The sequence below is a fragment of the Melospiza melodia genome, chromosome 3 (genome assembly GCF_035770615.1).
Source record: "Melospiza melodia melodia isolate bMelMel2 chromosome 3, bMelMel2.pri, whole genome shotgun sequence".
Classification (NCBI taxonomy): Eukaryota; Metazoa; Chordata; class Aves; order Passeriformes; family Passerellidae; genus Melospiza; species Melospiza melodia.
In genome coordinates this window covers 118,445,711-118,734,068 of record NC_086196.1, presented here as the reverse complement: position 1 = coordinate 118,734,068, position 288,358 = coordinate 118,445,711, and the positions used below count along the sequence as shown (strand labels likewise).

At 38.5% G+C, this 288,358-nt stretch overlaps 3 protein-coding genes, 3 long non-coding RNA genes and 1 pseudogene across 16 annotated transcripts; 3 read left to right on the top strand and 4 right to left on the bottom strand.

Moving 5' to 3' along the window:
• The first annotated feature begins 73,394 nt into the window (after positions 1–73,394).
• On the top strand, positions 73,395–79,823 carry LOC134416622 (nucleoporin NUP42-like; annotated as a pseudogene).
• Positions 79,824–98,067: 18,244 nt separating this feature from the next.
• Positions 98,068–119,159, top strand: IRAK1BP1 (interleukin 1 receptor associated kinase 1 binding protein 1). 2 transcript variants are annotated; one of them, XM_063152882.1, is made up of 5 exons: positions 98,068–98,328; positions 104,784–104,849; positions 105,152–105,184; positions 108,699–108,829; positions 109,838–110,151. In XM_063152882.1, exons 1-5 carry the CDS (start codon positions 98,068–98,070, stop codon positions 110,106–110,108), a joined length of 762 nt encoding a protein of 253 aa, XP_063008952.1. In that variant the 3' UTR covers positions 110,109–110,151. The 2 variants fall into 2 exon arrangements, 1 of the variants encoding a protein (XP_063008952.1); XR_010027242.1 differs by lacking the exons at positions 105,152–105,184; positions 109,838–110,151 and adding exons at positions 105,268–105,379; positions 113,056–119,159 and having other exon boundaries at positions 98,298–98,328.
• Positions 110,459–114,699, bottom strand: LOC134416349 (uncharacterized). Its single transcript, XR_010027244.1, has 3 exons — positions 114,570–114,699; positions 112,578–112,688; positions 110,459–110,677 (listed from the first exon to the last, which is right to left on the bottom strand). It is a non-coding gene; the product is annotated as an uncharacterized LOC134416349 (long non-coding RNA).
• On the bottom strand, positions 117,242–120,928 carry LOC134416348 (uncharacterized). The gene is made up of 3 exons (XR_010027243.1): positions 120,733–120,928; positions 118,546–118,713; positions 117,242–117,328 (listed from the first exon to the last, which is right to left on the bottom strand). It is a non-coding gene; the product is annotated as an uncharacterized LOC134416348 (long non-coding RNA).
• A 4,744-nt stretch (positions 120,929–125,672) lies between these two features.
• PHIP (pleckstrin homology domain interacting protein) lies at positions 125,673–234,041 on the bottom strand. Of its 3 annotated transcripts, none has more exons than XM_063152879.1 (40): positions 233,766–234,041; positions 233,598–233,656; positions 233,388–233,417; positions 233,171–233,230; positions 223,214–223,364; positions 223,002–223,100; positions 212,408–212,568; positions 207,152–207,373; positions 206,476–206,576; positions 198,847–198,917; positions 197,975–198,075; positions 197,818–197,858; positions 196,617–196,715; positions 194,519–194,672; positions 193,451–193,585; positions 178,270–178,398; positions 173,024–173,249; positions 169,996–170,133; positions 168,764–168,947; positions 167,988–168,111; positions 160,084–160,224; positions 159,219–159,295; positions 158,323–158,554; positions 155,252–155,371; positions 151,541–151,648; positions 150,975–151,099; positions 150,693–150,775; positions 147,455–147,566; positions 147,176–147,237; positions 145,503–145,658; positions 143,448–143,568; positions 141,705–141,830; positions 139,635–139,707; positions 139,181–139,231; positions 138,725–138,874; positions 137,101–137,253; positions 134,901–135,064; positions 134,145–134,425; positions 133,670–133,831; positions 125,673–131,872 (listed from the first exon to the last, which is right to left on the bottom strand). In XM_063152879.1, exons 1-40 carry the CDS (start codon positions 233,809–233,811, stop codon positions 131,226–131,228), a joined length of 5,475 nt encoding a protein of 1,824 aa, XP_063008949.1. In that variant the 5' UTR covers positions 233,812–234,041; the 3' UTR covers positions 125,673–131,225. The 3 variants fall into 3 exon arrangements, with proteins under 3 accessions (XP_063008949.1, XP_063008951.1, XP_063008950.1); XM_063152881.1 differs by having other exon boundaries at positions 125,673–131,869; XM_063152880.1 differs by having other exon boundaries at positions 167,988–168,108.
• A 15,387-nt stretch (positions 234,042–249,428) lies between these two features.
• Positions 249,429–273,027, bottom strand: HMGN3 (high mobility group nucleosomal binding domain 3). 6 transcript variants are annotated; one of them, XM_063152874.1, is made up of 6 exons: positions 272,876–273,027; positions 258,416–258,466; positions 254,357–254,386; positions 253,661–253,708; positions 251,250–251,363; positions 249,429–250,741 (listed from the first exon to the last, which is right to left on the bottom strand). In XM_063152874.1, exons 1-6 carry the CDS (start codon positions 272,888–272,890, stop codon positions 250,703–250,705), a joined length of 297 nt encoding a protein of 98 aa, XP_063008944.1. In that variant the 5' UTR covers positions 272,891–273,027; the 3' UTR covers positions 249,429–250,702. The 6 variants fall into 6 exon arrangements, with proteins under 6 accessions (XP_063008944.1, XP_063008948.1, XP_063008946.1 ...); XM_063152878.1 differs by having other exon boundaries at positions 251,291–251,363; XM_063152876.1 differs by lacking the exon at positions 272,876–273,027 and adding an exon at positions 272,302–272,411 and having other exon boundaries at positions 251,291–251,360.
• A 150-nt stretch (positions 273,028–273,177) lies between these two features.
• LOC134416344 (uncharacterized) lies at positions 273,178–275,831 on the top strand. Of its 3 annotated transcripts, XR_010027241.1 has the most exons (5): positions 273,178–273,258; positions 273,369–273,537; positions 273,641–273,919; positions 274,316–274,482; positions 274,617–275,831. It is a non-coding gene; the product is annotated as an uncharacterized LOC134416344 (long non-coding RNA). The 3 variants fall into 3 exon arrangements; XR_010027240.1 differs by having other exon boundaries at positions 273,641–273,788; positions 274,316–275,831; XR_010027239.1 differs by having other exon boundaries at positions 274,316–275,831.
• The last annotated feature ends 12,527 nt before the right edge of the window (positions 275,832–288,358 follow it).

The following is a 288,358-nucleotide window of genomic DNA, read 5'->3' as shown; positions in this document are numbered from 1 at the left end:
ACCATCTCCTTCTGCTAAATGCAATCCATTTAACATAGCTTTACAATGTTGCTGTCCAGCATGTTGCAGTTAAAATCACAGGGAAAAATGGGTGCCCTGAGAAGTAGAATTCCTTCCCAAGATAATTTACCTGACTTTACACCAACATATATGAAAATCAAGAACTGCAGAGATTGAGCACACACATACTAGGTCTAAGTTCTAGGTACAGAGTAATTGTATCCTTAGCAGCAGGTACATTATGCACAGGGATTTCACCCTACACAGAGGTTTGGTAGATATACCAATTGTTTTCTTGTAAGAGAAATTAATTAATATTAACTGCTTCTGCAAGAGAAAGATTCAGCAAATAGACCTTCTAAAGCTGAAAAAACCTCCCTTTCTCCCTTGCCTCCTCAGAGCTTTTCACTTCTTAGAATTTACAAGCCTGGCTGAAGAAAAGCTACTGAGAGAATACTGTGAGCATAAAATCTTTAATCCTTTGGGATTTTATTAAAGAAGAAAAGAATTTCAAGAACTTTAATAAAGAATAATAGAGAGTGTGATTCAAGTGTGAAAAAAAAGAAATCAAAATTTGACCTGGGAACATCCCACCTTCTACTGTTTAGACATTTTCACTCATATAATGTTTTTATTTCAGGAACAGCCATAGAAAAAGTTCCAACCTAAGCCTAGGGATGCGGTAACTCACCAGAGGGGTAGCTGTAAACAATGTTGCATATTTAAGAAATAGGTCAAAGACCAGGTATCCTGTCTCAATAAGTAACTGCAAGATGACAACACAGAGCTGAGCTAGGAGAAAAGAATTAAATAGAATATTGGAATATTCTAAGAAAACAGAAAAATCTGAACATAATTACAATCTATAATTGCAAAGTGACACACTGTTAGTTAACTGGGTAGGATTTAGATGTCCTTCTGAGAAATTGCTCCAGACAGCGCCAACCTGCAAAACTCTGTCTTAGTCATAGTAGCTGGAAAGCTGGCCTTAGTTCTCCACATCTAGTACAAGACAGTTGTTTAAGTTGCAAATTCCCCCTTAAAATGCTCAGGCTGTGAAAAAAAAAATAAATAAACCAACACATTGGTATAATGAAGTGCAACTATGAGGAACAGCTTTCCAATGGGAGAGCACAGATGTTCTATGCACAATGGCTATGGTTTAGATTGAAAAGTGCCATTGTTTGGCCATCATTTCAAATCACAATACTCTAAAGGAGAGTTTTCAGGACATACACACTTGAGGAGCACAAAGCTAAGGTAGAGCTAAGTTATTATATCTGCTCTGCTCTGAGTGAAAAGAAAATGGTTTTCATATGCATGAAGAACAAAAAGTGAAAAATCATAGTTGGCATGGAAGGGGAGACCAGGAGTGAAAGGTAAAGAGCATGGAGATCAGCAGCCTTCCATCAATTAATGGGAACAAAAAAGAAGAAAAGATTTTATTTTTTTCCTAAAGCTGGCACTATGGCAATGGGTAGGAAGACAGTGCCATTCCCCTGGAGCCTACAGGCTGGATGTGTGCTGGAACAGGAGGAGGAGAGGAAGAGATATGTATATCCAGTGCTTGTTTGACTAGGCAGAGTGCCCAAGTCAGCCATGCCATACCACTGCACAGATTCCCCTCTTCTGCCACAGCACCACAGGGATCTTGAACAACATTTGGGCTGCTGCCATAAGAGACCAAAGCTTGCCTTCCTGACAGTAATGTCACCAACAATCCCCTACTGTGAGCACTCTCACTACTTTTATTTGTCCTGCACTTCAGAGCAACCTCTGTACATGTTCTGAGTTAGGGGTGCTGGATTGGATCTCCCAGGCATGGTAGTGATAGAAGTAATACCTTATATTTTATACTCATTTCAGATCACCTGTATATGGCAACCCTTCTCTGTCCCTTGGGGAAATAATCATGGAATCATAGATTGTTAAGGGATTGGAAGGGACCTTAAAAATCACCTAGTCCCAGTCTTCCCTGCCATGGGCAGGGGCATCACCCACTAGACCAGGTTACTCAAGGCCTTACCCAGCCTGGCCTTGAACATTGCCAGTGTTGGGGCACCCTCCACTTCTCTGGGCAACCTGTTCCAGTGCCTCACTACCCTAAGAGTGAAACACTTCTACATAACACTTCTAACCTGAGTTTTCCCTCTTTCACTCTGTATCCATTACTCCTTGCCATATCACTGCAGATCCTGACAAAGGGTCCCCCTCTGGCTTCCCTGCAGGCTCCCTTCAGATACCAGAAGGTTCCTGTGAGATCTCCACACAACCTTCTCTTCTCCAGGTGACCAGCCCCAGCTTTCACAGCCTGTCTTCCTAGGGGAGGGGCTCCACTCCCTCCTCTTATCAGCTTCATGGCCCAGCTCCTCCTCTGGACTGGCTGCAACAGTTCCATGTCCTTTTTATGTTGGGAGCAACAGAACTGGACATAGTAAAATCAGCTGCATAGCAGATAATTATGTCCAGAGTTGCAAACAGCCCAATAGGCTCCCCAAATCTGTTTCACCAGCACTTGCTCACACTAATTGTCCAATAGAAATGGGGAATTCCAATAAATGAGCAGTAAATTTGATTTTTCCGTATACTTCATCACTGTAGAAAAAAATGGGTTAGCAAAATCTGAAAAGTCATGATAAGATAAGACAACTACAGTGAAAAGAAATCCAGGTATATTCTGATTGCATAAAAACTGTCAGATTTATCCCATGGCAAATCATGGGAAAAGAATTGCCAATCAAGAGCCACTTTCTTCTCCAGACAGCAGGGAAGGGGGGATAATGTGTAGAACTGATAAGAATTTTCACTGGTCAGGAAAAACACAGAAAGTAGAAAAGGCCATTTAATTCATATTCTTCAGGATACTGCAGGTTTCCTTTATACCTTTCTTTTGCTTATCTCTTTCTGCTCTCTCCTTTTTCCTTCTTTACACAGCTGTGAATTTGGGAGTTAAAGAGTCAAGATGCTCTTCAAAAAATTTGATCCCACAGAAGATATGGAAAATGGTAAAAAAGCCTTGACTAGAGAAGGTCTGGCTCCCACTCCTCATATGCATACTTTCACAACTAGAAACGGTGTGCTGTTGAAGGCAGAGGTATCTGCACCACTCAGGAAAACTGAAAGCCTGGCTTAAAATACAGTCACAGATGTTTATTTGTTCTAAAAGTTAACTCATATAGCTGTGTTTTATATAATGCATTAAGTGAAGCAGAAAATGATTCATGGGTTCTTGTGGGAAAAAGAATGTTGTCATGGGCCTGTAACAGAATTTCACTTTTAGAATATTTTTCTGTGGCTATAACAGAAATCTCTTTCCATCTCAGCTACAATTCATATATTCACATTGCTGGGAAGGCCATTCGCCTTGCTGTAGAATAGTCAGGAGCTGGGTGAAAAGTAAGTTTATGACATTCATTAGCAGAGAGCAAAGAGCGACTGGGCAGAACACCAGCTAATTTATTTTGGTTTTGTAGTGTGCATACACCATTGCATGTGTCCAGTCAAATTGTTCTTAGAAACAAGTAGATGTGGCACAATAAATAACACCATTCTGTTTTGTCCAAAACTGTCAACACCTAAATGGTCCAAGAAGCACAAACAGAAGGAGCAGAGCTGACTAACTTCTGTCATTAAAGTAAACGTGTCACCATCCTCAGTGCTTCCAACATTTCAGCTTTGTCAACTGCAGTAGGGTTGCCTAAGCTACACTGCTGCGCAGGATTTTGCATTTCTATTAACATTCCTCTGGCAGGCAGGGATCTTGTTAAGGTTCGTTAATCTTTAATTATGTTTTTAAAACCCTGTAGCCGCAGTAAATACCAGTGGTTTATAGTCAGTTGTGAGAAGTAATATTAACCTCCAATCTGCATACACCAGTCTGCTCCTGTACATTAAGCACCTAGCACTGTTCACCTTCTCTACCATTTTGCCTTGCACACAATTTACATCACCCAACTACTGTAAATTGGTATTTATACATAAGACAGCCTGCATATGCACACAAAATCAGGGCTAGAGGGTAATAAGGTAAGGAATAGCAAAGATTAGAATAAGAAATGGAGGCAAATGAGAAGGAAGGCCGACAATATGATATAGAGCAGCCCTGGGGAGCTATGGGAGAAGAGATGATGCTTCAGCTGATTCTCTTTGTATAACCCACACTCATTTATAACTTGAATGGATGAATAAGTGAGTATTTTTACTTCCAGCTATCCTTCTAACTGTAAGTGTGAAAATATGGTAAACATCCCCTCCAAAATGCATTCCTTATTTCTCATCTCCTACTGTGTGCAGAAACTAGTTAGATTGATTTTAAAATACTTTTTGGCTGAGTTCTTTAGCCTCCTCAGATATGGGAGCAGAGACTTAATCACTGTTTAACTTCCAGGCTGGTTTTGTCACTTGATTTAAACATAACTCTCAGAAAACTTAGTCACTGTAAGATCCAAATATATGAGACATCAAGCACCATCTTTGAGCCTTCATGCCCTCAGCTGCCTTTGTCTTCTGAAGGGGCTTAGGTCCTGAAAAGCAATTGTCAAGAAGTCATGCCTAAATACTCTTTCAATTAGGCCTTGATCCCACAGGTAGTTATGTGCTGGAAGTACAGAAACCAAGGGCTGGTGCTGAATACTTAGTGTTTGTTTAGTGCCTGAGCAGTGAAGCTTGATAACAGAGTGAGCAAATGCAAAGAGAGGAGGGAAAAAAGCATCTTGCAATATAGCCAAATTTGTGCATCCTCACTTGTGCTGAGCCCTGCAGAGGAGGGGCCCGTGGACATGCCCAGCATGAGCTGCTCAGAATGAGACAGCCATGACACTGAACACAAGTGAGGAGTTTCAGGTGCTGCCTGTGTGACAGAACCAGCAGATCACTCAAACGAGACCACATCAGAGATGAATCCACAGTAATGACACAGTAAAGACCAGAAGAAATTGAGGGGCCAATCTTTTCCTAATATTAAGCAGACTTTTGACCCCATGCCTGTACAAGATAGCTTTTGGCTGTTCCAGGAGATCACAGCCTGTGTTGGGCTGCAGCCCTGCAAGCACCTCGGTGCTGCTCTCCCACCAGTAAAGATCCTGTGTTGCTTCCTCATAGATTGGCCTGGGAGGCTGAAACAAATACAAATATCATCAGAAAAATAATTTTTATCCTCTTCTGGTATTTTCACTCTCTTTTTACCTTTATTTTCTATGTCTGTTTAGCCTGCAGGTCTATGGAGGAGCATTTGCTGAAAGAGCAAATTCTTGTGCAAGCTATAGACTAAGAACTTGAAGAAATTATTCAATGCATAAGGAATAAATTAAAAGGAATCAGATAATTAGCAAACAGAAAACAGAACCAAATTACATTAGTCATCAGCTCTCCCTAGCAGTTCTGACCTTGGAATGGCTGGTGGCTGCTTCACACACATTAACTGAACCTCCCACTAGTTTCAGAGACCTCACCACAGCCACTGTGATGTCCCTAGGGAGCTCTTTCACCACCATCAGACCCCATTAGCTACCACAGGCAGTCAGTGCAGGCCAGCTGCCTGACAAGGAGCAATAGTGATGGTGGGACCAGCAGGGTTTCACTGGCAAGGCCCAAACCCAGAACCTCAATAAGGCCACCAGGCCCAAGCTGGGGTGGTAACAAGGCTAGGCCAAACCACCACATCAGTTAACAGACATGGGTTGAAAGCTCTTAGTTTTGCAGATTTCTCACAAACTCATTGAGAAATACAGATAAAATTCATTTGTGCTACTGAGCTCAGCTGGAGTTTCAGTCAGCATGATCTTGCTGTTTCCAGGTGAGTTAGACTGTGGGAAGTACTAATTGCCCTCCTTGTAGTCACATGAAAAAAGCTGTCTTTGGTCAGATTAGCCTCAATATTGAATAAAGAAAGATTGTCTGTGATCCTTGTCTAAAAGTCAGCCTACAGTTAACCTCTTTTGGTGTCCCTAATAAAGTAGAGTATATCTATACCAATTTATATCACTGGAAAGGGAGTTCAATTTCCCTTCAAACTCCAGTACCTCCTCTAGGAGTTAATGACTACTATGTTCAACATCCTCTTTCTAAACTGCATAATTATTCTTTTTTCCACACTTCATATCTCTTCTGCTTTCAGGGAAGACTTTTGTCTCTCAGAGCTGCCCTCAGTGGAGCTCACCCTATGCTTTCAGAAGCCCTCTCTGTCAGCTGCCAAATTGCCCTTCTCTGCCTCTGAAATTTTCTCCCGGGGACTTAATTTGCAAAACACAGCAAGAGGGGAAAGCAGCCACTCTGGTGCCAGCAGAAGTGATTTGATTTCTACAGGGCTTTGGTACCTGAAGATATCCAGGTACCCTGAGGATGTCCCTCAGAGAGCGTATCCCTGGACTTGACACATATCTTTAAGCATCAGGCATGGAAAACAAAAAATATGTGGATTTCAAATTGAATTTTTTTTTTTTTTTTTTTTTTTTTTTTTTTACTTTGAGGGGATTGTTCTAATCTATTCAATCTACTTCTGGTTCCATCAAGAACAGAGACCAGCAGGCATCTCCTGGTGGTCATCTTTATCCTGCATTGACTCCTAGCACTTTCACCCTGTATGAATGTTGTACCACATGAAAGCAACCATTCTCCTCCAAACCAGCTGACATCTTCACTCCAACTACACTGGGAATCTCTTGCCCACTGCAAATTTAGTGGAAAATGAAACGTCATCACCTGGCAAGATGGAGAACAGCAATACTTACAAAAATACTCACTAATCTGGTGGCTACCAGTGTAATCTAGAAGGTCCTAAGCCCAGTTTTCAGGGCAAACATCTAAAGCATCTCATGAAAGGAAACTGGAGAAAGGACCACCAATTTTCAGAAAGCTCTCATCTGGATGACCCACTCTGGCAAGAGTTTCAGTTTGCCAAACACAGTGAGGAGACTCTCAACTCAGCATGCTAGCTGTTTTCAGGTACATTGCTTTATCATGTGTTATGGTAAAGTGCCCAGGCACCCCACATGAGAAAGAGAAGGCATCCTAATGGATGTCAGCACATCTAAAAGAATTGCCCCCTGCCCTACACAGCACACCCTGGGGAAATTACATACCAGAGAGCACCATGCCCAGTATATAAACTGGGGGAGTTTTTGTGCTGTGAGGACACAATTACTGCTCAGGGACAGGCTGAGAATTAGTCAGCGGGTGGTGAACAACTGTTTTGTGCACCGCTTTCCTTTCTTTCAGGGTTTTATCCTCTCTGTATTTTTATTGCCCTTTTTGTTATTATCAATTAGTGTTATAGTTCACATTATTTCAGTTATTAGTCCTTATCTAAACCCATGGGTTTTAAATTTTTTCCAGTTCTCCTTCCCCTCCCACTCTGGGGGGAGAGGCAGTGAGGAGTGTTTGTGTGGTACCTAGTTTCTGGCTGTTATTAAACCATGACAGAAGTCACCATGCCTGCTGTGCCCTGGCACACAGCCTGGAAATCCCAGAGCTCAGGAGCTGCTATTGAGCTGTGGGTCTGCCTTTGCTTGCCTGAGCAGCACAAATACACTGGGGCTGCATTAGCCTGCACCTCGCTGTGCGCTGATAAAAAATCATGATGAATTATCCAGTTCATTTTGGCTCTGTGTAGAGCTATCAAGACTCTCAATATGCAAATGGGTCTTGTTTATCATGTGATAGATACTGTGTAATGTAGCACCTAAATTACACAGAGTTTGCAATACCATCTGGTTTCATCTTTCATTATATTAGAGGATCACTGTTATATTTGACCTGAAAATTGGCACAGGAAAAAAGCAGAGCCATGGATGCAGTTTGAAGTGGTAAAAAGCTCTTCTTACTCACATGAGGCAAGCCTGCAAGTTGCAGACATAATTCTCTTTTCTACTCTTCAGATCTGGAAAACAGCAAGTACCATGTAGGCCACAGCAAAAATCTATTATTGTGCACAGGTTTACCTGGAAGTAGAGTCAGGTGACACTGCCATAGAAGAAGTGTCCATTCAAATTTTCTCATGTGACAGAAAAAGACTGACATACAGTGGAAGGAAAGCCAGTGAACATTCAGAAGAACAGTCCATAGATATTAAATTACTTTTGGTTTGATAGGATCTTAAGACAAAGAAAATATTTACATTAACTTTTACCAAACTCCAAGTCTTCCCATTGATGCCAAACTGATTTTTTCTTTTAAGTATTCTTCACATATATGTGTATCTCTCTAGCTTATTATGGTATAATTACACAGATTTGTAGCTAGCACTTTACCCACTCTGTTAGACAGAAAGACAAAGAACATTCCTAAAGGTTCCTATCCCATCTTGTTTCCTCTGGGAACTAAGGACAAGCCACTCTCCTAAGACAATTTCTCACAAACAACTAGTAGAAGGGGGGCTCCAGAAAAGGGTTGAAACAAGGAGAAGAATTACCTCATCACCTGTGCTTCTAATTAGGGATTCTTGGAATTATGCCAATTTGTTACACTTATAAAACTGTATTCAGCCTATATCATGTGAGCATTTTTCCATATTTGTCCCTGAAGGCCTCCAATTAAAGGAGGCCTTTATGTTACTGCTGCTATTAATACTGTTCTTAAAGTGTGTTGTTTTGTGTTTAGATCTTTAAGGTATCACTGTGACTTCAAAGAAATTATGAGCTAATGTATTTTTTTTATTGGCAGTTCAAAGATGTGCAAGAAAGTTTACCATTTTTCCTCATTGTCTACACTTGACTCAATCGGCCAAAGGATTTTCTTGATTGCAAACTCCTCTGCCACACCAGTTCTCTGGCTGTCTGATTAAACTACAGAATTCATCATTGTCTGTCCAGTCCCACTTTACTGACTGTCTAATTAAAACTATTTTTATGCCCAAAGATAATTGCTTTCTTCTATTATTACTCTGAAATGTTAATATAATCAAGCTCACCAGTCTCTCTGTCTACCACTAGAGACAATAAATAAATTAGATACAGAAAAATGATGTTTAAATAATATTATGATTGAGTCATAAAACTATAATAGCACAGAAATTCCAGTTAAGGCCACAGAGTGTTGCCAAAGATATTTGCTGTACATATGGGTGGTTGTTTCTCAGAATCTCAGAAAAGGCCATGCCATACACCCTGGGTGCCTCATTAGCAACACATTACTGGCCTAATAGAGTCAAGTGAAACAGAAAATCATTTTACAGTGGTCATTATTTTTAATGTCAATCTTTACTGACAGTACTTATCCTGAAGTATCTAAAATACATGGATCAGAAGATGTTGACAAATGTTGGCTCTTCAGTGGAATCTTCTTGCCTTAATTATCTTGTTTGTTTATAAATTGTTTAAAAATGCTTTTATTTGTGGTCTGTCTTTGTCTAATGGCCTTTTATAAAGATAGTTGCACCATATTAATGCCCTCAGAAGACAGAAGTAACAATAAAAAATAGAATTGCTGTAAATGAGCCATTTCTGTAAAGAGCAATCAAGCCAATATAAACATTGGATATTTTAATTTTAAATGCCCAGAATATTTTTTCTCTTCCTTATTGGTTTTAGCTACTATCACCACCAGCCCAGCCTCAATATGTCACTATTTCCTACATTCAGCATTTTCCTTCTCCTGTGGTGTCTGTTTATTCTGGTCCCTAGTCAGTCCCAAGCACATGTCTGAGTACATGCACACATGGGCACATGCAGTGCCACTTTGACTGTAAATGCATTTGAGGCTGGTCAGATGCATCTCATTCAGCCTCAAAAGCTACAGCATGCAGATCAGTGGGCCCAGCTGAACAGCAAACTTCAAAAGTATCCATGCACTTTTTGTCTTTTCCTAATCTGAAATGTTACCCTATGTTTTTAATGATGATTGCATTAGCTGCCTGGTTTCAGCAGGCCAGAAGTGTAGAAAAGAAGAGCAACAAACACACTGGCCTTATCAGAGACACTTGTTGAAAATTTTCCATCCTTGCAGACTGAACCACAGAACAGTGTAACAACTAATATTATTATTACCTGAATCCCTCACCTATTTCCAGCCCAGATCCATGTTTTGGGGCTTGCTGTAAATTTCCATAACATCAAAAAAACTTCAGACTTTGCTTTACGTCTCCTCCAAGCTGGTCCCACAGGCAGAAATTTTATTTTGTTAAGATCTCTTGAGATATCAGAATAAAACATGAGAAGTTTTAGGTCTATAAGTTACTTGAGGTTATTTCCAGATACTTTTATTGTTTATTTTCAGCACCCTATAGTTAAATTCCTACCAGCTATAATCAACTTAGTTTTTAAAAATAAAGTCAGTGAAGATTAATGGTGGATTTACAGGAGATTTTTATATCTTGGTGTGAAGGTAATTTGCTTATGCAGGTTGACAAAGACCTTGGAACACAAAGCCATGTTGCTGTCTTCCCTCCCAGCCAGTGGTACTGTGGATGCAGCTGGTACTGAAATGTCCCTCATGCAATGCTGTCCATCTCATTCCCACTGGCTTTCTGTCACATGTGCAGCATTATGAGCTTCAAAAATAATTTTGTCTCCTGAGAGACCTGCGTGTCCCATCCTTGTCTCTTGATTCCTTGTCCCTCATATGGCCACAGCAAGTTGTGGGCTCAGCCAACTCAAAATCCTTTGACACATTTGCCAAAATAAATTTCACGGGGTCCTTAGACACCATTAAGACACCAGTGAAAATGTAGGAAGCAGCAATTGTAGTCTGTCTTTTACAGCACAGACTTTTTTTCCCTAAGTAGGGCTATATTTAGCTTGCATGAGGAGAAGAAGAGATCTCTTGGGAAAATTGTACGATATTTCTGTTTCATCCCAGCATTATCAGCCTCTAAATCTAAATGCTTTGGGAAAAGGTTTCTGACTTTAAAAAAAGGGTAAGTCCCCTTAAGACTTGCCTGACCTTTTGCCTCTCACAGGGTTGTATACCATGTGTACCTTCCAGGGACTCCAGCCCATTTCCCACTGCTGGAATCATTCTGTGGACACACCTCTTAGCCCATCTGCTCCTTAATTTAAGACTGTGCTGCTTCATGAATGCACCAACTATAATAATCTTTAATTAGCATTGATTACATAGATATTACATAGCTACCTCCTGCAGCTTAAAGTATATACACTATTTTATGCTTCCTCTTAGAACTCTGAGAACTAAGAATCTGATGTGTTCATTGCTAAAAACCTTCACAGGCAAAAAACCAGCAAAACCCAAAATACAGACAAAAGAACTGAGACAAAGCCACTGGTGTGAGAATTCAGATGCAAGTTTTCAACTCTGTGCCCAAGACCTCCAGTAGTAATAACTGAAAACAAAAACGACAGATCACATAGAAATTAATCCATCTTCCCCATTAAATGGAGAGGAAACCAATGCCTTATCCTCAAAAACAAAAAAAAAAATAAATTTTGGAAGAGCTCTACTTTTACAGCAGTTTATAGTCCAAGGCTTGATTTTCATAGTAGACCAGCTGCTAGCTGGAAGAGAGTTATTATGTGATTTCATCTATATAATATTTATAATGGAACAGATGCTTACAATGTCTTTCTATTTATTAAATCTTTACCATGATAGTATACAAGACATGGGGTCATTCAAATGGTAATTGAGACACAATGAAAGCAAATTTTGCAAAGCTTACATGGAAAGTTTATCAGATTAGAATCTACAATGCAAAATTAGAAACTACAATGCAAAACACAGCTCTTTCCCTTCCTCCCTGATTTCCATGAATACCTGATTAAGACAGGTATTTGAAACTGCCTTGAAAAATTTTGACAGACATGAAACCTAATGTTGAAATGGGATTTTGGTTTTTAGTTTTTTCAATTCTAATCTGCAGTTTCTTTGTTTACAGTTTCAGCCTCTCTATTGTATAGGGCAGGTTGTCCTTATCAGTCACTGACTGTAGAAGAAGCTCTTGGTGGAAGATACATGCACACTTACTTAGGATAGGTGGGATTATATTTCTTCTAGAACACTTTTTCTCAAATCAATTCTCCCATGACACCAGAGTAAAATGTGAAGTTTACACAAACAAATGCTGGACAGTTTGCAGAAAAGAAAATTCCAATATATTGCTCAAGTCTGTGGAATTCCTTCCACCTTTAGCCTGTAAAATACTGCTACTTTGAGGTTATAGCACCTACTTTGTGTATTACTCAGAAAAATTCTCTAAGATTCCATTATCAAAAGCACAACCATAAATATGCAGAAAAGTAAACTTCAGGAAGTGCAATTACTGCAGCGTATCTTTTGAATTCTAGAGGAGCTGGCTGATGAAAGCAGGAGAAAAACAATCAATTTAATTTGAGTCCTTGACTATACATGCAACTATTTTTTATTCCCTCCTCTAAAAATATCAAATTTCTCCTAAATTAGACATATTAAGACAAAATACTCCAAGTCAGGCTTTCAGAATTTCCTAAGCATTCTGCTGTTGTCTTTAATCAACATTTGTCAAAACGGAGTGCAGAACTACCTTCTGCAGGGCATAACTACATTTTGTGGATAGTTTGGATTGCATGGAATTGGGCTGAGTTATAACTTCATTGACATGCTTTAGATTTTCTAAATATTTGTTTTCATTGCTTTTATTTACTTTGAAGTTTTATTCTTTTGTTCAGAATCACAAAAATAACATAACATCTTCTCTAACAGTTGCAATTAATATCAACATCTGAATATTGAATGAATTAGCTGGGAAAGACAATATTCATTTGTTCTGGTCAAGATCTGAATTGTTTTCATTTGTCAGAAGCATCACCTTTATTCCCTTGGAGAGTGCAAGAGAACTGCTGGACACATCTCCTTCATGCAGGATTGAGTAGAAGTTTCTATTTTGCTTGCAGGAGGAGATGGCAATCCAAAACAAGCCTGCACAAGGCTGCTCAGAAATTGAGCTGCATGAGATGGGTCCTGTTAGAGAACAATGTGTGCATCTGCAAACAGACAGGAACAGGAAAGCTTACAGAAAACAAAACACCAAATAACATGAAAAGGAAATAGTGCCCTCAAAGAAAATAAGCATTTGGATACAGTGTTGCCTCTACAGAAGCTTGAAATTGTAAATTAATAAATTATTTCACTTTTATTTTTTATCTGTTCAGGTGAGATCTGGTGAATATTTTTTCTCAAGAAAGAGGACTGAGCAATTCCTCTTTTCAGGCAGAGCTGCCCACAAAACCCTGGACTCTGGCTACCTGCAGGAGTCACAGGGAGCATCAGTGCCACAGAACATGAAAAACACTTGTGTTCCTGGCAGGACAATCCAAAGAAATACATTTCACAACCAGTCAACAAACTAGGATATAGACTGGCAGTTGTGAGCCCTCCTGCTGAAGTGCTCGTATGGATCTCATGAAAAAAAAGAAAGCTCCATCCAGTTCACTAACTGGTCATCAGTCAAAAGCATATCCCAGCTGCAGCATCTCTGCCAGGCCTAGGCACAGATCCCAGGCAGATCAACAGAGCTAAATTTACAGTGAAACTGTTTGGAATAACAAATTAAGAGAAAGAAATCAGGATATGCTCAAAATTATATTCCATGAACGTAAAGGGAGGTCATGTGTTGCATATGTTATTTTTTGCAGAAAGTCATTCTGTCCCAGCTCTAAATTAATCATGTTTCATCAGAATGGTTTTGCATATCAATAAAGCTGCATTGCTTAGGAATTCAGGTATTTCATAACAAATTCATAAGAAAGTGCAAATCTTTAGCATCTAGACTTCCACATCAGAATAAGATCTTACAGTTTCATAATGCAAGATTAAATTTATAATTGCAAGTTGCAATCACAGTGCTGAAAAAAATATCAAGCTTAAAGCCTACCTGCACTGTAATATTGCAGGAAGGATTTCTTAGCCTGGAGCTAAAGTGCTGAAGTGATTGATCTGTTGTTTAAATGCCAGGGAGAGCTTTGAGGACTGGAGAGAGAACAATAATGCAGGGTGGTGTTTCTTTGAAATGGGGCTGCCCAACAGAGATAATTCAAAATGCTTATCCTTTTGCAACTTTAGTTACATCTCACTCTAAACTTTTATTTTGCTGCTATAGTACAGCCAGAGAGGAAAAATAAAAACCAGAAATAATAAAGTTCTCGTTTCATTCCTAAAGTGCTTTTAGGGAATGATAACTTTTTTACTGCCTGGGGTTTGCTTTACTGCATTAATGCAAACATGAAACTATAAGGTCACGAATGAATGGCACCAGCCAGAATATGCTAGTCATATGTAACAAAACATCCTGATGCAAAGGTAGATCACACAGAAAAAGCAGACTGATGACATGACCTTGTTGGATCAATTGTCAAAAATATTGATTTGCCCCAGCTCCCCTTCCAGAAGATACAGATGGAGCAGATTTTAGTCCTTAATATGCTGCCTTCCACACCCCACTTTACTTTGCAAGTTCTATTTCCAGCAGGTTTTTAGAGCATAGTGAGCTCAAATCAGGCTCTTTCATATTTCCTTCTGCTTTTTGTTGAGGAGCTGTTTTTTCCTTCCATAAAAGAGTCATATTGTAAAGTGGGGAAAATGTCAGGTGCCTTTGACCTCCTAAAGCCTTTTAATGGTGTCCAAACAGCCCTAACTTTTGTAGCCCTGCTGATTTAAAGCACTAGGTCCCATAAAAGGGGCACATGGGTTGTAAGCTGAGATGCAGGAGAATGGTGGGAATGCTGGCTGTAAGTGTATCCTGCCCAGCATATAAAGGATGGATATTGAAGCTATTGGAGAGGCTGTCAGACCGAGTACGAGCAGAGTATGGGGTGGTATGAGTATGGACATTGGGAACAGCTAGGGGAGAGAGGCAGACAGCAAGGCTCAGAGGCCAGAAGAAAGCCAGGCAAAGGGGGTTCCAGCAGGGCAGCCTGCAGGAGAAGGAGCAGAGTTGGAACACCAACATACTGGCTCACTTTAAATGAAGCCTTCCTAAGCAGCATGACTTAAAACTGTAGACTGCAGCCAAAAGTTACTGCAGATGGGGAAAGGCCACCAGCTGGACAACCCTATGGAGGAAAGACTGCAAAGGTCAGTTAATGTAACACCATCTCAAATTTGCTGTCATTCTGTTCATCTCTCAATCAGAATAAAGTTTTCCATCCTATAACAAAAATATTGGTGGTGAAGACATTTGACTTATATTTGCAAGTGAATACAATTATTTCAGTCATCACCAGGGTATTATTGTAATCTTCCTAGACCTCTGGTAAGCACTGAAATACTACCTTTATGATGGAACCCTTCATCTGGAATTTATACCTTTTTGCTGCCAAGCAAATCCTGAGGAAAAGCATGCACATGCCTGCTGTCCACTCCATCAAGGAGTAAGGCAGTAACACAAGGTTTCCAGCCAGAACACAGGTTTTCCTGGCCAGCAGACTGAGAACTGTGCATCGCTTCTGTACTGGCAGGCAGCTGACTGGCAGGTCAAAGGACATGTGCAGGTTCTCCTTAGAATCACAAATTGCCAAGAGCAAACTCCTCTCCAAAAGCAGCCAACAGCACACAGCAAGGAACAGGGAAATGTCTCACGCTCTAATGGGAACATGGAAGAGCCAGAGGAGGGAATGGGGAGACCCTGGAGAAGGGGAATGCAGAGGACCACAGGGTAGGCTGGGGTATCATAGGATCAATGAGAAACAACAGAAAAATACAGCAATTTTACAGGAAGAAATTACAAGAGGAATTGGATCAAGGAGGACCTTCACTGGCATCAGTGATCTAGAGGTGTGATGGTGAAGGCTGTTTAAGACATGCCAGCATTGAAAGCATAGTGGTGGCGACTGGCTGCATGGAGGGAACAAGAAAATAGAGGTGGAAAAACAGGGGCAAAAAGAACCTGGTGAGGGAGCACAGGGAACTGAAGGTGGAAGAAAAGTAGCAGGAAGACATATGGTGATCCATTTCCATTTGAAATTGAAGCTCCTCTTTGGTTAAATTATTACTTAATCAGTGAGATGTAAGCACTGGTCTCAACTAAAAATGAGCAGTGTTGCTGGTTGTAGTGACATTCCTCACACTAACTACAGAGAGTGTTTCCAAACTAGTAAAGCTCTATCAAAAGAGAAGCTTGTTTATGCCTGCAGCATCATCTGCTTTTGCAAAGCAAGAAATGCCTAATTAATTATGTTTGTTAGCTATTCCTTGGAAAAGGAAAAGGGTAGAGGAGAAATAGTGCTTACCTTGAATGACCACCTTCTGTTTAGGTCAGCAGGAGGAACTTCTTTATGCTTAACCAGACCAATCTTTAGTTGGCAAAATGAATTTAATGTGCACCTCAGTACTCTGTAGCTCTGTGGGCTAAACAAGGATCTTACCTTAGACTCCAGGTACAAGGCTAGACTCAATCCTCTATGGAGCAATGAGATGGGGACAGAAGGTCTAGCCTAAAACCAACTTGCAAAATACATCTCTCACAAGTAGGAAGGAGTTCACCAAATATTGCATTCAAAATTAGCTACGTAAGAGACATAACACAAACAATCCAGAAAATAAGCATTTAAAATTTAAAGAAAGCCTTGTTTCCAGTGCTATCTAATAACAAATTAATACACAAATTCCACTAGAAAGTGAAAAATTAAGGATTCAGCTGAAATCTTATTTAAATTTGACCAGAATTTAATTTGGTGTCAAAACTATCCAAAAGCTGCTGAACAAACATCTGTAATGTATATTTGTTTAATCAGTCCAAAACTAAAATTAATATTATGATTATTTTAGGTAGAACATTTTTCTTTAACGATTTCAAGTAAAATTTTGTGGCCATTATATTTACTGAAAAGCAATATAGATTAGTTTTCTTTAACTATCAGAGACAAGCTGAAGTCCCCTGTGAAGAAGGCGTACCTAAATCAATGCTTCCTTGTGCAGTGTCACTCCATGATAACCATTTTTATTAAAGCTGGACGAAGAGAACACTGCAGAAATGAAAAAGCAGAGGTAGTTTAGCACCCATTACAGAAATGGTACTCAGCAGGTGGAAGCCTACAGAGTTTAGTTAAAATCTTGCAAAAGAGAGTGCAACATTGCACGCAGATAAAAATGTTCGGATGTTTATTAACAGCCCATACAGATATCTTTGATGTGAATTCAGATTATAAAACCTTATGTGAAATACCCAGCCCTTCGTGCTTTCAATACAGTGTCCTGGCAATGCACCAGGAGTTGGAATTAGTTCTCCAGTGCCCTCTACTGGGAATAAAAACAGTGTCCTGAATCACATTTTGCCCTTGGGCACTTTGCTGAAATTGTGCAAAATGTGTCATTTTCTTATGTAACAATTTGACAAAAAACCTAAAGAGATTTGATTTCCCATCAATAAATTCATAATCAAGACATGGCCTTGGAATCTTTTGGGGTTTTCTGAGTGAAAATTGAAAACTCTTTTTCTTTTTCTAATTTTTTTCCTTCTTTATTCCTTTTTTGTTGCTTCTTTCATTGTTGTGCAAATAATACACAGTGTTTCAACTCTAACAGAGAAGAAGATCCTTAACAGATTGAGTCTGCAATCATTCTTCTTCTACCTGTTAAAACAAGAAGAGACTGTATATTGGTTCCACTGGAGACAGAGATGATAATAATAATAATAGTAGTAGTAGTAAAGAGAAGGGCAGGTGTTTGCTAACAGGTCATTTAAACTGTCTCCTGACAAGACAAAAATTCACTCTTCACTGTAAAACAACATAGGAGGGTAGAGTTTTGAAGGCAATTTCAATTTCTTCCCTAGTCTTAAAGCACAAATAGAATAGAGGAGATTCACTATGAGTGGTTGATCTTCTGTCTAAAATTTATTTTTAAAGGCTAAACCATACTACAAAGGTCAACATATACTTTTTATTACTTAGCAGACTTAAGGCTTAGATGATCTTGTCAATTTTGTATTGCCTAAATAGAATGAGTTTGGAGCCAACAGAGAGATGCAGGGAAGGGAAGCTCCACCTCCAGCAGCTGATCTCACCCTCTTGGCAGCCTGGCCTGGCACAGTTTGGGTGTTTTTCATTCAAAATTCTCTTCTTAGTCATGGCTTCAGAATTTAGATGTTAGTGTTCATTTCTTGGCCAGTTTTCTAGATACAGTGCCATTGTTCCCAGGTACAAAGCAAAGTGATGCCATGATGACAATCAAAGTGTGAATTATTAAAGAAAATTAGTGACTGGACTAGACACAAAAAAAAAAAAAAAAAAAAAAAAAAAAAAAAAAAAAAAAGCCAACAACCACTAATGTAAATGCCATTAGGCACCAGTGGAACTAATATAATTACCTTTGTATTAATTCCATAGAAACTGAGGCTAGCTTCTGCTTTGCTTGTTTGGGAAAATCAGTATTATTAATGAACTTCCAGAAACATTTTAGAAACATTTTTTTATTGAATAATAGAATTTAACAACTGCGTAGAGATGGAAAATTAATTACAGAACAATCCTTGGCTGTCATAAAAGTGGAGGCAGTGATAGCCCAAGAAGGTGTGACATGCCAGCTTAGTCAGATTCAGCAAACCAGATATATTTTCAAGGTCTCAATGGATAAAGCTAGAAAAACCTTTCCAAGCCAGCAACTGCCAACAACAAACCCACCCTTCTGTAGCTGACAGTTTTACTGCCTGTTGGCACTCTGCAAGACAAAGATGTAAAATACTAATGATGAACATTTGCATTTATTCATTGTATTCTGCCAGTTCTCTGTCTTCCCTCAAATGTTCCTAAAAAAAAACCCAACTACCCCCTCCCCAAATAAAATACACAATATATATATATATAGAGAGAGAAAGAGAGATAAAAGAAAGCTCTGAATAAAATTCAGTGAAATCCTTTCTGTTTTTCTGTAGTCCCTACAGCTGTCACAGACATCAGCTGTTTTCTGATCCCAGCATGGACTTACCCACCAGGATTCAATCCCAGTAATGCACACTTCTCCCTGAGGGCAGCCCCCAGCATGGAGTGTGCACAGATGGATATGTCCATCCTGCTCTCTTTCTACTTACCTGCCTTCAGGGCCATTTGCTGTTCATTTTAATCCCTCAGCTCCTGCCCAAAGCCAGGGAATGCCCTGGAGCCTGTGGATTCTGTAGCTGCTCTTTGGGGGCGCAAGCAGTGCTGAATCCCAATGGGACAGCTTCTAATAACCCACCTTTGTCCATCACTGAGCATTTTGCAGTTCCTACTAATTCAGTTACCAGATAAAGAAACTCCTGGGCAGAACATGAGCTCCACGTTCACTGCAAGAGAACAGCTAACCTGGGGAGAGTGACTGCCAACAAAAACTACAAGCAGAAGAGCATTGACTTGCAGTCCCCAGCGACAATCACAGGAATGTGGGGTTAAAACACAGCCTGTCCTATTTCTTACAGGTGAGACAACCTGGGTCTTGTAGGGCTTGTTCCATCAAAAAACTCAGTAACAAAAAATGGTGCAAAATATTAATCCTCTGTTCTGAATTTTTAAAAGAAGACACTGATGGTGTCTCAGAGTGGCAAATGATCAGCTTGTAAAGGTGTGACCTGGGAGGCTGTGAGCCTGGGGAAAGGGTTGCCATGCTTGTAGGGCACTGGCACAGCAGGACTTGAAGGGAATGGGCTTCTTCCTGCTGAGGCAGTAGGTAAAAGACAGTGGTCATCTGCCAGCCTTGCTGAAATGGAATGGAAAAATTGAGACAAGCATTGGCAATGCAGATATCCAACCACAACACCATCCCTGTAAATGGTACCATTTTCCTCCCAGGAAGTGCCACACAAGAGACACCAGAAATGTAAGACCAAAGTTCTCTGAGTGGGAAACAGCTCTGCAAGGCAAAGCCTCACTCTGCTCACCTCCAAGAGCAAACAAGTTCTGGTCCCCACAGATTTCTCACCTTTCTTTAGAACTTTTTAAAATCTATCATTTGTAGAAAACATGACCTGCAAGCAACAACTCCTTTCCTGAGCTGAGGCTGGGCAGAGATTTTATAAAGATTTCCCAGAACACAAAGAGCCACATCCAGAGGAAGAGTTATGTCCACTGCAGAGTATGAACTGTACAGTGGTGAGGGAGAGGCCACTGAATATTGAGATTGAAGCAGCTCTCGTTACAGTTTTCCCAGCTTAGACCAAACTCTTAAATATTTCAATGGGATTTTTTAATGTATGAATAACTACTGCTTTAATAAAAGGAGTAATATGACCGTAACCACAGATTTTTTTTTTTGTTTGTTTGTACAGCTCCTCTCATGCAATATTCATAAACCTGTTCCTATTTATTTTCTGATAATTTCACTATCACATTGAAAGAGTGCCTGGCAAGTCATAAAACGCAATTGCTGTTTTCACAGCATATTGTGCACTTGCTAAAGAAACTTTTAACCTCAAATGAATGCTATTCATTGTTTTGTAACAAATTACAATATGCTGGGAGCACACTGAGAAAACAAATGTCAGCCTCCAAAGTATTAGTCTTCCATTTAAAGGTCACATCTTATCTTTATGGGATAACTGGAACGTCTGCTATGATTTCATATCCCTAAAACCACCCTTCTTTGCTCCTGCAGATGTTCTCTTCTGATAGTCCCTTCCCAGTAATATAAACATAGAGACAAATGCACATGGTGCTGCTGGGTAAGGAGATCTTCATTGATTTGAAGAAATCAACTGCTTTTTTCTGGTTTTGTCCTTTTAGAAAGAAAATGACACTACAATATAAGGAAGAATACCTTAGCAGTGATGGTTTGGACACAATACTGTATTAGTGTAGTGTGGTGTGGTGTAGCTCAGTGAAGTGTCTTGTACTGAACTATGGTGGCTACAGTATAGGTATAAAATCTATACTGGTATAACGTAAGTCCTTCAGATCATCTCCTGAAGGCTTTTTACAACTTTCAGTATTTTAAAAATACAGCAGAAACAATTCAATTTAAAGTACAGCTGAGCATTTGCAGCATATTAACAAAAATTGTTATAATTTGCTTTTCTTCTGTTTGAAGACGTGGAGTTTCTCTTATCCTGCTCATTTCTGTCCAATCAATATAGTCAATATGTTTTGAAATATGATCTCCTATTTGACTATTTACTTATTGTTTGGGGGGGTTTAATTCACAGTTGCGGCAGCATGCCATTTAATCTGGCTTTTCAGCAGAATTGATAATCTTTTAATAAACTATTTCTCATTTGTACATAAGATTTAAAACAGGTATAATTGAATCTCAGTCCCATGCAAGTAAATCACCAACTTAATGGCAACAGAACTATTACTAACTTAATGGCAATAGAACACAGCCGCAGATAATCTCTGCTTACAACAGACTTCATCCATTGCCTCTGTACATGGAATTTCTAAAAGCTTCATGTAATGGGACATAAAATAAATCTGCCACAAACCCATATCCAGCCTCAGGAGATTTTACTTCATAGCACTGTCAAAAATACATAAAATCACAGGAGGAAGAATATATTTGTCTGCACTGGAGTCCTGCAAGCTGCTACAGTGCTGTAGTTTTACATGTCAAAGCCACCACTAGTTAATGTTATGGTAGATTTTAGCTTCACTTCTGTATTTCATCTATGGCCTTGGGCAAAGATGTGGGTGATGTCTCTATTGTCCTCTGGCAACTCTAGAAAGAAACACTTTCTAGTGGATAATTACATATTGACAGCAGAAGCCAGGCCAAGGTAAGGGAAGATGTATTGAAGATAGGTGGATCAACAGATGGAACAAGGTCAGATCAATCTTTGTCAAAAACTGGGAGATATCTTGGTTACATTATGGAAATAAAGGAGGTTTGCCATTCTGTGTGTGTATGAGGGTGTGTGCACGACACAGGAGTTATGTGCCAATCTTTGATATAAAAATACTTGCTAAAGAAAGAATAACCAGTGCAGTCTGGAAGATAATCAATCCCAAAAAATCCCCCGGGTCATCTTCAAACAACTAAGTTCTAATGCTTACATAGAGATTCAGCTAAGATCTGAATTGCTCTTCCCCAAATCAATATTTCCTGTACCTGGGTTTTAATTCTCACTTTTAGAATTAATGCAATCTAATTGCAATTTAAATACCTATTCCAAATTCAGCAGAATTCATAGGAAACCTCTTCTGTCCAAGGCACATTCCCAGAAACTGCAGGGTCCCAATGTCTCCCTGACTGTACACATCCTCACACTCAATATCAACCCTGACAAATAATACTTTTGGTAGCCCTTCCTCTAGTGCCATACCAAACAGAGGGACTCCAGTTCTGGTACTGGAGCCACCACTACTCACAGAAACTGAAACTAACAACTTCTGAGAGTGGACAGATAAGTTTTTAGACCCCCCACTTCTCTTCCTGACTTTTCAAACAGAACTCTAGATTAATGACTAGCAACACTAGTCCAGTCCAGCACTGAGTGGGATGAAGAGCAGATCCATTAGTGCATTGCAGAAACATTTCCAAATTTTCAGTTTGTTACTGAGGATGTGAGCTGGAAAAATCAATCTCTGAGCTAACGTACAGATGAGTACAGCTAGCAATTTGTTTCTCTGTAGTGCTTTTGTAATAAGAGAGAGATTTGTAGGAACAAAATACTTTTAAACTGGACAAGAAATTAAACAGATGGAGCAGATTAAACAGTTCTTTACCTAGAGGCACCTGGGTAAAAACAATAAATACCTTACCTCTGACCTGGTCATAAGCATGCAAACCACACCACCTAGGAAGATCTTAATACTTTTAAAGCTTGCCGCTTACATGCAGGTGTTTCTGGGTGAAGGCCAGGATCAAACAATATCACTTGATTTTGTCTTTCAACTCTTCAGCTCGAGAAATTGCTCTTTTTCTTCATGTAATGGCAGCCAAAGAAACCACTATTGGAAAACAACTTAATCACGAAAGACAACACAGAGCAACCCATAAGGTTTGCTTGATCTCAGCAGCTGAGAGTATTGATTAGTGTTTACTCTTTGAACTGGCTGCAATGTGAATGGCAATGGGGGAAGGGAGAGAAATGCTGTTGCATCACCTTGAAGAAGCTCCAGTTACTCAGTTCATCTACATGGCTGGGTGGCCTGACTAACCAGGGAAAGACAAGGCAGGACGTGGGGAAAAACACTATTCAGAGACAGCATCAGTCATACTGATGGGACTGTAACTCAGCCTGGGGAGATTAGTGAAGAAGCATGAATGATAAATGCTTCTTTTTTAGAATTCTTCTAAAGATTTCTTTCTTCTTTGCAAGTGATTAATTGCTTTGCTCCTTGATTCTCAGGTTAGCTTAATAAGCATAGGAAAAACTGTAATTCAGTAATAAAAAAAAAATAAGGCTTGAAGCCTCATTTCATAAATTGTATCTGACATTCAAAATATGCTAACATATCTGTCTTGTATTTGGAGCAGCTTTTGGAACAAAGTGTGTCCTGTGAATCATGAAAACTCTGTTTGCAGGCTCTTGGAGCTCATCTCAACAAGATATTTGAGGCTCTAATAAGGGAGTGTGGTGGCTCTCACAGACCTTATGGCCTTTTCCACATCTTACCTACTTCCTTTTCTTTTGCTGCTCTATCCACATCCCTGCCTTGTGACAGGGAAAGAAGTTAATTCATTCTTCAATGTTACTCATCTGGCCACAAGTGTCAGCATCACAGACCACAGATGGATTAAGTATATTTGATCAACCATCTATGCAAATTAACTCCTGAAGAATTTGAATTTAATTACAACAATAATTCAATATATCTAGAATTTAAACTCCTTTTTAATTAAGCCTAGGCCAGAGCTACAACACAGTTCCCTACAGACAAATGGAAAGGGAGCTACTCTAATCTATGCATGTTACAGTCCAGCCTAGCATATCCTCTCTTTTTGCAGAACAGTCATTCAAAAATAACCACATAATCTGACAAAAGCCCATGAGTAGGTACAACCTGTACCAAAGCCCACTTTTGTTGTCCAGATGAGTCTCAGAAAATCCCAGAGAAAAATAAAGTACCTCAGTAGCTGTTGTTAGCTGTTGTTTTGAATCCAGTCACACCACAACATCAGCAGTATTTCCAGAGATTCACTTGCTTTGGTGCAAGTTCCCATGGCAAAAAGGAAAATTTAAAGGACTAAAAAGATAGCTGTAATGATTCATCTGCATGAATATTACTTTCTTGTTAAGAAGGAAATACCTGCATAGAAGCTACTGTTTATACAAGGGCTGTGAGAACATTTCCAGCTGAGAAAGATCTCTCACAGCCTCCACTTGCACAAGACATTTCATACCTCAGAAAACTCATGTGTAATATGCTCTTATTTGCAAAATTGTCAGTATGGCATAGCAGGCATTTGGGCTATTCCACCCACATCCCCTGCACTTCCCTGACCACTTTGGTACCTTGGGGCATTCCTGCATCAACTTCTCTTTGTGACACTACACAGTCAGCATTTCTGCCATCCATGATTAGGCATATGACCACAAAAAATACTCAGTGGCAAGACAGGCAAGTGTGAGAGTTTGATAAGGCTGTAATTTCTTTATATATATCCAATTACCCAGATGGAACTGTCATAGTTATAACCAAGGTCTGGAATTCTTATATGATTTCCTGCCAGTGGTTTGGGGTGGGGGAGAGCTTAAGCCTGCTAGCAGATATTAGAAGTAGAAGGAGAAAAAGTTGCTAATGAAATGAAAAGTTATAAATGTAGTCTTTCTTTAAATGAAATCTCACTTACCTGTATAGGATATAATTTGCTTTCTTTCCTTCAAGAGTCAGAGTTTGATTGACAATCAAAAATTTGTTCTGTCAAGATCAAAGTAAAAAAATAGCATCTCAGTTATATGAAAAGGTCCAATTGCAGTGAGCTGTGGTTTAGGGAGTCCATTTCTGCTGTGACAACCCAATAGTGGTTGGACACTATAGCGGTTGGACCAAAGAGTGGACCCACAAGTGGTCCTCTCAGAGACAATGGGAAGGTTGAAAAGTATTAGTTCATCTTTCAGACAGCAAAACACAGTTCTTAGCCTGTCCAGGCAAGCACCCACCTTCTGCAGAGGGACTGCACACAGACTTGTGCACCTCCCATTTTCCCCTCTGTATTACAGCCCAGACCAGTTGTTTTGAACAGTTTAAGGTCTGATAACTCCAGTTTTGGACCAGGTAAAATTAATCTGAACTGGAACTTGTTACCAATGCTCTTTCAAAGTAGAGCTTTGCATTAAGTAATAAAAATTGTGGATTAGATCCATTTCTTTGGGAGCATGGCCCTACCAAGCCTATAAAAATATAACGATTATGATGCTACTACAGTAATATCTTCCTGTTCTGCCATTGCACAGATGCTTCTGCCAATGGCCAAAAGTCAAGAAAATTTTCCTTACTGGTAGTCAGAGATGCAAAAATAACACACAGAAAATATAGTTTCAGATCTCTTAAACTATGCAAAGTGTACAACTGTAAATATTTCTTCTGAGATTCCAACTGGATGTCTTTTTCTCAGATAAATATGCAGATGCCCTCATCTCTTTTTAGTAATTTTCTGAGAATATCCAGAGCAAGAAAAACCTTTCTTTTAATTAATCTTCTGAGATGAAGTTCCGGATAAACACTAATCAAGGAAAGGAACAGAAGAACACACTTTGTCAGTCAGGGGTCTCCAAAGGAACGATCAAGACTCATTGTGCCAACTCAGCTCCATATTTGGGAAGTAATATCAAATTCATCAGGCAGCCAACTATAACTTTAAGGTCTATGCCCACCAAAGCCCTCCAGAGAGACTCCCAGGACAAAAGAACACATGCACCAATGGGTGGGGAAATAGGCTAATTTTTCTGGGGAAATAATTATCATACAAATATTATTGGTTTCTTTTGTGAAAACCAATGAATATGTATGTAAAATATAGTGTGTTTATATTTATAGGAACTTTTCTATATCCACATGCATTATATTTTGGTGGAAATATCCCCTCATGTATCCACCATTGTAATAAAGAATGCCTGATTTCTAATATGAAAATGATAATGTTAGACAGTTTACTCTCTTGCCATTTTTGGTAGGACTATGAGCATAGAAAATTAAACACCAAAATTCCCTGTGATGCTGCTTACTCTTAAAAAAAAAGTAGAGGGCTGAAATTTACTTATTTGAGAAGAAGAATTGCATGTGGTTTTGTTTTTAATAAATATCTGAAATTATTACTTTCCACAGGCCCTATAAATATTTTTCTTCATGGATTTGTGGTAGGAATTTAAAATGCATCCTGTAACGCAGGAGCCAGAAAAATTACTATGAAGCCAATAGACAAGAGTAACTCTTCAGCAGCAAAGCCAGCATCCACAATGACTTTGAGAATCCATAGGATTTGATATTCTTTCCATTAGGTCATACTTGCATCACATTAATGCTCCCGATTAAAGCCAAGGAAAAGATAGTCTTTCACAGCTTGTTAATACATTGTGGTGGCAAGTTGCATTTTAATAGATGTGCTCTCAGACATCTGAGTTGCAGACCACGTCCTGAGAACAATGCCAGACTCCTCTCACCACAGACTCAGGATGAAGACTGAACTCTTAATATTGAGCTATTTAAAGGTAAAAAATGGAGCAGGGAATATCGTTGGATGAACTTGTGATTTCTCAAAACTGACCCACCGCTTATCACAATAAAATTCATTGGGACACAGCAGCAGAGCAGCCGAGGAGGGCCAGGCTGGAGGAGAGGGCTCAGTGCATTTTGGTGGGTATACCAGTCGAGGGCAGGGATCTCTCTCTTCTCATTAGCTGGAATATCTCATCTGGAGTAGAGATTCCTTTTTCCTAGTAGGAACTTTTGCCTCCTTAGCCCTCATGTCTTCTTCAAGAGCAAGCCTGGTTCTCCCAGGCACCAGCCCTGGGAAAGTCAGAGGCAGAATCCTGGCTTTCCTTCACCATCACAATTCTAGCAGAGCTTACAGTCTGCTACCACAGATGGCTGCCTCTCTGCCTACACTTAAATTGGTCCCACTATTTTTGTTTACTGTGTATATTGGGACTAGCAAATATCAGAATGGTAATGGGTGGCCAGGGAATAAGAGAGAAAATAACAATACCTTATTGTTAGCATGAATCACAGGTAAAAATAGTTCAGCATGTTATCTGTGTTTATGAAATGAAAATCCAGCCCCAAAGGTATGCATCTGTGTGTGAGTATAAGCCAAGTTTGGCATCTAGTCAGTTTTCTAATTAGTAATTAATTTCTCTGAAGTAATCACAGTGAACTAAAAAGGATGTAAGACAGTAGTGAGGAACTGGTACAGATTTTCTGAAGTTCTGGATGCCCCATCCCTAGAAATGTCCAAGATTGGGTTAAATGGGGCTCTGAGCAACCTAGTCTAGTAGAAGGTGTCCTTGGCAGGGAGGTTGGAACAAGATTATCTTTAAGGTTCCTTCCAACCCAAACCATTCTGTGTCTCTGTGACCTTGAGTCAGCTGGACAAAGCCAGGCAGGGAACATCCACCAGAAAGCTTCAGACACAGAAGCAAGCAATGTAAACAGGCTTCCATGCTGATGATGTCCAAGTAACAGCTGGCAGATCTTACTCCCTTTTGGTGAAAGAAACATCACAAGTATGAAACAGCCAGTGCATAAAAAGTTGCATTAAAAGCTAAATTCATCAGTCAGCCTGTATCCAAAATCCCAGGACACAAAATGGCACTGTTAGTACATAAAAACTGCAGAGCAAAACCATGAGCTCTATCCACCTCTTGCTGAAACAAGCTCTGTGTGAAGCCAGCCAAGCCCAAGAGTTTTCTGGCACTTTCAAATAGGTCAGATCTCCTGGCTGCTGCTTTGGGATCAGATTTAGGGGCATCTGAACTCTGAATACCAGCTGGGCTGACGCTGCTAGCCAGCCATTTGTTGCTGAGACAGCAGTGCCAAGTCACTTGGTAGTATGGTTTGGATGACAATCACTCAAGTACTGTCTGCTTTGCTGTTGTTTACCCTGGTTTTCAGACCAAAAGCCTTTCACATAGGTCATATTCAGTCACCTCCCATTCTCTTATGCCATGAGACTTGCCAGTAAACTCTGTTTGTTAAATAAAGCTGAGTGACATTTCTGAAAACCTTTCTTAATGGACCAGACTCATCATTATAACCTCAGCAGCTGCATGTACAAAGTTCTGAGGGATTTGGGAGCAGTGATCAGCCACTCATTCTCTTCTGCAGAAATCCCTGCAGCCTTACTGTTCCCAGAATGTCAATATCCCTTCTGCTACTGCATTAAGCAACACAGTGTTTGGTGTTTGCTCACTCTCACTTCAGACAAAAGGCACAATTGTGTGCCTATTGCAATAATTAGCTGTGCTTGTAGGGCACATAATGGACTTTAGATGAGGATGGAAGAAGGTAGCAAAGGACAGGTTACTTCCACAGACACTATAATGCTAAAGGAACTGTGTTTACAACCACCTTCTGTCTTTAATGTTCACACAATCTTTCAGATCAGCTTAAATCCAAGCTTCAAAGAAGCATTTTAAAGATGAGACCAAAGATATTAACCAAGATTCAATACAGGGAAGAAGTTACTGTGAAGATACTGAATCTCCCCACTATGCTTGTGTTAAGCCAGAGTGTTAGTTAAATCACTTGAGTCTGCAGTCTGCAGCAATGGAAAAAAAAAAAAAAAGTTAATTTTGGTCAATAGGAATGTTCTTCTGCTGTCAAGTCATGGTTCAAATTTAGTTCCTCAAATGGGACAGATGCCAGTATAATTTCGACTGAGATTAGACAATAAGGATATATCTGAGACACTATCTAGCCTTACTGTAACTCTTCCAGTTCCACCCTAGTAAATAAATAATGCATGTTTTTCTTACTTTGATAATTCTATGCTATAGCCATTTATGTTCCTCTGGGACCTGAATCTGCAGCCAGAAGATGCACATCAGCATGAGGCTCTTGAGACTATTGTCACCGAACTGAGAGCTATCCCACAGCCCTGATTGCTGAAATACCTGTGAGTTTCAGCATTGCATTTAATGGAAAAAGTTTTAGATGTTGCACCACAGAAAACTTGTACCAGAACCAATACAACCGGGTCATTGGTAAACCTCAATAAAGAAAACACAAGTGAAGTCAATAAACAGTTGTTACAAGAAGGAAAAGCCACAGCTCAGCCATTAAGAAAAAAAATAGATAAAATTATGAGATTCTTTTGGTTTATATATTTTTAATTAATAAGTCATTATATGAAAGCCCAAGAAGTAAATAGCATGATGGCTAAATTACTTCATCATTGATTTTTTAATAGGCTCTGGTCATGGCCTTCATCCTTGAATCACATATTGAAATAACTTATGTGCCAAGTAGGAGGACTTATCAGTCCAAACTCAGAATTATGCCTGACTTACCATGTTGGGGTTTTTTTCTGCTTTTGAGATGTTTGATTTTACTCTGTGCTTCAGTTTGGACAGATGATACTGAATTTGCCTAGAGTGCTCTGAAAGGAGTGAAAGATGTCATTGCACAGATATATCTCTTTATTACCACGCTTCTGAAATATATCAAAACATTAAGCACATGATTGAATAGAACACCACTGGGAAATGAACTATATAGCCCTGCTGACTTATGTTTGATTGCACTTAATACTTCAGGGCTGACTCTGCCAGAGACAACTGTCTGCACAAAGCCGTGTGGGCTTCTGCCTGTACAGAACCGAGCCAGCCTCAGGTCAGGGCTGCAAAGCAGAGATCTCTTTCCTCAATGTCTCTCTCCAAGGCATTTGGTCTTCCATTGTCCATCAAAGCCAACTGATGGCAATTTGGAGGCACCTTCTGGTGCCAAATGCTTACTTCATCCTAGCTGAGGAGAAAAGTAATTGAATGAGCAGAGTACCAGGGTGGAGGGAAGAAAGGGGGTATTGATGTCAAAGGGTTAAGAGTGACTCTGCTTTCTTGTGAAAAGAGCTCCCAGCAAGCTCCCAGACAATTTGGAAGTTTTAAAGGGTAGCTAAGCTGAAGTTATGGGTGATTCTTCCCAGGAAGTTTTGATGTTCACATGTGTGGACATGTGTGGAAAAAAATTGTGGAATGATCAGACTTTAATGTCGGGTGAAAAACTGCAAGACCTCATTCCACAAGCTTCAAATTATGGAAGAATCAACCAGGAAATTTTTTGTTAACTCTTTCTAATTCTCAGGTCTTTTATCCTCCCTTCTTTGACAGGATGAGAGGCTCCAGATGCTACATTATTTGTGATCTCCAACCTTATGATTCAAACAGAAGCCTCTGAGAAAGAGTTTGCTCATCCCATATAGACAGAGCTGTCATCAGCTACCAGCTGACTCAGTAGGTGAGACCGTTTTGTTTCCAGCTTAGTCAGCTTCTGATTTTACCTAATGTTTGCAGTTAGAAGAATTAACACCAAAGAAGGTTTGCTTGCCACTATTTACTAAGTGCACAACTCACCTGCTGGTCTGGAATATTCACCACATTTTACTAAAGCTATGAAAAAGCTCCTGTTTTTTTTAGGAATATACAGGTCACAGCTGGGGTTCACAGACAGCATTACTCATTTCAGGACATTGGATAACAAGGCAGGCAGCTGCCATCTAAAAGTACCTCTGAAATCAATGTACCAAATAATACTTCTGCACATTTACTGCAGCTATGCACATACAAAAGGATTCAGCTAGGTTGCCAGCCAGGATCTTGTGCTCCATCTTTTGGACAGTAAACCTTCCTTTCCATCTATTAGCACCTCTTTATTCCAACAGGAAAAAAAAAATCGGAGTCAGGTTGTTTTGAATGATTCACTGTGAATAAATCTGACACATTTAGCCATTAACCTCTTTGCAAACAATCCTGTCTTGTCAGTTATTCTTGAGAACAAGAGGAGAAATTTAATACATAAATAAATGCCTGTTTCAGGTAATCCATAAATAGGTAGTTAATCTCTGTGTGACATGTGACTGGCTACATTTCACATGATACTTTTGCTGCTCCCCAGGCAAATCTTTTTAGAGATTCAAGCACAATAACAGTGGACAGATAAAAGCCATCTAAAATAAGCCAGCAATCTTCTTCCTCTCCAGCTATGACTATTTTGATATGAATTCAGACATAGAAAAGACATTTCTTGGCAAGTACCCCTTCTTTGGGTAAGTAAATAAACCCTTTGTATGAGCAACCACTTGAAATTTTAAGGGATGTTTACAGTATTTTTTCCCTATGCTTCTGGTGTGCGCCATTTTTACTTGCTATCATATTTGCTGGTGCATTTTCATCTCTGCTTTTGTTTAATAATGTAGGAAAGGGTGTCAGGTGTATTTTCAGTCTGGCCTATTACACATTAATAAGCTGCAAATGCTATCAAATGATGAGGGAACAAGTACGTGCAGTGTCTGAGGACAATGCTGCACTCCCCAAATTCCTACACTCTTATCCTGATGAAGGAAATTAATCCCTATAGAAACATATACTTAGGATGCCCAAATCCTTACAAGTGGGGCTTTCTTTGCTAAGACCTCTCAGTGTATCCAGGTTTCAAAACACTACAGAAAACACACCATGACCTCAAGAATGCAGGAGATGACTTAGCTTTTCCAGAGCATTATTTTCTAGGCTCAAATGCAACCTCCTAAAAATTTTGGATGTTTAATTTAGGGTGCTATAAAAACATGCTGAACTGAATACTATCAGCCACTTATCAGTTTGAGTAGTGTCAAATGACCTTTATTATGTTCTACTGCCCTCTATGTTCAAGCACCATGTTCTTTTATAGCCTTTCTATTACTCTATAAAGTAAGGGAAAATAACATGTTTGCAGAACTTTATCCAGAACACAAGAGTCAGGTGCCTCTAATACAGTCCTATATTTTTTTAAACAACAGATTTTAGAAAGTATGACCAATTCTCCACTTTCTAAGTGATTTTACATTTTCAATTTCACTCAGATGCACATGAACTTTGATAAGCATTATGATTTAAGAATACTTTCCCACATTACAGCAGCACTTTCACATGGGATTAAATACAGACTAAAATACCAATAGTTACACTGTAGCTAAAAGGTAAGCAGCATTAATATCTGATATAGCATTATTGCTGCCTGTTATTGGACAGCTATTTAACCACTCTTCTGTTTGACAACTACTGAGTGTAATTATGTGTTACTGCTAAATGTTTCTTTTGCAAAGTGCCACTACAAAAAAAAAATCACATTTTTTTATTTTAGAAATACTAGAACACCTAACAAAAAAACCAAAAAAACCTTGACGAGCTGAATGCTGTATTACAATCAAAAGCAAATCTGCACAGTAGCTGAATGAATATACAGGGATTGAACTTGGAGAGGCGATACAATGTCTTCATCATCATTCTCCACGTGGATGTGGTGGGACAAAGAAGAGAGGAAATGAAGAAGAAAGCATCATGCTCTGCAGGGCTGAACTCAGGACTAGAGGCAGAAAAGACAAGCTCTAATTCAAACGTTTTCACTAAATCCTCATGCACCACTGGAGAAAGTGTAACCTCACTGCTGCATCTTCACCAGTTCTGGAGTGGAAATAATAGTTTCTTTTTTAGGTGGGTTTTAGGAAAAAGAGCTGGCTAATCCTGTGCCTGTGCTAACATCCACTTTTCCCAGTTTCAGTCCCAAAAGGCAATTTGGGAATCATTTGAGGCAGGACTGCCTGCAGCCTCTACCCATAGCTTTTAGAACCAGCTTGTTTGCACGAGCTGTTGCCCAGGGCTGAGCTTGTTCTGCATCCCTTCCCAGGAGGGAAGTGGAGGCCAGCTGTGCCTCAAGGTACTGTGCTGTCCTTCCTCCAGCCTGAGCACAGCACCCCAGGGACAGAGCTCGTCTGCATTCAGCATTTGGTAATGGGGAACATGAACAGAAATGGAGGAGACCTTTCAGATGCAAAGCAAACCCACTGGTAAAGGTCTGAAAATAAGGTCTGAATATGATTATTGTGAGTTTCCCTGATCTATCACTCCAGACCCTTTGTTTCAGGGCTATTTGCAGTTTTTTCTACACCATCTGGTATGAACTGCTGTCTCCACTGGCTTCCAGAATCTCAGCCTCTCACCGATTCTGAGCCTAGATGATGACTGTGACAGAATGTTGGAGAAAGTACCCTGGTCTGATCCTGAAAGAGAATTCTCATTATCCATACTAGAATTAAATGATAGCAATATCTAAATTCTAAAGTATAAACACTGAATTACCAACTTGCTTATAGACACATTCAGACTACAGCCCAAGAACTACACTACCTTGAACAAAGATTGCCAGAGTCCCAGGTTTATTTGGTTGGAAGGCCCTCTCCAAGAATTCAAGACAATAAACTTTGGGTCTTTGAAATCAAATGATTATGTGACAGCACCCCCCCCTTATTGTATATCCTAATTGAATTTAACATCACACTGCATCTCTATATAGAGAAAGACAATGATAAATTTTATTTTGCTGCAGAATCCTCAGAAATATCTTTGCTAGATCGCAACTAGATTACTCTCTTGACAGCAATGATAAATGGCTGTCATTTCCATGTGTTAAAGAACTTTTAAAGTAATAAACTATGGTCCTAGTGCTCCAGTAAATAAGTGCACATTTTGTTAGTCCTCTGTCAAAGCCAAGAAAATGGCCACACCATGATTGCCTTTACCAGAGGCAAAGCCAAGTGGGAAATACATCTGTGTTGGTTGTCACTTTAGATTCCTTGACAGGACACATCTCTCCTAGGAAATTTAAACAGTTATATGTTTTCTGGATGCTTGAACACTGAGGGAAACTTCTATGGAATGGCTTGTCAACATATTTCAAAATTCTCTTTCCCTTATAAATAAGGTAGCATCATTTAAACTGCATTGGAAATGGCTTAGGCTAATTCCCAAGTGATGCCTGGGGATGATTCAGGACACTGATACTAGTCCCAGGCCAAACACATTCAAATGACTATTCCAATGATTTAAGAGCATGGACAATCACAAATTGCTTGAAGATGGCTTAATTCAACTTCTTCTTTGAAACCATCACCCTCACTTGTTCAGGTCAGTCATTCCTTTGTTGAGCCACATCTTGAAAAGATCCAAGGTTGAGGTCTGACAGCCCCTGTGAGCTGCTTCTCAATGCTTCCAGTGAAGTCATTTTTCTCACAGTTTTACCTGAACCTCTGAACCCAATCTACAGCTATTAACACACACTGCACTGGCTGGAACTACCGTGAACAAATTTTTGGCAACTGAACACAATTTCACTTACCAATCTATTTACTTTAGGAGATTAGCAGAAGCTCTGGGCCTGGGCTCCAGAAGATGGATGAAGAAGAGATGGAGCCATGGCAGAAATAAACTGGGTGTGTTTTTGTGGCAGTTTGGCATGATGTGAGGAGAACACAAACCCTGCCAGGAACAACATCAATGTCCCAGGAAGATGCAAGTCAGAATGTGCAGGATGGCCAGGTTTAGGCCATAGACAGTGCTCACAGCTCTTCCATCAGCCACAGGCTTTGGCATTAACCCTCCTAGCCCAGGGATTTTTTCAGGCACGTGAGCTATTGCAGTAAATTGATGGGGTGTAGAGAAGAGAGGTCAGACAGAGCAGGCAGCTGTGGGTACCCAGCCCTGCACCATGTTCCAGCACTGCTGAGAGCAAGGAATAAATCACAGTGCTGTCTGGCATGGAGCCTGCTGCTGTAGGAGTTGTGCTGAGCAGTGAGTACTAAGAGCTTCGAGAGTTAGGGGTTAGGTCCTGGTCTTCATATTTAGGCTTGACGTCATTGCAGCCTGTGCATCTTCATGCTGAGGACACTCACATGTGCACACATCCCTGCCCCCCACTCTGGCCAGGGAGTCCTCACAGCCTGCAGGCACTGGGGATGCCACCACTTCTGCTCTCTGGAGCTAGGCCAAGCAAACCCAACACACCTCCAACTGCTCCCCTTCCCTCTGAGCCTGTTCAGGAACCAGGCATCATCTCCAAGAAGTTGTGGATTCCTTAGAACAGAGAAAGAGAAGCCTGGGAGCTGGGAGGTAGGGGGGACATGAATCTCATCGAAAATAAGGGGTCAGCAAGTCTGTTTTTAAGAGCACTGGGTTGCTGATCTTTGCTCTGGAATGTTTACACTACAAAATACCAGTTTCTACTGCTGGGCCTCAGGTAAACATGTCAAATTCTCCCATATGCATATGTACAGACTCACTGCATGAATGCCCTTTAATTTTATGTAAATACTTCTAAAATTATATAAGGCTGGATAATTTAAAAAAGAAAAAAAAAAGCAATGTTTAACCTCAAATCATTCTAAATTCCTAAAATAAATCCCTTATATCTGCACTTTGGCATCAGTTCTCTTGTTGAAAGTTAGTTCTACACATCAGTCAGTTTGGCATCAGAAATAATGCCTCATGATCTGTAGAATTAAACAAAATATTACATTTCATTTTGACAATACTTTCAATGCACTCATCTAATATTTCAGGCCCAGTGGACACACAAAAGTAATCTTTGACAAATACAGAGGAAAGATTCACAGGAGTTTTCCCCAACCCTTTGGGAAAGTAAGGAAGAGACAGTCATTAGCTGTTAGCCTGAAATCATTTATCTCATTCTGCCTGGCCACATCAATGAGCTGTATGATTTTAATACACTGCTAGTATGAGTGATGTGAGCCTCAAATCTTGGAATAATCATATTCATCCACAGAAAACTGAGCTCAGATGAAAAATACTCACAGCCATGCCTTATCTAAAGCTATTAGTTTGGTTTCCTATCCTCTTATTTCTGGCAAATCTGTCCATCAAAATTCAGCTGCTGCATAGTTCTGTCTTCACCAGGAGATGAGCAGCACAACATGGGAGCTGTCATTTGTCTTTCATTTCTAGATTGTTTTACAGATGTGTGATTACAGGAGAACAAGTGGGTGAACTCCTGTTTCATTTCCCTGGAGGATGCAGATCATCTTTACATAAGCAGTCACAGCTCCTAGGAGCTCCTCCTGCTGCTGGCTTTCAGCCACTGCTGTAAATGGATCTCACTTGTCCCCAGAATGGGATATCCTGCCCAGGGATATCCTGTGCGAGCACATGTCCCCTGCAGCCCCAAAGCACAGGGGGAAGAATTCCCATTTTGTTTTCCAGATTCAGATTTTAGGTATATTGGACAGGGCTTCCAGCATTGTACAAATTTGGTGAGATTATGATATTCTGCAGGTGGACTGTGAGCTTTTATTAGGCCTATTTTAAAAACACCTGTGAGCAATGCAAATCTGAGCCAAGGGAAGACAAAAGCCAAGCAAACAGAAAAACTCTTTCTCCCTTCATAAACTCTCATGGGGAGGCGCAATTTCAGGTGTTCATGAAGTAGTCCCACCAGAAAGACAGAGAAAACCAAGTTTTGGAGAGTGGTCCAGCTGAGATCCAGATACAGCTTGTCTGGCTCCTGGCCCTGCTCCTCAGCTTTCCTCTTCCAGTTGTGTGGTGCAGGCCAATGAGCAGCTTAAATCAGGATAGATGCAGATAACAGACTGTGCCTCCCCTCAACACACTCAGACGTGGCTGTCACTGACTAACAGACTAACCTGTCCCACAGCAAGGAGCAGCACAGTGACCCTCCTTTTGGCACAGCTCTGTCATGAGTGGGTGGTTTGGGAGGCTTAGAGAATCACCATCAAAAGCATCGGTGAAAAGCCGATTTTAACATAAATCTGTGAAAGTGCAACATAACAGAGTTCAGTGGCAAGGTTCACTCTATTATTTACCACATGGATGAAGCACACAAAGGGAAATCAATACAAAATTATTTACACAGAGACCAGGAAGGGTGCAAATTATATGGATGAAAAAGATAAGGGTACAAAAGGGTTTAGCAAGAACTTAATCATTGACTACTTTGACATTCATAAAGTGATTAAATAGGATTTACTATATTTAAAACAGTGACTTAATTATAGATTCAAGATAACATTCATGCCATAATCAATTCACCCACATGCACCCAGACAGAAGTGCATACATCTATATCTATGCATGCAAAGGTACCTGCTGCTGTACCTGTCCTGAGCCCAGCCAGCCCTGGGAGCAGGTCACTGGACCCCTTTGGGTCTCTCCACCTGGGTGTAAGTCACTGCTCACTACTGACATCTGCCCAGTTTGAACTAACTAAGCACAATCACACCTGAGCAAAACGGTATGAAATCATTTCCACAGGAGTTATTTGAATTTGCATCTGAAAGGCAACAGGATCAACCTGCCAAACATAAAAATTTATTAAGAATGACTCTTTCATTTTTATACACATATATAAATATGTATATTTAGTTGTTAGTGTAGCACTGCAGCGGCAGTCTCAAGTAGAATGTCATCATTTTTTAAATTAATTCCTGGAGAAATTCCTTTCTGAGGAATATGAAGAAAACTGGGATCATAAAAAAACAAGGAAAATGAACTCTCCATATTCCTTCACCAATCAATTACAGGATAATACTGTCCATTCCCTTGAGTAGATATCCATGGACCTGTAACTGCATTCCTTTATGTCTAGTCCCTTTTTGAAGCTGCTGACACCTTCTGCCTTCATTCTTTTCCAAGGTTATGTGTTCCAGGTTACACCCAGTACATAAAGATATAATTTCTCTTACATCCTTTAAAATAGTTTCTCACCAGTTTCAATGACTTCCCCAAGTTTTTGTATTTAAGGAAAATCGCAGTTCTGCAGTTGCCTTAACCATATCTCCATGATTTTGTAAGCCTTAGCCATTCACCCCAAAGCCTTCCCAAACTGAAGTTCCAAGGTAGTCTGCAGCTTTTTCATCCCCCTTACTCAGTTTTGTAATTCTGCCTGTACTGCCCTGAATCAAACAGCTATCTGAAATTTGTAAATGAAGACTGTCTTCTTGTTCTGTGTTTTCACCATGTTTGTGGTCCTTTAGGCTAATATGTTTGACTTTGCAAATTAGATTGACTAAGAGACATGGTTCAGCAGACAGGTGGTAGCTCAGAAGGCTTCCATAAAAAGCCAGTCCCTCTGGCTCCAAATCTGCCCAGGTTTCAAAAGTTAGTCAGTGACAGAGAATCAGTCTCTTGCTATGCTCTACACACTGTCCATTTCTCCCAGAAGTAGTGACCTTCTGTATTTTTGGCTTTAAAATGTTCATCCTCTTCTGAGCTATATCTAAGATCAACTGAATAAGTATTCATAGCTGGTGCCTTCAGAATATTTGCTGCCAGGAAAAGAAAATTCAAGAAGAAACTTTAAAGTGTGTCAAAAAGGATTGAGGGGTTTGCATGTATGCATAGACACATGCATATGCAAATTGAAGAGGATGCAAAACTTTGAATATTGGGATTTTAAAGATGCAGTTTATCTTGGCAGCAGAGATATTTGTGTTTACAGGTCTTAAAGGACATACATTGGTGAATGTCACCGTGGTAATAGAAAGCCTAGGAGTAACAAAGGATGAGGCTTGAAGGAAAACAAAATTGTTTTCAAGCAAAGGAAACAGTTAAGTTAACATTTCCTGGATAAATCTTTGAAGGTGTTAAGATTTTTTTTCCTTAAGATTTCACCATAATTGGAGAACAAGGCCCTAAGACCCATGATATACATTCCTAATTCTATCTAAGTTTTTGAGAAATAAGTTAGTCATGATGGCTTTTCAGCCCTCTTTTCAGAGAGAGCTTCTGGAGTGCTACATTAATTATTAACTACACATAGGCATTGATCATTCCTCCCCATCCCAATCAATATTGATATTGAATTTATGTTTAAAAAAATTGCCAGTTTGTGACTTGTGTTTCATAAGCAAATGCACAGACACCTACTTCAGGATTCATGTTTTGCACTCTGTGGCAGAAGGCCAGGTATAAGTAAATTAATCAGGTTATTAACTTGGCCTGCACTACAAATTACAACTCTGCACGTGGAGAGCAGAACACCTGAAACTTGCCCTTCTGATCTGCACAACAGCTAGAGAACTGGCACAGGAACTCAGAGGCACAGGCACATTTTCCAAGAGCTTTGAAAGTCAGCCAGCACAGCAGCACAGAGCACATGCCTGAATCCAGTCAAGTCAAAATATTTTATCAGAAACCCACCAGTAAAGGCTATTTGACATTCCTCCCTCAGACAAGAACTGTGTCCTATCACTGATCTCTCCAAACCCTAAGAAAAAGCATAACTGACCATGAATATTATCATGTCAACAATGAAAGCATCACCTGATGTGTCAGATGCTTTTGATGAAAGCAAAGTTAAAGGGAGACGTGTGGGGCAATTATGCATTGTCAAAACATAATGAATATATTTGAAAAGCAGAGCTGAAAATAAGCTGCTTGAAACAAACCTACCAAAAGAGTCAAAGGCTTCACACTAATTAACATCACATTCAGCGCATTACGTGGCACATTTGGCATCCCAACAGCAAGGCCACCACATGGACTCACCCAGCCTGTTGCCCTGGTCCTGGTAGTAATTCCTGGCTAAAAGCCAGAAGAGGTTAGAGTCTGATGCTGAGAGTGACTGCTCTGCCACCAGGAGAGAAAACGCAACTGGTCTGAAAATTAGAGCAAAATGGTCATGATTAAACACCACCCATTTATCAGATGGAGAAAATATAAAATGGAGATCTGGGAAGTGCAGAGCATTTCATCTTGGTACTTTGTCACTGGCCAGCACTCAAGGGGACAGAGCTGTAGAGTCTTCTGCATCCTCTCCCCTTCTTCCTTGCTGCAGGGTGAGTGCTTGAGGAAGTCACTGCACAGCAGGTGCTCAGGGCACAACTCACCACTTCTTTGCCAGTGGACGTGAAAGTTACACTTTGGTCCACACAGTGGAAATATTTATTTGCAAAGGGGGACAAGAGCTAAAATTGGGGTCTAGCAGCAGCTCATGGAGTCCAAAGACATTGAAGTAAGAGGAAAGATAAAAGCTGTGACACATAATGGAACTTAACTACAGAATGTTTCTCCTTATTTTTGCTTTTCTTTCTCCGTGCAAGTTCAGAAGTACTACACACACTATGCTAGCTGAAATCACAGAACCTTGAAACTGATTTACTGTGGGGCCAAAGCATAAGTTCAGTAATTTTAAATGACAACTTTTAATTAGTTTGAAATTGAAGTAGGTGAGACTCCAGTTTTAAATAGGCTGTCATACACAAGCAAATATAAGTGATTTACTGTTTACTGTTTTTATGGTATAGTGCAAGAGTTGCACACAGCATTTTGATGTATTAAATGAATCATTTCTGCCTTAGAATTTCACGCTGTAAAATGAAATATGTGTAAATATAAATAAATATATGTATGCATATACTTTTAAGCACATAGACTCCATGGCTGACAGCATAGAAGTAATAACCTGATTTCAAACCTGTTTAAAACAGCTGTCTGCTTTGGCTGGTTTTAAAAAAAATCAGGAAGGATGATGAAAAGATGAGAAGCAAACTGATAAAAATTGAAATCTATATTGAGGGAAGCAAATATATCAACTGAAAAACATAGTTTTTGACTTCTTTAAATGAGTTGTTAAATAAAACCACAGTCAGTTAACAAGCCATTCTTCAGTTTCACAACAGAGAGCTCAGCATGGTCACAGCTCACCTTGGCCCGCATGCTCTGGCTCAGTCTGTGTCCCAAGATATTGCTCATGCAAACACACGTGTGTTCTACCAGCTGCCTTCACCAAATGAGTGCAAACAGACCAAAACACTGAAAAGACCAAGGGAATCATAAGGAATCATTAGCTTACCTTCTATATTTCCATCCAAAGCACAATACAGGAAATTTGTGTATTCCCTCTCAGATGATTGCCTACAATGGGAGAAAGACACTCTGCCTTTTCTGATTCAGCATCAATTTCCATGTGATTCAGGTCTGGTGGGTTACCTCCTAGCCAGACTCTTATTAAGATGCTGTGAAGAACACCCCAGTCCTGGCTCCTCCTGTATGGCCCTTTGCACCAGAAGTGTGTGCTGGGCTGTTTGCTCTGTTAGCAGCCCTTGCAAATTCCCACCATAGTTGCTCCTCCAGCACCATGAAATGGGCAAAACTGCAATCAGTACTTCTTCTGGAATGGGAACAACTTCAGTAACTCAGGTCCTTCTTCCAACACCACTTACCCTGGCCAGTCCTTCAGGGGAAAACCCAGGATTACAAGAAGTTGCTCCAGATTACATTATCCCATGATGTGACTGCCACTCCATCCTGGCATGTTCTCAAGGAATTAGCTTTCTGAGCTCACTGCAAAGGCAGGCAAGAGTGAGACTTCTCTTGGAATCCTTCCCAGAGTTTTCAGGCCAGGTGTAGGACCCTGTGCTGTTCACAACCTGATAAATGACATGAGAGATCAAACTAAAGCAGATTACCCTTGATCAACTTCCATACTTTCCAACATCTCCAAACTATGCAGCAGCTGGGCAGAAGTTTTCAGAAAGCTATTTAGGATGCAAAATCTAATGATGATGAACCATTCTGAGCACTTCAGCTCCCTATCTTTAGCTCACTTTCTTACCTCAGAGAGGTACATGCAAATAAACAAAGAAATAAACTGATATCCAGCTGGAATGTTTCTTTTAAAATTATGAACTCACTACTCAGAAAAGTATCTAGCACAAATAGTTTAGCACCAACAAAGGAAAAGAGAGAATAAAAATCAAAAGCTCTTATCAAGATTACTCTCATCCTTCTCTAGAAATATAAACATCAAGAAACTTGAGTCAAAGTTATTTCTAGACCTACAGGAGACTAGTACCTGGGATTTCCTAGGAAGGTATTATTTGGATATAAATGTTATTTCAAGGAAGATTTAGATCCTCAAAGAAAGACTTCATCTCTCATCTAACCCGCCATTAATTTTACTTCCCTAGTGAGAACATAGCACATGAACATCTTGGGAAGGAGTTTTGCATTGCAGAATGGAAAACAAATGCAACTTCTGTGAGATGCCCTTATTGTGAGAAAAATAAATATCCTTTTAAAGACCAGAGGAATTCTCTGTTCCTTGGATACCTAACTACAGAAGGTTTTTATTAATCAGTAATCTTGCCCTAATCTACTCAGCTGCATAATGATTCTTATGATTAGCAGTACAAATGGGGTATTCATGCTGCCTCAGACAGCACAAGCAGGTTCACAAGCCCACAGGACTGGTCATGACTTCTACATCCCTATAATTATATAAGAAGAAGATGCTGAAGTGACCCTGCACACTGAGATTACTGCTTTTTTATAATTTCTCATTCAGCAACTTATGTGAGGTACATTAAGTTAGTTCTAGTAACTCATTTCCCTCTAATTCCTGAGTTCTTCAAACCAGCATTTTCAACAGGTTTTTCTAAGCAGCAAATCTGGATTTATTCTTAGAAAATTTAATTTAGTCTCTGAATTGCAAATGTCAAGGCCAAGAATCACTGCATTATCAGCAGATCTAGAAGACAGTCTACATATGGAGAACCTGCTATGTTGTCACAAAAGGGACAAGGGAAATAGGCACAGTTCCTAACCTGCAGCTTCCCACTGAGGTTGAAGGCCAGCCAAAGCAAGGTTTGGGCTAAGTCTCTTCTACAGGTACTTCTGGGTGACGATTCAGGAATCGAAATTAGGCTCCAACTGTGAACTACTGTCAGAGAATCCCCATCTCTCCACCAACCATAGCTGGAGGTCTGGGAAACTACCCTAAATCTCCCACCTAGGCATGATACATATGTTTGGTAGTTTCAGTCAATCTCCACACGTGCTATCCTTGGATCTGTGGTAAATTTACAGACGCTATTCCTTTCCTAATTTGGGGAAGGAAACTACTCTTTGTCTCAGTGATTTGGACCTTTTTATTTCAACACTGTTCATCATCACTCCTGTGACCCAGGAAAAAGTGGAATTCTGAAGAAAGTGAACTTCATTATTTAAACCAGAGATTTATTTTTTTTTCCAAAACTGTTACTGGAGTCATGCAATAGAAATTGTAAGCTATCTGTTACACATCAGGAGACTTTGCCAAAATATTTTCAAAAATAATCATTTCATGATGCCTGAATAAGTAACACAATTTAAACATCCCTTTCCAAACGCATGCTGTGCCTTTTTAGATATATTTTTTTCAGCTGAATTAACTACTTCTCTGTCACAAGCTCCACAGTTGTTCTAAGAAACTTCTCTACATAAAATGATCTCATCTGTCTTCATTGGGCACATATACTTATTAGGCATATATTAACTTAAGCAATATGTCTAGTTGACAAAATGCAGTACTGCACAGAGAATCCAGAGAAAGAAGTTCCAAAGAAATCAGAGATACCTGGAGCTGCATCAGCTTGTCCTTTCCACAAGACTAAGGTGTCCAGCTTTGCAAAAGTCCTCCCCTTTCTGCACTAGGGCTGCTGCTCTGGCTCTGGTTCCCAAAGTAGGTCATGCATTAAACCATGCTGCTTGATTTCAAAGCAAAGTTTTTGTGTATGGAGATAGGTGGGAGCGACCGTAATTCGCAATAAAACCAAAGCCACGAGCCCAATATCATTTAGAGAAGGTGGTGAGTAGGAGACAGCAAATCCATGGAAACAGCCTCCAGCCAAAACATGGCATCTGGTGTTTCTGTGCCCTAAGGTGGTAAAGGCTTCTTCCTCTTTCATGTTAGAGGCTGGGATGAGGCAGCCAGGTAGCAACATGATACTTGAAACTGAGCTGCAAGAGAGAAATGTGACAGTGAAGCATAAATTAAAGTGAATAACATTCAATTATATTGAGAAACACTAACCTTAGTAGGCTGAAAGTTTAAGGCTAACTTTTAGCCTAAGTTGGGAAGCTTCCTCTTCCATGGGAACAATTGTGTTCTTTAGAGACTAATACTCATCCCAAGGTAAGTTTCTAAAGTAAATGGAATTAATAATTTATTCCCTTATTTTTCCCTGCTAAGGACTGCCACAGATATTTCAGATCCTTATCACATGGATCTGTGATAAACTTCTCTAAGACCAAGACAGAAATGTCTGCCTACAGGTTCCCTTCTACACTAGGAAGCATCACACACAAACAAAATCACTTCTTATTCAAAAGCCTTTCACTGAAGCCTCCTTCAGTCTTCCCTCAAGATGTGAACTGAAGAAAGATTACCTTTTTTATTTCAATTTGCTAATTTCTATTCATCTGTGGTAAAATTTTACAATGTCATTAATCAAAACTAAATTTAAATAAAAATCCTATTTCATTATCTTTTATTGTTGATACTATGGCTCTCATAATGCTGAATAATGCTAATGATGTGCTCCTGTGCCACCAAATGATAAATTAAAAAGCATCTCAGGAGTGGAACTTCTTTGAGCCCTGGAAAGATTTTGCTGGATTAGGTATGGTATGGTCTATTTTATTGCAAAATACTTCAAATTTTCTTTTTTATTTGCTAGAAAGGCTACTAACAATTATTTTATGCAGAAAACCAAAGAGCTGTAGCCATATACATACCTACATAACCCAGTTATTAATATAGTCATGAGGCAGGTAGAACAATTATGCACATCAGTCCTTTTGCAATTAGTTTGTACATTTTGAACAGTGGTGCTGCATTTTTTGCAAAGCCTAATTCTAAGAACTGCCACCTTTTTGTATCAGTGCAGGCTACTTGGCCAAACTTATTCTTTTCCCACTTTGCTTTTATCCACTTCTACATGCCTTTTGTATTTCTGTTTGATCCTATTAGTACTGAGATCAATCACAACATTCCTGCTGGGAGCAGAATGGGATGCTATCTTTGTGATGTCTAAATCCAATATTTGACACCATTTTTCTCTACACACCAGCTGCAAACGGGTATCTGTTCTTCCAACTCTTCACTTTAAGTCTTCCATTGTTAGCTCTTTTTTACCATTCAAAGCAAATGAGAATTTAAATATGCAGAAATTTTTAAATAATGCTACCTTTTCTTAATATGCTAGAATTTTTGTACAATTACTTTTCTAATCCCAGTTCATACATACACAAGCACACTACTGGTTTATTTACAGAAACCCTACTGGACAGAAAGTCAATTTCTCAATGTTTTTCACAAAACCTGAGCAAGTTACCTACATGTTCCCTGGATGTCTGTGGGCTTTCAGAGTGAATATCATGCATCCACTTAGAAAAATATATCAATATGGATAGGAAAAAAATCCAAATTCAGCCCCTCGGATGGGGAAAAACAACTCAAAGATTTGCAGATTGTAAATAAGTCTTTCTTGAACATTTCTTATTGACAAACAGCTCCTTTGTCACAATACTCTGAAATGTCTTGGGAAATGGACTTAGAGTCTTTACACAGGGCAGAAGAGAAAATTATATTTTTACCTTTAATGCCAGCTTGTTATTAAAATGAAAATAATTAATAACTATGCGTAGTCTCATATCATTTTTGCTGTCAAAGAGGGCATGGTGCACATACAGTTGCTCATCTCACTGAACATACTAGGAAAATTATTTTAATAATGAATACTTGCCACTGCATTGATTTTAATCCAGTTAAGATTGATAGTCAGTGAAAGAGCAGCAAGGAAAATGCCATTTTAATAAAAACAGCTGTTATAACTGATTTCTGCTGTTTCACTACTGCAATCCCCTTCAGCAATACAGAAAATGAAAGCTGTTTCTCTGGTGCTCTCACACCCAGATTTCAAGACCATCACTTCTCTAAAACAAAAGAGAAATATTTCCATTTGCTGTTTTCTGAAAAAGCAGTAACTTTTGTTGTGAAACAGATGTCACAAGAAATTTTGAGCTGCTTTTTCTGCTGGACAGTTACATAAGCACACAAGTCACTGAAGTGTGAAGTTCCTGTGTTACAACAGAAAGTAAGATATTTCTGACCATGGAATTTCATTTGTGTGCATACAAACAGCCCCATCTTTCAGGCAGTCCATCCCGCTTTTCCAAGAATTAAACTCAGGATTTCTACAGATTCCATTAGGCTTACTTAGCATAAAGACATTGCACCCAGTTAGAAAATAAGCCATGAAGCCTGTCTGGGGATATGAATTTGATAGAATTTGGATCACTGAAGGACTTTTCAGAAGATTGGAAAATCATTAATTGTACACCATTATCCCAAAGGGTAACCAGAAATACAGAAATAAAATGATGCTCAGAAAAATGACAGGGTCATTTAGGAAGGAATGAAACAATCAAAAACCAGATGCAGAAGCAACGTCCATCAAGCTGGCTTTATGAAAAGCAACTTGCTATGAAAATCAGTTTTACATCTCTAATACACCATTTGTAGATTAAAGTAATTACACAGACATAATATGTAAAAATTTTATTATCATCTTTGATTTAGTATTATCTTCAGAGGTGAAAAACCTCAGATTCAGAGGGTCCTGCAAAACTCATTCACAAGGTCCAAAAATAGAAAATAAAGAGCTAACTAAAAAAGATACTAAGACATCACTTAGTCCATCCCTGCCCTAATGCTTCACTGTCCCAATGTCTTTCCTGCAAGGTGTTTGCAAGACTTGTTGTTATAATCTTTCATGATGGGGGTTCCTTCAGATCTTCCATAACATTTCTATCCAAGTTTTCTGAATTCTTCTGCACAACAACATACCACTGCATTTAGCCTCAGATATTTTTCAGTCTATACATTTCTTTTTTTTTAATCTTTTTCTTGAAGCTTCAGCACCATTAAATGAAACCACAGGATTACCCCATACACAGTGTTTCCCTAGGAGGGACAGGCAGATGAGGGGATTTGGTTAGAAATGAAGACCACCATCTACAAAGAGTGTGTGGTCCTGTGCAGCACTATCCCATCAACATCAGCCTATCGATTAGAAATATTCAGACTATGAGGCAGACAAAAGACTTTGTTTTTATAGATATAATTCTGTTAGAATTTGGTGTTGAAAAAATAAATACTGCATAGTTTTTACTTACATTCCAATTTGCCATTGAGGTAATCTGAGTAATGACTTTTTGTGTTTTTCACTGCAACCACTAAAACTAATAACTGTTTGTGGGTTGGATTTTTCTTTCCAAAGTTAGTGAATAATCTCCTGTAATGACCTGTGTCCAAGTGCAAACTTTGTTTCAGTCAAAGGAGCAAACTGTGTTTCAGTCAAAGGACTTGTGTCCTTTGACTGAAAAACAAACCACTGCATAATTTGAAAACTACTGTTCTTTATAAAAGAGCTGGCAATTTTGAAATGCAGTGCAGCTTTCCAGAAATAAGTGGGAACTACACAGACATTTTATCACACAAGACAGAGGAAAACAAAAACCATCTCACACTTGTTAGCAGGCACAGAGGAGAGCAGGCACCACTTGGCAGCCGAGGGACTGAAGCAGCTTCCTGTGTCTCGGAGCTGCCCAGCATCTGGAGCTGCTCCAAGTGTCACTGTCGGTCACCAGCAGTGCTGGACCCGAGCGTGTTCTAATATAACCTGGCCATCAGAAATTCAGGAACCAAGACGTGCATAGAGTGAGTCAACATACAGGAAACAAGAGTGTATGTAAAGCTCTCATCTCTATGCCTAGGGATCATAGAAAGGATTGGATTAAAAACAAATGGGAAGGTGTTAGGAGCTCTATGTCACTGAATTTCATACAAAGTCACCCCCTGGGATGATGAGGAAGAGGGTAGTCACTGAGATATCACAGTGTGTCTGTGTATGGTTTAATTCAGTTTGACTGCCATCAAAAATGCAGCTTGTGTGAGATGCTAATGACAGCCTTCTGCAATGCAACGCTTTCAACAACAATTTATTAGCTTGGATAGGATCTAGAAGTAAACAAGGCATTATATTCATGAGAATAATTGAAATAAAGGTTAAATACTGTCAAAATGCAACCATGCTGTTCTCATAACAAATCTGTGGGGGCTTCCACCTATTTAAAATTTTAATACATTTTAGAGCTCTCAGCAATGCTTGTGACTAAAATGTTGGAAAATGGCTCCTGGGAGGGTAAGGTAGACTGGTTTATGTATTATTCCAGTGCTGTGGGCATTTAGCAGTCTCCTGAAGTAATCAATTATGATGGGGAACTACTTCAGTGTTTTTGCTCTGTAAGACTTAGGCAGAAAATCTTAAACATGTAAATGATTAACCAGGTCTCATCAGATTTCCTTGGAGTGCCTGGCTTCTCACAAGTTTTCTGATGGAGCTCCACTCTCCCAGTGTGCAAATACACACACACATGCTGTTAATGTAATGTGGTTGCCACAGAATTTATTTTAAAAAGCAACATGGCAACACAACCCATTAGAAAATACTGGGAGATGGTGGTGAAAAAATCAACCCTGGTTCAATTCCACTCATGTTGGTGAGTTCTTGATGCAACACATTTGCTGAAACCATCCACAATCAATTACTGAGACAGAAATAGAAGCGCAGAAGCAACTTCCTTTAAATAACAGGCTGTTGATGCACTTGTAACAGCTCCTTTTTTTTTCCATATTACAGAGCTTCCTACAGCTTTTCCTGTGGGGTCCTGGGAGCTTCTCTAAGAACAAGCATTGAGCTCTTTTCACACTGTGGCAGAGTCCTAGTTAAATAAAAGGTGTAGGAAGGTTGTCATGAAACATGCCTAACATCTCTGCCCTTCAAGGAAAGGCTTGTGTAAACAAAAACTGCTAGTGAGAGCAATGAGAGGCACTAAGACAATGCCAGGTCGCTCAGGCACTAACTCATGTTTGTTGTGGTTCTAGCCTCAGGTAAAAATCCTGAAGATTTAGGAGTGTTACTGAGGTGTTTTGGAAATGCTGTGTTAGCCTTTCTTACCAGGTTTTTTTCCCCATCTCACTTTCTATAGCTAAAGCAGAACAGGTTGTGACAGAGCACATCTGTCCTGGCCATCCACGATGCTGCCTGCATCCCACTTCTGCCTCCATGCAGGGGTGGCACCTGCCCCAGCCCCACATTTCAGCCCCCCAGCAGAGCTTTGCCTTGGGACTACTGAATGCTGCACTAGCCAGACTAACACAGCTCATTTTCCTTCCCTCACACAGCTCCTGCCATGCATCAGTTGAAACCAGCATGCAAAACAAAGACCAACTATTATGCAAATAGAAGAAGAAAACTTATGGTTTAAATTTAAATCTGTAAACAATTACAGATTTAAAGAAGAAATCATGTTCACTATCAGGATGGATAACCTTAGAAATAACGATGCTTGTGTTCACTTCTTTGAGTTACATATTGCTGTAATAAAATGGTAAACCAAAATATGAAATAGATACTGGCAAATTAACGGGCTATTTAATATGAAATTGACTGAATATTAATATGATTTCTGCTTTTATTCAAGTGCTACTTCTTTTTATAAATGAGGTTTTAGAATTTTCAGAGTATATGATATTTCCAATCCTAAACAGTTCTCTTTCATCATCTAACAGAAAAGGCAAAGTGCCTGGAAGCACAAGCACAGCACAGGAAACCAGCACTACAGAATTCCCTCTCAGAAGGCATTTCAATTTTATGTAGTAAGCCAGGTCTATGACAAAAGTATGTGTAATGTAATGTAATTGTATCATTTCTCAAAGTTTTACATAATGACTTTCTGTTTCTAAATAATACTTCATTATTGGGAGCAGGAGAATGTAATTGTTCTCTGGGTGCTGCTGTTAGCTCCTAAGGGCATGATCAATCCTGCTGAGACACATAATTCATGCGCTGTTTGCTTCTGATACAGCTACATTTACGAAAGCAATGCAGTGATTAGATTCCTCCAGAATAAATGTCTATAAATCCTTGTGTTGTAAATATTATTAACAGCTATATCCACTAAAGGACTTGAGCCACTGGCATGAGGCTGAGGCAAAACTAACAGACCTCCAAACAAACCATAATTTTCAAAAAATTTAAAAAATAAAATCCCCTCTCTGCTCTGGCTTAATCCTGGACACATTTACCATCACAAGGCACCCTCCTATCTACTGCAGTCTACTCAGTGCCTGAGGTGCTGTTCCTGCTTCTGCCCAGCCAGAGCTTCTCAAACCCCTTTCCCACAGGAGGGAAACCTGAGTCATGGCATTGAGCATGCTTCCGTCATTTTTTCTTTTTTTGAAAGACTGAATCTGATAGATATTTAACACAGCAGGAGCAGAATGAGATGCCTTCACAAAAGCAACCCAGGACACTCATAAAAAATAGTGGCTATTTTATCAGCCAGTGAGTGCTCATGAAGGGAGATCACTCCCAGCAGTACTTCATGCCACAGGAGAGTAGTGCCTTCAGCTCCCTCAGGCTAGACATGATTATAAGGAATGATCCAGGTGCTCATAGAAATTACACTATCTGAACAAAGGGTAAAGTTCATGTCTACAAATTAAGACATCTGCAACAGATCTTGCTGGAGGAAGATGAGTGTCTTAGGGCATAGTTCATCTCATTTAAGCAATGAACCTAAAACTCATGATGTGCATCACTCCTTGGGATTGCTTTTCCCCACACTGACTGTAAAGGGAGCCCTAAAAAGCTAAATCAGATAAAAATGTATGCACTGCCTACTGCTAAATTTAGTTGAAATCAGTTTTCCACCAAGTGTTTATTAATAATTTAACTAACAAGAGACATGGATGAAAGTGAGTCAGTGCATTGTTTAAATATTATTTATGCTACCATTGGACTGTGCAGAGAGCAGAAAGATGAAGCAGGGGCTGAATAAACATAAATCTTTCCTAATTGTGGAGAAAGTAATATTTATGTATGCCTTTGTATCCAGAAATACCATATTGATTTTCCATCATTTCCACATATGCCATTAATATACAGAAATTAAATTCTGAAGGCAGTAATTTTTAAAAGAGAAAGAGAGAGAGAGGGAGTAGGACTTCAATAAACTTATAGGATTCCTGTAATAGTCTGAGGAGATTTTCACACTCAGCTTTGTAACTACTCCTGTTATCAGGTTCCATGGACAGTGTCAGGGAATCTTCTCAGGACATCAATACAATCAGTTTGTCTCAGAACATCTCCAGATCAGTCTTGGAGGAGACTGGTGCTATTTACAGTATAGAAAGGCTGATTCTTAGATCTTACTTCCCATTTGCAACTACCATGTACAGTGCTTACAACTGTGCCAAGTTTTTGTTCCACAATGGCCTGTTTCCAATGTATATCATTTAGGAAAAGACCACCTATATGAAGGCATATTTCCAGGGTTCATGTAGCATCTAGTAACATGGAACCTGAATCCCATCTTTGCTGAATTAAAACCTAAATTTCTTGCCAGATGACATAGGAATTATTATATTTAAAAAGCAAATGAGAGCTACACATTTATGGAAAAAAAACCCCAATGTAATTAAGCCATACATCCACTCTTGTTGACACTAGTCTAAAATCTGGAATATGACCTCACCTATCCCATGAATCTCACCAAATTTTTTTTTTTGCTTTCTTTGACCCATAGCCTGCATTTAAGAAGAACATCACTTACTGTCTTCTGAGTGTTCAATTCACTGGTACTTCAGACAGGCATGTATTGTAATTTTCCTGCAAGTGACCCATTCAAGGAGAGGCAAAGATGTTAAGTATCACAATGCCATAGAGAAAAAAAGACAAGAAAAACAACAAAAATCAAGGGAAACTGTAAATCCCTAATCGGGGTTTGCAGTCTTCATTAGAAAAAATAAAGATAAGAAGTAATCCTTAATTGAAAGAAAGCAGGACTGAGAGATCAGCACTCATAATTCATCTGTTTCAACTTTGCTTTCTCCCTGAGCACAACCAGTTGTGGCATAAATAAAATGTTGACTGGGCTGCCTGTGGTCTTTTTTAATTACTCATGTTTTAACTTTCCTGTTTGTTACCTATTTCCCATATTAATCACAGCTTGCTACCTTTCTCTTTTTTTTCTTTCTTTCATCTGCTATCTGCTCTTAAATTTAATTTTGTTGGTGTTTTCATGTTCCTGCCTCAGCTAAGCACCACCTCATTGTCATGCAAGCCCTCAGTCCAGGTGGTGTCTCCAGCAGGAGCAGAGTTCAGATTCACAGCAGAGGCACACCCGAGTGCCTTCTGCCGTGGTGGGTGAACGGGGTGTGCCAGCAACAAGGACGAGCCTGTGGACTTAGGGAAGAGCTTGACTGCTCTCAAAAAGCAGGAGAGGATGACTGTCCGTGCAGGAGGTGGGAACAAGGCAACAGAGTGTTCTGCCTGGAAAGGCACAGACAGAGCAGGCATCCTGGCTATCTGCCATCAAACAAGATCTCTCTCTGCTGGCTCTCCCTGTGCCTTTCCAGCCACCTGAGAGTGCAATTCCAGCTGAATTGCAGAAGGAATTAATATATTTGATTCCCAGTTTGACAGATTGGGCCAGCTCTAAGCTCTGAGCAGTTTGCAGTAGTTACACAGACAGTGCCTGACCAGGAGCATAAATATAAACACATGCACTTGCATGGTCCTCAGTTCTCAAATTGAGATGACAACAATTTACCTCACCTTGTGGACAAACAACATTAAAAACTTTGAAGGAGTACATGTGACCCCACACAAGTCAGATTCATAACCTCAACCCCTTGAAAACACAGTCACAGAAAAGCTAATTATGCTGTGCTAGTTCAGATTATTGTGTTGCAACAGCAGGTAGCACTCTGAAGATTTAGGCTCTGAGCTCTCAGGCAGTAATTTCCCTGAAGGAAAGGGAATAGTTGTGCCAGCTCCTGCAAGCCTTCCACTATCAGCAACACACAGCAGCTCCAGGACCATGCCAGAAACAGTCAGGGTCTTTAATACAAGAAGGAACCACAAGGGAACACAAAACCTTCCTGACCTTCCCTTTCCCTCTCCTGTGGGAAGGCAGCCTGAAGGAAGCTGAGGGGTGAGACAGTTTCACCAGAGATAGCCCAGCCTTGAAGGACACAGGATAAGAGTCATCCCAAGGTGTCTTCCACCCCTGTTCCCTATGATTGCTGACTGGTCAAATTAGAGCATTCCTGAATGCAGGTCTCACTTCAGACCCTAACCTCTAAACAAATTACAATGCATAAGAAAGTTGTCTTAGCCCTACCTCTAACTGAAGGATGTCCCCCACTTTAAAAGGATCTATTCATCTAGCATTTAGATGACATTCCTAAGTCAAGTTCAGACTTGACTGTATGGATTGTACTGTTTCCTTAAAAAAGTTTTCACTTTTCACTAAAAATTGGTATTACTTTTCATTTTCACAGGGATTTTTTTTTCTGAATCTCAAGGCCCTTGGCAAAGGTAAATAACCAAGGCAAAAGAAACCTTTTGAAGAGCACAGTTCTAGCATCTATGTGTTCTATGAGAAATTGGTTATGAATGTATAATTTAGGGCTTCAAGGAAAATTTTAAAGCCAGATATAAATTAAAACAGACCTAATACTGTACTCACTGAAGTCTGTTAGAACATGACTGGACTTTCAATGACCGCTGGAGGTTACTGTTTCCCCACAGAAATTCAATGAGTCAAGCATTATGCTAATTCTGTTCAATTATTAAGTACAGGCATCCTTAATATCAGTGGCTGCAAATTGCTCCCACACATGGCAAGCTTTGTTAAGCATGTTCCAGGGTGGCAGAAATCAGGGGCAGGGGAAGGGTATTTGAGCACACAAGCATGGAGATGCAAAGAAAGATTTCTCAATGCTTATTATTATTATTATTTGTTATTATTGTTTGTATTACTTCAGAACCTAGAAAACCAACATTTACTAGGTTTCTGTTGTGTGAAGTAATTTGTATTACTTCAGAACCTAGAAAACCAACATTTACTAGGTTTCTGTTGTGTGAAGAGCTCTACATGTTGGAAGTGCTGTCCTGGCCACCCACAAACTTAGCAAGAGCCAACAGGTCCTTACAGGCAGATAGGAATCCACCAGACAGTATTGATTGGTGAGACAGACAACAGCATCCACACACCAGCGGCACATCCTCATCAGGGCTTGGCAGAAATTACAGACACAGAGGGGTATTTTGAGGCAGGATCCAAGGGAGGGACAATAAAGCTGTTTTGCACGTATTCACAGAAGTTACTTTGCAGTGCATTGGGCAGCATGAGCTTTCCTGGTGTACCCCTGAAAAGAGGTGAGCTAGTAATATCGATTTTTGGGTACCACGGACAGCAACCAACATCTTAAGAATGAATGAGAGCTACCAAGCTGGTTCGTATGACTAATGAACTCTTTGCACATGTTAGCCACTGTGGGTATCTTGTTTTATTGCCTTAACACATCATTTCACCTTAAAGCTTGTAAGAAGGTGGGGTTTTTAGGATAGGCGTAATATAATTCTCCTTTGCCCATATTATTTCTATCTGGAACTTATAGTACTTTTTCTTTTTCTGTGCAGCAGTGAAAAACTTTCTGCTTTAAATTGGGGATTATAATTCCCTTTTTTATGTCTCACTCATTCGAATGCAAGTTCTGGGAGACAGGGCCTGCCTTTTAATTTCCATTTGTGCAATTCCAGTACAATAGATCTGGATCAGGGCCCCTAGAAACTCCTTCAGTACAAGTAGTAAAAACAGTAACAAGGTAATCCTAACCTCTCAAAATATCTTCAAAGAGTAAACACAAACTTTAATGTTTTAAGTCATGTCAAGAAGAGCCTAATGGCAGTTTACTCACAAGAACCTGATATTCCTCACTATTGGCAGCCAGAGGCACCTAATGGCATGTTAGAGACAGCACAACAAGGGAAGATCAATGTGACACAAAAAGGAAAGAAAAAAAACCCAGCCCAGTGGTGTGTGGAGAAAGCATTGTGAGGCTCAGGGGAAGCAGCTGCTTTGTAATCTGTAAGGCTCTATAAAATGCCACAATCTGAAAAGAATAGAAGAATTTTAAAAATAGTACTCCATTTTCTCTTCTTTAAAGATTTGTCACCCCCATCATTTTCTCTTCTGCAAAGTTCTGCTCTCTCTCAAGCCTTTTAACTTTAATATTAAAGTGACATATCACTTTTTTCCTCTTTCCTTTTATTAGGGGGGTGTGGGGAGGATTTGAATATTTTCCTTCCTTGTTGGATTTATTTTTTCCAGTCCAAAGCTGGTTTTGAAATTCTAAGCAGGGTTAGAGACTTTGGTAGAAATTCAACAACATTCTGTTTATTAAAAAAAAATAAAATCTGTGCTTTAAATCTCTGTCACACTGTGAAAAGGCATTAACATACTCTTTTTAACTGTTTCATTGAAAGTCTTTCAGCAGGTAAAGCACGACTAGGCACAAGAGAAACCTCACCTTCAAAGGTTTTGGGTCTGGTTGTCTCTCAGATATGTTCCCTAGCATAGACTGCCATCCTCAGTTTGGTAGAAGGATACCAGGTTTTTCTCCTTCCAGCTGTCACTTTGAGTCTGGGTGAGTCTGGAAGTCCACACTGACCATCACCTCTTAAACAGGCACTGGATAAACACTGGGCACCACACTGTGCCATTCCTTCACCATTCTGCCAGGACCTGAGTGGACACGGCAATAGGTGGGTTCACATTTAAAGTAAATCACTGCTAGAGCAGCAAAAGTCCTCACCCAGAAACCAGGGAAAATTATCCTGATGCAATGAGCAGAGCAAAGGACTCAGGGAACAAACTGTCCCCACCGGTAGAAAGGAAACAAATGGCCTCCCAAGGAATACTTTTATTAAAGGCAGAGAAACAAAATGCCTTTCCCAGGCAGAGAAACAGGGCAACAATAAGTCATTCTCAAAGCACAGCTGTACTTTATAACTTTTTCTTCCAGAAAGAGAGCAGCCATGGCAGTTGGAAGCCTTTGACTTTCTCTGCCAATGTTCACTGGCTGTGCAAGGTTTTACAGCCCATCTCAGCTGAGCAGGTTGGCCATGGGTGGCCCTGGCTCTGCTCCACCACCCACCACCTCCCATCAGTCCTCCTGCACAGCCAGGCATGTGTGTGTGTTCCCCACGCAGCACAGGGACAGCTCCAGCCTCCCTGGAGTCAGTTCTGCCTGCTGCTTTCTGACCAGCCCATTGAGGACAGCAGGTGTCACCCACCTCTGAGAGCAACGAGGGATGGCAAATTGTCCTGGAAGCATGGGGAGATGCTGACAGCTTGCCCATTTCTCAAGAAAAGTGACTTCTGGGTTGGGCTAAGGAGGACGCAGGCAGGGGTGAGAGAAGGAAGAGCATGTGGGAGTTGGTCCCCTGGCAGAAGTGCAAACAGGCAGATCCAGATGCTCAAGCCCAGTCACGATGCTGAAACTTGAAAGGAAACAAGAAAACTGAATTAGTGCAATGCTGTTTCTTTTTTTGTGGGTCTGGGTGCTCCCAGGGAGTAAAAATGTAGCCTACACAAAGCCTAAAATACATTGTGCTCTATCAAGGGCAGAATGAAATAAAATAATTTAAGGCTTCCTTGTTTCCAATGGGAAAATCATTCCTCTCTTGTACCGCAAGCACATCCTGACAAAAAAGATGCCACTGAAAAAAGCTTATGCAAAATTTTGAAGGGATGATTCCCATGATCCTTAAATATTTACTTTATAGGACTCAGTTGACATCTTTGATGCCAAGAAATGTAAGGTTGATGGAGACAACACCAGCAAGTTCTGAACCAGCTCTTGTAAAAGTATAATTCTCTAGAGCAAATAGCATCATTATCCATAAAAATGACATTTCATTTTTTGTAGGTTTTGTAAGAACCTCTGTTCTACTCTGTTCACAGAAATCTGCTGTTGATTGGAAAAGACACTTTTCAAAGGAGTGACAGAAATTACCTCCCCTTCTCTGTGACTAGCATTTACTTTTCTCCCTTCATTCAGCTGCCTTGATAGCTACACTAAATTAACTAAATTACTGTGGTCTGCTCAGGCAGAGACAGTTATATCAATAAAGAAGTGTTAATATATATATGTGGTATCAACTAATGCTCACATCAACACGGTGGTTATACAGATTTAATATATTGTTGTTTCTCCCCCAGTCACAAAGTCTTCAGAATAGCTATAGGAAGCACATACAGCAGTTGGTAAACTCTAATATCAGTTTGATATTATTGATTAAATTGAGATGAAAAATTTCCTCTGGGGTACTAACAGCCAGAAAAGTTTTTAAGGTATAAGATGTTATTTTACTGGTGGATTTATTTCAGCTCTAAAGCTAGACAGATTTCAGAGAGTGCACACTGACAATATGACACATTCAGTGGTTCTGCTTTGACTGTGACCATTATAATATTGCTTGATCCTGTCACTCTTATTCCAGAGATAATTCCTTTTTCTTTTTTCCAAGGAGAACAAAAAAAAGTGTGAGCCTGCCTTTTTGTTCCACCTTTGGGCAGCACTAGGACAGGGGAAGTTGGCTCATGATGATGTGAAATAACCAATAATTAGATAGATACATGACAGCAGAGCTGGCAATTATCAGTTGATAACAGAACTGTCAAGGAGCATGTAAGAAGGAAACATGCCTGGCTATGCAGAGTCCTGAGTAATCCAGAATTTTTTATTGCCTCGTCTGCAAATAGTTTAAATTGTATTCAATCTCATATAAAACAAACTTCATAATAGAGAGGCCATGAGCCAAAACATTCTTCAAAAATTTGGTCTTGAATTTTTAAAAATTTCTTGATAAATTATGCAGTTAATTTGGTTGTTTTTTCTTAAAAGTGGCAGTGCTGGCTGTCTGAAGCTCTGAGCATGCAGTAGCCATTCTCATGAAGATGAAAGGAAGAGCAGAGAGCACAAGTCGCTGTTTCAGAGAATGCTGTTCACAGATGCAATCAAAGCCATCTAAGACTTCTTTTTGGAGCAGGTGAGAAATTTTTCAATTAACAATTCCCACCTTGACTTGCTAAAAATTGTTGTTAGGTATTATTTGAGGAAAAAAGTTAAAATTTCTGTGTTCAAAGTACTTTGCTTTAAAATTTAAGCAAAACCATGCTTTCAACTGAGTTGTGTGCTCTAAAGATTTGTAATCCCAAATATTTTTGAGATTTTAATTTTGCTCTGTAACCAAAACAAACATTTTTAAAACTTGAAAATACTCACTCCCACCTATTGCTCAGCTTTTTTTTTCCTCTGACAGCTGAGTTTTGAATAGTGTGGTTCAATGGACATAGAAGTCACAGGTGGAGACAACTTGCAATGTGATATTTTGACATGGCACTATCTTTCTTCTCCAAAATGAGTTTTCTGCAAAATAAATAAAATTCCAGAATTCAAAGGAAAACTTCCATCTGTTTTTTTCTTACCAACTTTAACCATGTTATTCATATTTCCTTCCACTAACATATTCCCTTTTTCCTACCTCTATTTTGATCTCCTGAAATTTGCTGAAAAAGGTCATCTACAAAAATACTACATGAGAGAAGTCAAACATCTGAGCAAAAGATAAACTCAGCTCATTAATAAGTTGTTGTGCAGAAGAAGTCACCCTTCCCTTGCTGAATCATTGCCAGGTGCCACAAACTTACTGTGAATATCTCAAGACAGAAGAAAGCAATTACTGTAGAATTTTAAAGCCTCAAAACTTTATGAAAATTTTAGATATTATTTGTTATTGGTCTTACTGAGTCTGACACCATGAAAGCTGAAATTTTGTCCAGTGAGAACCAAAGAAATATATCCCCATAACTCTGATACAGTAAAGCTTAACTGCCACCTTTTTCCAAAGCACAAGTTAGGGACCCTATTAAAGTAAGCATGTAAATTCATCACTATCTTCACTTACTTCTAAAGGAATAAAACAGGTCTTACTCTTTAACACATTCTTCCATTTGGAAGGCACTGGCAGACAGTAGATTTTAATCTGAGTTTTCCAGAAAGATGGTATCTACTTGATCTCTTTTGCAAGAGCTCTCAGTGGAAATAGACATTATATCAACAAAATCACTTATTTTTATCTTCAAATGATGTTTTGAAAAATATGTGATGTTAAAGGTTTATTTCTTCACTGAGAGAAAACGTAAGAAGGAATGGGACTATTATTCCATAGTAAATTTGAGTCTATATAATTTTACCTTCCTCTCTGGGTTATGACTTTCATTTCTGCTGCCAATAAATTTCAGGTTTATTGTGGTTGGTGTTGGGTACTTCAGCCCTGTTATGGCTTGTTATCTCATTCTCACAATCCATTTGATACAACCTAATCCATTAGTGGTCATTTTCCCTCTTGGGAGTACAGCCATTATTTCCTCTCTGATACCTGAACAGACATAAAAACAGGAAAGAAAAATCAGGTGACAGACTCCACATTGTAGATGTCACAGTCAGAAGTTTTCTATGCAATGAGCAGCATCAACAAAACCTAAATTAATCATAACTGACAGTTCGAGAAAGAAAGAAAGAAAGAAAATACTCAAATGCACCAATAACACCTGGGAGTAAAGAAGAGCAGTTCAATGTTTCTCTCAGGAGAGACAAATTAAATCCCTTGCTCTATAAGCAGCAGAGATGATGAAATATGGTGTCCTGAAGATCTGCATCTCAAGCCACTGCTGACTCTCTGGACTCTGATGTTTAAGCAACATGATTTCACATCAGCTTCTGCCCTGATAGGGCATGAACCCTCTGCCTCCTCTACCTGACCAGCTATTTTCACATAGAGGTTTATTATTTTCATAGGTGGTTATTATTTTTCTTATCTTTACATTTCTGACAAACTTGGACGAAATCAGCTTGTGAAATCAAAACATTTGGGGCCAGTGTTAGCAGGATTGTGGACAGCTGATCACCAGACAATGCAGAATGTTTTCATATTTCATATTTGCTCAGAAAGAAAGCAAAAAATAAAGAAAATAAAACCTGTATTTGAACCAGAAGTTGGACACACCTGTTATTTTCAGGGAATAAATGAGTGGGGGAAGGGGGGGTAGACAAACAATGAAGTGGGATGACATATGAAATTATTCAGAAAGAATTCAAAGAGATAGAGTTTTGATAGAGATTAGGAATAAAAGAGGTAAAAGCGCTTTATTTAATGGGGAAAAAAAAACCACCGCCATATTCTTTGGAAATGACAGCAGGACTCTGCTTTCCAGCAGCCTGAACACAAAACTCTGTGTCTTCCAGCCCACAAATGGTCTGAAACACATTTGCTGAGAGTGAGAATGGGAGTCACAGGCACATTAGATGCCTTATGCCCAAGTTCTCTTGTCACTCATCTGTTAGCACAATTTTCATCTAAATGATTATCAGGAAACTTCTGAAGCTCACAAAGCAGGAAAAAAAAAAAGACACTTGCCATTTAAATAACATCTCTCCTTCAGCTGTTCCATGGAAGAAGAAAACAGAGAGCTGTTGCTTTTATTTACCAATAAACTAATATGAGTAAAGAAAGTAACAAGCAGCTTTTATGAACATGCATTCAGTTGAGGTAATGGACTTTCTGTACAGGATGTGCACCAACCCTGGAAGTGTTCAAGGCCAGGTTGGATGGGGCTTTTAGCAACCTGGTCTAGTGGGAGGTGTCCCTGCCCATGGCAAGGGGGTTGGAACTGGGTGATCTTTAAGGTCCCTTCCAACCCAAACCACTCCATGATTCTATGATAAATGTGTGTTTGAATGCTACCACTGCTCACAGTGTGAGTAGAATCATTGCCTCCCTGGGCTATGGTGCTCCAGAGTTTCTCTCTATGGCACCATGCTTGACTGTAGTTGCTCTTGAATAAGAAGAAAGAGGAAGACTTTGGAGGACTAGGAAATGACTGACTCAAGTCTAGCTTCAGTTAGTGCCTGTCTGCTGGCCTGTATGAAGTTAATCTATCTACATAACATTTTATTATCACTTTAAGATCAATCTCACCTAGCTGGATCTTTGAATAACATGTGAACCAGAGAACCACCCTAGCCAGAAATGGGCCAAACTAGTGCCAAAATCTGTACCACATTAAGCTTTCAGCAGACTCAATTTCAAGGCACAAGTCTGGACTGGTCTAACTAATATTTTACAGCAGAGGAGCAATCTTCTTTCTCAGTGAGTCCTGGTAGGCCATGCTCAAATGTAAGAGTTCCCTTTCCTCTTGGAAATGTTGAACTCAATCTCTCCTCCTATGGAGGCAGGGAGTGTAAGGAAAGGTCCCCACTTTCACGGCATGATTGCTGTGGTGATAAAAAAGTTGTCCCTAAATCTTTCCTTCAGCAGCATGAGCAGACATAGGTTAAGGTATAAAAGGCTAGATGTGAGCCCAAGTAGATCCTTTGTCCACAGAAAGGAAGGAATGTGTTATGTCACAGACATCTTTTCATAAAAATCCTTTCTTTTAGGATTTTCCTCTTCTGGGAAGCTGAGGCCCCAGAAGAAAAATGTAAACAATTGTTATCGGCTGCTGTGGAATGTAGCAGGTGCACCTGTGATTGGCTCATGTTCCATGTTTACAATTAAGGGCTAATCACAGGACCAAGCTCAGGGACAGATTCACAGAGAGTTCTCTTGTTTTTGGATTCTTATTCTATTCTTAGCTTAGCAGCTTCTGAACTTGTCTCTCTATTCCTATTAGCATAGTCTAAATGTATTATATATCATAAATTAATAAATCCAGCCTTCTGATCATGAAGCAAGATTCTCATCTATCTCTCTCACCCTGAGGAACCCTCACAAGTCATGTAACAGTGTTACTTATAATCCGTGTCCTCAGTGATAGGTAGGCACCTGCCTTGTACCATCCTCAGCAAGTTCCGTAGATATTTACCTGCAAAACTCTGATCCCTAAAGCTGTACAGATGAGATCCTGCATATGAGATTAAAAACACAAACCCTATTTAAAAGAAAGAAATCAATTTTAAAAGAAACTCCTGCCTTTTCCATCCATCTCTAACTAAAATTTACTACCTTGACATAAAAGTCAAAGTTTTAACAGGGATTTGGAGACTGAACTAAATCAACTTTTCTTCTTGAGATACAGTCCTGTAAGAACAGCATACATGTATGAAAGGGTTTTTACAGACCTAAGAAATCAGGCTTAGCCAAATGGTGTTTTCCATTTGAAGTACTTAAAAGCTTTGCCATGGATCCAGACTTGGTGATTTGCTGCAGGACTCACACCAGTTCTGCTTGTCAGGACTGGCAGCACCAACCTCCTCAGGACACTCCCATGACTGCAGTTTGCCTTATGTTATCCTGGAAAACACCCCAAGAACATGCTGAGCAGGGGAATTATACTGCATGGCCATGACTCATTAATGCACAACAGTTCTCCAGAAAACATGAGGCAGCTATTGGAAGAGTGAGCCCTTGTGGGCTTGTGTACATGGCAAATCTCTCAAGCTTTACTTTTATCCCACTCTCAGTGCTGTGGGTCTCTGAACTTCATCAGAAAAAATGCTTATTAATGATTCAGCTCTGGGAACTCCAACTGATGTAGAGGAGAAAATGAACCTTTGAAAAAGATCTGATAGAAATCTTCTCTTTTAAGTCTCTCCTCAAGACCTACCTCTGCTGCGACATCTATCAGCCAGGTAAAGATCCTCACACGTTAACAGCAGTCAGGGACGACCCACACCTCTTATTAAAGGTGTTTTGTAATGACTCATAAACACCCTGCTGTGCCTACAGTTAACTTATATCATCTTGTGCTTTCATTCCCACCTTCTTTCCTCCTTTACTGTCTCCTTCCTCTTTAAACTTGTTATATTCTTTTTTTATATTCTTTACAAAGCCCTGCCCTATATGTATGTATACGTGTGTATATATATATATATATATACACACACACACACACATACTTGCCTTGCCCCTCCACACATACTCTCTCCATTCTCAGAAAAATTATCTGGACCTTCCTACAACAGAGCTGCCACACACAAAATGATTCACACTTTATTTACGTTTTTAAGCCTTAGAAAACAAAAGTAGACAAGGCAAAATTACCTTAAGAAAGCTTTTAGTATCTGATGAGGAGAATATTTTGGTTTTAAGTGATTTGAATTAGTTCCCCTAAATGTTTGGAATCCCATTATTTGAAAAAATGAGATAGCAGGATCAAATAAGAGTTTACATCTGTCAGAGAAGCTCTCTTTAAGGAAAATGTTCAAACACAAAACTTTTAATGCTTTTTCCCTCCTTGGAAGCCACACAAAAGAGAACTTAGAGTGATATGTCATCATTCTAAGTGAATTTTAGGAGTTACAGAATCACTGCTTGTTTTACTACCTCTATATACATTGTAGAATTGCTTACAATATGAAAGATGTTTGATAATAAAGTGAAAGGTAAAGCATGACAAATTAAGCTAAAAATGGTTTTAGTCTATTAGGGCTAGGGATAAGGATAGTTTATTGCTGTGGATGAAAGCCAGCCCTCTTTGAAATCTGATGGAATTTTGCTGCCATGACCTCGTCCAGGCCACTGTTCTGGGACACAGACCAGGGTCCCAGGTCTCAGTTTCATTATCTGGCTTGATTACTTCAACCAGAAACACTGGTGCATGGAAAAATTAAACATAAACAATAATGAAATATCAGCTCATTATCACATTTGGGACAGAAATCTTTCACACAAGTGGCCCCATGTGCATATGGGACTCCAATAAAGTCACCAGTGTCTTTGAGAGCAGTTCTGTTGATGACACAAGCTCCCAGCTCACTCACAAGTGCAGAGCAGTATTCCACAGGCTACTCCCTGCATGGAGCCTACTGCAGTCAAGCTGCAAACTTCTCCTTTTGGATGTCCAGCTTCCCATGCTTCCTTAGGAAGCTGCCAATGGCTTTTCTCCTGTGCATGAACACATCTCCTTTAGGACAGAGCAGCACAGCCTCAGCCCCATTATGACTTCAGGCTTGGTAGACTCCTGGTGGCAGTTCTGTACACAATACTGCTTTCCCTCCTCACCTGAAAGCTCTTTAAAAGTGTCACATCCAGCTGAATGCTACATCAGTGGCAGTTTTTTAACAAAAGCAGCCAAGTGAAGCTGAAATGTGTATAGTTTAGGGGTTGCAGTAGAGATTTAGAAAGTCTTTGGAACAGCCCTTCTCCCACCCTCATACACATCAGAGCAGCCTCCCTTCTCACCCCTTCCAAAGCCACCCTGGTATCCAGGGATTTCCAGCACCTATAGAAATGAGGGCCACAAAGCAGCAAGCAGGAGGCAGGTAAAGCTGATGCAATGCTTTCATCCTATGCAGAAGTTCCCTGAACAAATCTGAATTCCATAATGTCTTGGGCAAAAAAAAAAAAAAAAAAAAAAAAAAAAAAAAAAAGGTGAGTTTCACGCTGTCCAGATAGCAGGAAGCTGTCACCTAGAGGAGACACGTCTGTTCCCTACTGCCCTCACTCAGATTCCCATATAGCATTTCCCTTATCAGATACAAGGAGTACTCTCAAAATTCACCATTATCAGTGAATGGTGATAACAGTCCATATGAGAGAGTATCAAGGTCAGAGACAGCCAATTTGTAAAGCTAAGTTATGCTAAAGAGAACTCCATACTGCATGCTAGATTGTGCTAAAACCTTTGCTGCCTCTCAACATCTTACCCTGTCTCAGAACTGATGTTAAGGTGAGGATTACTTGTCATGTTGTGGAAATCAGGCAAATTAATTGGGCGTACACAGTAAAATGGCTTTTTTATTAGTACCCCTCAGTTGTCCCCAAGACTGAGCAGCTGCTCAGAGGACAGTAGTAGCTGCTGTGGCTGAGACATTGTCATTGTCATTCTCAGCTCCTGTTCCAAGCAATTTGTGGTATTCTGGAAACCATTATCAAAACGACGTGGCAGAAATCATTGCAATATACTCAAAGAAAAATAAAAAAAGGAACCGCTGCATCAAGTTGATGATCTAAACTATATTAAAACGATAGAAATTGAGTTATTCTAGTTGTCTACTTGCTTCTTGAACCATATGATGTATTTGCAGCCAAGCCTCCTGGCTAAGTTGTTGATTTTCTTTAAAATGGGTCTCATCTTCCTGACTAAAATCTGAGCTGGTACCTTGGACACGTGAGCCATAAGCCACCCAAAAGCCCCTTTCTGTGTCCAGTGACACACAAAATTTAAACCAGTAAACTATTTACTACTGTTGCTGAACTGCAGACCAACTCTAAGTTTTCACACACACACTCTAAATATTTTGCATAATAGAAGAGTTCAAATACTCTCTTATAATAGAGGGGAAAAACTCCTGACCAGAATTTAAACAAGCTCATTAAACCATACTTGACATGACTCCAGAACAAATCAAACCAAGGGATATTCCAAAATATGTCCTGGAAAATTGCTAAAAACAACAGAAATTGTTTCAAAATAACATTATCGGTGCAGAAATCTATCCATCCAGAATGAATTAGGTCCCTATTTAATATAATGGCATAGAATCACCACCTTCATCCTTTCTTTGCTGTCTCCTAGAGTCTGGGTGTTTGTTTTTTTTAATAATCTACATAGAGGCAGATGTCAGTGTCCTTCTAGCTAGCACCCTTTCCATATATCCTTATGCCCATAATTCACCTTCAGCACATCTTAAGTATTGCTTTCACTGCCAAAAAACCCCCAAACCAATAAACTGCCTCTGTTCTATGAACAAATTTACCTGATTGTGTCAGTTTCCACCTCTTTATATCAGGAGGAGGAAGACCATCAGACCCCTTCAGAGGTGGTGAATGGCAAGCCAAGGCTGAGTTCCCCAAAGCCCCTGAAACTGGGATAAACCCAGGGTGTCCGCAGCCAATCTCTGGGGTTTACCAGTCACCACTCTGGTTATCAGCTTGCAAAAACGGATGAAAGAAATCTAAAGGAAACTGAAGCATCCACCTAGACTCCCTACAAGAAAAAAAAAGGCAATAAACACCTACCATTTGGTGCAATGCAGTGTATTCCAAGGGCAAGAACTTTTGTTCTTCAGAATTATTTTTATAATTTCACCTCTGCCAGGGATGATTTAAGAGCTTCCAGATAAGGGACTGAATTTCATCAGAGGCAGGGACATCACCTCAAGTCTCCCTTTAGTTTCTTGATGAATAAAACACTCTCCCCAGCTCCTTCTAACACCTCACTGCTACATTCAGAAGCAGGACTTTAAAGCAAAAGGAAATTATTAATGTCTCAGTGTAAAAGCCATCTTTAAGAAATTATGAGAGCAAATACAAGTGCAATGAGTACAGATGAGGTGACTGAGCTTGAAGGAGCTTTAAAACTACCTTAAACCAGATGTGTCCAATCTACTTCTCTGAATAGCTGCTACTACCACATAGCAACGCTGTGCCTGCTGCAGGTGAGAACAAATAGTACCTCACATTTTCAGAAAGTGAAGGTTGATGTAGCATTTCAGATGTCTTACATGTAGGAATTGCTTCTAGCCATTGCCAAATTGCCATTATTACTTGCATGTAGGAATCTGGTCTCTTAAACTAATTTATACCACTTCCAACAATAAATACAGCAGGGTATCATGTAAAAACATAAATGAAGCTTCGATATAAATTTCCCTCTCTATTCAAGGGAAATTTCTGACTAGTCTCACACACCAGGCCCTTCCTTTGCCAGTATCTACCAGTTCTCCTTAGTGAATGCAATGGCCAGGCAAACGAATACAGGAACTTGGAAATCATTTGCAATTCACTCCTTCTGCCAACAAAAGTAGCTGCTAGAAGAGGATGTCAATCTTTCCCCCTTGTAATCCTTCCTCACAGCTACAGTAAGGAAAAAGAATACTGCACATTCCCAGTCATGAGTCACCCAAAACAGCACTGTGATGGGTGGCCACAGTCTGGGCTTGCATAAATCCCTTGGACAGGAAAAAGGATGAACCTGAATTTTCCTACATAGGTTCTTCCAGTTCATCTTTGGATACTCTACATGCAGGGTATTTTGAATATTGAGGTATTCTTTCCTATTCTACCAGCATCTTTTCAGTCGCGCTTGATCTGAAAAGATATTTTGTACAAGTCTCCATAATCTTCATAGGATTCATAGTCATCCTACTTCTTATGCACAGACAGTGCAGGAGCAGCATTGTTGGGTTAAGTTCTGGTAAGGAAGGCTCCAGTTCACACAACACATACATTTCCTAACAGCCAATGTTAAAGGAATAAACTCAGACTATCCCATGTTTAGAGAATAGGGGCTAGAACACTGGAAAAATGGGGAGTCATCTTATTACACTATTACAAAATTACTTATTCAGCTCAAGAAAAGCAACGGTGCCACATCCAGATAGAGGGTGCAGCTGTACTACAAATGCTTCAAGGAGAAAATACAAGAGAAAACCTTTCCAATTTCATATGTTAGTGCTGACATATGAAAGAAATGGTTACTAAGAAATGAGATTTCCAGCCATCTGGAGACTGAAGTTCTGGAACAGATTTCCAGAAAAAATGTACTAGGAACAAAACAAAAATCCCCAATCAATTTTCAAGATGGGGCTGGATATGTTTGCAAAAAAGGGTTAGTTGCAATGGTTTCTCACACAGAAATCCACCTCAGCACTCTGCCTGGTGTTTCCAAGCTAGGAATAATTTACAGACATTTCTAGGGAATCAGAGCACACAAAGGCTGTTCTAGCAAACCTTTGGTAACATCACCTTTCTGTGAAGTACATTAAAGCAGTATGCAAACAGTGCAACAAATTTGGGAGAAAAATGTATCTGAAATCTTTAGGCATGAAGAAGCAGAAAAAATTAAAGCTTTAAATGCTCATTTAGGGAACAGAGCTATCTAGAGTGCACAGCATATTGAAGGGCAAGGAATGCAATTAGTGCTTGCTGCTGTATTTCAGGAGTGCTTGATCATTTCTTCTTAGCATGTAATTTACATATTAATACTGGAAATGTCATTTGTTTGTTCCTTGCATTATCACTCTTTGATAAGCACATGTCATTATTGCATACAAATAAGGAGCTTCCACCTGTCTGACAGAAAACACGACCAGAAGTTATTTACAAAGGAGCCCTAGTTAGTCTGTTTCATGCCATAATGAATCACATGTCTCATTAGTGGGCACCTTTCCTTCCTCCACAGCAAGCAGGCAGAGAAAGATCCTGACAGGAGAGCTTGCACTGCTCACTGCATGCCAGGAAGCACCACAAGGTATTTTGCTACGAGACCAACACACAGATATACCGGAATCGTGTTCATGTGCCTCCTCAAGGCATCACCTTGTACTTATACTCCTTACAAAGAACAAAACTTAAAGCCCATCTTTGAAGAAAATCAAGGCTTGGGAGGGAAAAAGAAAGTCCAGGAGAGTGACAGAGCAGAAGTGCTGGGGAAGCCTGAACGCAGGGCTCAGCTCAACAGAGCCACAACCTCCTGCCACAACCTAGTAGAAGGTTTTGAGTCACAGGAGCCACCTGAGTCCTCTGACACAGCCCAGCCTTTGATCACTCTTTCAATAGTGAAGAACAGCATTAACTCCATATATCTGATGGAATGGCTATAAGCATAAATATTTTAAGATACTTTGGTCAAACCAAAGGTCCGTGCATTCCTGTAGCCAGTGTCTGGCTGTGGCTATCAGCAGATGCTCCTACCAGGAACATGGCACACACAGAGCCCAGCTGACTCCAGCTGATATTCCCAGCAAGCAGGTGTTTGAGGCTGCTCTGTGCCAGAGTTTATTCTCAATGGCCTTGATTCTCCAGATCCATCCAATTTGCATTTCTACTTTTACATCTGACACATCCAGTAGCAATGAGCTCCTGAGCTCTATTACAGGCTGTGTGGAAAAGTATTTCCTCCTGTTTGTTTTGGGCCAGATGTCTAATAGCACCGTTACACTGTCCATACTGCACAGGCTGGAAGAGGCAGGGAATGATCACCTCCAGCTGATCTGCACCATATACATCTCAGTAGTCTCTTTCCCAGGCTAAAAGCTATAACTCACTTAATCTCCCCATGTGCAGAAGCCATTTCAAACTTCTGGTTAACCTTGTTGTCCTCCTCTATCTTTTCTACATCATCTTGAAACTAAGGGATTAGAAACGAGCTCTCTGTTCAACACTCCATATATGTAACAGTGACGAAGAGATATTTTATCTTCTATTCCTTTCCTTATAACTTCTAACATCTCATTTGCTTTTCAGTTAATAATAATCATTATAATGATTTTTCCTGGAAATTATGTATAATAACTTCAAATTCACATAGCTAATAGGGAAATTATAATTTCATACATATATTTGAGACTGTTTTTCCCAGGTGCATTATTTAAAATATCTGAGCCCTAGACTTCCTCTGCCATTTCTATTTTACAGTCAGTTAATAATAAATTCTACTAGTGCTCTTTGCAGTTGGTCTGACTTTTGGTTATTCTGAAATATTTTGTCTGATCAAGCAGCAGTCATCACCACATCACTTATGCCTTTCTCAGATCATTAATGAATACACTAAACAGAACAGAGGCTGGAGCTGTGCATACTCCTCTCTATTGTGAAATAGGGATCATTTACTCCTACCCCGTGGCTTCTTTCATTTAGCCAATTATTAATCTGTGACGCCTTAATATCATCAAGACTCTACAGTTAAAAATAGCATGGAAAGTCTTTTTTTTTTAATTTTTTATTAACTGCATCACCCTTACACAATATTTTTCACAGAGTTAGAATAGATTTGTGAAGGATGACTTCCGTCTACAAAATCTGCTTTGACCCTTCTCCTCTATGCTGTATTTCAGCACTCTCTACTCTTTTCTGTCATTTGTAACAGCTTCTACGAATTTGTCCAACACAAAAGTCAGAGGTACGGCTCTGCAGTTCCTTGAATTCTCTCTGCAACCCTTTGATAAAAACTGCTGTTACATTTGCCACTCCTGAACCATCCAACAGGAAATATAATTTTAAACAATAAGGTGGAAGCTACGACTAATTGCTCAACAAACTTAACCCTGAGCTCAACAGGTATGTGCTTGGCTCATGCTGCCTGATGCCATCAGTTTGATTCTTCCTTTTCCACTGAATTTTCTAAACCTCTCTGGTGTCTTTTTATATTGAGACACTTCCTCAGACTTGCCTCCTATAAAGGAAGGTTTTATGGTTGGGCATATTCCCCAATGAATGCCAATGAAAAGAATTTATTTTAAGCTTAGTTCCCTGCTTTCTCTGGGCTCCCTTTAATTTTCTTCTGCTGAATTTGAGGTGTCAGTATATTCATTCAAAATCAGTTACTCTAGTTCATACCTCTTCATTTTAGACTTTTATTACTGGTAGAAAAGTATTCATATTCATAGGAGTTTTAAAGTACACTTTAAAAACTTGATTGAGTTTTCTGTCTCATGCTTTATGAGATTTTTATTTTTAATATTGAGCAGTGAAAAAGGGACTGTATTTGTGTACACATGATCAGTTTCAAAGCCTCATGTTTTATAGCATCCTATGCCTAAGTGTAGGAATACTGCATCCCAGAAGATTTAACCACCCCAAAGATAACAGCCACAAATTAAAAATTCGAGACAGTTAGCTCTTTTACTCTTCTGTAAATTAGTTGCTCCTTCCCCCTCCCCTCAAAAATAAAACCAAAAAATCACCCCATGCATTTAACTTAGAAGGCAAGACTACATTATTTAGGAATAGTCTTAAATGAAGAAGGAAGATTTATATGTCTGCTCTGGGTTTATCATGGGTCTCTGAACAACCAGTAAATGTTCAATGTCATATTTATGCTGCCACATGCTGTGATTTTTCCTGCCTGAGAGAATCCATGGCATATGCCCTCGGCTCATCTGCAGTTGTGAAAATATTTTAGCTGCCATTTGTAGAGTGAACCAATAGACAGGAATAAAAGCATTAAAGGATCCTTTTAAAACTACACAAAATACCCTGGCTGAATTTACCACCACCATTGCAGCACTTACTTACAAAAAAAAGAAACACAGCGTTATCTCTCTCCAATGATACTTTTTGTTTCACCAGATAGCAACATTGGATATTGCTTTAATAATGAAGCTGACAAATGATTTCTATTCACAATCCAGCACCCCCAAATATTTTTATATAAAAAGCATCATTTGCAACCATTTACTTTTAAGTACATACTTTCTAGCAGCATAATATCTAGACCTATCAACTCTAATGGTCATTTTACCCAGGCCTCTTAAAAAATAAGATTATGATAATTTCAGACATATTTCTTTATTGAGAAACTTCTGGCTTTAAACAGGCCTACTTTGATATTTTTATTTGATATGTTGTTGTATAGCACAAAGCCTGTTTTGTTGGGGCCTCTCCTCAAGAAGTCCATATGGGGTTGTGCTCATCCTCAGCAACCTGGGGCACAAAACCACCAAGATGATTAATCCCCTGGTTCACCACTCAGGCACCAACAACTCAGAATTACAGCTCTTACTTCTTACCCTAAGCATACCCAAGTATCTGACTAATAGCATTGGAGGGAAAAAGCATATATATAGACACACAAATATATACATAATATATGGGGAAACTGAAAAACAAAGTTCAGCAAGGAGTGCATGTATTGGCTATAGTTCACCAGGTACAAACTGCCTGCACACCTTTGAAGCAGGAACACTGAGGAAGGTGGGTGTGTCACTCCAAGGAGCCCTGAAACAAAGGATGGAGTGACACAAAGGTGCTGCAGTCATGCTCTGTTGAAATCAATGCACATATGAAACAAAGGAGGGAGCAGTATAGGAGTTATGCTCTGTTGATAATAATTAAGCTAAGGGGAACTAAGCCAAAGGAATTATCCAGATGGTAATCAAAAGCTGAACTGCGCTTCATTAACTCAAAAATACATAGTACTTTTCATGCCCTGCATAAGCTAATGAGCAAAGTCACTCAAAATCCACCTAAACATGAAACTGTAACTTTACATTTTCTCCTCCCACAACAAAAATAATATAAATATAAATTAAATAGGGGGAAGGTTAGAGAAGACTCCATTGCAACTTCCAGGATCCATTGATGGGCTGAACTTGTCTTGTCCCCATAGGGATGCCAGTTGGGTAAGAACCTTATTTTATGTTCACCAAATGATTATCCTCAGCAAGTTTTCATTGGTGATTAGAGCTTGTCTATATATTGCTTCAGATTCATTTTTGCAGTCAGTATACTACTGATGGCAATCTCTGAACCTTACCTTGTCACAGCCTTCTATTACCAGTGTGTTTGATAATAAACACACTATTCCATAAAGTGTGAGCTTGAGTCCTTCAAGGGTGCTGGCAGCTGTTGGCAGGGGATGACATGCTTGACAAAACTGATAATAAACCCACAAAGAGTGGGGACAGTGTCAGTGTGTGACCCTGAATTATTGGTCAAACCACCCTGCGACACAGTTGCTATTTAGTGGGGTCCACAGAACAGAGCCCTGATAGACTAGTCATGCACAAGGGTCTCATCTTCCCTGGGGGACTGATAGATTGCTCAAATATAAAGAGTTCAAGGAAACATCTCCCCTTGTCCTGACAGTATATCACTCTTACAACACAACAACTAGCATGTTGCTTGAAGGTTTGTTTTGAGCTAAAACCCTGAGGAAGATTTTCAAAATGAATACAGAGAAAAGTTATCTTGAAAGCAAGTAGAGTCTGGTGACCACTAATAACAAGTGGTCACCTTGTGTACCTGCGAGCTTCTTAGGCAGCTCACAGGAAAACCACAAAACCAATATGAGTGTCAGAGAATTTACAGTGAAAGCTTGCACATACTTGGCATCACAGGAACACAAGTTTAAGTGCTCACTTCCCTTGAGGTGGGTCAGAGACATACCCCAGGCAGTGAGAGGGTAGCTCTGCTACCCATCAGCTGGTATGTGGGATGGGGAATCCCATTTCCTTAATGAAAAACATTGTCTGAGCTAAGCCTTCAGAAAAAGGCCAGAAGGGCCTCCATTCTCAGTATCTCATCCCTCAGCAGCATGAGCAGACAACAACCAAGCTTGGAAAATTCTGGGAGTTCACAGAACTGCCAGCAATGAGGGAGAAGCACTGAGATGTCTCACCTAAGTAAATGCTCCTGCAGATGTGGGCACTTTTTGTGACTCACCTCAGCACAAAAATAGCTGTAGCTGTCACAATATATGATTCTATCTCACTGCTAACCTAAATGGGGTTACTCACACAATCAAGGACTAATTGCATGAGAAGGGATTGCTTGATGAGGTTCTTAGACTTGTGTGTTTCTGGTCAAGTCCTCAATAGATGCAAATTAGCACAGCTTCAAAGAAATTATTTCAGTGATTCTGAAGGTGTGGCTTCCACTGTTTGTGTGTTTGAGAGGAAAGGCAACAGAGACAAAGCAATTCTGCAGGAGAAAGTTATGTCTCTACTAGCATACTAGTGATAGATAAAGCAAGTTGGTACAGTATAATTTATTTGTATTATTATTATGCTCTTTTTAAGACTGCTAGGCAAACAAATTAGTCATGGGTTAAATTACAAACCTCTGTAGTGGGATTTGAAACTGAATAAAGGATGAAAAGGTAGAGAATTTAGGCATGTAAATGGTAAGAATTTAAAGGTAGCTGTAGAGGGCCAGTACTATTTAGTACATTTAACTTATTACTAATCAGGAGATGATTGTGTGGAAGTCTTTGGAGGACACAAAAAGTTGAGATGCATTAATTCTGAAAGAGGTTTGAGGAATTAAAAAGGATGTAAGTACATAAGCAGATAGTCATCATCTCTAAGACAAAGTGATACTTCCACAGAAAACCACAGTTTGCCTGGTCATTGCTAAAGCACAAGTCAGCAATGGAGAATCTCTCCTATGAGGAAAGTCTAACAGAGCTGGAGTTGTTCAGTGGGGGCAAGAGAAGGCTCCAGGGAAACCTTTCAGAACTTAAGGTGCTTATATGAAAGACATTTCAGTAGGGCCTGTAGTGATAGGGCAATGGGGAATGGGTTTAAATTGAAAGAGGGCAGGTTAAAATTGGATGTTAGGAAGAAATTCCTCATGGAGAGGGTGGTGAGGCACTGGAACAGGTGGCCCAGAGAAGATGTGGATGCCCCATCCTTGGAAGTGCTCAAGGCCAGGTTGGATGGGACTCTGAGAAACCTGGTCTAGTGAAAGGTGTCCCTGCCCATGGCAGGGGAGTTGGAACAAGGTGGTTTTCAAGGCCCATTCCAAACCAAGCCATTCTGTGATTCTCTTCTCTTCCTCTCTACTTCCCTCTGCCATAAAATCTCTGTGGGCTGAACCATAACGTTTTGCACCTGTTCACAGAAACCCTTTGCAGCTGCAAGTGTCATTCTGGGAGAAGCAGCAGTCAAGGCAAACAGTAGTTATTTTAGCAAATTCCTCATAGCCATTTCACACTTCAGGCACAACAGCTTCAGAAGATGAAGGACTCTTTCATACCAGTGTTTTTACAAAAACTTTTGTTCCCCACTGACCTTGAGACTTGTATATCTGTGGGAGATGTATGGCATATAATAACAGCAGTGCTGGGGGAAGCTCAGTCAGTCACAGCTTACACACACAGGTAAATGCATTTTATTAACTGAAAACTTTCATTTTCTCTTGTGGGCTCATGGGAGCCCCTGATAGCATTTTTGTAAGGAGAAAATGGAACTGAATAATCTTTCAAGAAAAAGAAAAACTAAAGCTTACAATTAATTCAGCTCCATAAATGCCAAACATGGGTTCAAAAGCCAATTTAAAATCTTCAGTGTAAGATCAAAAAAACTACAAAAGGATGTAAGTATTTTTTAAACAGGAATGTTCTCTTCAGGAGTCAAACCACTTCACAAGTTGACAACTTTCTGTATTCATAACCAGCAGCTTCCTTTTGAAGCAACTTTCACATTGAGATCTGATGGAATAACTCAACATTGCAAAACAGGCAAGTACTATAAATTATGCTTATTATTTTGAGTGCTACAAAAATAAAGTCACAGATAAAAATCTCAAGATGTGTGCAGCCTAAAAAACTTACTGGTCCCTGCCTTTACAGAGATTCTAGCTGATACATAAGTGGACAAAAATATACAGGAAAGCAATGCAGTAAGAAAAATGAAATCCATTAATTAGCAGCTTATTTTGTGGAGTCTTGTATAAAGAAATAGCAGGTCAAACAAATATTTGTCACAGCTCCCCCTTAAACCAAAATATGGTTCTATTTGGGCATATTTGAAATAAAGCACTGTTTTCAAAAATAAGTAAATAAAATTTAAAAATGTACTGTCAGCCCCTGCCAAATGCAGCCATCATCATCTGAGAACAGCACAAGGTAGAGAAGGAATTAAAATTCCAAATTTAATCAATATTGTCTGTCAAATGGCTGAACTATATGTGTATAAGCATACATTCAGACAGTGATTCTTCTTCATCAGCAGAAGAAAATTCCCAGCATTTTAACATTCCTGTGATATAGCACGCAGTAGGTATATTAATTTAACTAAATTTAAAATTGCAAGCACATAGTAAACACAAAGTTCAAGTTCTCTGTAACATCAGAAAAGAAGTGGTTTTTAGGCTTCTCATGAGGCTTCTACACAGAAGTGAATTTTATGCACAAAATTTGTATCATATCCATATCTCCATTTCTCCTGCAGGTTTTACCCACTGCAGAGAACATTTTAAATTATAGAGCTTCCCAAGCATAATAAATTCTTTGCAGCTAACTCAGAAAATACATTCTTAAGTTTGTGTAGAATATGTGCTGAAATCGTGCTGTTATTTCTTTGTCATTAGTTAATAACTCTCTGCAGCAAAATACACAGTTATGGTTGCTCATGACACCTGTCATACCACTAAGCTCTGATCTGTGGATAAGTCAAAGGCATGAAGTTATCAAAAGACCCATAGCAGCTATTTAAACATTAAATAAGAAATGTTTTGTATTAGTACATAAAAAATTTAAAGACAAAAGTATAAAGTAATAAAAATATTGAAACAACTGTTGTGAATTCTACTCTTGTCTCTAGAAGCTCTTTATTTTCACATTGGACTTGCACTTTTTTTTTTTTTTTTTTCATAAAAGAGTGCTGGTGTGTCAGAAAAAAAAAAAAAAAAGTTCATTAGTTCATTATCTGGGACTATTTATGTGACTCCTAGAACTTGCCTTATAGGATTAGCTGCCCAAAAATGACACTGGAAATATGGGTCCTGCAAAAGAGAGTATACTTTTATCTAGGTCCAACAGCATGAAATGTTTTCTGCTTGGAAGGAAGGATTTGTTCAGTGAGGCTATTGCATCTGATTATGTGACACTGCATGGTACCAGGAATAAACAGACATCAAAGACAGCACTGTGAATGGAACAAGAGCTAAAAGCTTTAGCAGAGACACTGAAAAAACAGGCAGAAAGGACGTGGAAGAGACATGCAGCCTGTATCTCCAAGAAAGGTGTGACAGAAAAATGGAATGACTGTAAAAGAAGCTGTTTAAGTCTTACAATCTTTTAACTGTGAGGAAGTGAATATGTTTCACAAGTTTTCTGAAATTTTCATGAAACTACAGTGTAAAAGAACTTTGTGTTTCTTGCAAAAGTGTGACTCCTGACTGGCCCCAGGCTGGACAAGCTGCTTTGCTCTTTCCCTGGACCCTTATCCTACAGAAACATCTTAAAAATTAAGTCACTCCCACTCAATTTTAGTTAACTCTTAAAAAACTGTAACTACCAGCCCTCTTCCTTCTATTCTTCTCCCTGCTCCTTCTTTTAACATCTGCCAAAGCATCTACACCTTGCTGGCTGGGACATTCACCTAGGTGGTGGGAGGCAATTGGAATTCTTTCAGATGGAGAAGGGAATGGAATTGTATGCCATATAGAGTATTCTGCCCACCCAGAATTACATTATATAGATTACGTGTAAGGACGTCATTGATACTTGCTCTGGTTTTGTCTTATACATGACTACTACTGCACTTCTAAAGAAAATTTCTGGGACAATCTACTTACTTCAGTGTGTTTGGAAGGAAGAACTTTTCAGGAGGCACAGGGAGGATGGCTTTGAGTCCAGACAAGGATGAGGATGTGTAAGAGACTGCCCAGAGTTTCCTTCATTTGCCTCACAACCGTCACAAGGACAGAGACTAAGACCCTGAAGACCCTGACTGGAGTTCTGGCCTGGATGAGGTGGATGCTCACCAAGTGATTGTTTGCAGGTGTGCTTGCTGCATCACCACAGCCTTACAGCTGCTTCACGATCCCTGCTCATCACAACAGCCCATGATTTCCCCACCTCTTGGCCAGATGCGACCAGCTTTAGAGAAAGACTAATTTTCTGAGGTAACTTCGGTGATCTCCATGTAAAATCCCTCATCTGCCTCATGACCACTGTCAAGGATGGAGATTAAAGGCCCTATAGAAACCAGTCCTGAAACAATGGTTCCTGCTCACTGCTGAGACTGGTTTGTCCTGTTTCACAACTAGACCATGTGTACTTCCTCTCATCAGACTTATTCTCCACGGTCCTGTACCTGTTCCACTCCCAGTGGAGGGCTATGAAAGACCCCTGAGTTAACCAGAGACTTTGAGATTCTCCCCGACATGACAAGACAGATCTATTGGCTGGACCACAAGGATCTCCGTTGGTAGCTATATTCCCCCCTCCTCTTTCTCCCTCTCTCTCTATCCTTTATCTCCTTTCTAATCCTTCTATAGCATTTGCTGTGAGCACTCAATAAAAGGTGCATTTTGTTTTGATTAATACTGAAATCTCCTTCTGTGTTGTTTTTGCCTCTGAGATCAGTAAATGAACCATCATGACCCCTGCTTGTACTAGTGGATCATGACAGGAGGTGAGCTGGAAGCTTATTCCCCATAGCCCCTCAAAGTGATTTGAGAAGAACTTTCCCCTCGAAGTGCTGACTGTGAATTCCTTATGAGACATGAGTCCTTGAAGGGGCAGAAAGGACAGGCATTGTAAGGCTGTTGATTCCTGTATGGCAAAAGGAACTTTAAAGCTGGACTATAACAGAGACACACGGTTTTCCAGCACCCAAATCTGCTGGTGGACCCAGACCAATGCTCACTTCACTGTGTTGTGTCTCCTGGAGAACGCCTGAGGTTGGCACTGACACACTACAAGTAGAATATACAGAAATCTACATTGCTGCTGGTGCCACATGGGAACTGAAAGGATTTCTGTCACCACTGGGACCAGAAAGTTTAACATTGTTTGTTAGCTCTATGTTTTCTTTCTTAAAAAATGTTAGGATACTGACATTTAATGCTGCCTAGTTTGCATACAACAAAGCTATATGGTATGGTAATTTTTGCTTTGGTTTTTTACACATTATTTCTATTGTTGTCATAGTCTTTTGAGATTTGCCATTTATGCCCTAAGCACTAAACAGTGCACTAGGATGCCACTTACCTTAATTTTTTTTTGGACATTTTTCATATACAATGTTCCCTGCATAGTGACAGGCTCAGTACTATTTAAAAAACAGCAGGAGGAAAACCCAATTAAACTTGCAATTTTCCACCAAGCAAGGCACATATGCAGTGTGCCCACCAGATGACTTGCTCTGTCCTTGCCTGTACAAGACATATCTACAGAGGATTTTCCCCTGGGGTCACAGCATGTCTCATTTCCTAAAACTGCTACCTTTCTGCAGAAGATAAATATGAATAAAACATAACCATAATGGCTTTCTTCACCTCAAATATATACACTGAATTTACATGAAGGGCTAACATTTCAAAAGGCTCTCCAGACCTCTGAAAGCTGCCTGGGCTTTCAGTTGCAGCTTTGTTGTACACACCAGAATTGCTTCCCATATTGTTCAGGCTATAGTGGTGTGCAACTCCTCCATACATGGGCAATCATTTAACCTTCACATATGCAGGAGGAAGACTGGACAGTTTTATGCTCACAGAACTGGACTCCTCCTTTGACATCCCATCTGCTCTTTAAAATCAATCCCTTTAAGGCACTCTTGGTGTGATTCACAGGGAACCCAAACCCTGATTTGTAGGATGCAATTGATCTCCCATCACTTCATCTGTCCTCAAGCTCAACAATTTTGGCAAGCAAGTCTTCCCTGTTTCCTCCATACTCAAAGGAGCATTTTTAGGCATAGATGTAGGTATCCTTCTGCTCAGTGATTCATCAGCATCTCCCATTTCAGGATGGGCTGAGTCATTTGTCTCTCTATTCAACAATTAAGAGCCCTAGATCACTTTCTAACTCAACAATTAACTCCAAAGCAATTTACATTAAAAGAGTTGAGTCTTATCCCCAATTGAATCATTGCTCTTCAGTTACTATTTTTATGTCAGGATTGATGACACTGTGACATAAATCCCAGGGAACGTGAGTAAAGTAACACTCCTTTGAGAGTGTCCTGCTTTTGGCTTTGATAGGATTGATTTTGTTGGTAGCTTATTCAGTGCTGTGGTTTGGGATTTAGTATGAGAATAATATTGATAACACACAGATGTTTTGGTTGCTGCTAAGTAGTTCTTACCCTAGGTCAAGGACTTTTTGCAGAGCACATTTTCTGCATTTACAAACAGTCAAAATATTACTGATGGCTATAAAGGTGAAGAGACTTTTTGACTATGTAATGAAAGACATGGAAATTTGGGAATCTTCAGGACAATGGGTATTTTCATCTTCGTCACCAATGAAAGAAAAGCTCAATGTCTCAGGCTTCTCAGATTTCTTGCCAGAACAGTTCCATCTGGAGCGTTATGATTGCAGAGCAAACATTCAGAACTCTATATAAATTCTGTCCAGCAGAACGGACAATGGAAAAATCAGCTGCCTCAGTGGAAAGCTTTAAATGCATTGACAAAAGCAGCTGTGCCATCTGATTGTAAAGAACACGATCACTCAACCCTTGCCTTCCTTTGGATCTGGAGGACTGCAAACATCAAGCTTTGGGCTGCCAAGCTTTCCCATGGAGAGCAGCAGTAACAGTGCTACCAGTTTCTTCTTTACAATGATTTCCAGTCTTGCCAGTGCATCATCATCTGGAAATTCTGATGGTTTTGAGAGCATTTCTGCTGCCTGTAATCCTCCTGCTTTTGAGGCTACATCCTTGCCTAGGAATTTTTCTGCTGTGAGCTCTTCAAGCACCATTGTGCTTACAATCTTTGGAACATTTAATGCAGCAGGAGTAATTTCTGCCTCACAGTCCAGCAGTATTTTATTTGGATAGACTGCCAGTGTCTCTGGACACAACATCACATCAGCAGCTTCTGCACTTACAAAGCAGAATACATGAAAAAAGTTGTTTACACCAAAGAGCAGCTGAAGAATTGAAACAATTTGAAACAAATAATATTGTAATGAGAAAAAATTCCTCTTAAGCCATCACTAGTAGAACTTTTAAATGTTTAGGACTTTCTAAGTTATTTTGAAATACTCTCTTTTCTCTGATTGCTCAACTACACATTTTTGTGGTAGTATTTTTCAGTTCATTTTTGTTTCATCTTTAAGTCTTCTGCAGTAATAAACTCTCAGGTTTAAAAAAAAAATCTTATCAAGGCCAGATTGAATGAGGCTTTGAGCAACCTGATCTAGTGGAAGGTGCCCCTGGAACAAGATGATCCTTAAGGTCCCTTTCACCCCAAACCCTTCTGTGATTGTGTCTTTTCAGTTTCCCATGCTCTGTCAGTGAGGAGGGGCACAAGAAGCCAGGAGGCTCAAGGCCAGGACAGCTGACCTGAACTGTCCACAGGGACATTCCACCCCATAGAATGTCATGTCCAGTATCTAAACTGGGGAGAATTGGCCAGGAGGGGGAGGTCTTGGGAATAGAGTGGGCAGCAGTCAGTGGGTGGAGAGCAATTGTGTTGGGCATAACTTATTTCTCTTGGGTTTTATTTATATCTCTTTCTCCTTTCCAATAAAATTTTTGTTCTTATTATTGCTATTATTATAATGTTTTTTATTAGGAGTATTATTATATTTTACTGTATTTGAAGTCTTAAACTGTTCTTATCTCAACCCATAGGTTTTACCTGTTTTTCTCATTGTCCTCCCCACCACACTAAGACTGCATGGGGGAGTGAGAGAGCACTTGTGTGGTTGATGCCTGGGGTTAAACCAGAACAGAGTCAAGAGTCCAAGAGTCCTAAGTAATAACTTCTATTCCAACAATATTTACACACATATAACTAGAACACAGTTATATAAAATGCATGAGTAGTGATAGAAACATCACCTTTCTGCCAAAGTGTGGCTCTTACCATTACCCAACTATGTCAGGTCCCTTTTTCCCCTGTGTCCCTGGAAGCTTACACTCCTGGATATCCAGTGGTCTGACTGCAATGGGACAACAGCAGAGAGCATTTGCTTAGAGTGGTTACTGGCTCAGCAGAAGGGTGCTTTCCATTTTGCCTGGCTGAGAGCTGAATTTTGACAGAAATGAAAAGCACCTCTATTCCTCCCCAGTAAGCACCTATGTTTCTAATCCAGCAGCTCATCACCTGAGCTCATGAAATTGTTCTAGGATGCAAATCCCACTCCTACCCCAGCATCAAGAGGGTGGGGAGATAGACAATTCAGTTTGCACAGGCTGTTTCAATGTATCCCTGTGGGCTGTCTACTGCTAATACCTATCTTACATACCCAAGGGTCCCTATTAAATTCAGAACAAAATCAAGTACATAGCATGAGCTTAAAAATTATATTTCCAGGACAGGTACTTAACACTGGGTCCATTGTAAAACATGATACAGGATTTGGGTGCCCAGCCTGTTCATGAACTGCTGAATATCACTTCCCTGGCTGTCTGGAGACACCTTGTGAGGAGATCACAGATAGGTACTGTGTTTTACAGACAGTAAGTGCAAAATCCATGAGAGAAGCCATAGCAACCAGGTTTTCAATGGATTGACTTTCATACTTAAGACAGAATATTTATTTAAATGCATTGTGTGGACAACTTACTGATGCTCAGATTTTTAAGCAGGAATTTCCTTCAGCCATTCTAAAATGCAAAAGTATAAGCATACAAATTAAGATGGGTATGTTACCTGAATTATCAACTTAGCTTGGTCACTGGGAACAGTGAGATCATATTAGCTTTACCATAGCCTAGATATTCTGCTTCTCAGCAAGAATAGCTCCCACATCATCCCAGCTATTCTGCCCAGGAAACTGCAGCCCTTCACCTGGGCTATCTGGCACAAGAAGGCTTTGTGCCCTGTGCACAGACCCTAAATATTGTGGGAAGTACAGTCATAAGGAAAGAGAAAACAATGCCATCCCAGACCAAGCTGTCGGCCCACCACAAACTCTCTTACCCAACAGCAGAAAATGAGATCCTAAAAAATGTACACACTAGGGTAAATCCTCCTGGAGGTATGCCTTGGATAAGCAAGGACAGAATCAGCCAGCTTGATGTAAATAACAGTCCCTTACCAAGCTCTCCTTGCTTGAACTTTCTCTTGCTCCTGCAAACTTGATATAACATTACTTTTACTAGCCCAGGGCACAGCAAAGGAATGGCTGAAATTCAGCAGCTACATCAGCATCAAGAAAGGCCCACAGAGGAGCACTCCTCAAACCACAGTCTAAAGGTAAAATATACATCCCCAAGGGACACTTTTCCTATTACGCATTCAAAAGATGAAAATTGCATTTCAAAGGCCTGAGTGTGCTCCTAGAAGGAAATGTAGAAGGGAACACAGCTCCTTTCACCTTCAGGAAGTGAAGCAGTCATTTATGCCAAAACCTTCCAGCTGGGAAGCTACTGCTGGAATTATATCAAGCATATGACTAAGGACATAAAAGTAAATGAAGCCCCATTCAATATTTGGGTGACAATGTTTGCTCATGCAAATTATATCCACCATACTCACTCCCAGCTTTTGTAATCATCAAAAAAAGTTGTGGTTCATGGAGTTTACAACTTTAATATTCAGATACCTTGTTTTGAGTCTTTTACTCCCAATTGTTATCTCTTATGAACCACGGTTGTTTCTATCAGTATGAAATCCAAAACCAAGTTAGCAGAGTCAGCCTTCCATCCCCACACCAGAACATTGCACTTGCATTAAAATAAGGGCTCAGCATAAGAGCCTAAAATTCTGAACAGATCAAAATTATATGTATAATAAGGGGTTCCTTTTTGTATTCCTGTTTGATAACTTAGTTCATCTACTGAGACTAATGAACAGAAAAATTTATCGAAGGTTCACTGAGTTACTGGAGTTTACAAAGCCATCTGGAATCAGTTTTACTTTGTGTGTTCGCATTATTAACAAACTATTCAACCACATTTTTCTCTGTGCAGGAGATATGTGCCAGGCTTATGTTTGAATCAAATGTTTGTATTTGTGGTCCAAATCCATCAAGAGAGAGACAATCACAGTCTGCAAACTCTTTAAGTTTTCTCATTGAACATGGCATGAACTACACACTGCAGCTTTAGCAGAGGTAAAGTATGGCAAATCAACACAGGAATAGCTATAACTGTTTTACATAAAGATATTTCTAGCTTCCAGTTCAAACCCAAGGGAGAAAATGTGTATGCAATTTGTTAATTATGCTCTTCTTTGCTCTGTATTTCTCAGTTTCAGAAACTGCATGGATTACAGGGAAGAGTGTGCTCGCCAGGGAGAATTGTTAGCACGTTTTCAAGACTTAGCCACAAAACCAACTTCAGAGAGAAAGCAAAATATTGTTTCTTCTTGATAAAATATGAGAAAGGATTTTAATTTTCCTCTGGCTTTCTTGCTTTTGGCTGATTCATTGTTGTCAACAGATAGGTTTATAAGCAATGAAGAACAATGTTAAGTTTATTCAGAACTGAGTTTATTAGTCAAGTTAATCCTGAAGCTTTGGAGGAATTAATGCAGGGATTCAGAAAGGATATTAAAAGACTCTTTTGATGAGCTCAAATCAAAATATTTCTGATCTAGGCATTTCTTAGGACAATGAAACAGATAAGGAAAAACGTACCTTCATATATTTTAACACTAAAGCATTCCCAGAAGTGCTTAATATTCTAGCTAACCCAAAAAAGAATTGCCCTGAGAATAAACTAGCTTAATTTTATGTTTGGCAAATGTTTTTACTTATAAGCATTTTAATTAATTATAACAATATTCTAAAATATTTTAAAATACAAAGCAGACTGCTTTATAATTTTATATCTTTTGCTTTCACATTTTGAAGACACCTCATATTAACTTCAGGAAGAAGCATGTCTTCTCAGTCATACTAAATGTCTTACCCTATTTTTTGATGTACCCATAGGTGCAGAATCAAACAATGAACATGTAACTAAAAAAATAGTAAAATTTCTATTTGTTCCAGAGCTGACATTTGCTTAATAGATAGCATAGATAGGATCCAACCCCACTTGCTACAAAAACAGTGACTTTAAGTTACATATCTGATTCTGGAGAATCTGGATCCATATATATTTTAACAATTGTCAAATTCAAACTACCTATGGTCCCACCACAATGTTCACAGTTCATGAGCAGATCCATTTTATTTGAAGTTATTTCTTCTCTTTTCTTGCCTCTGTAACGAACACTTTGTTCTCTCTCAGTGATTAAAAAGAAATGGGAAAAAAGTAAAGAAACCAAAGTCTGTATCTCAAGTGATGATCATTTCCAAAACAGCTCATGAGTGTCTTATAAGAGATGCCTCCATTTGAACAAATAATTTCCTGAAGATATTTGTTTGCAATGAACCAAAATGTAACACTTGAATGAAGAATTATGGTCTACTTTAAAAAATAGCATTTATAATCAAATAACTTTCAAAACTGAGTAGAAAATCATAAAGTGATTCAATATACAAATCTAAATTTTCCAAATCATCTAAAATTTAGCTCCCTTAATAGCCTAAACACATTTTTTAATAAATTTAGAAGCTTAAGTGTTATTGACTATCAATTACCAAAGATTTTGGTCCTTAAAAAGGCAGTATGAGGTAAAAAGCCCCACTGTAGAGCAACTCACATTTTTTGAACCCAAATACCTTTAAGAACCAAGCTACTTCTAAAACATCTCCTTTGAAAATGTGAAAAGAGTGAACTCAGCCCAACCCAGTAAACAAATGGTCTGAAGAAATTAGGTGTCAGTTTTCCTCCTCTAGAGAATTAAACAGAAAGTACATTTTGTTTTGAAGCGCTTTTCTTCTCTGTGAAGGACAAAGCTATACTCTGTTTTATATAACAATATGAGGAAAGAAACAAAATTATTTCTGCATGTATTCGCCTGAATAAATGTTGGGCCAGATTTGTAGACACACATTAAATACAATGTCAACGTATTGAGTCTTTGATTTCAACAAGAATGTGTTACCTCTAGAGCAGTAGTTAAAGCAACATCTGGGATATAGGAAAACCTTATTTAAATTCATGCTAATGTATTCTTAGAAGGGATGGAAGGAATAATAGGGGATATTTATACTATTTAGGAAAAAAACAGAGGTGCAGTTGAATCTTGAGCTCTATTCTCACTTTAAGTAATCTAAGAAGTGTATTCAATTGTAATTACTAGTCTTGAACAGGAAAAATCCCAATTTTCAAAGAAAAACTTACTCCAGGTCAAAGGATGTGGATGTCTGTTTTCTAGCTGAGATTCTTCTAGAGGAAAGCATAGTCTCCAGACCTACCAAAGGTTTCAGGAGGGTTCCTTTTCAAGCCAGCAGACCTACCTGTAATACTGTCTGAATGGGTAGGAGGAAGTAAAGGCCAGAGAGCAAAAGAGAGATACTTGCACAGATTCCTTTGACAGGAATTTTCTAACTTTATCACCTAAAAGTCAGGTCCCTAAATGTCAGCTAGTCCCCTGGGCTCCTTTATAGTTGAAGGAGAGAAAGAGGCACCTCCAGAAGGCAGTTCATCTAAACCAAGATATCTAAGACAGGTTCAATGAATCACTTGCTTATTTCTTTCTTATCCAATGGTTATGAAGAAAATATGACAGGTAACTTTTCGATGTCTGACTTTGTCAGGATGAATTCTGACTTAGTGTCATTTTTCACTCCACTCTGAAATGTCACTTGTGGATTTTTTTTACCTTTGTGGTCTTTGTGACCTGGTTCCCTTTCTTGCCAAGTTTTGTGATGCCTGGCCTGACCTCACTCAGTGACATGAGCCAGAGCCCACTGGAAGATCATCTTTGCTGTGAACGATCTTTGGATCAGACCTTAAGGGAAAATCAATATGAGGGCAAAGGCATAATCAAGATTATGACAGAGCAGCAAAACGGTTTTGTCTAGTCATTGCAGGAAAAGTTCTCCCTTGAATCTTTAAGACAGGGCCAATGTATTGCTTATCCCATTTCAGTCCAGAAGGTCTAGCAGTTTTTGTCTTCATATCTTGCGCTGTCATGCATAACCTGATAAACTGCACCAAAATTGCTTCATATGGTTGTCATTCACTTCTGGCCAGTAGAAAGGCCAAAGAAATTTCTGACTCTCTCAGAAACGAGTATTGCAAGAGTTTTTCTGCAAGAGTCTGATGAAAAATGGACTTTCAACCTGAATTCTAGAATTCCTTCTATTCTGGAATTCATCAGAAGTTAATAATTTGGTTAATACATGAAAATATCATTGTTAAAGCATGTTCATTGAGGTGAAATCACATTACTAATTTAGTGATTTTTGCCCTCTCCTGACAAGAGGACCAGTTCAACACAATCAACTATTTCCAGTATCATACAGCAGCTCACAAGAAAGCAATCATCATGAGGCTGCATTCAGTGAGAGTGTATGAAAACTCAAATTTTCCATTGTAAGAGCAATGGCAAGTATTTCTTACTGAAATCAGAAATAGTCTATGTTGGGCTTCAAAATACCTTGTATTATTCAAAATTATAGGGAAGAGAAGCCAAAGGCTAAAATTATATTGAAAACACATCATTAGCAGATAGAAGTTGTCAATCATGGCACTGTATTGATTATGACAAAAATGGCAAAAAAAAAAATCTTGACTTGAGAGCATCCATTTTCTTTTCACATATTATAAAAAGTCATACAGATAACTTTCTGATTTCCATATATTAACAGAATTCTCACTGGGAGACAGTTTTTATCAGAATACAAACCTGAAATATGGAAACATCTCCGTGAATGGGTAATGACAGGTAAACAATTAAATCCTAAAACACCATGGAAGTCTACCTGAGAGCTTCCAATTCTGTGGATTCAGAAGGGTAAGAATAAGAATAAAAAGCATCCTTGCACCTGAATTTTCAAAAATCTACCATATTAACAATAACAGCAATTTTGTGAGGAAAACCTATGCACAATTTAAAATAATTTCTAAGCAGATTGAAGGAAAACAATTCACACTTTTAGTTCTGGTATGTTTACCAATGCAAATTGCTCCTATGAATCCATGTGAGTTAAACACAAAAACATGAACTTCAGTACCCAAACTTTGATGTTCTTTATACAATTGAATCAAAACTGAGGCATCTTTATCATTATCATATCATTTATCATCTTTATCATTTATCAATTCATTAGAATTAATGGGGTAAAAATGCAGTAAAAGGTACCATTACTATAATTTCATTCTAATGAATTTATTATTATAATGAAGGAGGATTTTAATGCCTAACAAAAATATTAACAAAAGGAAACAGAGAAACTATATTACTTCTGAAGCTACTCTGTCTTTCTCACAGATTTGGAGTAAATGGTTGTACTTCATGGTTGTAAGCTGTACGTCATTTTTCCTACCAGTTTTCTTTAAATGAACACATAGGTTTTAAACGGTGCACTCAATCCTATAGCATAGAGAAGCTCCTATTACCACATGTGATCAAACACTGTCCTGAAAAGACATATGATGGAATGTCCACTTGACCTTCCCAGGAACATCATTATTAAAAAAGAATGCTAAAGAAAATCAATTGAGTTTTGCTTTTTATCTCCTAAAATATTGAAATCTTCCTTGGAAGCAATCAGGTACATGTGAACTACAGTGAAAGATGAAAATATTCGTACCTGTAATCCATCTCCTGGTTTAAAGACCAAGGCCTTCAGGGAGCACAACAAATCCACATTGTCTTTCTAAATGTCAGTTTTGTGCTTTGACCTCTGGCTTGGCCATCAGATAAAAGTCATGCATAACCACATACGTCCCCAGCAACTACATTAAAACAGATTCTAAAAAAGAATAATTTCGTTGAGGGAAAGTCATAATGAACTTAGACAACCATAAAGCTCTCCTCCACATCTACCTTTCCCAACTAAATCAATGCTTAGGCAATACCTTGCCAGTCACTGTAGAAGACATTTATTGCTCACTGTTGCTCAATATTAATTTTACTTTCTTTGATCACATAAAGCTCTTTCTGGTCAGAGGTATGTACATTTATAATTCACTTTTAGATCTAAGGACTAAAAGCACTAGCTAAAAATCCTACCATCATTACCACTGGAAAGGATTCAGAAAATGTGAATATTTTTGTTTGAGAGAAACTTAAAGTATACACTGAGGGTGCAGAACATAGCTTTATAGACTAATGCAAAGCTGTTACTGAAAATTTAAACGCAGACCTAATGAAATCATTAACACTGAGAAATTACATACCCATATTTTGCAAATAATCCATACATTTCCTATCTTAGCAGTTCTTAAATTGGACAACTCTTAGAGGCATTAGTCTCCAGAAATAAAGCTCTCTGGGTTTCGTACTGGTATCACAGGCAGTAATTATTTATGTATTTGAAAGTCATTTCTCTAGCCAAGAGAAGGCAGTTTTGTGTGACCAGGTCACAGCCCTGGACTGAAAAGTGATGGGAAGACCCCAGAGCCTTGGTGTCACGAGAGCACCTAAAAAACCTCCTGCAGGGCTGACCAGCTCCACCCTCCTGGGGTTTGACTGCAGCTGCCAGCACCAGTCTGGGCCCACAGCAGCCTGTCCTCCCCACTGGAGTTTGGCAGGGGATAAACTGAACAGCCCCTTATCAATATTGCTTCACTAGCAAGGCTGCAAAGCTGACTAGTGACTGGTTGATCCACCTCTCCTTTGTTTCTATCAGCACATGACACCATATTTAATATAATGCTAAATTTGGAGTGATTTTCATACAGCACAGATTTTAAAAGTATGAGCAGTGAATTTCAAGCACTTCCACACAGATGGCAATGCAGTGTGGAAAACTATTCCATTTTCCCACACTCAGATAAAAGAGTATAAATGCCAAATAAACTGGAGATCTTCCTCTGAGAAGAAGAAAAATGCAAAAAGAAAGTTAGAAAACAATGTCCTGAAGGAGCCCAGAAATCCCCATTTATCACCTGTTATACAATCATCCTTATTGCAAGACAGTAGGTTGATTCATTGGAATATGTCACACCACCGTATTTTGCAATCTCTTACTGCCATCTTATGCCATTTTTTGTCACTGCACAATCCATGGCATAGTAAAAATTGTAAAAAAAATGCTTTTTTACATAAAGCATTGCCTTTCACAAGTGTTTGTGATCTTATCAGCACATTATCTTCTGGCCCTCATCTCTGCACCCCCGGTTCTGCAAGAAAATATTGAACACTAAACTGTCTTTGAAGTTGATGAGAACTGAGAATCCCTAGCACCTTTCAGGATGGTGTAAGAAAGGTTATTAAAAAGCTCTCTCCTTCAAAACTATTTCTTCAGGAGCTCATTGTTTTTCAAATATATGGTTTGAATCATTTGCACTGATTGACTCCACGGTTCCCAGTACTGCTCAGGGATTACAAAATAAATGAAGAAAGGGTTGTAGTTTTCCTTTTTTCCTTCTGTTAAAAAAAAAAAAATATGCCTTCCTTATAAATGGTGAAACCAGATTCATTATATACATCATTTGAACCAAAATAATTTACTAAAGTTGCTGATTTAAACAGCACTAAATGACAGAACACCAAAATGAGTAAAGCACAAGGAAAAATAACGGTTTATAATGAGCAATCATATTTTATGACACATGAACTCCATTTTTGTAGCATGCAAAGACTTCAACTGTTCTGACTTATTGCAATCCCATAACACAGTTTTACAAGACAACATTTGTATTTATTTTTCAGTACGTGCTACTCCTTTTTAACACACTTCAATGATCACTTTCAAGGACAATACAGTCAAATGGGAGCTGCAAAATATCTCAATATTTGGCTTTCCCTAAAAATGTAGCAATTACTGTATCTCAGTAATACATCCTCAGGAGAGTTATTTAATGTAGCAGGATCCTATTTAAAAGTAAAATTACCTTCTTCTGTGCTCAGTTTCCTGAGAGACAACTATAACCCAAGAAAAGGACAAACTGATGTGATATTTTCCATTCTGGATTACACATCCAGCTCTGCTATCCCTAGCATAGGAAGGACACTGACCTGCTGGAGAAAGTCCAGAGGAGGACTACAGGGATAATCAGAGGGGCAGAACACATCTCCTATGAAAACAGGCTGAGAAAATTGGCATTGCTCAGCCTGGAAAATACAAGGCTCCAGGAAGACCTTCTAGCAGCATTCCAGTATCTAAAGGGGGCTTGTTGGAAAGATGAAGAGGAACTTTTTACAAGGGTCTGTAAAGATAAGGACAAACGACAATGCCTTTAAACTGAGATGAGGTTTGGATCGGATATTACAAAGATATTTTTTACTGTGAGGATGGTGAAGCACTGGAACAGAGAAGTTGAGAATATTCCATCTCAGGCCAGGTTGGATGGGGCCCTGAGCAAGCTGGCCTAGTGAAAGGTGTCCCTACCCATGGCAGAGGGGTTGGACTACACAATCTCTAGGGTCCCTTCAAACCCAGGCCATTCTATGATTCTGTAACTGGGGCCCTGTTATGACCCTCTGTTTTGGGACTCACTACAGTGTGGTGAAATCTGAAATGATAGGTTGCTGCATTCTGCTTACTTGCAAGGAGTAAGAGTGAAGAATCTAACGTTAAAAATTCCCTTAACATGCCAGATTTGTATACACAGAACCATATGGTTGTTCTTGCAATTATCTGTTTTCCTCAGTATTTGTGTACCTCTCTGTGGTCTGTCTTTTTGAAGTTCTAATTCATCATTTCAGGTGCAAAATAGGGTCCCTCCTGTAAAACAGTCACGCATACTCAAGGTCATTCAAAATATTGGAGCTTTTATTTTTTTCTCCACAGATCTAAACCTAGTTAAATAAAGATCTTATTAATACAAAAAGAGGAAGAGTAAATACAGAGAAAAATGGCATGGATTAACTTTTCTGAGGGAACAGGGTTAGGGTTTCCAGAGAAACATTTTCTGAAGAAGGGCGTAAAGAAGAGGGTGGTGACACAGTGAATTTAGCCCTTGAAGGAACTCCAGAAAGGGGGGTAAAGTCTTTAAAAGGTAGAGATGAAGGTGAAAAACACATAAGTTGGATTGAGTAGAGTGAGCAGGGAAATGGAGGGAAGCAAAACCCAGAGAACATACACAAAATGCAGGGTCTTCACAACTGAGAATAAGAACTCTCATAATGGAAAATCTGAGGGGTAATTAATGAAAGCTTGCCAAAAACAGAGTAAGAACTTTTGTGGCCTTTTCCAGTAACTTCTAATGTGTGAAGAAAAAAAGTATTGGCACAAAAGTTAGGAAGACATTTCTAACACCATTTCATTTACTCTTTTAAGGCTGTCACTGTTTTCTTTCTAACTTTCATCTCCCTGAGTACATAAAAGCAAATGCAATCTTTTGCTGTCAGCTGCCCTGGTCTGAGCCTCCCACCTCTGCTTCCGCTTTGCATCCAAACTCTTGCACACCATATTTCAGCTAATTTCTGAATTGCCACACCTCCCAAAGCTATTCTCACATCTCTTTCATCATCTACAGCTTGATCTTTGGATGTGTGTATTTGAAAGAAGTATCTGTCACATGCAACTTTGCAGGTTTTTTGTTTACTAATTATTTCAGATCAATAGACATAATTTACAGTAATCTTAAAGTCATTACCAAGACCCATAACAAAACTAAAGTTACAGCTTATTGCAAATATTTAAAAGATGTGATGCCATGTACTGATTTTTTTTATTTTTTCAAAAAAGGTGAACATCACTCAATGACTGGCCTAAATTTAAAGTGATCAGTTCTTTACCTTTTCCTTCACCAACTGTGTAATAGCAAGATTTCATCTGAATTGATAACTTGGAAAAGAAAGACTACAGAAAGGAACTTTTCAGCCTGTGTGCAGTCAAAATATAGATTTCCTCAATTCAAAGACTGATTCAGAGATTCAAATTTTGGCATCAAATCTAATAGAGAGTACCTGGGTAATTTACTGAAAGCCAACATTTCTTGCATCCCATACTCAATTAATCTTGCACTTCAAGACATGAAACTGTAACTTTCCTTGCAGAAAAAGAAGCTGGTTTTTGTCTGTGACATGGTGATGTGACAGTGGGATAGGTTCAGTATAGCTGAATAAATAAACAATATATAAGGAAAGAAAGAATGATTTTTAAATATTTTTAAATATTTCCTAATTCAAGCTTGATTAAACAAATTTAAGCTTTTTTTTTTAAAGTTACCTATTTTGTATTTTGTCATTTGCATTACATTAAAAGACTTGTGAATGAGCAGACAAATTCCATGAATAGGGTTGATAAAAGTTGACCTGGGGAAAAAACAGACCCTTGAGAGTTTAAGGCTTGTTGGCAAAGAACAGGGTCTAGGAATTGAGTCCCAGAAAGAAATCCATCTGGGATAAAAACTCCTTTCCTCTGCATTTTGAAGCTGGGACCATGGTGTCTGCAACAAGCTGTGAGAGAGGGAAGTCACAGAAATGGTGCAGAAGGAATTTTGCTGGATATTAAGGATCCCTTCTTGTGAAAAGAGGGGGACTACGGACTACAGTGTCTCTTCCTTGATGCTGATTATAATTAAGTGCTGAATCAGTGCATTCCTGAACCAAAAAGACATATGCAAACATGAGATGGTGAGGACAGATAAGGATATGCAAAAAATCTGTTTTCTTTTTAGAAGTGAAATTCTTTTTAGAAGTGAGTAGCCTAAAGTCTGCCAAGGACTGCTTGGAAAAGAATAGATTTGGTAATTTCCAGCCTCTTCTAGTCTGCATTTTCTGTTTATACAGGTGGCATATAATTTCATCCTTTTTTCTCAATCAGAATAATTAAAAAAGATCTGCCCAAGAACATCAAGAGGCTCTCCATAATATGCAATCTTTCCATGAAGACAGCAGAGTCTTCAAAAAGTTTGGTAAACTCACTTCTAAACTTTCAAAAGCTGCATGGCCTTTTACAGAGGGCAGGACACAAGAATTAGTTTTGCTTTTAAAATCCAACATTGCATAATTCTCCTCAATTGTATGGCTGTCTCCACAAAGCTTCTCTAAAGTGTTCCTGCTGAACATATAATTGCTGTAACTGTCAGGTCCTTGGTGGTGAAATTATCAAGATTTATTGCCTTCTTGAAAAGTATTTGTGAAAAATTAAAACCCAGATGTTTTGCAGCACTTTTATATAAGAAGCATACATGTCTGTTCATTCACAGTTGTTGTGAGCTTCTAAGAAAATATAAAATTAGAGACCAGAGAAAATATGTGTTGTTTCCTTTAGAACTTACAAAAGCTCAGGTATTTTAAATAAATTGTATTAAAATTGGAAATTTTAATGAAGAGTTTAATATAAGCCAGTATCTTAAAATTACATTGTAATTATTACATTCTGTAGGACTACCTTCCAGTTATGATTTCATTTATAATTTATTTTTAAACTATTACACATACATTTTGGCAAAGATTTATTGCTTACAGAGAATAATTCCTTGCAGATGCAATGCTGAAGACCACTTCAAGGAGTCACTTAGCCTTTCTGGAGTGTTCATACCCTTGAACAGAGACTGTGACTTTTCACAATTTTAGCTGCTGCTGAGCACAGAATATGAGACATTTCAGTGATGTCTACCAGAGAGAACAGATTTAAATCTTAGTTCTTCTAGTCTTAAACCTAACTTTCTCTCTGACAGCATTATTAATATCAATATGTTCCATGATTTAAGGCTTCATTCAGTCATGACTGAAGACAAGCAGTCTCTTAAGAGATTTCACTAGCAACAGTATTAAGTTCTTAACAGTTTTACAGAAATGGACAAGAATTATGTAATTACTTTTTTTTTTGTACTGTGGGCTTTCAATCAGTAGATTAAAACAAAACCAACAGCTAACCACAATCACAGAACAAGACAATTGCTCACATTATATGTTAAAGTTCACTGTGAAAAGCAGAGTAAAGAAATCTCCACTTGCATTAACAGGACCAATTGAAAACTACAAAAAGTCAGATTACATCTGCACTCAGCCTGAGACAGTAGCTTTGTGTGGAGTTATGTTCAAAACAAATTATCTTGTCAAATCACTACTACTCTTAAAAGTAAAATTAAAATGCAATGAATCCATTCATATTTTTCAGCAATACTGGAAAATTTTTCAGCTACTTCCTCTACTCTGGCTGCAGATTCTGGAGTGTCTTCCAGCAAATGACATCCAGAGCAGAGACTCACTGACTGACATCCTGAGCTACAGAAATCATTAGCAGCACTTAGAAATTCTGGAGGCACGGCCAAAGTGAGAGGACTGGGGGCACTTCCCTTTCTCTGTAGACCTCTGCATGTTGTAAAGGGAAAACTTTCTCGCCAGCCTCAACTCCTGTGAGCCCGACTATGTTCCTCTCAAGCCTTGGCAAGTCTGTTTTTCTCATTAGTCCCTGTGGGGAAAAAAATCCCCTCTGAGTACACACATTTCCTTAATATAGGAGATTTTACAGAAATCATCTAAGTTCTACATTGGTTTCATCTTATCCAGTAAATGTTGATCTAGAAAATAAAACACCCAACAAGGACAGAGCTACTAGTGTTGGTCTCTTTTTCTTCCACGTTTCTTCTTAAAAGATACTCAAGTAAAAGTTTAAAGCTCCTTGGTGTTTGTTGTTTAGAATTCTGTAATTTAGAATTCTTGTTTGTTGTTAAGAATTCAGTAATTTAGACTTCTATTCTTAAAAATAATTTTAAATTTTGAAGCATTATTTTCCATTTGTTTGGATCCAGCCTTCTCAATTTTGAGTTTTATACGGTTCTGGAAAGGTAACGAACCAGGCTTACAGGGGATATTTATTTGTCCTACAGAGCAATTGTCAGTGCTATGTAAGCAGTGAATGACAGACTGATTTTTCATAAAAACATTGCAAGGAACAACCAAGTATACACAAGTATGGCATGGGCCTTTGCTCATTAAATGTTTTGCAGCACACTAAGTCAGGAGCTGAGACACATGACAACAGAAAGACATCAGTCAACATCACTACTGCAAACTGTCCTTTCACAAAAACAGCATTTGGCAGCACCTGCAACAGAGATTTCCTCGTCACACACATTCCAAACATTAAAAGTCTTACCTCACCAAACAAATACAGATCCATTGCTAAAAGTCATAAGCAATGTTGCACTTCACTGCTACCATACAGAAATAGATCCAAACATAAAACCATCTGTTTCCCAAGGAAAAAACCAAATCCCACGCACCATTTAGCACCATCTCTATTTCTTCACAGTCTGTAGTTAAGTTTTCAATTTCTTAATTCAATGATAAGTTAGCAGAATGATATTCACAATTAAATTAGATTTTCCAACTCTAAAACAACAGGTTAATCCATCACATTCAAAAATGCCTCCTACTCAAAATGTAAGTCAGGAAAAGCTTATTATCTGTAGATTTGGCTCTATATGAAAATTCTGAGTGACAGACTCTCAATACACTTAAACTTGAGCTTTGCAATGTATCTTTAAAGAGTGCAAAGCATAAATGTGGCTATAGTAATTAAAAGATCCCTGGTGCATGATGTTCTCATAGTGCATACTAACCACTCAGTCACATTTGACCTTGTTTCACAGAAAGGTCTTTTTCCATAGATTAGTTTGCATTTCAGGTAATTTTATATCTGGCCTTAGAAAGATTTCTGGGACTCAGCCAATTAAGCTCTTAAATTGATACCTTTATGTAATATTTCTACAACACACACTTCATTTGCCAAAATTTAAAGATCACACAGCACTGAATTTTGAAGCATGTAGCACCTATGAGATTTCATTGCATATCTACATATTGAGTATAAATACTGCAACGTGTTTTGTTTGATGTGGGCTGTCTCATAAAAAGGCAACTAACTTTTACTCAATAGTTAAATCAGAATTATCTTGAACATGAAAAAAAATGGAGAGTACACACTTTGGCTTCATTACATTATCCAAGAGTTCTTTAAAAGCTTTATTAATGATTTCTTGATAAGCACCATTCAATACTTAGAGTATGTTGATTGATACTATTACATATTTAAGTAATTCCATTACAAACATCTTAACTAAACAAAAACAAAACAACAAAAAAGTAAGTACAGATGTGACCGACTACTTTCAAAAGCATTTAACTCTCTGTTTAATGAAAGAATTTATTTCTGAGGAATATACATCTATAATTTTCTCTGTACTCATTTTCTTTTTTGTATTTTGTTTCTTAAAGTCAGCAGCGCCAATTTATTCATACAAGCTCTCAAATTGATTTATTTTAAGTGACTAGGCACTGATATTTTTGGATTCTGTTACAAGCTGCTTCCTTATCTTGTCATATAACTTTGATCAAAGTCAGTTGCACTCAAAATTTTAGGAGTCTCTACTTCTGGTTGTTCCTGCTGAGAAACATGGAGTGTCATCTCCAGATGTAATGAATACCTAAGAGGTTCAATCTGTTTCATTTGAAGCTTTAAGTGTTCAGCAAATATGGAGAGAAAACCAGATTCAAAGGCAAAAGACTCCAAAATCATGAAGCAGACAGAATTCACTGACACCTCTTAAGGCAGATATGATATTAATGACAAGAAAGGAAATTTGTACAGAAGCTGTCTAATGACAAGACATGAAATGCACACACACACACACCAAGCAGACTAATGAAGGGGACAAAAGACAGGGCTTCAACTCCCTCAGTATTTCTGCATCCAGACACCTTCAAGAAATCTTCATCTGAGTGTTAAAATCAGATCTTGATGTCTTCACATGCCACGTTTTTATCTAGGAGGAGAATACAGCAATATTTATCAGACACGGACTTCTCACAGTAACACAGACTTTCCAACATTTGCAATGTGAATTCTTAAGGCTGCAAGACCTTCTGTAAACATACAGTACCATTCCAGCCTCTGTGCTAGATTACAGATTTCAGGAAATCAAAACGCGATGTACCACAAATGTAAGCAGCAATGACATATCCAGAGTTCTTCCCAAAAATCCTCCTACAAACGAGACAAGACATACAGAGCTCATCACTGACCTATTCATTTTGCAGTCACTCTGACCAGCTGAAGAATTGGGCTGAGAAACATGTCATCAAGTTCATCAAGGGAAAACGCCAAAACCTGCATCTGGGGCGGAACAACGCTGTGCACCAGGGCACACTAGGGCTTCACTGGCTGGAAACCAGAAAGGACAACAGGTGGATCATGGACCCCATGGCAAAGCAAGCCAGCTGCATCCTGGGCTGGATTAGGAGAAGCATTTCCAGCAGGTGAGGGGAGGGGATCCTTCCCCTTTGCTCAGCCCTGGTGAGGCACACCTGGAGTGTTTCCTGGATTCCCCAACACCAGGAAGATATGGACATACTGAAGAAAGCGCAACAAAAGGCTGTGAACACGATGAAGGGACTGGAACATCTCTCTTATGAGAGGAAGGGCGGACAGAGCTGGAACTACAGCCTAGAGAAAGATCTGGGAGATCTTATCAGTCTATATTTAGATGCCTGATGGATGGAAGACATGGAAGCCAGTCTGCCTTCACTGTTGATCTGTGACAGCACACAGTGTACAGAGATTAAAACACATAACACTCAAGGTGAACATAAAAACCCTGTATTTTTTACTCCGAGCATGGTCAGATACTGACTTGGATTGCTCAGGTCCTGGAGTCTCCATGTTTTGAAATATTAAAAATTCAGCTGGACATGGGCCTAGGCAACCTGCTGTGGCTGACCCTGTTTGGGCCAGGGCGTGAACCTTGTCCTCTTGTCTGTGCTCAGTCACCTTCATGGCCGGGTACCACCCTCAGACACTGCCATGGCAGCGTCCCCTCGGCGAGCGGCCGAGGGACTTCCCAGGCAACCAGCGACAGGACAGGAGGACAGAGTCTTAAACTGCACCAGGGAGGTTTAGGCTGGACATCAGGAGGAATTTCTTCACAGAAAGGGTGATTATAAATCAGAAGGGAGTATCCAGGGAGATGGGGGAGTCACCCGGGAGGCGTTTTAGGAAAGACTGGACGTGCCAATCAGTGCCATGGTTTAATTGGCATGGTGGTGTCCGGCCATAGGGTGCACTCGGTGATCCCAGACGTCTTTTCCTTCCTTAACGCCGCCGTGAGGACGCCGGTCCCGGCGGGAGCGGGCGCTCCGGGCCCGCGCGGCGGCGCTCGGGAGCGCGCGGGCGCTGTGACGTGGCGCCCCAGGGTTGCCATGGTGCCGTGAGGGGCCGCCATAGCCACGGCCATGGCGCCGCCCGCGCCGCCCCCCTCTCGCGTCTTCGCCGAGCTCGACCTGGCCCCGTCCCCGGAGGGACGCGTGGGGCCTGCGGCGCTGCCCGGGCGAGAGGTGCATGTGAGCGGCAGCGCGGAGCTGAGCGCCCGCCCGGACCGGGCGCGGGTGTCGCTGCGGCTCGGCAGCCGCAAGGAGGCGGCCGTGGCGGCGCGGAGCAGCGTGTCCCGCCGGCTGCAGTACATCGCGCACACCGCCCGCCTGCACGGCATCCCGGTGAGCTCCGCCGCCCGGGGCCCGCTGAGGCGCCGGGGTGTCCCCAGGGGGAAGGCGGGGGGGCAGCAGGCGGGGCTATTCCCGGTCCCGTTCCCGGTGCCGCTCGGCAGCCGGCGGGGTGCGGTGCCGTCCCGCCGGAGCGGCCCTGAGGAGAGGCGCCCGCGGAGGGCCTTGGTGCCGGCGGGAAGCAGGGCAGTGACGGGTTTGGAGCTCTCGGAGCCTCGGGAACCGCTGGGAAAGCCTGCCTGTCTTTGGAAGGCTGCAGCCATGCCAGCCCCAGCGGAAAAGGCGGAATGTCGCTACCCGGGTAGCTTGTTAAGCCTGTGAAAGCCATCCTGTTCGACTCGCACGGTGGTGGAATCGCCGTCCCTGGAGGCACTTTAGGAAAGGCTGGACATGGCTCTCAGTGCCATGGTCTGTTGACATGATGATGTTCAGTCTAAGGGTTCACTCCAGAGGCCTTTTCCAACCTAATTCTGTGATTTCTGGTGTAATACAGCATTCGCCCGTGCAGGCGAGTGAAACTGATAAAGTTGTACACAGCAGCATAACCTGTACCTGTGTGTGTGTCGGAGTAACTGTGATGACCAGAGCTTAGCAGCAAATACATATAAAGATCTTTCCTCTCCCTCTTTCTTGTTCTACTTAGTAGAGAGTTTTTTTAAAACTTGAGATATGATCAAGATAGCTGAAGTGACAGAAGCCCTTGTGGACCCAGAAAGTTCTTTTACCACAATGAATATTGTAGCGTCTGGAAGCAATTTTGAAACAATGAAAAAAGCATAGACTTACCTTTAAAGCTCTGTCCAAACAGTAAATGCTCCGTAAGGGTGATGTTTGTCCTAACAATTGTGCTGATGATGTTTTTGGATTTCACAAAAGAGTTTTGGACAGTGTTCCACACATAGGGCTCTTAAAAACAGAAAAAAACCTTTTATGGAACATGCAATTGTTTTCAAAAGTTTCTTCTTATTGAAGTTCCCTAGGAGGTTTGTGCCTTTTGAGTGTATTCACAGTTAAGCTAGGGGGAAAGGTAGATGATCAGGTTTGCTATGAACACCAAATTATTCAATGGAGTAAAAAGGAATTGTAGAAGGGTTTCCTGATACTGCATGATGGTACAGTGCAAGTCAGAGTTAGTAAATGCAAAGTAGAGTCAGTTACTCAGCCTAAACAGTGATGTGCCACAGTGAAATTGCATGCCCACATTTCAGATGCTGCATGCATTTGAAGATAAGTAGTGGCATCAGCTTTCATTCCCAAACAAAATAGGATTCTGTGAGGGCTTTTTTTGAACTGTTGTGCTGTCTCTGTAGTATCTATATAAATTGTTCAGGAGTAAAGAAGGCAGTGAAGAAGACCACTGTGCCCCTGAAAAAGCTCATATTGCAGCTCTGGGACGAGACAACAAGGGGGTATGGAGGCTGCTTTAGGCCAGATATTGATCATGGCTGGGTGCATGTCTGTCACAGGCAGCATTTGTCAAGGGTCCCATTGACATCAGGATGACTTGTTCAACCAAAACTGGTGCATTTTAGTGAGGGATTGCAGGTTACATGCCTTCAGTGTCTATTAAGTGTCTATTAACAGGAGTTCAAAGTGGTGGATTTTAAGAGGAATGGGAGAAAACAAAGCTATTCAGCATGCATTCCTTCCTATTAGTAGAGAAAATGTTAACCTTTGTACCCACCACCATGGTGAGCTATCAGATTATGGGAGATTTTTGTCCTGACTGTCATTAAATAGTTCTTCAGAGCATGGCTATATTGGAAAAGATAGTTGCAGATATTTCCCCCACAGTGAATCTGAACAACTGACTTCCAGTTTTGACTTGATACTGGTTGAATTGGGACAGCAAGGAGCGTCCAACATGTAGTGGCTGGCACACAACAAGAGCAGGCAGGGTGTGAAAGAGGTGAGTGTGCTTTAGAGGGGCTGTGTGCACCACTCCAGGCTAGAAAAAAGGATTGCAAACTGAAGTACGACTTGGACAAACAAATTACTTTATTTGGATTTATAACAGTCAGGTTCAGAAAAGTAATGTGAGCAGGCAGGCAGGGTGGAGAGTGGGCTGTTTTTACAATGTGAGAGTATTTGGTGTCTTATTATAGTTACAATAATTTCACAGTAATCTTTTTCTCTTTCGAAGATGCTGTGTGTTGGAGAATGGAAATGTTCTTTCCACTTAGTTGAGAGACTGTGAAATGCTGCTTGAGTTGTGGGTTTCTCAGTGTTAGCAAAGTGTTAGCTCTAGGGAACTCTGAGAAAAACAACATGAAGTTATTTTTTTTTCAGAGTAGTTCCCCACGGTATAATTTTTAGTGCTTTGTTTCATCCAGTTTTAAATCACTCTACTGCTGGAGCTTTTATTTGCCTTGCAGCTTTTCCACTAACAACTCTCACTGCTGGCAATTTGTTCTTTAACTGCGTTTGCTAACTTCACTTGCAGCTAATACCATTCTAGGCAACTGTAAAATTAATGTCTCTTCACAGTCTCCATATGGTTCTAGTTGTTGCAAGCTTATCTAAGGCCTCTTTAGAAATCATCTAACTATGCTATATATTTATTTTAATTAATGCACAGCACAATTTTCTTAACCCTTATTGTTGCTATACTAGGACGTCTGTGAGATGGGAAGTGCATAACCTTTGCAGCAGCAGGAGCTTGCATTAGCAGCTTCTCAGGAGGCCTGGGGGCAGCACCTGATTTCCATATACATTTGCACAGGATTTTAATCAGAAATAGATGCACATAGTGGCATTTATTTATAGAGTGCTGTAAGTATATGCAGCACTTCAGAGCACAGAATGTGGTTTTCCCATTGATTTTACTTTCCCTGCAGCCTTCAAAGCAATCTCCCTTAATCAACCCAGCTGCTCAAAAGTAACATTTTCTTCTCTTTCTCTGGAAGCAAACAGATTTTATATTTGCCAGCTATGATTTATTTGAGGAGTGGTGTGGAGATGACACTTGTTTTCTTTAATGGCTATATCTAACTGTTGGCATTGGCACCATGTTTAAAATAACAGTGATAATATTTGTTGTACCTGTCAGAGTGTTGTAGAACAAAACAAACCATCTAGCAAAATATATCTGGTAGGCTCTGTGTTAGAGATTGTCTGAACTGGGATACCTCCCTTGGATTTATGTGCAATATTCTTCATATTTCAAAACTTACTCAGGAGTCACAGTTATGGATGAACATCCATAGAGTCAGTTTAAAAAGGTTTTAAAGTTTGCTGACTTAGTTGCAAAATCTTCCAATGACAATATATCCCTGACTGAAGGTAAAAACCTGTGTAAGGCATCACCTTTTTTATATTACTACATATTTAAAGAAATATCTCCAGAGTACCCTGCATTTGCTGAGTACAAATCTGCTTTTTGTCTTTCTTGTAGTAACTGTTACATATGCCTCTGTTATTTCTTCTTTAAGTAGCAGAAACTTTTTCACTATGGGTTTTTGGTTGTCATTCTGTCATCTCATGCCAAATAGACCAGACAGAGTGTGGGGATGAGAGGCTGGAGCACAGCTGCCCAATCCCAGAAGGTGCTCAGCATCCTTAACCATCTGGAGACACTGTGGATGACTGGCAGGAGACAGCAGCGTACATCAGGGCTCTCAGTAACCATTTCCCTAGTGCCAAGAACCAAAATGCCGTGATCACATGGAAGAAGCTGACCCTTTTGACTGTTCAGATATCCTTCTTTTTGATAATGTAAAGTTGTACTGGACATATCAGTTCAAATGTACAAGTGGATTTTAAGAGACATTTTCAAGTGTCTCTAGATATTTTTTATTTACAGTTACACATATCAGCATACATTACCCAACAGGCTTTAGCATACATTCCTAACTATAAGTGCTTTCCCTTGCTCAGGCTTGGCTTGTGTGTCATAAAAAGGTCTCATAGTTTCATTAAGTCATTAGCCAGAGCAGAACATAATTTTATGTGCAGATGGGCTGTTCTCTTAGTGTATTGTTGCATACTTGTCTCCTTGAAGTATGCTTTTGCTAACTTACCCATTATTTTTTTTCCTGTTCTCTTCTGGGGAAAAGATCAGTCATTCCTATAGCCTGCCAGTGTCATGAGGGTGGACACAATGGTCCTGTGACTAAGACATTGTTCAGAAGTAGCAGATAGGAGGAAGGACTATAAAAGGTTGTGTTCAGTGGAAAAGAGTGAAAATATAAAGCAAAGCAATTTCTAGACTTGATATGCTCAATGGGATATCGACTGTCTTTTTCATTTTTGTTTATTTTAGAGTGCCTGAAGCAGTGATGTGATGCCACATAAAAAATTGGCTTTATAAGCAGAATTCACAAGTGTGATTCTGTTAAGAGTTGTTCAATGGCTTCTGGGGTGATTGAAATACCAATATTGTTATATTGGTTTAATTATTTTTGTGATTCTTGGCCCACAGATTTAGAAAATATAGAAAGTTATTCCAGATGTCCAGAATACTTGAGGTGCAGCTTTCCCTAAGTCACAGTGAAAAGTATTTCTTCTGGGGCCATTCAATCAAACTGGTATTTCCTCAGCCAAAATATGAATAGTAGACATAAACAGTAGGGAAGAAAAATTTTTGCTTTTGAAGTAGTCTCAGTCTTGATTGCAATTTCAAATTCTGTTGTCTCCTACCTGTCTTTTCCATATCTTTGTGTGAACACAGTCACAAACAGAAACGAAGTATCTAACAGAAAATGTATCACAGAAGGCCACCTTGTTACGACTTCAGCAATTATTTCATCCATTTATCTTCAGTAGCACATACAGCTACTGTCACATTTGGTGGGATTAAAATTAGCTGTGAAGGAAATTTTGTAATACGTGGTGCAGAATGATCTTTCACTCCATAGTATTGATGTTGCCATAGCGCCTGGTGCCACGGGATGGCAGTGTCCTTAAATACACAGGAACCTTGGGAGGGCACAGCCAGATTCTAAGGCTTGGATCTGCTCAGCAGGAAGGAGAACCTGTTTTAAAAAGGATTAAGGAGAGGGGACAGGGGAAAACAAATACTTTTTTCCTATGTTCACAGTTGTGTTACAGCACAGCTATTTCTGTAAGATACGAGTTGTAGTAGTTTGTTTTTTCTGTGTGGTAATTTCTATAAGATATGTGAAACCTCTGGGGAAAAATATTTCTTGGCAATTGTAATTGAATTCTAACACAAATAGTAAGATTTACCCCATCCTGTAAATTAAATGAGCTGTTGGTGCTAGACTGTCTTGATCACTCTAGCAAACCCCAGCCAAATAAAAGAAAAAATACAGCTTTTATGGACTACTGGCCCTTGCTAATCCTGCCCTTACTAGAATAGGCTTTCTGAAAATATCTAAAAATAGGACTGTTGTGCTTAAATTTGAGCACTACCAATCAATCATGATACAAATTTTGAAATTTCAGTTTTTTGTACACTTTTATTCAATGGTAATAAAACCATATAATATTTTAAAAGGAAAATGCTTCTCATAGTTAATATCATTTGCATAGACTTATGCATGCATGCATGCTACATGATAAACTTGAAGACTTGAGCATCTGTAGGAAATGCTCTGACACAAAGCATCTTGAATGTCAACATTGAAGAAAATATTTCCTATGCAAATAAATCTAGTAAATAAAACTTCTTTAGTGACTGGAAGGCTGGGTATTTGCTTTACTACACTTCATAGGTGTTACATGCAAAGTTGCAATTAAACTGTAGGCTGTGCTTATTTTGCTATGTTAGAGTAATTTGACAATAAATTGTTTGTTCAAACTGTTTGCTGCAGAGCAAAGTGGGTGAAAAATATGTGACTGTTAGACCAGTAGCAAGCTGGTCATATATTCACATGTAACTGCAGTTATTCTGTATCTTCCTGAGTTCAGTACCTTATTTATGTGTCCTACAGGATTTGCTAGTGCTCTGTGCAGCCATTATATTGACCAGTGGAGCTGCTGTTGATGCCAAGGCATCACTGGTGGAACAGCCTTTTGCAAGGGTTACCATTATGCCAGAATAATAGCTGTTCAATCTTTGTTCATATCACCTTGCTACAAGCTGCTGCTGCTGCTAAAATATCTTAAAATAGGGGCCTAAAAAGCACTTCTCACATACTAACTTTCTAAAAGCAATTGAAGCTTCTAGATTTCTTGTACCAGGTGAATTTACAGTTACACACACAGCTTCTACCTAGCAGCTACTTTTATGACCTAATTGTTCTCTTCAAGGGAATAGCAGCAAAATCCCATTATAGAGCTACTGTATAATTGATTTAGAATAATTTAAGAAATCTTTAACATCCAGCTAGTTTTTAACTGAAGATATTTGCATGGAAAATTCAAAATTTCTGTTTCAAAGTCATGCGTAATATACCAAAACAGTTCAGCTTTTATAGGACACCATGTAGATACAGCAGATCCTTAATTTCTGTCTTTTAAGGTTGTATTCCTCTACTTTGTTTTAGGAAGAAAATATGACTGTAACAGAAGATTTTAGTAGAGTAGAAAATACTTACCAAATGGAAGCAGAGGTATGTATTCAACCTAACCAAAAATAAAAATAAAATTAAAAACTAAGTATCTCAAGGACCTATAAAAATTTGCAGACTATCTTTACTCAGACCAAGGAACATAACGGCAGCATAGTCCAAAAAAACTATTTAAGGACTGCAGTTTATAGCAGAGTTCAGCTGCAGTCTTCTGTTGTGCTGAACTTGTTTTCTTCTCAGATTAATGTGTGCTTTTTAAATGTTACCTGATGCTACAGACTGGCATATTTGGTTCTGGGGCAATGTGAGCAAACCAACAATTCTGAACTTTCCTTCACCTATAGCCCTTCCTACCCTCTGCTTCTTGCAAGGCGTTGGTGAGTTCAGAAAGCTGCCCCAGTTAATAACCTTTTTTTCCCCCCGCTCAGCTTTCTTTTTTTTTTTTTTTTCATTATTTTAGCTCCTTGAACTGGGAGCAAATGCAAGATCTGCTTAGGCCACAGTTGCAGAGCACCTGGATTTTGGTCTGTTCTGTACAACTCTGCCATCAGCTTGCTCTAAGTAAAGTAAAGGTAATTGTTTCCTGGGTAATTGGCTCAGAATTTTGTAGGTAAAAAGTGCTCTGTGAAATGCAGATATTATGGGAATAATCCCATTTACTTCAGTATCTGCTAAGGGAAGTATATATTTGCACATTCATACCATAGTAGGAAATAAATGCTGTGCTTGAAACATTCACTGAGGGAAATTGTGTGTTTAGCTAATGTATTTTTAGACCATAAAACTTTAATCACTACCCAGCAAGTTTAGAGATCCTTACAAAGTAAACCTGGAAGCCTGCAATAAAATGATAGCTGGTTTATAGAGCTGTGGTTTAGAGTCCTCTTAAACAAGTTCAGCCTCCTTAGTTTGCTTGCTTTAAGGCATATTCTTATCTAAATAACACCAATAAATACAGAAATGATTGAGAATTTGGAGAACAAAAGTTGGATTTTAAAATGAGTCTTAAGATACTTAAATGGTGTGCATTCATGTTCTGAATGACTTCAGCTTCATCATGGAGACACATACTACCCTGAGAGCTTAAATCACCATGTTTTTTAGATGACCTCTACTTAAAAATTAATAAACCCCCTATTATTAATTATTGAATTATATGAATTATTGTTTATGCTACAGACAAGCTTAGGCTTACAACTTCAGTCTTAAGTGGTAACTTAGCCAATTATCTGTCTTCTGCTATTAGTTTTTATACAGCAAGGATTATATGTGGAAGGCTGATTACTTTGATTTAGTGTTGATTTGTAAGCAGCTTGGACCAGCTGTAATTGCTGTTGCAAAGTTGTGTGGTTGCCTGGGACCCTGGGGGTTGGAACTGGAAGAGCCCATGCACAGTGCTGCTGTTCAGGCTGCCCTGCACACTGAGGCAGCAGTGTGGCCACTCTTAGTGCAGAGATCAGTCTCTCCTTGCTTCTCCCTTTATGAGTATCCTTGTTTCATTAGTGCAGCTTCATAAAGCAGTGAGGGTCCATTGACAAGCCTGTTTGCCTACTTTAGCAACATGAATGAATTTAAAACTCACTTCCACTCACTTCTCTGTTAGAGTTTGCCATTATATCTGTGTTACATGTAAAGTCTTGGACATCCTGTTTTACTTCATTCTTGCTTGTTAGCTCTTCATCATTTGTCTCCTGTAAAGAATTTTTAGAAGACTGAAAAATTCCCAGGCGTGTAGCTATTTAAAAGTATGATGAAGAATTCAAGATATTCTTTCAACTGTAAGGAGATAATTTTAATTCATGCTATAATAAAGAAAAATATTCAGAAGAATGAAGCTGTGTATAAGATCACAAAGCTTTATAATATCTTTATCATAATAGTTCATTTATTGCATGACATTCTCATGGGAGGAAGATTATGTTGGTTTTGTGCATTTCGTAATATGCTCGCCTCCTTATAAACCATAACTTCTTGTCATTTGCAGCCTTTTCCAAACCTGGGAATGTCTCTAATAGTTTTGCATAGCTTCTTGTTACCTTTTAATCTTAATAACTGACAAAGTTAAAACATTTATTTGCATTTTAATGTTGAAGTATTCTCTGTAATTGTAAGTGGAATGTATTAGATGTAGCTCTAAATGAAAATTTTTATTTTTTTTTTTTTTAGGAGGGGGAAACAGCAAAATCAGCTGTTGGTCAGTTGTTTTCTGCTTCTTAGGGTACCTGATCAAGTGCTTTTTTTTTAACAGTAAAGTTCCTGAGTGCCCAGAAGTGCCCCAATCTGAGCAATTTATCTCCTGCTTAAGACCCATAGTTCTTTTGTTTCATCACTTTTTTTGTTTCATCCCCTAGAAGGAACAAATCTTGTAAATGCTGATGGCAATCTGGAAAACACTATGACAGTCCTCATAGTGAGACTTTACACAAAATACAGCTATGACAGTTTCCTGGCAAAACATCACAGGGGGATGTGTGCTTTTTATATGTATGGCAAGAACTCCCACTGAAGAAAAAACTGTAGGTGTAGCCTCATCTTCAGTCTCTGTTCAATTGTCACTGCACCTTTCAGAGCCACTGAACCAGTGCAAGGATCCAAGCCAGGATAAGGTTCAGGTACTACACCAAAAGGCTGTCAAGGGTAACAAGATGGGAGCATTAATTACTTTTTACCTTACTCTGCATATGAAGTAACTCCCTCCTCCCTCACTGAGAGGCTCAGCTTCTTTGAATTATCTCATTGTGCACAAGGTAAATAAATCTCTGGTATGCGCACAGGAAGGTGCTGCAGTGCTGCTGATGTGCTGTAACTGAGATTTCTGTGTCATATCCCATCACTGGGGTAGAGTGATGCATAGACTGCAGCAGCCATGGGGGCAGCTGTACGTCGCACATGTTGGCAGTAGAATTTTCCTAACTGCACTGTTTTTCTTCCACTCCTGTGGAAGCTGTATTAATATGCAAAATGAAGGGAATTGGGAATAATAGAGAAGGTGAACCTGACTCATGGTGGGAGCACTGTACTGGAAGTGAAGATGAGGCTTTAGGTTTTTTTTTTTTAAAGTTAGGGATCCAGGATTTCTGGTTCCTGAATGCTGTATCAGCTCAGTGTCATTGCTTCAGCCCTGGCAGCTGTGCTTTGCCACAGAGAAGAGCTGGCTTCTGCCTGGCAAGTTGCTGCCTGGCTGGACTTTGCACCAGGAAAACTGTTGGGCTCTGGATGCAGGGCTGATAGTGATTGCTGCTTCATAGCATTTGGGAAGGACCTCAATTCCTAGTGCATCTTCATTTAATGCTTCTTACAGCCAGAGCCTGTTGGGTGTTTAAATTGTTTTTAATCCAAGTCTGAAGTGCCCAGTTCCCTCTCAGCGCTGTGGTGAGTCTGTTCAGACAACACAGGATTTGGAGCCCACTGCAAGGGGAACTGGGCTCAGTCTAGCTTAATCTCATAGCTGAGGTTTCTTTAATCTAATGCTTGGAATTAAAATGTATTTTTCCTTCATGCACAGTGTTTTCCACATAATTTTGTATGAGCTTCTGCATAATTAACATCCAGCAATCTAAGAAGGGACGAACCAGGATGCATCTAGTCATGTGCACCATAGCACATTCATTCTTCAGATTGTTTGCATACCAAGAATTCTGCATTTCCTCTGGAAGGGATTTCTTAATCCTCAGTTTTAAGCTATTTAAGAACTTCTTTCTGTTGCAAACAATGCTAGTTTCTAGGGCTATATGAAAGTCTCATAAGTTCATAAATGTTGGAGTTGTGTATGGCACTAGTGTGTTTAGTTACCTTGTAGATGTCTGGCCTTACACTGATTTAAATGAAAGTGTTGAGTCATAGTGGAAAATGAAAATATTACTCATGTGATGTCTGTTCACTCACTCCCAGGTCTGTATCATATTCAGTGATTTTGGAAAAATGCAGAATGTTTGCAATCTACTCATTGAAAAGTTAGGAACCTCTGTTACCATCAATCCACCTCATTTCTACCATACACCAGAAGCCATAGACTCACTTCGGTAAGTTCTCTCACGTGCCAAAAGTCTTACAGCCTCAGTTAATATGAATACATAATTTATGCTGTTTGCAATGGGAGCAAGTAGTTTCCTTCACACCTATGAATATTTATGTTAGAGATTTCAGTATTTAATATAACTTAAAAGTTAATGTTGTTCAGCCTAGAAGGTAGAATTTGTTCTTGTCCCTGTGCAAAAGCAGAATGTAATAAAAGTTATTTTCCCACTGATTTCCACTGGAGTGTAATCTGCTGGGAATCTTAGATCAACAGAATTTGTCTCTGATTACATCATCATGTGTAGATTTTTTTGTATTCATTCATGAGGGTGCAAGTGTGTTACCAGGTGTCGATAATTTTAAGTACCTTTGCCAATTCCCATTACTGTTAGCTGACATGATCTGGAAAGAACCATGTGTGGCACTTCTCAGCATCAAAATATGCTGCCCTTAAGCTCACAATCTTGATCTGTTTTAAGCATTGACTGTTCAGTCCAGGCTTCTCTCACGAAATGGGAGGGACAGAAGGAAATTTAGTCTTGGTTGGGGTTTTGCCTCTTGTAAGAAAAGAACTGCCTGGTCCAAGCAGCAAGCTTAATTAGCTGCTGTTAAAGGTTCCAGAGATGCCAAAAGTGAATGCCAGAGGTATCTACAGGAGATGAGGAAATATGGCCAGTGACTTTAAGCAGGTGCTAATATACCTTGCCGCTGAGCCACCGAAATGCCTGGAGCAAGGGTTGAACTCTTGCTGACTCAGCGTGGATGCCTGCAGCATACAGGTGTTAGAAATGCTTGATGTCATCAGAATTAGTGAGGATGCTGACATTTCCTCCGCACACGGTCCCCTCAATACCCAAGCTGTGGCTCAGAAGCTGGGGGAAGGTGATGTAGGTGATGTGCCTTAGCATCTCTGCAGTTACAAAACCTGCGACGCTAAAAACAAAAAGCTTGGCAGGAGCACCGGTACCTCAGTTGATCCTGCTTGTTATTGTGCTGCTGCTTCCACCTCTCAGCCGCCAAGTGTGCGTCACTGCCGTGGGAAACACGCGCCGCAAGGCCCAGGAAGTCTGTCAGCTCTTTGGCCAGGCATTGGGAAAGCCTTTATTGATAAAAGAAGAGGAAACCAAAGAATGGGGAGGCCACATAGACAGTCACCTGTCACTCTCTGCTGATTCACAGACTCTGCAAGAAAAAATCCAAAATGCTACTGCTTATGCATCTTGTAGAGTGTTTGCTGTGTTTGAGATAAAGGGAAAAGAAAACAGAAGAAGCAAATTGCCCTAGAAACCTTCAAATCCTACACATCTTAATAAAATTTTTATGCTTACTTGTGATTTTTGATGGTTTTTTACTTCACTCTTGTGGTAAGTCTATCCCCTAAAATTAAGGTTACAGTTAATTCTTGAAGTACAGTTCACAACTGTTTTTTTTTTTTTCCTGGCCCTTGTAAAACAGCAAGATATTTGATGTGCCAAACGTTTGGCACACCTGGCTGAAACTGTGCTATATCTGAAACTATGTATACCTTTCCTCCCAAAACTGGAAGGAAGTCAATCTCCATTACTAAGTCATGACAAACTGAGCATGCATTGTGTTCACTTCTGACAAAAGTGAGTGTCCAACATAAAGCCTGCTTAGGAATGTTTTATTTCATCATAGGAAAAAAAATATACATTTTATCCTGGTGCCTGTTTGCTCAGTTTTCAAAAGGACATCTGTTATCTGGGTGTACGTTACATGTACAGACACTGAAGTACTCAGTCATGAGGGTAGAGTTTTTTCAGCCATGGCTGCATAATGTATTTTGATCCATCATATCCACTGAAGTAGGTTTCCATATCAGGGTGATACACCTGAGAAAAAAATATTTCAAGTTGAAGAAGCATTAGAATTGGCAATAAATATAAACTGATACTTAAATGAAGTATTGAAGTTACTACATTGTTTGAAAAGTCCTGATGAGTTTTATGTACATAGAGGTACTTTCAATGGCATTTTCTGTGTACCATAACTGAATTTCTGTCATCAGAATAGCAACTCTCTCCAAGTACTTTACAAATGTTGAACAGATCTCATGAGATGTTACAAGCTAGATTTACACCAGAATTAGTGTTTAAAATCAGCACTGTTTCTTACTGAAGTAGTTCCCACTTGTGTTGCTCTAACATTTGTTAGAGGTATTTGGTATTTCTTTTAGCTGGATCAGTTATCTAATCCAATGAGGCAGCGAGAACAGTAAAGAAGCGGTGGGGAAAATGGTGAAGACAGACCCAGGTGATGACCTTAGGTCCAATATGAAGATGCAAACCCACCAGGGACAATCCAAGCCTTGTCTGGGTGCAGGAAGCCCACAGTGAGTGGCTCAGAACTGTCAGCTGGGAAAGGGTCATGACAAGTCTAAGCATTTTCTGATCTCTCAACTCTTCAAGAAATTACTGTGCCTATCAGGCTGTACAAAAGGCTGAGTGAGGGCAATCCACAGACCTTTTGAACCTGAGGCATGACTCACCATCTGTTAATAATCTCAGTTAGACAACTTTGAAATACCTGGTTTTGTGAGCTTGTTACCAATAGTTTCTCCAATAATCTTCGTGGAGAATTAACCTGCCACGTGGGTGAATAAAGCAATTTGATACCGTAAAAGCTAATTCCACAAGGTAAATATTTAAGATGAAGTATCTGTTTCTCCTGATGGAATACAAAGGAAACTGAAGGTAGCCAGCTAACTGGCATAGTGGAAGGTACATTTTTAGACAGTGTGGGCAGAATACAGTTTTAAATATTTATGATACTCATCTGGAACAGCATAGTTTCTGCTCCTAAATTCAGGCATGTTGGCATATTCTATATTACAATTGGTGACTAAACCAGAATGGTCTGAACTAAGGCTTCTCCCAAATAAAAGAGGTGATTGTGTCACACTGTGCTTGAGAGGGGTCCTTTATGTGCAGCAGCACAGTTTTGAGAGAGAGCATGGAGAGTCTTCAGGCCAGTCTGATTTACACAATTCCTTCGGGAGGTTTTCCCAAAAGGCAGAGGAATGTGCCAATTTTAATCTGCTCTGTTTGACTAGATCAGGTGTCTTCTGTTAAGTGAATGGTTCATCTGCTTGCTTTTTTTTTAAATACAGACCCTGCCACTGTCCACAGAGAAGGCATCCACAGCAGCATAGGGATCCCTTGCAAAAAGCCACCTGTATGTATCTTGCATGCCTGAAGGCTGTTTTCTGGTTCAGAGTCTCAGACTAGTCTAAAACTCAGGTGTGCCTTGCATAAGCCAGAAATCAAAAGCTTCAACCCTGATACACAAAACAGAATTTTTGGCTCCTGAAGAATTTTACAGTTAAGAAAGAAGACATTCTTCAGTCTGGGCAGCAGCTGAGCAGGAGCTGTTTGAAATGGAGATTTTTCAGAGTAGAATTGAGAAACCAGCATACTTTACTAGATCCCCAGAAATCACAAAAGCCTGTGCCTGCAACAGCCTATATATCATGGAAATCAAGTTGCTAAAACACTTACAAACCTCAGCAGTTGGATACTTTAAAGTGGGTACTCCCCACTTGAAAGTGAGTTTGGTCATTTTTCAGCTTCAAAAACCCATGCTTGAAAGTACAGCAGTAATTTGTTTATCTGCTTTCTCTATTAGTTTTCACTAGCTTTGCCTCCTAGCTGGTATTTATTAAGCCAAAGGTCAGCCAACTTTTAAACATACAGGATAACAATCAAGTTGCAACTGAATAAAAATAAATACTACCTCTAATCCCGTAATAACTGTTATCTCTTCCTCAGAAACATAAGCTGTAGATTTGCCAAATCCATTTGCTTTGTTAATTAGAATTCGATAGTGAGGAGTATCTTTTAGATCCTGTAAAAATAGAAAGAAAATAAATAGCCTCAAAGAGAGATGATGACTAAAGATTACCTATTATAATCAGTGAACTTTCAGTGGGCTTACAGAACCTAAATCCCCTTGAGATACATGTGTGTATATATATGTGTGTGTGTGTGTGTGTGTGTGTGTGTGTGTGTGAGTATATATATATATATATACAGCCAGTTCATTTTTTATTTTACCAATGTTAGAATTAAATATAAAGCAATCAGAACTGCAACACACGAAGTTCTTGGGATATCTGAAACATTTTTTAGGAATCAAGAGTTTAATTAACCTTTTTTTCCCACAGACCTTGCAAGAAACAAGATTTACAATATCCTTGCTTTTTTGTACATAGGCCCAATGATGATCTGCTACCACCCTTTTTCCTTCACAAGTGACAATGAAACTCCAAGAGAAGAAGAGACAAGTTCAGAACATAATGCTACCTCCAACAACCACGGTCCCTGGAAAGAGCTAAGGCGGCTTCTTTGTGTGTATATACATGAATCTTCCAACAAAGAAGTACCTATGAAAACAAATCCTGGGCCAGGGAATATGGGCCATGATATTCGCTGCTGTTCATAAACATTCCTGCCCAAAGTAACCCACAATCTAAACACAAAAAAGTGATGGATGAATACAGATGGAGTTTATGAAGCAATCAGTATCGATCAATGAACAGGCAGTGGCCTCTGCTCAGTGATTTCATGAAGATCTGGAAGTCAGAGGAAGGCTAGGAAAAGTTGGGCTGAAAACCCAGCCGATGTTTTGAGGGATTTACAAGGACCAAGTTCAGTAAGCTGCAGCCTAAAAGTCAGAAGGCATTTTGCTAAGTGCTTGTGACATGATAGGCAAAGGCAATTAAACCTCAAAACCAGCAAAAGACGCTTGCCATTGCTCTTGAAATTAAAAACAATAAAAATGAACACAAGGCTGTGACAGCAGAACAGTATAAGGTACATAAAAAGAATCAATGTCTGCTGAGAAATTCTTGGGGGTTCAGCTGGTGATAACAGTACTGAGGGGAGGAAAGAAAGCAAGGATGCAGGTGTTTTAGAAGCCAAAGATGAGGGACAGTTGGATAAAACTACATCAGGGAAGGAACCAAATGCACAAAATGGGACAATGTCAGTTCCCAGCTGAACATGAATTTTCTGCTATAGGCGAAGATTTTCATGTTTTCCTCATTTTCACTCCTCTGACTTAAAAATTAGTGTCTTCCTGCCACTTAAGCAGCATGTCAGTGGCATGCAGAGTATGCAGCACTGCATTACCAGTTTAGCACTGTCAACAAAGGTTTAGCATCAGATTTTCAAATACAAGGACTTAAGCAAAAGAAATTTAAAGGCTTCAAGAATTCTAACAAAAATGTGTTTTTAAATAGATTTACACTCCAAGTAACCAGATCCTCAAAAACATTGCTTTTTCACTGAAACTGATTAAACACAGAGGATTACTTGCATTTCTTAAGTGCAGTGAAGATTCCACCAATTATGGATAACCAGATAAAGGACTTAACAGCTTCTCAATTTTAGTGACATGGCAGGAGAAATCCATTCAGACATCATAGGTTGACACTGTTATTTCAAATAAAACACTGTGTATAAAAAGTGAGTAGTTATAATTTGAGATATGTCCAGTGCCCTGACCAGCAAAGCTTAGCCACTCAGTGGTGTAAAAGCCAAGCTATACTGGGACCACAGTGCAGAAGCAGCAAAGGTACCACTCAGCTGCACAGGTGATGCAGAACTCTGGAGTATTTCCCACTAGGATGGCAGGAAGTTGGTCTGCAACAGTGTTTCTGAGGGTATTTTAACCTGAGTTATTCTGTGTATATATTAATAAAGCAAGAGTTTAGTACATTCAGACCTGTTTCACTGGAGGATATCTGGGTTGTAGTTGTTCTTCTGGAGTGTTAGCTTTTACATCCCATCCAACAATGACTCCTGAGTAGCCAAATCTTCTGTGAATTATTACCTGGCCCACACAGAATTTAATATATTCAGGCTTTGGACTGTGAGCATGAGCTGATTCTAATTTAACAAAGAAAGAGACTTAGCAAAGATAAAAGTTTGGTCAGCTATATTAAGTATTTTAACAGAAATTATTCTGACTTCTACATGAAGAGAACTGATAATTAGATGAATAGGGGAATTAAAGAAGAACAGGTGCTTTGTTTGTTTCCCCCCAGAATATTAATTACTATAATTTACAAAGGAACATCCACTAAGAAACTTTTCTATTTGTATGCATTTGATATTACATAGGGATTTTAACAGAGTTTTAGAAAGCATTAACATGTGTGTGCATTGACAGTTACTTAAGCCTTACATACAGTATTTTACGGTGCTGACTTGTGGTAACTTATTGTGACATTATTTTTTGCCAGTTTAGGTCACAGAATTCTTCTATTCAGTCTGATTAGGGACTTTTTTCCAGGAATAAAGTGGTCATCTATTTCTTTTTTCTTCCTTCAAAATACATACACTGAGGTATTCAGTAAAATACATACATATAGTTACATCATATTGATACTATTACACAACACAGGGAAGAGGCCTTGGATTTTATGTTTACTGAATATTATCAATCATGTTTAGAGACACGAAAAAAGGAAAACAGTATGCCATTTACAAATTAAGTAAAAAAATCCACTATAGAAGCCTTGTAGACAACATCATAAATAAATTATGAAATTGCAAAAACTTCAATACCTGCAAGATAAGAACGGGGTTTTACTTCATTGGCACCGCTTTTAGCTTTGTTCTCTCCATAGTACCAATTCCTAAAATGTAAAATTAATAACTCAACATACAAACAAGTTCTTTAGAAGCTGAGTTTTAATAATAATCAGAAGGTTAATTATCCTGAGTGGGATACTGCAAAGCCTTTGATACAAACTTCTTTACAATTTGAAGCCTGCATGAATTTTACATAAAAACACTTTTAAGGAATACACAAGAAAAAGGAATTTGTTCCAACAGGAAAAAAAGAGTATGAATCTCATTTCTTTGAATATGTTACTCTACAGTTGCATTAGAATTTTTATATCAGAGGAAACTCACTAATTTTATAGAGGTGAGCAAACACTGCTCTGCAGTGTGATTCTTTAGTATCTTTTGTGAAGTTTTTTAAAATTGGTTTATACTGGTATGGACAAGGTGTCTGGCAATGAGTCCCTGCCTAAGGCTGCAGTAAGTGTAGCTTTTCCTTCTGCGCTAGACTGAATTTCATCTGAATGTAAAAGGTGGGCAGCAGGAGATGGACATGTTTAGAAAGGGGAAATGGCTAACATTTTTCATTGCTATAGTGAAAAAGAGAAAGTGTAAAAAAACAATGAGAATATGGAACATTTCCTTCTGCTGGCAATGTAACAGCAGCAGTCTATGAACAGAGGAGTTTGGGTAACATTCTGCATCCATACCAGCCAGCAAACCATTGGTGCCAAAGAACCACAGGTTGGCCTAGTCTCCCTCCTCTTTGATGGTGCCTTTCAGTCTTACTCCCTTCACCCTGCTTGCAGGAAAATGAGAGCAGGTTCCTGTGCAAACAATGTTTTTTACAAAAGTTTTGGTTTAGCTCAAATGTATAAAAAGACTTAAGGCTGACAAGTACCTCTTAACAGAAAGAGGAATGGGCAAAGTTTAAACAGCAGCTAATACAGAAGGTCTCAAATGACATTATTTTTAGAATAACCAATTCTTTATAAAATATTCAGAAGACACAGACAATATACACAAAATATATACAAATAATCCAACTATATACAAATAATCAATGGATTATTTGATCTTTGCAGGCTTTATTTTAGATATGCATGGAGCTTTCCATGAAGTTGAGAAGCAATTTATGGTGAACCTTAGAAGAGCATAGTTTTTCTTTCCATTCACAGACCATTCCCCTAGCTTTTGCTGGAAGCAAAACTAAGTCAGGATACTCCACAGTTCAGAAGACTTGGCACCACTGATTACTATACATGGATCAAGAATAAAGGACCTTTGAAGGTCCATACAGAGTAAAACCTTTGGAGTATTTCTACTGTACATGAATTAAATCTCCCAAATAAGGCCGTCAACAAACCGAAATAAGTCCATGAAGTCTTCTTAAATTAAAATGGTGTGTATGTATGAATGGATAGAATTTTACTTTTTCTAGACCAATCACTGTTATATGACCAATAATCAAAATTTCACTACTTAGCACACAGATTTTCTGTCTGTGATTCCTAATTCAGATTTTGAATTTGAACTACAATATAAAGCATAAAATATCCATCCAATGCTAAAGCATCTGATGTGGCTAATTGTTCTGCCTTCAGAGTCAGATAAATTTGAGGATAACATGTACAGAATTACTGCATGAGTTACGTTTAGTTTCACATGGAGTTCAGTTTTGATGTTTGTGTAGAAAGTTCCAGATGAGTCTCAGAAGCAAATGAGAGATATTTCCCCTTTGTCACTTACTTCCCCCATAGCACACCTTCCTGCTCAGAGCAGACCATGGCTGAAATCTCCTTGGTGCAGACAGTAACACCCTACCTTGTCTTTGAGAGCCACAGCTTTAAACGATCTGCCCACGCATCCAGACTCAAGTAAGATCTTGTTGAGATGCTCCAAGAGGCAATTATCCTTTAGGAGTAAAAATGGTCATCACATTGTTTTTAAAACCTTCTCTAGTATTCTTATATAGATTTTTAACATTTAAGCTTTGAAGTTTCACTTCTGTAGCAAAGAGAAAGAAGGGGTCAGTGACCATGAACAGTTTCTCCTCAGGATTAATATCAACATTGAAAATGAATATTCTTTCAGTCATCACTTGTACCAGTAAACCATATGTAAATTTTGGAAAATACCATTTTTCATTACAAGATTGCTTTCTTCCTGTACTTGGACCATAGGAATTGTTGAAATACATTCAGATTCTGCAGTTTCAACTGTTATTCAAGAATAGAGAGCATGAGATATTTTTTAAATGGTGTACACAATCAAAATAATATTAAAAAAGTCTTCAGGTTTTTGCATAAATCTAAATAACAAGTGGTTGACTCATTCCATGAGGCTTGAAGATTATTTCACTCTGGGTCTTTATGCATAAGCCAAGCTTAGTTCTCTTTTCATCAGACCAATCTTTTGCTCTTCCTGCTTCATGCACTGGAATTCCACAGATGCACCACACAGCCAGCACACTGCACAGGCCACATGTACAACTGAGTCTCTCTTTGCATGGTTCATTTCAAGATGCCAGTGTTTGCCAATGGACACCACTATCAAAAATTTGGATCTGATATAACAGTCTCCACTTTTTCTTTGGAGATATGTGTGGGATTCTATCAATACACAACTTCTTAATTCATAGACAAAATGGCACTTCTTACTTAGCTCTTATCATTGTCCCTGCCTTAGGTAATTTACTGTGAGTGAATTTTGTTGGTTAAGAATCTGTACTGAGTTGTACTATGCAAGAAAGTATTTTATAACAGTAAATGTCAAAAGGTGATGGAAAATCAGAACTAATGGTACTTAAGCAAGCACTTAATTTTCATCTTTTGAAAGGGACATAACCCTTAGTAACGTACATTGGAATGTCACAAACAAGAATGAGGTTAAGGCACTCATGCAGATTAGTAAGATTTTTATGTGAAGAAATCAACAATTGCTGTTTGAATTTTGAAACTAAACACAATCATATTAAGCCACAAAAATGCCTGAGGTGTGATTTAAATGTTGGTTTTGTATAGGAATAGCCAATCCACCCACACTTCAGCTTTCCAGGACAAAGTGTCATTGGGGATGAGGGAGAGAACTCTCTTACAAATAAACACAGTAGGGAAGGGCAGTCTTACAACCTTCCTGTTATTTGGATGCGCTCGGCAGAGTCCGTTCCGTACCACTGAGATATGAAATACTGTGCAGGAAGAGCAAAGAGCAGCATGGAAATCTGCAGAGCTGCAGCTGCATTGATGTGAGGCATTCCAACGGGAACTTTTGGCAAAGACACTTCACTGCTCCCTGCTCTGAAAAGAGGAAGAGAAAAATTTTTAAAAGAGATGAAATAAGTAGCTGCAAGCTTTGCTAGATGTGTCAAACTTAACAGTTTCCTTCAGGTTGCTTTGCTGGTTCACAACATTATGTACAATCTGTACTCAGGCATTTTGGCTACAGCTGGAGCACACTTAATTTAGGCCACTTTAACTCCATTAAATTTCATGGTACTTACAAAAGCTAATAGAAGGCTAAAGTACACAAGACAGAAAAACCTGCTTTTAAGATTTATACAGGCAACTCTTTTGTCTGTAAACAGAGAGGGGGGGAAAAAGAAAAGAGGAACTGGGAATTTGTATGGTTGTCCAATTTGCAGTAAAAAGCTGCTGTCCGTGAACCAAATTATTTGTGCTGCTTTGTCATCTGATTGAGTGCATTAAACATGTCTGGCATACCAGATTGATGGCCTCAAAATTAATCTGTTTGCATTCAGTGGTAATTGCACATCTGACAGAACTAAGGGGTTTTTCTTTCAGGCTGAAGGCACTTACAGCACTGTACCAGGTTGATAATGTGCCACAGTCCCGCCACTAGATTAGAAAAGGATTTGACATCGCCTTTCATTCCCATAGGCACCTGAAACACCATACCTGTGCATATTCATGGCTCTTCCCTCCTTCCCCAAACCATCAAGATATTCACCTTCACCTGAGGACTGTCTTTACATCTGGTAGGCTTTTTCAAATCAGAACTAAGACGTGCTGAAATTTGAGACTTGTGTCTTCTACACAGGTGTTCTCAGAGTACCCGGTTTACTGCAGCATTCACCCACTCTGTTCTCCAGGAGCACCTGGTACAGCTCCTGCTCTCTCCTGGAGTGGAATACTCAGCCCACAAGCAGAAGCAATTCACTACAGTTGTGTCTGAATTGCTTCTAGATCCTGCTGTCCTAATTTATGTAATTCGCAAAATAATTTGGGTTACTGTAATATGCACAGCACAGGTGCACATGGGAAGGTATATTTATGAAAACTGCCCAACAAAAGCAGTCAAGATCACAAAGAGGAGGTTCAAAGAATATTGTAAGGAATATGGAAACGTCTTAGTGTGTGATGAAGCCTTACTACAAACTGTATTTTTAACTTCTGCATCATCTTCTTTAGAGCCACCAGTAAAGAAAAAAACGTCTCCTAATCGCCTTTTAGACGTTATCTAAACTTGTAGAGTACTTGTAGAGTACTTGTTTAGCCTTGTGTGGTGTGGGGGAAGGAAGAGTCACGGTTCAGCCAAGGAGCCATGAGCGCCCTGGGGGCTGGACAGGAGCCGGGGGTCGCCGCCGCGCTGCCCTCTGGGGCAGTACAACTTCTGCCGCTGCGCATCTTCCTCCTGTCCCTGAAACCGGCATTTTCAGCAGCCGCATTCCCCAGACAGAAAGGATGCGGTGGCATACATCGAGTTAGCCCGAATCAAAACATTTTTGTGCATATTTGGAAGCACCCGAACGCCCGCAAGAAGAGCGCTGTGCCTGCAGCCCCCGAGCGGGGACCGAGCCGCAGCAGCCCCGAGCCGGCAGCGCCCGGGGGGAGCCGCAGCCCCTCTGTTCCTGTGCCGGCTCCCGGTGAGCTCCTTCCCCTGCTCCTGTCCTGCTCCCGGTGAGCTCCCCTGCTCCTATCCCGGTTCCCGGTGAGCCCCCCTGCTCCTGTCCTGCTCCTGTCCCGGTTCCCGGCCCCTCACCCGGCCCGGCCCGGCTCGGCGCCCGCGGGCGGGAGGTGGGGCCGAGCAACAGCGCCCTGAAGGAGCCCGGAGAGGCGAGCGCAGAGCCTGAACCCGGGCCAGGCTCTCAGCCGCGTTGGGAGGTTGGCCCCTGCTCTCGGCTTTCCCTCGCACAAAAAGCTTTCAGGGCAGAAGGATTTCTTAATCTCAAAACGCAACAAACTCCCCCGTGGACTTTATACCCCGACAGTTTTACAGAGATTAAAATAAAGAAATAAAAAGTCTTAAGTTATTTCTTCAGACTAACTTAAAGACAGTAACATTTCCAGCTTCCTTACCTAGGTATTTTTTTCTGTGAATGTGGATGAACAAGTGGCGTGAACCGGTATGAATAGAAGTCCGGTGGTTTTCTCTCATGTGATGTTTATGCAAAATATGTCGTAACCCTATAACCCAACCTCATGTCCTGCCTCTGTCTACGCTGTTGGTACTTCAGAGAGCTCCTGGTGCGGCCCCGGCCCGGCAGTGTCGCGGCTGGATGCCGGCGCAGCTGAAGCAGGAGCGTCCTCAGTGGTTTCCGTAGCACGCGTGTCAGCAGCAGGAGCTCCGGGGCTGCCCCTGCTGCAGGGAGTCAAACCCGGCCATGAGCCTCGTCTGTGTCACGGATTGCTGTGGTGTAAATTCAGCTGCAACCAGACTGTCTGATGGCACCCAAATCAGAGTGGGAGCAAACAGAGGAGGCAGACTCAAACTGCAAATGATCCAGAGAGATCGGAGCAATGGGAACATTATAGACAAGAAGGGAGATTCATCATTGGCAAACGTTGAGCCTTACCAAGAGAAAGGAAATGCTCTAGCCATCGCTTTCTCACAAGAGAAAGGAAATGCTCTAGCCATCACTTCTCACTGAGCACAGCTCTCCAAAGAGCAAGGCTCTGAAAAAACCAAAAATGTTAGCAAGCCATACCTAGTGAACATGTGGGAACTAAGGGCCCAGGCCTAGGATGGAATTTTGTTGATGGATTTAAACCTGTGCAACATGGCAGGAATGCCCAATTGAAAACTCACATGAATACTAGCCTACACTAGAAATACAAATTCTACCTAAGAAAAATAGTTTTTTAATCATAGAATCATAGATGGTTTGAGTTGGAAGGGACCTTTTCAAGGGCACCTAATCCACCCCTCTGCAATAAGCAGAGACATCTTCAGCTAGATCAGGTTGTTCAGAGCAACCTGTTTGCCTCACAGAGCCCACCCCAAGGAGAACAGACTCGTTGGGGACATCGTGGCTGTGTTTGCATCACCAATCCCAGGCTGCAGTAAATTCTGGGACCTACCAGCTCCCTTGAGCAAAGCCTCAGGAGCCATGTAAACACCTGATCCTACCTCAGGGAGGCTCAAGGTTTTAGTGTGACTCAAGCAACTTATTACTACCCAAACATTAAGACATCTTCTTAACACAAAGTAAATCAAATTGCAAGATGATTCTTTTACAAAAGAGCTTACTGCCCATGTGCTTGAGCAGAGATCTGCAAGAGCCAGAAAGAAACCAGCCCTGTGTGTTCTGTCATGACGCAGAGGTGGGCAAAGAGGCCATAGCCAGAGGAAAATTACAACTTCATAAATTAGCATGCAAGAAAAAAGAAACAATCCTGACCATAACACAATTTCAGATGATCTGCCCTTTCTTAGGACAATGCTTATGTGAATTTTCTAGTAACTTTTCCTAAACAACTTAACCACTGATTTCCCTTGTAAACTTTATTGATCAGAAGTTTGGCACACATTGGTGCACATTTTACAGCCTCAAACATTTTACAAGCATGAAACAGCATAAATGTTTTGAGTTCCAGATATTTAATCTTTCCCCACGTACTTGTGCATGCAGACTAATTGCTGTCAATGAAGGACAGCAACAGTACAGACTGCACATCTACCCAGCTTCTCACGTTGAGATTTTAGCTGGGTAAAAATAGACAGTGTATTGAGAGGCAATCATTGATTAAGGACTTCTAAGTAGCTCTTTTTTAAAAGCTTTTGACAGCTGTATTCCAATTCTTAGCCGTTCATGGAAGTTTACTCCATCTTCTTTAAGAGTTAAGAGAATTCAAGTTTTGAATAAGGTGCTCAAATTCCAGAAAAATAACCCCACTAGATTTCTCTGCTACAGAATACAAATACAGTAATCCTTTCTAATATTTTAATCAGATTCTAACCAGGTTCGCATTTTAAGTTCTGTCTATTTTATTTTGAATATTCTTGTTCAAAGTCGGATTTCAAGATCTGAGACAAAACACAAATTAACAGCTGAGGTTGCCTGGCTCTTGAATGCTAACATTGTTTGAAGTCAATACCTCCAGGAATAGGCTTCTGCAGAAATTTGATGCTGAATGAGTTGGTTACCTGCCTCTTGCTTCCTCCTTCTTGAGTTCTTTTTCAGTTTATTTTGTTTTTGTTTTTGTTTTGTTGTTGTTGTTGTTATTTGTGTATCTAGCTAAAGTAAAATGAGAGGCCAACAGACCAAGTTTAGGTAAAATCTTTCCATTTCAGAGACAAAAAAAGGAAGCATGAAGGAAGTTTGTATGGCTGTTACCAGAGTAGGAACATCATTCCCAAATCCTCTACCCTGTCATCCCTTCAGCACTCACACAGATTTCAAAGTATAAGAGAAGATTCATAAATTCTCACAGCCCTTTCAGAAAGTAAATTAAGCCTCTTGCAAAGATTTCTTAGCACAATATTTCTCTGAGCTAGAAAAACAACCAGACATTTTGGGCTTTGAGTTTACTGTTAACAGTAGTAAAAGCCACAAAAATTATATTTTGCACTATAATTTGTTGTACAGTAACTCAACTTTATGCTATTTAAATTCCAGTCACATTGTCCATTGCTTGCTGGCACTTGCTTTATTTTCACATTTGCTTCAACTAGCAACATTGATTAATTTTTAAATGCATTACACTTTGCTCATTTATCTTTGGAAAAAGTGACAAACATTTTTTTGCAAAGCTTATATTGATGGCTAGAGCAGTGAACACCGGCTTTGGCACAAAAAACTTTTTGCTTTGAAAGCAAAATTGTGAACTTCAACTACCACACAATTCCCTTTGTTTAATAAGCATTATGGTCTGTCCTGGTTAGAGAGGGGGTAGAGTTAGCAGTGTGGGTGTGGCCAAGTTGTTATTCTGCATCACACAGTGCATCTCCTGGACCTGGACTCAGCAGGAAAAGGCAGGCACTCTTACTGGAAGTTGGCCACTTTTGCCTCTCCTGCTTCAGCAGGAGGGTGACAGCAAAGGACCCACAGACTCCATCCTGGGATACTTTTCTGGGACACGGTGCTGAGGCGAGGCTGTGGCGTGGCTCCCATGTGTGGCACTGCAGGGACAGTGATCAAGGACAGCATGAAGCCAGCATCCCAATGGGACATCCTCCCCTGCCCTGGTGCACAGGATCATTGGAAGCAGCAGCAAATGCACAGAATTGAGCCTGGCAGAGCAATCCCTACTCAGATGACTCAGCTTCCAGGGAGGGTTGTCTATCACTGTTTTCCATTATTTTTGGCTGGGAAATGTTGGCCCTGGGAGCAACCCCACCGCACTGCCTTTGTTTCCTGACTGCCACGTGGGCAGCATGCAGGAATGATCATCCTATTGCCTTTGTCTGGAAAAACCACATGGACACAACCACATGTTCACAACCGCCTTTGTTCTTGTTCCTGGTGGTGAATACCTCTCTGTGGGTAAAACACCTTCTCTTTTTGCATTGTACTGTGGGCATCTTATTCCATCATCTCGTGTTTCAGTAAGTTGTTATCTCTTCCCATAATCTTTCCTCTTTTGTCTCTCCTTTACTGGAAGGGGCAGGGGCTGGGGTGTGGCTTGTTTGGAGTTTAATTTCCTGCTGGTGTTAAAATCAGTACATGCTCCAACAGCATTGTCAGGTACCAACATTTCACATCATCTGTTAATACAAAGCAAAGTCTTGATTTCTACACGAAATGAAAGAACTACAGTAGGTTTCCAAAATATACCTGTCACAGAAATGGGAACAGGGATACAATTGTATTTTAAGGATTCTGTACAGTTCCACAGAAAAATATTTTTAGCTATTTTCAAAACAAAGGAAATGTTATTAAGTGCTTAAGACTATTCTCAGCAACAAAACTGAAACCCTGGACCTGGAGTGGCTTACGCTTGGATGAGCACACCACTGTTACTGTTGTGCTGTAATACTGGAAGGAAATGTACATTTAACAGAACTACCACCTCCAGGACATAACAGCACCACCAAAGTGTGTCATATTTTCAGCATTCTTAAATGATTTTCTCCAAGCAGAATGTGCCAATGAGCAAAACTCACATGCTTGGGACAAAGATTTTTTCTCAGTTGTTAAAACAAGTCTTGCTTTTGCCAGACTTCACATGGAGTCTGGAAAGTCACAGGGAACTCAATTCGTTCCACTGTGGCCATTGCACATTCCTGTCGCCCAGAGGCACACGTACCTGCATCTGAGTGAGGCTCTCTTCCATCACTGCCTTGGGTTTTCAGGTAAGGAACGTAAGGAAAAGATCATCTGATAAAGTAAATAATGTGAAATTAAACAATCCCTTTTTCTTGCATCTATTGAACAGAAAAATGAAGATATAAACAAACTAACCCTGCAGTTTTGTGAAAACACACCCTATGTTGACTTTTGCTTGCATCACCCACTCAGGGCAGCTAGGCTACAGACCAGTAATCTGCAGGAGGAAGGCAGGGGATCCTCTCTGCTTAAGTGTTTCTAGTGTCTTCTGGAGCTGTTGGGAGCAGACATTTCCATGGATTGGACGCAGCTGTGGTACAAACAGTTGTCACCTGAACAGGGAAGGCTTCCTGCAGGGCTAGAGGCAGGTGCCCTGGTGCACACATGGAAATGAGCTAAGAGGACTCAACGAGGTGTCTTCAGTGCCAGATGCTACTGCCTTAATATTTTTTTTAGGAACATCATTCAACTTATTACTACCCAAACATTAATCACCTTGAACTGCAGGGCTTAGTGAAAACCCCTACCAAATGGCAAATTCTGATCTCTCTTCAGAGTCAGAGAGTGCTCTGGTTCCAGTTTTGTCTGTTCCCATGTACCCACTATTCCATACTACCAGATACAGTTATTCCATATTCCACAGGGAATCAAGGAGCTGAATTTAAGGAGTTCTGAAAAACACACAACCAATCATCCCATAGCAGAGTTATAATTAAAGTAAATTACCAGATAGAAGCAAAGACTGTTGGACAGCTTAGAAAAACATGTTTTCTATTTATTTAAAAATAAGTTTGTAGTTACTACATTGCAGTGACAGTAATTCTTACACATACATTCTAGTTTGTATAAAAGGATTCAAAGTATTATGCATCAAAACTAACATAGAAAGTGTCCACATAACAGTAAAGAAATTTCCAATCCATATGTACAAAAAGAAAGGGCACTGTTATCCTGGTGAGATACTTAAGGTTATATATAACATGATAATCTAGATTTCTGGAAGGAAAAAAGCCTTGATAAAGCTAAAGAATTATAGTTTTCAAAACTGTTACTCATTACATACAACAGATTTGTGTTTTACATAATTCTGTACAAAATAAGTGTAATTTTTAATCTGAAAATCTGTCAGTTTTAAAATTAACCTTTCTAGGTAATTTACTTGAAGTTGAGCTCCATTCTATACATATTGAAACATTATGACAGAATTTAATTCACGCATGATCATTATCCAGTTGTCCACCACACTTCTGCAGTTTTAGTATGGTCCAAAAATGTAACTTCTGTATGGTCTCAATGCATTAGCAAACCAACCTGCACAGCTGTAAGCACAAAACAGTACATGTACATCACACAGTACATGACAGGTACTTCTATTTCTTTCTACTCCTAATTTGTGTGACCTCATTTTTGTTCTTTCAGTGTTGAAATTCATAGTATAGTACTACTTTCCCTCCCTAAAATTTATTGTTTGTATTAATTGAAGTGAATTTCCTGATGTATTTATCTGCATTAAAAAGGACCCAAATGACTACTTGTCTCACTACATATCTCCTAAAAGCTAAATTTATTCACCCTTATTTTATTGCAGCATATAAGGTTTCTTTCTAGAGTGCCTTGAGGCTGTTAGAACCTTGGGAAAAGCGGGGGGAGGTGGTGAGGGGGAAGCAGCTAATCACCTTTTTCTGCAATTTTAGATGTCTTTTAATCTGGCTTCCTGGCATGTTTCCTTCTCTAACACACTGTAAAAGTGGCGTGGCGAATTCCTGCATTAAATCCAGCAGAAACACAAGAGCACCTGGAGGTTAGCCCTGGTCTAAAAGCTACCTGCTGATTTCCCCCAGACATCATGGAAAGTCAGCAAGCTGCAGTCACAATTCAGGAACAAGAAGCTACGTAAGCTGTCAATGCCAGATTTGTTATTTGAAACACATTGTCAAGCCTTGACCAGATTTATGAAATGTAATACACTTTCCTCTGCATACGAACAAACAAGTATATACAGTAATTTACAGCAGAAAACTAACAGCCCTTTTATCAGTTGAATATCTAGGTCCCCTTGGAAACCAAACTGTTACAAGAACTTCAGGGATAAAAGAAAATATATACTCATTTTACACAGTTCATTTGTCTTCATTTAGGTCATAAACAGAAAATGAGCTTTTGCTGTTTCTAGGTGAGGTTTCAAAACCCTCTACCTTTTCTATCACAGCACTGTAGCAGAGTTATAATTAAAGATTTTATAACACTGTTAAAAAAAGGTAAAAAGAAAAACCTTTGACAATCTACTGTCAACAAAAATATACTATTTAGAATAAGGTAAGGATTCGGGACACAGTGTAAATATTGTGGTATGGGTATATTTTAATTGACCAGTGATGTTAAAATTACCTCAGCAAGATTCACATGCTACAAATAAAATGTGAATGTTGATGAAAGTGAGCTTAAAAACCTCTCAACTCCAATCTGCTATATAAATACAGGGTGAAAGGGGTCCCATCCAGTTAAGCCTATTGCTTTTATAGAACCAATCAACTATTTAACACGTGCCTAAATTCAAATTACACACTAAAGAATTTACTTCTAGTCCTCAATCCAACAAATGTGAGCAAAAGATTTCAAAATGTGGTGCAAAAATCCTAACAAGCTTGAAATTACTGAATAGACAGACTGTTTTTTGTGTTGCATGTAGTCCTTTTTTTGGCAAGACAAAAGCCTCTGGCACAGAATTGGTACTTAAAAATATTTGTACAGCAGTATAGTGAATAAACTGTCTCTACACTACAATTTATTTTTGAATAGATATTAATATCTATACGTGCTGCATCAGGGTCCTTCATCAATTAATAGCTTTACAGATATTAAGCCATAGTAATATTTAACTCAACCAACTCAACCTCACAAGTCTATCAACAAACTGATCACAGGTACAAACGGACACTGTACAAATAAACATCTGTAAATCTTTATCACAGCAGTCGAATCACTGGAGGAAGACATTTCTCTGTGAAGTTGGATCCCTGGTCACTGTGCAGTGACAAAGAGCTCTGGTTCAATATTGACAATAATAATGAACGCTACAGTGGTAAGATTTCAGTTCAGTTCCCAGAGAACAAACTAACAACAGAAACAGAGTGGTAAAGAGTTGTTAAGTATGTAGGCACAGGCACAATGATTCCTGTTAAACATTTAGAGCACACTTATGACAGAAGCAGAAGTAATTTCCTCACTGGCAGATAACACTGTTATCCAGATACCACTCAGCAGCAAATACCAATTTTAACGTTTCCCAGTATAGCATAGAAGTACCAGAACAGTATCCTCATATCCATGTCAAATATAAACGAATTTAATGAATAAAACTGAGTTAATTGCTGCCAGATCATTTGCATGTATGTGGCCATGAAGCTATGTTATTTACAATGCAAATGTAAAACAATCACGTGAGGTTTTGATACTCCATTTTCTGAACCAGTTGTTAGGTACTTGAGATGGCATTATAAAACATGCATAACTATAGATCTTAAATTATTTCAGAACACTGATCAATATTTTATTGCTCACATTTAAAAATCTAAGACTCTGTAATCAAAAGCTCTTTTTCTGTATTGATACAGTAACTCACAACCACCTCAAATAATAAATTTTTCCCCAACCAAAATACAGTCTGATGGTGACTAAAGTCTCATAAATAAAGTTTGCAACCGAGTGAAATTAAATTATAGAAAATATAAATTTTAAATAAATCTGGCATTAATTTCTAATAAATGTTTAGCGTTGCTTCTATAAAAAACTGACCCAAATTATCCACAGTTTCTTTTTAAAGGAAAAACATTAATGTGTCTAATAAGAATCAAAAAGTTACTGGCTAAAGTCACCGATATTACTGGGTGGGAAGCAGTACCCATGTTCTGCAGGTAAGGCCTTCTACCCTTGTAAAATTAAGATGTACACTCTCTCCCTGCTGTTAAGGGAACACAGATTATTTCAGTCTCCAAAACTTACACACAAGGTATTTTTGATATATAAATATATACATAAACATGCCGTATAAAACATTATTACAAACGGAGTAAATACAGAAGATGAATTTTAGATATAATCTATTTTATATATTACAATGCAGATAACATCAGGAAATTACACATTTTCAAATGATTGCCTTCATCAGTGAGATTAGACAAAATTAACAAGTAGGATCAATCATGTTTGAATGGTGAAGCTGTATTGCAACTGTACAAACGTAGCTTGTTATCTTACCACGTTTAGTGACTCCATTTTAATCAGATGATAAAGAAATACTTGTTAGAACAAATAAATACACCAGCAAATCAAATACAAACTAATCCCTGGCCCCCAAACTCAAATCCATAACAATTCAAAGAGGATCTGGACAATATCTCAGCCATTTTTTGTAGCAAAATGAACCACCTAAAACTAGGTATGGTGAACACTCAACTGCTACCCACAGTAGCCTATTTATATTACTCTTGGTGGAAAATACCAATATTCTTTCTTCAAACTTTTAGGCTCCATTTTTGTAAGAAAATAAAGAGTGAAGAATCAGGCCTCAAATACATATACAGAATCTGTGCAAATTTAAGATCTTAATTCTGCATGTCTTCCCTTCCAGACATTGCAGAGGATGTGTAAAAACAAAAAAAGTATAACCAGAAAATTTTGGTTACATTTTTGTACCATACCAGATCTCAGTAAATACCACTACTTATGTATTTTTTTCCTTGAAACTGGACAATACTTTTTTTAAGTGATAGAAAATGGTATTAAGGTTTGTTTGTAAAGGTATAAAATAACTAAATGTACCATAAACAAATAAATAACTGCTTTTCTTTTCCAGAGCAGTACATATAACAATACATTCCCCTAAGTCATATAGTTATCATTTACAATAGACAACTTAATTTTAGTAAGGATGCGAGAAATAATAGAATACAAGGCACAATCATTAAATGGAATTTTTCTTTAGGGTGTATATTGACATATGTCAGCGTGATATACCATAAAAAGTGCAGAAAAACACAATGTGCAATGAGACCACTGTATAAAACATGATTGCATAAAAAGTGATTTGGCCTTTTAACCCTAATAATTGAAAATAACCAATCTTCCCCTTAAAATTAAACTATAAAGTATGACATTTACAATTTTCAATTCTAGTGCTATCTAAAAAATCCTGAAAAAAATTTATACCTGGGTAATATTTTAGACATATGTGTTTATGTATATATTAATATATACACATACACTATTCTTTGTAGGTCATTTCAGCCTCTTAAGCATGTCTAAAGTTGTAGGAACAACAATCAATCTGGATCAGAAAGTAAACATCATAATTCCATACCTGTCCTGTAATTTCCTTGAATCCTTTAACCAATTATACAATTAGACTAAAACATCTCTGTCAAAGGACCCCACCAGTGCATTATTTTCTACCAGAAGTACCAAAAAGGATACATTTCAGAACAATGTTAACAACTTACTATTTAAAACAAGACACAGCTTTTATCACTGCAAATGGTATGCTGTACTGACACTCAAACAGAAAAAAAGGTTTTCCACTGCACTGATTCTCAGTCTTTGGCACAATAAACAGAGATTAGTGATTGATACAAGAATCAAGGTCTGAAAAATTAGACATTAGTCAAACTTTTTCCAATGTGGATATATATATTTGTGATTACATTTTTGCTATGTTTGGCAGAACTTGGATAAACAATGGCCTGTGCTAGGCTTCTTTTGCAGCTGAACATTCCATCACAACTGAAATTAAACTTTTTCAGATTAGCCAAGTTTGGTATTTTATTATTTAATAGAAATGCAAATGAATTTACTGCCACTTTTGCCAAAGTCTGCCTTCCTAGGCGACTTGACTTTACAATCCAAGTGTACCTTGCTTGGTCAAAAATAGATTTCTGTTTTCAATTTGTGGCAATTAAAAGTTCTATTACCTTTTTCCAATTGTGTAGAGATATTACATACTACTTGAGCAGAGTAGCTCTGAACTCTGTACGTCAGTCAGAAATTGCTTCAATTATTTTCAACTGTGAACAAAATGACTGTTGAAATGTATAACCTATTTGGAGGGTAATAAATAGCAAAAGTTTAAAATATATATTTCTTCCAAAGAATGTTCTTTCAGTTTATCATTTTGCTAAATTTTCCTCCTCAAATCAGAACATACTCTTCTAACCCATAATAGCAGCAGGGAAGCAGAAGTCTGTTCTGCTGTTCCTTAACTGTACCTGCTTCATTCATAGCATTCTGAAGTAAAACCCTCGGTAAAAATTACCAACCAATTAAATTAGCTTTTGCTTTTTCAGTCAACTTTCGGACTCTGCCTCTGCTTGAAGTTCCAAAAGTTAAGGAGGTGTCTTCAAACAATAGCTGCCTTTGCTCTTCCTCAGAGTCATCTTCATTGTAAAAGGCTGTCCTCCTACCCTGGTTTCTAGTTCTCATGTGAGGTTCAGAATCTTTAAGCTCTTCAGAACCCTCCTCCACAGGCTCGTGTGTCTTTTTCCTCCTGCTTCTTGTTTGCATTTTCACATTTGCAGGAGCTAAGAGGTCTGAGCCTGGCTGGCGGCTCTTCATCTTCCTTTTTGGCTTTCTACCCCCTCGGCCTTTTCTTTGTAACAAGTCTTCCTTCACATTATTTTCAGAAAGAGAATTGCATGCAGTAGAAACAGAGGCTTCCTCTGGTATATCCCTTGTGGTCTGGATTGTATTCTGCTCTGCAACCTTTTGCTGTTCAACAATTTGTAGCTTTTTTGGTTTCCTGCCTCTTTTCTTGTGCACCACCACTTCACAGCTACTGTTATTACTCTCCACCTTGGGCTTCCGTCCAGGACCTCTTTTAACTGGAGGTTTCAAAGGCTGTCCTCCATGTCCATTCACCTGAATGCTTCCTGATGCCAAAGCATTGTTCTTGCAATCTGCTGTAAAGAAATGGTACAGAAATGTACACGTCACAAAACAGATTTGCATTTACATTCATTTTCACACTGCCTTAATAAAACTCTTACTAAAATATCTGAATGGATTCACAGTGATTGCCAATCTGTCAAAATCTAAGAAACCCAAAGTTGAGCTCAGAGAGTTTCATTCTACAATGGAATGAGGATTAACTTCTAGTTGGATTTAGCACATGGTAGCTGCAAGGAAAAAAACCCCAAGAAACAAAAAAAAGCCAGGAAAAATGCGGGGGGGGGTGGGGGGGGGAAGAAGGGAAGAGCTGAAGGGTTTTTCTGAAATGATACAACACCAGTGGACAGAACTTCTATTTTGTATCTGCAACAGCAAAAGGTTGCTCAAGAAGCATTGGGAATGGTGCAAAGATCAGGAATGCTTCACAGTAAGTCATCTCTGGAAAAATAAAGATTTTCTTTCAACCTGAGGTACCATCTTTTGTATCAAATTTGTACAGATTTCTCACACTAACAGACAGCAGAATGTACTTGCTTGGAGACTTTTACAGGGTATGAGTTTTCATTACGTGAGGGGTAATCAATTTTCTCAGCGGGGCACGTCACTGGACCTCTTAGAAAGATGTTCTGACACTGCAGCCTTGCCTAAAATATGGCCAAGAACAGGCTCATAGCCAGCATGGTAGTTCCTGCAGCCCTTTCATGAAACACCTACACACAGCTTCTGCTGTGTTTGAATGTGCACTATCATGCACTAAAAGCACAGGCGTCCTCTGTCCTATGAGTGGATGTAAGGGGACAGGACCATGTCAGCAACATTCAGAAATCCCTGACATCCCATCCTGTAACAGCTGCATATTTAGCCATGCAATATGGGAACAGCTGGGGCCCTTGTGAGAAAGATTACAAGCAACGGACAGATGATTTCACTTATCAGATCAAAAGCTACTTTTTCAGAAGCATGGATAAGTAAGAAAGAAGTCCTTGGGGAGAGGACTACAAGGAGTAGGCAGATTAATTAGATGGGACTCAATTTGCAGACTACTGTGTCCCCATTTTCAGAGAAAAGATGTTTAGTGGATCTACCTACTTAAACCATCTTATGAACATGTCAAAGCTCCTTCTTAAACAGGAAAGCTTTCGGACTAGGAGATCCTATTTCGACCTCCACAGAAGCTTTGAATTTTAAGGTATTCTGACATCAAAAGACCAATCAAGCTCACTCAAGAGATTTCATGAACTAGGTCCAAGCAGGTCATTCAAATATACTAAACAGAAGCAGTAAACACAGCATAGGTTTTTTTGCTGTGCCAAAAAATGAAAGAATGAATTTACAGCTGGGGTCCTCTGATCCTTATGCTTGCTGCTGCACAGAATGTCATCACACGCAGTGTTACTGACCCAAATATAACCCACAGAAGTTTTATGTGATTAAATACACAGGATTTAAAGTGTGACCATGCAGAAGTCTGCTTTGGAATTTAGAAACTTTTAACATGACATTTGTAATAATTTAAATTAAGGTATTTGGAAAAGTAAATAATTCCAATTTAAATTGAGATCTTAACATTTCAAAATCATCTAAACAACAGTTATCACACCATGGAAGTGGTGTTAAGAGTGGTCAAAACCGTGCTAATTCATCAAGAAGGAAACTAATGGTGACTGAGTTGTTTTGTTAGATTTCCCTATTCTGCTAAATCATAATGTGTTCTAATTTCCCCAAATTACCACAACGTAAGTACAACGCTACAGTCACTACATCAATAACTCTGAGCGTGGGGAGGAAGTTCCAGAGAAATTTGGTACCTTGTGGATTAACAGTGGAAGATTTTACTTTGCGCTTGATTTGCTTCTCTTTCTCAGGATTTTCTTTTGTGGAGTTATTCCTAGTGTTATGACTGTAATCAGATGGGGAAGGGTTTGATAAAATATTCTGGTTCTTGGAATGTTTGGTTGAATTCTCCAGTACTAGAAGGACAAAAAGAAAAAAAAAATATCAACTTAAGTAGTTTTTACTACACTCAGTCCTGTTGGGCTAAAATGAAAGTCATGTTCTACTACAAAAAATTTGACTCTGAGGTCCAAAAGGGAGAAAGCTTCCTAGATAAAATGACATAGCCTAACTTGTTCAATTTTCCTCTGAAGAGCTTTAAAGGCCCATCAGTTTGAAAACAGAACCAGTCTTAATGGAGAGAAATATACTAGATTTCCAAAGAGCCAGTTTTATCTTTAAAAACATTCATGGCTTAATTAACAGAAAACCAAAAGCGCCCCAACTTGCCTGACTTTCCTGCCCCTGCAGTAGTATTAGGCTTTGTAATTAAAGGCTTTATAGTTAAAGGCTTTGCTCCTGAAGAGGTGGATGGTTGCTCTGTGACAGCCACGTCCGTTATGCCCCTGTTGCTCCGAGTGCGCACGAGGGAGGCGGCCTCGGCGGCTTTTCCGTTCATCTGAGGCGGAGCGTGTCGCGGTGCTGTCGACCGTGCAGGTGCAGAAGATGATGAAGTGGCAGAAGTTTCTGCCTTCAGCTGAGGTTTTATTAATCTCCTCTTCCTTTCGGGGCTGCAAAAGGAGTAACAATTTGTATCCTGGATGACCATCTCGTCATTTTACAGGAATAAATAAAATTAAATGCTAGTGTCTGAGATTGTGGGAGTAAAACAATCACCTCTGCATGAAGTATGTTAAAAATATGGCATTTACTGTGGAAATTCATGTAAGTTGTGAGCTTCTGGAAAGTGAATCTTTACGATAAATACTATAGTTATATGATAAAGCATGATGCCATCACTATCCTAACGATGCTGTTTTACTGTACACATTTAGCAGTTATTTGAATTTTAAGCACTTACACTAGGATAGCTCTAAGTAAAGTTTAAAACTCTTCCACATCATAGGGACTTGCATGTCAAAGCTACCATTCTGCAATATAGGGAATAGTAAAGGAAGTATTAAGAAAAAAACACACTAAGTTTTATTGTTTAGGTATGTCAAAATTTCACAGCATTTCATGAATACTGTAAAGGAATTCATGTACCTGGATGCAACACTACTGGAAACTGAGCTGCTTCTACTTCTTTTTTTCCTTCGTTTCTTTATTGTATTTCTTTTATGAAAGCGTAGGGCAGATTTATAATCTGATAAAATAGAACTTATATGTTCTTCAAAGAAAGCAGAGAGGCGCAAGCTCATGCTGTAGATCTGAAAAGGAAAAGCCAGTAAACAAGTTTGATACTTTCCAAAGTGTCCCTTTACTTATTTATCACTAAACAATAGCTAGAAAAGTAAAAAGTTATTTATATAGAAATGTTTTAGGGAAATTTATCATCTGCCTCAATAAATATATGCTAACCCATGTGTAGATTTGCTTTAACAATTTTCATGATTTTGAAAAGTGTATCACAACTGAAGATGACACAGAAAAGGAAGAATTGGAAAAACAAGTCTTTCAATTGCCTTTCTAGACTGTATCCCTTTCTAGTTTCAACAGAAATCACAAAGAGAGATCCTTAAGGTAATTTTGCTGTATCATACCTAGGGTCAAGAAATCTTATTTTCTGCTCTATTAGCTTGTATCCTTGTATCCTATATTTGAACACTCTATTCCTTTTATAGATGAATTGATACTACAAGTAAGTTGGCTGCAACAGGTACAATAAATGTATTGGAATTATGTAGGTGCAGGTTTTTTTTCTATCTCTAGACTTGAATGATTTACAGCAACTCCCAAATTCAGTTTAGATCACAAGTAATTATTTGAGCACAGCTGCTATTCTGGAAACAGAATTAGTGACCTGTACTTTGAGGAGACACAGCACCTTGAATGAAAGACAAAGACAATATTGAACCAGTGCCTACTTAATGCCACACCAAACCATCTGAGCACCAGACTCAACAGGTTTGACTGCAAATTCTGCATGTGTGACTGGTGATAGCATGCAAAGGAATGTGAGTCTGATGTGCTAAGCAAAAAACAAGCTGATGACTTTAGGTTTACTGATCAAGAAAGCATCAGTGACATCAGTTTATGGTTCAAATAAGCATCAGTGACATAAAGTAAGATGCTAAAAATATAAGTGCATGACATAGTATAAACATGACATTCAACTACATATTGCATGCACTGAAAGCACATAGGTTCTAGAGTATTAAAACTCTTGACATTAGAACCTTCCACTTCCAAGTAAAACAAAAAAGACAAATTTATTACTATATCTGTCTGTTTGGATGAAACATGAAAGAAATGAAAATGTCAAAAGAATCTGTAAAACCACACAAAGCTAAAGATAATGTCAGGTATGATGAGGTCAAGGAGAGAAAGAAAAACCACAAAAGAATCCAGACATGCCCCAGAAGCCCTGCCATTTGCTGCAACTGAACAGAGTAATTCTTTTATAGGTTATGGCAGCCTCAACAGAGAGTGGGCCTGTCTGCTACTGACTGGAGAGTAATCACTGATCCTGCTAGTTACCTACTAAGAAATTTGTGCCCAAGTCTTAAAACAATGAAGTCCTAATGATTAACTTGCTATTTAGAACAGCCAAACATAAAAGCTGTTAATAATTCTGGTCTTAAAACCTAACACACATTAGTAGAAGAAAAGCTACACCGAAGCCTTGAACCCATGTAAATATGCATCCATGGTTCAACTGCTATCAGACACTGCACCTACTACTAGCTTGACATCTCAGTACAAAGAGCTTTGTAAGCTGACACTTTGTGTAAACTGTCCTGTTTCCCAGAAGTCCTAAGAGCTTCATTACAATCCTAGTGCACAGTAGTGAACAGCAGAGAATTTCAACATCCTCATCTGTCTATACCTGCATATTTCAGTTTGGGGCAACCTTCAAAGTAGAGAGGCTCCCTGGGTATTTCTTCTGAAAATCTGGTTTCTTCCCCAAAATATTGGTTAAATTTCACTATTTTACTCATAATCCTGCTTCTATAGAACTTTTTTTCCATGTGCTTTTCCATTTAGACCCACTTTCTAATATTTACTTTTGAAACACACATGCAGAACATCAGAACTTTTGATATTTAAAAAGCACACATTCCTTTCTCTTCAAATACAAAGCTGTAATAGTTTCTCAGAAATATTCACATTTTACGATCAGAAATAATGAAACTTGTTTTTTAAAAGCAATCAAATTACACTGTCTCTCTGCTTTTTCAGTCCTGTATTTTTCAGAGATAAGTGTTCTTTCAAACAACAACAATGGAAAGCAATAAAATCTTACCCTTGATCTTTTACTTGGTGTATAGGCCTTGGAATTGCTGAAAATTAGTCTCACATCTTTACATAATTCCATTGGTGACTCATAGTTGCCAGCTTCCAGTGTTTCTCTAACAGTAGCAAAGTCCATAGGAGTGTCAATAATATCTCTATAATCCTGTTTGGAAATAGCAAAGCAATTTATTACAGTTTTTCTCCCAATCCTGAATATATAATTTTCATTAGGATGAGTTTGATAAACCCGTTTAAGTAAAATGTTCTCTTTAAATAGGTATGGAAGACTGCTGAAGATATTTTCCCCCTTTCCACTAATATACAACATAACTCCCTTGCAGACATACTCAGCAGGGTCAAGGTTAGAAGTTAACTGATAGATGATTTAATTCATTTTATAAACCTATTTACTGAAACGCAGAGCTCAGAATTTGGTGTCCTAAGGGTTGCATTACTGACACACTGACATGAAGATAACAGTGATATGAAAGTGTGACTACAAGCCTTCTGGGCAGCTTAGCAGCTCAAACTTAGGACCAAGACTAATACTGTTCTCACATATTAGCTTTAAAATGTGAAGTTTGAATACTTGAGCCTGATCAGAGGCTTATCACATCCTTTCTGAAACCTGAGCAGTTTCCTAAATGGAGGCCCAACAATTTATGAATGTAATGAAGTATCAAAAACTCCACAGGCTTAGGTAGGACCCAAGTCAAGCCAATGACAGAATTTTTTTTCCCAGACAATGGAAGAAACAGAGACATGTTCATACAAGGAAAAGCTTAAATAGCAAATTTAACTAAAAAGTTTTAGTTAATCCATCAGAGCAAACAGAAGCTACAGGAGTGCCTCTGCATGTTAAACAGGCTTGTGACACCAGGGACCAGTGTGTTTCATGCCTAAGCCTAGCAGAGTGCTCTCTATCAGCTCATTTGAGGATCTTAGATATATAGGGCTACTTGCAGTTGGCCACAGCATAAAGTTTAGGTTACATAAAAACTAATGGTACCCAGTAGCTGCAGAAGTGCCAAGATGGATCTACTAGTGATGTCTGAAAAAGAAGCATTTCTTTTCTCTAACTGAGACAGTTAATTTTGCCCAAGTTAATCACTCTGGAATAATATTTTACAGAATTTAAGATACAGTAGAAGGAAAGCAAGCAAAATATTTGCTTTATTACTTCAAGTTTTCATATTATCTTACTTTTAGTTTTTATACTCTGAAATGAAACGAATGATCCTTGACAACACATCACATGCAGCATTAAATATAAGCATTTCATATATATGACCATTTTTCAGTCAGGAAAGGAAAGACATCTTAATTGCAAAAGCTGTAATTTACTTTAAAAGCTGTAATCTACTTAATAACATAAGCATCCCTGAATATAAAATATTTTCCAACAAAAGTATCTGAGAGAGCAGAGAAGTATTATTTGTTTAGAAATTAGTTGAAAAAAACCAGTAAACATTATTAAATAAGTGACAATGAAGTGCTGAAAAGAATTCTGTCACTACAGCTGCCTGAAGTTTCAATTGAAAGAACTAAAGAAATGATCAAAGTTAAAAAAAATCGAACCAACCCACCACTTAACAACCGGATTATAACCAGTCATCTTGTTCTAAAATACTCACTGGATACTCAAGAAGATCCACTGGTTGTCGAAATGGTTCAGAGTCCTCACACTGAAAAATGAGATTCAGCAGCTCCTGGCATTGCTTCTTCCATGACTGAATGTCATATGACTGAGCCCTGTTACGCAGCCGCCGCTTTGGCTGATGGTCCTGAAATGACAATATTGCCTGGTGTACATTAAATAAACTAGCTGCTTTTACAAAATCTAATGGGACAGTTACCCCCACAGGATATAAATGAATTCACAACATGCAGCAGCAGAGACAGAAATACTTTTACATTGAACAGTTCAGTAGAACAACATATCACAAAGTTCAAAACTTTCAAAATGCTGACATTACACAATACTAGAAATAGTCAGTTTTACATTCCATTATTTACAAATACAATATAAACAAGGCAATTTCAGCAATGTAGCACTAAAAATATAAATTAAAAAATTTAAAAACATTTACCTTTCTTTTTCTAGTGGAAGTCCCCGGCACATTTGTGTCTTTCTCTTCTTCCTTTGAGCAAGATAATGAGTCGCATAAAAAGGTTAAAAAAATATAAGCATATATGAGTAGGTGAGTTCTTTTATATTCTAAACTTATAATTTGAGTCTTTGCAGTCCTACCTACAGTCCTACATCCTTCTGAGAAGCATTTCATATGGCAGTCAATTTTGAGAACCTCTCAGAAATCTAAGCAGCATCCTCCAGCAAACTATTAAAGCTCTCTGCACTCAAGGAAGAGAGGAGGCTGGATTCTCACCCAGTTTCCCAGCTGACAAGAAGAAATGTTGTACTGACAGAAAAGTACACTCCACTTCCCAGCAGTGAGTGAAAGCAGTACTTTGGTCAGTACAGGACAGACAGCAGTCTGGTTTCTCCAGTGTATCAATGCCAATGCCCAAGACACAACCACTTACCTCATCAGAGTCAGACAACACTTTCTTCTTCATTGCGTTGTATAATGGAATTATGTCATAGCAGCTCTGGTCTCTGTAAAAAGAAACAGAAGCTAACATTTATTTTCTATCACCTGTGGAAACAACTGTAATTTGCTTAGGAAAGGCAAAATATTTATGAAGCCATCTCCAAATAAATTGAGAATGTGTTTAGTGCTATATGAATACTAAGAGAATTGAAGTAATAAGTCAAGCTAACCATCTGCTCAAAAAGTTGTAAAATATAGATCACTTAACAGTGTGAATGTTTTAAAATTAAAAATCATAATCCTTTACCATGCATTTGCCAGCATCAGAAAAATCTAATCCTGTACTATATAAAAGGTTTGAGGCTTGCAGTTTTTTAAGAAGCATTACAGTAAATTTATCGTACAAAAGTGCAATTTAATAATTCAATTTAGCACTCACAATCTATGACATTTGAAATGCACATATGGAAGGACCAACACTGTTATTGTGTAAAACTGCATAATGAAATCAGCAAAACATGCTGATTCTCAATTCTTGATTAACATGTAAAGCTCCTTAGAAAGGAAAGCTCAAAGGTGTTCTATTATGTAGCAATACAAACCACTGGGAAGAAAAGTGGTTTGTAACACTTTTACCCCTTGTAACTGCAAACACTCAGCAACTCCACACAGAATCAGAATCCCTAATACAGGCTACTACCATTACCACTAGAACAGCTGTGTGTGAGAAAAGGTAAAAAAGATAAACTAACTGCAACATCCACCACCCATCTTCAGCTCTTTATGATACTTGGGTGATGTAAGAAACTAAGACATATATTCTCAGAGGCATCGAGATATTTCATTCTCATTAGAACCATGGGCTTTGCTTTCCACTGTCTAGGCCTTCTACCTTACAGTTACAACCATAAAGCCTGGGCTTTACATGAATTGCTAGTTCACTTAAATTAGTGTATTAATAGAATCAAGCTATAGCCCCGTATTAAATAAGAATATCCAAGAATATCCACTAATTTAACTAAGCCAATTAAAAACATACACTTTGAAAAACTCTGAGCTACATACACTTTGAAAAACCCTGAGCTGCTTAATTAATCAGAAAAAAAAACATGTAGGACAAAGATGTTAAAAAATAAAATTAGTAACAGAAAAGCCCTTTAGATATGCATCTGTTCCTAATGGTATATACTTCACTAAAACTTTTAATGTCTAAAGCAGTTAAGTGTTTTACATTCTCCAGCAAATATTAGAAATCACAGGCACTAGAGAAATTGAAGATTTATTTATGGACTCAAAGTCCTAGATTTCCAAATACTAAACAGAGTTCCAATGTTTTTTAAGAACACACAAAATAAAAAAGAACTATATTCAATTTAACACTGACAAATGAAATCACTAAAAATGTCACAATTTTTGTTAAACTAATGAAGTGTCTTGCTGTGTCTGCAAGGTGGAAACGGCAGTGCTCACTGTATACGAGCAAACCAAGGCTGTGGGCACAGTAACTTCTTACAAACTTCAGCTCTGTAGATGTGTCAACTGAATGAAAAATCTTAAATATTTGTCATTGAGTTTGTTTACAGATAATAATATAATGTTTGAAAGACAGCTACAACTTCAGTTGACTACAAAGCCTTTAATTTTTACTTTGCATACATATAAAACATCATTTTCAAACCTATTATAAATTGTAGTCTAGATTTCAGATTTATGCTAACATAGCCAGTATTCAACCTCAAAATTAGAACTCCTAACTTACCAATGAATATATCTGTATCTCCATGAAGATCTGTAAGTCCATGAAGTCAAACCCATTTTTATCATTTAGGAGAAAGTCTCTCAAAATAAAATGCCATGCCAATCTATGCCTTTCAATGTATTACAAAATTTGTTTTGCAAACTTATGAATTCTTTGTCAACATAAGCTCTATTCTTTTCTGCCCCAACAGCAGACAACAGGTTTATTTAAAGTGCAGAACTATCTTACTTTAAAATTCCGATCTAAAAAGGCTCTTGCCTTGATAAGAGATAGGAAAAACAACAGACCTACTAAGCAACTCACTTTATGAAGTGTAGCAGAAGATCTGTAACAAATTTGGCAGATTTGACAATAGGGCTTCCAGGTTCGTTAAATGTGCGAGTATTGTGTTCGATGTACCGCACTTCCCACATTAACGAAGAAAGGCGCCTGTATCAAAACAGTTACAGGAAAGAAAAGGAAAAAGAAATAAGGGCAACTTCTAGCAATAAATATGAACAGGGGAAAAGACCTTACAGCCCACTTCTCATTCACCATTGTTTTCCCTTACATCAGAAATGTGCACATCAGATATGCTGCCCTGAGTGACCAGCAGCAGGCAGCTTCCTCTGGCTTCCCATTCTTATGTTATATTCTGTGGTAATCTCTACAAATGGCTTTAAGAACATATATTCACTTCAGCTTTTATTTTTCCTTTATGATATATATAACCCATCCTACATAGCCTGTGAACTCAGTTAAGGATTAACAAAATAGTAATAAAAATGTTTTACAGTGTACCTTTTTCTGACAGACAACAATCAGATTTCCCCTGATTTAATAACCTGAATAGTCACATTATAAAATATTATGCACAAAAGCAGAATAACTGAAAAAATAGATCCAAATATAAAAAAAAGTTAAAATAAGAACATAGTAATGACTGATGGCATAGAAGTTACAGTTTTAAGGTAAACCTCATGAAAAACCACCAAAAATCAAAAGTGATCTAAACAATCCACTAAATATAAATATAAATTACTGCAAAGTGCAACAATATGGTTGCTTATTACCTAACTAGGCCTCAGCAATATTACAAACTAAAAAAGCCCATTTATTTAAGGTGTGTTGATTACCAAAAATAACTGCTTTCTCTTTTGACAATAGAAACAAAATCCAGCAAAAAATTCTCTCTATCTGACAGCAAAGCAGTGCATTATAGAAGAGAAAGTTGAATTACGTCATATGACACAATAAACACGGAATTCAATATTGCAATAGAATGATAAAAACCAGAGGTGCTATTTTGAAAATGAAAAAGCAAATTTAGTTTAGAATTCAATCTTCATTTAGCATGTAAAAAGCATTAAAACTTAATTTTGAAATTTGGCCCGAAACAAAATCTATCCATATTTATTCAAAATAAACTAAAGTGACACTGATTTTAAAAATAGAACAAAAACTCAAGGAAACTGAAGTAATTTAGAGAACTATATTCCTATATAGATATTTACTAAAAAAAAAAAAGAAACCCACAGCAATTGAAATCACAGTTTAAGAAAATATCAAAACAGTACCAAAAAGTATAAACATTTTTGTTGCTGTACAACAACTCAGAAGTTCAACACCAATAATTCAAGAAGTCAGATTCTGTGTAGCTGTTCAAGTGATATAAAAATATTTTTTAAAGCACATCAGGACAAAAAAACCACTTGAGATATTTCTAACATCTCTCTTATTAAATTTTGAAAGTACTTAAAAAATTATTAAGTGGAAACTTTATCCTTTGGACTAAAAGTTACTTTACTAACCCTGTAAATTTGAATCTCACATGGAACAAGTCATTTACATAATCAGGAATTTGAATGCCATGTCATTCTAAAATACATTTTGGAGGTGTTCAATCCTTTGTTGAGTTTTAGGAAACGGAAACCTAGATCAAGAATAGAAGATGAAAGGAAATAAAAGCACATACCCGTGCCCACCTCCTAGTTTGTATGACAAGACAGAAAGCTAACAAAAATAAAGCTGCTGGTAGATCACAGCAGAACTGAGAAATGGTCTCACCTGTAAAATCTGCTTTCCAGTCTTTGTTTAATGGTACTGAGGTCTGTGGGATATGCCACAACAGTGCAATACATTGGGTAAGCCTGAAGATCCACTGGTGCCACAAATGGAGAAGCAATATCTAGATGAAAAAAAAAAAACAAGCAAACCACAAACCCCTCAGCGTTATATACCACAAAGTTCTATAGCAGTTTTGAGATTCACCCCCCTGCAACATAAGCTATTTCTTCCTGTTTGAAATGCACAGCAGTTTCCCAAAAATAACAGTAACTAAATATTCCAAATGATTACTGATATCCTATTTAGAGTGCTTGCTGAGGTTCTGTTGTACATCCCATTGCTGCAGTGACTGGGTGCCCGTTATGTTATGCATGAAGCACCACACTCCCCAAAGGCATAGCAAAGTGCATATTTGAAATATATGCATTTGAAAAGTATAAAAATTATACACAGATGAAGGCATGCAATTCAGTATCATTATTTACAGCACAGGCTCATTTCATTTCACTTTATATTGCCACTCTCACATCTTTAAACAAAGCGATACATTAAATTCCTGCCATAAAAGCTACAGTGCTATTTCAGCCTCTGTAATATGTGGGTAAAATCCATGCTCAAAGGAAACAGAAACACTCATTCCTGTCCCTACCTAAAAGCAAGGAAGCCTTCCAAAATCTATCCAATATAGTGCTAGAGGACTGCTGAGCAATTTAATCTGTGCACCTAAACAACCTTGCTTTTTCCCTCCTGTACTTAAAATCATCATGAGGGCTTAGACACATCATTCTAACATCTTGTATCTCAAGGAAAAAATACTGCAATAAAAAACCATTAAATCATCTTTAAAAGTGTCAAAAGTCTTTAAAAACAGAAAATATGCTGCTGCTAAAAAGACTGCTCTTCTTCTTAAAGCTGTTTACTTACTCTTTTGAATGTCCTAGCAACTGCTACTTTGTACCAATATGCACCACACCTGCTGTAGCTGAATCCCAAACTGAGTGCTCTACCATACACCATAATGCAATATATAAAATGATTACTCTTAGATGGCACAGCAAAAACAACTCAAATTTCATTTCCTCAGAGTTTTAGGGTTTTTCAACAGAAATCTCTAATTTGTCCTACTACACTATACAGATAACCCTTTTGTTTAGGAAGCAAAGGGAGGCTTCTTATGCAGTATATCATCAAAGAAACCATATGGAATATACAGGTAATCAGAATTATTTCAAGAGTTGAGAGGTTTTTGGCTTTTTTTGAAACATAAATCTTACTTTGCATTAAGTGCTTCAAAAATCAGTTAAATAAAGTATCTGTGACTTTTATATTTAATGCATGACCACTATTAGCCCAAAACCTACACTGCTGATTGAACATCTTTTGATCCCCATAAAGACATACAGAAGACATAATTCAGCCTGTATTTACTGATGGATCTCCATCCAGACCATCCATCTGTGATCAGGTAAATTTTGCAGCAACGTGTTAAACATTTTAACAATTACTTTTTCAGAAGCTGCCTATAAAGAAAAATTGTTCCACAACTAAATAGCAAGTAGCTTTCCTAAGGTAAATCAATTACTTTGCCCTCAACATTTTATGTAATTAAAGGAATGTGGGGAAGAAATCAGGAATTAGCAAAGGGAAAATCCGCACATTATCCATTCATTATCTAAGTAAATCTATGCTTTTTTCCTCCTCCCCCATATGTCCATAATGTAGTTAATATTCACTTAATCATAAAGGTTTTAATTTTAACCCCAACAGGAGATTCTGGTAGCTAAAGTTAAAAAATCAAGTAACTTGCTTTTAACATATAAAACCCAAACCCCTAGCATATGTAAAATTCTCTACCAAAAAACAATGGTTACCTTGGGAAACAAAAAAAAAATGTAGGTTTCATAAGTACTCACTATTAAAAAAAACTTCAAAAATGTTCAATGAGAAAGTTTTGTTGTGTTTTTTATCACATTCATTTTGGTAATTTCAGAAGTGTTCATGATCATAGTCTGAAAAACATCAACTACAAACATACACATAGTATTCAGAATTTACCTAGAGTCATAAGCTGGTTTATCCCTGCAATAATTCTGTCACACTCCTCATCTCGGGCCCTGGAACCCCACTCTCCATCCAAAGGTTTGTAGAGCAGTGTTCTGCGTTCATCGTCAGTTAAAGGAACACTGGTTCCCAGTTCTTCTGGAAATACAGCTGGAATGAAATACGAAAATTAAATCAAACATCAATGTTTGTATCTTGTGTAATACATATACTTGTAAATCAAAGATATCGTGAAATCATTTTTATAAATACATAGCCCTTGATTTGCTCAAAGACATTTTGGATGTATCCAGTATCCTTTCTGTATATTATGCTGTGTTATATTTAAATCCTTACAATGCAGTTTGGTGTAGAGATCCTCCCTGAAGATTCATCCTCTTCCAAATACTAATTGTAAAATTTATTTTAGAACCAAGTCAGACACACATTTATCACAGTTATAACTTGTGTTTTGGTGTTATTCTGTGTTTAAAAGCTAGTACTTTGGTAATAAGTTCTTTTGGTAAGGAATGGTGGATGATTTCCAGATAGTTTAAGATAACTTTGACATTGCTGCTAAAACATTCTCCAGGTAGTAGTTCTACATTGCCACAGTTTTGAGGTCAAATGCTAAAATGACTGCTCCTGAGTATGCAAATTAATAGTCTCATCACCTTAGCATCCTTGAGGACCTACCAGTTTTGACAATTTATACTGTAACAGCAGATTTTTAAAGTATGATGTTAAGCAGTCCTCTTAAAAATTTTTAACAAAAGTTGATTTTGTGAATATAGCAAAAAAATCAGATTCAGGTTTAGTTATCTTAATCAATATTATCTGAAAATTATTTTTCCTTTCTTAAAACAACAGGAATTGGCCTCGACTAAAAAGTAAACAAGGGCACTCTATTTTAATTATTTATTTTAATCATGTTATCACTCTAACACCTGTCTTTTACTTATGATAAAGAGGTGCCCATTAAAAGAAGGACTGAACCAAAATAAAAAGTTGAAATGAACACAATTACAATTAAAATAAATAAGAATTATTTATGCTTACTTTCGAGAGACAATATAATCAAATGTTTCATGGAAAACACAAGGAAAAATGCTGATTCTACTTTGCTTTTTAACAAGAGTACTATGAAGTCTTAGAAAAACCCAAGCAACCAACCAACAAGCTGTGAACATGTGAATAGTGCCCATGCTATGCTGTCCACCCTGCAACCTGTGTATCTGCTACATGTGCTGGGCCAGAGGGAGAGGAAAATGCTGCTATTACCAAACTCTCTCACAGGCACAGGTTGCATCTGCAATGCACTGAATGTCTGCAGAAATGCTGGCATATCTTAAAGCAGCAGTTTCCTCAAGCTGACCTTGGGCATAGGTTTATCTTCATAATTGTACAAAGAGTTAAGTTTAACTGCACATTATCTATAGCAATTTTTGTATTATTTCTATTTTCAACATCACTCAGTTTATCTAGCATGGCTGGCTTTTCCCATGTCTTTTATCTTGATTCCCTTTTAGTTTATTAATTGATTTAAAGATATTCTTTAAATGCAACTGCTTTGTGGGCCTTCTTCCCCCTCCCCCCAAAAAACAGGATTGTTTATGTAAAACCATATAACATATTTTTTCTTCTTAAAATACACTTGTAAAGCAAATTATATTAATAAGGTAACATACCATTACTTGGTATCAGCTCCATGTCCCAAGGGCTCATCTTCTCAGTATCACCATTGTCCCAGCTTAAAATAAAACACACTTAAATTATCCACTAATATTGCTTCAACAATGTAATTATTTAATGTTTGTAACAAAACTGCAATTTATACACTACAGAATATTATAATAAACTGGTACAGTGAAATGCATGACTGAATTTAATGAAAGTAAGTTTCTCAGTCAATACTTCAAATGAAGGAACTAATTAACATAAAAAAGATTGAAGATAAATTTGCTAACCAGACATTGTAGCACTGAAATAAGCTATCAGGATAATCAGGCTGAAGAGGTTCCTGGCTTTCAATTGTTCCAAACCACCAAGCATCATCTATCACTGACCTGAAACGATCACCTAGGTAAGAACAAAAAAAAATTTCATCAATATAAGGCATGTACCCTCCCAGAAAAGCAGGTGTAGATATATCTGGCTTGATCCTGAATACAGAAATCCTCTGAACATTTACAGCCTCAGCAGGCAAGCATGAGTAAAGGCTCAGTTAAAAACTAACAAAACTATTACATTCTTTTTGAAGATTGTTTTTTAACCAAAATGAAAGTTAATATGGCATTTTAGAAAAATAATGATTTGCAAATCTACCTACATATTCTTTACTTATGAATTTATTTCTCAATTTCATATAAAAGGTAAGACATTTCAATGCTATAAGACTCCTTTAAATCTCAAATCTACTTGCATTAAATGCTACATGCTACCTTAAAATAACTGAGCACTGTGACACTTCTGTATGGGGAATATTTTACAAGCTGCTGAGCTCATCCTCCTGCATTTCTGAAGTGCTTTTTCAGCAATGCAAATGTAACTCAAGAGGTTCATTCTCTTTACTATGCAGGCAATCTGACTGATAATAGAATAAAATTTATTAAAGCTTGCTCAAAAGGTTAGCAAAGTAATTTACTGTGACTTGCAACGGCTTCACTACCACAAAACATTCATGCAGCTGAGCAAAAAGGTCAGAAGCGTTATTAAGAAAAATTACACATGAGAATGCATGTATTACACACCATCATAAATGCTAACATTTTCTATAACACATGCCACAAAATTAAGAAACAATTTTAGTGTAGTATTCTGTTCAATATAAGAAAAAAATGTAATTTAAGCCTGAGATTCCAAGAACTACACATTTTTATGTGGGATTTGAATATATACACACTCTCAGCTGCTGCAGTATTTGTTCCATTTCAATACATCCACCCTCTGCCCAAATGCTTGCTGAAGTTGTCTGAAATAATAGGAAGTAAATCTATTCTCAAAAATGGTCTGCTTTCTTTACTGTATTAAAAAAAATTGAATTTAATGGATCACTAGTAATTCAGGACAATTATAAAGCTTCTATTAATAATCATAATTGTGCTGAATAGAACCAAGTAAACCAGAAATACGTGAAATGCAAGATCAAAAATTTAAATAAGGGCTGATGTTTTATTTTGAAAGAATAATTTATTTTCTGAAGAGCTATAAAATTACAGTTTTCCAATATAGCCTTCCCTAGAGATCAGTTTTACAAAGAAACATCCATAGGTACAACTAGGAGTGGCTTCACTGAGCTGAACATAAAGCAGATCACAACCACTTAAAGAGGCATATACTGGCAGCTGCTTCTAAGTTCTCAAGAGCCACAGCATTCCTACAGACAGAATGCTAAAGCAGAAAACAACATGAGTGAAAGAACCATCTCCCGAATCTCTGCTTTCCCCATGTTCTCTGTGCTACCCCATCTATGCAGGAAGCAGTCAAAAATCCTTTAGAAGAAGGTGGCTCTGGTGCAGTTTTCCAGAACTGAGTATCCCTGCATAATGCTCACTTGAGGATAACAAAAAATGTACGTGCAACTCACAGTGGCTGCTATGTAAGAGACAGGCAAGCACACCTGTCTAAGACATGCAGCATGAAGATGCAGGAGTACTACTGGGATAGCTTTTAGCCCAAGTATTAAACTCTTTAATACTTGGGCTAAACTGATAGAAGTTTAAATATATCTTACTATAGTTAAACTTGAAGGTTAACTACAGTAAGATAAAGATATGCAGTAAATAGAATCTGAATGCAAATAAGAACCTGTAATTTTAAATGTTATGTTCGTTCCTTCTAAAAGGATTCATACAATTATATAAATTTAATATTAAAATATATAATAGATACACAGATATTCTTCCCTGAAACAAACCCAAGACAACAACAAAAATTTACATTATTTGCATTAGAAGCTTGATAAAAGGTCCTGGTACTTCCAATACTTTCTGTGTAGCTTGGATTTATTACAGACTGGAAATTTCTTGAAATACAGCATAAGCTCAGGAAGCCTGGCTAGGCTGTTCACAAACAAGCTATGGCAATCATTCTGCTGCTGCTGCAATGATTTTGTGCCAAAACATGGCATGGCAGAGGAGGACAAGACCGCAGATCCATAGCCATAAGGAAAGAGCAAAGCTTAGTGACCTATTAGTGGATCTTCATCAACCTTGTCACTTATGAGAGCTTTAAACTGAAATGATCTTGGAGAGGAAATCAAGGTTTACATTTCTTACTGGATCACAAGTCTAGGGTCTTTACCAAATTCCCTGTAGGACTGAAGATGAGCTGTCTTTCAGACAAGATAGTGCAAACTATGACATGATATGGAACTTATTCCTATGGTATCATGTAATTTATACATGTAAAGTAGCCATCCTAAGGATACTACACAGGCATACAACCTAAGGATATCAAAGCACAGGAGATTAATTCATTCCACAGCTGAAAGATGATCTTTGTCATCATACAGAAAAGATGACTTGGAAATAGATCTGACTGGAGGACCTACCAGATATGGGCATTGTTCCAATATCCAGTACTCTGAAATAACTGGGCACAGCCAAAGTAAAAAGAATCCAAGTCATTCCCTCATCACTTGGCAGCGAATTATAACTATATACACTTCAGTGAAGCTAAACCATAGGGTTTAGAAAAGAATTCAAAAAGGATAAGAAGATGGAAAGAGCATTCTTTTTGTACAACCTAGACATCAATTTGCAATTTTTGAAAAAGTATTCCCATGTTTTCAGCAGAAATTTCAGAAATTGATAAAAAATAATCCTAGTAGCAATGCAGTTGTAGGAGGGCCTTCAATTAAAAAAAAAGAGATACAAACAATATATAGGCTACAAGAAGTTTTCAGCTAGCAACAAACACCACATTCCTAAAACCTACCCCTAACTATTCCCTCTGCAAATATACAACTGACATTTTCTTTGCACTTTCTTTTAATCACCTGCAATATTTAGCTTGCTTGCTGCCACTTTGGTCAAGGACTATGTAGAACTCTCCAGCTAACTATGGGCAGAGTTCACTCTCTGACTTCAGTATAGCATTAGGATTTCTTTACCATAGCCTACTATTAAGAAAGCTATCATGAAAATAGGTAGACACTTAGAAAAACAAACAAAACCACAGCACACAACTTTCCCCACAACTCACCTATATTCCATCGCCTATGCTTTGCATCATCAAATTGTTGCCTCAAAACTAGGAAATCTATGACATCTGGCATATCATGGTACCTAATTACAACAGAACACACAACTATTAAGCAATAAACCAGCAAAAGCATAAACCACAGAAAAAAATTAACACTTCAAAATCAACACTTGAAAAGCACAAGGCAATATTTATGTAATCATTCCACTTTCAACCTCAACACCCCCTGGCCATCCCCATCCAAGAAAACCCCCAATTTGCATACAGTATTGCTTTCCTTACTTCATGGTGAAGGCTCCTCCAGTCAGTTTACCCGTATCAGGGTCAAGAAAAGCTAGTTTAAGACAGCAGAGAGTAGGCAATCCCACTTCATACTTAATCCCAACTATTTTCATCAGCTCTTGCTCCTAGAATAAATAAAATACTATGTACCATCACTGAAGTTAATTGAAATAGCTTTCTGAAACATGAAAACATGGGTATATTGAATGTACTATATTTCTGCCAGATCATGTAAAAATCACGTCTTTCACAACGAGCTATCATTTCACAATGCAATATGCTTGAAAAATATTTTGCTATGAAGTATAAGCATCTTATCTGCTCAAGCTGATACAAGAAGTAAAGTTTAAGGTCTGATTTCATTTGACTATAAATCAAATTTTTCCCCTTATCTTACAATATTAAGAGCACTAGATTTACTTGTATCAGGGACTTACTTCCAGTTAGGTTTGTTTGTTTATTTGTGGTTTTTGTTGGGTTTTGGGTTTGTTTGTTTGTTTGTTTGGGGGGGTTGTTTGGGTTTTTTTAATATTAAGTTAGAAACAAAAAAGAAAAAGAAGTCATACCCGCAATTCCATTTTATGCCACGGTTGTTTCTTGGGATTAATATTATAAATTTTATTCTTCTTGGCCATTACAACATATGCTTCATGACCTTGTCGGAAATAGTAAACCTAAAAGTGAAATGTGACAGTTATCCTACAAAGACTCTGTGGAGCTGAAATGCTAAAAAGTCACTGTCGTACAATGTGTGTACTTTCTATTTCATCAACTTTTCAGTCTGTTTTCCTGCCAAAGTCAGGAGTTCTCAAAATTTAAGTGGAGGAAAATCAAAAAAGAATTATTATATAAAATTATAGAAACATTTACAAAAAAAAAAAAAAAAAAAAATTACAAAAAAAAAAGCACAAAACATTATTTAGAACATTATTTTCTGTATGGACAAAATACCCTAAATTACACATGAGTGAGGCCAACAAAATCACTAACAAAACCATCCATTTATCATTGCACCACAGAGCAATTAAATGACAGCAACAACTAATCTATCTGGTTAGACATCACTGTAGGATAGCCCAAAGTTAACTATCAAGTATCACTAAACTCACTATCTAGCCTATCTTTTTTGAACAAGAAATATATTCTAGAAAAAAAGGTCTGTTATTGTTCTGGTAAGATTTTGGTGTTTGCTTCCATATCACTCAAAAAGTAGTCTAACAAATGCCTGAACAAACAAAAATAGACATTTCCAATGCTTATTAATTTTTTTAATCCTTCTAGTAAATATTTCCATGGTTCAGACACATCCAGTCTAATCCAGTTCTGCTTTGATCTTGTTGTATATATCATACCACATGGATGAATGCTTTTATAATAAGCCATCACTGTAATGAGTTAGTAAGCTGAAACCCATTAACATGTATTCAAGGAATGCATTTGAAATGCGAAACAGAGGTTCCCCAAACTAATAAGAACAAAGATCTGATAAATGGCTGTATTCTTGGTGCAATTTATGCCAAATAAAAGATCCTCTTGAAGTGTCCCAACATGGGATTTCCATCTAATTGCACAAAGGAAAGATAGCTTTAATGTAAAGGTCCAGTACAACAAGAAAAAGCAGAGCAGAAATCACTCTAAGTTTTAAAATACACAAATAAACACACTGATATTTGTATTCCTACCTACTTGCCAAAGCACTTGTATCATAAAACATTGTAAAGAAGTCTTTGCCAGGTTTCTACATTAACGAGTACTGAACTCTTAGTGCCATGTGTCAATTTTTTTTTTTAAATTAAGAACTCAGCACCACATTTTTTTAAAAATCCCTGTTTTCAGAGTATTCAATGTGCATAATATCCTCATAGGGACAAAACATACAGCAGCAACAAAAGGCATGAAAGCAGTGAGAATCTCCTAGGCACTGTCAGAATCTGTCAGGAAAAGGAACAGAGGCTACTGAGACACATCTGAAGGCAAATTTACATTACATTCTCAACATTGTGATGATTGTTTCCCATACATTCCACTGAATCAAAACAAAAAAAGTGCACAGGCTACAAACAATCTCTGCTACACTCAGTGTTTCTGCTAAACCACTACATAAATTCAACCCACTGTTTACAGAAGTAAAATATTCTTTATTTTGCAAATGACTCTAAGCATTGCATCTTCCGGCAGAAGAACAAACTGCAAAGATATTTGTGAAAAGAAAAAAAAATTCATATCTTTTCCCAGGAAATAATATTTTTATGCTTGATGAATTCCTGCTTCTGCATATTTGTTGTAGTACCAGACAAAACTGGTTTTTATTGTGTTAAGGGCAGAACACTCCAACAAACATGCCTGGTATTTGAGTATTCAAACAGCAAAGTTGCAAGCCCATCTCTCTGGTGTGTTTCCACAGTTCTACAAGTCGCAGGGCAGAGATCTGTAAACAGCACTATTCAGAAAGGGAAAAGGGATGGTATGTGCTATTCTTATACCCTAAGTGTAACTAAATATAGCACTACTGGTTTTTTATTACATGTTTGTACAGCTTGAGAACAAATTTTAAATATACCCCTTCCCAAATCTTATAAAACATAGCTACCATCCAACAGAGTGTTAGAAGGCCACACAATATCACTTATTATAATATTCCTCTAATTAAACCAACTCTTTATTTCTGTGAATGTCAAAAGTAACTTTCTAGATGAATACTTTCTTTTCACATATTAAGCAAATCCAGGGAAGGCAAGTATCAGAGATGGAATTTCAGACAGAGCAGCTGGATTACAAACATACTCTCAATTGGAGCAATTATTCCTAATTTCTAGGCACAGGACACAAAACCTCCTGTTTTCCCACATAAAGCATTTTCAGCAAAAGGATGTACCCTACTTAGATATTCCTAGTACACACTGTACGTGGTATTCAGCCGGTGCCAAGTCAAACACAACTGTTTATCTTACTAAACCAATATGATGTTAAAGTCTCCTGAGCAGTATGGTACTGATAAATCCTTGGCTGCTTCACTGGATCCAGATGGTATCAGGCACCAAATATATTTATTTGGACTTGATCTTTTGAACAGCAGAGTCTCCAAAACATGCTTCCTGGAGGGTATCAATCCATAAGCATTCTCTCTAGCTGCAACTCTCAACTTGAAATGTTCCTTCCCTCCCTCACTAGACTTTGCTGATGTAATTTTTGCCTAACTGTGCTATGAACTGATCAGTGAAGTGATCCAGTAAAAACAAAACTGCTTGCACATGCAACCTCTGTTCCTGATTCTGTTTCTGAGGTGGTGCCCACAAAAAGCTTCAGCTTGGGAACAATGTTAATCAACTTTGCCACCATGTCAAATATTTCTCCAACAGCATTCTAAAAGTGTGAGCTATACAACAACTCTGTTTAGTAACTCAGAAAACATGCTGCTCCCCAAATAGACAACACACACTGCCCATTACAGCATAAGCCAGCTATTTCCTCTTATTTTAACCTGAGGGTGTTTTAAGAAACATGTACAGACTCTGGCTTTCAAGATTGCATTCTACCTAATACTACTTATTCATAGAATGCACTGTAATGTTCACTTGCTACATGTACCAAAACAGAAACTGGTGGGTATACTTTTGCTACTGTATTTTGAGACATCTGGGTCATTTACAGTCTGGTTTGTATAAAATACATATATACAAAACTTTTCTCGTGGTTTTCCATTGTAAAAGATGAGCAGAAGCTTTTTATATCAGGAACACAAGTGATAAGGACAATATCAGTATTTTTCTTCAAAATAAATGAATTTTTTTTAAAAATGACATCAAAACAATCATACCAAGCAAAAAAACTCACAACCTTCCCCAGGAGGCTTGATTCCTGGCGTTTTTTTTCAAGTCCCAAACTGAAGTATGTTTTCCAGACTTAATTTCATATCTGATTTCTTACCTGTTTTTCAGGATCCTAAATACTCTACAATTAAGGAATACTTTTACAACATAAAGCACCTCACACAGCTTTTCTACAGGTGTCATAAGGAAATCCACACGCTGAATAGCATACAAGAAGGAACACTACTGCAACAGCATGGAATAATAATATAAAGTTAAAGCAACACTATGCAGAATATTTTCGAAGTACAAAGAAGCAAAAGCAATTTTAACCAGATCAAATAATGTTTTTAAGAAAATCCAAAATATTTTGATTATAAGTCTCTGGAGGAAAAATGTACAGATGAAAATACAAAAGGCAAAAGCAAACTGAAAGAAGCAAGGACACAGAGGCAAAAACTGCAATACCTCATCTCCCATCTGTGGGACAAACGGGCACCGCCGAGGAACAGTGTCTGTAATCCATGCTGAAGGCAGCCATTCCTCCAGTGTCAAACCATTTTCTGCCAGAACTCCTACAGCCAGCCTCTGAAGAAAACATAGAGGATTTGTACAAAATTATTGTTACTGTGAGGATTAATCTTAACTGCCTTTTGAGATTTTTTGGGGGGTGTGTGAGGTAATTATGTCTCATGCCCAAAAAGATACAATGGAAACAAGTCATTCTCTTGAACCAAATTCACATGGCTGCGTTGGCCAAAAAGGCACTAAAATTTCACAGCTGCGTCCAATTAAGGAACCTTGCACAAAACAAGCAGGAAGATTTATGAGGTAAATAATGTGAAAATTACCTGGATTGGGCACATCCACATTTACTATATTTACTATAAAGTGCTATGCAACTACATTTTCAGAATGCATTTCCACATCACATACTTGTAAGCAATGACACTCAAGGCAGTTGCTCATCCTAGGTGCACACTGCTTGTCTGTATCCAATAAGTCAGATAAAGCAGAGGTTTGTAGAGCCATTCAGGCAAGGCTGCTTTGAAATTCCTAACAGGATCTTGTGTGTGTGTACAGAAAACAACCCTGGATGTCTGTACAGAAATCCACTGCATACAGCCACTGCTGGAGGACTGCATCTCCAGACTGCAAGTAGGATATGCCATGTGTAATTCCATTACACCAATTCAAATGTGGTTTCACATGACAAAAAGCACTGTGATGATTGCACCAGTGAGTATCACAGGAAAAAGCATACATATAGTAAAAAAACAAAAGCCCACCAAAAGAAAATAGAACATCTCTATTGTAACGAGTCAATAACATAGAAGTACTTTGTGAATTCTGAGGTTCAAGTAGGTCTGTCTTGCAAAAAATTGATACATTGCATCAGAGCAAAGTGTCTAGCTAACTGGTGAATTATGGGAAGGTAGAACCTTCCCTTATTACAACTTTACATATTAATCATCAGTTGAAAACATTCTGGAACTGAAGTCTGAAGTTAGTTATTCATCATGAAGGGACTATTCCCAGTGATTTTATTAAATAATTTCTGAAACTTTACTAAATCCTTTAGTAATTAGTTCCACTACCTGACTACACACTCAAGTGGGTTTAGGGTTTTGAGCTTTATGCGTCACCAGGTGCAACATCTCACTGTAACAAAACAAGGAAGGAAATCATTGTGCATTTATTGCTTTCTAAACCATTATAGTTTTATACAAGCTTTTTCATCATATCTCTTCCAAACTCTCTCTCTTCTAAGAGTCAGCCTCTGTGTCTGATCTAAAGAAAAAAAAATGTTCAGCACTTTTGATCTTCCTGGATGATCCTTCCTTGTCTTTCTTTACTGCTGTATCATTTTTTAGATTGATTTTTGGTAGAGGAGGATTAGAAATGTAAGCACCATTCAAGATCATTAAACCCATGCATTAATAGAGATGAATGTCAATTTTCTCTACTCCTTTTTTAATTTTTAAGATTCTATGTGTGGCTACAAAGACATTCAGAAGTTCTTTCCTCAACTGAAAGACCTAATTTTGAATCAGGATCAGAATGAGGAAGAACTTTCTACCAGAAAGGCCTGTGAGCTCTCTGCTCAGTAAAGAGGTCAAATGTCCACCACAAGAAACTTCAAAGACTAACATCTGTCAGGAATGACAGGTATAATTAATGATACCAAGGGATAGAGGAAAGAGAGATGATTTTTTAAAATACTTCCAGCCTCATATTTTCTTCTGACTCAAGAAATAAGCAGGTCAGCTTTTAAAGTCTGAAATATCTAGCCCTGGTACTTTTTAAATCAAAGATGTCCCATATCTCAATAACTGGGACTAAAATGGATGCAAGATTCCCAAAACACTCTGGGTTAGTTTTAATCTAAGTGGAAATACTAGGGTGTCAACCAGTTTTTTATAATAAGAAGCTAAACTAGAAGTTTCAATCATCTAAAAAGTCCCCCAGCATCTATTTTTCTCATCTGCTTTCTTATCCCTTCTGATACCTTCTTTTTGTTTCAGATTGTATGAATAGCAATATACTTTAGTATTGACAGTGCAACTAATGACTGTGTACAATACAGAAAAAGTAGCCAAAAGAAAGAAGAAAGATTACCACCTGACATCCTGTATGCCATACCAGAGATTCACAGCTAATCTGACACTGTGCCAGCCTCTGTGTTCAAACAGCTGCTTTGTCAGTCTACCTTCTAATGAGGGCTAAGACACTGAAATAATTATCTTAAAGAATGCTGAGGACTCCTAACCTAATAAATAAACAAAATACAGGTACTTAGTTTAGATTATATGGTTAGCTTCCTTGGGTACTGCAAAAATAGAAGCTTTAAGCTTACAATAACAACTAACATCTACCAGATAGATCACTTCTGCTCTCTGTAAAGAAAGAAGGAAGAATGAAGTTTTCAGATCTAACAATTAAAAACAAAACAACCTCTGAAAATCCCCACTGAAAATAACTAAAATCACTGGAAATTTCTATGTACTGATATAAACTGGAATTACATTATATTAGAAAGCAAACAAAATACAGACAACAACAAAGTCCTGATCAAGTCATATTTCTCTTGATGGAGTCAATACTGACAAGCATAATGCAAATATCATATATCATAGAATTGACAGAAAAAAATTATACGGTTGTGCAGATCTAAAAAAAATTGCAATTATATAAGAAGACAAGTCAGCACAGCTGTAAAAAATACTGGCACTTCATAACAATACTCAATTGTATTGGAAGTTGAATACTCTACTTCCACAGAAAGGAAGTTTCTGGTGTGAGCAAGGATAGTGATAAGGACATTAGAAGTGCTCCTTACATCAAATGTATCATATTCAGAAAGCATATCATTATAGTTACCTGTCTTGCAAGAGGTCTTTAATTATCATTTGTAAAGAGTAAAAGTCATTATGTGTTTTAAAATTAGACAATATTAAGTTGTATATGTAACTGAATAATTCATCCAATTATTTCTAAGTCAGCTGGAATGAGCAACCTGCAATACACAAACATCTAACCTTTTGTTTTCTCTCTTTGGGTTTCCTCTTCTTTGGTGATGTTGATGGTCCATCTTTCTCCTCAATACCCTTTTTCCTTTCCTTTTTAATTTGCTTCCTTTGTTTTTCAGGTCCTTCTTCATCCTCTGAACTACTTTCTGCTTTCTTAGTTTTAATTTTAGGAATTTTCTTTGGTGGTTGCAAATTGATTCCTGCATCTGCCGTCCAGTCAGAATAATCACTAGAATAGTCACTATGTATGATATAACAAAGAAAAAAGAAATTAAACCCTAAAGTTAAAAAGTGCATTGGATTACATAATATAACCCAATAAAAGATTACAGTTAACAGTCTAGATAACTACAATGCTTTGATAGTTAAAACCCTATGTTAAAACCCTATATTCTATCTACAATTTAAATGGTAATAAACCGAAAGCCCTGACATCATTTGGTCTTGCAAGAAACTTATAGCATCCCTCAAAGTAAATACTTTTATTTACTTCATCAATTCAAGAGGATAAACATTGAAGTTTGGATATTGTTTTCAAGACTTTTGGTTTTGAATAGCTTTGAATGAAAAAATAAAGGACGCTCTATTTGCTCTTTAATTCCAAACCAAGGATCACAGCTCAGACTGAGCACCAAAGGAAACTGCTACTACCTGCCTGAAGTGTTTGTATGCCTGAAAAGAAATACCTTCCTGCAAAACAATTCTGCTTCTGGCAAACAAGGAAAAACCTTCCCTAAATTTTAGTTAGCAACATGACAGAAAATTAAATCCTTAAAGTTTCGTGTTCTTGTTCACTTTTTCTTCTAAATGTGCACAAGTTATTAATCATTAACTATTTACAGCAAAAATTATTAAAGATTTCCTAGCAAGAATTTTCTCTGTATGTTATATATACCGTCACTTACCTAGAACTGCCATCACTGTGCCATGCTCTTTCATCATCCTCTGAAGTTCCACCACTGGCAACAACTACTTCCCCTTCCTAATAAGGAGAACAGAGGGCATTGGGAAGGGGGAGAGAGGGAAGCAGAGAAAAAGAAAGGATTTTCTTTAGAGTTTAAGTTATAATATATGACAATACAATGAAAACTTTTCTAGGCTTTATATGCATTATAAACATCTGGTATTCTAGAAGCTTTATGTTAAAAAGGAATTTTAGTTTGCAGGAAGTTCCTTGGCTTTAGTGGACTTTATAAAGAAGCATGAAGATATCTGTACCTGGCCAGATGCAGTGTAGAGCAACATTTTTCATCACCATTTGAAAAATTAGTTTACCTTCTCAAAAATTATTTTTAACATTGTATTTCCACATCTTTTTAATACTGAACAAAAACCCAATATGAACATTATGTACTCCTCACTCATTCTCTGCCATAGCTACAGAAGCACAGAATAATTGAGGCTGGAAGGTACTTCTGGAGGTCATATTATCCAACCTCCCTGTTCAAACAGGGTCACCTAAAGTTGGTGACCATACTGCTAGGCCATGAGGGCAGTACTGACTAGGCTTACAAATTGCACACATACTTTAGAAAATACCCCTACAAATGAGCATTTTTCTCCTTTGTCAATGACTTTTTAAGTCAAAGTTAAACATATACAACAGCATGTGAAAACCTAATAAACATAATTTTTTAAAGAGGTGAAAGGAAACGCCCAATAACAAATGTAACTTGAGTTTCCACTAAAAACAAGGTTTCATTCGCTGAAGCAGGAGCTTTATGCATAGAAATGGAATGTGTAAGACTGCCTCAAGAATAAGGCTCTTACATCTGAAGAACTGTGTCCATTTTCCAGCTCTTCAGCAGGCCTTGCAGTTTCTTCTGCTGCATATCTCGTACGGTAGTTGTGCTGATTGGCTGCTTGTTTCTTTGAGTCACTAGCATCTAGTAAATTATCATGAGAATGGTTCTGTGAAGATATAAAAGTCAAAATACATAATATTTGAGTATACATTTTATTAATACATAGCATTTTCTTTAATAATACTATTCCAGGAAGCAATTTTTGGATTGGCAAAAAGTTACAAGTCCAAAACAAAGAGCTGCTGAAGAAAACACTCCACATGCATAGTTGAATGAATGTAAGCACCAAACAGTTCTGTGTATTCTGGAAATAATTAAATTTCTTCCCAGACACAAACACAATTTTTAAATCGGCAATTATTAAAAATATTCATTCTCTGAAAAGTACATGTCAGTTAATAAGGACTAAAACATAACTACTGATAGGCTGCTAAGGGTTTGTAAAAGCTTAGAATTACACTAAAAATTACTAAGGAAGGAAGGCTCTTAAACAGAAGTCCAAAGTGTTATTTTGCAGCCAAGGGGTCAGATGTGTTAGAAAAGAAACCCGTACAGTAATACATCCTTAGCATAGAGATGACTGTTAGAAAATACAGACCTTTAAATAGTATGATGATGCATTGAAGAATTCAAATGAATGAGTCAGTTTGAAAGAATATGAAGCTTAAAAGAATGAAATAAAGCTGTAATTTAGAAACACTTCATGCTCCAGCATTAAGAGATTTTGTTCCTCCTGTAGAATATATATAATGCAAACACTTGCTCTCTACATCAAGTCTACAATCTTGTCTTAGTCCCCAGTACTGGGAAAAAACCCCAAGAGTCATGATCACAATTTCAAGAGTTTTGTGCTATTTTTTTTTTTTTTTTTTTTGGCATGTATAGTCAAACTTCATCCTAGTTCAGATCCAAGAAAATAATTTCTGGGCTCATTACTAAGTGCCACAAAAAGAGGCACACTTCCTTCTTTTCCAGTATTATCCTCCTGCCACAAAGAAAACCTCGAGTATCTATTAGGTGCTGATAATAGTTTAAAAAAAAAAAAACACTCCCAGAGATGAAGAAAGGAAAACTGCAACAAAACAAAGAAAGGCACTAATATTTTGACAGCCTTCTAGTAGAGCAGACTGCTTATACCTATTCCTCTTGATTTTTTTTTTCTTTTGTACAAAAGAAAATACCTTTTCTCTCATGTATGATATAAGCTGGTTCATTAGGTTAAATTTTCTTCTTGAGGAAAATAACTCCCACTTTTTACAGTAAAAGCTGTACTAAAACTTGGCTATAAGATTTAGTTTTCCTTAGCCACAACAATCATCATTTAAGTGCAGAAGTCCAGTAACTGGTTTTTCTCCCATGCTCCCTGTCAGTAGATACACACCTTTTGCAGGCATGATGGCAACAGTTCAGTAAAGCAAGCCAGCACAGCACTCTGTAAAGTTGTGTTCAAGTTTTCATCAAAGCACAGAGGACCAACACAAACTGCTCCATGCTCTTTTCAGTGAGCTTCTTTACTGTGCTTCAGTTGTTCTGTCCTTTTGTCTAGTTGGGGAAGTTATCACTGACAGCACAGTTACCAGAGACACTTCTAACGGGACTGCTCAGCCATCAGCATTTTAACATTGCCTAAGACTTTTGAGACCTGGGGCACTCATTCCTCCTTCTGGATTCAAACTGGCACTGCACAAGGGATCTCCTCAAGCTGCTCTGACCTGACCCAGAAAAGCTCCAAGGCAGCCCTGAGCCCAGTGGCTGAGCCCATCCCACAGCCTTCTGTCCTTCAGCCTTCTGGGGCTGCTCACTTCTCATCAAGCTCTCAAGATGCATTACCAAAGCAAAGAGGTCACAAAAGCCAGCGCTATAGTAACTTGTTTCTGCTACTGCACTGTGCCTTTTTCACCATAAAACATAGTAGGGACATAGCAGGGACAACAGAATGGAATCCCATAACCCCAGTGAAAGAAATTAGTCAAGTATCCATCACGATAAGGGGGACATATTTTGCAGACGCTACGTTACAGCTTGACTGTGATGTTCATGTCTTCTCTCTAGAAACAAAAGTCCTAAAATCCTTACCTCCCTGTTTTTCTTCAGAGGTGAGGTTTCTCAAACAGTTATCATCAATACAGCTTTTCCCTACTCAAACCCTACTCAAATAGAACTACAGATGCTTGGAAAACTGAAGCATTTTGCATTACTCTTTGGTTTTGAAAAGAGTTCTTTTCTTTTGGCAGTTCAAAGCTTGAGGGAAAAATCAACTCCCCAGCCCCTCCACCCAATCATTCGCACATGGAAAAAAGCAACACCCCTGTATAAGTACTGGGTCATAGTGATGCTGTAAGGAAAGATACAATGTCAAAACAAGAACAGAAAAAAAAAAAGGAAAACAAAACCAAAAGTACTTATCCATGAGTAACAGAATGATAGAATGAAGTTGGAAAGGACCTCTAGATGTCACCTTGTCTAAATCCACTGCTCAAGCAGGGATGAGAAAAGTGGTCATAATGTATGCAATTGTCTCAACTTGCCAAAAAAATACATTTTAACTTCATTCCTATTCATCGTTATTTTTCAAAATCTGAAGAGAAGCTGTAAAGGCAGAACTTTATTTATTTGGGGAGGGGTGGAGTTGAATGTGGAAGTTTGACTATAAAGTACAACAGGTTTTTTTCCAACAAAATGTAATTATCACCAGCGTGTTCAACTAAAACTGAGGAAACACAGCTGATGCCTCCTCTCCCTCAATATAGAACCTAAAGAAAGGGCTTGAAATTGTACTCTCAACTCTAACAGTAGGCTGGGAAATAAAGCCAAGATAACCTATGATTTGAAGTTCAATCATCACTTTCTCTCTAAACACTTTGATGAGCAGCAATATATGCTGACAAGTACCTTGTACCTTGTCCAAGGCTTCCAGTCAGTATCAGAGCATATCTATTGATACAACAGAAATTACAGCTCCTGACAGAAGTTTTTTAGTGAAATAAAGATTATGGCATTTCCTGTATTTGAGAGGGATACTGGACACTGCTGGGGGTCTTGGTAACATCATTTCTGAGAGATACAGTGGAAACCCAGAGATGTCCTGACAACTGAGACCACACAGCATGCTAGGGTCCTTATGACTCTGACAGCACTGGGAAGCACAGCTTTGCTGCAGTCTCATACAGGGCTCAAGCAATTTTGGAAAGCTTTGTCTGTAGCAATTTCATGGTATTTCTGAACCAGCAGAATCTATTTTTTGTGTGAAAATGATCCTTCCTTCCTTAAGCCAACAGGAATTAACTTCTACTAGGAAGTTTAACAGGGGCAAGGCACAAGCATATGCCCAGTATCAGAACCCCAACATTAAATAGGTCTCTTGCCCTGGCATTTTCTCTTTGGCTAAAGAGAACCTTCCACACCAACCTCAAGTCTGATTCAGTGTCAATAATTACTTAGTATTTACTCTTACTACATCACGTGTATGTAAAAAAATAGTAAGAACTGTTCCAAAAGCAGTGAGATAACAGACACTAAGCACTAAGAGCTATGTTCTGGAGTTTCAGATTACTTTCCTCTTAACATCTTGCTGATTTAATTGGAAATATTGTTTAAATAACATGTAAGTAGAAAAACTTATTTCTGTGGAACAAAAATAAGCCACTTTCAGCAGAACAAAGTACATGTTGCTCCTCCCTGGGTTCTGTTAGTTTACAATACAGTCATTTGAACCCATCACAACAGAGGCTTACCTACTTTTGTCCGTCCATAACAATTTCCCATGTTAATTTGCATCACATTTCCACTTAATGATAATGAGGAATATTTCCATTTTTGTCACATTTTACTAGGACACACATCATATCAACCCTCTAGTGTACAGAAATTTCACACTCTTAAACATTTATTAAAATGCTCTAATCCCAGTAGTTTAATAGACTAACCCTCTTAAGTACTTGGACTGGGAATATTTACCTAAGCATGTTACTTATCTCAGTTTTCATCTGCTCCTGAAAACAAGTAATTTGGAATACAGCTCCATTTTGAAGATGTAAAAAATCCATTCTATCCTCTTTCATTAATGTATTGGGGGTTCAAGTTTCTGCTGTTTGCTTTTTTTACATGTTTTTGTTTAATAATAGAAAAAACTCTTATCCTCACCAATGACTTTGAAAGTCAAACCAAGTTTGTCATTCAGCCTGCAGGTCAGTTATACTAAATACTATTTACTAAAAACTATTCAGGTCAAAATACCCCAAGTTTTTAGTTTCTCCCCCACAACTCCATTAGACCCTTAAGCAATCACATACTAACACTTTTCTGTATGACCTGTGTCAAAAAATGTGGGCTTTCAATGGCAGAACACTTCTGTGACTTCAATTTAAATTGCAGATATTGTTAAAGAAGAAGGACTGAGCTATAATTTTGTACTACTTTTAACACACCCTACAATGACCCTGAATTAAAAATTAGCAATAGGACTTTGGAATCTCCTCAAAATGAAAGTACAGCAGCTCTGTGTTCTTCCTTATTGACCTACACTTCAGCTTGCAATCCAAAATGCTAATAACATTCATTCCTGCCCATCTTTTCATTTTACTTCTGTATTTTCAACTTTTTTCCAGTTAGAAGGGAAGAAGGAAACAGAAGAAAATATTATTTCACCATTATTATCTGAATATACCTGATAAATTTTGGAAGTTGATATAAAAACCAGTATTTCCTACTGGTATGAATTACAACTGAATTTTCCTATGAAGACAATGTTTCAAATACAAGCCTTGTTTTACTCTGCTCCCAGAGAAGCTGACAGTTCTATAGAGTGATACATTTTCTAGAATTCTTGATGCTGTAGTTCTTAGGTCTAGAGATTACTGGAAGAAAATGTCATGCCCTGTATTTTGCTGGACGTGTTCCCCATCTCCTTTAGCTCATAAATTCTCTCATAAAACCCGTAAGAATTCCCTATGCAATAAGGAATAGTCTTGCAACAATACTGTAGTATCACTTACAAGGAATCAGTATCAAAACCTACTGGATATTCTCAAGGAAAAGAAAGATTTGCACTGTGCTTTCCAGTTCAATCTTCAACCTAACACAGTTTCTATTGCAAGTCACACTGCCACTGCATAAGAACAGCAACAGAAGAACAACCATAATGAAGTTATAATTTCTACTATAATTTAGGGTTATAAAACAACCCTAAAAATATTGCACAACAGTTTTTGGATTGCAGTCAATCTTGTTTCTCTTCCCAGGTGTTTATTTGAATTTACTGTGAATACTACAGAAGATGACAATTCCAACTCACTATTCCTGTTGCTTAGACACTCCTGAGCAGAAGTATTGCTCATGTTCACTATAAGCAACAACAAAAATCATAAAAATCATAAAAAGCAGTTAATTGAATTGTGAGACTCAATCACTCAAGATCAAACACCTTTTCCTTTTTGAAACGTGCTTATTTAAAGCCCATGGGATATCTACTTATTTCTGAATCCCTCTGAGATTTTACTCAAGAGATCTGAATTAGTGAACATCTCAGCAGTCTAAGTCCTCCAAAAAGTGATGTATTTAATGAAGAATCAGCTATGGAAGAATACCACTTTTTTTATTCCAAGGTGTTATAAAAAAGTATTCACTAAGATTTATGAAGGCTTTAAGTGTTCTGAAAGTATTACTAAGTATATCAGTAATGTTTATGTAGAAAATTTACTGACATACTCATATGAAAAGATCACAATTGCCTGGGGTTTTTCATTATTTTCTCAGAACAAAAGTTAAAAGTGACTAAAGGATTTACCAAGTTATCTCCTTCACATTCTGAGAATCCAGAATCCAGTCACAGAAACCCCCATGTGTAAATATATGAAACTGAAGAAAGTTATTCCTAAGCAGCAGTTGCTCTGAAGGATTTCAAGGACATAAATATCTGGAATAAAAATATGGGGCCCAAAAGATCCAGTGCTACCATTATAAAAATTTTTTACCATTAAAAAAAATGTTTAAACAGGATTTAAAAAAAATTTGCTTTAAGTTTCTTTATTGCAAATATATCATAAAAATAATTGCTAAAACCACAGTGCTGGACCAGCTAGCCAATTCTATTAAACTTTTATGTCCTAGTGATATTTTAGAAGAAAACTGTAACCCAATTAGAAATTTAATGGTAATTTGGTATGAATTCACATTATCAGGAAGGATCTTTTGACTAGGCTGCAGCAAAAGACAAGGAAAAAAATAGAAACCCTTAAGCAGTGCAACTGTTAAATTAAACTAAAAGAAACTGTATAATTCAGCATCAAAATACATTCCCTCAAGAGAGGAAAATATTTTGTTAAATGTGAATTTGTCAGGCCCATTTGCTATTATTCCCAAAAGAAAAATAAGAGTTAAAGACTTCTGATGTCCCAGTATTTCACTAATGAGTCCTGTCATGTGGCATAAAGTTTGGAGACAAAAGTGAACAAATTTCTTTCAGTGTATCTTGGGAAAACACAAAATGTTGGTGCCTGCAGAACTGAAAAGAGTGCATCAGGATCATTTTTTAAGATAGCAATGCATTTAGACTTTAATACAAGAAAGAAATTGAAGGAAAAAGTAAGAAATAAATTAAATAAAGAAATTTAAACTTATTAGGGAACTGTGGGCAGAGGACTGTTCACATCACTTTTTTTGAAATATTTACTTTGGTTGGGTATGAAAAATGTAGCAAAACAATACTCAAATTTAATATCAAATATAAACTTGCTCATTTCAAATTTACACTATTACATATGAAATTAATTCATTATTATTAAAAATTACAGAATCACTACAAAGCATCTGAAATTTATTTATTTTCAGATTGTTTTCAATCTCAGTTCCTTCCTTCACAGGCATAAAGTATGGTACTCTAATGAATTAAGAGCTGTAGTTTTTTGTATACTTGTTCTTTTAATTTCATTTATTTATTTTTCCACCTTATATCTCATGATTTTTAGTTTTGATTCACAATTGCCACAATTTGCAGGTGTTCCTGAAAGCTGTTTTTACAAGCTTCGGTTTGAGGACGAAAAGAGTCTCCTCCATATTAAGCATACTATGAAACTCAAAGCATGAGTTCTTTACCATTGCTAAAATTTACTTCCTTTACTACAAAAACATAGCTGGCTATTTAGCTGAAAAGCATACATAAGCATGTGCAATTAATAGATAAAACTAATTTTAAACAAAGAAGACTTAAAATTCTTTCTGTAAACATAAAATATATATCTTTCAATTTTTGTAACCAGCAAGAATATGCAAGATTGAAATTTTCTGCACGTCATATTTTTAAAAAAGCATGTCGCTTATGACAATCTAATTCTTAATACAACTTATGTCCTTCTACTTAACCTATCCTGCTTTCATCTTTTCTGAAAATGTACTCCCAGCTCTAGCAAAAAGCATGCCTTAGATATAGCCCATAATAGCCCAAAATATGATTTTTAGGGTACTATGAGAAAAAATACCCCATTATCTATTTGGAGATGTATTTAATCTGTTAAACTTAAGAACTGTGACTTGAGTTTTAATACAACCTTTCCACAGAACAGTATATCAAACAGTAGACAACAGCAGCGGGGTGTATTGATTAATAGTGACAGACTCCCTACAGCAAATCACGTCCCTAACGCCAGATTTGGAGGGATTTCTCCCCACTTCTGAAAGCAATCCATGTTGTTTATTATTAAGAACATATTGAAACATCAGTACAGACAGGCTTCCTCATTCTGGGGAGGCAAACAAACTCCCATACTCTGGTCTGTAAATTTAAAACTGAGAAGAGGAATACAAATTTATGTGACCCAACTTACTGAACATTTTATGCTTCATTCTGTGATAAGGTACATGTGGACCACTTACCTTGGAGAAAGTAGGTATTTTGTTTTCTCTTGGAATGTGACTCATTACATGTTTTCTTTTCTCTTCTGATCGATACACCCTTATTTCTTCTTCTCCCTTTGCTGTCCTCCATTCTTCTTGCCTACTGAAAAAAGAAAATGGAGATGTTAACTTCAAAGGACATTACTAAAACTAAGAGGTTCTATTCCAAACCAAGGAATAGACATTCAACATCTACACCACTCTTTGAGCAGCAGTTCTTCTGTTGACAGTTAGCATATGGTTTTAAAATTAGCTTTTTTCAAACAAAGTAAGATTTTCATCTTATTTTATTAAACTAGAGCAGCTTATGCTTGACTATGGAAAGTAGGTTTTTTGATTTACAGATTTAAGTATTCATCATTTACTGATAAAAATTGAAGTTTCAGTTCAGAAATCAAAATTCATCTCAGGCATCTAATAGTTTAGGTCAGTATTCCAGCCATTAAACACTATATAATGACAGGATATAATCTTATGCTACAAGTCAGAAGATATTGAAACAACTAGATTCCATTGCCTATACAACTTCAATTACTTTGTCATTCATTAAAAGGACATTTTTTATTCCTAATCCTTCTGGAATTACAAGATTTTTCAAGCGATATACCAACAAGTGATTTCAAACTGAAACTGACTTTATAAGAAATTTGAGATGACAAAATAGAAAACAAATGACAATGTGAATGGCGATAAGAATTCCAAAACCCTTCCATTTAATGAAGTTCACCACAGTAAAACTCTCCATCTGTGTTTACCTGGCCACACCAGAAGACAGTTCAGGCACTACCACCCTGCGGCTCCAAGCCACCAGGTCCCGCTCAGTGGCGATTTCACTTCTGGGTGCATTGCTGTGCATCTGACGCACACCTTCAATTTGCCCACTGCGCCTTAACCCTATATTTGGTGGGGAGTGTACTTCTGAGGTAGAGCTTACAGATCCTAAAAAGTCAAAAAGCAATAGTTCTTGATCTGAAATTCCTAGGGAAGCATTAGAAAAGAAAGACTTGGAAAGAAATTGAAAAAATTACTTTAGTTGATCTATTACTTCAAAAGAAATCATACGAACTGAATATAAGTATTTCAGCAGTTTCTACAGTAATCACAACACAGCACAAACAGCTACTGGGCTGCAGCACCCTGATTAAAAATTCACGTTGAAAAGAAGCAGGTGTACCAACAATCTGAAGTGAAGCAAATGTTTGCTTCTTTAAAAATACCTTTGAAAACATTTATGCAAAGCTGACTATTGCTACTGCACTCTAGAGCTGTATTATGAAACAGCTATCTCACTGGATCAGTGTGTTCCTTAAACAGTCTTCTACCTTCAAAAAAAAGGAAGCCTCAACCCTGGAAATTAGGAATCAAGCTGTAAAATTTACAGACAAAAAACTGAAATGGTCAAGAGGTTAAAAATAACTAAACCAACCCAAAACAAAACCACACACACATGCAAGAGCCTTCAAACACCTACACAGTAGCAAAATATCAACATTTTTCCATATCCTTACACTCACAAGCTAATCCTGATTACTCTAGTAGATTGCTAACCATAATTTTTAAAGTGTTGAAAACTACTGTGTACTCTAGTGCAAGACACTGAAACACGGAGCAACTCTGCAGAGAAATAAGTATTTCCTTCCACTTTTCTTCCTCCTGTATCCTAATTTGAAAGAAGTCAGATTTCAAACAACTAGGTGGCCAGTTCCAGATTAAACAGTAGGGTAGTTACTCCTAAGGGAACACAGCTGCTGCACTTCCCTGAGTGAGGAGACAATAACAAAGATAAATCTGTAATGTTAAGAAGCCAAATATTTCGCAAAAGGCAAAAAAAAAAAAAAAAAAAAAAAAAAGATGGGAAAGCTGTACTGTTTTCTACAGCTGCATGCCTCCTTTCTACCAGTTAAACAAAATGCACAGATCATAACCAATATAAAGGGATTTATGTTTTCCAGCTCCCAGCCTCAAGACCCATCTTCCAGTGATCTACCTCTGCTTATCCGGCTGGTACTGCTGGTTCCTGCCTCCCCAGAACGCCTCTGGTCCTGCTCCTGCTGGAGTCTTTGAATCATGCTGTCCAATGGACTAATTTCTTGATTTGCTTGCTGACTAAGAACTTGATTCAATCCTGTGAAGTAAAATGTACAGAACAACACACAAATGTAAATTTCCAGGAAATTAATGTTACAGACAGCTCATCTAAGTTTTAGCTTTGAAACAAGGTCAGAAAATTATCACATGTAGCTACAAGCTATTGCTTATTTTTCTAACAGCCATTTCTTAAAACAGGACAACTTCTTTTCTTAATATATTTGAGAGCATTATATTTTCTGAAGCAGGGTCAAGATGACCACACTTCACTTCTAATAAAACATTAAATTTGATCAAGTGCCAGCAAGCCACAGAAGCTTAATACAACTGTTGTTTGTCAGCTCAGTCAATGCAAATTGTCCAAATGCAAGATTAGCCTGCCTCAAATGCATTAAAAAACACTTTATAAGCTTCAATGAAAGAACCACATCAAGAAGGTCTAACTGAATTAGAAAATAATTATCTATACTGTAGAAAATGAAGCAGTAAAAATGTTTAATTGAGCTCCACATGGACATAATGACTGCACAGATCAAGTAATGGTAATTTTCTTTGGTATGTAAAACAGTCAAGAAACCTCCTTTGGGATAGGTCTTGTGACTGGAGGATGGGAAACAGTTCTAAAGAAGTGATTACAAGGTGATAATACTGTTTCTGAGCAGCAAGCAAAATACACAGCACATAAGCATGAACAACACAAAACCTGTTTTCATACTTACAATGATCACAAAAAAAGTTAGAGAGGTATAGAGAAAAAGACAAGGGTTACAGTACTGATTCAAAAAAGTCAGACATCTCCACACAGAATAGTGATAGAGTGGAGTGGAATGGTGGGAAGCTCTAGTCAAGAGAAGCAGAACTTGCAAAACTTTGTAATGAGGAATAACAGTGTTCAAAGAAACAAGATATAGAAATTATTTTTCCAGTATGATTCCAAAGAAATATCACATTACAAACTGTACTTTGCAAGATCAAAGGCTAGATATTACAGTAATTGTGCTATGAAATGAAGAGCTTTGATTATGTGGCTGAACAGAAGCTGCTATCTCTTAACAGTATGCAGAAAAAACCATAAATACTTAAGGTAGTGCTCTCAGGCTTTAAAGGTTACTGAAGTCAACTTCCCTAAAGCAGCAGAACCTTGAAATAATAGAAAAAGCTCTGGTATAACTACAGTTGGATGTTTTCTAAGTCAGGTAAGTGAGACATTAATTTGCCAATCTCATTAGCAGACATACTGACTACTGAGAACAATGGGAAATAATACTAATAACCCAAGAATGATCTTAAATAAGGAAACTGCTATCTAAACAAAATGAATGTCTCTATGTATCTAGCCTGTGAGACAATGCCTTAGCAAGAAACAGCAAGTGGTTTCTTTTTAAATGAAATAATGAAGACACTGGTGTATACTTGATGTTTTCAAAACATCTGATTTAAAGGAGCATCATGTTCATCAAGGCAGTAAATCAAGTATGACTATCTGAATTCCCCCTACTCTTAGAAATCCTTACAGAAAACTTAACAAGAAATAAATGGTCAGTGCTCTGAGTGAGATGCATCAAACCCCACAACAAAGCTTCAGAAAGAAAAGGAACTTTCTTAGTGGAAGGGAACATATAAACTATATAAATGTTGTTTAGGTCTGCATACAACTGCATTGTTGCTATATTGTAAAAAGGTAGAAAAATGTCTTGTGTCTGTCCATCACCTGCCAAGCTGATGGATGGCTCTCTGATACTAAACAAAATGCTATGGACATCATCTTCCTATAGGTATTCATGTGTCCTGCAGACAGACCACTAAATTTAGTTTTGTTGCGTCTGTGTGTAGAGTCTAACTTGTTTCAAGATACATTGAAGAATGTGCCCAGCACTTTTTGAAATTTGGAGAATTTCACAATGCAATGGATTCACACTTTAGCTGTAACAATGAAATAAAGTCAGATCCTTCCCTAAAAATCAAATTTTGTTTCATAAGTCGCTAACTAAGAAGTTTACATCCACTAGGAAGCATATTTTCCTTCTTACAGTTGCTTCTCAAGTAACATTTCTTCTTGTAATTTTGGAGGAAATATGGAAATCCTCCCCTAAAAATGCTTAAATATTCACTGCCCTGTAATCTTGAGAACTACAAATAAGGATAAAGAGATTTTTTGGTAAGAACACTCTCAGTTACCCTTCCTGGAATGTCTGACACACCACGGGTTTAAGCATCGTGAACATATAAACTATAAAAATTTATAAGAACAGTCAGTTTTCATATATTTTCAAGAATATCCAAATAGTTAACAATGCTTATTTTGAAAACATTTAAAGCTACTTTCACCAGTCACCAGTTTGCTTATTCATACTAATATCAAATTTGTAACATATAAGTAGGCATTATTTTTCTATCCCTACCCACATGAAACACCTTTAGGCAGTTTCCAACAGCCAGCCATTGGCCCAACATATGCATGTTCTTCTCACGTCATGTGCATGAGAATAAAACTTACAAGGAACTTCCTACATTTTGTATCTTTTTCAAGTCTTCAGTTCTTTAACCATATCACTGAAGCTTAAGAGATGTTCTTGTAAGTGTTACCTTTTCTAACTGATCTGTGGAAGATCAGTCTGTTTCCTAGGTTTTCTAAAGGAAATCTTATCCCAAAGAGATAACTGAGAGCTCACACAACATTATACATTGCTCCAGTAAAGAAACAAACTCCAAGCTAACTGGTGTTGCAGCATCAACAAGTGCCAACTTGGTTGCTAACAATGCTGTAAATGAAATTGTCACAAGCAACCAGTGCCAAAGGCATTGCAATTCTTCCACACTGCATGAACTACTATGCCCATAAATGAAGAAAAAGGACAAAGTGAAAGTGTAGAACAACTGAAGGTAACTAGATAGACTACTGGTCAGTGAAGTCAAATTTTCCATACCTGAAGATGTCACTCCCATCTGAGGAATAAGCTGTTCCTCCCTGCAGTTCTCACGACCAGGAACTAGTCTTTGATACCTTGCAGGATGAGGGTTGCCATCCACATCAACCAAAAATGGGGGAGGCATAAGGTGTGGAGCCTGCTGTGTCTGTTCATCCAGGACAAAGTTGTTGGCATCACGGATAAGGGGCCGATAATCACTATGAAAGAACATCTGATCTGCTATCTGTAAACAAAGTCATTTTGTAATTTTTTTAAAGAACCTATTACAAAAGCATACAGAAGAGAACTGCCAAAAGTATTTTCAACAGTGGTACTCATGGTCAGTTTTGCAAAAAACAGGGCTATAAGCTGATGTGTTTATTTGAGTTTAAAGGGGAAAATTTAATGACTCCATTATTATTTTGTTTCAAAGTACTCTTTTCTATATAACACTGCAAAGGGAATAATCCACATGTTTGAGGGTGGGAAGCATTTAAATAATAGGGGAATGGGGTAATATTTAATTACTTGAAGACATCTGAGGAAATACAGCATTAATGTATTAGTTTATAAATTTTCTTCTACAGTCTGAATATATGAATAAATTTTCTGATAATAAAAAATTGTGTCACAGACTTATGAGATATGGTGCAGGCAGAAGACTAGGAAAAATATTTATTGCATGAGGGCATTGCCAAATATTTTAACATCAACAAAATATATATATCCTTACTATAATGCTAGATATCAGAAAAGGTTTCAGTTGATAAAATAAAGCCAAACTAAAAGTTGAATTTCTCACTTTATTTCTTCAAAATAAAAACTGAAGTTTTCTTTTTTATTTCTGTCCATCTGCTCCTAATTTATCATAGACGACTTTCCACAGACCCTCAGGACTGAAGAATATTTTTGTCCAATTAAATATAAAAAGATGGCCTCACTGGCACAGGTATCTCAGTATTGAACAATAAGAAAGATATTGAAGTAAAAGGAGAAAAGAAAAAGTGAAGAGGAGAGAAGTCGATGCATATATTACACATCCCAGGACCACCTACTGGCAAGCAAAATTTGTGGTGGCTCATGTATTCAGTTGAACTAAATGAACAAATGAAAATCAAATCATAAAATCATCATTCACACAAATTAAGATTTCCAGTGCAGTATGGAAACAATTAAATGATTGCCTAAATGCATAGAGATCTCAAAAAAATCTTGTCTTTGGAGCATGGAGAGAGGAATGCCAAAGTCGTCACAGAACATCCTCTAATTTCTGGAGAGTATGCTCTACCATGACCAATCCATAACATGGTTTCCAGTAATTTGTTAAGTAGAAATCAGTAAGGCAGAGATCATAGCAGCTACTCAGAGGTCTGGTCTCTCAATGATAAATGTCTCCCACCCTGGAAGCAAGAAGACCAGGAACAAAGGTGGCAACAAACATTTGTCAATTACAACATCAGAAAGTGCATCCATATGATATGGATTTTAAAAAAAGAACTGGAACAAATCAGAGATATCATGGGCTCTAGACCTCACAAAATCTCAGAAAAATAACAAGAAGAAATTTGAAAGATACAAAGAAAGATCAATGGAAAATAATTCATTTCAGAGATTTAAAAGACTACTCTTACAAAATACATGTGGACAAGGTGATATCCCACTACAGTAAAAAAGTTGACTGGATGAAATCTTGCTGCCAGATTCTTTGTTAACAGAGGCTGAATGAGAAAGATAAAAGTGCTTTCATGTGTCTGACTGACAGAATCAAGGCCTGATGAACACCTTTGTTTCTTCATCTCACAATAGCTCAATATGATAGAGACAGAGGTCCCCTAGGAGCATTCACAATGCCTGTGAAAATCATAATACAATATGCATTACGTACACCTAGTATAAGTCTTCCTACTAAGTACTTCCCACACTGAGAAACAAAGAGTTTTAAATGGCAAGGTCATACAACCTGTGAGTTTTAGTATGTTGTGTCTTGGCTGTACAGTGTAGTCTGCATCCCAAGTTTTGTGAGCAAAGGGAAGACCTGGTACAAGAACACAAGGGACTTTGTTGCAATTACACTTCTGTGCACATTATATGGCAATCAAGTTAATAGGGAGACTAAAGAACCATTTTCTACTCCATAAGATAATGTGGCATTTCTTGGAGAACACAGGCTCAGAACAACTCTCAGGTAGAATATCCCTACTGGAATACAGGAAAATGTCTTCTCCTGAGAAAAATAGGAAGAATTAGACATTCCGTCAGAAAACCAGCCAGAAGCATTAACAATGAGACTTATTTGTTTATGTACTCTCAGAGATCAAATTTATGACAGCAAGATGACATCACATCACCATTTGCATGAGAGTCTTCTTTTCATATGACTTCACAAACCCAGCTTGGGAACGAGCACAAAAGCTTTCCACAAGCTCTGAGCTCTATAGATAGATTCTCCTCCAATCACACATTCAGAATGCTCAGCTTCTAAAAATGGGCACAGTTACACAAAGAGGTTTTCCCCAGTACTGCACCAATCCACCGTACAGGAACTGTCAACTTGCAGCTAAATACTGTGGTTTGGGCAGTCTGCAGGAACAAATGCCTTAGAAAGCTCAGAGATCAGGTTCCCCAGGAAAGTGGCCATGGCACCAAGCCTGCCAGATTTCACAAAGCATTTGGACAATGCACTCAGGCACGTGATGTGCTTTGTGCAGAGCTAGGAGTTGGGCTTGATCCTAGTGGGTCCCTTCCAATTCAGAATATTCTATGATTTAAAATCAACAGAATAGTATCTTACACTCTAGAGCTCCTAGTCACTCCTGGACAAATTTCCACCTAGTCAAGAACCTCTGAAGTGCACATGCCCTGCTGACAGTGAACTTGGCTCAACTCTGATGATGACACACTCATATTTCAGCTGAGATTGGCTAAAGCAACCCAAGACAAGCAGCACATGTATTCTTTTTATTTTCCCCCACAAAAGAATTACTTCACAAAAGTATATATCATCCAAAAAAAAAAACACCAAAAAACCCCATAAACCCCAAACAAAAACCAACACCCCACCCTATTCCCCCTCATTGTGGCCAAGATCACACCACAGGAGAAGGAAAGCCTAGGCATTGGTTCCAGTCAACTAGGAAATGTAGATACTATCTGAACATAACATGAAAAAACAAAGATGTAGAAAAATAAGAGCTTGTTCTCTCAGTAGAATTAGCACCATCTCAGCTACAATCACTGTCAATTCCAAAATGCAGGAATACAGGACAGGTTGCCACGCTTCTTTCTTCCATAAAATTAATTTCCCCAGAGAGATGGGAAACACTTTAAAGACCCAAAAAAGCATATCCTACCAGATCATAGTCTGACAAAATGTCTGAAACCCTCCCCAGTATCTGAGGGGAGAAAGACAAAAAAACCTCACCATCTCCAGCACCTACCTACCTGTAGTAACATCTTCCCATAAATCAGGTCAGACAAAAACAGAGCTGATGAAACCACACATGGAAGACACCAGACACTTCCAAGCTGAGTTTTCTGTGAGTGGAAGACTGAGATTAAAGTGGTAACAAATAAGTCCTATTTGGTCCCATTTCTGCTATGATGAAGCATGCCAAGAGTAACATTGGCACAGCAACCAGGTAGAGGATTATTTTAAATCATTCAATAAGTGAAAAGTCTAAAACAATCTTTTCTCAGGGGCTGCAGCAAAAACCCCAAGAGAGCCAAGAGTCTGTAGAATTCAAGCAAGGAAAAGCAACTGCATTCATTCTACAAAAACATTTAATCTTTCACAGATAAATTCTCAAATAGCAGCATAAAGGAAAATTTTGGTCTATCCTAGCAAAGACCAAAAGACTCACAGTTTCAATTTAATATCCAGCATTTCAAAGTAGCAGAGATCTAAATTCTTCCAAAACAGTTGGAGAGAAAAAGAAACCTGAAACAATCCATAGATATGGTAAGAAAAATGTTCCTATTACAACAGGCTTTAAAGTCTAGAACAGTAAGAATCCTGAAACACAAAGAAAACTATCTGATCATCCTGATTTTCCTTGCTTGTGATGTCTCTACTTATTTGTTTTATTTGGAATGGAAGGGGAAGTGCACAGATAGTAATAACTGAGGGATAGCAACAGCAGCTTAGTAGTGAGGAATTCAAATCATAGTTGAGAAACAAGGAGAAAAAATAAATCTCCAAATGCAAATCCTCCTGCAAGTCTACAGAAAGAAATTCAGTAGCTTACAAGATAAAGATTTAAATTCCTTTTGCACTCCCTCCTCAGTTCCCTCTGTACTGCTGTTCACCAAAATGCTTTCAAAACCTGCCTGAGCCCAAAGATCCAAAGCAGGAGGCAAGATCCAAAAAACCTCACCAACAGCATTCAAGTGTCAGCTACCAGAAGCAGAGATGAAAATGGAGCAGATAGGTCTACTTAAGTACTAGGAAAAGGGAGAAGAGACACACTTCATTTCTTTCCTGGGGGGTAAATGAAGAACCAAGAACCTGTGGACACTCCAAACCTGTATGGTTCCCAAAGCATGTTCCTCCACAAAGGAAAATAAACAACACCACATATCTTTACAGTCATGAGGGTCTGTGGCAAGACACCCACACTCAGAATACACAATGTAGACTATTAGAATAGACATTAGATAATAGACGTTAGAATAAAGATATAATATTTAAATCACACTAATGGTGGAATACTGCTGTGCAAGCACAAAGGTATCCATGATGGTATTTCATTAGCAGACATAAAATTGCATCACTAAAACATAGCACGTTTTTTGTAAATAATTCTCTCATAAGTTATGCAATATTTAAATACAGATAGTAGGAACTAGTTCTATTACACATCGATTTTTTGGGCTTAGTTAGGAAGTAAAAAACAAAAATTCAAGTAGAATGTATAACTATTATCAGTTCCACTTTAGCTTATTCCCATTATCCATGTTGATCCATTAGTAGATATTTGTAACTTTGTCACTTGAGAGTAGAAAGTGACTGGTTAATTTTGAATTCTGGTTTTAAATTATCATTATTATTATTATTGCTATACTTTTCATGTAAACAGTAGCTTAACAAAATGTTTCTATAATTAAAAAAAAAGACAGTGAAAGAAATCTCATTGTCAACAACAGGCATCCAAAACATCCCAAATTAATAGCTCAAAAGACATGCCCTCTTGAAATGAAGCTCTGAAGAAGTTTGCACAAATGCATGCAACACAGACAAACATTTTGGTTTACATTTTGCACTGTACCTTGTCATATTTGCTACTGGAACCAAAGCCAAAAATCAGAAGGTGACCGTGAGAATCAGTACATGCAAAATGCTGTCCATCAGGAGAGCACTTGCAGTCGAAAACTGCACCGTGTCCTTGTCCTTCAATCTGAAATACATCAACATACAAAATAATTAACAGAAATTATTCATTTTCAATTATGATTCTCAAAACTGTGGTGCTGATATTGAAATTTATTATAAAATTTGTATGACAGTATACTGCTAGATGGAAGTTTCTTTAAAACAAAGCTTACTTTTTTAGCTATTCACTTTTCAGTGAATTTTGTAAAAATGCTCATGAAAGATTCCAAATTGATAGCAGTAGAAACTGACAGACTTTATCCACAAAGCAGGCACAGTATAGGAAGTGAAAATAAAAGCTTCCCCTTGAACGTCCTGCTAATGAGCCTACCCAGAGAGCTGGGCCCAGTTCAGGGCTTAGTCACTACACCCTTTCCATCCTCTGCCTTCTTGCTAAGCTACCCCAGTAGCAGTGGCTGCTGCGGGGTGTTCCACAACACCTGCCCCCTGGCAAACGCACTGACATAGACAACCCACATTACACAGCTTAGCAACTACCTGCTTCTGTAATTCCTACTTCTAATTTATTGGAGTGGGGAAGAGTAAATTTGCGTAAAAACTCCACCTTTTATAGGAGAACTGCAAAGATTTTAAAAAAGGAATTTTTACCTGATACTCATTTTCTGTTTTCCAGTTCCATTAAGCCAGAACAAATGGGTTTTTGTTTTTCCCTGCAACCTGTCAATCAAGCAGAGGTGACCAATCACCACTCTGAATTTTCATGTCTTCAGCACCTCTTCAGAAAGCCCCTTTCTATTCTCCCCAGCAAAGCACTTTTGCATTTTCTTTAAAGAGACACCAAACAAAATTCTTTCCCTAACTGTGGCATGCCTATATATTGCCAGGAAAGGGGGGAAAAAACAAAACAAAACAAAAAACAATGATATTCAGCCTTCAGACAGTAACTCTGTGCACTTCTGCAGCACCTTCCAGAGGCCATCAGCATTATTTTAAAAAGTTAACAAAGCCTGTGAGATATGTACTGTTTTTACTCTCTTACAGGCTGAGACAAAGGCAAGAATTCTAAATCTTTTCCCCACAGTCTTACAACACATCCACGCCCCTGCACATCCCCCCAGTGAGAGAGGCTGCTACATCTATGGCTTTCAGGTCTTTCTCACTACAGGCAATTTCCCTAAAAGTCAAATGAGTTTCTGGACTAGCGAAAGAGGAACATAAACCAATGCAAGTCTTACGTTCTATTTTGCCCATTATTCCAGAAGAAATGAACAGAAGTATCTCACAGAAAGGGATGGAAAATAAAAACAGGACTTCAAGCAAGTGACACTAACATCACAGCAGTCAGGAATGCAGAATTAATTTAGTCTAAGCGAGATCCAACTACCACAGCAAAGTTACAACTTTGTGCTGCTTTTTGCATATAGAAAGCTCACTGTATTAAAGGGAGACAGTCTGGGAAAGCAGGTGGAAAGCAGACAGAATTTCACCACAATAATAAGCTTTGTAGAAACACAGTTCAAAATTGGAAAAGAAATTTTGTATGTAGAGATTTCTGTTCCCTTACCCTTCCTCCAACAAAGGAAACATGAGTATCAAGCTTCCTAATGTTGAAGTCCTTCATAAATAGAATTTCATGGTTCAGCCTAAGTTTTTTCTACCTTTTGTTTTGCAAGGAAAACAATACATGTTGTGAGAAGAACTATTTGCTAACCATGGTGAGGGGAAAAATTATAAACAGAAAGAAAAAAAAAATCCAACTAATAAGATGATGGGGTTTTTAATCCTTTCCATCAAGAAATGGTTTGGACAGACCATTTTCAAGAAACCTCTGGAAATTAGAGTGTTAATCAGAAAACATTCCCTTCTTATGTAAAGAATAGTGTTCTACTATTCGGGGACAAATGCAGTGCAAATAGTTTTAATCTAAACGTGCCTAGAATTTGGTTTTAAAAAGGGCAACTCTAAGACCTTTCAGCACAAACCTTCAAGTCTGAAGTACAAATACTTGGAAATAAAGATTCTTATAGGAACAAAAACTACCATTGAGGATAACCTTCCAAGATATAATTACTATTCTAAATTAAAGACCAAAGTCAACCAGAGTGACCAGGAAACCAAATTCTACCAAGTAGAATTTTCTTTTCAATAAAACTATTTCAGGATTAATAAGGGACAACTTACAATACATTTTTTTCCATAATAAAGCTAATATAGTCATTTGAAATGGAAACTAAACATTAAGTTACAAAAAGGGAAGCTGTAGTAAATCAGTGAAGCTGTTACTTCGGCAGGCTAGATAAAGAATTTCAGCAAGAAGGAAGTTGCCTTCCCCTGTCCATCTCTTTTAAATCAAAGATGCAAGAACTACGTAAAGACTGTATCCCAAGAAGATTTAGAGTGCTTATTGTGTCTTGAATCTTCCCATGCTGCATAAAAGGATATCAATTGTGAAGGGAAGAGACTGCTCAGGAGTGCAGAAAAAGCGCTGGTTAATTAAGAGCTGTCATAGACCTCACAGAATTATGTGAGTTGGAAAAGACCCTTAAGATCACATAGTTCCAACCCCTGCCATGGGCAGGGACAGCTTCTAGCCCAGGCTGCTCAGAGCTCCATCCAACCTGGCCTTGAAAACTGCCAGGGATGGGGAGCCCCCAGTTTCACTTACATTGTGTTCCAGTGCTTCAACAAAGGCTGTGTCACAACAAAAGGCCGTGAAAAGTGAACAAGATGCTCCTGGTAGCAAAGCAGGTAGCAAGGATTTTTCAGCTAAACAAGGAGGAACCAGTGATGCTATACAATGAGGATTAAGTAAAGATTACTTTTAGTTTTAGTTCCAAGAATGAAGAGTCCAGTTTGCTCATATTTTCACTAGCAAGAAAACAGGTGGACATTGGTATATCCAGAAGGGAGGAAAGATAATGAAATAAGAGAATGAAAAAGGGAAGACTTTTCGTCTCAGTTTTGAGGAAAGCTTACTGTTTGCCCCAAACCAGGGAGAATAGAGCTATCAAGCTTGTACACAAAGTAATGTCTTAAATGCCTAAAAATTATTTGTTGTATGAAAACAGAATAATAACACTTACATAGCAAGCTCAGTAATAAGCCTTTTTGACCTGTTATCAATAGATAGTATGAGATAGCTAAACCGTACTTTTCAAGAAGAGTATAAGACATGGAAGGAAAAGTTAAAAATTCAAATAAGATGAAAAATTAATAGAGAGTACCAGAGAAATTTAGGAGACTTTCTTCAGAAAAATAACTAATTTTTTAATGCCAAGAAAATATAACTCATTCAACCTAGCTAGATTTCAAAGGCATGATACTTAAACTTGATTCAAATGATTGTGATTAATAGGAGAAATGCAGAGTAGGCAAACTTTATAAAGAAAGGTTAACAGTTACTGATTCCAGAAAGACATGCAGAGCTAAAAGGATGTTATTACTAAAGTTTCTCAAGTCAGGCCTTTCTGTTATTGACTAAATAAAAAATAAGAGCCCTTTGATGAAATGAACATTAGCGAATCATCCACTGAGAACAAATTTGGGACAGCATAAATGATATCAATTGAAGCAATGAAAAGCCAACAGGACAAAATGCAAAAGAGCATGAACCTAATAAGATTATTAGAAATAACTTACTAGCACATTTATAATGAAACTCAGTCTACATAAAATAACACTACACATTTCTATAAAATCTTCCACTACTAGTCACCAGCACAGTTTAAAAAAACAAATAAAAATCAGTGAACTAAAACCTCTACTAGCCTGAGGTAGAATCCATCCTTCATGTTAAGGAACTGAGGCAATTAGTTGGAAATACAGGGAAAAAGATCACTGTGTATTCTTTGCAATACATTACATATGACGCAGCAACAAAATGAAAACTGCAATTCTAAACCAGACCAGAAGTGCATCCAGAAAAGAAAGTGCATATGTTCTAGACAAATAGACAATGCTAAGAACAAAATCTTCCAAAGCAGTAGACATTTTTTCCTTCCCATGTTCAAGATGAATAAATTCTAAGAGGAACAGCTGCAGAGTCACTCATCATGATAACACAAAATCTAAGAGCTCAGATTCTTTATAAGAGCACTAAGGAGAGAGGACTATTTTGTATGACTGTACTAAAAGACTTTCAGCAGGAAGAGAACTACAATACTAAGACCTTAAAGAGGATGAGAACTTATCTACTTATATGCATAGGAACAGATGAATATAAGTTACAAGCAACATCCAAACTTGAAAATTGAAATTCAGATTCTAACAAAAACAATGGTATGCTAGAACAAATTTCTGAAACTAGCAAAGAAAGTAGCACTAATTATTATTAAAATCTCTTTTATAAGTGATGAAACCACATCATAACTGCTCAAGTCAAACCAGCTTCCAAGTATTTGGAAGTTCCTTTGTAGGTTTGTGCTCTCCTTTGCTTTAAAGAAAAATCTTCAGTCACAATACGCTCCCCATAAGCCAAAAATTATCTTTTCTTTCTGCAAAGTTAAAGGAGGTTGCTACTCATTTGGAGGAGTGGAAAGCAGGAAAGCAGACTGACTTTTTAAGCCAGTTTAAAAAAATTTAAAAAAAAACCAACAAAACAGCAGATCTTCTACACTGCTCCCAGAGCAGTAATAAGAGATAAAATGGTAGGAAGAAGACAAGGAATAATTAAATTCAGAGTAACATATTTACTAAAAATGTTTCTATTCTCCTACTAGCCAAGTCAGTTATTTATTCAGGAATGCTGCATGTGTCTTGAAAAATAAATCTATCAGTTAAAAGGTCTGATAGGTCACCCACCCTGTGGATGCCTGAAGTTATATAAAGGCTATATATATATATATATATATATATATATATATATATATATATGTATGTATTTAAATTATTTACAGCTTTTTTTTGTTATTGTGAAATATTTTTCTTACTATACGTCCTGCAAACAGTACTGGCTTCTTCTATTTGAACTGCTAGAGCATTATGCTGGTTTTGTTCCCCTGAGTTGGTTTCTCAGGATGTGTTCTTATGTGCTATTCAAAGGTGGAACCTCTCAAAAATTTCAAACCATTACAGAAGGACTATAGACAAACTGATTCAAAATAATGCATCCATAACCTTACGTAGGTCATTCTGTATTTCACATAACTACAAAACCTGATCTAAAAATACAATGCTACATAATTCCACTGAAAGTGAAAGCCTTTATGAAAGCCATAACACAAGAAATATTGTTTTCACATCTCTAGTTCCCACTGGAAGTTACATTGTTCATATAAGCAAAAGTCATGTCTTTCAGACATTAGTCAAAAAAAATCACCTTGTGTGACAGAAAATCCACACACAGAGCATTCTGCTGAGGTGTTCTAAATGGAACCTGATCTTTCACACTGTTCTTTAGACAAGGACTTCCAATCTTTTGGTAGATCATTCAGCCTAAAACTAATGAAGTAGCTGCTAACAAAGACCTAGAAAGGCCTGATAGGTTTAAAGGAAAGAAAACAACATTGTAAGTGATATGATAATGCTATCATGGCTTTAGAGTTTGCCAGTTCGCATTGAAAGTAGAAGTAGAATTAGAAAATAAGAAACCACATCACACAGATCAGTGGAAGATCAGACTTCAGAAGATGGGGCAGGAAAAACATTAAGGTACACAGACATAAGTAGCCATAGCATAGGAACTGCCTGCAATGAAGTGTCCACTTAAAGCTAAAAATAAAGGACAGTTAACAACCAGCTCTCTGAAGGAGCAAGAGCACAGAAAAATCCAATTGCAACTCAGTGGTCTCTGCTTGATTGACAACTTGCAGGAAGAAACTCTTTTAACCTGAATCAGTTAATGCCATAACACTGACAGTAAATTCTAAACAAAACAAGGATTAAACTGCACTAAAACATTAAAACAGTCATTAACAGGAAACGTGCGTGCCCAAATTCACAAAAACTAGAAATACATTCCTACTACAACCTCCATGGGTTTTCTAATATTTTAGACTGATTTATATAAAAAATATAAAATGTGTAAAGAGGGCAGAGAGACTGAGCAAGTAGACAACCAACACATTACTGCATCCAGACAGTCTGATTCTTCAACTGTACTGCAGACCATCTATTAATAGGATCAAAATTACACCCTCCACAATTTCCATTGTAGAAATCAGGAAAATTCTTGCAGCTGCTTCAACTTGACCTTTTTATGGCCAAGTTCTGTACATGATGACTTCTGTTACTGCTTCTGCTAATAATCCCAAATAAATATAAAACATATCCAAAGCTCTCAAAAGCTAAGAAAGTGTTTCTATTAAAATTTTTCAAAAGATACATTGTTTAAAAGTTGGAGAAAATGTATAAGCTTAAAAAAGAATCATGCAATGCAACTACCACACATCCTAGAAAAGTAATTAAGGATTTGGAAAGAAACGCATGGAACCAGGAATAGCACCAGACAGCTTTACATTAGACAATCAGTTTGCTACAGACTTGGGGACAAAACACTTGGACATGATCTTCAGCCATCTTATTCCTTAATTTCTGTGTAGCCATAACTTTCAACCTTAACACCATTGCGTGAGATGATTTTAGGGTTGAGGGTTTTTTGAGTTTGTGTGTTTTGGTTGGGTTTTTTTTAATACATAATATATAAATAACATTAAAAATTTATCTCCATTTACACACATTTACTTGTATCTGTCTATGAAATGGCATATATTCACCATGGTAACCTCACATAGTGAATGTAAAACAAAATTAGCATGAATATACTCACTTGCTTCAAAGTTTTCTCACTGGATGCATGGCAAATATGCATTTTCAGTTTCAAAAACAAGTTTAATTTTTTAAATACAATTATTGCTTTTTAAATTATGTATCACCACATTTCCTGATTTTATGCCAGCATATCTAAGTATAATCTGTTTCACTACTACATCATTTTAAATAAAAGCAGCATTTAGAGAGATACAACCATAATCTTCACATAACCAGATAAGCATAACCTTACAAGGTAGGTTAGTATCTGCTTGCTGATTCTACTGCTCCAATTGTTTTCAAAGGCAATCAAATGAAATAAAGGAATTTCAGAGATCAACTTCCAAGCAACCTTATCATATCCACTTTTTGTTTCTTCAGCCCAAGGCTTCTCAATAAAGAAGCAACCTGAAAAAGAAAACTAAGGACCAATACAAGTCAGGGTTTTTTCTTTACTATAGCAAAGTCGTAAGAGCTTGGGTCTTAACTTCAAGATTGGCCAGAAAATCAAGATATCTAAAAATAAGTTTGTGAGTATATTCTCTCAATCATAGGAAAGCACTCTTCACTGTATAAGAGGCTTGAATGCAGTCAAATGAAAGCTACTACAGCAAAGCTAAAAGTAAATAAGGTTTTAATGAGTGGCCCTGCACCATTCCAAGATCCTTCCAACACACCTTTTCTTCTACCTAACTTGTGCAGTGGTAACTGTTAAAAATATAGTCATGTTGTAACCCTCAAAGTGAAAAAGCAGATCCTGGAGTCTTATCTTCAAGTAACACACAGAGGTTTCATAGCGAAGTAAATCTTTTGTTCTTCACAAACAGTACTTCAGGAATAACCAGACATAACCACCATAGCTCTTCAAAAGCATCTAGTAAAGTTTATTTACACAACTGTCTCACTTCATGTACCTGACATTGATGCATAGATGTTAAAAATTTAATTTACAATTAGGCGATTTTTGACGTACCAATATTTAACCCTTTCACTAAAAATTAAATAGCAATTAGAGAGCCATAACACATGTTGGTTTGAAAACTACATAAACAAGCTGTGGTAAATTTTCCCCTTTAGGGTAATTTCTCTAGAATTTGTGATACAACAATTACTTTAAGTCAGTCATGCTAAATACCTGGTCCTCATGTCTTGCTAAGAAATCCTGACCAGCTTTCTCAACCACAGCTCAGTATTTTCATCTCTCTGATAACAAGCACTGAACCATCATATTTGAGACTACATTAGGGAAGCCAACTCAACCTATGAGTCAAGTTGGTAAGACAGGATAAGACATTCAAATTTTACAATTCTATACTTGAAAGTAGGAGATGTTTGTATTTTATAATTCTATAACTAAAACATTTGAAAACAATTTCACCCTGCTGCAAAGCTCTGAGTTTGTTTTTTTTTTTTTAAATTTGGTTTGGGTTTTTTATTGGCTTGGGGTTTTTCCCCCTAAGGATTATTAACTTCTGCAGTATTTTTCCAACTCCAATCAAGAACATAAGCAAAAAATCAGCCCTCCAAGTTTGCTAGGTCTGATAAAGTAGCTTATACCTGTTGCACTGTATGTTCAACAATAGTTCATATTTAAGTTCTTTAAAGAGTTTTTCAGTACCAAGAACTTTAGAGTTGTTATTCCCTATTAATACAGTTGTTAAAGAGAATGACTACATTTAAGTTTTGATGTGATAACATAATGCCAAATCATATAACTTTATCTTGCTGAAAATATCTGTAACTATTTACATAAGGTTCCAGTAATATGTTCTTTCATCCTTTCAGAAATAAAAGTTTCCTCTCCATTTCTCTTTTAGTTGTCATGATTTTAATTTAGAAGAAAAAAAATCCAAAAAGAAACACATCTTTGTTAATGGAGTTAAATCCAGGTTTATCCTAAAATTTCAAGTAATTTCCTTCTGGGCTGACAATTATAAATGAAGTTGGACAAAATAATGTGCTGCTAAATTTATATGGAAATTGCAAGTGCAAAACTTTAATTCATTAGAAAACTGTCATTTTTTCAATTCAGCTGCTTACATTGTATCTGTTTCAATTTGGTTTTTGACACATATAGGAGAAACTACGCTCATCACACTAACCAAATCTTTGAACAAGCTCTTCAACCTTTTTAAGTAAACACAAAAATGTGTAAATTCTTACTTTGCTTTAAAAATGTTCATATTTAAGGTTTAGGTTTCATAATCTGTTAAAAATTAAAACATATAAAGATATGTAAATCACGTCACAAGCTTTCTAGTTCTGTATACAAGGTCTATTTACATAAAATGTAACTAATGCATTTTAAATGAAAGTGTGGGACCATTCACCATAAGCTTCTAATAGAACACTGCCTAGAAATGAAGAAAACAGATAGAATTCTGATATAGAGACTTAGAACAAAAGATGCCCTAGTTAAATAAAAAAATTAAAAATAACTATTTTTCCCCTGGGACCTAGGATCCTAGGATGAGAAGTCTCATCATACCTTACACCAACTACAGCTACCAAAGACATTGTTGTCCTTCTAAGTCTCAGTGAAAGAGCATCCTTAGCTCCAGGATCAGAGTCTTTCAGAAACAGCCAAGAAACAGAACTGTGGCCTTGTATCTTCTCCAGTAGCGATGCAACAAGCATGTCAGCCTGTCCCTCAGGCCTTGCCATTTTAAAGGTTTATTTTGTATTACTTCAATTTCCTGACCATTTCCATAAAGCTGGGACAGAGGGCATAAGAATGACAAATACCAATTCAAGCACTAAGAGTTACACTGCTGGTTTTGAACTACCAATATGGTTTCCAGGGCAAGCAGCATTTACTAAGTGGAGAGTAAGCATTTACACAGAGGAGAACAGTGGTGTTTCTGGGGGAGATTAAAGCTTTTCTTTCACAAATCTAACTGAGTTACTTGTCATTTCAGAGGAAGCTGAAAGTGGGAAAGGGGAAGAGCAGGTTCAGTCAGAATTTTTCTTTTTCTTCCTTCTCCTCCAAAAGAATCAGAAGGTTGCTTCAAATGACCAGTTTACAATTCAAATTGTAATGCATTTCTGAAACACCCTTGGTATTTCCATATGCTCTCATGAAATGTGCTTTGGCATTTAGAAAAAGACTCATCATATAATTCTCAACAGTTAGAGATATACACACTGTGATGTGTAAGTGCCAAAGGATAGGGTGGCTTAGCCTTTCAGCAACTCAGATAGTCACAAAGGTAGGGGGATTTTGAAGTACTTGGATCTGTGAATTTAATACCAAATTGTAAAAAAAGAATCTTTTCATGTCAGTATTTCAAAGCATTCCTCACAGTACAATGAAAGAGCTACGGCCATCTTAGCCCTGAGTTCCAAGGGAGTCCCAGAACTACCACCCAGAGCGTGTTAAGGATACCCTACCACAAACACTGCTCAGACAGATCCCTTAGCACTGAGGTAATGTCACGAGAATCAGTCCAGACAAACACTCCACAACTGGCAACACATTAAGATTACAAATAAGCAAAAGGCCGACCTTGACAGGCTGTCAGGCACACAGGAGGCACCCAAGGCACACATATGTCAGACATAAGAAGGCTGACTGCTGGCTACAGCTGAGCCTGCCTTCTCAAAGAAGCCACTCACAATGAGAGTCAATCAAGTAAGACAGGAGAACAACACCTAGCCATGAAATATCTTTTGTGGTTGGTTCTCTTTGGGTATTTTTTTAAAATCTGTTGTCCAGAATATTTTTTTTTTCTTTAAAGGCTTCAATATTCCCACTTGATTAATTTTTACATTACACAAAGACTTGTTAAACATCATAAGGCTTGTCTTTATCAAAACACAGGCCTCCTGTTTCAGTAATTGCAATGCCTACCTACAGAATCCGCCTAGTCAGGTATCAGATTCAGGTAAAGCAACGACATTCAAAGCCACAGTAGGAATTCCAATATTCTATAGTGAAAAAAATTTTAAAAATGCCTGCTCTCCCCTAATCTTTCATTCTTGCTACTGTAGTACAGCTTTCATACTTTCAAAAACATACTTTAAAGTAATAGGAGTCACCATATGTTCCTGCAACTGTTCATAAATCTATGCTATAAACCAAATTATTCTTTTAAAAAAAATTTAAAAAACAACCTAAAGAAAAAAAGAAAATACAACAAAAAAACATACAAAAAAAAAACAAAACAAAACAAAACGCAATCCCAAGCAAATAGAAAAAGATAAAGAAAAGAACTACAGGCTTGTACATATTCTAAAATCTTTTAGGAAACTTCTCTCAATATTCTTTCCCAAGGCAGCCTACTCATGGGACAAGAACTATCAGGAGAAACCTATACTCCTCCAAGGCCCCAGACAAAATGCTTTTTACAAGCAGTCTGAGTAAACAGAGCCCATCCCAAGAGGTATTTCTTAGAGGAAAGTGTGCCTAAGTGAAACTGCCTAAGTAACAATCAAGGGCAGCACCATAACACCACAAACCTATTTAGGGTCACACTCAAGGAACACCAATACTTAATGTCTAAATTATAATACCAACAAAAACCCAATCACCAAACCAAACACCTGTGCATTCACCTAACATTACCAGACATCTCCATTTAGATCTGAAATATTTTGTCCCTGTAGGGTTTTTTGCCTTCATATGTTCTCAGCATTGAGAAACTTCTGTCTAAAGCCTAAGGGCTAAGCTGCAGCACACATCAAGTGTCAAGCCTGGATTTTCTAACAAACCAACAGTGTCAGATGTACTAGGAAGTAACTTAGTGGGAACACCTGAAAGAAAATAAATGCTATGACAAGAACTGAGTGGTGTACACTTCCTATTTTTCACCTGATGGAACAGGAATCCTGTAAATACCAAAGCTTGCCTGAAGGCAAAGAATTTCCACCACTTTCTAATTTACCTAGAATGATTTGTACACCCAAGAAAACTAGCCAGTACCTAATGCACAGGCTACAGGTTCAGTTCTCTCCATAGCAGCATAATTTGGGAAAACTGGGAAGAAGCCCTGACTAGGGCATTTATAGCCAAGATGCTCTCCTGAGTAAGCAGATGTTGAATTGAGTGTTTTACTACTGAGGATGTAACAGAATCTAGGTCTTCCATTTCCTGACTCCATCAGCCAAGGTTATCCCAAAAAATGAGTGCCACTTGCTCCTGTAGGCTCCTTTAGGAAAGCAAGGACCTCCCTCAGTTGTTGGAAACATGCCTTACCACTCAAGGGATCCAGATGCCTCACTGCAGCTTTGAGTAAGGGACTGCATCTCAAATACATCTTTATGTGTATTATCATGCAGCTGCTTTCACCAGACAGCCTACCATTCAGTGTATTTTTTCCCCTTGATCATCCACAAAGACACCTACAGCTCATACATTCTTCAGCAAAATAAGCTACAATTTAAACATTTACAAGAGTCTGCACTGCTTTTGTGTAGCAACAACACTGTTTTTGTGAAATACATAAACTCTGAAACAGTTGGCTAAAGGAACCAACCACTTAAGAATTATTACCCTGTTTCTTCAGAATGCTTCTTTGTACCTGGGAAATACTGCAGATAAAACTGCCCTAATATTGCACCAAGAGCAAATTCTTCATTAGCAGCTGTACTAAGTCAGGCCTGGTGTGAATATGACATAGGCCAAAAACCAAACATCTGTATTTACATATGCAATTTAAAACCATCTCATCATCTTGCTAAATGTCAAAATTGCCTAAAATGCTTTAACCATCTCACACTCTTGATATTTCTATGACAAATTGCACTCTCTGGCATATTGAAAACACCCCTGAGTGTAGGGGACTCAAGTCACTGAATTAAACCAGTTCTGAATGTCCATGGACTCCAACACCAAGTTATGCAATATTTACACAACTAGACCAAATGAAATGAAGACTACAGGTGAAAACATGAAATATATAAAGCATATATATACTTACTGACAGTACCCCATGTGACAGTGTGGGGTGACTGTTAATGATAAAGACCAAAATCTGGCAAACACACCAAAGATGCTTCAAACAGACCAAAGATGCTTCAAATTAACCACAATTATGACAATTAATTTAATAGCAAATCTTCAGTTTAAAAACCTGGGAAAGGATGTTCTGCAGGACCACCAGAGTCACCTAGTGGGACCAAATTGCAACCAGCAAGGAATAAATAAATGGAGGAATCAAAGTTTAAGTTAAATACAAAACAAACAGTATATTTGGTTACTATGATTGTCTTTGCAATTTCATGTTCACTGACTGGATAAAAGAATTAAGATTGACACTGCTTGCATCCCTTGATGTTTTGTTTCCTTTTTGGTTTTTTTTTTTTTTTTGTTTGGGTTTTTTTTAATTTTTGGGGGATTTTGTTTGTTTGTTTGTTTAGGTTTTTTCATGTTGACAATGAAGGCATTTGGGGCAGGGTGGAAAGTAATTTTAAAAAACCCAACTCTACTTTAGGGATTTGCCACAAGGCTTCAGATGTACAAAGCAATTAATCCAGGATAGATGGACTGGACCAACATTAATCCAACAGTCATCTATGATTTTGCTAATTCAACCGACTCCCTCAAGTTCTGCAACATTTTTAAAGGAACTTTTATTATGAGAAAATCACTAAGTGCTACTTCTGGTACCACAGACCAGGCAATGATAATGAGAGATTTTTCATTTGCCATTTAGGAAACAGAAGACTGGCAACTCTGTATGGATTCATTTACCTTGCTGTTGCAAACCAGAGCACTTAGATTTTGCAGCTCTGCAGAGGTGACTGCACAATGTCCTCTGCCTGCCACCCATCACCTAAGAAAACCTGAATTCCACCCATGTCTTTTAAAGCATCGAACACAGTGGTGAAATATTAAGTCCATAGAGAGATGCCTCTCTGGCATACCTGGCTCACACAGTCTAATTCTTTGGTTTGAGATGAACTGATTGTCAGATTTACAATTCCCCTCACCTCACACAGCAGGCACACTTTCTCATATTAGTTTCTAGCATAAAGCACAGGTTACTAGCTGCTGAGATCTTCTGATTGTCTACAAATATCTCTGACTCCAAATATAGTAAAACGTATGTGACTACTACCTTTTTAGGTGCTTATGTTGCATGGCACTCTTGACACAAATATTTCAGTGTTTTGGAGGCTGCTTATTATCAAAGGCACCAGTAATTTAGACTCTGATAGCTCTTAAATGGACTTGGTTTAAAAAGAGCAGATTAGCTCAGATTCTTCTGACCCAAACTCCATGAAAACCATCATATATCCATTGTAAGTAGAACTGGAAATGCAAGCTAACCATGAAATGAGAACACACACCTCAACTGGCAACAGTGAATAGCACCAAGTAATGAAGATGCATGCTCATAGCTCCAATATGATTGTCCTGGATCCTTCATAAGCTCAGTTATAGAAATCACTGCAGAGAGTACACTCCTCAACTCAGGCCATTGCTGAAGGAATCTAGGTTGCACTCTCTGATTAAGACTGGATGAATTTTCTCTAAGACCTTATGAACTCTACTGTAACGCACATCTCAAAATCTTTCTTTAGGTTCAGTGACCTTCCTGGCTTGAGTTCATTTCTACATGTCCCTTATCTTTTTGTGACTACATCTATCATAGGCCTCTTCTTCAGATGATTTTCTTTATGCTGTTCTCCACAACAGCCATTCCACTACAGCTGAAGCCCATCTGTCTATTCTCAAGCATTCCAAATTATTGTGGCTATTCTACAAAGGCTTTTGTAATTTTGTCCATGAGACAAAGTCTGAATTGCACAACACATCATTACCTTTTTGAGGAAAAAGGTATGTACAAAGACCCACTTAATGTCAAGAAACAGATGAAAAACCTATTGCATTCATCTTGCAGGAGAATTAGTCTAGTGCAGAACAGACCAAATTTGAAACCTGCCTGTGGGGGAGTCTACACAGAAAGACTGACAGTATTCCATTCAATGGGCCAAGGCAACTTACAACAACCTTGTATGAGATCAGGAGACTCCTGAACAGCTTTAGCCAGATTAAGAATTAGTAATGCAAAAATAAACCAAGTTCCACCTTGGCTGCCCAGGCAGGAAAAAGCACAAGAGGAGGGTCTTTGTCACCCTGTCTCTTACACATGATCTTTGACAATGTAACTAACACTCCAATTTTGTGTGGATCAAGCATACAAAAATAAAACACTACGAAATACAGCCAAAGAAACAATTTTTAACATTTTACAGATTTACTCTTTGCCCCACTGAACTGAAAAGGAATTTCTCGCGACTTCACCAGATGCAGGATCTTTCTCTATACATAAATCATACTTCAAGATGGCCCACATAAAAATGTACTAAAAGCAGAAGGTTTAGAATGATTGCTTTGGCATATCTGTATAAAGCACAATAATTACCATGTTGAAGTAAGACCGGATTTTGACCCCTCTTGCCAAATCCCAAACTATGACATTTCCATCATGTCCAGCAGAGAAGAGAACTCTTGGATCAAATGGGTGAGGTTCAAGCACAAACACTTCATCTTCATGTCCCTGAAAACAAAGACACAGCAGAATGAAAAAGAGTATTGTCTCACATATTACCCAAGGACGCAATATGATAACACTGGCAGTTGCCACATTAACCTATGAAATACCCAGCAAAAAACTACTTTAACCACACTTTATTTTTGGTAGTAGTGGATTACACTCTTTTCTTTCCAGTTGCAATTTTACCTTCCTAAGTCGTTTGTCAAGTATGTCACCTTCACAAGTACATCCCAACACTTTCCCCAAGATTTAAAAAAGATTAGTGTCCACAATACTTGGTATCTTGAGGTCTTAATATTCCACAAATTTTCACTTTTTTAGCAGGGTATCAGTTAGAAATTTAATTTAAACTCATAAAGGATGAAATATATAACTTAAAGGTAGAGAAAAACATCTTTCATCTTGCTATATTTCAGAGATTTGCATTAAGTATTTCCATGTCTAAGCAGAGTATCAAGTTACCTAGAGTTAACCATTTTCTCTATTACAAAAAAAGTGTCAGACATTAGTAAAATTGTTGATTTCTTTTAGTTAGAAGACAAATTTTTGTACTCATGGAATGATTAGATTGAAGTGTCACTGGTTAAAGAGGGCAAATTTACCCATTAACAGTATTTTAAAACATCACAATAAATAAAGATTAAAAAGCCAACAGTTTCCTTCTCTCCTTCAAGATAGAACTCCATTAAAAAAAAAAAATCAAAACAAACCAAAATGTCCAAAATTAGTTTCAGACATCTTGAACAGCAGTGGTTACTTGCAACTTTAAGCTTTTATTTTCGAATAAGCAGCTGACAGACATCTCTATTACACTGCAGTTATCTGGAAACATCCGTCACGGCAGTTTTCAGACAGGAGAAACCATAAGGAGGAATGTTGATAATGTATAAATAAATTTTGCATTCAAGATTGATAAATCAAGATGGTACACCTTACCATGAGAATGTGAATGAGCTGGCCAGTGAAAGAATTCCAGACTTTCAGAGTCATATTATTGACTGCAGTTATAACAGAGTTGTCATGGCGGTCCCATGCCACCATGGTCACTTTCAGCTTTGTGATTTTATCTTCAACTCCTTGACAACTTTGTCTAAAACAAAAAAGTAAAAAAATTCAGTGTAATCCTACACTTTACCAAAATAGTTTAACACTGTTAACAAGTGAAAATACCTCTGTATTTTGCTGTATTTTTAAGAATATTTCCTGAGAAATATTCTTAAAATTTCTCTGAAACTAGAGAAATTAAAGATGTTTTCTATAATGCAGCACATACAATCACAAAGAATTGTAGATACTTAAACAATGACTAAAGGATCTTCCAGAAAATGTCCTCTGATACATGACCTAATTTACTTAAACTGATAGCCACAGTACTTTTTGACATCTAAAGAACAAAAATCCAAATTAACCAAGTAACAGCAAATTGTCCTAAAGAATAGTTGTAACAAGTAGTTCTTAATATGGAGAGAAGTATTCTATTCCTTTAAATTATCTAAATTCTCAGGCAATATTTAGAACTACACCACTACCCTGGCATCATTTTACTATTGGTAATAATGGCACTTAATCTTGCATGAAACCCAAACAACAGTAATCTATAATATAATATACCAGAATACTCAAAAATTACATTTTGGTGGTGTGATTTAAAGACTAATCACCCTTGAATTCTCTAGCACATTTACTTCTATGAAAACATCAACCAAATGCAACAATAGCATGTGACCACTAAGTAGGCAGACAAAATACAGAATCTTCCATATAGTAAGCACAACAACACATTGCACAATAGTATGCATTGTAAAACTCAATAATAGAAAGTGTAGTTATAGCCAAATTCCCTTCTAGATTCAATGCAAAACCCAGCAGGCTTTATAAGCTGAATTCACACTTTCCTTTCAGTGCAGCGATTTCATTTTTTGATAAAACTATTCTTGTGCAGAGAAGATCAAATTTGGAACTGCACTTATTCCTCTCACCAAAAGGATAAAACAGAATTCTGCTATAGTGTTTTACAAAAAGAGCATTTCAGTTTCTCAGATAGATTCAGCATTCATGACCACAATGCCCAGTATCAATTAAAATTGGGAATAACTCAGTCTGTTATCAAAGTAGCAGCATTTTATACACTCTTTTCCAACAGTTTGATAACTTATGTTTGGTTGCATCTGTCCAAAACTGAAAAGATAATGTCTGATCCAAACATCTAACTAAATTTCAGCTTATTTAGCCTTCTCTTCTATCTCTCTCTTGGTCTTTTAGGTATCTTACCACACATTACTCCTGAAACCATTATAATTTTTTTTTCTACTAAATATCCTTCAAAGCACTCAGTAAGGGGAAAAAGGTTTATTCCTTAAACCTGTTATAAATCTTTTTAATTTATGCCAACTGGAAAATATCTTCATGTCAAAATAAAAAGGTGCAAGCCACAATTCCTAGGAAGTCATAATCCATCTTCAAGCATTTTTTGTTGTTTGTTCAAGTGTACGGAAGTTTCCCATACCTACAAACTCTTGTAAACACAGATTGCTTTAACAAACACAAAACCTTTACAATGCCAGCAATTTCTTTGCTCTGGCATATTGTATGAAAAGGACCCAATACTGCTTTTCTGGGCATGCATGTTCCATAATATCTGTAAATAATGCTAAAATGCAAGCAGTCTCAAGAAGAGACCTGCCCTGGTTTTCTTGCTCCAGAAATAACTGTCTATGTGAAAAAAACATATAAATCTGACCTTCAATGGGTTTTGATTATCTTTTATTGTTTTAATCTAATCAAAATACTAGTGGCACTATTATCAGACAAGCTAATTTCCACAGCTGAATATGCAGTCAAATATTTATTTTAGCTGGATTTCAAGAGCTAGATAAGCATACTGTGCATTTAAGCAATAATAATTTAAGCCGTCTCTTTTTCTTTTCTTTTCTTTTCTCTCACTGTCTTTTAAAATTTTTTTTTACTAAGTCAGCAAATTATATCAAAGGCCCTCAAGAATCTATGTGATAGCAGAACATTTTACATCACTTACCCTGCTGGGCGAGTAGCCATATCTAACAAAATGCTTTTCCATTCCCTTCGCTTAAATTGCCAGATTCGTGCTGTTCCATCACGGCTTCCACTCACAAATCTAACAAAAGGGGGAAAAAGTTACTCAGAGATCAAAGGCAGATCTGGACAGAAAAGACACCTGAAAATTGAAGTCCCAGACATTAGAATTCAAAACCAGAAGGTACAATTAAGAAGTCCAAACAGTGTCAGAATGCTGTACAAATGGTTTGAGGTAAAAAAAACTTCCCATACCAGCAAAAAAATTGAAGGCCTCTAAAAGGTCAAATCTGTTTCCCTATCCTGAGCCCCTTCCAAACTAACTGTTCCATGACTTTTGGTGCACCTTGCTGAGTTATGACACTGCACTGGCAGAGGGACAGCACAACCCAATGAACTTTCCAAGGGACAGACCCTGTAACACCAGGTCAAGAGAAGAACCCTGCCAGTAAAAGTGCAGACATGATTTAAAACAAAACCTATTCCCAGTAAGTTCGCACTGTATACAGAGTAAGTATTATGATATTTATATGAAGAAGTGTTTCCCAGGCTGAGTTTCTCTCCCATCCTTTTCATCACTCTTTTAGAGTTTCAGGGGTAGGAGGAGGAGAAAGAGGTGGGTGAAGCTTAGTTTACAACTATTTGTGTCATGATAAAAGTGTACATTAGAACATCAAATACATAAAGTGTCAGACGGTTCATAATAAACCAAACCATTTTCTTGAGCATCCTTCATATCCAACATTCAGAACTTAAAGTGAAACATTAAAAAAAGCATTAGGCTAGCTAAACAACACATTGTTAGATCTAATTTGATAATTTCTCTGTATGCAGCAGTCACTTAACTGCAAAAAGGTTTACACATTAAAATATATCTAAAAGTACGTGTATATGATATGTGAATATATATATACACATACACACACACACATATTTCTCAGGAAGAAGTTCCAAGTATTTTTATACCCATAATTTTAGCAAATTGAAAATACTTCAATCATTACAATGAAAAAAACTGTGAAACTAAGGAGTACCATTAAAAAGAAACAGTGAGACTCCAACAGTTAGACAATTTTACTGGATGAAACTCAAAATAAAGCCCTTTTTCTAAATAACACTCCCTGGAAATTGGTATTTAAAAATGTCTACAAGGTCAAAAAGCTAGCTCTGAATAGTGTGCTTACCTGCTACTACTATTAGAAAACTGAATGCTGTCAACTTTGTCCTATATAAAAAAAGAGCAGAAAAAGAAAAAAGAAATCAAATTTCTCCAAGTTATCCCCTTATATCCAAATTATTACTTTAATCAAGTACATATGTAATTTTAAAAAATGTATTTACAGTATGAAACTCCAACTCTGATATCTTCTCTGGCTGACCTGATCCAAAGAAATAAACCCTAATGATGTGATCTGTACTCCCAGTGGCCAAAAACATTCCACCTGAGAAAAACAAACAGATAAGTCTTAAAAAAAGGCAATCTACTGTTATTACAATATTATCAAAGGGATGTAACATCAAATATTTCAAGTTATTCTCTGAAATTTATAGCTTTATCTCATTTCAACTATGTCTGTAACTGACCTTTAAGTCAAAACAAGATTTAGAAACTCCAAAGTTTAACTGGAGCTGAATTACCTCACATTTGCTGTCAGTAAATATGCATCAGCAGATGCATCCAAAAGATTAGCTAACCAGAATAATTTGCTTGCAGCTAAGCCTTAGAAGCCTCCCTCTTAAAAAAAATCAAACGGAACTAGAGCTCCAGTACATTTTGATATTTTATCCAATTATTTATGTAGCATTCTTCAGTTACCAGCTCTAGAATCAATGAAACCCAGACTGTGAGAACTCTGTAATCAGTCCCTTCTTGTACAAATCCCCACATATTACACCTCAGATAAAGATGACTCTCCTAATTATTCTGCAAAAAAGGTATATATCTTTCCTGTTCTGAAAAGACTTGCAATCACAAGAGACTTACTTACAACATTTCATGTTTAACTGTTTCTAGGAATTTCTGTAGCAGCAAGTATTAATGCATAAATTCTGAATTTCTATTCTAAATATTTGGGGTCTTTTAACAGCCACTTAATCTCAAATCCATCTCATTAAAATGAAATATGCTACAGTAACTGTACTGTACTTGATTTTACACTTCAAATGACTTCCTACACAGATACAAGGAGAGGAGGAAAAAAGAAGTTGTTTACCAGCACTAAAAGAAGAACAGATCATTTGGACTCCAGGCCGAGGACGTTCTGTAAACTTCGTTGGCCTTGGACTACAAATAAAAAAACCAAAAAAAACCCAGTTAAATAATTTCCTAATAAAGTTTCAAGAAACGAGTCAGTATCTTAGAAATAAAGGACAGAAGGATAAAATTAAATATGAAGGAACAGATGGCTGCCCATTTATAAACAATTTTGTGTGACTATGCTTCATGATCTGATCTTTAGGAAACTAAGACATACAGATGGACTAAGTAATCCACGCATCAACAAGAGTTGTAACGTAACTTAAATCCCATTTCCTTCTGATATTGCTACACAAAACACTTTCCTGAAGTTATCAGCAAGGCAGAACTGAGCCAGTTTCCCATGATGTTCAGTTTTAAACCGCTGGGTGTCCTGGTTTTCTCCTGTGGCATATGCTTGCTTTGACAAGAGAGAAACAGAGCTGGGTGTTCTATACAGACAAGGATATCAAAGAAATTTAAATAAATTTGGAGTTTTTAATGGTATTAGAATATAAGAGTTTATTCAAATGACATATATCCTTGTAGGTTAGTTTCAAACAGTACCCAAAATGTCAGGACAAAGACTGAAGTTTGTAAGAAATTTTACTTTATGGCCCCCACTTTTCTCTAGGCATTTCAGAATCTGATGTGCAAGCAAAACTAAAGCTTCAGTGAACCTAGCACTGTAAGGATGTATAAAGCCAAAACAAATAAGATCAAGTTCTTCAATCATTATTTCAATTCTGTTCATGCATTACAGCAACCTCAAACCAGTAGGTGGTCTTGCACAGTATGCCATCTGCAATCTTCCCTCAAAGAATTAACTTACGAGAGAACAGCAGCACTACACCCACGAGTGTCATCACTAAAGATTTGCTCTAACATGAAAGAATGCATATTCAGAACTTATCCAAAATGTTCTCTTTTAAAAGCAAAATGGCCTGTATAATTCATTTCACCTGAAGGCAGATGCATAAAAGATCTTTCTCCACTAATCAGTTATTGCTATCTCAAAAAAAGTAATAAGCATTAAATCTTGGTGATGTTTATGCATAACACAAAGTAATAAACATCAGCAGTACCTGCTAAGGACTCTTTCTCCAAATTATCCATTCAATATAGGCTGTTTCTGTGACCTTTCCTGCAGGAGTTTTAAGGTAACTTCATGCAGATTTGTGACAAGAAAACTTCACAAGATACACTAAACAAAACAAAGATCTTTCCTACAAAACAGTTGAAATGTTCCTTAACTGATATACTAACAAGAACTATCAAACAATTCAATATGCAGTTTACATAACTTGGAACAAATGTAAATAAATAGGCTGTTCTTTTCTTCCACTGTTGTTTGTGAACTCTGCCTTTGGCATTAGGACAGCTACAAAATAGAGAAAGTATGCACTTATATCCTAGTTCAGAAAATCAATTTAAATTCTCAAACTTGCATCTCTCCAATGTGTGCTATTTTAGGCATTAGGAGACAAGAGATTACAGCACTCTTCTATAATACAGCAGATTGCAAAATTAGTTGGGCAATCAGTATTTTTGTGAAGCGTGGAAAGGTGACAAAAGCTGGTTCTCTCCAGGACCATTAAAGTGTTTCACTTTAAATATATTTTCAATGTATTTATTAAGTGTTTTATTGTCTTATTAATCTAACATGCAGACTAGCCAAACTCTGGTCATGTAGTAGTTAAAGCAAGACTTCTTCACAGATGTGAAGATGTGTGATATAATCTCTCTAACTTAAGTCTTCATTCACAAGTTAATGAAAAAGGTTCAGCATATCTGAATTGTGATATATTACCAGCCCCTTTAACATCAAGTGCCTTCTGCATAATAAAGTGTTGTGGTTTGAGAGGAAATAAGTTTTCTGGGTATACTGTGGTCAAGCCAATAGGTATTCAGATTTGCATATCGGCACCTGGTGTGGCCACTGGGGACACAGATACACCTCTGAGAACACAGGGGTTAAAAGCAGAGCACTCCCAGGGGAAGCTCTCTTGGGTTCCAGTGGGGAAAGAGTTCGGATCCCACCCCCGGCCCAGCTGCTGGCTGAGCAGGGGAGGGGAGGCCATGCGGCCGGCTGAGCTAGGCCAGGGCCTTGGACAGAGATGGGAGGTGAAGAGGCCCTGAGGATGGAAGGGTGGGAGAAGCACCAGGAGGGATGGGGCAGCTCCTCCCAGGTGAGAGAGAGAGAGAGAACAGCCTGTGCCTGTTCTACCTTGAAACTCGATAACATGTGCCGGCTGTGCTGCTGAGAAGCAGAAGGGGTGGGGGGGATGCAGTGAGAAGGTGCCCGGCCTCTGTGGGAGATCTGGGCAGGCAGAGCCCGAGCTTTAAACCCTTTTTTGGACAATGAAAATTTGCAGAACATTAACTTTTCCTAGAAGAGAGACAGAGATGAAATGGAAGAAGGAAATGTGCAAGTGTGAAGGTCTGGGCAAGTGAAGTGAAAGATGTCAGAAGAGTAGAGAAGTGTCTTAGGTGGGAAGAGATGATGGAGTGGCTTTGCTGGACTTTTCTTGTTATAGCCATGGACAGAACCATGTTTCCTGTGACACAGAGACTGCATCCAGGGAGAGGCAATGGCTCAGAGCCTCTCTGAGCCAGTATTCAGTGTTCAGTGTTGAGAACCCATGGGCCCAGGAGGTGAAATTTGGGGGAGACAGGTGTCCTGAAGGTGAGACTGTGCTTTTCTTGGAATGAGACAAAGCATCCTTAAAAGGACAACCCTAGAAGCAGCTCTGGTCCATGGGCAGTGGTGAGAGCACTGGGCATGGAAGGAAGAGGTCACGATGGCAGATGTTCTCCAGGCAGTGCCACGTGTGACAGGAAACATATGAGGTTTCAATGGTATTTCCTGGGGAAGCCTATGGCACAAGAAGGACTCCTCTCCTCTTGATGAACTGAGAATCGATTATCTAAAGGGTGGTGATGGACTGAGAGTTGGTGATCTGAGGGATGGATATATTGGAAATTTGGTGGGGGGAGGAGGAATGTTTTTGGAAGGTTTTCATTTTTCTGTGTGTTCCTTTTTACATATAGTTGTGGTGCAGTTAATAAAGTTTTCTTTTCTTTATTTCTAAGTGGGAGCCTGCTTTGCTTATTCCTGGTCACATCTCACAGCAGACACCAGGGAGGGTGTATTTTCATGGGGGCACTGGCATTGCGCCAGCATCAAACCATGACATAAAGCAAATGGGAAACATCACATCACACTGATGACAATTGAGAAATCAGTGTCCTGTCCAAAACAGGAATGTCACAATCAGCATGTGTTTTTCCTGAGATTTTTTTTCCATCTTTTTAAAATTATGGGAAAATAAATAGATAAGAAGAAAAGCAGTACACCAAGCTCCTCTATTCAAATCTGTGAGACAGTTCTGCTGCCTTGCTCATATGGTCTGTCAGTAACAGGCTAACACTGCAAACTTGTGATGCAAACAGGTGGCACAAGAAAAATGAAACTCAGTGTCTTCCTCTGAAAGGATATATAGGGAAATATTTCACAGTGCAACTAATTTAACTGTGATGCACTGACCAGTTGTAATAATAATTCTTCCTTAAACCTGAATGAAGCACATGACTATTTAGTTTCTGATGAGGCAGACTTTCTCACTCCTCCCTACTGCAAACTGATGCAGGATTCAACTCCTGTGTTTACTACCACCACCCAGAATAGTAAAAGAAGACTAAACCCAGGGTAAGATTTGATTGCCTAAATTTTCAATTGTTTTACCATCTTGTTGGGGCTACATTCTGTGAATTCCTTGCCTGCAGCAACAACCAGTCTTCCTCTGTTTGGAAACTGAATTATTCTACCTGGAATGTTACTGCTTTTAGACAGACATGATAGCTTCCTGGTCATAAATCTCTTCAAGGAAAGAAGAAGAGCACACAGGTGCCCCTGTAACACTAAAGAGCATGCATCCACACTAATCACAGAATCGTGTGAACAACGTTGCTCACTTTCCTTTGAACAACCTGAGAGTTTTGTGGTCAGCTGCACCAATGTCTCTCTCATCCTGTGACACTAAATCTATTGTAATATGTCCTTTTGCAGTTCATCAAAACAAAGCTGTCACTAGCATCTCCAGACTGAGCTATATGTCTGACCCAAACACAGAACATGCCTCAATTAACAAGGCTATCAAAAAATGGGAGACCAACTAATTTCAGACATACTATTAATTAAATAATATAAACTGTAGCAGAGTTGTTGTCAAAGCTGAGTTACAAGATTTTTGCAATCTGAGAATGAAACAAAATAAACATTTGCAAAGATAAGGAAAAACCACAGAAAGTACACAGTGTAGTTAAAAATAAAACTGATTATTTTTGAGAGCACACTGAACACAATACAAACTCTGCCTCTCCCCTATTCCATGAAAAAGTTCAGCAAAGTACTAATGGCACTGCCAATCATCTTGAAATGACAATCAATCAACCACATGATCATCATGAGGCTGCCCCTCACCAAGGGCACCAGGTGATTCGAGTAGTGTTGAGTACAAAAAGCAGGGATGGGATATATTGATTTTTTTTTTCTTTAAAGTAGCTAAAATTTCAAGACTTTACCACCCATCCCCATTTGAAGCATGGGATAATTTAGTGACACATTTTCATCACTGATAGAAATTGCATCCTTGTGGAGCAGGCTGCAGTCAAGCTCAGGAGGAACATGAATTCAAGTTCTGACTTAAACATGTTACAGCATCTTTCCCCTGATCTACTCAGAACTCTAAGTCCTGTTTGAAAACTCCAATTTCTCCTTTTGGGGGTGGGAGTTGTACTAGAACAAGACACAGGGCAGCAAGCTCAGAGGCTGAACAACCATGGTAAGATCTTATTGTCCCTGCCAGCTTTCCTCCTCTTCAGAAATATTGAACAGAAGAAAGCCTGTATTTTTTACTAGATAGATAAATGGAAGGATAAACCTCCCATCTTACCGGTGATACTCTCTTCCAGATGGCCTACACATCGTATTTTTTTAATGTAACTTCAAAAATGACATTATGGCAAAAATGCCTTATGACAAAAATTAACAGGCATCTTTCTTTCTCTTGATGCTCTTATATTGCTGGTACTTGTTTTCCCCCAGCACATAACTGAATGGATGTAGAGGGAACCTGCCACACTTCTGCAGCTCTGGGAGGAGAACCACATCCAAGTGTGTACGAAGTGCAATCACCTCATTGAAAACTGCTCTGACAATATACACCCATTGCTGAGCTGCACTGGCCATGCAATGCAGCCTTCTTGTGGAAAATTACACTGGATTGCAAGTTTCCCAGTTAAATTTATTTTGGTTTACTGGAATAATCATGATAAGCACATGAGTTTACAGGAAGGTTTACAGCTTAGTACATAAAGTAAAACTTCCCCGAACCAACAATTTGGTAAACTAGTACACAGTTCAATTCAAGAAATTAAGACTCATCTGTGTGTCCAACTGTTTTTGGTATTACAAATGGCACACAATTATACTCCAGGCCTAAAAGACATACTTGTTTCTAAATAAGACATTTTTATCAAGTTTTAGTTTGGATTAAAAAGCATCAATTACTTCAAATACATTACAGCTCTCTTAAACAAAGACCTAAAAGAAGAAAAAGCACACAGTGATGTCTTTTAATATCTTTATATAATGCATAATACCCTGCGGCAAGGAGTTTTGTAACTCAGTTGCATGTTTTGTAAAGAACCATCTCTTTCCACTTTGAAAATTGATACTTTCATTTGATACCTTCTAGAATCATAAGGGCCCACAAGCAATTCCTCATTATATTCCCTCTTCAACACACTCACAACTGTACATTACTCATCTTCATCTATTCCTTTTTTTCCAGACTGAAGAAATACAGGTTAATGACTTCCTCTTCTTCTCAAACCCAACATAAAAAGTATTCCAAAACAGAAGGTAAGAGCAGTAGAAAAATTCCAGTCTCAAAATTTAATCTGCACTCTGTTGTTAAGCAACACGAGTCACTGGCATGACTTAGGTTACCAAACCACTTCCTTGCTGTGCTGCACAAGACATCTCAACTGATCTGTTTTCTCTATGCCCCTGTCTAATCACATCTATTGAAATGACTTCTACATGAAAGCATACCTCAAATATCTTCTCTTCTTTTAATATTTGCTGAGCACATCACAAACAATTTTTATTCTACAAATATACATCACCATGGGAGAATCCCCTACCATAATAGGTACCAATTTTCTCCCTCTCTAAGTTTTGTCTCAAGACAAATCTCATCCAACTCCATGATTCATTCAAACTTTCATGATTTCTAAATAATCATCTCGCAGCTTATATATTATAATCTACCTAACTCTCAAGGATTCACTATTTTCTAATGACAGAATTAGTTTCAAAAATCAATTCCATAGACTAAACCTTTACTTAGGAAAAGAAGAAAAGAAAGAAAAGAGAAAGATAAAAGAAAAAAACACGTGGGTTCAAAAGGTTTACCAGTCAGAGAGACTAAAATTTCATCTTGTCAACAAGAGCTCAAACTTAGGAAGCCTTAAGAAAAATAATGTGGTGGCAACTCCTTTCCTTCACACAAAAATAAGCATGTAAGCTATCTCCTCCTGTGCTCAGTAAAAAGGGGAGTCTTAATTTGATTACAGCTTGCACTAGGCAACAGAGGAGTAAGAACGTGAGACACAGCTTCATTTACAGTTCCAAAAGAGAGACAAAACATCCAGGGAACATCAAAAGAGTTAAGGCCCTAACAACTAGAAAAGTACCAATGCAAGTGTGCCTGCATGCTCTGCACAACCTCAGCACACTGGAAGAAAAAGATTCTAGCAGCAATTACCAAAACTACAAGGAAATTGAACTTACCTGTGAGGAGCATATATCCATAAGAACATATCCCATCATCAGAACTAAACCACTGATGATTACTAAAACAACTATTTCCAATTTTAAGCTATAGGTTTTAGTGATAAAGGAAAACAAAAAGCAAAGAACATTTGAAAGCTGCTGAGCAAGTTGATTTTAAAAAACTGTGTATAAAAGTCCTGAAAACATTTTTAGTAACTTTGAAGGCAGAAACTTCAGGCACAACTTCAGCCATCAATAATGGCTGTCCATGAAATCTGCCTTCTGCCATGTTACAGCCAAGAGCAACTATGAAAAGGTAACATAGGTAAGGAAACAACAAACATTAAAAATATTCTATCCTGATTTATACTAAGACATTACTGTCTTCTTTAAAAGTGGATTTTGCAATATATATCGCAATAATTTTATTAACATAATTTTAATTTCATTTGAAATTGTGATGACATCAGAATAATGGAGTGCCAACTTTGACATTATATTAAAGAAAAAACCCCAACAGTGGACTCATTTTTGAAATTAACAGATATACATTATCACTCCACATAATGTTGCATTAACAAATTAGTTTTTAAGAGATAAGCAAGCAAGCTATAGCTACATCAGAAATAGATCATACCCAACAATCATATACTGAAGTAGTCAATGACAAAATGACAAGCTTGGTTTAGTCACATTTTTTTCTATATTTGTACATCATTCTTAATCACATAAACAGAAGTAGCAATAAATAAAATAGCAACTAACTTTATTTTAAGGGTGCCAGCATCCCACAGCCAAAAGCATATAGTTCCATCTGCCCCGGTTGAAGATAAGTATCTCTTTGAGCCACTGCATAGTGGAGAGAACTGGGAAAAGGAGGAAGAAAAAAGAAAAGTTTTCCTGTTAATCTGTTCCAGATGTGCTAAGGAATTCCCCAATTCATCTCAACAGGGAAAAAAAAAAAAAAAAGTCAAGCATCAAACCATACTTAAGGGAAACTGATTGGAACGAACACCAAAATAACAAAATGTTGCTCTGTCACCCCCTCCAAAACTCCAGAACAACCCTTCTGGGTTACTTGCCAAAGCCCTCCAGGTACCTCCTCCCTCCCCACCAACCAAGTTGCACAATAGCATGTAAGTCATGCAAACAAAACCACAGTACTCCCAGTGACTGCAGTTTTACTCAATGCACTTGTGCTCAGAATCACAGCCCTCAAAGAAATGGTACTTCAAAACAGAACTGCCCACACATGTCATGCAATTTTTTTGATCAAGGATTATGTCTGGGATTCTTCAAAGGTCAGGCATTTTGACAATAAATGTGTTTTTTCACAATGCATACCATGAAAATTCCTTCCCACTTCAAGCTTACTTGCCAGGCATGCTTTTCTATTATGCTGAACATTCTCATGACTGATTTTGGCAAAGTGAAAACCTACCTGCAATGATGTTATAGATGCACTGTGGCCCTGCAGGACTGCTAAGGGTGCGCAAGTTCGAAGGCACCAAACCCGGATCATTTTATCACAGCTTCCAGCAGCTATCATGGTGTTTTCATAGTTTACTGCCATATCAGATATTTCAGCTGCATGCCCTCTCAGGGTAGCCAACAACCTTCCATCATCAGTTGCCCAGATTTTTACAAGGCAATCATCTGACCCCTAGAAGTAAGGTAGAAATAATTTCAAGCACACCATTGGCGGTTTTGATGCTAGAGTTAGCACAGTGAAGTGAAAAACAGAACTAGTGACATGTAGATACTCCCACCCATGCTTTTAACATTTTCCACACTGCATTCAAAACACAAGTTTACATTGATTCTCAACAGTATATACAAATCATGATGCATTTATAATACAGATCACAAATCCTACAGCATGCTGGTTTATGCTTCAGTAAGTCACTTTTTCCAAAAACCCAGCACAAATGAAGAAGTTGTTGCAAGACATTAAAATAAAGATTTACATTAAAAGTGAAAGTTAATTATAAACGGTTATAGTCTATCATTTATACCCACATATGTTCCTTATCTTCCTAGTCTCATCATTATCATACTTATCACAACAAGTTAGGTAAAGAGCATTTATGAACAGCTATTCTATTATTAGGACAAAGTATTATAAACCTGCTTAAATAGTCACATTCACATAAACATCAAAATGATCATTCTTTCTCAACAAATTCAAGAGGTTTCATCTACATATTCATACTTAACTAAAGTTTTGCTGGTCTTCCTACACAATTCTAACAGCTACTGGCCTGTATACAACAAATTCCCAGCCCTAACAAAAAATTCAGATCTCATTCCTTCATTTTTTATTGCATTTCTGTGCCTTCCTGAAAGTCTGAGCATCTGCACACCATGGCTCAATACCATGACATTTGAACACTGCACACACACTGACAGACAAGGTTTATTGTAAACATTTAATTCAATTACTTAGGTATAGAAGCAATACAAATTTGGGTTATAATATCCAGAGCATTGATCTGCTACTGGACACACACAGGTGCTACACGTTACAATGTGACACCACCCTTATAAAATGTCACCAGTTTTTCCTGTTCCATCTACTTACTTCTGTAAGTGCCTCTGCACATCTGCCTTTGTAATCTAGCAACTGCACTTTAAAGACAGCAGAAGGCATGGAAATACTATCATCTACCTTTTATAAAATACCACCAGGTCTCCTAGGCAAAGGAAATAGTTACAGAAGCTTGTTCATAATTATATTTTTTGCCTCTTGGGTGAGAAGAGAAATGATACAGCCTATACTATTTCTACCTATGCATAAAACTTCCATGCTGAGATTCTGTGGAACACATTTGCCTCTTTTAACTGCTAGACTGCCACAGTGCCAGACCAGGGAATACAACCAGAGTCTGAGTTACAGCAATGAGCAGGACAGAATCACAAAATTGCTGAGGTGAGAAGATACTTTGGTCTAGTCCAAACTCCCTGCTCAAATAAGGTCAGCTAGAACATGATGCTGTATCTACCACCCAGGTTTTTTTATCTTCTGGGCATCTACTGAAGGCACCCTCTTGTTCTGTCACCCAGGCTCTTAAATGAAGGATGAGAGAGTACTGGTCCCAGTACCAAAGCCTGTGGTACACCACTAGTGACTGGCCTCCAGCTGGACCTTGTGCTGCTAATCACAGCCCTTCAAACCTGCCCCAACCCGCCAGTCTCACAGTCCACACATCTAACCTGTACATCATCAGTTTGTCAGTAAAGATGTTACAACTGTCTGAAAGATAGTATCTGCTCGTGTGGTTCTGTTACCATGATATGAGACTGGAGTATGAAGAAGCTTGCATATTCTTATCAAAATGCAGTCACCACCAAAAAACCCAAGAAGCTGAGACAGAAGGATATGTGTGCTTGCTGGTGTGTAAAACTGCAAATAAGAGCCTCACTGCTCTAGAGAGACCTGAAAGTAGGGGGAGGGAATGGCAGACCCAACACTAGAAAAGGCAGAAATCAGTTACAGACAAAGATGTAAAATGGTCAGCAAGGAAAAAAAATAATAATTGTGGCACCTAATACCACCTGGAGGGTCCCCAGAGGTCTTTTTAGTAGCAGCAAACCAAGGCAAGAACATCAGCATAAAATGGGCCTGCTCCCTGCCAGCTGGCTATAGTGTCACTATAGAGGCACATGTTGTACATCTCCACTGCAGAGAAAAAATACTGTCAGCCAAGCCTCAGCAATGAAAATGAGGCAAAAATAAGGCAGGGGGAAAGAAAACAAAAGAGAAAAAAACTAAGGTAAAATTATAAATTCTGTAGCCCCTTGGCAAGACATCAATATTAGACTTCAGACAAATTGATGTGTTACTATCTGATCTGAATGGGACAATCCAAACTCTTAAAGTACTGTTGTAATTCTACTAGCAAGGGTATTTGGCTTACACCACAGCTCATGTTTCCAAGGTTATATCCACAACTGCTACAAATTATATACCTATTAAAAAGCATCTGTCAAAAGTGAATCCTAAAACAACTTCAGCACCAAGAGAGAATCGATGACTGCATAACCAAGGTATGGAGTAAAATTGGTTCATTTTCCTACCATTACACACACTTGTGGGATGAAGTGAAACTGCCAAGCAACACACAAATTAATCTTGGGTTGGAAATCCTACAGACTATTACACAATGCTGTTTATTATTCCCTAGAAAGAACAATCTCAGCAGAGACAGGAAAATAAAGGTGAGGAGAAAAGGAGGTATTTGCAGTCAGAAATTTAAGTAGTGCAGGAACTAGAGAAGACAATATTTTTGTGCATGGGTTCTGCAAGTCATGCTTTTCAGTAGAACCAGAACACAAAGTTTCTACAAGCTGCAGGGGAGCAGCTACCTCACCACAGTCTTCCCCACAGGTTGCAAGGGAGTATCTATCCCAGCACCTGAAACTCCTCCTCTTCCTTCTTTCATTCATGATAAGGTCCTGCAGGACTGTTTCTCTCACTTATTTGACTCCTCTCTCCCAACTGCAGCCACCCTGGGATTTTTCTTCTCCTTCTTAAATACATTATCCCAGTGGCACTACCACCATCACTGATGTGCTGAGCCTTGGCCAGCAGTGGGTGTCTCTTGGAGCCAGCTGGCATTGGCTCTGCCAGACATGGAAGAAGCTTCTGGCAACTTCTCACAGAAGCCCCCCAGCACCACAACCTTGCTACATGAACACAATAAAGACCAACTAAGCTGGTAACTGTCGCATTTCCACTGTCTTTAGGCAAAATAGAAGTAACATCTTTCTATCAAGGACAACATCCCCCAGATGACTATGACTCAAAAAAGTGCTGAGAACACCTTTTTTTCCTTTTAACTTGAAATAGAACATGAACAAAGCTTGAATTTAGAGCCTTTCAATCATTCAGATGTCAGGTGGAACAGGAAACAATTATGATGCAGTTTCCAGAATCAATTACAAATATAAAACAACGTGACTAACTAACATCACACTGAAGACTGCAAAGTAAAAATGTAAGGCAAGAACAATTCCCCACTGATGCACACAAATTTACATACCACACCAGAGACTTCAGTAGTTGCAGTGGTCTAGATTGAAAAGAACTGGCACCATTTCTTCATACAGATGCAATTACAACACAACAGTTCATGACTGTTTATCCACTGACTATATGAGGCCAGCTAGAGTAACTTGGGTTTTAATGAAATGTGGATTATAACCATTTGCCAACAACCCCTTAAACATCCACCCGAAGAAGACTGGATTTACCTCAAAGTGCAGAGATAAGTTGCTCAGTCCTAGGCCCTCCAAAATGAAAATTCAGCAACCACAATTAATATCTATGGCCACTTTATTTAACACCTGAAGTAATCATGATCTAAACTGGGAACTTTCTTTCAAGCAACTAGACCAGGACACCAGTCAGCAAAGGAATGCCAGCAAAACTCTGGGGTTGCAGAAACATATCACCCATCTCCATCTCCCATTTTATTCCAGGTTGTTCTACTTCTCTCTTAGATTTCATGAGAGAATTTTCTTGACAGTAACAGCAGTTTTTTTCTTTCATGCATTCTGCCATGTCATATACAAAATAAACCCACAACACAGAGCCTATTTCCTGGCAAGTAAATCATGTATAAACCACAGGACATGAGATTTTAATGCCTGTGATTCAGCTTGGTGAGAAAAACAAAATAAATATGAAAATTAATCTCTTCTATGCCTGAAGTAACAAGTGAACTAATAAATAAGCCTGTTCAGAACACTGCAAGGTGTCCCATTCCTTCAACCACACATTTCCCCATGAGACACAGCAAGATACATGTGGGCAAAAGGGAGAATCATATTTACAACTGCCTTGAAAGAATTTTAGAATTTAGGACTGCAAGGCAAAATAGGAAACCTGAACTATACTTCTATCAGCATTGTTCAAGCTATCTGACATGAGGTTAGAAGGACACAATCAAGCTCCTGAATCCACACAGGTATCAATTACATCCAGTGTTTGTAGGAACCCAATAAATGCAGCCAAAGCATCCTGGACTGGCATGAAGTGTGTTTATGAAAGCTTTGTCTCTACTGAAACTGACTACTCACCAAGAAATCTAAATATTACACTGACATCTATGTGGTTCTATAAATCCCATTCCTTTGAAAACCTGCAATTTCAGTACTGATTTCAGACATCTGTCTAGAATTTATGACGTAACAACACAAAAAAAGGCAAATATTTAAAAATACTAAAAACACTAGTATTGAAAAAAGTTCCTAGGATTTCATAAAGACAATTTGTTGTGAACCAACATTTGTTACAACACAGCATGTGATTATTCTCTCTCTGACTTCCTAATCTAATTCTGTGGTGGCAGTTCCTTGTTTGCTTATGTTTTTGCTAAACAAAGCCAGAAGAAAGAACCCAAACAGAGTAAATCCTTTCCATTGAAAATGAACATTTTTCTCAATGAACTACACACATCAGCAACCACCATCACATCTCTAGTGTTCAGATACATATGCCAAAACTATTTTAGAGTGTAAACCAGCATGGCTATTAAAAAGCAAATATGAGAGGAACAGTAGTAAAGGACTTATTCTGCTTTTCATTCATCATCATTGTATCTATCCTATATTCAGGTTTTGGAAACAACTAGGTGACATATTATGTGTACTTAAAAATGAAAAGAATCTACAAAAAGAAAGATTTTGTACTCACAGTAAATATTCGCCTGCCAGTCCGATCAAAAGTTACACAGTATACAGAAGATAAGTGTCCCAAAATTCGTTTGTGCATCTTCATATGTTGATAGACTGCAGTTGGAACAAGGCGTTCAAGTCTGTATTTTCCATTTAGTTTTCTTGAAAACAGGGTATCCACTACCAAATGGGTAAAGGAAAAAGAAGAGACACATTTACATTGCATTCATAAACTAAAATACTTGACAAGGATGGAAAATTTATTTTAACACTGGACCACCTGTGCATATGAACAGCTTAGTATAGCAATTCTCATTTTGCCCCAGTTAGAGAAAAATACAAAAGTAGCCTATGATTCAGACAGGGAAAAAGTACTGAATTGCAAGGCATAGTACAAATATTCAATATAACTTTGAACTTGAAGTGGAAGCCCAAATTCAGGAGTACTGAGGCAGCTTCCATGAAGGAGTAACGTACTTCAAATATAAAAAGTGTAAAAGCTTCCCCATAGTTATTAACTGAAGGTCAGCACACATTCAAATCTTCTCCAAGGCAACCTGCTTCTTGAGGTCTGCTCAAACATTTACCAATCACTTGTAAGACCGTTCATTTTTTAAGAATCCTGCTTCCCACTACAGCTAAACATATACGCACACAAAACCACCAAACAAAAATTTACAAATGAATTTACCAAAACCTACAGAAATTTCTGAGTTTGACTAACAAAACTTTGTATCAAAGAACTTGGTGATATTTTTCACGTTTAAAAGCTAACAAGTTCCAAGAGCAAGAACTCAGTTTAACAAAATGGAAATCTTTCATCAAGAATGTCAGAGAAGAAAATTAAGCTCACTGAAATTAATTTTAAACTGCTATTCATGCAGTAATAAAGCAACAAAGTATAATATTTCTCTGCATGGATACATAAACATTAGTCACACTCCATATCCCTATCGGACCAAAGAATGGCAATGGTGATACATTTTATAATCTACAGAACTGTGACAAGGCACATAATATAACATTCACACACTGAATGGTGTCGGATGATTTAAAGAAATTTGGAAAGGACCACAGTCAGTCATCCAGTCTAACTTCCCTGCTCAAGCAGTGCCATCCCAGAGCACATGGCACAGGACTGCACCTAGACAGTTCTGACACGTCTCCAGTGAGGGAGGCTCAACAACCTCTCTGTGTTGTTGAGCAACCTGTATGGGTGCATAGTCACCCATACAAGGAAGAAGTTCTTCCTCAGATTCAGGCCTAAGCTTCTGTGCATCAGTTTCTGCCTGATCCCTCTTGTCCTATTGCTCAGCACCACTGAGAAGAGCCTGGCTTCTTTCTCTTGGCACCCTTCCTTCTGATACCAGCAGACATTGATATGGTCACCTCTCAGTTATTGCTTCTCAAGGATGAGGCCCAGCTCTCTCAGCCTGTCATATTTATCTCAGAGAGAGACACTCCAGTCCCTTAATCATCCTCATAGCCCTCCACTGGACCCACTCCAAGACCTCCATATCTCTCTTGTGCTGACAATCCCAGAACAGGACAGAGCACTCCAGACTGACCTCATCAGGGCTGAGTAGATCACTTCCCTTGACCTGCTGGAAATGGTCTTCCTAAGGCATCCCCGGACACCACTGGCCTTTTTGGCCACAAGGGCACTGCTGGCTCATGGACAACTTGCTCCCTAGTATCAACTGCAAGAGAGCTATAAACCCCTCACACTGCTCGGGTTTGGCCCAGACCAACAGAACAGTGGTTCATGAGCCAGCACAGGTCAAACTATGTCAGATATGCCAATTTTTACAGTGGAATTGTAGCAACTCTGTAAGAACCACAAGCTTCTTGTGTTATAGCCAAGTGCCAAGTCCATTGGCCTCTGGCCCTAATTCAAGGAATTCTTCCTAGTTCAAGAAGCTCTGTGAAGAAATGGAATTATTAGCTGTAGAGTAAAGCACTTTTAGTCAAGAAGCATTTGCTGTCTTAAGGCTCTACTGTTTTTTCACCCTTCCCTCATACCAGAAAAAGATGCAGTTGCATTTGCTTTATGACAAACTTTTCCCTTGCCAGCAATCTACTGCAGAACAGCAGGAAACCAAGATTAGTTTAGGCACAAGATAAATCTAGTTTTGGTACCTGACAAATCATCATGTGTTTAGAAAAAAATCCTCAACAAAAGAATTAAACACACAAAAAAAGAAACCAAACAAGTACACACACACAAAGAGAATAAAGGTCATGGTCCCAACAAAGTGAGTTTACACAATAATCCCAAACCACACAGAAATTTTGTCTACTTTTAATATAAGATGGATATGGTTGATGGATATCCCAATGCCTTCAAATGAAACAATAGCTCACAAAGACTGAAAAAAGCTTAGCTAAAAGTTTAATTTGTAGAGATATGTCAATGAAACAAGACTGCAGGGAGACTTTAGAATAAAACAACAAATGGCTTTACATAAGAATGCAATTTTTAATATACACCTGAATTTATAAAAAACTTCTGAAATACTTGAGATCAACTTCAAGCTTGAGAGAGTTTATGGGAGTGAGTTGTTTAGTTTTGGGGGGTTTTTGGCAACACTGGAGAAGATAATTTTAGCAGAACACAAGCCAGTATTTCTAAGAATGGTCTCACTGATGCCAATCACCAATGGGCAACTTGCTACTAGTTCACATATCCCTGGGAAACTCAACAGGTGAAATAGCCCTTGTTCAGTAACAATCAACCTACCAGGGGATATAAAAGGGAATACTGTGACACTAGAAACAATACTGGAATCCATCTTACTCTTTAGCCTTGATCAAAATTTAAAACGTGTAAAAAACTGGTTAAAAATAAAACTAAGTGAATTAAAGAACAATCTGACATGAAAAAAAAAAAAAACTCCACAGTATTATGAACTTACATTCTCTGGGAAGAATTTTTTTACCAAGTTCATGCAATTAGCAGAGGGGAGGGGAAGAATCAATCTCCCACAGGTTTAAGCACTATCCATAAACACCTAACTTTTAAGACTTCCTAAACTGGGGGGTATCTTCTGGTTATTTAAAATGGAATTCTTACATCCACCACTGTTTTTTAATATCCCTTTCATTTAACTACCCTTATATTTACTCTTATCAACTTTGCCAAGTGCCAAGAATCTATCCTGATTTCTCTAACCAATTCCCAATTTTATTGCAAACACCTGCAAATTACGCTAGCACATTAACCTTTTTTCCCCTTCCAGAGTACAGGTAAAAATCAAAAATACCTGTGGGAAAAATTCCTGCATCCAAACAACAAACTTGATTTTTCTTGTCCAAGCCAAGATGAAAAAGGCTACCCACTGTCATAATAATGGCTTTGTACAAATTATAGGCCCTTGGTTTTATAATAATTGTTACCTCAACACTTGTCAAGTCTCTACGCTATTTAGCTAGATTTTAACTGCATTTGAAAACAATGAATTCAGAAAACTCTGCAACAGCAAGTCTAATCTCTCTTGTTTTAGCCATATTAGCACTCTTCTGTCTTTGCTTGGCCTCACACAGATGAGTCAGTATGAAAAAGCTGTAATCACAGAAAGAATGACAAGGTATAAGTAGTTAAATGGTTGCAGTGGGAGCCACAAACTACATAAGGGAGGGAAGGAAGATTATACTTTATCCCAGGATGCATTAGAGAATGCTGGTTGGACCTTACAATGAGTCAACCAACTAAAAGGGAAGAGTTGTAAAGAAGAAAACAAGAGAATAGAGATTGCATGCTCCTTGCTGGAAGGGAACTGTGAAATGGACACGGAAATTAATACTACCTTAGGTTTACATTCCCATCTTCTACTTACACATAAGGTTCTGTTTTTAAAATAAATAAATAAAATAGAAAATAGATTAAAAAACAGATTTTACTAAGTGGTTGTTACAAAACACAGTATGATAAACAACCACTTACTCCTAAATGATATTCTGGTTTCAAAATTAGAATTCTTCATATTTAATAATCAGTGAAAGCCAGTGTCTGAGAAAGCTGTGAATTTGTTGACATTGTGAAACTTATTCACAAATTTTATTATTTTAATTTGCTAACAATTCCTTACTAACTGGTTCCAAACAAAATTAAGTGGCTTCTAGCTTTTAGTAACTCATGTTTTAGTAACTTATGGGCTTATGTTTCTATACTATGACCAGCCTCCAAGACTGATACAGTCTAGTACCACCCAACCATTGGCCGAGGTGGGAAGGAACCCAATGTATTCCAAGCCCCCTGCTCAAGCAGGGTCAGCTAGAGCAGGTTGCTCAGTGCTGCATCCAGTCCAGTTTTGAATCTCCAAGGATGGAGACTTCACAACCTCTCTGAGCAACCTGTGCCAGAGATCTTATCACCCCCCAAAGCTGTTCTCTTATGTTTAAATTGAAGTTCCTCTATTTCAGTTTTGGTTCATGATCTGTCATGTCAGGATGCACTGATGAGAAGAGTCTGGCTCCATCTTCATTGCATGCTCCAATTCAAGTATTTGTAACCAATGATACTACCACCACCATCCTGCCCATGCCACACTTTCTCTACTCAAGGCTAAACAAGTCCAGGTCTCTTGGCTCCTCTTTGTACAACAGACACCTCAATTTCTTCATCACCTTTCTGGTCCTTTGAGAGACCAGTTAACAGACTGTCCATGTAGGTCTTTTCCTGAGGAGCTGGATCCAGCACTCCAGGTGTGATCTCATTTGCACTGAGTAGAGGGGAAAGAACACCCACAAACTAATGGCAATGCACTGCCTCCAGCAACCCAGGATTTGTGTGCAAGGTCACATTGTGTCTGACACATTCAGCACCAGGACAGCCAAGTCGTTTTTTCCTCAGCTGCATTCCAGCAGTCAACCCCCAGTATATCCACTGGTACATGAAATCATTCCTCCCCAGGGGCAGGACCTCTGCTCTTCTCTTCTGAAAATTCATTCGATTTTTGTTGACCCATTTCTCCACTCTGTCAAAGTCCTCCTCAATCATTCACTACTCCTGCTTGACAAACTTTTTCCATCATCCAAGTTATGTTCCATCATCCAAGCTATTAATGAAGATGTTGAATAATACTGGTTCTTGCATCAACCTCTGGGGTGCACCGTTAGGGACTGGCTCTTGTGCCAGACACTGGAATTCACTCTGCTGATCACAGCCCTTTGACCCCAGCAGTTCTGTCACATCTTTTCAGTTTGTCATTGGGAATGTTATAGAAGTCTGTTCAGAAAGCCTTGCTGAACTCATGATAAATAGCATTCACTACTGTCCCCTAATCTCCAAGCCCCTCATCTCCTTTAATAGGTTATTGGGCTAGTCAGGCATAATTTCTCCTTCTTAGATCAATACCAACAACTTTTAACCATGTACCTGTCCTTTCCTACCTTGACCTCCAGAAATATTTGCTTCATCACTTGCCCAGGGACTGAGATGAGGAGGACGCAACTTTCATTCTATAAAGTCTCCTTCTCATCCTACTTCAGGTCCCTGTCCCATTCAGCAGCAGGACTACTGCTCCTCCTACTGCTGACAGACCTGAAAAGCTTCATGTGTTGATTCATATCCCTCACCACCTTTATTGCCAGAAGAACTCCAACTTCCGTTACAGCAAAATCACAGAATGGTTGAAGTCAGAAGGGACCTATAAAAATCATCCAGTCTAACCCTACTTTGAAAGAAGGGCCAAATATTGCTCAGAATCTTGAATCTCTAGAGTTAAAAAACCAAGCAGGGTAGAGAAAAAAACCTGCCCTTCTTGATCTAAAGGCTCTAAATGTAGAAGTTTAAATTCCTTTTTTCATAAGGGCCACTCAGGAACCTAAAATGCAACTTTGTTTTTAAAATATTGCTTCTGCTGTCAAAATTCACTGCTGCCAACAACCTTAATCTCAAAACCACACATCTCAAAGTGTCAAAAACACCTTATTTGTTTGGTTTCCTGTGGAACAATGTAAAAATCAAACAAAGCTGATGGAAGTGGGGGGAGTTTTCAGTGGAACTTATAAGAGTATAGATTTTCTCCCACTCAAAAGGTATGCAACAGGCACCAAATTAATGCCTTCAAAGTTTCAGAATTTCTCTAACTCATTCACACCCCAAACAGAACAGGCAGCTCAAAGAAAAACAGAAATCTGTTAAAAGGATGATAAATTTGGGGGTCTGAAAGATATGGCAGTATTAGCCCTCTTTTTTTTCACTTTGCTTCCTTTCTACTTTCTAATTTTACCAAAATGATCAATTCTACCTCCTTATTTACGTGGCCTTATCATTGAATATGGAATATGCCTTAAAGATGGGGGACAGTAATCTGCCTCATCCACTATCCAGTGACAAATCAAATTTAATTTTGTACCATATATAGGTTACATTTTTTAAATGCCTACACAAGCTTTCATTTTCTTCCTGTCTGGAGTTGTATTTAACTAATGGAAGTTCTGTTCTGAAAACCAGAATCCAACTTCATTCCCTATCCAGTCACACAAAAATAGAACCAGATTCAGAAGAATCCTGGAAGGATACCCAAAGGATATAATTCACTTACAACTCTTACCCTTATTGAATCAAGTTTCATTAACTTAAGAGGCTAGACAGGCCTCTAATGAATACCACAGAATTCAGAGCTGTAAAAAATAGTAGTAGAGACTGCTAGACAACTCCTTCCACTCTCCAAGCTGAATGTATCAAGCATTCTGTTTGGTGCCATTGAAGGCTTTTTTTCTCCCCTCTTCAAAGACATCCAAGCTTGAACTGAGTTCTAACTTCCTACCATTCCTCTGTTCAGCTTTCAAACTCTATATGGTATTCCAAGTCTCTTGACTTAGACATGACTGTCAACCAAGTAAAAGGATTAAGCTTGCTATGTTATCAAGCCAAAACTTGTCTCTGGTCAAATCATGAAGGTAAAAGAATATCAACTTCTAACTGGAGTATTTCTGAAAACACAAAAATTCTATATACACCTCAAACTTCCCATACAATATTCATTTGCTTGATGAAAGCAACTGCCAACTCTTCCTAATTCAGAGGGGAAAAAGGTGAGATATTTCAAGAGACAGAAAACAAAAATAAATGAAAGCTACACCATCTTCCAAAGTTCCCTGACTTCAGTAATACCTCAGTTGCTTTCACTATATAGTTCCATTGGTACTTTACCCAGAGTTCCATGACTTCTACCGCTTATTTATTCTTGCACACTAACAAGTCATTTACTTTAGTATAATTCACTCTAGACATGACTAAATGTGTATAACAAGATGTTAGTTTTACACACATCTTTTAATAGAAATGCAGTCTTTGCCTTTATTTTCTTCCTATGGTTAACAGGATAATAGAGTTGCACAAAGTACTGGGCAGCTAGTTTTTAGGCCTAAAGTATTTAATGCATTTCTAAAAAAAGACATTTACACTGCTTTCAGAACCTGGCATTCTCTTTACAGCCAAAACAGCAGTACCAGTTAATAAGCATACTGAAAAAAGTGTAAAATTTCTCAGAACTTTTCTTGAGACAGATTACTCTGCAAAACTGTGAAATACTGATTTTGGAAGACAGATATTTTTTGCAGGTCAGGAAAAAAAAACATCTTCTTTGTCTGGGACAAACAGCAAGTCTCATTCAGATCCTCACACCCAAGTGGTCACTTTCCCAAGAGCTCTGAGCTCAAAGCTCTCGAAGGTTTATGCTTAGCTTTGTTCCTTTTTCAGCAGTTCCCAAAAATTACTGAAAAAGAGCTCTCTTTCTCTTTCTTCATCCACAAAAATGAGACCTTTAGCAAAACAAATTAGTATAGGATTTAGCTGCTTTTGCTCTTTATTGAGCACTTCACCAACTTTTTTATAGGATATACACAAGCAAGCCCAACCAGACAAAGACTATTCCATATTCAAGTTTTACTTTTCATCATGTTCTACAGATACTGTACAGTTTCCAGGGGAAATAAGTACTTGTACCGATCTATTTTAATTGGTATAAGCCAGCTACCTACAAGGCAGGTGGCACAATATACACAAAAATAATTCTAAATAATACCCCATCAGCATCATACCTGCATTGATTCATCAGGCTAGGAAATAAATTAACAACTTTGCACATTCACTGAAATGTAAGTTAAGTTGTCCTGGACAATACAGAAGAATTTCAGTGTCTTTATTCCTGTTCCTTAAACATTAGTAGGTTATCTACCTGAAATACATACAGCCTGAATAATAAAAGGTTCTAACTTTTTATATATATAAAATGTAGTCTTCTCAGGGGAAAACTGGAAGTTATTTAAGGAAACAGAAAAGAAAATCTAATTCAATTTATAAAAGAAGTGTTATTCAGGTTCCTTATTTTATTGAGAGATCAGAGTAGACAGAATAAGATACATAAAAAGTAAATGCTTTAGCATACAGCTCTGAACCAAATATCCCAAAAATTCAAATACACTTCACAGTTGAAAACATTCAGTTATCAGCACTTATATGAATGTTTGGAAAAGGAAATTACTGGTCATGGAAAAAGTGGTATTTGAAATAACTGTAATTTTGCAAACATTCAGTGCTCTGCAAAAGGCTCAATAAAAATAACATTTATTTAGAAAGCCTGACTTGTTCTTCTCTAAAAAGAGTCTGAAAGTTATTTTTCTTAACATTTTCTTTCACTACCACAGCAGCTCTACAGCTTTCTTTGAACTTCAGCTACCATGGATCTCATACACTGATCTTTTTCCCTTTAAAAAGTATACACCAGCTACCATACACTGTAAGCCACAGTACAACATAAAACAGTCCTCAATCATTCTGATTCCTCCAACATGTTTCAACATTTCTTCACAAGAAAAGCCAAGCAACCACTAAAGAAATCTTAGCTATTAAAAAGCTCAGTCCTACAGTCACCTTGCAAAAATAGCCCAAGATTTTCCAAGACTATTATCATCAAGCCATTGCACAACCACTCAAGAAGGGAAGGATTTTCTAACCAACAACAAGCATTTTCTCCTACACACCTAGAGCACAATACAGAAAATATCCTCTAAGTGAATACAAAACTAGTGGCTCTAAACAAAACCACATTGAATGATGCAGGTGCTACATTAGGGTTGATCAATTGTGCTGATCAATACACATACCAGCTAAGGAGTTCTTAAAGCTCAGCTCTAAACAGCAAGCAAAAACCACTTTCTCAGCCTACAGTCCAAGCATCTACAGAAATATGGAAAGCGTGTAACTTGTGCCTTAAAATGGAAATGCTACTAGGACACTAAACACTCTGCCATCTAGCAAGTCAAAACTGGCTGTGCTGAACCTGAGAGTTTAGTTATAGCATGGTTCTGGTCCAGCTGTTGTGAGATAACTATAATTCTCTGGATTAAGTGTAATGGTGTATATTTGATATTTGATTTTTAATTCCTTCAACTGAAGAAAAAATACAAATAGCCCAAATTAACCTCTCTTGATTTTTACATTTTATACATGTTATGTGTATCTATTTAAATTCATTAAAAACTTAGAGGCTACCAAAAGCCTCCAGAAGGAGTTTAGAGATTGAAGAATTGCCATGGCAAGTTACCACATTAAAAAAGTCTGTTCTTAATAGTGTCTGCCTACATATTTATATCATTATACTATATATAGTATGTAAATCATTTTTTCACATACTTTGTTATATATTCATTTCCCAATACATCTGCAAATCTTCTCTTTTTTTTTGCCAAGACAGAAACCTTTGTCTTTGCAGCAGCAGCTGCACCTGATCCAGAGCCAATCAACTGGATATTCTCTGCCCACTCTCATCCAACACTGCACATCTATCTGCAGCTACCATTTTATTAAAAAAACCTAGTCCTTTTCTGGTGTAATCCACACAGACAATTTGGTCTTAATCATTTCCCCTTCAGTGGACATCAATAGAGAAAGATTAAAAGATGCCAGTGATTCTGCTCATTTTTCTATACATGAAAAAAAGAGAAAGGGTGCTCCTTAAAGAATCTTCTAAAATATCACATCTTGATCCTTCTAGCAACTAAACAAGTGTGTATCTTTGTTCTTAAAACATGAAAGCTAACAAACATTTCAGTGACTATGTGAGAGCTTAAAAATAAAAACTAGAATACCTCTGACCTCCAGCTTTCAATTTTTCAACAGTACATACAGCACATGCATCCTTCATGATATAGCACAGCAGAGAAAGCTAAAGGACAGCTACAAAATTAGTGAATGGACCAGACAGCAAAAAGAATAACTTCTACAAGACTCAATTCTTTCCCAAGGTAACCATTACCAGACTTACTTTCCTACCAATAGGTGTAGGCCTTGCTGCCCTATAATACTATAATTATTTATCTACTGGCAGCCTTATTATATCTTTAAGAAAGAGTTTTGTTTGTATGCAGTCATAGTTTAAATACATTTCATTCAATTTCATACTTCAAAGACAAAATTAGCTTCAGAAGAAATTTTACAATAAGTATAGAAACACAGCATCTTAACAGAAACACTAGAAGTAAGCTATGTGACAGTAACAAGGGTAAATATAAACAGAACTACTATTTATCTCTCACCATCATAATAATCAATCACCCTGAGAGTTAGGTATTGAAATGGCAGTGCCAGAATAAAATTGACTTACCTATACTAGGTGGACTGCCATAATTTACAGGGGACTCTGGAGGCCTTCCACAATGTAGTGCAGCAAGAGCAGATCCCTTCCATACAACATGTTTGCAACCTGTTTGTTAAAAATCACACCAAAAAATGAAGGCAAGTGAGCTTTTTCATGCAAAACCACAGGAAAGGTATGAAATATCAGGAAGTCTCAAAATGCTCATGCAATTTTCATACTTTTGTTTGTACGAAGCAAAGACTGTCTGCCAGCCCCCAGTAATGTCTGCACTCCAGGGACACTTTGTGGAATTTCTTGCTCTAGAAGTGGCCCAAGTCGATGGCATATTTGAAGCAAGTGATCAGGTGCCAAGTGTCTGTAGTATTTCACCTATTACATCAAAGAGCAAAGAGAACATTTGAGAAAGAATGCAAAACTTTTGATGCCTTACTGGTTTAATCTTCCCCCCCCCCAGATTGTTACACAAGTTTGTAACAAAATTATAGGACATAAAAGCATAAAAAGGAATAATGACCTTTAAGTACAATAATTCATTCCAGCTGGTCCTAATTAATTCTTCTATTCAGTACATGCCATTTTATACAGAGAACTGTTGGTATTTACTACTTTCTGACTTCAAGCCACAATTGGTCACACTAATAAGCTCCCTTATAACCACAGTAAAAAAAATTAAAAGTATATATTCAATGTTACACTTAAGTAGTGGTCTGGTCAATTTAAGTTGCTGTAAGATAAAGATGAGACAAAGATTGTAAAGACAGGAACATTTACTTCTCTCAAGAATTACAAATACTAAATAAATAACATAGCTTTGTAAAAGAAAATTAAAAAACATTCTGCCTCAATTTACCTAAGTTAAAATCTTGAAACTTCACAACTGGCTTGCTTTATTTTACATCTAAAGCTTTGAAACAAAAACATTGGCTTAAGTAATTCAACTTCTAAATTGGTATATGTCTTCCCTCTTGCATCTATAAACATGACAAGTTTTTGCAACAGGTCATAATTACACAGTACAAAAACAAGAACCTATTATCAGCAACATAATTTCTCACCACTTGATAATAAACCGCCTTTAATGACTGCCAGATAAAAACAGTTTATTCTTTTGAACTACCATAATTCTAGATCAGAGAACTGTCTTAAATAATAAGGGGGGGGGGGGGGGGGGGAATGCTTTTGAAATGTATGTGACAACAGTAAAAATCCTACTAACATAAGGCTTTTGGCTAAGAAATGGCATTTTTAAAATCCAAAATTTAAATTGTCAATTTAGACTATAAAAGAAACAAATTAAAATAATCAATAAAGAGGGAGAATAGACTCAGTTTCTCAGATTCTTGTATAGAATTTGGCATGTACTAGTTTTGTCCTTCATACAGCCTGAAATACATCTTCACAGTTTTACTTCACAGAAGAGGGGGGAAAACCAGCAAAATACTGAAGTAAAAGCTTGTGATGTTTTGTTATTCTGTAACTAGAGGAGGTCTTGACTGACACTTAGGCAGAATGATGCTTCTATATTACACCAAATTAACAGAATAAACCTCATTCTTCATCAAATGTTCTCCTATCTTGCTGACAACCACGATCATTTAATGTACTCCAGCAGTTTGTTAACATAAAGAGTGCTGATATCTAAAACTGAGGTTCTGGAAAAACCGTGCTTACACCAGTAATTGCCACCACCACCACAATCTCCTAGTGAAGGAGAGAAAGTTTTCTCTCTCCTGTCTTGGTCTAACACTGGCCAGCAGTTCAGCCTTCTGCAGCCACTTGTTCATTCTCATTGCAGTGGAATGGTGGAGAAAATCAGATGGGTAAAAGAGAAAAACCTTGTGGATTGAAATAAAAACAATTGAATAAGTAAAGCAAAATCTGCACAGCAAGCAAGGCAAAATAAGAATTTATTTACTACCTCCCTCAGCAGGCAAATGTTTAGCTGCTTCCTGGAAAAAGGGGTTTTCCTTCTATGGATTCTACTAAATTTGTAGATAGCCTTGCAAACTGTCCAAATTTGGCTACCTAAAAGTTCAATACCTTGCAAAAATCACACAAGCAAAAAAAAAGTTTTATTTAGAAAAAAAAATTAATATTTTATTTTGCTTAAATAAAATTGCAGCTCTTCGTAAAGATCAGTTAATTTAAAATTGCTAAATTCAATGTCATCAGACATGCACACAGAAGAGTGGCAAAAAATAATTCAGAATTATTATGATAAGAAAAATTAATCAGAATAGCAAATCAATATGCTTTTTTCTGCTTAAAGAAGTAATCATAGTCAAAATACATGCATGAGAGCTGTAAAATATCTAAATAGCCATAAGAAGTTATGAAGCTGCATACATTTTTGCCATCAACTGCCCTGATCCATTTCCTTAGCTTTTGTTCTTCTCTCTCCTATCAAAAGGAGCACAAAAATTTAACAAACACTGCTCTTTTCTTAATTCCATCTGAAACAAGAATTTACATCTGCAGAATCCGAATTCGTCTCTCAAAGATTAAAAACTACAGAGTTTTCTGGTTTAACCATGAATAACACAATTAAATACACAATACAGTTGTCATTTATCCTGCTCAAGATCCTATAGTTTTACACATCCTAAGAAATTCACAAAATCTAAAGTAAATGAAGTAAATAATCTTAGACACATTCCAAAACTACAGCAAGCTGACATCTTGAGTCATATTTCTCATGATTTGTCATCAGCCATGCACTCACTTTTTATTTTAGCAGAAACTAGGTAGGCTCAATTCCTTTTGCAGCTTTTAAAGCAAATGTTTTGATAAGAGCTATCTGTCTGTTTTGTTCTTGATCATCTGTATTAAAGATCTCAATGTATACCTCACACCCACGCTGCAGTCTCTTCTAGTTTAAGTCCATTTGTGTGAAAAGAGCTATTTATGACACATTATGCAGCAGTTGTGTGATGCTTCTTCACAGTATTTGTCTAAGTAATCATAGTTCACTACTGAGCAGCATTTGCAGCAGCTCATTAACAAACTGATTCAACAATACTTGGGAGCTGTATACTTTGCCAAAACAGAAGTGGCACTGCCCATTTTAAGACTTGACAGTTGCAGGAAGTTTATAGAGCTATTTCATGAACCATGAACAGTTAACATTTGGCCCTTGTTTTCCTTCATAAAGCTAAAGTACACACAAGAAGCTTAAATAAAAAGATAGGCTTTGTTTCTCTGTAAAATCAGGTAAGAAAACTTATTTAATAAAGTCATTATTTGGACTGATTTATTTTTCCTTTTCTTCTTCTACAAATAAATAAAATGTGGAACTTGAATAACTTATTTAGAACAGGCTATTAATTTTCTCCAGGTGACAATTTCTTCATTAAAAAAAAAATTCTTTATCTACTCCAACTGCCTGACCACTTCAGGGCACACCCAACGTTAAAGTATAGTGTTAGGGGCACTGTCCAAATGTCTCAGCCAGCAACAGGCTTGGGGCTTTATCCGTCTCTCTGGGAAGTCTGTTCCAGTGCTAATTTGTATGTGTGAGTATTATGGTGGAAGTCACTAATTAAAAAATTGTGTAACAGAAATTCACCCAATTTTGAAAAAGGAAAAATGAGAATTGCAGAAAAGATAACCACAACCTCGTAGCAACAAATCAAGACAGGACAAGATAAGTTTATTTAATACATTAAACTAAAATTATTCAGATTGTTCCATGGTGCAGCCTACCAGGAAACAACTCTTGCAGTTACAAACTGCAAAAAGAACCTAGAATCAACAAAAATATACCTGCAATGCAAAAAATCCACATCCAGAGTACTTTCAAGTCAGATTATTGAAACAAAACAAAATAAATATTTTTTTGTTTTAGTGGTAACTTTAGAAGCTTTGTCAGAAACAGAAAAGCTCATGACGATTCAGAATGAAATTTGAAATGAATAGAATGAAAGAACAGAATAAAATTTGGTTGGATATCAATCTATGATTCCAAGAGAGAAAGGAAAGCAAAAGAAAAAAAATAACAGATGTACAAGTATTTAAAATTCATACAGCTCTAAATGAAAGTGAAAACTGGACTCTACAAACAGGAATTTGAAATTTATATGCCAAAACTGTGATGTCAAACAACATAAAAAGCGCAGGATTTTTTCTCTGCCAGTCTCGGCTGAAATTCTACTTGTTTTTCTTCCTTGCCCTATTAGGCTTTTTTCAGTGTCTAATTCTGTCTGTGCTCCCAAAAGAAATGTATAGAAGATGTGCTTTTAAGGTAAAATAATAAACCCTCTTGTTGTTCTCACAGTCTTTTCACATAAGTTAATGCTTCTTAATCATTGCTGTAATATAAATTAAACTCTGTTAGCAAGTACAGAATTTTCAGATCTTAAGCATAAATATTATTTTATAGAAAATCAGAAGCAACATTGCCCTCAAACCTCTCCCTTTACCTCACCCCAACCTCACCCATTCCAAACAAGCAGCACGGGAATACACAAAATGCAGCTACACCCCTATCTGGACTAACACACAAATCTTTAGCACCTTTGAAATAGACCGAAGTGCTTATATTTTCATTCTGCATGACTCTGCAGCATAATTCAGCATCAGAATCACAATGAATAAAACAAAAGAATTGTGATTTGACCTAGAGCCTTTAGTTATACATAATGCAGTTATTCACCACCAGGGTTTTAGACAGCAAGTAAAATATGACCTTATTCTAGTGCTCCAAATACTCGGCACACTGAAACATTCTCTCAGAAATTGTTAGTTTCCCCCCTCACCCTGCTAACAGTCAACATGTTCAACTACCAGATTGGCTGTAAATATGTTTCAGAAAAACACATTTCCACACAAGGACATTTAACAACAAAAACTACGTCAGTCAGCTACCTATATTCCAAGATGTGAGAGCTCAATCTTACTAACACCAGCAGCTATCCCACTTGAACTACCCTGCTATGTAACATATTACCCAAAACAAGCCCCAAATTGAATTACAGTAATTGTTGTACTCTACCAGATCATCAATCTAATAGAGTACCACCAGCTACTGCTTTATCACTTTAAAATTAGGAATTGCAACAAAATGCAAGTAGTTTTCTCTGAAGAATGCTCATTCCCTTTTTTCTTTTTCTTAGGGAGGACACAGGGCAGGGACAACCAACAACAGGGAGGGAGAACCATCTTCCCCCAAAACTATTTATTTCTTGTATACTTTCAATTCTGCTTGAGCTAAAACTATACAAATATTTAACAACTATTTCCAATCAGAATGACTATTATTTTACTGAGATTACTCTTTCTCTAATTAAATACATCTATATGAAAGCAGCCATTCCAAGAACACATTATTTTTTCAACTATTTAATGCTTTCAATAGGTGTGAGGCCAGAGCAGATGAACTCAAGCCTTAGTATAAACAGTGTGTCACAAGCTTAGCACATGAGAAGGTGTGAGCAGAGGCAGCATTTTTTGCCTTATGGACTAAGATGTTCAGCTGTGCCTGTTACTGTTAAATTACCTGTAGCTATTTGCTTTTCTTAAATTGCTCATAATGTTTTGTGGCTTTTGTTGGGTTTGGGGTATTTAAACAAAAGTTACACTTTAGAAACTTGATATTCCTGTTCATCCCATCTCAACAGTGTTTCTTAGTCCCAGTTTGAAACAACTAGCACAAAACAGTTGGCTTGGCCTTTTCTCCTGATTATCTGTGGAACAAACAAATGTGTGGTGCTACTTAAAACAAACAAGTGTTTTCCCATATCAAAATATATTGGTCTGAACAGAGAGGTTTTAACATCACCCAAGTTCTCAGCTATGGGAATCATCTGTAGAGCAGAGGCATTTGTCTTTTAGAACTCAGAGGAGATATTTAAATTGACATATGTCCAACAGAAGCACAGTTAATGAGACCAAAAATCTGGCTAAGGATAACAATCAGAATAATTCAGTTTTCTTACCACTGTGCCAAGCTTTTCAGAACACCTTCCAAAATATTGTATAGATTGTCCCCAAAATACTGTTAATAAAATCTAGGTGATAATGTAGCTCTCTGATTCAACTCAACTTTGCTCCCTATTTCTTGGAATATCTTTACAGAACAAGCTTTCTTTCCTAGAGAAATAAACCACTTACTATCTGGTTACTTATTAAGAAACAATTTCTAAATAGTAACCACAATTCTGCTAGAAGACTTAACTATTACATGAACAAAGAAACACAGTAGCAATGTACTCAGTGTCCTAGTCCCACAGATACTCTTGGTAACTTCGCAGAGGTTTGCACCACAAAAAAACAAAGAACAGTGAAATGGCCTGAAAAAAGTATTTTGTAATTTTTACTTGAAATCACATTAATAATTGTGGGCTGGAAAAGAGAAAGGCAAAAATGTCAGCAAAACAATCATCAACAGTTCCTGAGACCAAGACATACTGCCTATTAAACATATTGGGCCATCCTATTTGAAGTCCCAGCTTTCTCCCTCCTCAACCACCACCATCACCACCATGAACACAAAAAAAAAAAAAAAAAAAAACAACCAAAAAAACCCCAAACAAACAAAAAAACCCACCACAACATTCCCTATGGTAGCTCCAAATTGTCAAAGTGAATCTCAACAGTTGGTTTCATTCAGATGAAGTCTACTTTGGTCCCAGAAGAAGCAACTGCAACACCTTCTCCAACCCCTCCACACTCACTCCTATCATCTCCCTCGTGGTGCTGGTAAGACCCATGGTGTAGCACACAAAAAGAGCTGAGCCATCTTAAAATTACTGTTCATTTTTGAGACAGGCCAGCTGCCTCATCCAGCTAAGCACACATTTGGATAAGCACTCGTGCCTACACAAAAGATGCAGCAGAAATGCACAGCTTTCATCCACAGCATACAATTAGTGCAGCTACACCCATAGGGAAACTGCAACATGGAAAAAACAATTACCCTGGAGTCAAATGATGCACCAAGCCTTGCTCATGTAATAAAAGCCCTAACAAAGGTGTTAAAAAGCTTAAAAATGTAACCCAACACTTAAACATCTTATCCACAACGTCTAAACAATCCACAGGGCTGCCTTGCTCTGCTGTTAACTCTTAAAATTTCTCAGTTTCTGTTCCCTATAGTAAGAAAACCTCAATATTTCAAAAGAGAAAATAAGCTATCCTACAATTTGCAAGTTTTCACAACAGAAGCAAGAACACAAAACATCCTGAGATCTGTTACTGAAGAGTCCCACCATCCTTGGTAGATCTGTATTGACAGTGGCCTACTGGGACTCAAGTGTCACAGGGTCTTCAGTTATGGCACAAATAGAAATCTTAATACTGGCAACATCAGAATGAGATCAGCACTCTGAAATAAGAGCCTACACTATCAAAGACATATTCATGTTATTTATTTCACCACACATACTGACTCTAGAAAAATATAATATAGGAGTACTGGGATTCAAGAAAAATCATTTAAGAACATAATATAAGTATTATAGCATTTCTAAACTCATATATTTGCCTGCAGCATTACAAGCATGCACAGCATGGTATTAGCTTATTTAAGAAAATGAAACATTTACTTTCACTGACCAAACAGAAAAATTAAAGTAACTTGAAAGACGAAAATTGCACCAGATTTAACATTATTTGCACAAATTAAGTAACAGAAATAAAACATCTAAGGCTGTGAATTCCAGTCTAATAACAAAAAGTTAACTCCAATAAAAATTCTTAAATAAATGCTTTCAAATAAGGACAAAACCAGAAATACTATCTCTTGAAAATATATTCATTTTTATGAAAGGAATTATTTTTCAAAAATATGGGTATAATAAAAAGCATGATTTTGTACACAGCAAAAGAGAAGCTTGGGATTAAATTTCATCCCAGTTAAACAGAGCCCTCATTCCTTCCCAGTATAAAAGTCAAACATCTAACACTACATATACTGGTAATTTTATTTTTTTAGCCTTTTATCCCTTCAAACCTCTCTACAAAGTTTAGTGAAAGCTTAGGGCATTCATGTCTGAGAAAGGTATCAAAACATGGCAAAACGTGCCATCTTGAGAAGGAAGAGTTGGCATCTTAATGAAAAAATTAAAAATTAAAATTAAAAAAAAAAACACATTAGCTCAATCATTCTCTATCTCAAAAGCTAAGAATCCTTTGGTTTGAGACAAATAAGTTTTTGTTTAAAGAGGACACAGTGAAAAACTCTTCTTTTGTACAAAATGTAACTGTCATGTGCAAATACACTTCCGTGCCAGCTTTCACATGCCTAAAATGTCAAGTAATACAAAGTTCACGCAGCTTTGACAACCGAGGCAAGAACAAATACACGTGGAGGGAAACATCAATAACAAAGTAACCAATTACAGACACACGCCTCCTCCAAAATCTAGGTAGGGAAAAGGTGGGAAAGCACTTAGAAATGTTTATTAGGAAGTCTAAGGCAACTTTGTTATGAACAGAAGACAAGGAAAAGAGAAAGGACCTAGTCAGCATCACCTCTGTGAATACAAGCATCCAGCATCAAGTCCAAGTTTTGAGGAAGTTCATCTTATGTCATTACCTATGCTTACTAAATTGGTATTTACCTGCACTCCACAAAGAAAAGAAGCTTCTTGGAAAGGGTCTGAATGAACTTATTTCTCACCAACTCTTCTTACTTCAAACTTTAAAATGTCCTTTTTTCCTCACTTTTCCTTTTTTCACATCCTTTTATACTCTAACTGTATAGAAGAAACTCAAATCCATGCTACACTAAGACAGTGCCTCTAAGTCTTTATAACTTACAGGATAAAAGAGAAAGGTTATTGATAAGTTTTACCAAGCAACTCCTTGAAATGGGTAAAACAGCCTTACAAATAAATAAGTAAATAAGAATACCATAATATAACATGCAATTTGAAATTCCCAGTTGAGTTTCTTCATATTTGATTTCAAGAAAGTTAAAAAATACTTGTATGTATTCTTATGTTTTCCACAAGCTAATTGCTGTCAACTCTTCCACACCATACAAGTGAAAATGCCTATGCCAGTGCAACTCTTGCTACAGAAAAAAAGCAATGCTCTAATTAAATCTGCTCTAACTACAATAAATCCCTATGCTTCATACGATAACATTTGTCATAGAATTAAAAAAATGTATATGGCAACTATCCTTATCAGAGGCATTACAAATGGAGATGGCGCTGTCTCCTTTTGTGTAAATTCAAAAGCTATCAATTTATCTATGTTCCAGAAGTATTGGACTTCAGAACTACTACAAGCAACCAGCAAGGGAAATCTCTCTTTGATGAGCATCACAAACAGGGCTCAGCCTTTGTCTTAAATCGTTTTCAGAAATTCAGAGACTCAATTATACAACAGTGTACCTGCAATGAACACAATACCAGCAACAAGTTGCTAACACTCACAATTCAGACACCTCTTTTTGCTGTTTTGCCAAGTGCTGCAGTTAACAACACGTAAGGGGAAAAAATCCAGGCCCCTTTCTGCTAGCCAAAGGTACATCGCTGAGAGGAACACTTGGTTTCATCACTGATCTAACCCGAGATGAAAAGCACACACTACGAAGTTTTAAAAAAGGACAAACCAAAACTCCACCCATCAAATTTCTGATGTGACCCTGGCAATCGCGGTTACTCCCACGCACCACACACGAATGTAAACTCTCCAAGGCACAGGGCGCACCTGGCGGGCCGGCCCGGGGCAGCGCTCGGTGCCGGTGCGGAGCGCGGCCATTGTGTGCGCGCGCGGCGCACAGCGCCCCCGCACGGCCGCGCGCGCCCCGGCACCCGCCGCTGGCCCCGCCCCGCCCGGCGCCGCGCCGCGCGCGCGGCTGTGGCGCCCGCCCGCACCGCGTCCGTGACGTCGCGGAGCGAGCGCGGCCGGGCCCGGCGCGCGCGTTGTTATTGACCCCGCTCGGGCGGGCACCGGCCGGACCCCGGCCCGAGCCCGCCCCGGGACACTGACAGGGGGTGCAGGGAGGGACAGAGGCTGTCAGAAAAAAATTAAAATTAAAAAAAAAAAATTCCAAAGTTTTGTTCCTTTTTTTTCCCTAAGTTGGTGCCTTTTTTTTTTTTTTTTTTTTTTTTTTTTGCGGGAAATTCAATTTTTTCACCGGGCTGTTCAGGGAGAGTGAGGGAGGGGGAAAAACAACTTTGCCCGCCGCAGCGCTCTCTCCTGTTACCAGCGCCTGCTCCTCTTACCAGGTTCTCGTAGCTCCGGGGATGCTCCTTGCCCGTCCAGTCCGTGCGCTTGGGCAGCAGCTGCGGGAGGAAAGAGAGGGCGCCCCGTGAGCGGCTCCCCCTCCCCCGAGGAGCCCCCCGGCAGCGCCCGGGATGGGGCGGGGGAAGCGGGAGAGCGAGGGAAGGGGGAGGGAGGCCGCAGGCGGGGCGAGTGCCGGGTGCACGGCGCCGCTCTTACCTCTTTCTCCGCCACTTCTCGGATCAGGACCTGCAGCAACAACAAAAGCGGGGCGTGAGAAAAGGTTTCAAAAAGAGAAAAAAAGGGAGAAGGAGGACGAGGCGGCCAGCGCGCCGCCCGATCAGCCGCCCTGCCCGGCCGCCCCCTCCCCACCAGGCCCGGCGGCGCCATCCATCCATCCCTTCATCCATCCATCCCTCCATCCCCTACCTGAGCCGCTTGCTGGCATGGTCCGTCCTCCAAAAAGCGAGCGATGAGGAAGTAGAGCTCTGCGGAGAGGGGACAGGCCGTCAGGGCTGGAGCTCGCCTCTCTCCCACGGGCTTCCCTTTCTTCCCCCTGCCCGCCGCCCCTCTCCGGATCCCCCGGCCACCACTCACCCGCTCGCAGCTCCGCCGTGTGCCGGCTGCCGCCGTCCCCGGACATGGCGAGGCGAAAACCGGGGAGGGGAGGGGGAAAAGGGGGAGAAGGGGGGTTGCCCGGGCCGCGCTCCCGCGGCAGCGTCGGGTCCCAGCGAAATGCGCCCGCCCGGTCGCTGTCACTGCTCGTTCACCGGGGAGAGTCTCGGCTCCACCATTCAACCCACGGGCAGCAGCAGCAGCAGCAGGAGGAGGAGGAAACAACAACTCGCAGCCGCCCGCCGCCAACGCCGCCGCCGTCGCCAGCCAGCCAGCGCGAGCGAGCGCGATCCCTCCGCCAGGAGAAAGAGTCCCCTCCTCCTCCGCGCCCCCTCCTCAGCCCCCACGGCCCCGCGCGCCGCCCCTTCCCCCCGCGCCCCCCCGAGCCCCCGGCGCTGCCTGGCGGGGGCGGCCGGGCAGGGCAGGAAGGGGGGAGCCGGACTCTCCCGACCCCGGCTACCGCCCCGCTGCCGCGGCGGCCCCCAGCGCTGTCCGGCGCTGGAGGGGAGAAAGGGGCGAGCGCTACGCGTTTATTAGCGGGAAGGCGGGCGGGCTGTGGCAGAAGATGTCGGCGGGGTGGGCGGGAAGGCGGCGGGCGGGCGGGCGGCTGAAAGGCGCTTTCTCTGCGCGGTGCCGGCGCGCGGAGGGATACGACGCACGGCGAGGAGGAGGGGCTGCGGCGGCAGCGGCGGGGCCGCGGCGGCTCGCGGCGGCGGCGCTGGAAGTTCCCGAGTTCCAGCGCCGCAAGAATGGGAAGCGAGCGAAGCCAAAATGCCCCCGGGGAGCGCGGCCCGGCTGGGGACGCCCGGCACTTCCACATCCCCGGCTCGCGGCTCCCCCTGTGCCCAGCCCGCTCCCTCGGAGCCAGCCAGGGACCTCGGGGCGCTGCCAGGGGCTTTGGCATCTGCGCGTAAGTGCCACAGGGTCACGCGTTGTTGTTCTTATTCTTGCAACATCGCTCCCGGGTTCCTGCCGTGGGTCTGCAGCGGGGGGAAATCCCAGCAAGCCCCCAGCAGCCAGAGACTCGCCTTCATCCCTTTCTCCCTTGTTCGGCTGCGCTGCCCAGGCGGCTCCGCCTGGGGGTTGAAGGGCTCGCAGGGCGCTGGCTTTCTGGCTTTGAGAACTTCCCTTAAAAAAAAAAACAAAACCAAAACAACGAAACAAAACCCAAAACAAGCAAACAAACCCCGACAGCTGATAACGATTCTATTCATTGCTCTTGCCGCCAAGCAGAGCAGACATGCGGGACTGACCAATTTCTGCCTTCCAGGAGCGGTGGGCAAGAGGAGCAGCGTTGTCAACGCGAGCACCGGCGAGGGATGGTGATGCCTGCACCCCATGGCTGAACTGGAGGTAAATCACCAGCGGATCGATAACCTACCGAAGGTTCCTGAAAGGCTGCAACATTGTACAGAGCCCGGTTAGCAGTTAAATAATTTCTTTATTTAATGTTTGCTACTTTGAGGGTACTGAATAAAACCTTCCGGTTTGTGCTGTAACTGTTTCTTTACTGCTTACAGTTAAAAGAAAATAAAACCAATGCCGGTGTTTGCTGATAATTAGCTTTTTTTAAAAAAATCCATATCTGATGAGGGATTTAAAGGAGAATGGTTCGTTGTCTTTATGTTTTGCAACGTGTCTGTGCTTTTTCTCATCGAGGTTGGGCCTTGCAAGAACGAATGTGTTCGTGGACAATAAGAATGAATTTAGCAGGGATCAATGTAAACGGGGCAAGCTGTAATTTTTAAACATGTCTTTAGCCTCAGTTTTTAACTGATGCAACTTTTGAAGCAAAGACAAAAGCATATTTGAAATTGTACAGAAACTAGACAAAGAACTATTTTTTTCCTGTACATAAAGGCCCCTGAAATTCTCAACTGTCTAACTTTCAACAAAATTAAATTTGAACAACATTTCTGTATGGATGAGGGTAACCTGCATTGAACATTTTTGTACGTGTTTCCAAGGCCTGCAAGCTCAGTGTACAAGCTCAAGCTTTGTGCTTGATATGGTGAGCAAGCTTCGCTGCAATCACCCTTCTGCTTTATTGAAGAAATGTTACCCTGAAATGTTAAAGAAGGGAGGCTAAAACATCACTTATTTCTATTGTTGTATTACAAAAACTATATTTATATAGTGGATGTCTAGATGCTGTGCATTTTTTATATACAATTATCACATGTTCTTAAAAATCATTAAAATCCTAATCTAGAATTTTAAACCTTAAGGTAAATTAATTTTGAGGCATAATTTTTTTAATTAAAAAAAAGCAAGACTGTATGTACTGGATTTGATCACTGTATCTGCAGCTATGATCACTATATATTTTTAAATGCACATGTATCTCCCTTTCCCAGATTTGTTACAATAACCACTCTGTTTCAGCTTCATTTTAAATGCGTGCTTCAAATAATTGAAAAGGAAATGAAATCATATTTAATGTGTAATAAAGATTTTAAAAATAAAGTGACTTGAATCTTTTCTTAGCAATGTGAAATGTGTATTGTAATATCTTTCATAGGTGATTCTCACAACAAAGGGCTACATGAATAATGTGATTAACATTTTAATTTCCCTTGATGTTTACATAAAAGAAAGTATACTGACGTATGACATCACTGAAACTGTAAACCAAGCAATAGAAAAATTTTAGCAGTTAAGGAGTCTGAAAGTACAGGAAAACCTCTCCTAGATATATTGACCCTCCTTGTTCTTTTGGCAACTCATAACTTTTCCTATTGCAGTTCAAAATACAGCCTACAGAATCAAAAAGTTCTTGGTGTTTTGACAATAAAATAAGGATTGTGTCTTTTATTTAATTCTTTTTGATCACCAAGCAAAATGAAATCATAATCCCAGGCTTGAGCTTGAGCACTGCAGTACTACTAGTAATATTTAATAAATAGCTTTTACAAATGTACATTCCACTTCTGATGGGATTTTTATGTGCATGTGAGGCACAACATGAAAGTCACACACAAGAGAAAATACCTAATTATTATTGCTTGGTGATACATGTTAGATTGAATTCCTGTAGCAGTAACAAATATTCCATTCATTTCTCAGAGATATTTTTAAAGGTTTTTTTATTCTTTCAGTGAAGATTTTTTTGTAATGCACACAAGTGAAGAAAAATATAATCTCTGAATTTTTACTATCTTTATTGTTTTGCTTTCTAATAATCCCTTTTCTTTCATGCCATCTTTTCACCTTACATTATTCTAAAATAAAATACATCAGCAAGATTCAATGTTTTCAGGAGAAATTAATCTGAAAGATCTTCATAAAAAAATAGTAATTGAATGATTTCATTTTGTGACTTTCAAATGTTAATATTCAGACACAATTACTGAATTAATTTTACCAAAAAAAAAAAAAAAAGAAAGTTTCATAGATTTTTTTTCCTGTTGCTGTAGATTTTACACATCAGCTATACTAAGCAATGGACTGATCCTAAGAGTTGCTGGTTTGGGATGTCTCTTTTCACCCTAACCTGGCCTTTTTTTTTTTTCTTCCATCCTCCTCTTCCCCCCTAGAAAGTGCCATAAGCTCTATAAGTATCCAAGTACAGATGTATTACAATTTTCTTGAATTACTGGTTACCTTTGACAGATAAGCATGTAGTATCTTTGGCTTCTTCTTGAATTTTCTGGTATCTTTCTGTACTTTTAGGATTAGTTGGTTGAGGGGTTTGGGGTTAGGTTTTTTTGTTTGTTTTTTTACTGATATATTTTAGCCAGGGGTTTTTTGTGTCAGTATGATTTTATACCTTGTGCCCAGAAAGTACATTTTTTGGACCCTAGTAGTGGCAGTATTTGACATGAAAAGCCTTTCTGTTTCTTTTGAAATTTGCTCTTCTCCTTTTCTCTACAGACAAAGGAAAGTATTTAGGGTTTGTAGATTGTCAAGCTGAACAATGTAGCTAAATATTTGAAGCATGATATTGGCAGGGGGTGGCTGAGAGCAACATAAAGCAGTGACTAAGTTTTCCTCGGGTTTGGATGGTTGGTTGGTTACTTGAACAGGGTTTTTTTGGTGAGTTTTTCCATCTCAAACGAGAATTATCACCACTAGTTGCTTGTTGATTCTTACTCTTGAAACCAGCCATAAACTTTACAAGGGCAAGAGGTGTGTGATGAGTGCCTGTGAGGCCAGCAAGGTTTTTATTATTATCATTTGTGTTAACTTCATGCAGAAAGAGCCACATGTGCTAAATTACCATACTACTATGAGCAAATTCCTTCTGTAGTTTCAAACAATTACTTGGAGCTTAACTAAGTAGCTTCACATCAAAATTCATTTAAATACTCGCTTGGTCATGCTTCATGCCAAGAATACATCCTTATCTTTTCTGCACCCGGCATTGGTAACCTACCTGAACTTGCTACTATGAAGTTTCTAATAGAGTGCTTAGCTGCTTTGTATTCCACCCTTATCAGATATTAAATACTGAACTGTAGGCTTCTATTTCTTACTTTATTTCCCATTTCAATGTGCCCTTTACCACAGAACGTGCATGTCTTCCCACTCCACTATTTTTGAAAACATTTCCTGTTACTCCTGCTTGCTTCTCGCCAATGGCCAAGAGGAGCTTAGAATTAGGCACCTGTATTACCCAAACCACCAGCAGCACTGACAATTTAACATTTTTTTTTAAAGCACACAAATAGATTGGCCTCTGAAAATATTCTCTATCAATTTTGTGTAAAAACAAATAATTAGCTGCAAATCTACTATCAGGCTTTTGAAAGTAGATCTTTATGTCATTTATATTTTGAGTGGTAAATGAGCCTTGTTGGAGTTCATCCAATGAACCTAAAAACCTCTTTAATATGCTGTTACCCAAATAAATATGAATTGCACCAGCCTTGACATTCTTTCGGTTTCACTGTTATATCTTTGAGTGCAAACCTTCCCTTACAAAGAGAAACTAAGAATAAGGCCTATATTATTCCTACTGAATAGAGGAATTCTACTGGGTTCATGCTGGGGATTTTGTTTGGGTTTGTTTTGTTTTAAAGTAAATTTATTTGTGTTCCTGTATTTTGTAAAAGAGACTTTCATTTAAATTTCCTGGATCTATTTGACATTTCAACTTTCTATGCTGAATCCATTCCCTAATTATCCAGAGGATGTTGAGAAAATTATTAAAATGCAGTACTTAATTGTTTACCATTGGGCTTTTCTTCACAGAGACTCTTGGATATTTGCCATGTCTATTTTCACGTCTATTTGATGTCTCCAAAGTTTCCTGAGTCTTCTAAGGATTATGTAGAAGTTTTTTTAAATGAAGCATTGAAAAAATTAATACACAGGGTATATTTTAGAGGAGAGCTATTCCATAATGAAAATAGGAATTATGTTGCTTTGTATATTGACAATTATTTGTTTAGATTATTACTTCTACAAAAATTTTGAAAATGTTTGCTGTTACTTCACTTTGTAGTAAAGTGCTCTAATATGCTAAGGCAATTTTTGTTGAGCAGAAGATTCTCCACATAATGTGTATCATTCATTTGTTTCAGTGGTTTCATATTTGTGTTCTGCATCTGACTTACTTGAGGTGTTAAATAACAAATTTTATTTAAACTGGTAAATTATGAAGTTTCTTAAATCACAATTTAATAGTGGCCTTCGGCTACTGTTTGTCTTTCCATTTCTCTAAATGAAAATTTAGATTTCTGTTTAACCAAGTTTGAGGGTCATTTCCAATTAGGGGTATGGATTTGATGTTTTCATTTACTGTAGTAGCCTGTTAAAAATACAACTTTTAAAAATACAGATGAGAGGTTATTTGCCTGATTTTTCAAAATGATGCTGGCTATCATTAGCTTTCATATAGACTTGGAATTGCTCTGAGTTAATACAAAAGACTGTTAAATATTTACATCTATGTAATAACTTAAGGGATTCTGTGATATTGTTATCAGACGTATAGTCTGATAAACTTGCTAATATGCAATTTAGATAAAAGTAGACGAGGCTGTAAGAAATATCAGTGAGATCTACCCAGGGAAGAGATGAGCAGAACAATGTAGGTATAATTTCATGATGTTACATTCAAAATAGTCTACTGAAGAAATTATATGAGTCATTCATGCTCCTTATGGGCTCCAAATCAATATAAGGGGGAGAAAAAACCCTCTTGTCGATAGCCAGTAGTAAATCTTTTTAAAAGACCGCTCTATTTATTACATATTCAACATTTAGAATATGGTAATTTTTTTTCCTAGAACTCTAATATGAAGCCAGTGAAACAAAACAATAACACATCTTCTGTTGTAATACTGCATTAAGTCTTTCACCTTATCTCAGAAAATTAGAGTTCAGGAGAAAATTAGGATCAAGGAAAAATACTTGAGGAATAGGATTTAAGACCAAGGAAAAGGAATAAAATACATGGAGGAAGTAATATTCAATCAGTGCATACAAAATTTCTCTGTTTCAGAGAAGATAAAGCAAGACCCTCTATAAACTCTAGGGCATAGTTCAAGAATTGAAATGCTTGAAAGATTTCAAATTAAGAACTATGTTTTTCCTCAAAATACAGCCATCTGGGCTTCACTTTTGCCTCAGAAGTCTCAATGGCAAGGATTTTAGCAGTCTTTAGAAGAACTCACACTTCGACAGGTAAGAACAGCCAGTGATAGAACAGATACATAATTTTAAAGCTCATTAGTCTGATCCAACACAGCCTTGCTCTGTTGCCAGCCTAAAGACCATCCTTAGTTTTTCCCAAGTGCTTCCTTCTAATGTTGTTTTAGTTTAGACCAACCTAGTATTTTTATTTCAGTGCAATTGAAATATCTACTTCCCCCAAATAGCAATGATGTAGAGTGAGTAGTACCAATATTTGCACTTACAGTAAAAATTCAGGGCTGTTAGCATTGAGCCATTTGGCTGACAGTGCCTACTTTGTGTAGCATATGTGATTTGTCAGTCATCCATGAAATAGGCATCACTGAGATTCCGATCTCCATTTATTGTTCAGTCTTCTGAGAAAATACTGGTCTGCTGATCCAGATTTCTCAACATTTTGTATTCTTGTATAGCATCTACTTGGTGCCTTGAAAGGATTATTTTATATTTTCAGTTTGCCCAGCTCTGGTGAGCTGCATAGGCATGGTGTACTAATTGAGATACAAATTGTGTAAGATAACTGCTGATTTAAAGTAATTGAACCAAGCTCTTGATTTTACAGGTTGTGGAGTACCAGTGCTTCACAAGGAGTGTGATCAGACAGCAAATGATCCCTGCATATACGTGACACTGGTTGCATTTTTTGTTTGCTTCCTTGTTTTTAACCTAATACTAATGTAAGATGAAGACTGGCACATGTGACTCTCTTTTCCCAGGTGAGGCCCTACCACAAGATTAAAAGATTGTGATCATTCTAGATGGACTAATCAGTAGTTTTCTCATGCAGAGTGGAGCAGCTTTCTTAACAGAGATTAAGAAGAACCCACTCTTGAGGATATTTTCCCAAGTGGCTAACTCAGTCTGTTCTGAGGTACAAAATACTGATTTCTCTTTCTTGGAAGAATTTGAACTGAAGTGGGATCCTCCTGCACACAAGAGTAAATTAAAACTGCATAACCCCCTCTTTGGTTAGGACCTAGCTTAGTAAGCATGCTCAAAAAATGATCCATGGATAGGGTGTACAAACAAGACAAGCAGAGATTTGTGGATCGTGAGCTAGCTGGAACAGGCAGTTCTGGGCAAACGAAGTTTTTTAGACACTCAGAAACTCACTGTTGGAAAATGATGTATCTATATTTTGATTGGTAAAATAATGGAAAGATTATTTTATAGTTAGTGTCATGCACATTCTCACCCCATCACTGATGGGTGTTCATGTAATAAGCTCTTGAGCACAAGCCTAGTGCTTGTTTTTGCACATGTGAATTTTTTTTAAAATCTAACTTCCAAGATTGAATGAAAAAGGAATAGAACTTGATATTTTAGCATCAAATTTGGCTACCTCTTGACAGACCCTTATAAATAAAGCATCAAATAAAACTAAAAGTCAATCAGCTAAAGAAACGCATCTTATGAAAACTAGATTGAAGAAATACAGAGGAATTTATTTTCAATATAGTTGTTATAATAAAATGATGTCTATTTAGTCCATATATCAATTTGTTTGTATATATGTCTGAAAGTGCTTTCCTCAGACCCTGCATAGCAGGGTTTAACAAATTGCCAGTCTTGGTGCATCCCAGATTTCACCACATTGAGTGTACCTCTGAATTGTGTTGCTCCCATGTACTCCCAACCCTGATTTTTCAGTTGAAATTTTTCAGCAGCCAGCATACTTACATTTTTCTCTTCTCCCAGGAGAGTGGTATGTATGCCTTTCAGTTCATTCACTGATAGATAATTCTAATAGCATAGGACTCTGTAAGAGGACAGATCATGACATATTTGCAGACAACAAGATTTCAAAATCCAGTACACAGAAGGTAAGGTGTTCTTACTGCTGTATTCCTGTTTTGAGTTTTACCCATAGTAGTAATCTGAAGAGCACGACTGCCCACTCAATTTCTGGCCAGTTGCTCATGCCAGTGGCCATGTCCATATTACTGGGCTTTTTAAAACTCCAGAACAGGACAGCTGCATCTGCATTGTCAGCTGGACCTGAGCTTCCCCCTGAGCCATGCCAAGGGTGGCTTGGGAGAACGCTGCTTGTCCCGGACCTAGTGCAGGGACTCTGCTGTCAACAATTTAACAGCGTCAGCTCCGGGCTTCAAGTCTGCAGCTCTGTGCCCTGGCACATTTTGGTTTGCTAGCATAGACACAGCTTTTGCAACAAACAAAACTGAAGTTGCCATTGTTCTTTTCTTCTGAAACTGAGATATCTTATAGTAAGGTATACTATGTAAAACAAGGAATATATGCCACAACAATGTCCTTTGCTAGGAAGTTCTAGGGGCAGAGATAAATCCTAGCTAGTTTGTAATAAACCCTAAGACAGCTCAGTTCACTTTTGCTCAGCCTCCAAGTTATTTGAGTCTTTATTCTGTCCACTAAATAATGAGAAAATGCTGAAATGCTTAGAATGATAATAAAAGCTTCTCAGGGCCACACTAAAGATCCTTGAAGGAAGAGTTGATGTGGCAAATAAACCAGAAAATACAAAGTCTCAAACTGATGAGAGTTGAAAGAAAACAATGTAACATTACAAGAAGGTAAACAAATTAACATCTGTCAGAAAGATTCACAGTACATCTCAATTATTGCTACAGTGTTCTGACCTGATAACTACCTACAGTTTGTGGTAGTCAAGTGCTGGCTGCAGTTGCTCCCAACAAATCTCTTTAAAGGTGCTTGAGAGATGTCACAAAGGACATCTTACATCTCAGAATCATAGACTATTTTGAGTTGGAAGGGACCAGCAAGGACCATCAAAATCCCACTACAGGCGCTGCATAGGTCCGCCTCAAATATCTCATCATATGCCCAAGAGCATTTTCCAAACATTCCTTGAAGTCTGTCAGACTTGGTGCTGTGACCACTTTCCTGGGGAGCCTGTTCTAATGCCCAAGCACCCTCTGGGTGTCCTATTATCCAACCTAAACCTTCCCTGATACAACTCAGGCCATTCCCTTGGGTCCTGTCACTGTCACCACAGAGCAGAGATCAGTGCCTTCTCCCCCTCTTCCCCTCCCAAGGAAGCTGTCACTGCAGTGAGGTCTCCCCTCAGTCTCCTCCAGGCTGAACACACCCAGTGCCCTCAGCCGCTCCTCACACAGCTTCCCCTCAAGGCCTTCCCCATCTTTGTTGCCCTCCTTGGACACTCTCTGATAGTTTAATGTCTTTCTTACATTGTGGTGCCCAGAGCTGCCCCCAGCACTGGAGGTGAGGCTGCCCCAGAGCAGAGCAGAGCAGGACAATCCCCTCCCTTGCCCAGCTGGTGATGCTGGGCCTGATGCCCCCAGGACAGGGTTGGCCCTCCTGGCTGCCAGGGCACTGCTGGCTCATGTTCAACTTGCCATCGACCAGGACTCCCAGGTCCCTTTATGTGGTGCTGCTATCCAGCATCTCATTCCCAGTCTGTCTGTACATTCAGGGTTGCCCATCCCAGGTGCAGATCCAGCGCTTGCCTTTTGTTAAACTTCATACAGTTGGGTGATTGCCCAGTCCTCTAATTTGTCAAAGACTTTTTCAGACCTTACTGGGAACAGGAAGACTAGTGCATGGAAAGCACTGAAAAGAATCCTCAGTGTTTGGTCACAAAGCTTCTTGCCAATGGCTTGTTATCTGGTGTAAATATGACTATGAGGAGGAAGGTGGAACACCCCTTTTTGAAAGAAGCAATATATAACTGAATCCTTTATTCATGGTCCAATAATAATATAACCTACTAAACATGCCAGATGCACTGTTATTAAGAGATATATGATACCAAATGCTTTGTCTCATTGTTTGATGAATAAAGGGACAGCCAGTATTTTCCATGCTTGGTGTAAGCCAAGTCTATTGTTATAAGTAATTAACTGGTCATTGAATTTTGTAAGAAAGCAATATTTGTGCTGCTGGCTTCTTTCTGTATATTACCTAATGCATTGTAGGATCTATAAACCTAAAACACCACCCCACCATGAAAGGATGAATCCAATGCTAATGCTGAAGCATTCATCAGATGAGGAGCATTATTATTGTTTTCACTTAAAGGAGACAGCATTTAAAAAATAAGTTAGCACACCCCTGTGATCATTCAAGTGTGAATGGGACAGAGCCAGACAAGTGCCCTACCATCAGTTGCTTACAACCTGTATGGCAGTGGTTCACCTTGCAGTTTCATCATTGCTGGTGACATCTATTTGGAAATACTTTGTTTTTTTCTGTTTTTTGGGGGATGTCTTCACAATTATATTCAACTGCTACTATAACTGGCACTTGCAACTCAATATTTAAAACCAATTTCATACACATCCCATAGTCCTAACAGCATGTGTAATAGCAGAGCACTAGCCATCTCTTGTCATTAATTCCTGTTAACACTATCCACATTCACTATTTTTTAACAACTATTGTCAACTTTTTGATTCATCATAGAGTTGATGAATCAGAAAGACAACCAGCTGCCAAAAATGTCACAGCCAAATCTATCCTTATGCAACTATTTGGAAATGTGCCTTTTCTGTGCTACTCCACATCAGAACAACCTGCACCAGTCCCATTGTTCCCTTTGATGAACTACCACTGCACACACCTTGTGAATCTGAGGCCCCCACCTGCCCTCTTGCTGCTGAGGCCAAGCAACTCTCATTTTGTCTATGACCACTATAAAGAAGTCTCAAAACAGCACAGAGGTGCTATGCTCACCTGGCCTTCCCCTGGCTCTCTTTCTTCCATCTCACCTCAAAGTCTGGTATCTATTGTCACTGAGGTAGAAAGCAGACTCCCCAGTAGCCTCTTGATGCTCAGATTTACCATTTTTTTAAACCTTTACTCACTTAGTTCCCTAGGGGGTAAAGAAGGCAAAGCTTCCTGAAAGACTCCAGAAGTTCATCAACACAACCAGTAGTTATCCTGCAGGTGGAGATTTGGCACCAATACACAAATGATACTTAAGTGCAATAATGCCTTCAAGGAAGTAGGAAAAAAAACCCCCTACAATTACAAGCTTTACCAGGAATGTATCCCAGAGGGAACAAAATAAAAGCACTGTGCCCTCAGTAACTGGATTGTTGATAAAGGACCCGAGGGGAAAAAATAAATCTAGTGACATTCAAGGCTTGCTTGCACATGCAAAAAAATTTGCTGTTTCTCTCTTGCTCCTATTCCTAGAAAAATGTTTCTCCTATGTTGTGCAAGATATCTTCCTCCACACCCACCCACCCACCCAGATTACAGGATCAGACTACTTTCCCCCTCCTGCCCTTCCCAGCTCTGCCCCGTGAACCCCCAGATTGTCTTCCACAAAGCATCGCTGCTGTGCAATCACTGCAGAGTGTTCACACACTGCTCCTGCACTCAGCCACCAGGAACTTTCTTCCAAGCTCATTCTGAGATGACCCCCAGCTGCGGCAGTAGCATCACTCCTCCCTCTTGTGAATAACATGCAGCCATCTGTAAGATGACAATGAACAGAATCACAGAAATTCACTACTGCTACTCCTTTCTTACTCAGTTATTCTAGATGCACCTGACATACGCCACATGCTTTGTCTCCAATAGTTATGAACCTCTTCAAGAGTTCACATCTTCCAACTTCTTACAGAATATGCCTGACATGTACATATATATGTATATGTGACATTAGAAACTAGGAAGGGTTTGGTTTTGTTTTTAGAAATTAGATTTATTATTCCTATTCTAAAGAAAGCTTAGAATGGCCTTCCAGCTTTGTCTTACAGTGGGGCAAAAGTTCCTGTTCTACAACCTTTATTTTGCAAGGAACTACAGTAATATTTTATAGCCATTTTAGAAATAGACTGAGGACTTTGACAAGATCACTCTTTCCAGTCACTGCATTGTCATCTTAAATTATATTGCTCTCCATTAAATTGTTCATTAATGGAAGATTCATATCAAACAGCTTAGTACCTGAAATTGTCCAGTATAAATTCAGTTTTTATGGGCTTCAAGTCTGAAATTTATTTCTGAATGAGAATGGAAACAGTGATAAAACAATTCCTACAAGTTATACTACCGTGACATAAATGCAGTACTAAAACTAAGCACAATGGCCTCACACAATCAGGTTTATTTTTTGAGCATGAATTTGAATTACTAGCTTAATCCTTATCTTAGCAGGTAGGCAAATATGATTTTCCACTCATATTATTAGTATCAATAGACAAAGTTAAAACTTAGTGTTAGTTAGGTCAGTTTTCACCAGAACTCATTTATAGCCACTTTGAAGATGATTGTGAGGGTACTTTGCTGTATTAGTCAAACACCTGTTAGTCCCCATCATCACAAAGGGCATAATGTATCAAAACAGTTGATTTCTTACACTGTCCATTTTCTATGGGAAAACCATTGAACTATTTAATTCTGATCTATTATAAATGCAGAACTGGACATCCTAGAAAGCAGGTGCTGGCAATTTGGCAAGCCAATTTGGCTATAGCTAAGCTTGATTAGTTTTAACATAAAGCAAAATATTACAGAGAACAGAAGCAGAAAATTTTTGTTTTACCAAAAATAATAGCACTGAAGATTCTAATGACTCTCCTGACCACTATGTATGCAGCAATTTAACTAACAGTGAAAGTATTCTTCACATTTTCCTACAAATACAAGAAAGATAACAAACCTTGAGCCAGGAGGGTGGCAGAGTTCTTACTACACTGGAGTTGTTTATAGACAGCCTCCTGAATATTTAGTGCTTCCATTCACATACAGAATTTTACTGTCTTATTTAATATAAATGGACATTGTTGGCTAAATTGTTGCTTTTCCCAATTCCACTAGAAATTTAACTTGCATGTTATTTATTCTAGTAAGTGATCTTTATTTTCTTGCTAGTTCTTTTCTCTCTCCCTAGTTTTGTTTTTTTTTTTTATTTTTGCAGTTATGAACATACCAAGTAACTCTCAAACTTTTAAGGGTTGAGCAACATGCACCAAAACAACCTAATTTTCACTGCTGGTTAGCACAAGGGTTAATTTTCCATTCGGATTTCTGTTAATTGGTTGCATCTTATTTGCAGTTCAGAAAAAGCTGCCTTTGCCATTGAACAGACAAAATACTAAGTGTTACCTTGTGCTGACACATGCAGTTAGCCCAAGGTCAGTTAATGATAGACCAATAGTGGAAAGTGACAACCAAGGGAAATTGTCTTGTTTCTGATACATTTGCCTCCTTTAAACATAAAAAACTGTCTGTACATCTGTCGTGGTTTAGGAATGGTCCTCCCCAATTCTGTGCCCCCACTGAGACTCTCCCAAGCCAGATGCCACTTGCTCACTCTCCTCAATTCCCCTTGTCCTTCCCACACCAGGGATGGAGTTGAAAATTGGAGGCACAAAAGGTTAAAATCACAGGCTGAGATAAGAAGAGCTTACTGGAAACAGCAGTGAGGTAAGAAAAGAACAGTAACAGCAACAATACTAATGCCAAAAGTGCACCCAGAGTGGGTGATTTACACACAAAATGCTCACCAAGCCTGAGATAACTAAACAGTGAGGGATGAACCCCAAGCCCACCACTGGAAAGGGACATGCTCCTCCTTGGAGCAGAACAGTCCCTTCTCCCCAACCCTGGGACCCCGGCCATGAGGTAAGATGGTATTGAATAACATTTGGGTCTTGGACTTGCCCATACAGCTCCAGGCTCTGCCCCCTCACAACTACTGCAAAGAATTAACCCTGTCCTTGGCTGAAACTTAGAAACCCTCACAATTTTCTTTTTAATGTACCTTGAATTACCCATCTGTTACATCCCACAAAAGGACATATACTGCTTTCAGGGATCCCTCCAAGCCTTGTGCTCAAGTGTGAAGCAGTCAGTCATTAAATACTGATGATACAAGTTTCCTTATGGCAGATATGTAACACCTGGCACTTCCAACTGCCACTTCAAAACTAAAATACTTACATACTTCCTGAAGGTGCTCTGCAGATCACCACCTGCCCACGAAGACTCTTGCTACATATGTCTGAATGTGTGACCATTCTAATTTTAAAAAACATGTTCTAGAACTTGATACAGTGCCTTGAAGATTTCTCTGAGAATTTGACACATAGAGAAAAAATATAGGTAAGCATGACATTTTCAAAGGACTTTTGAAAAATCAGAAATGTTAAGTGAATCAGCAGGGTAGTGTGTTTCACTGCACTTTAGCCACATGGATCTTTTGTTAAGTCTTCCAATGGAATTCTGGCACTGAGCCAAATCTCCTAATCTGGCTGGGACAACAGAAGAATTTTGTGCCAAAATTACTAGGTCAAGGCATTGTGCAATTAGTTTAAGGACCCAATTTTTGCCCACCTTTTAACCATTTATTAAATCTCCTTAAATTAATCTCCTTAAATAAGACTGTCCAGAGAAGTGTCTTCTGATGCTCATGCCTAAGTTAAAGTCTAAGTAAAAAGGGTCATTTCAAGAGCTTCAAGTGCCTAGATAGGATTAGGCAAACTCTTGATGATCCACACAAAATCATCAGAGTATATATACACACACACAGAGGGACAAGAGACTCATAAATTGAAAATTGCTTACAAACAGCAATTCAATGGTTCTGTGAAAGGGTTCAGATAGTTCAACTTCCCACAACCATAATTTCTAATAAATTTTCAACAAGGTCCATCAGAAAGCAAATCAGAAGTAATGTGCATGATTACCAAACACATATCACTGGGTAACACTAAGGACTTCCCTTCTCATTGTCTACTATTTCTGTTATAGCCCTCTCCCTTGCATCACCAAAAGCAGAGCATCGATTTAAATTTTCTAACAAAACTAAGTTCATGCTGCAGAGAACAGCCTCCTCTTCTGTGGGTGTAGCAAGCCTATCATAAAAGTGTAAGTGACATTTATATCAATGCAGGTCTTAACTCCTATTCTAGCTAGCAGAGAAAGTTTTGGCAATCAAGCTTCAATTTTCAAGTGTAGATATGCTTGGCTTTTTTTTGGTTTTAATTTAAAAAGGCAACTAGAGACTTCTTCCCAAAGAACAAATAGAACGCCAGGTCAGGCAACAGTCATTTATTTATTGACTTAAACAAGCAAAAGGTATCCTCAGACATAATGGCTACCACTTGAGCAATACAAATCAATGCTACCGAAGAACAGGGAACATCTTTTCTTTCACCCCTCCCATCCCAGAAGTAACAATAGAAACACCAGGACCCCTAGAGAAAAGAGAAGGAGAAAAATCATAAAAGGTACTTAGAATGAGCTGCAGAGTTGAAACATGGACACTAAAAAAATCATTAGCTAATCCACCACATCACCACAATTACCTCAAAACCAGCTTTCATTGTTCCACTTCCACCAGGTACCAAATATATAGCACTGTTTAACAGCGATTTCAATGTATTAACAACTGTCCTCAGCTGAAGAACAGTAATTACTATTTATATTAAATTCGAGGCTACAGATAGAAAGAAAGGTTTCCATAGACTACAGTGCACATTAATGAAAAGAGAGTGGGGAGAAACAAAGCTACTTTTAAATTACTGTACGTCTCTATCAATCAAGCAATTTGTTCTGTACTGATAGCTCACTGAAGACACAATATCCTGTCAGAGTATAGCAACTCTACTCACCCTGTGACAGTGTATCTGATGAATGTATCTATGAAGAATTTATCTGTAAATCCCCTAAACTGTAGGCCCCTGAAAATCCCAGTTTGCTGCTCCTGTGTGCGTGGTTTTCAATCAGACATCGGCAAAAAAAAGCAAACACACTGCATGCAAAACAACTGTTACTAAATAATTTAGTCTGCCTTGTAACAGTCAAAGATGTGAGTATGGCAGTCCTCAGATTAAGAGAAAACATTAGGAGTCTTTAGTTTTGCGGGCAAGGAGACCTTTTATTTTAATCCATTAAAAGAACCCAAAATAGTCAGCAGGTGGCCACATCTATCCATGTTTCATTAAAATCACATAAAACCTAAGTACAAAAGCACCACTGATTATTGCTCTAGAAAAACCGCATGAAAAATTCCAATACACACAGTAAAAACATCACCATATGCACAAGACATAATTTCTTAAAGCAAGTGTATGGAATGCTGATCCAATTTTACACATACCTTGCAATATTAAGTTGATATTTATATTACTTGGCAACAATGGGAATTTCTAAAAGCACTGTTATGAGAAGGGAAATGTTCATATACAGTTTAATATGTCAACTATCATAGTCCTAAAAAAATTAGCATTTACAAAATACTTGATAAAAATATCTTTTAAAAGTTGTCCAAGAGGTACATAAAATCAACCCAAAATTTTCATGGTATTTCATTCATTCTTGTCACCTACAGATTCAGTTTTCTGAGCCTGTGGAGAAAAAAAGAAAGAAACTAAATTACTATAGTGACATGCTATTAGGTACCTAAACACCCAAGCTACCCTTACTCCTTGGATTTCTTACTTGCACCAGCTCCAAACCTGTGTCCACAGGATATCTACACGAGCGGAACAGTTACAGTCACACACTTGTCTCAACTCATGGCTCCCAGCTTTTCAAAAGCAATACAAGCCTTACCTGTCAGCTTCCATGGTTCACACTGAAAAGCACCACACTACCACCTGTTCCTATCCACTGCACACATGCTGAATGCTCTACCGCACCCTTAACTTTCACTGTTTCAATCTGCCCTTTTACTGACAGTGTGCTGGGTGGGGCACCTCTGGATGTTGAAACACTAACAGTTGAGCGAGATGACAATCTGCAATAACATTATGGGCAATAAAAAGAAACATTATGAACATGCTAACAATGTCTGAAAGGCTGAATAATTAAGAAACACTGATTCAATCAGCAGGAGGTATGTGTGGAAAGTACCTCTTCAGCTTTATTTTCACCATTTTCAGATGGTGTAGTACCTTCCTTTGCAGCTTCTTGCTTTTCATCCTTCTTCCCTTTAGCACCTTTGCTGGCCTTTGTTCCAGGTTCCTTCTGACAGAAGATTAAAAACATGGCCATAGACCTTGTATGAGTAGCCAGAACCCTGCATCTTTATCAAAACAACTTTCACATGAACTAAACAGCAAGTCTTGGCAAGTTTCATGTGCTGGACTGAAACAGAAAATCATCTAAAGGCTACCTGAAAGCTGTAAACCCACAGAAGTTACATAGAGACTCAACATTTCTAGAAAATGGTGGTGCCTGCTTCTTTAGTTTTTCTGCAAATTTTTTCAGGGATACAAAACCCTGCCAGACTACTTTGGTTGGGCTGTCCTATGAGGTATATACAGCATATCTGTGTGAACAAATGCAATTACAGTATATTGAAAGCTTATTCAGCCAAACACAGACACCACACTGTTTGTGTAACTACAGCACTACACTTTCAATTAATATAAAATATTAAATTATATTTTAAAAATTAAGCTTTTTTGTTGGCTGTCCTCTTGTTACTCTGATAACATCTGTGATGGTCACTCCATGTCAACGAAAGAACCAGCCAACACACTAGGGAGGCAAACTGATAAAAGTCCATCTGCAGCAACAGAAAGCAAAGAATTTATCAAAAGGAATTATTTTGACAGCCACAATTTAATTTTGAGATTTGCTCTTAATTTCTATGTTGAAGGCTACTATTTTTCTATAAATCCTTTCTCTACGTACTTATTTCTGTTTGTGATCTAAAGGTTAGCAGAGACATAGGTTAAGCAGTTAAAGTCCAATGGGATAAAATTTAAATGGTATTGCATTTATTATTTTACATTAGTATTTAAAGTAGTTCTGATAAACACTGGATATCTTCCATGCAATCATTTGCTCCAAATTCTCCAAGCAAATGGCAATAATAGTTGTGAACAGGGATATTAAGGTCTGCCTTCCTTCATTTACTACCCTTCCCCACTGATGCCCATACACGAGTGGGACAGAGAGGAGACCAGTAATCCAGCAATCCCAGTTCCAGGGCAGCCTGAATTACTCCTTCCACCCCTCAGCTTCAATGTTACACAGCAGCTTAATTTGGAAGCTTACATTGATACAAACACAGTTAAAACTCTTCACCTACAAAAGAACAAACTAAGGAGTTGACTTAGCAAATTCATAGCATGCAAGCTTTTAACAATAAAAATTATCTGAAATCTGCACCATCTTTCATTGTTTACTAGCAAGTTCAGAGTATACACTTGCTGTTTTCTGTTGAGGAGACCAAGATTAATAAACTCCTTAAAATGTGATCCAGTTAGGATTTGGAAAAAAAGATAACTGTATTAAAAAGTTACTTACAGTAATATCATAAAGGATTTGAGTCACCCAAAATAAGCTTCAAATGTAACTCACACAACTTAGACTGGATCCATGACACCGAGCTCATCCCACACACATGTGAAGCTACAGAAGCTGTCACATTCCCTTTTTTATTAATACTCGTTTTAAGAGGGGAGAGCAGGATAGACTCAGCAAGACTTACTGGTAATTTTATATGATAAATCAAACAGTGTTTAAAGTCAGAGTTTTACTTTACATGTGGATTTTGTATCCTGGCACTTGCCCAACTGAGACGACAATAAAAGGACTTGAAAAATGGAAGTGTGAGGAGTGCTAGACGCAGTGTCCAGCGTGGGAGCTTTTTTCCCCCAATACAGCAATTGCTCTTATTCAACATTCCCCTTAGGCACAAATAAATCTACAGTTTCTGAAGTACATGATTTATATGCAAAAATCCTGAAAAGGTATTTCAAACACTAATAAGATTTTAATTTGACTGTAACTGGCCCAGAAAACCCAAACCATTCAATTTAAATATATTTAATTTCACCTTTAATTATAATTGTGCATTCTCAGCAGCAGCCAGGCTTCAAGAACAGATAAGAGTTTCTCAGTACAAAATGAAGTACTGCACCTCTAGACAAGGAAACAGAATGATACAGAGTAATCTCAAATGCTTTTGTAGAAATTGCTAGGTCTCAGGAAGAGTTTACTCAACCAAGCCTGTACTTTTCAGGAAAGGTGTAGTAAAGGTAAAAATTCTTCTAAAACTAGCAATTCACTACAAACTAACATGGTCTGCATATCAAACAGGCAAGACATTTTCTTTGGGCCAGTAATGAGGCCAGGAAGGGGTGGAACAGAAAGAAAAGAATGATCTAATTTGCGTTTTTCATCCAGGGAGGGGGGGCAGGGAAGCCCATGCCTCAAAAAAAATGCTGTGAATTGAACTGTTTGCAACATAAAGAACGAGTATACTTGCTTACTATTGGCTAAAACGATGGTAACTAAAAAGGAGTATTTACCTTTGTTGTTTTCCTTGGTTTGGGTTCAGGTTTTGGTGGAGCAGGTTTCTATAAAACATTTTTAGTTGCACAACATGTTAGACACATAACCAGAAGCCAGCCTCCTCCACACCCTGCTCCCCCCCCCACCCTACACCTTCCCTTACTTCCTGCTCAATAGTATCCATCTAAAACAGTCTGAAAAACCTTACTGCACAAATGCACCTTATCTCTGAACACACCTGTTTGCATTAACTCACTCATCTAGAACTGAAGGCAACTTGGGGGTCACTCTACGAGTAAAACACTGAGATTAGTAGGAACTATAAAAAAATCCCCCATCACCTATATTCTAACAGAGAAGAGGAAATAAAACCAAGTACTAGCAGTGGCATCAAATCAAGTCCTTGAAACACAGCTCCTTCTCCTTTCCAGAGAAGTAGCTGCATTTCCACAACTAACATCAGCCTGCAAAATGAAATAAAGTCAATACTGCACCTAACAGACAGTTTTGCACTGAAGTGGGGAAACATATCTTTTGTCAGAACAATCTGAAAACCTGAAACCAAGAAAACAAAGATAACTTCATTGCTAGAGTTCCTAAATTTCCCTCGCAAGAACAAAAATCGAATCAAGCAAAATGTAAAGAACTTGTTTGGTCTGAGAAACCATATGTGCTTAGAAAAGAATACACCAGGAGGTACTACACATACTTACAGCTGACAGTCTTGCTGATCGTCTTGTGGGCTACAGGGAGAAAAAAAAAAAAAAAAGTTTTACAGGCTTACAGGAAAAACTATCCAAAGCAACATAGTATCAGTCATTCCATAGGACAGCATAAAATATGCATCTATAAGATTGTGTCTATTGCCAAACACAGTTCACATCTCATCACCTTGGACACTTTAAAGGGACGGAGTGATGTGAAAGTTAGAAATAAAAGTTGTGCAGGAATTATACCATCTAAACTGATGCCTCCTTGGGACTACCTAAAAACAGAAGTCAGACAAAATTAAGGGAGTAAAAAGGTGTTATGTTTATTGATGGCCTTCAGGTACATTTCAGGGAGATAAAGCCCCCCCCAGGGGCTATACCTAAATTTAATGGATGAAAGGTCAGGGGTTTTCATACTTTCATAGGTCTGGTGCATTTTCATATTGGGGGTCAATCTTCCAAATACAGCTTCAGGTAATGAAGTAATTTACTCCAAGTTTGCTCCTTCTCAACTCACTTTTGTTTACATCTCTCTGGGCCTGAGACAGCGAGGTGTCCTTGACTTCCAGGCCTAGAGAGGAATTGTTTTGTCTGACCAAAATGGGAAAGTAGAAGCTAACATCCTACATGGAGTTTAGGGTTATACACTAAAGAATTGCAGGATTACAAATGCATGGAAAGTATAAAAGCTAAAATTGTAAGGCATCAAAAGCTCCACACAGTTTAATACCTCACATACACACACTCCTTTTACAACTACTTCTGAGTCCCTTCCTGGTCTGTGAAAGGTTCACAAATCCAGTAAGCTTGACTACCTGTGCAAAGGACTGAACCTTTTTCATACACACTTAGCACGATGTTTTTAGAATCTAGCAGATGTTACTTGTAATAGTGGGCACAAATCCCATCTGATTAACAGCTGAATAAAGTTAACATCCTTCTCTAGAGGACATCAGAGTGCTAAAATTTCAAAACATGAAACTAAGTCCTTCCACTTCCTCAGTTCTCCACACACTTGCTCAGAGAGTCCAGGTGCACAAAGACAGCTGCAGGATGAGAGAGGGAAATTATTTCTTCTGTTTAAACACAAATCTCAAAAGGAAAGACTTGAGCCAGAGATTCTGCTTCTCTCCAGCTTTCTTTATCACTTCAACATACTTTCCTTGTTAGATTTTATTTCATCTTGCTTTTTGTCATAAATTTATTACTGAAGTCTTAAAAATACTTGTTAGCTCATTCACAATATTTTTTATTACTTAAATCAGATTCACCCAATTAGACAGCATGGTTAATAAACTGAGCTGAAGTCTGGTCTACTCATAAAACTAGAATTACACCTGTGGCCAAAATAAAGGGACAACTAAACTGCAACAAATATCCAACATAACTCAGCTTAAAAAGAGAATGAAAAATACTTCTAATTACATATTAAGCTCCTAAGTTGAGCTGAAAAAACATGGCTCGGCACATCCTGCAACAGGAAAAAGCCCTTGTTAATATCTGAAGAATGCTGTAATTTGTATTCATTGGAGCCATTCAAGAATTCGTAGTGGAAAGCAGTAGAGAATTGTTCAAATATGCGTCCAGCAAAATAGAAGTAAAAAAAAAACCTAGATATTTTCAGCTATGAAATATTTATGCATCATTAACAGCAAAAAGGTAAACTTCTCTTTTCTTGGCAATTTAACATATCAACCACTAAAGAAGCAGCCCACCATTATTTTACAACAGGATAAACAAAACATTTCAGTTGGTCAGGTAATCAAAGAACCCTTAACTCAAGGGATCATCTTTTACAAATCTGCTTTCTTAAGCAATTATTTCTATCCCTTTAACATTTAGGAACTGAAATATTTTGCTAGCATCTACCTTTTAAAGCCGAATATGTTGAATTAGATAAGTTATAATTCTCTCCCCTATTTCCTGACTTTCTTATGACTTGTTTGCCAACATAAACCATAAGGTCTTCAAAAATCCTTGACAGCTAAATAATTTTAATTCTCATTTGGAGCTTGTATGTATTTTTGTGTTATCTGATTATAAGGAAGGAACTAGAGCCAAGTCAGCAAAGGACACATTTTCATGTGCTTTGGGAACCTCAGTCCCCTCCAAACAGCTGTACTAACCCAGAAATTAGCAGCTCACCCAGGAGTCTGTTTGACATTGGCCCACTAGCAAACATCTATGGAAAGGGTCTATGAAAAGGAGCAGACAGAACAACTCTGTGCACACTCCCACTGCACCAGCTTCTGGCAATCTGAAGTTGCCAGCTCTCCAACCTGGATATCATAATCACATCATGTGTTTAAATAGTCCCCAAGGGTTATTTTCTAGACAAATCTCTTTAATAATATAGGACTCATTTACACTTTCAGTTTCCATAACATCCCATGTCAATGAGTTCCATAAGGGGATTATGCACCATGTGGAAAACAAAAAGCAAAATCTTCACCCTCTGCTGTCTCTCCTTATAACTTCTTGCCTCTTACCTCCACTAGATTCCTCTTATTTACTGCTTTCATGAAGAGTAATTCCCTAACTGCCTTTCTTTGTGTTACTAATTATTTTACCACAACTCCATTATATAAAAGATGAAGAATCCTAGAAAAACTGTGTTGTTTGATTTTTTAGTTTGGGTTACCTTTATTTTAAAGCTGCTGTACATCCTCTATTTGTCCCTGTATTTTTATGTAATTTTACTGTACTTGGTATCCTTTTAATTCTATCATGGCCTCTATCAGGAGAGCTGCATTTAGTACTCCCTTATCTGAGAGCACAAAAATTAATCTTGTGGTACACTGATGTTTACTCTCTCCTCTGGCACTTTCTCCTGTGTTCTAGTTGCTTTCTGTTTAGAACTACTGACATTTTATAGTAACTATTCACTGTGATTTTACAATCTCTCCCCCGATTAACAGTTTTGTGACCACCACTGGGTCTTCCCCTCCCCATGTATTAATTTGCATTTCTCCATACTCAATTTCTTCTATTTTATTGCTCAGTTATTTGTCAATGACATCACAGACTTCTCAGCCTCTCTCACTTCTGACTACTCTGACAATTATTGTAGACTTCAGCAAACTTTGTAAATTTTTTAGTACCTTTTCTCCTACAGATCATTAACAAATATATTCAGCAGCAAAAGCCCCCCCAAAAAAATGCAGTACTCCACTGATAATCTCCTCCTTTATGAAAATTAACTTTCACTCCTCCATTCTCTTCTCATAAGGTTACATGTTAGAAATTCTTAGAAAGATCCTCAACACTAGCTAGTTTCTTTAAGATCCTGCTTGGGGAACCTTATTTTTGAAAAAGTGCTCTTTACATGGAAGTAAACTACAGCACACGCCATTTGTTTACTTGCTATTTTCCTGACCAAATATGCTCCAAGATTTACAAAGAGAGCAATTAAATATTCCCCCATTCTTCTCAAGGTCCTGGTTTAAGTTTGTCTGCCACAAAAGAAGGCAACCTAAGAAAACAAATTCTCATAATTCTTTACCTGTTTTTAAAATTCACATTAAGGGCTATGATAAACAAACTAGCAAACTTTATTGTAGATACCAAGATATCACCAGCTATCTTCTCTAACAGAATGTACTGTGTCCTTTAAACAAATCCAGTCAAAGAAAACACACAAATGTGTCAGCTGCTCCAGTTTAGAGTCTAGTATCTTAATTCAAGACACTCTCCCATCAGTCACTTAAGCTAAGAAGAGTTTTGAAGTAGACTGGTTGAAGTGTGTGCATTAACCTTCTGCCAACCCACTAGAGACAGAGCAACAGTTCCAGGCAGTAATACACTACACAAAATCCACCAGAGTTTGTCCATGAAAGCCCTAAAACTTTCTCAAATTTATTTGGTGTACTAATAAGTTGTATAAATCCTCAGCACACCAAGACAAAATCAAGCCAGATAGGGTACAAATGTGGTTTACTGTCTTTATTCCCACTGAAAACAGCTCACCAGAAGTGCCAGAGAAATGCATAATCTTCTGATACACGACTGCAAAACTCCAATTAAATAATTACATGCCAAAACAAATTAAATATATATACTTGCCTCTTGTTTAGTTACTTTTGCTGCATCCTTGCCTTCAGCACCCTCTGGAGACTGAAACAAAATATTAAATCAGTGTTTTTATTACAGACTTAAAAGCACAGACAACAGCAAAACAAAGATTATGGTGAAGACTGACTGCTCTTCCACTTGCAACAACTTAAAGCAGCCTGACACATCTGCATTTGTATGTGCAAGCAGCACTGTACTCAAACCAGACTCCTTACCAAAGCCAGCTGAGACCTGAGCACCATGTACATACACATCACACCACTCACCACCCCTCAGAGTCCCCACAGACCATGAACTAAAGCATCCACAGGCTCCAGTGGAAGCTCCATCTCATCAGCTGTTGGTAGCACAACAGTAGGAACTGGAAATCTGAGGTTTGCTCTATGATGGCTTTTGATATCCCCAAGAAATTTAACACATTTTTTTTCCTAAACATGAATTTAACTTGTTATGAGATGCAGTGAGATGAACAAAAAATACATAGCATTACTGAAGTGAATGATTTCTTTACCTTCTTTACTCCTTTTTCCTCCCACCCTCACTCAGCTGGAAGTTTTGAAAGTATCCTTACATCATATCTCACCTCCTCCATCAGGAGAGCATAAATCAGTAAAATACTGAGATATTGACAAGAAAGCTTGGGACAAACATGCATCTTCTCAAGAACAAAGTATCAACTTGAACACTGTAAAACTAATCTTGCATAGTTACTAGAGAAAGGTTGGTTAAATTAAAGAAGGCGGGGCAGGTGAAATCAAGCTTCTCTTTTGTTTACAACTCAAGATGTGTAACTTCACATTTTGCAAACATTTGTGTTTCTAGGCAGGAGCAAGCAATTGCTGGATAAAAAGCGAGCAGCAGCAGTTAGAGGAGAACTACAAGAATGGCATATTTCAAAAAGGCATTTTACAGGCAGCAGAGAAGGCAATTTGGTTGTTGTTTTATTTTACAATCAGTAAGGAAGCAGGCTGGTTATCTTTTCCCTTTTCTTTCCATTTCAATCTTAATTCCAACTTCCTCACAGATTTTGCCACAAGATGTCTGGGAGTTAGAGAACTGTGGTTTGGAGCACAGAAAATGACCGGCTCATTTGCAGCAGTTGACCAGTGCCTTCTCCTAGCATGGGGCTCTAACACACTTAGAGAAAGACATCCCCCCACCAGGAATAAAACATGCCTTTGTTGCTGTGCACTCTCCCGACAGAAAGGAAGCATGCCACAAGAGCAGCTGCTGCAAAAAAGAGCCGAGGACTGATCATGTAAGTAGCTTGAAAACAGCAGGAAGTTAAGCAGCATCGTGCAGCGTAGTGCAACTCAGAATAGCAACAGGCAGGCATCCAAAATGGAGCCTGACTGCTCCCTATGCAACTGCAGCCTCACCAGTCACCTGCAGATCGTTTCAGGCTTGCATTTCTAAAACTCTTTCAAGTTTGGTTACCAAGGAGTTACTACAGCTTGATGTTGTGACACTGGGAGCATCAGAAGTGAGAAAGAAGACAAAACCAAGCTATTCCATCATTCCTGTCAGAAACAAAGTCCTGCGTTCTACAACTTTGCTCTTTGACTCACAATACAGGATATGCTCTGGGTAGAGCTTGTCTGTTGTCCATGATGCTATGAAACATCATAAGATGTTTCTCCCATTTGAATTTTCCTAATTCTAACAAACTTGTGCTGCACCCTTTCCCTAAGAGAGAACTCAAATAGCATCCTTCCTGTCCTGGGCAGAACCTACTTATATGGAAGTTCTCTGAGTGTTTATAATCTTTTCCTAGCAGTGGTCAAGAGACTTCAGATTTTCAGGGGTAAGGACAGAAAGATGGCATAATCCATTTCCTTTCGAAGCCAAGCCAAAAAACTCTTCATAAGCTAAACGAGGTTGACTGACACTCCACAGTCAGGCTGGTTTACCCTGCTTCACTTTTAGGAATCATAGAGCTTTGAGAGAGGGCTAAATTATCCCAAGATGGCACTGCCACATGTCAAGAGCCTTGCAGGAATTGCTCAAGGGCTAACTCTCCACCTGCAACACTGCACAGTAAACACATAGCAAATTACCCCATTCTCTTTAACACTTACAAAAGACGATTCTCCCATATTTCTGTCAGACAGGGCACTCTGAGTTTAGATGCCAATACTACTGCTAGAAAACAGATCAAAAAAACTGCTCATGAGGCTAACCACAGGGGGAAAAAATCGTATTAAAATACTCTTAATGCAACCACAACCTCTGTATACTAACTACTGTGATATATTGCATAACACACTTCAATTAAGTTAGATAATTAATGAGCCCAGCATTGGGTTCTAGCAGCCATCCCAAGTTAGAAAATCCAACAGCAATTCTGAAGGCCACATAACTTTTCTCCATGGAGAATAATAGTAATTTCAGAGGTGTGAACAAGCAGCAAGGGGTTCTGACATGCTCTCATTTCCATTTCCTGCTCCCTCCTCTCTGCAACCTCTGCAAGTCCAGGCCTTTGGTGGCTGGGCTCATCCTCCCAGCCCTGGCTCCCCACTATGCTGGCAGAGCTGTGTGGGAGTCCATGTCATGGGTAAGGTAACTGATCCAGCTGAAAAAAGCCTGCTGCTTTAACAAATGCATAAATATTATAATATATAGACAAATCATAAATATATAGTCTTCCCTGCTCCAGCAGAATCATTTTAGTGCACAGCTGCACAAACAATTGAGCCAGTACAACAGACAAGAATGCAGTGGCACGGGGCAGCTGCAGGCAGCCTGGGACTCCATCTATTCTGCGTATTGCAGCTGATAGACACACCAAAAAAACATACATGTCAGATATAGCTACAATGTACTTGTTAAAAGAGGAACAGAAACTTATTTTCCCCCCCTCTATGAGTTCTGATGAGTCCCAGCTGATGTGGTTCTTCATACCAGTTTTTGCAATACTTTCTCCTCTCCCCAGGGAAAAGAGAGATTTGTACACAAATGGATTTGAGCCAAGCATAGTTCCCAAAGAACTTGGCATGCCACAAGCAGAGTCTGTCTGCACTCCTATCTGGAGTCATAGGACATTTATGTAGATACCACCAAAACCTTTTTTCCTTAACTCTTCCACAGGAACCCTTCCCCCATTTTTTGTCCTAGTGACAAACTACTGAAGAACCTCTGGTTTCAAAGCAACAAAATGTACTAAGTAACCCCTCCCCTTGGCACATTTTTCCTCATGACCTAATGCAATGGCTCACCATATTTCACATGACACCCCAGCCACATTAAAATGCACCCTGGATACTGTGTTGTACATCCTAAACCAGTCAGGAGCAGGAATACCCACACTGCAAGTTTTGTGCTGCAAAATCCAAGACCAATACGAGCCCTGAACCACTTGACAAGGGCAGCACTCCAGCCTCAGTAATTCTCCAGCTGTACTCCATCATATATCTGTATTACATTTATAAGGCAGTCCCTATAGGCCTGCTGTCTGGGATACTGTATGGATGCCTATAAGAGACAAAACATAAAAAAAAAGCAAATAAGGACACAGACAACGGTGATTTTTTTTTCCTCATGGAGGTACACACAAGGAAAGAAGATGACTGGCCATCTCTAAATATCTAAATATGCTTTTGACATTTGAACTACAAGCAAGTTTTAGGTTCAGATGATCACACATTGTGTCACATCTCCATTAGCACTAAATATTGGCAATAAGATTGCAACTTGAGCTGCAGCTAAGCTTTGCAAGATCTGTCACAGCTGCATAACTCTCAAACCTTAAGACTGTCTATTAGCAATTGGCTTTTATTTTTCCACTTGCTTTTACCCCAGCTATTTTTAAGAGCAATCTAGAAAATTATTTTGAGTGGATTGGAAAAAACAAAGGAATATTAATAGATGGTAGAGAATGCTAAAATGCCCCTGAAGGAATATTAATATTGAGTTTATTTGTATACACAGCTCTTTCACCAGCTGTGAAGTATACATAAAAAGAACCAGTGTTTCCACACACCAAAGCAATACTGCACTATCTGCAATGCCAACATCATTACAGAACTGTTAGGTTGAAAAGAGAAAACTAGACAACTGTTTTAAGTAAACACTTAATAGAAAACACAGGTCAATTTCCTGTTTTTACTGTTCTTGAGGCAAGGCTACTTGGTACAGATGCACCACAAAACATACAGCTTCATTTTTTTAAACCAAAACCCTGAAATACAAGCAGTATATAATGAGAGTAATCCAAAGCAGTGAAGCCGATGATGTCTTTTGAGCGATCCAAAGATAGGCATTTGAAATTGCAATGTCCAGCTTCTGGATGAATATTTTGTTTGCACTATTATGAATGGATTTATTATAAAGAAGTACATAAAAAAGTCTGAAAAATGAGAATACAAGTAGGTGAGATGTAACAGTCAGTAGAAGGTCGGTATAAAATTAAATAGATGGTTCATTCTCTGAAGGATTTTATTACAAGCCGAAACTCAACACCCTGGCTCTGATGGGAGAGAAATTAGTCCTTTCATACCCCCATGAAAACAAAACAAACAAAAAAAGCAGATGCAAATTTCATTCTAACTATCATATTAAGAAATTAGAAAGACAGAAAGCCTTAACTGTGCTAGCACATGAGCATTCTGAATAGCGCTTTTCCCCTTCTTTGCAAGCTGTTTGGTTCAGCCACATCTTGATACACTGCCTGCAAGGGGATTTGCCCATAGATTTCCTGGCTCACTCTTGCAGCTGCAATTTCCATGATGTAATGCTTTTGGTCGTTCCTCCTACAATTTTTTTTCACCAACCAAAATAAGGTGAAAGCTTGAAAAAGGGAAAAAAAAAAAAAAAAAAAAAAAAAAAAGCACGTTGCAAGGTTGCAAGAGGAGCAGATGTATCAAGTCTTTTTCAGGGTTTATTGCACTCTTTCCCTAAAATTTTTTCTACCCCTCATTTGTTTTTAACTATTAGACTAAATTCAATGCCGTGAATGGTTTCCCCATACATGCTATATCTTCTTATTATTTCTCCTCAGAGCAGCTCTGAATTTTTAGCTAGTTCATAAATGTAATTAAAATGCTATTTCTTTATTGGTTTAGATTAATGAAGACTACATGCTGACTAATTTAACACCAACCAACTCCTGCAATACTCTCCTAACTATTGTTTCCTCATTTAGCTCCTCCAGCATCTTATCATTAACCTTTGTTTACAACTAGTTCTTTGATCTGTTTTCAGTGGATAGAACAGTGCTCACTGCCAAGCCAATGTGAATTAGCTTTGCAAGTAAAATTAATTCCCCCTAATAAATGCTTTAAGAAATCAGGTAGTCTTCACACGACACAGCTTCATTTCTTTTTCCTAGCAAAAGTCTGATCCTGGATGAGGAAAAAACTATGCATGCTGCTGCTCAAAAAAAAAAAAAAAATCTGCCAGAACCACAAGGGAAGTACAGCATAAAACTGTTTAGTGACAGGTTGGATTTTTTAAATACTTATCCAAAATTTTATCTATCTTGCTCTCTTCCAAGAAATGAGGTTGGGTTTTCTTGTATAGCCATGTAAATAAGTCTTTCATAAAAATCCTCAAAACGAACAAAACCAACTACACAAAACCCCATGCTGTTTAAGTATTTATTCTTTAAGTATATAATATTTTAATATTTTTGTTAATAATTATTACAATATTATAAAATGTCATTTTTAGAATTTAAATCCCTCCATCTTACATCTATTAAGAGAATACCTAATTTTCTAATTCTTTGGGGGAGAATGTCAAGATCATAAAGCTCCAAAAAGATGAATGGTACTTAAAGGTTTAAATTTGAAGACAAGCGTTAATATCCCTTGTATTAATATGCTAATTACATGTTAATTGGCAAAAATCAGGGGAAACACTTCCTGATCAAGGTTTCCACTCCTGCTTAAAGATTCAACCCAAGCAGAGTGACTTGTTGACATGCAATGCATTTTCACAGAATATACAAGAAAATAAGAATACAAAAAGCCTGGCCATAAATAAAATCAGTAGGTGCAGAAAATGCCTTTTATTAAATTCCTTCATTCTTAATTCTTAAGACAGGTGATTTCTGTGAGCTTTATGCACTTCCAGGCAAGACAGCAAATCAAATTAGAACTGGGGTATTTCCAGATAACCAAAAGCAGACAGAATAAGTGCTTTTCCAGAAGAGGAAATTCCTGCATTGTAGATTGAGGTTCTGCTATTCCCACTGCAAAGAGGGTCAAAGACTGACAAATATAATTGAAAATGCATTGCATTCTTGCAAAATTCATTTTGAAAACACATTGCATATTTGTGACATTTTTAAAAATCTCACAACTGGTTTATTTTTCCTTCCAAGTTTCTCTTCCCTCGAGTCAGTTTTTGAACATGACATCTACCTATGGCAAAGTGAAAAAGTAAGAACAGTTTTTAGAGGCTCAGACTTAAAAAAAATATATGGCATTGTAATTTAAAATTAGCCACACAGTTCACTTTTCAGACAGTGAAGTAATCAGCTGCATTTTGAAAAATACAGATTAGCCATGGGAGCAGAGAGCACCGAGCATTTGAAATTGCTCAGCTACCCCTGAACACCAGATGTGAAAATTCAGCTAGGTAGTGAGTAGATTCTTGTCTCTATATTTGCTTAACCATTTTACTGCCACCATAAAATAAAAAGGCAGATTCAAAAAAAAAAAAAGATGGATGAAATCCAGTCCCTAATATTACTTCTCTAACTTTCAAAGCTGATGACAGTTCTGCAAGTGAGATGAAGCTGCTGAACTCATCCAAGTCTACATATAGAGGCAATTTCTTAAACCTTCAAGATTATGTTCCAAAATCTGTATTTAAATAGAACTGATCAGATTTGCAAAGTAAAACTAGCACACAGTACTTCTGGAAAAAAAATTATCTAAAAATAGAAATTACGTTTAGATAATTACTTTCAATAACAACTGTTTCCTTAAAATAGCCACCTCTGACAAACAAAAATACTGTGAAGGACTGAAAAGAGGTGTTTAATTCCTCTTCTACCAGAGGACATTACAGTGACAAAAACAACAATAATTTAGAAAAAGGACCTTTTTTGTTGTTGCTTCAGCTAACTGGTACTACAGAACACCAAACCTCTGAGATGATGATAGCAGGTACCAAAACCACAACTGGTACAAAGCCTTAGATACACCCATCTCTCACATCCCAGTAATAATTACAGCTGTGATTAAAAGCAACATTGCTTTACTACAACAGCCAGAATGAAGAGCTCCACAGGCAACCAAAATGCAGCTTCAAGAGAAGAATAAATGAAAAACTCTCCAAGTGGGCACAGGTGGGATAAGGAAGAAATGATGCAGAAGAGATAAAGGATGGTTTCCTTCTACAAACAGACCACTGACACATCTCAACTCTGCTTGAGAGGAGCAAGACACAGCAGAGGTAAAAATGTCCTTAGATCTTCATTTGCAGTAATGGAAGCTACAATTAATTCAGGTAGCATTAGGTCAATGGAGAAAGCTATGTGAGATGAGCAAACATACCAACAGCCCCAACAAAGCTGGTAGTGATGGGAACATACACAATTCTTTTCTGCAGACAGATTCCAATGTTCTTAGGGAACACAGCATTTTTCATTTGCAGCTTTCACTGTTACCAAGAACACCCACTCTTTACTATTGGAAGACAGGAGCTGTATCTCCAAAATCTGGTAACTTCCAAAGACACCAATGGGGTAAAAACCCACAAAATAAAAACCAAGCCTGATGCCTCCTCCCTCTGGTGCTGCAAGCGTACAATTTGAGCACTGAGTTGCTCTGATTATTCTAATGAATTAAAGAATACTCCTCTAGAAACTCAGAGTTAGGGACAATCAAATCAAAGATGAATGCCTGGCTGCTGCTAAGAATTCTGCCCTTCCCCACCTAATCATTCCTGCCAACTCCAGCTTAACTCTTTGTGTCATGGCATAGGAAACCAGATCAGCAGTCAGGTCTGCCCAAAAACTACCTCAAACAAATATGATATCCCACAGGTTAAATCAGAATAAGGACAGGAATGGGCATCTGGATTTTCTGCTTCTGGCCTGTATATATCAGCTTGAAGTATCTGTTGAACTGCTGTTGAAGCTGTGAAGTCCCACACTGCCAATTTTGCTGACAATAAAATTGGTATAAGACCATACCTCTTTCCTGCAAGCAGCCAGCTGCTCATTGCCAGCCTACTGCTTTCTAGCAGGTCACCACACATTCATTGTGCCACTGTGCACCATCTCTAACTTGGATCAGTTCAATGACCCAGAATTAAAAAAAAAAAAATCCAAATAATGCTCCAACCTTAAAGCAGACAAGCCTTAAGAGTCATGGCCTGAAAGGTCATTCCAGCATATTGAATCCATTTTGGCTACTGGATCACGGGATAAATCACAGTGCTAGCTTAGTGCAGGTAAAGAATGGGAAGTAGAGGGCGGCCATGATGATCATACCAAGTGCTAACTTCCAAGAAAAATCTCTCAATTTGGTTTACTTACATCTAGGCAAAAGACAATGTCACAATCCTGTCAAGCAAAATTCAACTTCATAGAGCTTCTCTAAAGGAATGATACATGCTGGAACACACCATTCCCATACACACTACTGTTTGGGTATAAAACAGTAGAGAAAGTGATGTTTTCCAAGCAGCACAGAAGAAAAGCAACCTTAAACTAAATAATGCATAGGTATAGTCTACTTACATATATAACTACATTCCATTTACACACTGGGCTTTTTATTTTTTACACTTAACAATACTGATACTCCAGCACAAAAAAGAACACCGCCCATATCTGAGTGTTGAACTATCACGTACAGAAAGATTACATGCACCTAGTCAATTTTGAAGTTGATGACTTACAAAGATTGCACTACTATGCTTTATGTGCCCAAGAAGCATGGGAAATATTTTTTAATTGACAATTCAGTGAAAACCTTGGAATTTTTAGGTTGTCCATTAAGTCCAATGGTATTTTAGTATAGTCTAAGAAGAAAATTTATATACATTGCTATCAATTGCTAATAAATGAGTCAGATCTTTACAGACTGGTATAAAATTATCAGAAATGTTTTAGATCATTAAACCCTTGGTCAATGACCTTCTAATCTCCATAACTGAATAACAACAACAACAACAACAACAATAATAATAGCAAAGATTACATTATAAAACATCAAAAAATATTTGCTGCATGTATTTAATAGTCCTGTAAACTTCATTTACTGCAATGTGCCATAGCAGCACTGCTCAAGCATGTTTTTTCTTCAGTGCCACTGAACACTGCTACATTGCTTTGTATCCGAGCATTTCACGAGCAGATAAAAGTTTTTGATCTTTTCTGCTTAGTTTTTCTATGAAAGATGTAGATCCTTTGAGTCAGTCTGGTCAACTGACTTTGTTTGCCTTCTTGAAGCAGGCCAACTAGGCAGTTTTCAATTGCTTTTAAACACCTCAAGGTTTAAAATTCTGCAATAGTTACGAATCCAGTAAAATTTCTAAAATTGTTAGTGGCAAAACATCCATCTCCCTTCTACTACAAGGCTCCTGCATTCTTTAAGATGCTCTGGCACATCTGTTTTGCTTGTCTTGCTTGAATTTAAAGTGCATCTCTGCATAGCAATCATTTTACCTGTCCCTGCAAGGCATGCTGAAGGTGGAAGTCCACCTGAGGACTCTGCTGACACATTAGACAGAAATTTGTCAAAGTCAGGGCATGTCAGTGACAGATGCAAAAAAGGGCATCTTCTGCTGCTGCTTAGCCTGTTTTCCAGTAGTTACTGAATGGTCCAGGAGTGACCCACCAGAAAATGTGGAAGGAGAAACTACCTTTTTCAGAGCTCTGACTTTTGCTTTTAATTCTCATGGACTGGGAGAAAGAAGGAAGCAGTCAGCATGAAGGCAGAGTGAATCCAAGTTAAAATCTGGAGAAAGAAGTGGACAGAATAGGAGTGGGGAGAGGGCAGCAGCCAACACATCTGGATCTGGTACTGACTCCCTTTTCCTTTTTATTCTATAATCACCTACAGACTGTGAGATGAAATCCAGAACCTCCCCCTTTCTATGTCTCACAGAGACTCCCTTGTGTTCTAGGATAAACTAAAGAGCAGCTTGGCTACAGAGAAAGAGCTTCCAGCCCCGGTGTTGAAACTATTTATTGGGAAGATGCAGGTTCCCACAACATCACTGGAGCTTCTTTCCTGTCAAACAGCTTCAAAATGAAGAGACCCTTTGAAAAAAATCCACTATGTTACATATAGTGTATCACATTGATGCAGACTGAATCACAGCTGAAGTATCAGGACATGGAAAGGGATGTGAAATGGAGCTGCTCACAACTTGAGTATACTTCACACTGCTGCACCACGAGCACAAACTCAGCTGCTAATATGCTTTGCACAAACCTAGTCTTCATTCCACAGACCAAAGAGCAACAGCAAGATCATTCAGAGATAAAGCAAAAAAGAGCTGTCACCAGCAGGACCTCAGTTTCATTACTTAATTGTCTGATCACATACAAGCTCCTTCAACAAAATTTTAGAGAACTGGTTACTATTGCAAGTTCCCCAGTTTCTATGTACACAGCACAAAGCAAGAAGACAAATTTGGCAAAGTAACAGCAAATGTGCCACTCAAAAGTGCAGGAGGTGCTTATTAGTGGGAAAAAAATGCCAGGACAGACATCTTAACCTGAGAATTCAAGATAAAGGGACCATTCCAACAACTAAGCAATTTATTTCTGTGCCTCATTTCCCCTATTGGTGGATAAAAATGGTTGATACTCTCTTTGAATATTCATGACATTTCAGAAATAAAATCTTAAAACACATAGAAGAATTTCACAAAGAGAACTCAGTTTAGGTCCAGACAAAGAAGCATAAGAAGAATTTAGCAGCTTTGGGTTAGTACCTGTAAGAACATGCATTTAACCCCAAAGGTGAGAAAATACATTGATTAGATACCTGGCTGGCAAAATAATCAGTAAGGGTCTCACAAAAAAAAAAATCACGTGATCGTGTAACTAAATGCACTACGATAAGACAACAATGGTCCCCTCTGACTTCTGCTAAAGAAGCTGCATTACAAGCAAAATACCCAGCAGGCTTGTTTTTCAGCAGTAAATATAACCAAGTACCTCTGACTTCAAAAAAAGTGAATTTGCATAGTGGAACAGGAACCTGTCCCAGATGGTCTCTACTGCATCTTCACAGCATCAACTGCACTGCAGAAACTTCATTCCTGACTACAAGGAGCCAACAAATAACCAACTGGAATGGCCAATTAGACCAAAATATTTTTGTTTTATTTGAAAAAATAGCAATATTCAAAGATGGCAAATAATAAAAAAAAAGAGGTGACTTAGGTTGCACTTAGTCCTCATATCTGATCCAACTCCAAGTGTTTTCAAAACAGCAAGTGAGATGCAGGTGGTATTGCATAGATTCAGATATTCAGATTAAAGAACAAGTTGGGTCATTTTGGAGTGCAATCCCCACTAAATGACAGACTCCCCATCCAACACAGGACAAGTCATCACCTGACCTATTAATGTCCCTTAGACATGATGCACATTCAGGAGAAGTGTCATTCATCTTGATGTCTGCTTATGCACTTGTAAGTGACCATACCACGATTCTCCTTGTCATCAGGTACAGAATGGCTCTTCATCCTTTTATGGATAACACTGAGATATGTTTATTTGGGCTGTTTCAAGGGCAAGGAGTTTGTCAATATGACCCAAGAGCTAATTCCACAAAGACAAGTGAAGAGCAAAACACCCCAAACCATTTCAGGGCGTTCTTTCTAGCAATACCAAAACAAGCATTCTGGTTTATCCCACACTGGCATGTCATTCTTCTTAAGAGAGGCCACGTTCACACCACAACATGTTATTACAGCAGATGAAGGGTACAGAAATCTGACAGGAGCAGTCCAGAGTTCAACCCCTTTTTGCTTTAGCACAGTATTTAACACCATCTCAACACAGAGCATGTTCTTCCTTTTCTCTGTGACCCTCAAGCAATGAGTAATGATACCCTGATATGCTATGCCACAGCCCTCTAGAGAAGGGGAGACAGCTTACACTTTTTTGTTCATAATATTCATAATGAACATAGGGCCAGGGACTTAGCAAGTGACTTGAGTTTACACAGAGATGAGAAACATTAGAGATGAAAAGAAAAGCAAACAAAAAAGAACCAGCCAGCTTAGATAACTAAATACACAAAAATAGATACAGGTGGATTTAAGCCCTTTCTGCAATATTATTTATTTACCTACCCTTGTAACAGTGAAAATTTCTCGTTTTGACTTTTGATGTTTATTTCCTTACAAAATTTTCCCGTTAGAAGCCTTAGAAATTTTAAGAGAAGAACCGACTACTAGTTGTATGTGATGGTTTTGTCTCCATGTCAAAATTGGCTGGTGTAATTATTCAGTTACTGCTGCATCACCAACTTCTCACTCTGTGGATGTTATTCTGGAATAAAACTGACTATTGTAAAATACTACGATTACACTTTTCTTAAAAAGCAAAGCCATTAATCACACATTTTCCCTGGAACCAGTGCTTCCCAAAACCTACACTTTGTACATAATCTTTAAATGCAAACCTTTACCAATACAATGCTAACCAAAATAAAACTTACTATGCTGTCAAAACTCGTCTCCATTGCTCTCATCCCATATACAATCTTTTTACTACTTATTTTAAATAATCTTCTAGAAATGAGAGATTTTCTTATGGATTTACTACTGTAAGGTAGTTTCCCTTAATAAACATTTCACAACAGACCACAAAAACCTACAGGAGTATCTTTAACTCTACCCACACTTAGGACAGCATGAAACATCTGTAGTGTAAGAATGCAGAAGAGCAAAGTAAACAAGGTAGGAAGTTCACAAGGTTTCAAAAGTTGGGGGGGTGGTTCCTATGGACACAAGATAATTTTCTAGTTTCTCCTGGCGACAAGCAAGAGCACTAAAAGCACAGAAGCACGTGAGGGTGCAATGACAGAAGAGCAAGTGGAAAAAAGGCCCATCATACACTGACTTCAAGCCCAGTTATTCCAACCAACCCCACAGTTGTATCCATTTTCAGAACCAGAATGAGGCCCTCAACTACGAATTAAATAATTCAGTAGCATACTTGACAATTTGACATTTTGATACCTCCCATAAGGAATAAGCAAAGGACAAGCAAACACCAAGTTACCTGGAAGGCATCATCTACCTCTAACTTTATTAAAACAGATTTCAGTCCGTGCCCAGAAACGGTGTATTAGGAGGTCACAGGTGACATTTGGGAAAAACACAAATTGCCTTGCCTCGGTTGACCTAGTTAAAATTAAAGGACTGCAGCTATAATTTTTTTGTCATTGCACGTATTGGTGTCAAGTCTCCCGTTACATTCTGTTAGCGCCCAGGAAGGCAGGCGGCAAGTTCTCGACGAGGATCTCGGCAGCAGGGCCTCCCTCCCTGTGCCGCCCACCCCCGGGGCCCTGCAGGGGCGGAGGGCGCCGGCCGCCACCCTCCGGGCTCAGCCGCCTTCTGCCAGCGCCGAGCGCTCCCGGCGGCCGCGCAGCCCCGGCTCCGCTCCCAGCGGGCACGGCAGGCACGGAGAAACCCCCACAGCACCGAGCCCGGCCGCTCGAGGGCCGCCCAAGTTTCTCTGTCTGGGGGAAGGCGGTCTCACGGCCGGCTCCCTCCCGAGGAGCAGGCTGCCCGCCCCGAGGTGCCGGGAGAGCCGGACTCGGCCGGCGGCGGCGGGGCCCCCTCAGCCCCTCACGGCTCCCCCGGCGCGGCGGGGGCCGCGGGCGCTCCCTCGGCAGGCGCCGCCCCCCGCCCCCGGGGGCCCTGCCCGGATGGGCGCCGGAGTTGGTACATACGGGTCTGCCGCGGGAGGCGAGGAGAAGGGTGTAGTTTGTTTTAAACATGGCTTGCCTCTCCCCTCCTCCCTTTTACTCGGAGCCATCGCTCCGGCGCGGCGGGAAGCGGCGGCGGCGGGATCCGGCAGCCCCGGGTGGGGGCTGCCTCCTCCCCGCCGCGGCGCCGGAGTTTGCGAGCAGGAAACTCCTCCCGCGGGGGCCAGGGGCGAAGCCGCAGCTGCTGCAGCGCTTCTCCCCGGCGGCGGAGGGGGAGGAGGAGGAGGAAGGTGGGGGCTGGAGTTGCGATAGCGACTTCACCCCCCGGGGAGCGGGGCGACACCGCCTCGCGCGGCACCGGGAAAGTAAACAGGCGGCGGGGAGCGGCGGGGCGGGGTGCGAGGGGGCTTGCAACAGGCAGCAAAATGCCCGGGCTCGGCAGCCATCCGCGAAGCCCAGCACGGAGCGGCGGCGGGAGAGCGGCAGAAAAGCGGCAGGCGGCCCCGGCCCCTGAGGCGCCTTCCACCCGCCGGCCGCCGCTCGGCCCCCCGACCCCACCCGGGGAGGCAGGACCCGCCGCACACCCGGGGCGCCTCACCTTTCTCTTCGGCATAATGTCCCTGCTCCGGGCCGCCAAAGTAAAGCGACCGAAAGAAGCTCCGGCAGAAGCGCGGGATCCGCCCGGCGGTGGCGGCGGCAGCGGCGGCGACACCGGCGTGGCTGGTGCCCGCAGCTGTGCCCGCGCCCGGTGCCCGCCGCGCCGCCCCGCCGCCCCCGGCGCCCCGGCAGCCCCCGCCGCCAGCGCCCGCCTCGCCGACGGGGCGGGCGGAGCGGCGCGGCCGCGGCTCCCGATTGGCTCCCCCGGCGGCGCCGCGCCCCCCGCCCCGGCGGCAGCGGCTAATCGCGGGCCCGGGATGCTCCATCAGCCGTCGGGAAGGCGACCCGGGCGGAGGTCTGGGCGCGTCGGGCAAGTTGCGTGCGGTGAGCGGCGAACGGGGAACAGCATCCGCTCGTAAACCTCTGCAGTGGTCCTTGCACAGGTGCATTATTTCAGCCTGCCTAAATTTAGCTTCGTTTTCTCCTCTCGCTAGGTTCCGGTTTCCCCTCCTCGACTGAAATCAGCCGCAGTCTTTCTCCATCACTACTCTTCTGCCTTTTTCAACCCGGGGGTTTGTTTTGCCGTGTACATCCATTCGTGCTCCAGATGCAAGCATGCTGTTGTATCAGGTCTCTTCATTACATTGCCCAGCTAAATTACAAGTAAGACAAACCAGTGCCACTGAGAAAAACACTCCGTTACAAGGTGGGGTAATCAATTCTTATTCTGAAGTTCAAATGCCACCTACCTTTTTTTTTCTTTTAGTTTTAATGAGAAAAAGAAAAGTGATGGACTCGTTCACATCTTGAAACTAAGAGATCCCTCTCCCTACCTGCCGAAGAAGCAGACCGAAACCTGAAGATTTTCCAAGGGGTTGGCCACCTGCCTTTTAACCAAGAGCTGTGGTTAGGATGTACGTGGAGCATCATGCAGCAGTCATAGACCTCATTTTCCCTCTTTACCCGGGGGCATTTGAAATCATACCTCTTGTTCTCCCACAACATTATTTTGACAACAAACTGCAGTATCTCTGGAGCAGGAGAGGTTAGATCCTACTGTTGATATGGCTTCAAGAGCTTTGTTGAGCTTAAACAATTTGTACTAATTAAATAATTTGTATTAATAATTCACTGAGGCTGTAACTCAGCTGGGTTTGCTCCCAGTTACATGTTTAAACCACCAAATTAGGGAGTCACACCCACTTGTTTACATGCTATTCGTGTATATTTAAATAGTTTGTACAAAGTGGTATAGTTCCACACAGAAAGACTGGAAATATGGCCTTTAACAGGTGATGCCTGTGTTGATCAGAAATTCGGGCCCACCTTAACATAGTATATTGCCTGAGTAGTAAGTAACATAGGAAAGAAACAGGTCAGAATTACTCTGTAACTTTACTTTCCCCTGTTTCTTTTCCCACCTGTTCTCCATTTTTCCCAGGTATCTTAAGTCATCAATGGATGATGGGAGCAACCCCCTGCAGCTTCACTGTGCACCATCCATTCAGAGGGAGAAAACAGAGCGAGCCCTCCATTAACACAGATGAAATGTCACCCACAGGAGAATTATGCACATGTGCAGTGATTTATTCCTATGCCATCAAAAAGGTCTGGATTAGTCCAACATCTCATTCCAAACCAAAATAACTTTTGAGGGAGGGGGATTAGAATTTTTGATTAGTTCTATTGCTACCTTCCTTATTTGATTATATGCCTTTTCCATTTTGTCTCCCTACTTTTAGCCTTGCAGGATAATTCAGGTTGAAAGGAATCTCAGGAGGATGTCAAGTAAAACCGTCTGTTGCAGAGGGTTTACTTTACTTTGCCCTCTAGAGCAGGCAGCTGAAGACTTTGTCAAGTTCAGAATGTCTCTGCAAACAGATTCCATCATCTTCCCAGGCACCCTTTGCTGGTACTTTCCCTGCATATGCATAAGCTCAGTTCTAAAACTGTCCCCACCCCATTTCCACAATCACTCCAGTTTCTTTAAATTTGCAGCTAGGAGACAGCAACAACAATTCCATGAGAGCAGGAGGAGCCTGGTAACAGGCAGAGAGGAAGTCCAGTAGATTTGAAGAGGTAATTTTGCCTGGATTTATGGAAAGGGGAGAAGCAATCCTGTTGATACTTAATTTATAGTTATCTACAACTAATTAACAGTAAGAAGGAAAAGCAAAATTTTAGCAGTGAGACAGCAAGAGAAAGCACTGGTAGAGCCAATAACTTATTTACAGATGCTCTTTTTCCTCAATTGAACCAAATTCAGGTTCAATGGAAATGTTGCACTTCAGGGTGAAATCATTCAGGAAAGTTGCTGATGGGTAGAAGAGTCCAGTTGGTCTCTTTCTTCATTCCCTCAATATTTTCTGTGTCAATACTGATTTTTTCAGTTTGCTTTCTGCCACTGCAGGTCCTATCAGTTCTCTGGACAGTGGCAGGTTGTAGGTGAAATTCCCAAAACCTGAGAATAGCAGCAAATTGTTACTCTATACTATGTATATACAGCAGCAAATTGTTTCTCTATACTATGTATATACTCATCCCTCTGTGTCTGTGTGGCACTTTCTCTGTAACACAATTTATGTTCAGGCTGGCTGGCCTGCTGCTACAGCTTTCAGTTTAAAAGCACAGGAATTATCAGGTAGCTTTATCTTTCTGCAGCTGTTGTCTTTTTCCATCATACCTGACCTGCTGGTGTTGAAAATGCCTCTTGTCTGAAAAGCTCTGTTACTAACAAGAGAAACACTGATCTGTAGGATTTCAGAGGAAAAAGGCAAAAATTCTCCTTTCCAGTGTGTGGTGGAAACTTCTGTACCACAGATGTAGGCTCTGCTAGAAAAGCCATGTTTTGACCATATTTTTGGTTGTCATAGAAATTAGTTTATAGCTTAACTTCACAACTGCTTCTTTTTTTAAGTAATTAGGGGATGCAATGTAACACACTATCATTTTTTATAACAACAGATCAAAGTAATGTGGCCCTATGTCACATTTTGTGTCGAAGGTATGCTGGTTGCTCTACAGAGCCACCCTGAAATATAGCCTTGGAGCCATCAAAAGAGACATTGTTTTTGATTCCTCGTAAATGAGTATGTGGCTTTAGGCAAATAATCCCAAATTGTGATGATAAGGGGCTACAGAGATACAAACTAAGCAGTCTCAACACACTTCTCATTCCACTCCTTCAAACATAGGCACTCTGAAGTCTGGTAACTATTTTATTATCATTATCAATGCCTGTTGCTGTCTAGAAATTTCTGTAATTTCAGAATTGTTATTTGTAAGTAAAAATAATCGATGACATTTACCTTTGAAAATAAACCTGTCATGCAGTTCAATTGCTAGGAAGAAACTCACAGAAACCGTTTAAAATAAATTTCAGAACAGCTTTACATTTTATCTTCAAATAAGACAAATGTTCAAGCACTCCAAACTACTATAATGATGTTTTTCAAGCTATCAAGCTTTTGGAACATATCATAGTATTCAGCAAATCTGCTTTTACCTCTCTTTTTGGGGCATCTCTACCACCTCAAAGCACTACAACCACACTTTAAACCTCTTGAACTTTCATTCAATAATCCTCTGCACAAATACTACAGGGAATAGAAAAAACCAGATATTTAGTAGCTAGTTACTATGAAACAGAAAACAAAGCCAACTTTTCTACTGTACCAATGAACAAAAATGCAATCAGTTTCACACATATTAGAAAGACAGTAAAATTTAGAAATCTATTTTTTTTTTATTTTTGCAATTAATTTCTCCTGATTATTAGCAGGAACAGAGCATCTGGTATAGACAGTTCCCATACAAATCAAGAGGAATTAGGTCAATGAAGTTTGTAGTAGAAGTGAGCTAACACCATATACACCATAGAACTTGGACTACATTGGACACTTCCATACTATGAGCAGCTGATGAGTTGTCAGCATTCAAGATGACAGACTCACACAACTTTTAAGGTCACAGAATGACTGAAGTGGGAAGGGACCTCTGCATATTGTCTGGTCCAACCCTCTGCTGAAAGCAGGGTCAGACACCACACTCAGTTGCATTGAAGTTAAGTAAGAAGCACACCACATGGTTGTCCAGCCCATTGTCACATAGGGCAGCTGTCTGCCAGTCAAGCTCTCTTACACTATTACATAATTCCATGAGACAACTTATTGCCTATTATATACAAGCTCATTGTTTTGCATGATTTGCTGAAGTAAGAGCATAGGCCTTCATCTGTCTCAGCTTCAGCAACACCACCAGGTGAGTCATTCTAAATACTAGTATGAACACTAAGCTGAGACAGATAACGTTATCACAATGCTTTTTCTCTCCCTTGTCTAAGGTCTTACCTTCTGTTTTCCTTGTATGCAAAAGCTGGTCCAAGAAAGATTCCATCTTTTAAGATAAAGTACTGTTAAAAGTGGTAAACCTTGAATTCATCTACATGAACAGGGAAAGAGTCTCATTTCAGTTACACAAGAATTCAGAGAAGTGATTCTATCATCTTAAACCTTTTGTTGGGTAATTCTACTTGCAGTGGCCCTGCCTTCAGCATTCTGTGTTTAGTTCTATGCCCTTTCTAAACATATATGCTCATGTTTCCAGTGTGATGTTAGTATTTGGTTTATGAATGCAGGAAACTTAGCTGGAATACACTGCTTTCCACATTCATTCCTAGCCTGTCTAAGCTCTTCTAGAATGAAGTAGCTAAAAAATTAGAAAAGCATCCTGAAGTGATTTTTAGGTGGAGGTTTATATCAGGCAGGCAAAAGAAGACATAGCTGCTCTTCAGAAGGCTTTAACAAAGGTCTCAGGTGTTGCTTCACCTATCACTTAACCAGGTGAAACCAGAGATCCCTATCAGACCTACTAGTATATCAATTTATCTGGCCACACCCTAGTTCACTACTTATCAAAGTGGGTTAGGTTAGAAATACAAGTGTTTGGAGGTATTTAATGAATCAAACTACTTTTAAAAAATGAGGTTAAAAGCAATCCCAGATACAGTGTGGGTTTGGGGGAAATGCTAAAATCCAGTTAATGAGGGAGGGCAGTAATCTGTAGCTGGGGCAGTAGACCTCATTTAGCTTCTTCTGGATCTGGCTGCACTTGGAGTAGAGCACTTGTCCCGCCTTCTCGCTGGCAGACAAGAAGGCACCTGCAGCCCTGCCCCGTTTCAGTGGCAGCTTTGATAGGTCAGGGGACACCTCCACCTCTTGACCATAAAAATCCTCTGAAAAGTGCTGCCCTCTATCCTGCTGGCCCAGTCTTCCAAAAACTCACTCTCTGTGTTAGTTCAGGCAAACCAAGGTGGACCTGCAAAGACCTGTCACTGAAAGTGAGTGGGCCTGGCTCATTTCAGCACAGGCTGGGGAGCAGCCAGACAAGTTACACTGGCAGAACCTGGGAGGTGGAAATCTGTGGTGGGGGTGGCAATGAGCAGCTAAGTGTTCCCTAAGTGTTCTTCTGGTAGCCTAGCTACACTCAGAACTTGCAGTGTGGCCACAGAAAACCAGCGTCCCTGAGCATCCTCTTTCACAGAGAGTTGTTTGAGTGGCTAGGAGACATACTTCATCATGCTAAGCTTCTGAATCACCCTTTGCAATTGTAAAACCCACATAAATATAATGAAGTTATTAATAAATCTAGATTATTATTTTTCTGATAGTATAGAGAAGCATTTCCATGATTTCTCTGAAATAATACATCTGATTGACAAAAATAGGGAAAAGGGTGTTTTAAACTTCAAAATCAATAAATTTTAAGACAACTTCAGGTTAATGGTAGGTCCTTTCTTAACATACAATGAGAAAAAAATCAAACTAGTGAGTGTTTCTGTCCCACAGCATTAAACCCTGCAGTCAATAATCAGTAAGAATTTAAATGTAGGGACTACTACTAGAAAAAGCCAATTTAGATCAGCTAAAATTTGATTTAAAAGTTGTTAAAAAATTTCTAAATGTGGTATGTATACATTTATTTATATTCCTAAAATGTAAGGTTTCTTTTTTTTTTTTCTTTTTTTTTTTTTTTTTGGTATAGACACTGTATAAAGCTCATCTTAATTGAAAACGTGGGGAGTACACCTTGACTAATAACAAAATGTTGCAACACAGGAACAAAGTTTTCTGAGCTTGTCATTTAATGACACTTTGAACAGCTGAAGTCATTGCTCCTAAAGTTCTGTTGAAATTCTGGACCAGCCAAACAAAACAAGCAGTTTCTCTGCACCCCCTATTACTAGCTCTCTTCAATCTTTTCTTAGAGTTTCTCTGTAATCAGTTCATTTGCCTCAAACTAAAAAGTGGAGAGAATGCAAAAGAACACAAACTGTAGCTGCACTGGTCTGGCTCAGAGCTCCTGAGTTTGCAGCAATGAAATTTCTCTTTGCTTTCCTTTACACTGAAGCTTCTGGGTAAGAATCTGCTGTTAAATGTTAAATATGGATCAGTCTTTTGAAAGGCTGCACTAGGGAGGTAGAGGTTAGTTTACTGGCTGTTTTGTAACAAGGAAGTTGTGTAAAAATATAATAAGTATTTCCATTTTCCTTGCATATGTTTTCCTGGGCTAACTGTGCTTATCAGTTTTTGTGTTTATTTAGTGAAAAATATACCAATAAATTATTGATTCAGCTGATGGGAAGACAAAGACAATGCAATGGGAAGCGTTGTCAAATGAGGCCTCTAAATAGACAGGGTAATTTAAATGGGAAATCCTAAATCAACTGCTAGATAATGTAGTAAGTAAACATATTCACCTGTAAGTAAACATATCAACCAGTAACTAAACATATCAACCAGACACCAATTATGCCATAAATTATGTTTGTTGATATATCAAAGTCTAGTCATAACACCCAAGGAACAGTTAAGGAAATCCAGGAAATAAAGATAATGAATATTTTTATGGAGTTTATAAATTGCAGCTTCTAAACATTTATTTAAAAAAAAATTTCAAGAGTACTGCTTTAGAATCGTTATTGAAAACCATTACTGCAGGAATGCATGGTTCTGTATAGTAAACAGGATACAGTCATTGTGCTGAAAAAACATTTGTTGGTGAAATTTTGTCACTATTAAAAAACTCCAAACAAAATACCCTGTATACGCATGCAGGCATGGTAAATTCTAATCAGATGTATTTATAACAATTTTGGCAGTTTAGATATGGCTGTCTTTACAAATTGTTTTTCTTTACAGCATGCTTGCACACATTCTTTAGTTTTTTAGTTACATATAGAACTTTTTTTTTCTGAATTATAAAAGTCTAATAATTTTTCCTTCTAGTAAAACCATCTATGAGAATATAATTAGTCCATCTTTTTTCTGTGACATGTTGCTCCTTACACTCTGGGATAAGTAAAACCAAACAAAGCTGAAATAAGCATCAGCATCCCCCAAACCCACAAAACTTTACATTACACGTCGTCTTCAGACCCAGGAGACATCATTGTTTTTCCAAAGTAGGATTTCCCAAAGCTTTGATGTCAACTATCTGCTGCCACTGAAAACATTGAAACCATTACCTTTGATAGAAGCAAAGTGAAGCCAAAGCCGAGCCCTTCAATAAATATTTTCCCAACTGCAAAGACATAAAGCATTTGAAAATATAAACTGTTTACAAACCTGCTTGACTCATTCTGTAAAGGCTTTGAAACTAACTAAACTAAACTAGAACTGAAAAGAACCCAGTCTTTCCAAAAATTCATATTGCTTTTTAATTCCCCAAATGCTGAAGTACTATCCATCACAGGCATTGTGGTCCTAGGGGAACCCGTGCAGCTGGGTGAGCAGTGTAAGTCAGCAAATACAGTAACAAGTCTTTCCAGTGATGAGCTGAAGGGATCCTGTACTTGCTACTTTTGGCATCTGGAATTTAAACTGGAGAACTTTAGTGAGAAGAGAGTTATCTGGAGTTGACTGATGATCTCTTTTTGTTCATTCATTTTTGTTTAACAAACAGGCATCACAGCTGAGGCAATGTACCTGGTATGGGCTTTACTGATATAGCAATGCTAAAGCCAGAGCTCTCTAACTGAAAATTACAGAGGCCTACAACTTGTATCAACATATATCACATATATCATACTGCCACTTTATAGAACTTTTGGGGTTTTTTCCTGTGTGGTGATGATGTAAAGCCTTAAGAGATGTTTCTGGCAGGCTCTGGTAGGTGAAGCAATCTCCCCCATGGGGATCAACTTTGTATGTACAACTAGTGTGTCTCCTGAGCTTAATTTCCTTAATCCTAATTGCCAGCAGGAGTTGTGATGATTGATTTTGAGGGTTCACAGTGCAGTTTTCAACAAAGGTGATAAAGTATTAAAAGAAGTTGGTAAACTGAGCCTAGCTGTACTGATTAAGTGAATTTCTTCTTAACTCTTGTGAGAAGAAATCAAAGCTGCTGGAGTGCAGTATGCTAGTGGATTCTGAAAGCATTTTGACATTACACTTTTTAAAGTCAAACTGCCTCAGTTTTGCTGTAGTATCTCTACATGCCAGAGACATGTATTTGAAGAGGAGGGGAGGTGAGATTTTTCAGCTCTACTGAGTGCCATTCCCTTAAATTAGGCTATGAACTTGATTTTATATTTAAACATGCAATTATTTATATATGCACATCTATACAAAATGTACATGTAATAAAAATGTAAAATAAGATATACTGTAGTATGCTATTGTATTATATGTTGCATAGGACATATTGTACTTTAGATACAGAATAAGATATATGCTAAAAAGTTACATTGTTGATTTAAGGTTTCTCTGGCTCCTTAACTGGAAGTTTTCTTAGAAAGGAAATTATTGGGGTCACAGGTTCGAGCCCACATCTGCAGCTTTGTCTGCTTCTTTGTTTCCTTTTAAATACCTTATTTACAGCTATGTATGCAGCTAGATTATGAGAAAGGAATTTACTATTATCACTGTTGCCTTGTAATGCAGAGGTAATACCTCTGGTGCTTCAGCAGGAAGCAACCAGCTTTCAGTCAGCTCTGCTTGTTAGCCCAATGTAACACTCCTCATTATGTGGGGAACACATGGACATGCTCTCCATCACTGACTAGAAATATTGCCAGGTTTGACCATTACACTGTGAGATGCATATGAAGAACGAAATCCTATCCTTATTAAAACTAAGGGGAAAAGACACACCAAACCTCTCATTGAATTATTCAGGTTCAAATTTTCAAAGAACAAGATACAGAATTATTATATTTTTGTCCTTGGAGAAGGCTGTTGAAATGTAGGGTTCAGAGACATTCATAAGACATATCAACACATGGAAAGACCTGTAGTGTTTGCCCTTGAAATTATACATATTTTCAGGACAAATGCAATACAACCACCATAGCTGAAAAATCAATATCTTTCTTGAGAGCTTGCATCTATATCTATAAGTGAACATCACAGCATTGAAAGTTGCAATCTCTTTGTCTTGTGCAATTGTTGGGTGGAGTCATGTTGGGTTCCTGTGCTCTGTGTGGTCAGAGGAAGGCAGCACTAGGAGGTTTGGTCAGCATGCTCTAAGGTTTTGGCTTGCCTACACCTAAGCAGTGCTGATGGTAATTCCAGCTCTGCTCTGGCACTTGGGTACTTGACATTATAAGAGGGATTTCTCCTCTCTTCAGGACATGTGGCAGAAATGTCTTTTTAAGAATAGGAGCTGATTGACAAACTTGAAATCAGTGGTCCCTTAGCTGTGTTTTCTGAGTCCCTGCCACCTGTTGGAGTTGCAGCTGCCAGTAATTTATCAGCACCAGAAAAAAGCCTTTGAGTTCCACCCAGTGGAAAAGAAGATGTGATCCTAGGCTTCTGAGCCTTTACCAGGAGGGGAGGAGATCTGGGTTTTTAGTTTTTGCACCAAGAACTCTTAATGAATTTTCTACACTGATTGTTTCTTATAAAATGCAGAAATTGTCAAAGCAGATATTAAATGTTTCTCTAAGGTCAGCTAGGCTTCCTGACTGTATTTCCTCTGTCTTCTTGGGGAGATAGAGAAACATCACAATTTTGCTACTTCATGTGGTGCAGATGTGACATAGGTGCTGTTATGCTTCACATACACCTTCAGAAGAAAGCTGAAAGATTTGTTTCAGATTTTCATTTTAGACTTGGACATACCTTATCCAAGTTTGAGGCCTGAAAGAATTGATTTTTTCTTTAATGGGTATATCAGTGTTTGATTTGATGCACATCAGCTGGATTTAGCCAGCATCACAGAATATGGATGAAATGTCAGAAAACAGAAAAATGAGACAAACACAATCTCATGGCTGAAAGCTGATGTCAGCAAAACCAGTTAATAATAAGGATTAGTTCATTTATGGGGCAGATAACTGAAGAGTGTGCTCCAGTTTCATATTTAGGAAGAGTAGTTTTGCCAGAATGTACATGTAGCCAAGTTACTGGATTGAAGGACAAGAACTGCAAGATAAATTCCCATAGCTCAGTGCTAAGATTAATTTAAACTTTTATGGACAGTGCCCCACTGAAAGTCTAAGACCTTTATTTTTTTCTGAGGAGAAACAACTTGCTTATTCTGCCTGTGTCTGGCAGTTTTTTTCAGGTCTCTTATGGTTTTCACTGCATTGTTGTTTAACAGCCTTTACTCTGGGTGGGTATGAGTCACCTCCAAACCATAAACAGTGTAGCCATGGTTAGTAAGCCTGGGCTGCTGAGCCTTTGCTGATAGCGTGGGCACAAGAAGTGTGCCTGCTTGGAGCACAACCAAAGCAAGCTCACATCTGCTTAAAAAAAGAAAAATAAAGTTAACGTATCCTCTCTGTTCTTTTCCTGCTTCCTCCCCCTGCCTTTCTCTTCTCCTCTCCCTTTTTCTTTCTCTCTGTCCCACCCATACCCATCCACGAGAATACTCACAGAAACTCCACCTATGCAAGCCCTCCACCCAGATAGTTCAAATTTCTGAGTGGGATCTCAGGGCACACGTTTGCTTGGAGTGGTAATGTGTGGCAGTGTTTTGGTGTGAGGCCCCTTGTGCAGTTCCTAACTATGAACTTGAACAAATAGTAGTTGTTATATTCATCCTTTTCAAGAGAGTTTTACTCAGCCTATGAAGTGTTCATTTTAGCCTCGTACAGCTCACTGAGCCCAGAAAAGGGTAGTGTAAATCATGCAGGGTAAGGCACAATGCTGAGCTCCAAACACCTTTTGGGGAGTTGCCATTCAGAGGGAACAGACTCACCCTAAGTTTCACTTAGACCACAGTGGCAGGATGTCAGTGTCCACCTCTCACAGCACAGAGGCTGCCTGCAGAAATATCAGTAGCAGCCCTGCTTCTTATTGACAGTAGCAGCCAGTGAGACAGGAATTTAGGTGGAATTTATATGTAGCTACAAGACCCAGGTTATACGGGCTTTTCTTGTGTGGAAAATAAGAAACTGGTTACTCTTTCCCTAAATTTTCTTTTAATCTCTCTTTTCTTCCACTAGCTAGGCACGAATTGTGTTGTACTTCATCTTCTGCCATTTTTCTGGCGCAAGCAACATGCTGGCACAAGTCAGTGGAAATTCAACACTCATTATGGTTTGCCTGCATTGCCTGCGTATCACCTCTCTCTCTCTTTTTTTTCTGTGAGATGACTGCTTTCAAGAATGAGACTAACAACTTACAACAGGAAGTCCTCCATTTTAGACAGGTAAGCTGCATAAGCTGCATCTTGGCTATTATTGCCTTGCATGCCTGGGAATTAGTTTTTCTGAGTTCTGGGGATTTTTACCAGTGGGTTTTGAAAAGCATCAACAATCTTAGTCACCTGCACATTTACAGGAGCTCTGTGTTCTCAAAGAAGCAGTACTTTTTGACAGAACAACTATGAAAAATGCTGAGAAGCAAAAGGATCATCACAAAATGTACACCTTTCTCCTTTTTAAATGTATAATCCTTATAGGGGATTACTGGTGGGTGAATATTAGAGCTGGTCTGCCTTCTAGCTTGAAAGCTTGTTTCTCAGGCAAAGCTGTCTTCTGGCAAATTAAAGGAAAATGAGTTTCTTAGGATTCCATTTCCCTCTGCAAAGGAGAAACTGATATAAGAGAAAGCAAGCTCACTTATTTCTCTGAATTTTTCCTCTAGATATATGTGCGTGTTTGTGTGTAATTTTTTTATCCTGATGGCAAAACCCAAACACATTATGTGCAGAGCCCAGCATTTTCTTTTCTTGTATTACCTATGTCCCAAGGAAACACCAGGAACATAAAGATGGCTCTCCCTTTTTCACTTATTCCTGCTACCTGCTGGATGCCACAGGTCCTGCAATTTCATCCACGTGCTCTGTACATTGACTAAATGTGAGAGAAATAAAAATGTCACTGTTCTATTTGGAAGATCCTTACATAGGTCCTCTATTACAGCATAGTTATAGTTTTAAACAAATGTATTGTCCATAAATTCATTGCAGTCAGGCAGTGGTATTCCCATTTAAGGAAAGGGAACAGAAAGAAAGTTTAAGTGACTTGCCCAACATTACATATGTTCATGGGCATGGAAAATGGCATTTGTTCTCTGGCAGAACAAGGTTTGATTTGTTTCACAAGCTGAAATAGTGCATCGATTCATTTAATAAGCCCCAAACTGTCCCTTAGCCCTTTAATCTCCAGATCAGTACGTCATTATGGTGGAATTAATTATCATATAGTACCTAAACCAAATACGGATTTCTCATGTTTGCCAAGTAGATATAAAATTTTCACAGTATTTGGACAATGGATTAGCAGATGGAGTGCAGAATTCTTGACTTTCAAAATAAGTTTTGGTGTTTGGAAAAGTCAATAAAAAAAAATGATGTGATCTTACCTGCTGAAGAAGGTGAGAATTCCATTCCTATATCTTCTGCAAGCTAATTTCCTGTTCCTGCTTGACATCCTAAACCTTCACAGTCTGTACTTTAGGGCTTTGCTATGCTGTAAGGAGGGAGAATCCAATTAATTATGTCCTACCTCGCATTCAGCTTTCAGCAACCAATTATTAGACAAAACCTGGCTGAAGCCCTCATTTGATTTAGGAGGCTTGGGTCTCTTGGCATTCATCAAGATTTACTGATGTTGATAAATTGCTCTTCTGTGTCATGGCTCTAATTAGATATATCAGGTTTGTCCAAGGCTTCTTGCTGAGCCTTGATCTAAATAGATTTTCATCTAAGACTATGGAGCAATAGTTCTTTTATCTGGAGCTGAGATATGGAGGTCAGAAGTAATGAAACTGACAATTTGTCTAATTATGAATTCCATTATTATTTTCTATCTTCAAGCAGCTAGGAGTAAATCCACCAGAGTCTGCTTCAGTAGAACTCTCCTGAAATAGCATAGTGAGATAAACTGAAAGTAGCATGAGCCAAGTATGTCCTAGGAAATCTTTATGTGCAATACCTAAGAGAGCCTAGGTTGCAGTCTGGAGATCTGCTGGGTTGGCTGGAGTGCAGCAGAACTGACAGAGATGGGTGGGGAGTGTATTCTCTGTGCAGAATTTGGGATGCTGCCTCCTGCCCCCCCATCCTGCCACCCCAGTTTTTGTTAGCTTCCCTTTGAAGAGTGGTGAGAGGAATGACATGCAGACAGATGCATGGAGCTACCACCTGGTAGTAAAGCATGAACTGATTGTATTGTTTGGTTTAGTTAAACTTCAAAGTAATTGACAGGATGCTCAAAGGCCTGGGGCACTGTTACTATATTTTAAGACAGAGGAAAACTAAAGAGGAGAAAAAAATAATAGAATGCTTTAATTTTCCTACCTCTCAGCCTCCTGTGTTCTTATCTAGGAACCTTGAAAGCACTCCCATTATTTTTCAGATTAGTACCTGAGACCACACCAGCAATGGGCAGAAGTCTGCTCTTCCTCATACATGTGCTGATCTGGAATTACTTGGGATTTTTTTCTCCTAAATTTGTTCTAAGTTCTTGTGAGTCACTGTATTACTTGACAGCTGAATTTAATGCATCTGATTGTTAAGCTCCCTGGCTGCTAATCTTCAAAGATCACTTACTGACAAATACCACGTAATGTGTGTAATAGAGTTGTTGCACATTTATGTTAAGTAGCTCTGAGTTTTGTTTGTTAATGTCAGGTAATTCAGGCTAAACTATTTTTTTGATATAACCAAATATAAAATCTAATCTGTTTTGACTACTTTCATTCCATGTAATGTTCAAGTTCACGCCAGTTTTATACCAAAAGCTACAGAAAAGGAATTTCATGAACCTTCAAATTCCAATGAATTGCCTTGTACAATTGTGCTTGTAATCTAAATGATTTTTGAAGGAATGGGGTTTGGAAGGCTCATCACAATCATGACTGTATTCCTCATGGATGTAGCTTTGTGTTTATAAAAAGACAGCCTGTTTTTTCCCAAATAGTACTTGCTATCTATTATTTCCTACCTAGCTGTTTTAAAGGTTTTGTCTCTAATCAATAATTAGAAAGGATGTGAAGACTTACCTATCACAAGTGAAAACCAGATGATAGTGAGCTTATAATATTGTGGAAAAATGGAGACACAGTTTTGGTAAAAAAAACCAAAAACAATCAGTATTTTTTAATAGCCCTGCAAATTTTGCAACCTAAATGCTGGTGTGAATATTGCTAAAATATTCACAAGTATAAGGAAGGCTTAAACTAATGAAAGAGGATTACCTAAAAAGCATCATGGCTGTACAGCTCAGTTGTCTGTGTGCAACTTTCCTGCTGTAGAAATTCCTGTTTCTGAAATGGAAGTGGTCCTTCTTCCTTTCATCTCTGCGCATCAGCTGCTGGGGAAATTCACCTCTACTTCCACCAGATTGTTGCGTCAGCTGAGCTTGTGGAAACCAGGTAATCTTTGGCACTGAGTGTCTGTATATCACCTTAAGCTTTCTTATGTCAAAATGTCAGTACCAGATGGTACTTCTATACTGCTTAATATTGGTATTATTGTTCTTCTATATGTCATCCTGAAGATAAAAGAGTATCATAAAGTGGTTCAGATGTCAAGGTTACTCATTACTATCTAAAAGTTCAGTGCAGTTTTCTTTGCTCTCCTTAGTCTTACAGTAAAAGACATATTTCTCAGGAAATAACTTATTACTTTACACATCTGATTATTGACAAATCGGGGCATTAAAAGAAAAGATATGTTGGACCTAATGATTAAATAACCAAACAAAAGCCAATACTTAATTGCATTATTTCCTCTTAGAACAGTATTTTCAGTAGTAAGTTTTTGTATGGATGATCAGAGGAAAACCCATTCCTGGCTTGAAGGAAGATGTGTCAAATTTCCAATTTTTTATTGGCTGCTTAACTAAGAATAGAAGAAAACAGGGTTCATCGGGATGACTCAGAGGGAAGAAAGCAATTGTGAGCTTTTTTTATGGCCATTCAAATTTAAGTAAACTTAAAACTTTTAGACAAATATGTGTTTGTTTATTAGCACATCAACTTAGTAGAGAACATTCTATAAATATACATCATCTTATATGCACTACCTTTTATAG

What these genes read in the sequence shown, in the direction of transcription:
- IRAK1BP1 (XM_063152882.1), top strand. Translation starts at nt 98,068, where the DNA reads ATGGCGCCGCCCGCGCCGCCCCCCTCTCGCGTCTTCGCCGAGCTCGAC. An exon ending in CTTACCAAATGGAAGCAGAG is followed by an intron (nt 104,850 to 105,151) that starts GTATGTATTCAA and finishes CTTCACCTATAG; the next exon opens with CCCTTCCTACCCTCTGCTTC. An exon ending in CTGCTTCTTGCAAGGCGTTG is followed by an intron (nt 105,185 to 108,698) that starts GTGAGTTCAGAA and finishes ACTCACTCCCAG; the next exon opens with GTCTGTATCATATTCAGTGA.
- PHIP (XM_063152879.1), bottom strand. Translation starts at nt 233,811, where the DNA reads ATGTCCGGGGACGGCGGCAGCCGGCACACGGCGGAGCTGCGAGCGG. An exon ending in CACGGCGGAGCTGCGAGCGG is followed by an intron (nt 233,657 to 233,765) that starts GTGAGTGGTGGC and finishes CCCTCTCCGCAG; the next exon opens with AGCTCTACTTCCTCATCGCT. An exon ending in TTTGCTTCGTACAAACAAAA is followed by an intron (nt 223,101 to 223,213) that starts GTATGAAAATTG and finishes TTTAACAAACAG; the next exon opens with GTTGCAAACATGTTGTATGG.
- HMGN3 (XM_063152872.1), bottom strand. Translation starts at nt 272,349, where the DNA reads ATGTTTAAAACAAACTACACCCTTCTCCTCGCCTCCCGCGGCAGACCC. An exon ending in GATCAGCAAGACTGTCAGCT is followed by an intron (nt 253,709 to 254,356) that starts GTAAGTATGTGT and finishes AATGTTTTATAG; the next exon opens with AAACCTGCTCCACCAAAACC. An exon ending in GTGAAAATAAAGCTGAAGAG is followed by an intron (nt 250,742 to 251,249) that starts GTACTTTCCACA and finishes TTTTCTCCACAG; the next exon opens with GCTCAGAAAACTGAATCTGT.